The sequence below is a fragment of the Apodemus sylvaticus genome, chromosome 1, assembly GCF_947179515.1.
Source record: "Apodemus sylvaticus chromosome 1, mApoSyl1.1, whole genome shotgun sequence".
Lineage (NCBI taxonomy): Eukaryota > Metazoa > Chordata > Mammalia > Rodentia > Muridae > Apodemus > Apodemus sylvaticus.
This window is the reverse complement of record NC_067472.1, coordinates 209952688-210241045: the sequence shown is the minus strand read 5'-3', so window position 1 is coordinate 210241045 and position 288358 is coordinate 209952688. Positions and strand designations below refer to the sequence as shown.

At 40.3% G+C, this 288358-nt stretch overlaps 5 protein-coding genes and 3 pseudogenes across 5 annotated transcripts; 5 read left to right on the top strand and 3 right to left on the bottom strand.

Moving 5' to 3' along the window:
- Window positions 1-22608: 22608 nt before the first annotated feature.
- On the bottom strand, window positions 22609-23805 carry LOC127675064 (zinc finger and SCAN domain containing protein 4F-like). Its single transcript, XM_052171042.1, has one exon. It carries the CDS (start codon window positions 23803-23805, stop codon window positions 22609-22611), a length of 1197 nt encoding a protein of 398 aa, XP_052027002.1.
- Window positions 23806-39738: 15933 nt separating this feature from the next.
- Window positions 39739-40689, bottom strand: LOC127675003 (vomeronasal type-1 receptor 1-like; annotated as a pseudogene).
- Window positions 40690-49823: 9134 nt separating this feature from the next.
- On the top strand, window positions 49824-224422 carry LOC127676343 (zinc finger protein 551-like). The gene is made up of 5 exons (XM_052172280.1): window positions 49824-49964; window positions 50507-50545; window positions 53141-53264; window positions 55037-58849; window positions 223544-224422. The coding sequence occupies exons 1-4, from the start codon at window positions 49872-49874 to the stop codon at window positions 56869-56871; spliced, it is 2091 nt and encodes a 696-aa protein (XP_052028240.1). The 5' UTR covers window positions 49824-49871; the 3' UTR covers window positions 56872-58849; window positions 223544-224422.
- On the top strand, window positions 87672-88622 carry LOC127676342 (vomeronasal type-1 receptor 1-like). Its single transcript, XM_052172279.1, has one exon. It carries the CDS (start codon window positions 87672-87674, stop codon window positions 88620-88622), a length of 951 nt encoding a protein of 316 aa, XP_052028239.1.
- LOC127674938 (vomeronasal type-1 receptor 2-like) lies at window positions 128995-129922 on the top strand (annotated as a pseudogene).
- On the top strand, window positions 153927-154880 carry LOC127674872 (vomeronasal type-1 receptor 4-like; annotated as a pseudogene).
- LOC127676344 (zinc finger protein 551-like) lies at window positions 209980-223546 on the top strand. Its single transcript, XM_052172281.1, has 4 exons — window positions 209980-210186; window positions 210730-210768; window positions 213365-213488; window positions 219734-223546. The coding sequence occupies exons 1-4, from the start codon at window positions 210094-210096 to the stop codon at window positions 221566-221568; spliced, it is 2091 nt and encodes a 696-aa protein (XP_052028241.1). The 5' UTR covers window positions 209980-210093; the 3' UTR covers window positions 221569-223546.
- A 41143-nt stretch (window positions 224423-265565) lies between the features above and the next one.
- On the bottom strand, window positions 265566-266762 carry LOC127674813 (zinc finger and SCAN domain containing protein 4F-like). Its single transcript, XM_052170593.1, has one exon. It carries the CDS (start codon window positions 266760-266762, stop codon window positions 265566-265568), a length of 1197 nt encoding a protein of 398 aa, XP_052026553.1.
- Between the last annotated feature and the right edge of the window lie 21596 nt (window positions 266763-288358).

The following is a 288358-nucleotide window of genomic DNA, read 5'->3' as shown; positions in this document are numbered from 1 at the left end:
AACAAATAGGCACTTACATTTGTAAAAGAATAATTATTAAATCTTAAATTGCGCATTGAACTCCACATAGTAACAGTGGGAGACTTCAACATCCCACCTTTACCAGTGCATAGCTCATCCACACAGAAATTAACATAGAAATATTGGTCCTGCTATACAGTATGGCTCAAATGGATAGATACAAGAATTTAATTTCTTCTCAGGACCACCCAGAAAACTCTCCAAAAGTGACCTCATAAAGCAAGAGGCAAGGGATAGAAGAAAATTGAGTAGTCCCCTGTATGTTATTAGACCTAAAACAACAGAAAGCCTACAAACTTATGGAAAGTGAAAAAATCTACTGAATGAACATTGGGTGAAAGGAGAAGTAAAGAAATTCAGTACTACTCAGCTATTAAAACCAATTACTTCATGAATTTCACAGGAAAATGGATGGAACTTGAAAATATCATCTTGAGTGAGGTAACCCTGTCACAAAAGAACACAAATGGTATGTACTCATTGATAGGTAGATATTAGTCAAAAAGAAGTTCGGAACACCCACGATACAACTCACCAATGATATGAAAGCCAAGAAAGATGATCACACCAAAGTGTGGATACTACCATCCTACTCAGAGTGACGAAGAATATAAACTCCATGAAGGAGAGGGAGTGAGGGATCTGGGAGGAAAAGAGGAGGAGAGAAAGGGGCAGGGGCAGTTCAAATATGGGAGGAAATTGCGGAGAAGAACAGAGGCTCAGAATTTGAAAAGAGGCATGTAGCAGTTGGGAACTTGGAGTGGCCACTAGAATGTTCCTTATACCAGGTACTCCAAATGTTCCCAGGACCCAACAGGGAGGAAAATAGCAGAAATACCCAACAAACAGGAGATAGAACCTGTAGAGACCATATACAGTAGATAGGCACAGGCCTATCTACTGCAGGGTGGAGCTACCCACCCACCTCAAAAATATTAATACAGAATTCCTCATGTCAAAAGGAAATGCAGGGACAAAGAGTGGATCAGAGCCTAAAGGAATGGGCATCCAGAGACTGCCCCATCTAGGGATACATCACTTCTGAAGACAGGAAACTCAGACATTACTGCTGAGGCCAATAAGTGTTTACTGACAGGAACCTAGTATAGCTGTCCCCTAAGAGGCTCTGCAAGAGCCTGACCAGTACAGATGCAGATATACTCAGTCAACAGCAGATGAGCTGAGCAGAGAAGATGTTAGGGCAATGGAGAAATTAGGGCAAGGAGTCTAGGAGCTGAGTAGGTTTGCAACCCCATAGGAAGAAGAACAATACCAACCAACCAGAACCTCAAAGCTCCCAGGAATTAAACCATCAACCCAAGAATGTACATGGGGTGGGGACATGGTTCCAGCTGGATATGTAGCAGAGGATGGCCTTTTCAGGCATCACTGGGAGGGGAGCCCTTTGATCCTGTGGAGGCTTGATGACCCAGGGTAGGGAAATGCTAGGGCGCTGAGGCAGGAGTGGGTGATTGGGTAGGGGAGCATCCTCATAGAGAAAGGGGGAGGGGGAGAAATTAGGGAGTTTGTGGAGGGGAAACTGGGAAGAGGGGTAACATTTGAAATGTAAACAAATGACCAATAAAAAATGGAAAGAAAAATACCTTCTCTATTTCAAAGAAATTGATTGCAAAACAAACCCTGTCATATGTGACACAATGGAAGTGGTGCAAGGAGGAAGGGTCCTAGCAACTACGAACTTTTATAACGAAATTAGAAGGATCTCATATTAGGGACTTAATAGCCCACCTAGAAGCTCTACAGCTGAAATAATGAAACACACACACACAAGAGGTATAGAAGACTGGAAATAATCCTTCTAATATGAAGGTATGAAATCAATAAAATAGAAACAAATAGAATAATATAAAGAATCAATGAAACAAAGATTTGGTTCTTTGAGAAAATTAACAAGATTGACAAACCCTTGTCCAAACTAAGTAAATGACAAACAGAATATTCAGAGTAACAAAACTAGAAGTGGAAAGAGAGATATAATAACAGACACTAAGGAAATCCAAAGAATCATTAACTATTACTTCAAAAACATGTACTCCACAAAATTGGAAAATTTAAATGAGATGGACAATTTTCTAGCCAGATGCCACTTAGGAAAATTACACAAAGATCAAATAACAATTAAAATAGACCTACCACTTTGAAAGAAGTACTGCAGTCATTGAATCTTGCAGAAAAAAAAAAGCCCAAGGTCAACAGTTTTGGCAGAGAATTCTGTGAGTCTTTCAAAAATTAATACCAATTCTCATCAAATTATTTCAAAACTTAGAAACAAGGAATATTACTGAATTCATTTTATGACTCATGGTCACTCTGCTATTCAAACCACACAGTTTCAACAAAGAAATATGGTTATAGACTATATTTCCTCATGAACACTGATGCAAAAATACTCAATGAATTGCTCACAAATGAAACCCGAAAACAGGATAAAACAAAACAAAACAAACAAAACACCAAACACCATAATAGGGTTTGGTTCATTAGGGTTCACCTCAGAGATGCAGGAACAATTCAATGTAGGAAAATTTGCCCACATAGTCCAACATAGGAAAAAAACTGAAAAACAAACACTCACACTCACTCACACACACACACACACACACACACACACACACACACACACAAAATCATCTCATTAGATGCAAAAAACTAAAAGAAAAAGCAAAAAAGCCTTTGACATAATCTAACACCACTTCATGATAAAACTCTTGATGAGATAGCGATACAAGGAACATACTTAAGCATATTAAAGAAGATTAAAAGCAAGGTGAGAAGCAACATCCAATTAAATGGAGAGACATATATAAGGAATTTCACTGGAATGAGGAACAGACCAGGCTGTCCACTCCTTCCATACCTATTCAATACAGTTTTTGATATGTTAGCACACTTAGAAAATTAAAATAGATCAAGGAGATACAAATTGAAAAAGAAAGAAGGAAAACCATCACTATTGGTAGATGACACAATACTACACATAAATGACTCCCAAGTTCTACCATAGAACTCCTACAGCAACTAAATGTCTTCAGTGAAATGGCTGGACATAAAATTAATTCAACACAAAACAAAATAATACAGGTTTTGGACCTGAGGTTTGCTGTATTCTAAGATCCAGACTCAGGTTATTGAAATTCCAAGTCAAGTACTCTTATTCACTGAAATATTTTTTTATCTCATGTATGATTAAAATTCAAGAATGTAGCTCATGTGAGAGGACAGTGAGTTCCAACTTGGAAGAAACCAACACCAAAAGCTTACAGTCTTCCACAGAGGAGTCCCTGACACACTCCACCGTGTGGTTATTGGTTTTCTTCTTTCAACTTATTGGAATCCCCAGAGAGAATTCAGATCTTCATATTGGAAAGTAAGGCATGTTTATGCTCTGAGTCAATCTACTGGCCACTTTCGGATGTTTGAAATGTACTCCAAGTACTAGTAAGTAGGCATTAGTTGAAAAAGCCTGGTGATGCTGTGCAATGGAATGTTATTCATGGAGAGAGACCAAAAGGGCAATTGCCTTCCAAAAACTGATTCTACAATGACTGTAAAGATGAAATGAAGTTAAATTGTGTATCCAGGCACACAGGAATAGAACCGGTATTCTGTCCAGATGGAGGTAATAGACTTAGGCTTCTTGATGGATTCACTATCAGTTCACACTGACAGGTAAATGTCTACTAAACAGGCAGGGAAGGTTGTTTATGTAGAAATGCTTAATAAGAGAAGAGGGGTAAACCTGATGTCTGCCGGATGACTCCTTGAAACCTTCAAACCTTTCTTTTCTTTTTTTTTATTTATTCTGGGTTACCTCACTTAGGATGATATTTTCCAGTTCCAACCATTTGCCTAAGAACTTCATGAATTCATTGTTTTTAATTGCTGAGTAGTATTCCATTGTGTATATAAACCACATTCCTCCGTTGAGGGACATCTGGGTTCTTTCCAGCTTCTTGCAATTATAAATAGGGCTGCTATGAACATAGTGGAGCATGTGTCCTTATTGCATGCCGAGGAATCCTCTGGGTATGGTATGCACTCACTGATAAATGAATACTAGCCTAGAAGCTTGGAATACCCAAGACACAATGCACATATCAAAGGATGCCCAAGAAGAAGGAAGGAGTGGCCCCTGGTCCTGGAAAAGCTCAGTGCAGCAGTCTCAGGAATACCAGGACAGGGAGGTGGGGAAGGGTTGATTGGGGAACAGGGAGAGGGAAGAGAGCTTATGGGACTTTCGGGGAGGGGGAACAAGGAAAGGAGAAATCACTTGAAATGTAAATAAAGAATATATAGCTATGCAGTATGCTACCCTAGCTACCAGAAGAAGCTTGCTTCTGGACAAATGATTTTCAACCTGTGTGTCATGGTTCCATGAGGGCCATACATTAGATATTCTGCATATCAGTTATTTACACTTGATAACTAACAGGTGATGATTACAGTTATGAAGGAGCAATTAATATAATTTCATGGTTTGGTCAGCACAATATGAGGAACCATAGTAAATGGTCTAGCCTTAGGAATGTTGAAAAGCACTGATCCAGATTATCCTCAGGTGTTTTAGGTTTTCACAGTTTTATGCAAGTACCTTGTCAAACTAGATGGATAATTGTTTCTTTTGTAATTTTTTTTGTTGTGTTTTGTTTTTTTGTAGGGTATGAATGAATGTTTTGCCTGCACATATGTATATAATTTTTAATAGGTTGGTTATGTAGAATTACTACAACACAAGTCAACTGAATAAAACAAAGAATTGAATTTCCACGTCTTCTCCATTACTGGATAGGATATGGTTTAGCACTGAACCTTTGTCTCCTCAATGCTTCTTTTTGAAGTACATAGAATAATCCAGGAATTATGGAAAAAGTTCCTCAGAAATATTCTTAATAGTTTTCTTTTTAAATTTATTTTCTATATTCTATGTTTACATTCAAAATGATTTCCCTTTTCCCAGTTCCGCCTCCCCATAAGTCCCTTAAGCCCTCTTCCCTCTGCCCATTCCCCAATCAACCCCCTCCCATTTCTCTGTCCTAGTACTCCCCTACAATGCTGCATCAAGCCTTTCCAGGACCAGGGCCCTCTCCTTCCTTCTTCTTGGGAATCATTTGTTATGTTAATTGTGTCTTGAGTATTCAGAGCTTCTAAGCTAATTAATATCCACTTATCAGTGACTGCATTCCATGTATATTCTTTTGTGATTGGGTTACCTCACTTAGGATGATATTTTTTTCAGTTCCATCCATTTGCCTAAAAATTTCATGAATTCATTGTTTTTAATTGCTGAGTAGTATTCCGTTGTGTAAATATACCACATTTTTTGTATCCATTCCTCCCTTGAGGGACATCTGGATTTTTTCCAGCTTCTGGCTATTATAAATAAGGCTGCTATGAACATAGTGGAGCTTGTGTCCTTATTACATGTTGGGGAATCCTCTAAGTATATGCCCAGGAGTGGTATAGCAGGGTCCTCTGGAAGTGTCATGCCCAGTTTTCTGAGGAACCACTAAACTGATTTCCAGAGTGGTTGTACCATCTTACAATCCGACCAGCAGTGGAGGAGTGTTCCTCTTTCCCCACATCCTTGCCAACACCTGCTGTCTCCTGAGTTTTTGATCTTAGCCATTCTGACTGGTGTGAGGTGAAATCTCAGGGTTATTTTGATTTGCATTTCTCTAATGACTAATGATGTTGAACATTTCTTAAGGTGCTTCTCAGCCATTAGAAATTCTTTAGGTAAAAATTCTTTGTTTAGCTCTGTACCTCATTTTTAAATAGGGTTATTTGGTTCTCTGGAGTCTACCTTCTTGAGTTCTTTGTATATCTTGGATATAAGCCCTCTGTCGGATGTAGGGTTGATGAAGATCTGTTCCCAATTTGTTGGTTGCTATTTTGTCCTTTTGACAGTGTCCTTTGCCTTACAGAAACTTTATAATTTTATGAGATCCCATTTGTCAATTCTTGATCTTAGAGCGTAAGCTATTGGTGTTCTGTTCAGGAACTTTCCCCCGTGCCCATGTCATCAAGGCTTTTCCCCAGTTTCTTTTCTATTTGTTTCAGTGTGTCTGGTTTTACATGCAGGTCCTTGATCCACTTGGGCTTGAGTTTAGTACAAGGAAATAAGAATGGATCAATTTGCATTCTTCTGCATGCTGGCCTCCAGTTGAACCAGCACTATGTGTTGAAAGGCTATCTTTTTTTCCACTGGATGTTTTCAGCTCCTTTGTCAAAGGTCAAGTGACCGTAGGTGTGTGGGTTCATTTCTGGGTCTTCAATTCTGTTCCATTGATCCACCTGCCTGTCACTGTGCCAATACCATGCAGTTTTTAACACTACTGCTCTGTAGTACTGGTTGAAGTCCAGGATACTTATTCCCCCAGAAATTCCTTTACTATTGAGAATAGTTTTAGCTCTCCTGGATTTTTTGTTATTCCAGATGAATTTGAGAAATGCTCTTCCTAAATCTATGAAGAACTGAGTTGGGATTTTGATGGGGATTGCATTGAATCTGTATATTGCTTTTGGTAAGGTGGCCATTTTTACTATATTAATCCTGCCAATCTATAAGCATGGAAGATTTTTCCATTTTCTGAGGTCTTTTTCAATTTCCTTCTTCAGAGACCTAAAGTTATTGTCATACAGAACTTTTACTTGTTTGGTTAGAGTCACACCAAGATAATTTATATTGTTTCTGACTATTGTGAAAGGTGTCATTTCTCTAATTTCTTTCTCAGCCTGCTTATCCTTTGAGTATAGGAAGGCTACTCACTTGTGTGAGTTGATTTTAAAACCAGCCTCTTTTGTTGAAGTTGTTTATCAACTGTAAAAATAGAAACAGAAGGAATACTACCCAACTTGTTCTATGAAGCCACAATTACACTGATACCAAAACCACACAAAGATCCAACAAAGAAAGAGAACTTCAGACCAATTTCCCCAATGAATATAGATACAAAAATACTCAATAAAATTTTTGCCAATCAAATCCAAGAACACATCAAAATGATCATTCACCATGATCAAGTATGCTTCATCCCAGGGATGCAGGGATGGTTCAATATAAGTAAATCCATCAATGCAATCTATTACATAAACAAACTCAAAATAACCACATGGTGATTTCATTAGATGCTGAAAAAGCTTTTGACAAAATTCAGCATCCTTTTATGATAAAAGTCTTGGAAAGAACAGGAATTCAAGGCCCATACCTAAACATAGGAAAAAGTAAGATACAGTAAACCAACATTAAACTAGATGGAGAGAAGCTTGAAGCAATCCCACTAAAATCAGGACTAGACAAGGCTGCCCCCACTCTCCATAGCTTTTCAGCATAGTATTTGAGTTCTAGCTAGAGCAATTATACAATATAAGGAGGTCAAAGGGATACAAATTGGAAAGGAAGAAGTCAAACTATCACTATTTGTAGGTGATATGATAGTAGACTTAAGTGACCCAAAAAACTCCAAGTTGATCCATTCTTATCTCCTTGTTCTAAGTTCAAGTCCAAGTGGATCAAGGACCTCCACAGAAAACCTGACACACTGAAACTAATAGAAAAGAAACTGGGAAAGAGCTTTGAGCACATGGGCACAGGGGAAATTTTCCTGAACAGAACGCCAATAGTCTAAGCTCTAAGATCAAGAACTGACAAATGGGACCTCATAAAATGAAGTTTCTGTAAGTCAAAGGACACTTTCAACAGGATAAAATGGCAACCACCAAATTGGGAAAAGATCTTTACCAACTCTATATCCAATAGAGGGCTAATATCCAATATATACAAAGAACTGAAGAAGTTAGACCCCAGAGAACCAAATAACCATATTAAAAATGGGGTACAGAGCTAAACAAAGAATTTTAACCTGAGGAATATTGAATGGCTGAGAAGCACCTAAAGAAATGTTCAACATCCTTAATCATCAGGGAAATGTAAATCAAAACAACCTTGAGACTGGTGTAAAAACCTAACACCAGTCAGAATGGTTAAGATCAAAAACTCAGGAGATAACAGATGCTGGCAAGGATGTGGAGAAAGAGGAACACTCCTCCACTGTTGGTGGGAATGCAAGCTGGTACAATCACTCTGGAAATCAGTCTGGTAGTTCCTCAGAAAACTAGGCATAATCCTACCTACCGAAGGACCCTGTTATACCACTCCTGAGCATATACCCAGAGGATTCTCAGGCATGTAATAAGGACACATGCTCCACTATTTTCACAGAAGCCTTTTTTATAGCAGCCAAAAGCTGGAAATAACCCAGATGTTCCTCAATGGAGGAATGGATACAGAAAATGTGGTATATTTACATAATGGAATACTACTCAACTACTAAAAATAACTCATGAAATTCTTAGGCAAATGGATTGAACTGGAAAATATCATCCTGAGTGAGGTAACCCAATCACAAAAGGACACACATGGTATGTGCTCACTGATAAGTGGATATTAGCCCAAAAGCTTGGAATACTCAAGACACATTTCATATATTAAATGATGCCCATGAAGGAGAAAAAAACAAAGTGTGGATACTCTGGTCATTCTTAGAAGGAGGAACTAAATACCCACAGAAGGAGATACAGAGACAAAGGGTAGAGCAGAGTCTGAGGGAAGGACCATCCAGAGACTGCCCCACCTAGGAATCCATCCCATATACAGTTACAAACCCCAGACACTATTATTGATGCCTACAAGTACTTGCTGACCCGTGCCAAATATAACTGTCATCTGGGAGACTCTGCTAATGCATGACAAATACAGAGGGGGACACTCTCAGCCAGCCATGGAACTGAGCACAGGGTCCCCAATGGCGGAGCTAAAGAGAGGAACCAAGACCCGAAGGGGTTTGCAGAGCCATCACAGGAACAATATGAGCCACCCAGTACCCCCAGAGCTCCCAGGAACAAATCCATCAAGCAAAGAGTACACATGGAGTTAACCATGGCTCCAGATGCATAGACAGCAGAAGATGGCCTTGTTAGACACCAAAGGGAGGAGTGGCCCTTGGTCCTGAAAAGGCTCCATGCTGCAGTGAGGAGGAATACCAGGACAGGGAAGCAAATGAGGGTGTATTGGGGAACAGGGGGAGGGGAGATGCTTATGCAATTTTAGGGGGTGTGGGTACCAGAAAAGGGGACATTTGAAATGTAAATAAAGAATATATCTAATAATAAAAAAAATAACTTCTTGCCAAACATGACTGATTTTGTTGTGAATTTTGCTTTGTTTTACTTTTCTTATAGAAACCCTTTTCACTGTTATGTTTTTCTTTGAAGCATATGAGAATGACTTGTTTGAAGGTTTGTATGTTGTTAATGGGTTTTTCTTTAGATTTAGCCAAGAAAACACATTTAGCAACAAAGTCTTGAATGTCCAGGTCATCTCCAACACTGACTAGGATACTGCTTAGCATTGAGCCTTTGTGTCATGTATGCTTCTTCAAGAAAAACACTGTGCACTCCGACAACACACAGAAAAAGGGTTCTTCCAACTCTTCCCAATTGCTTTCTTGAATATATCTGTGTAATTTCTTCTTGTTTATACTTCAAGATAATATTATGCAAAAGTGATTGGAAAATGATTTTCAACGTTGCAGGTAGGTTATGGATACATAGTTGTTATGAAAATAATAATTAGTCTGTTTGGAAAGAGGCTAGGATATAATAAATGTTAAGTTGGAAGCACATATCTGATCATAATCACAAGACAAAGTAAACCATTCCCCATATAATTTCGGGTGTACAACATTAGAGTATCTTTTCTTTCATATCAAGAGAGTGGAAACAACATACTTTAGAAAAAGATAAAGTAGGGCACTTAGATCTGTTTCTAGTTTTTTTAAAGTGAGATTTCAAAATTGGTCATGTGTAATGGGTTCACACCCTGCTATGTGAAGGCTTCTTCCTGCTAGGATAGACTGCTTTCTTCCTTGTAGAGTCTGCTTCTTTCTACAGAAAATATCCTCATGTAATATGGAGTCTGCTTTCTACTATATGACAGCAATACAATGAATGTGGGAGCTGCTTCCTTCTAGATAAAGTGTCCCCCTTTTTTAGGAAAGGTGCAAGTATAATTCATTAGGAAGCCAGAGCTTCCTTTTGATAGTTTCCATTTTCAGGCTGTAATATCTTTTTCTGTTGCTTTTCTTTTGCCACTTACCTTCATTATACACCTAGGTTACAAATCCTATGTCCAGAACTAGACATTAAAGGACTTCTTAAGATAATTTAACTAATTAAATAACACAAGTCTGTCTAAAGAAAATTTAACAGTGTATATAATTTTTTTCCTAATAAAAGGAAATAAACATGTACGCTTATTGTTTTTATAATTGTGCAGAAGAATCCATGTGGAGTGTTCTTCAAGGAAGATTTTTTTTCAATGGTAAGCACAACAGAGTATTAGCCGCACTCATGTTAAGTTCCATGAATGGATATCACTGGAAGAAAACATTTCTTTAATTTCAGCACCTCAAAATTGTCAGGATCCTGAATATAATTGCTGATGAAACTCAAAAGGAGGAAGTTGTCTAGTGGTGAGTTAGCCATCTTTTATTAAATATTTACTTTTATGTGAATACATTTTTTTGTCCATATATATGTATATGTACCACATGTGAGACTAATGTCCATGGATGTGAGGAAAAGGTTTAGGAACCAAATGGGTTGTTTGCTGTGCTGCAAGTACCTCCTGGGAACTTGTCTGCAAAAGCAACAATTGCTCATGTCTCCTGATCTAACTCAACAATTGCAGAATAGTTATTTAGGGAAAAGTATTTTTTATTCATTGACAAAAATCCTACATGATAGCTCACACTAGAAGGATTTTTCCAGTCACTAACAATATAAGTTCTTCAATGCACATGCAGTGGAGTTCTCAATAGCATGAAGCCAACAAAGAATGGCACACACAGCATAGATGAATCATTTCAAAACCTTGCTCTGGAGCACGGAAGACATACAGAGTGACTATGTTTCTACTCTCCCATACTCCGTACACTTGGAAATTTTTGAGTGAAATGTGGGCATGCCATAACAAATTATGGTTAAGGAGAACGCTTTATTTTAGATATAAAAAGAAAACATCCGGGGGGGGGTGCGGGGAATAGTAAAAGAAGACCTGAAGACAGTGGGAAGAAGACCAAGGGAATCAAGACAACATTGTCTCATGAGAAGAACCGAGAGGAGGAACCTGAGAAGAAATAAGAGGGCAACAGCCGATGAATAAAGTTTATGACAAATTATTTTAAAATGTCAAATTACTTTATAAAAGTTTATAAATATTTTATAACATGAAATGAAAAATTTTATAGGAAAGAGAAGTTGGAGGGAAAGTAAAACTCAGTATATGCAGAGGTTTAAAACTAGATGGCAGGCATAGTGCAGAGAGGAGGAGGTGGTATGTGTAATGCTGTAACACTCTACTCTCAACAGTGGTCAAATCATGGAAACAGAAACTAAACAGAGATACAGTGAAACTAACAAAAGTTATGAACCAAATGGATCTAACAGATATTTATAGGATATTCCATCCTCAAGCAAAAGAATATACCTTCTCAGCACCTCATGGTACCTTCTCCAAAATTAACCATGTAACTGGTCACAAAACAGGCCTCAACAGATAGAGAAATATTGAAAATATTCCATGCACCTTATCAGATCACCACGGCCTAAGGCTGGTCTTAAGCTCAAACAAAAACAATTGAAAACACACCCCGTAAGCCCCCTTCTCTTCCCCTGTCCTCCCACCAAGCCCTTCCCACTTCCCCATTCTGGTTTTGCCGAATACTGTTTCACTGAGTCTTTCCAGAACCAGGGGCCACTCCTCCTTTCTTCTTGTACCTCATTTGATGTGTGGATTATGTTTTGGGTATTCCAGTTTTCTAGGTTAATATCCACTTATTAGTGAGTGCATACCATGATTCACCTTTTGAGTCTGGGTTACCTCACTTAGTATGATGTTCTCTAGCTCCATCCATTTGCCTAAGAATTTCATGAATTCACTGTTTCTAATGGCTGAATAGTACTCCATTGTGTAGATATACCACATTTTTTCCATCCACTCTTCTGTTGAGGGATACCTGGGTTCTTTCCAGCATCTGGCAATTATAAACAGGGCTGCTATGAACATAGTAGAGCATGTATCCTTATTACATGGTGGGGAGTCTTCTGGGTATATGCCCAGGAGTGGTATAGCAGGATCTTCTGGAAGTGAGGTGCCCAGGTTTCGGAGGAATCGCCAGACTGCTTTCCAGAGTGGTTGTACCAATTTGCAACCCCACCAGCAGTGGAGGAGTGTTCCTCTTTCTCCACACCCTCTCCAACACCTGCTGTCTCCTGAATTTTTAATCTTAGCCATTCTGACTGGTGTAAGATGAAATCTTAGGGTTGTTTTGATTTGCATTTCCCTAATGACTAATGAAGTTGAGCATTTTTTAAGATGCTTCTCTGCCATCCAAAGTTCTTCAGGTGAGAATTCTTTGTTTAACTCTGTACCCCATTTTTTAATAGGGTTGTTCGGTTTTCTGGAGTCTAACTTCTTGAGTTCTTTATATATATTGGATATTAGCCCTCTATCTGATGTAGGATTGGTGAAACAATTCGACAACATAAGGAGGTCAAAGGGATACAAATTGGAAAGGAAGAAGTCAAACTATCATTATTTGCAGACGACATGATCGTCTACCTAAGTGACCCAAAAAACTCCACTAGAGAGCTCCTACAGCTGATAAACAACTTCAGCAAAGTGGCAGGTTATAAAATCAACTCAAGCAAATCAGTGGCCTTCCTATACTCAAAGGATAAGCAGGCTGAGAAAGAAATTAGGGAAATGACCCCCTACACAATAGCCACAAACAGTATAAAGTATCTTGGGGTGACTCTTACCAAACATGTGAAGGATCTGTATGACAAGAACTTCAAGACTCTGAAGAAGGAAATGGAAGAAGACCTAAAAAAATGGGAAAACCTCCCATCTCATGGATCGGTAGAATCAATATAGTTAAAATGGCCATTTTGCCAAAAGCAATCTACAGATTCAATGCAATCCCCATCAAAATCCCAACTCAGTTCTTAGAGTTAGAAAGAGCAATTCTCAAATTCATCTGGAATAACAAAAAAACCACAGGATATCTAAAACTATTCTCAGCAACAAAAGAAAATCTGGGGGAATCAGTATCCCTGACCTCAAGCAATACTACAGAGCAATAGTGTTAAAAACTGCATAGTATTGGTACAGTGACAGGCAGGAGGATCAATGGAACAGGATTGAAGATCCAGAAATGAACCCACACACCTATGGCCACTTGATCCTCGACAAAGAGGCTGAAAACATCCAATGGAAAAAAGATAGCCTTTTCAACAAATGGTGCTGGTTCAACTGGAGGTCAGCATGCAGAAGAATGCGAATTGATCCATCCTTGTCTCCTTGTACTAAGCTCAAATCCGAATGGATCAAGGACCTCCACATAAAGCCAGACACTCTGAAGCTAATAGAAAAGAAACTGGGGAAGACCCTTGAGGACATCGGTACAGGGAGAAAGTTTCTGAACAGAACACCAATAGCGTATGCTCTAAGAGCAAGAATTGACAAATGGGACCTCATAAAATTACAAAGTTTCTGTACGGCAAAGGACACCATCAAGAGGACAAATCGGCAACCAACAAAAAAGAGTTAATACTGATACTCTTCTAACTTTTCCACAAAATAGAAACTCAAGGAACACTACCCAACTCATTCTATGAAGCCACAATAACGCTTATACAGAAACCAAACAAAAACCAAGCAAGGAAGGAGAACTTTAGACAAATCTCCCTCATGAACATAAATGCAAAAATACTGAACAAAATTCTGGCTAACCGAATCCAAGAATGCATCAAAACTATAATTCACCACGATCAGGTAGGCTTCATCCCAGGAATTCAGATGGTTCAATATATGGAAATCCATCAATGCAATTCACTACATAAACAACTAAAGGGAAAAAAAACACATGGTTATTTCATTAGATGCTGAAAAGGCTTTTAACATATTCCAGCATCCCTTCATGATAAAAGTCTTGGAGAGATCAGGAATCCAAGGCCCATACCTAAACATAGTGAAAGCAATATACTGCAAACTAGTAGAAAACATCAAACTAAATGGAGAGAAACTTGAAGCAATCCCACTAAAATTGGGGACCAGACAAGGCTGTTCACTCTCTCCCTATCTATTCAATATAGTACTTGAAGTTCTAGCTAGAGGAATCAGGCAGCAAAAGGAAGTAAAAGGTATACAAATTGGAAAAGAAGAAGTCAAAATATTACTATTTGCAGATGATATGATAGTATACTTAAGTGACCCCAAGACTTCCACCAGAGGGTCCCTGGTTCTGGAAAGACTCAGTGAAACAGTATTTGGCAAAACCAGAACGGGGAACTGGGAAGGGGTGGGAGGGAGGACAGGGGAAGAGAAGGGGGCTTACGGGACTTTCGGGAGTGGGGGGGGCTAGAAAAGGGGAAATCATTTGAAATGTAAATAAATTATATCGAATAAAAAAAAGAATGAAACAAAAAAAAATGAAAAAAAAAAAAAAAAAAGACTTCCACCAGAGAACTCCTAAAGCTGATAAACAACTTCAGCAAACTGGCTGGATATAAACTTAACTCAAACAAATCAGTGGCCTTCCTCTATTCAAAGTATAAACAAGATGAGAAAGAAATTATTTCTGTTGCCCATACACTCATAGGTTTGTGAGGCTACCTCTGGGATTTTGGTTGATGTACTAGAGGGCACATTCTTATGGAAAACTGATTCTCCTTGCCTGAAAGTTAGGAACTGTCCATAGCTACTCTGTTAGTATTGGGGTGTCATGAGCCCCTTTCTCAGGCAAGGAAATTGCTTGTCCTATCTAGTATTGTGCCTGTCTTATGCAGTCAAACACAGCAGCTGAGAATTCATGACTGCGGTGGTCCTGTCATAGCCAGTAGGCACTGTTTGCCTCTAATTATCCACAACATCTGACTCATACGTTCTTTCCATGCTATTGTCCATGATGTTATCTGAACCTTCAGTGATGGGTATGATATAGAGATCTAATTTTTGACTGGGCATGACCGAGTCACTCATTCTCTGCACTTTAGTCATTGTGATAACCATGTTCACAGCACACAGAAGCTTCAATGATGATATCTGAGTGTTGCACTAATTTATGGCTATGGATATAAGAATTTAGAGGGAAGTTTAACAATGTGTCCATTTAGGGAAAGAATGGAGTTTGTTGAGTCTATGGGGCCTGGGAGTTTCCCTAGCATGGTTTCTGGTCTAATTTGGAGCATCAGGCTTCCTAAAGAAAAGTGGTTTTCATCCTGTGTGTCACAACTCTCAGAAAACTCTTATTTTTGGCTATCTTAGCATTTCTCGACCATAAACTAACTTTCATTGCTACCTCAAAACAGTAATTTTGCTACTGTGTGGTGTCATAATTCTTAATACCATTAGAAAGAAGTGTTGATAGTATAAATGATAATTATCTGTTTCTATCCAATAGCATCCAGGAAATCTTTAAATCCAAAATCTGGCAGTGTCTGTCGAATGCCTTTTGGGATGATAGACAAGAAGTTGCCAAAAGCCAAGTGCTCTATAACTAGGTCTTTGGGCATTAAGGCTTTCCACTGTATCTCAAAATGTCATAATAAAATATTGTTGAGGAATTGTCAAGCATTCTGTTATCTGGAAGATGAGGAAAATTACCATTGCAAAGCATACAGAAGTCATTTTCCTTTCAATTAAAAGGTAAATAAATTTATTGTGGTCAAGAAACACTGGAAATACATTGAGTCCATTACTTCATATAGTTAGCTTAAATAAAATGATCATCACTTTTTCTTTATGTGAGTAGAGATTCTCTATTATTTCAAAAATAGTAGATATGTTGACTAAAATGTAATGTTTTCCATGGATGTGGTGTTGTACCCCTTTCATTCTGCAACTCAAGAGACAGAGGAAGACAGAGCTATGAATTTGAGGTTAATCTTGTCTGCAGACATTTCCAGAACAGTCATTGCAACATACAGAGAATAATGTTCCCAAAAAGCATAAAAGGAAACAAAGAAGATTAATGTAGTCGTTACTTTTGACTAAACACATTAATTTGGGGTAAATTTTTTAAGTAAAGTATTTTAAGAATATGGCATTATCTCTGAAGTTTAAATGAAACAATTAATATTCATCCTAAAAACATAAAATATTTGATAATAGTATCCACAAAGAGTGATTAAATATTCAGAATATTTAAAACATATTTCAATTTAAGCTTTATCTTGTTTTTAATGATGTGTGTTTGGCTGTTGTATGTGAGTATGAGTGCCAGCAGAGCCCAGAGGCTTATGATCTCCTACACCCAGATCTGGACATGGTTGTGAGCTGCTCATTGGAGCTAGGAACCCAGCACAGAGGCAAAGAATAGCAGTATGCACTCTTAACCACTGACTCCCCTCTCTACCATAAAGAAAGTATTTAAAACTTAATCTGAAGAAAACAAAAACATAAAATAAGTGAGAAATGGGTTCATGACCGGTATAAGTTTTTAAACTATTCAGGAATGTCCAAAATGTGTGAAAAATGAGACCCAATGTCACCAATAGATATGGAAATGCAGTGATGAGATGCTAATCAGAATAGCAAAGACAGATAATTACACACCTTATAAACAGGTGTTTAAAAATACCTATTACACAAATAAAAGCAAGAGGTTAAGGGGCTGAACATATAGAGAAATAAGAATCCTAACACAGACTTCATTGAAAGTAAAATGTTGTAGAATCTCTACAATTTACTATTGGTTTTGCTTTAACAAAATTGAAAAATAATTACCAAGTTCCAATGTAGTATTACTGCATCTCCCACACATTGAGACATCAGATCTTGTTATTTATAATAGCAAATGCTGGGCAAAGATCTGGGGATATGAGAGGATACTATGACACACATGGAATTATCAGTATTGAGGATAAACAAGTTGTCTGGTTTTCCCTGCTTTTCTGAGTTTCAGTAGTTCTCATGAAGAATTTGCAAAGATTACCATGTAATAAGGATACATGTTCTACTATGTTCATAGCAGCCCTATTTATAATTGCCAGATGCTGGAAAGAACCCAGGCATCCCTCAACAGAAGAGTGGATGCAAAAAATGTGGTATATCTACACAATGGAGTACTATTCAGCCATTAGAAACAATGAATTCATGAAATTTTTAGGCAAATGGATGGAGCTAGAAAACATCATACTAAGTGAGGTAACCCAGACTCAAAAGGTGAATCATGGTATGCACTCACTAATAAGTGGATATTAACCTAGAAAACTGGAATACCCAAAACATAATCCACACATCAAATGAGGTACAAGAAGAAAGGAGGAGTGGCCCCTGGTTCTGGAAAGACTCAGTGAAACAGTATTCAGCAAAACCAGAACGGGGAAGTGGGAAGGGGTGGGTGAGAGGACAGGGGAAGAGAAGGGGGCTTACGGGACTTTCGGGGAGTGGGGGGGCTAGAAAAGGGGAAATCATTTGAAATGTAAATAAATGATATCTAATAAAAAAAAGACCTGCCCCTTTTTGTGAAATAGAAAATGAAAGTAAAACTAAAAATGAGATATCTGAATGAAACAACCTTAAAAGTGTGGGTACAGTTCATGTATACACTTGAGCCTAGTGCTCCTGGCTTAGTAGCCAGTTTACAGTTTCAGTAGCTAAGCTTAGTCTCAGTTTAGAAAACAGCCTGTGGAGTTAGCATGGAGGCAGGGGTGGATGTGGAGAGGCCTGCTCGGAAAGGCTGGCCAGGGATGGGTGGGAGGCAGATCTCTGAGTTAAAGGCCAGCCTGGTCTACAGAGTGAGTTCTAGGACCAAATCCAAAAAACAAAGCAAAAACAAAAGGAGGTGTTAAGGAGTATTCCAGGCTACTTGCTGTGTACACCAAGAAAATTCGCAGTTGAATTTTGAGATTAGCGTGGTTATTAGCACTTTCAGCTGGGAGCCAGCAGATGGGGTGGGTGTCAGCAAGCAGGTGGGAGCAAGGCAGTGAATCAGTGGGAGGGAGTCCACCGGTGGATGGGTGGGTGTCAGCAAGCAGTGAGCAGGTGGGAGGAGGCGGCATGCTTGCCAGCTGGAGGCAGCAAGCTGGCAGGTGGGCGGGCGGAGGCAGCGAGAGGGCGGGCTGAGGCGGTGAGCGGGCGGGCGAGAGGCGGAGAGCGGGCGGGCAGGGGGAGGAGAGGGGGAGGGTGGGAGGTGGCAAGAAGGCGGGCGGGGGCGGAGAGCGGGCGGGCAGGGGTGGTGAGCAGGCGGGCGGAGATGGCGAGCAGGTGGGCGAGAGGCAGAGAGCGGGCGGGCGGGGGCGGAGAGCGGGCGGGCGGGGGGTGGAGAGCGGGCGGGCGGGGGCAGCGAGAAGGCTGGCAGAGGCGGAGAGTGGGCGGGCAGGGGGTGGAGAGCGGGCGGGTGGGAGGTGGCGAGAAGGCGGGCGGGGGGTGGGGGGGCGGAGAGCCCTCCCTTCCGCGGTGAGGAAGCTGTGGATCAGCTTTCCATTGGACACTGTGAAGTGAGCAGAACCATTCCCAGGCAGGCAGCCTCACTTGAAGTGCTGAAGAGGTTAAGATTCTTCTGGGGAGCAGAACAGGCAGAAAAGCTGACTTAGCAGCTAGAGAAGAGTCACCTCTCACTTCATCTGCATACTCGTGCAGTTAGAAGGTGCTCAGATCCACAGTGCACGGACTTGAGTTGGGGTGTCACGCAGTTAGAGCACACAGTAGTGTTCTGACTGGGAATTGGATTAAGCTAGCAAAGGTCCACTTGAGTGAATCTTGGTGTGGCGGGGGCGGGGCACCCATATGCTTCCTGCCCCAAATTTATAGATGCAAAGTTCTGTTGGGTGCGGGGGAAGGTAGATGCATGCTTTAAAAGCATTGTAACTCCAGGATCTCCAGGTCGTTTATTAGATTAGGGCTGTTATAACCAAGGCACTGGTGGCTTATGGTCAGCTCTAAGTTAGCTTAACTGAACATCCTCAGAGACGGATGCATTTAACACAAAACCAAGAAATCGAACCCACTGCTGTCTCCTCCCTCCCTTCCACTTCTCCAGTATATGGGTTCTGAAGTTGAAATGGGGGAGATTTGAATATAGAATTCCTATTCTCAAACTGTTCCTTAATCTAACGCTGCATTGTACTTTGGGGAGAGCTATAAGTAATTCACCTTTAAAACAATAGACTCTGATTTGCTGAAGATGGTTGGTATTTTTTTCAGGTATGTCTCCCCGTTTGCACCCAGGGTTAAAGTGTCAGACTAAATTTTTAGAAGAAAATAGAGAAATTCAGGTACATTCATTACAAAATATTCAGCAAAGTGGACCCTGGCAGTTTCCTAATTTTCCAAGTGCTGGAGACAGCATTGCCATGCAAAGAAATTCAGGTTCAAACCCCCACACTGTCCCTGTCTTTTCTCCCACTCCTTCCTGTTCCTTTAGCCCCTCCCCTCCCCTTCCTTCCTGGATCTCTCTAATTATCTTGCTGTCATAACACCTGCTCTCAGCCCACTCTGTGAGTCCTGTGATCAGGGGTTCAGGAAAGGAGGCTTGGGTTAACGTGGCCATGAATGTATTCTGCCAAGGAAAATGTTCTTACTTTGACACAAGAAAATACTGAGTGACAGGCTCTGAGGAAGGGCTTGGCTCCTAAGGATTAGAATGTACACCAAGCACTTCCTGAGCAGCCTGCTGAGCCCGGTGGTCTGACTGTGAGCGTGCACCACGCGGGAGGCTGGCTTTTCTCCTGTCTCTAGTCTGGGTGGTGAGTGGGGGCTGGCACTGTACTGTCACAGGTTCCTAGGACCTAAGGGGAATCCTCAGCAACTCCTGGGGAAGGCTGGGAGTAACTTACCAGGAAGCTGATTTATCTGTCTAAAGGGTGGTGTGGGCATCACCACCCTCTTGTTTGATCTGCCTAGGATTTCCTCTTGGAGCTGTGGTACAGATAGAGGTGACATTGGAAAGATACCAAACAGATTTCTCATGTGTTCTATGGGTTTCAATTCTGAAAAAATAAAAAAAGATTTCAATATAAAACAAAACAGTATGTCAGTGCCTCTTAAGAACAGCATTAAAGTCGGAACAGGAGCACTCCTTCCTGTGGTTTTCTCTCATTGTGGAGGTGATGCAGCTCTGTTCAACGGGAAGTACTTGTGTTATGAGGATGCGCGCACTCCAGGGGACCAGATGATCACATGCAAAACCGAGTTTTTTCCTCACATAAACAAAAATTTTTCTAGAAAAAGTTATTATAAATTAAGTATGTTAGTAATGTAACTCCTCCGGAGAAGGGAAGAGGCCAGAGATGTATTTTCTTGAAGAGATATATACAAGAAGCATAATTTCACACAATTAAAATATTTTGATGCACCTTCTAGAAAGTGGATGTTACTGGACTCATGAAGATCGACATCAGAGTAAAATAACCAAGTGGGCCTTAGGGCTGTGGTGGCAGGTTTTAGTTACTTTTTAACTTAGAGTATATTAACTGTACATACTGAGGGGTTACAACATGGTGTTTTCACATGTGTGAAGTATGTGCCTGTGTCACATTCAGCTCCGCCGTGTTTCATCCATGTTCCCGTCTGCCGCTCTCTGGAGCTTCTCCTCATCTCAGAAATTCCTATTTGACTCTGATTCACATCATAGAAAAGGTAACATTGGCCATTCCGGGGCTAATTTTCTTAAGGTAACCTCCATTTCCGTAACTTTGAGACAGTTTTCAAACCAATGGTGATATGTGGAGGATTGTAGTGTCTACATGTGAGAAAAACAGCTTGGAGCTGGCTCAGAGGTTAAAGGAATGTAGCCATCACCTAGAAGATCCAAGGTTTATTTTCAGCATTCAATAGCTGCTCAAAACTATGAGTAATTTCACTCGTAAGGGGTCCAACGCCATCTTCTGATATTTTCAGGTATTTTATGCATAGGGTATAGACATTCATGCAGGAAAAATCCCCATACATATAAAATAAAATTGAAGGTGTGTAAATACACACACACACACAGAGAGAGACATATTCCTGAGTCATCATGTCTTCTTTCTGCCTTTTAATTTTTCATCTTCATTTACATATTGTTTAATTTCATGTAAAATGTTTGTATAAATTTGAATAAATCTATTATTTCTATAGATAAATTTATTTGAAAATTTTCACATTATTGAATAGTAAAGTCTGTAAGGAAGATGCTACGATCAAATGACTAGTGAGCACTCCACACCGAAGAAGTCAGTTACTGGAAGCTTAGTGCTTCCATACGATTTACTGTCTTAGCATCCTATGACAGATAAAAAGATTCTGCATAGTTAGAAGTAAAAGGGAGAACAGGGCTCATGCTCCATTTGAAGGTAGCGTTATCGTTTACTACAACAGGGTAAAACAGGCTGAAACTTAACTTCCTATTGCTAATGACACCAAAGGGACAAAATGTGAGAAAGCATATTTCTAGAAATATAAATACGCCTAACTCAGTGAGGAAGCATCTAAAATTTTGTTCTTTATGGAATTAGATTTTCTCTATTATTTAAATGGAAAGTAATAGATGTTTCCTAAAGATGAATATGTTCACTAGATGCGATGTCATAAGCCTTAATCCTAGCACCCAAGAGGCATAGGCAGAGACAGATAGACCAATGAATTTGAGGCGAACCTGGATTACCAAGTCATTTATAGAAAAGCTAGGCTACATGCAAAGAAACCCTGTCTTATGTCTCTATGATACAGAAATACTTACAACTAAATTTGAAAAACAACCTAAAATATAAAACAAATGAGGAATGGATTCACACTTGGATAAATTTCCTATAAACAACTCAGAAATGTCCAAACTTTATGCAAAATTAAACACATCCTCCAAAATTAAGGAAATACAATGGGGGATGCAGGTCAAACTGGCGAGGCGAGGTAACATTCTGTGTAGATCAGGTAATAGTCAAAACAAACTAAGACAAAAGCAGGAGATCTGATGTATCCATAGACACATAAAACAGGAAGTGCAAATATATACACTTTAGCACAAACACATAAAATAAAATTTTTTGATAGGCAGATCTAGAGGCAGACACATTTGTCAGATTTCAGCTTCCTAACAACTGTGGAGACCAAAGACAAAAGGATTTGTATGCTCTTTGGGGTCACCTTACCTGGAGAACAAATTGTTAAAAAAGACTGTCTCAAATAAGGTAGAAAGTAAGACACAATAGCCCCACACACTGGCACCCATCCACACACAGGACACACAAAAGCACAAGAAACAACGCACAGTAGAAACAGAACCATCAACATTTATTTACTACTGGAAAATCAGATAACAGCCAGTATTTAGGCACTTGAAAAAATTTGGTGAACAAACTGACAAATGTTTACCCTCACATGCCAGTGGCATGGGACAGCACATGGAAGGAATAATCTGAATGTTAAATGAAACAGCTTAACTGGCTAACTCCATAACAGGCTTCTAATGTGCAGATGAGACCCTGAGGCTGAATCCCTGCTCACCCGGAGGTGTGAGCGCTTCATTCTGATTTGTGGAACTTCCTGAAGTGACAGTGGTATGTGGATGACTGGCAGAAGCTGCTATCACACAGGGAGCAGGAGTATGGCTTCTCTCCTGTGTGGATCCTCTCATGAGCCTGCAGGTTGGTCTTGTAGCGGAAGGCCCTTCCACAGGCATCGCATGTGAAAAGCTTCCCTGCCTTGTGTATGACCTCATGAAATTGAAGTTCCGAGACTTGGTGAAAGCCTGTCTGGCACACCTTACAGAAAAATGGCCTCTCCTTCTTGTGTGTTTTCTGGTGGATGGAGAGGTTGCAGGGATATTTGAAGGTTCTGGGACATTCCTCGCATTTGTATGGTTTGGGGTCTCTCTGGAGTCTCTCTTGGTTACCCTTAAAGGTGGAATTTGCCTCATGATTCTGGAAAAGAGGGACAGACTTAGGGGTAGACGGCTCTGGCCTGCAGAGGAAGCCTGGGACCTCCATAGGGACAACTCCAGGAGAAGCTGTCCACAGAGACCTGTCGAGGGACCTGCGGGTACTGCACACTGCTATTCTTGAATCCTGAGGCTCTCTGTAAGAAACGCCTTCCACATCAGGTACAGAGTACTGCTCTCCCTGGATAATGAAAATGGAATCTCCCTCACTTGTGAGACGAATAACCCCGCCACTCACATCAGTAGCGTTGTGGCCATCTCCAGTCTCCTCAGACTGCTTGGTGAGGGAGAGAAACACTGGCTGAACCTCCATAAGGACCTCTTCAGAAGAAGGTGCCCTCAGGGACACTTCCTGGGACCTGGAAGTATCTTGAGTTACTCTTCTGGAAACCTGTGGGACTCCATAAGAAACATCCCTGTCTTCAAGCTCCGGATATTGCACTCTCTGGAAGGTGCAAAGGGAATCCCTCACAGTTCCAGCACTATTAACACCGTCACTTCCAACACTAGTGTTCCAAGGGGGTTGGCAGCCATCGTCTGTATTTTCATGTCCTGTGACAAATAAGACAATTGATAAAACTGTATACAAGTAGAGAATCACACTGCAGCCCTTTTCTGTCCAGCCTGACTCACCTGCTGCCAAGAACACATCTTTGGGGATCTCCAAGAGTGCCCTTGCGTTCTCTTGTGTGGGAGTTGTTGCTACCTTCTGTTGCTCCAAATGTGCGATGACTTCTTTTAAGGGCATGTTCTCAGAAAAGAGGGCTTCCTGCCCGTGCATGGTTACATGGACCTGTAAACAAAGCCAGTGACCACCCGTGAGCCTCTGCTGTAGTCTCTAGTCTCTGGGCAGTGAAGGAGCAGTGCTACTCCATCTTAAGGTTAGGAACCTTATTAGAATCATTGCAGTTTTTTTTTTTTTTTTTTTTTTTTTTTTGTAAAATTTGAATTTGATATCTTGGCCCATTTTCTGAAATTTGACAAGTTCTGAAGCCTATACTCTTACTATGAGCTGTATGAGCTGACCTCCACCGTGACAAGTTTTGAAATGTTCAGACAAATTCCTATATAAACAATGACCCCTCCCCTTACACCATCAGTTTTTAGAGTGATATAAACCCCACTGTCTGTTGGTTCACTGAGATTTTCTCAAAGCCAACCTGTGAGAAACAGCCTTGTCTGACATAAAACAGGGCTTGCTTAATTCATGCAAAAGTTTGTGTGATTTTCTTTACCCTCATACTGTCATGAACTTAACTACAGGTAATTGTAACTTTCAGTCTGGAATCCTCGGGATCTCTATGCACACTCTGTAGTAGATACCACGTTGGTGTCTTGGCCTCAGACAGATAAGTGGCTCCTTCTCAAAGACCACTTAAGAGAGATGGCCCTGTGTGAGAGAGAATGTCAGTGTGGGGACAGTCTCCACTGGCATTCCTTCAGTGGGTCAAAGGCGGGTAACTGTTATTTTCATTTAGCGTCCCAAGGGTCTCCATGTTAACTGCGCAGTGGATGCCCCTGTAAAGTCCTAGCCTCAGACAGGCAACGGTTAGTCCTGTCCTGGAACTCTGTGATGCTCCATAGTCATTCTGAAGAAGCCGAGGCTTTCCCACCTCCAGCCATTGGTCCTTAAGTGGCCGCTCCCTCTCAGTCACTTCACTTTTCTGTGTGAGTGGGCTTTCTTTTAACACTTATATGTTTTTTGTCCCTCCCATGACACTGTTGCCCTAAACAATAATCCTTGACCAAAGATGTCCTTATCAAGAAAGCTTTAATTTGGGAAAGGGGGAGGTTTTATTTATTTATTTATTTATTTATTTATTTATTTATTTATTTATTTATTATTGAACCCTTAAACAAAAATCACACCTGTCTGAATCAAGTCCTACACCTACATTGTCTGACTAGGACACGCTCTGCCTCCGCTCTGAGGAACAAGACTGTATATTATGACAGCAGTTTGCTTGGAGTTTAGATTCCACCATGAAATTTTTAATATAAAACAAAGCCCAAGTGTGGACAAGGAATAAAACCAACTGCAAGGAGAACTCAAACAGTGGGGAGGGGAAGGTCCCCATACCTATGAAAGGGATCATGTTTTAGACCCAAGTTCTTGGCCAGCCTGGGCTACACTACGAAACCATACTTCAAATGGGAAAACAAAAACAAAAACCTAGAAACAAAATGAAACCAAAACTAAAATACATAAAACCTAAAGAAGTGATTTGCATAGCAATGACATCATACAATGTGTGAGGTTTCATTTCTAATGTGTGTGTGTGTGTGTGTGTTTGTGTGTGTGTATATATATACACACACATTAGATACACATATATATGTGTATATATACATATATATTCACACACACACACACACACATATATATATATATACATATATATATATATATGTATATATATATATATATATATTTGTCGCTCCCATTGACTACTAGCCCTAGACAAGTATCCTTGATCACAGATGTTCTTAACAAGAAAACTTTAATTTGGAACCCCCTGGATCTCAAAATTAAAATTGAAAATTTTCTCCACCTTGGCAATTTTTATCACTGACTGAGAAATACACAAATCCAGCCACTAGAAGAAGATTCAGTGTATTTACATTCACATTACGTCTTTCAAGGTTTGAAAATTTGAACTGAAGCACCAGTATTCATTAAGGCATTTCTTATGAAACTGACACTGTTGTGAATGGATGTGACAGTGCTAGGTCAACATCAGAGTCCTTGCTCAGCTGCTGTGCACCTCAGTTTTCTGGATAGGACATCTAACTGGCGAGCATTAGCCAATCTGGAAAGCAAGGTAGTCACTTGACTACCCAGAGCCTGCCTTGTATGTACAGGGACTGAGAGACCAAATCTTCTGGGTTCAGACTCTAGCTTAGAGAGGCTAACCTAAGGTTGTACTCAAGTTAACAAACAGGCTGGTAACTAGCAGCAGTTTCCAGGCTACCCCAAAATAATACCTGCATCTAGCACCAGTTTCCAGGTTATTCCCCAACAATTTTGCCACCCCAGGCTACAAGTCCGGCCCTGACACTTCACTTCCTAATGTCTATCAATCAGGAGAAAAACAGAAGTGATGTTTATGGTTTAGGTCTCAGTACCAGCCAACGATGTTAAAGGCCATAATGGCCCCCCAGTCAGATGTATACCAGACTAGAGACCCCTTTCTTGCCTCTATAAATGCTTGCCTAAAATTAGGCTCAGAGCTCCAACTTCCTGCTGTGTCTCGAAGTCAAGGTTGAATAAAAAGACTAATGCAGTTGCATTACATATAGCTCTCAGTGTGCTTTTGAGGTTCACAAACTTTTCATGGTACAACAGGATCAGAGAGTAGTGCTGAGAGTCAAGAGATAAGATGTGAGCTAAGATTCCAACACAGTTCTCACAATTAGAATATGACTGAGCCATCCTCCAGGCAGAAGGCATTTCCTCTAAAACCCTTAAATTCTTGTCCAAATGTCAATGCCACAGTCTCTGTGAAACAATGTAACTATACTACATTTAATTAGAACCATCAATCATTTGGTGGTAACCTTTCTGATTTATTCATGCTAATTTAGAGTACTGCAAATTCCAACATGTAATGATTTGTAAGGTGGAACAATCTCCCTAGTAACAAAATCTGCAACTTCCTAGAACTTTTTCCTATTATAAGTGACTGCATTTCCTCCCCACACAACCATTTCTTACCCCAGGAACTCACCATGACAGGAGGCTTCAAGTACTCATCAGTCAGCCCCTCCATGAATCTCCTCATGTTTCTGCCACTGGACTTCCACTTCTCTGTCAAAGCAAACTTGTCCTTGCAGTGCCCAGTGAGGAGAAACTGCTCCAGGACCTGTTGAGAGATCATCTGCTCCTTGCTCTGCTTCTCTGGCTGCAACCAGGAGGTGAACATCGCCCAGAGTGTTTGCAGCCCCTGCTTTGCCAGGGAGCCATGGTTGTTTGGAGAAACACTGACCTGAGAACTTGCTGAGTGAGAGATGTCTTCTCCCCACTGCATAGCAGAAGCCTGGGTTGAAATAAAGTCTGCATAGTCTAATTCAAAGTCATTTGATGATGATGTGGACCTAAAGGTTTCTCTGAACTGTGAAGTCATTGTGATGAGAATCCTCAGAAAAATTCAACTATGGCAATTTGGCGTTTGTCTTCTTACTTGAGGCCTGGTTCAACAATTGGTGAATCTGTAAAAGCTATAAAGAAAAAAGGAGAGACAAGTGAAGTAAAAGATCAGCTGAGCTTTCTTGATTTCTGTCACAGTGGGTTTACTAGTTACCTGACATACATGCCTTACTACATCAGAAAAAAAAAATCAAACAAAATATTGGAGAGATACCTGCCCTACTGATTGATCACAGTTGGAATCCTATGTCAGACTCAGCTCTGTGTCTCTAGTGCAATGCTTGATGCTTCCCGTGGGCAGAACACATCTTATCACACATAGTATGTCACTGTGCTCAAAGGGGACAGTGCACTCTGGAAGGGAGTGTCAAGACTGGCGTTTATCTCAGACTTCTGAGCCTGGGCTCTCACGTGTGGCTTGTCCTAAAATTGTCATCATTTCTTGAGAATTTTGGACCCCAGATGCTTCAGGGAACAAGGCCAAACCCTTGCAAGTGGACTGACACAGTACCAGAGACCTTCTTGAATATGTCTCTGAATCACAAAGAAAAGGCAGAGGCTGAACAGGGCTCATCTTTGTAAGCAGAGATAGGCTTGTATTTTATTTGTCAGAAATATATGATGGTTGTCAGACATGATGTGACATGTGACTACTATGGTCTGAGAGGAATAAAAATGTTGTGGCCCAAAAAAATGACAATTTGTTCTTTTCTGTTTGTTCCAGTGTGTGTGTGTGTGTGTGTGTGTGTGTGTGTGTGTGTGTGTGTGTTTACTTGTTTTTGCAAAAGGGTTTCTGCTCACAAACTCACTAAGCAGTTGAAAGTGACCTTGTACTCCAATCTTGTGGTTTTCACCTCCCCGGTGCTGAGGGTTCCCTGACAAGAAGAGAGCCAAATATCCCACTTAAAAAATGGGGTACAGAGCTAAACAAAGAATTTTCACTTGAAGAATATCGAATGGCTGAGAAGCACCTAAAGAAATGTTTAACATCCTTAGTCATCAGGGAAATGCAAATAAAAACAACCCTGGGATTTCCCCTCACACCAGACAGAATGGCTAAGTTTAAAAACTCAGGAGACAGCAGGTGTTGGTGAAGATGTGGAGAAAGAGGAACACTCCTCCACTGTTGGTGGGGTTGTAAGATGGTAAAAGCACTCTGGAAATCAGTCTGGTGATTCCTCAGAAAACTGGACATGACACTTCCGGAAGACCCTGCTATACCTCTCCTGGGCATATACCCAAAGGATTCCCTGACATGAAATAAGGACACATTCTCCACTATGTTCAGAGCAGCCTTATTTATAATAGCCAGAAGGTGGAAAAAACCCAGATGTTCCTCAATGGAGGAATGGATACAGAAGATGTGGTATATTATCACGATGAAATACTACTCAGCAATTAAAAACAATGATTTCATGAAATTTTAAGCAAATGGTTGGAACTGGAAAATATCATCCTAAGTGAGGTAACCCAATCACAAAAGAACACACATGGAATGCAATCACTGATAAGTGGATATTAATTAGCCCAGAGCTCTGATACTCAAGACACAATTAGCATATCAAATGATTTCCAAGAAGGAGTAGGGATAGAGCCCTGGTCCTAGAAAGGCTTGATGCAGCAATGTAGGGGAGTATCAGGACAGAGAAATGGGAGGGGGCATGATTGGGGAATGGGTGGAGAGAAGAGGGCTTATGGAACATATGGGGAGGGGGGAGCTGGGAAAGAGAAAAGCATTTGGAATGTAAACAAAGAATTTAGAAAAAAAATGAATGAATGCTGCCCGGAGTTACAATGAACAGATTACCTGGAAAGGGAGCTGAGCATGGATGGAAAGGCATTGAGAAAAGAAAGAAATCAACACAATGGTTGCTGATGAAGGCCCCAAATTTAGTGGCTGACACAGAATATAAAGTTGGGGTCAAAACCCTCCCCCTAGTTTCCAGTGTCTGTTCAGGAGAACTGGTTTGGTTTGGCTGCTCAGTGGTGTTGGGTGTTGGCTCCCAAGGCTCAGAAGGTTGCCTGCTTAGTTCAGGAAGTTGTAGATCTGGAAGAACAATGGACTTCTCCTTGGTCCAAGCACCGCCCTAGGTGGGGGAGGTTGTGGCTAGCACTGAGGTTTAGAATTCCTGCTCAAAGGCTGTGGTGGGGGAGGGCACAAGAAAAGATGGTTCATTTACACAATGGAGTACTACTCAGCTATTAAATGGAGGACATCATGAATTTTGGAGGCCAATGGATGGAACTAGAAAATATCATTCTTCATGAGGTAGCCCATACCCCAAAGGACATACATAGTATGTACTCACTGACAAGTGGATATTAGCCAAGGAGTTCCAAATACCCATAAAACAACTCAGCAACAGGGAGGGCCAAGTTTTGGACACTTCCATCCCACTTAGAATCTCAAGAGGCAGCAGGAGTTTGAGGCTTATGTGGAAGAAAGGAGGTTGAGGAAAAAGGAGGACAGGATCAGGTAGTGAAGAGATAGGAGAGAAGCCCAGAGGCTCAGGAGAATGAATATGCAGCAGTGTGGGGTGGGAAGTGGAGGAACCTCTAGAAAGTCCCAGAAACCAGGGATATGAGAGGCTCCCAGGATCCAATGAAGATAGTCTTAGCTGAAATGCCCAACAGTGGCAAGATAGACAATGAAGCCACACTTCCAATAGATAGGCATGGCTCTCATTTGAGGCATAGGTTCACCCACCCATCTTCAACATTCTAGATCAAGAATTGTTCATGTCCAAAGGATATGCAGGGACAAAAATGGAGCAGAGACTGAAAAGAAAGGGCATCCAGAGACCTGTTCAACTTAGGTTCCAACCCATGCACAGACACCAAACCCCGCACCATTACTGATACCATGTTGTACTCACAGACAGGAGCCTAGCATGGATGTCCTCTAGGAGGCTCTGCCAGCAACTGAGTGAGACAGATCCAGATACTCACAGCCAAACTATTGTATTGAGCTTAGGACCCCTATGTAAGAGTAAAGGAAAGGGCTGAGGAGAAGAAGGGGGTTGCAGCCCCAATAGGAAGAAAAACACTATCCACTAGCTTGGAGCCCTGAGATCCAAGAGGCTAAGCAACAAGCCAAAGAGCACACTGATCCATGGCCCTGTTATCTATGTAGCATAGGACGCCTTGTCTGACCTCAGCATAAGAGGTTGAGCTTAACCTGTAGAAAATCAATGCCTTAGGGGAGTGGGATGCTGGTGGTGGGTGAGGTGGAAGTGGGTATGCCAGTGGGGGAGCACCCTCTCAGGGAAGGGGAGAGAGGGGATGGGTGAAGACTGTGTGTAGAGGGGCCTGGAAGGGGGCCAAGTTTGAAATATAAGTAAATAAAATAATTTAATAATAAATCCAGAGAAACAAAAAGCAAACAAGTAGAAAATGTATAAATCTCTAAAGGAAAACAAAACACAATAAAAAACAGGAAAACACAAAAAAAAAATAACTGGGGGATGGATAAATCATTTAAAAAACACCAAGGGTGTAGGGGGAATCAGTTTAAAAGAACAAACAAAACTGTTCAAGATCTGAAAATAGAAGCAATAAAGAAATCACAGACTGAGGGAACTGTGGAAATACACAGGCAAGCATCAATAACCGAATACAAGAGATGAAAGACAAAGGCTTAGTCATTGATAAAGTAGGAGAAATGAATACATTGGATACATTGGTCAAAGATAATGTTAAATCTAAAAAAAATTTCTGACACAAAACATCCACCAAATCTGGGACACTTTGAAAAGAAGAAACTGAAGAATAATAGGAATAGAAGAATAGGAAGAATCCCAGTTCAGATGCCCAGAAATTATCTTCAACAACATCGTAGAAGAAAATTTTCTAACCTAAATAAGATGCCTATGAAGGTACAAGAAGCATACAGAATTCCAAATAGATTGGACCAGAAAAGAAAGTCCTCTTGCTATGTAATAATCAAGCACTAAATATACAGAACAAAAATAGAATATTAAAAGCTTCAAAGGAAATGTAAAAAATAAGCCAGACCTATTAAAATTACACCTGACTTTTCAGTGGTGACTCTAATAGTCACAAGGGACTGAACAGATATACTACAGACTCAAAGACACCACATATGCCAGCCCAGACAAGTGTACCCAGCAAAACTTTCAATCACCATAGATACAGAAAATATCATATTAGATGATAAAGTCAAGTTAAATAATATTTGTCTACAAATACGGCCCTATAGAAGTTACTTAAAAAAAAAAAAAAAAAAAACACCTAAGGAAGTTAACTATACAATGAAAACACAGGAGATAAATAGCAGTAACAAAACCCAAAAAAGGAAGGGCACCCTCTCCCCCCGCTCACCCCCACTATCACCATGATCAACAACAGTAACAACAAAAATGGTAGAAATCAACAAGCATTTATTATTAATATTTCCCAATCTTATTGGTCTCAATTCCACAAAAAGAAGACACACAGTGACAGAATAAAATGAAAGAACAGGATCAATCCTTCTGCTGTATGCAGGAAATGCACATCAACATCAAGGAAAGACATTACCTGAGGGAAAAAGATTATAAAAATATTTTCTAAGCAAATGGACCTAAAAAACAAGCTGGTATCTTAATATCTATCAACATCGCCTTTAAACCAAAACAAATCGAAAGAGATGGGAAAGGACACATCTGACTCATCAACGAAAAAGTTCAAGATGACATTTCACTTCTTAGTATCTATGGCCCAAATAGAAGGACATCCACTTTTCTAAAAGAAATATTGTCACAGTTCAAATCACATATTGATCATCATATACTGATAGTCAGAGACTCCCCAGTTAAGAGGTCATTCAAATAAAAATTAAACAACCAAATAAAAATACTGGAGTTTACAAATGTTATAAATCAAATGGAATGAACAGATTTTTACAGCTGGGCGGTGGTGGCACACGCCTTTAATCCCAGCACTTGGGAGGCAGAGGCAGGCAAATTTCTGAGTTTGAGGCCAGCTTGGTCTACAGAGTGAGTTTCAGTGCTATACAGAGAAAGCCTGTCTCGGAACAACAACAACAACAACAACAAAAACAAAGAACAGATTTTTACAAAACAATTCATCCAAACACAAAACAGCATTCCCTCTTTTTATAACATTAAGGAATTTTCTCCAAAATTGACCACATAGTTATACTCAAAACAAGTTTCAGTAGACACAGGAAAATTGCATCCTATCAGACTGATAAAAGCTGGGTGTAAATTAAAAGTAGAAACAATAGAAAGCTTAAATATTGAACAACTATCTACTCAATGACAACTGGGCCAAAACAGAAAATAAGAACAAATTTAAAGACTTTCTAATAGATACAGAAAATGTCATACATTTACAGAATGGCGTACTACCTAGCTATTAAAAACAATGCCTCATAGGAAGAACAACAATATCAACCAACCAGACTCCCCGCCCCCAGAGCTCCCAGAGACTAAGCCATCAACAAAGGACTACACATGGCTCCAGCTGCATTTGTAGCAGAGGATTGCCTTGTCAGGCATCAATGGGAGGAGAGGTCCTTGGTCCTATGAAGGCTCCGTAGATGCCCCAGCATAAGGGAATCTAGGGCAGGGAGGTGGGAATGGGGTGGCTGGAGGAACATCCTCATAGAAGTAGGGGGAGAGAGGACAGGATAGGGGTTTTCTGGAATTGGAGGAAACTGGGAATGGGGATAACATTTGAAATGTAAACAAATATATCCAATAAAATAGAACAATGCCTTCATGAACTTCACAGGCAAATGAAAAGTAGAAAGGTTCGTCATGAGTGAAGTAACTTAGTAACAAAAGAGCACACATGGTATGTATTCACTGATAAGTCAATATTAGCCAAAAAGTTTGGATAGCCCAGGATACAACTCACAGACCATGTGAAGCTCAAGAAGGAAGATCAACATGTGGATGCTTCAGTCCTACTTATAAGGGGGAACAAAATAATCATGGGGCCCGGCAGTGGTGGCACACGCCTTTAATCCCAGCACTTGGAAGGCAGAGGCAGGTGGATTTCTGAGTTCGAGGCCAGCCAGGTCTACAGAGTGAGTTCCAGGACAGCCAGGGCTACACAGAGAAACCCTGTCTCAAAAAACCAAAAATAATAATAATAATAATAATAATCATGGGAGGTAGAGGAAGGAGGGAGGAGGTGACTTAGGAGGGAGAGAGGATGGGGAAGGAAAAGGGGGTTAGTCCAAAAACCCAACAAAGGGGAGATAGAATCTGTAGGGATCATACCCAATGGTTATACACAGCCACCAGTTGAGAGATGGGGCCATCCACCCATCTCAAAAATATTAACCCAGAGTTGCTCCTATCTAAAAGAAATGCAGGGAAAAAGAGTGCAGCAGAGACTGAAGGAAAGGCCATCCAGGGACTACCCCACCTAAGGATCCATTCTATCTGTAGACACCAAACCCAGACACAATTGCTGATGCCAAGAAGCACTTGCTGACAGAAACCTGGTATAATTGTCGCCCTGGTATAATGAGGTTCTCCCACAGCCTGACCAACACATATGTGGGTGCTCACAACCAAACATCAGACCGAGCACAGGCACAGGAGTTAGGGGAAGGATTGAAGGAGCTGAAGTGATTGCAACTCCATAAGAAGAACAACAATATCAAACACCCAGACCACCACCACCAGCACCACCCCGCGAGGTCCCAGGGACTAAACCACCAACCAAAGAGTACACATGGAGGGACCATGGCTCCAGCTGCATGTGTAACAGAGAACTGCTTTATCTGGAATTAATTGTAGGGGAGGCCCTTGGTCCTGTGCAAGCTGGATGCCCCAGGATGGGGAATGGGTGGGTGGAGCCCCATCATAGAAGCAGCTGGGAAAGGGCATGGGATAGGGAGTTTAAGGAGGGGAAATCTGAAAGGGGGATAACCTTTGAAATGTAAATAAATAAAATAACCAATAATAAAAAGAAAAATAGCCTTTTTTATTTCAAAGAAAATGATTATACAGTGTACCAAAACTTATGGGACACAATGAAAATAGCGATAAGAAGAAAGTTCATAATACTAAGTACCTTTATAAAGAAGTGAAGCTGGGTATATTGCCGTACACCTTTAATCCCAACACTATGGTGACTGAGGCAGTTGAGTCTCTGTCAGATAAGGTCGGATCTACAAAGAGAGATCCAAGATAGCTCAGACCTTTACTCAGAAACCACATCTTGGAAAAGAAAACAAAACACACAAGTAAAAAAAAGGAGGATGGCGGATCTCATACTAGCAACTTAACATCACTTCTGAATACTCTAGATTTGAAAAGAAACTGGAGGCATAAATCCACACATCTATGCACACCTTATTTTAGATGGAAAAGGAAGAAATACACAGGGGAAAAGGATAGATTCAGCAAATGGTACTTGTAACACCAGATATCTGCTTGGAGACAAAAACAAATAGATCCATGTTGATTACCCAGCACAAACTTCAGTTCTAAGTGGATCAAAGTCCTCAGCAAGAAACCAGGTATGTTGACCCTGATAAAACAGAAAGCATAGGACTTTTTATCATAAGGTAAGTTTTTCTGAAGAGAATGCTGATAGTGTAGGTACTAAGACCAACAATTAATAAACCTCATAAAACCGTAAAGCTTCTGTAAGGCAAAGGACACCAATAGCCAGACAAAGCACTCTACAAAAATTTGAAAAGATTTTTTAACAACACCACATGTGAAAGGAGATCTCTCTCTCTCTCTCTCTCTCTCTCTCTCTCTCTCTCTCTCTCTCTCTCTCTCTCTCGCTCTCTCTCACACACACACACACTCTCTCTCTCTCTTTTTCTCTCTGTCTCTATGTATGTGTTATGTACACACACACATATATGTACATATATATATATATATATATATATATATCTGCTCTAGAAATTAGAAATAAAAAACAAAATAATTAAAATTTAAAAATAGGAAACAAATCCAATCAGACATTTCAATAGAGGAGTCTCAAATGGCTGAGAAACCCTTAAAGAAATGTTCAACATCCTTAGATATCATATAAATCAAATTAAAACAATCTTCAAATTTCATCTTAGACCTGTCAGAATAACTAAGGTCAAAAACAGTTGGGACAGCTCATGGTGGCATGGATGTGATACAAGTGGTACACTTCTGCATTGCTGGTGGGAGTACAAACTTGTATAGCCACTATGGAAAAACTGTGAAGCACCTTAAGAAATGTTCAGCATCATTAGTCATTAGGGAAATGCAAATCAAAACAACCCTAAATTTTTACCTCACTCCAGTCAGAATGGCTAAGTTTAGAAACTCAGGAGACAGTTGGTGTTGGCAAGGATGTGGAGAAAGCAGAACACTCCTTCACTGCTGGTGGGAATGCAATTTGGTACAAGCACTATGGAAAACAGTCTGGTGGTTCCTCAGAAGACTGGGCATGACACTTCTGGAAGACCTGTACCACTCCTGGGCATATACCCAGGGGATTCCCCGAATGCAATAAGGACACATGCTCCACTATGTTCAAAGCAGCCTTAGTTATAATAGCCAGAAGCTGCAAAGAACCCAGATGTCCCTCAATGGAGGAATGGATACAGAAAATGTTGTATATTTACACAGTGTCATACTACTCAGCAATTAAAAACAACCAATTCATGAAATTCCTTGGCAAATGGTTGGAACTGGAAAATATCATCCTAAGTGAGGTAACTTATCATAAAAGAACACACATGGAATGCAGTCACTGATAAGATTCCCAGCTCAAAGGGCCAGCAAATATGTTCGACAAAATTATAGAAGAAAACCTCCCTAACTTAAAGAAAGAGATGCCCATGAATATACAAGAAGCCTCTAGAACACCAAACTGATGAACCAGAAAATAAATTTCTCCTGTTACATAATAATTAAAAATCCAAATGTACAGAACAAAGAAAGAGTATTGAAAGCAGTAAGGGAAAAATGTCAATTAACATATAAAGGGAGACCCATTAGAATTACACCAGACTTCTCAACAGAGACTATAAAACCAGAAGACCTTGGGTAGATGTCATACAAAACCTAAGATAACAAAAATACCAGCCCTGGCTACTATATCCAGCAAAACTCTCAATTACCATAAATGGAGAAACCAAGATATTCCATGACAAAACCAAAATGAAACAACATCTTTCCACCAATCCAGCCCTACATGGGATAATAGAAGGAAAAGAAAGGCAAGAAATTAATCTTCTCACAATAAAACCAAAGGAAGAGAACTACACAAGCATAATTACACCTCTAACAACAAAAATAACAGGAAGCAACAATCATTGGTCCTTAGTTTAGTATCTCTCAACACCAATGGATTCAATTCCCCAATAAAAAGATATAGACTAACAGGCTGGATAAGTGAATAGGACCCAGAATTTTGCTGCATACAGCAAACCCACCTCAGTGACAACGACAGGCACTAAAGGTAAAAGGCTGGAAAAAAATTCCAGGGAAATGGTTCCAACAAACAAACTGGAGCAGCAATTCTTCTTTCTAATAAAATAGACTTTCAATCAAAAGTTATCAAAAAGTTGGGGAAAGACACTTCATCAAAGGAAAAAATCCACCAAGATGAACTCTCAATTCTGAACATCTTTGTCCTAAATGCAAGGGCACCCACATTAGTAAAAAAAAAAAAATTACTGAAGCAAAATACACAATAAACCTCACACAATTATAGTAGGAGACTTCAACAGTCCACTCTCACCAATGGACAGATCATGAAAAAGGAAACTAGACAGGGATGCAGTGAAACTAACAGAGGTTATGAACCAAATGGACTTAACTGATATCTACAGGACATTTCACCATAAAACAAAAGAATATACATTTTTCTCAACAACTCATGGTACCTTCTCCAAAATTGACCTTATAATCAGACACAAAACAAGCGTCAACCAATACAAGAAGATTGAAGTAATCCCATGCATCTTATCAGATCACCACAGATTAAAGCTGGTCTTCAACAACAACACAAACTAATAGGTAGCCCAATTACATGTGGAAGCTGAATAACACTCTATTCAATGATAACTTGGTCAGGGAAGAAATAAACAAAGACAAGACTATAGAATTTAATGAAATGAAGGCACGACACTCCCAAAGTTATGGAACACAATGAAAGTAAACTCATAGCTCTCTGAGTGACTCCATAAAGAAACTGGAGAGAGAATACACTAGCAGTTTAACAGCACACCTGAAGTCTCTAGAACAAAAAGAAGCAAATATACCTAAGAGTAGTAGATGGCAGGAAATAATCAAACTCAGGGATGAAATCAACCAAGTAGAAACAAAAAGAACTATACAAAGAATCAACCAAAGCAGGACCTGATTCTTTGAGAAAATCAGCAAGATAGATAAACCCTTATCCAGACTAACTAGAGGGGCAGAGACAGTATACAAATAAACAAAATCTGGAATTGTCCCTGCTCCCACAGCATTGAGCTGGACTTCTCAGCCCATCCCATCAGCTGTGACATTCTTGGCTGGCAGCCCCCAGCCTTCTGCTGGTGTCATCTCTGGCCTTTGTTCCGCTGAGAGCAATACAGCTGTTTTCACCTTGACAACCAAGGCTGCCTCAGGGCAGTCTCACCTGGAGACCAGCAGAGACCTGTGAGGTGTGAAGTCCTTTATCCCAGCAGGCGACCCGCTGAGAAGAGGAGCCAAGGAGTTCTCAGCCTTCTCCTTTATGGGGGAGGGGGGCACGGTTGTTTTCTAAAGGCTATATATATTTACTATTCCTCATATTTACTAAATATTAGTAAAAATGAGTCTTGTTCGGCAAACGTCGTCCTGACTCATTTCTCTTTTGTCACCTTCCCGTTTATCCCCAGAATTCTCTTCCAGGTCTCCAGTTCATGTGGCTGCGGGCGGCTACAAAAAGGGAGACAGCAACAGAAACCGAGGAAATTGAAAATATAATCAGATCCTACTACAACTGTCTATACTCAACAATACTGGAAAATCTTCCTGAAATGTACAATTTTCTAGACAGATACCAGGTATCAAAGTTAAATCAGGATCAAATAAACTATCTAAATAGTCCTGTAATTCCCCAAGGAAATAGAAGCAGTCATTAGAAAAAACAAAACAAACAAACAAAAAAAACCCTCAAGACCAGATGGTTTTAGTGCAGAATTCTATCAGCCTTTCAAATATCTAATATGAATACTTCTCAAACTATTCCATAAAATAGAAGGAACAGAACCCAATTATCTTTATATGAAGCCACAGTTATACTGATACCTGAACCACACAAAGACCCAACAAAGAAAGAGAACTTCAGACCCATTTCTCTTATGATTATTGATGCAAAAATATTCAATAAAATTCTTGCAAATGGAATCCGAGAATACGTCAAAACAGCCATTTATCCTAATCAAGTAGGATGTCCTTGATCTTACCTGTTAATGTGTCTGTTTTATGACAGTCCCATGCTGTTTTTATGGCTATAACTTTGAAATTGGGAATCTTGAGATCTCTGGTGTCTCTTATTGTTCAAGCTTTGGATGCTTCCGTATGAGGCCATAATTGTCATGTCAAGATCTCTGAAGAATTGTGTTGGAATTTTGATGGAGATCAAACTGAGTCTGTGAATTTTTTTTTTTTTTAGTAGGATGGCCAAATGTTAAAGCTACTGATCTATGACCTTCTTTGATGAGACTTGGGGTGTGGATCTGGAAGGATGGAAGGAGAGAAGAAGACTTGCAGCCAGCTTATCTGCTTCTGAGGCAAGAGTGGCCTATGGGTTAGCAGGATGTGTCTCCAGGAGTTGGGGGCTGGTATAAAGCAAACAGTAGGGGTAGGGAGGGAAAGGTCCTCGGGATCCACAGGAAGCACGGGTATGGTCATATAGGAAGGCTGCAGCAAGTGTACTGTTGCAAAGCAGGGGATGGAACTTGGTGATCAATAAAGAGAAGATGAGGGGATGGTGAAGGTAAGTTGGCTTTCCTATTTTCCTGGCCTGGGAAGCTGTTGTGTTCCCAGGAAATGCCTGCTCTTATTGGAGGCAGGGATAATAGGATGGGATGGAGGAAGGAAGGGTGGAGAAGAAAATCTTTCTGATCTCTTGAAGATTGGGTCAGAGAGGAAAGAGAGACTGCAGCAGGTGTTCTGCTAAATTGTGATGATGAGACTGAGGAATTGGATCTGGAGGAGCAGAAGGAGAGGTGCAGATCTTCATCAAAATATCTGCTTCCCTCGGGGCAGGAACAAATCAACAAGTGGAAGGAAGGGGATTCTGAGGGGAATAATTGTGGGATCTGCAAGAGATTGGCACATACTTCTATAAGTGTTCTACTGCTGATCTGGGATAGGACTAGGAGACTGGGTCTGGATAAATTAAAGGACAGGTAAAGATATGCAGTTAGTCTACATGCTTTTTTGATAGGAGACCCATCTTCATTTTTGGGGGGAATCTAATAAACATTGTAAAGAAATAACTGCCATGTTTATTGAATGCTAAATCCCAAACTTTTACAAATTAAGAACCATGACAATAAGCATGGAAGATCTTGGGGGGAAATTATATAAGAGGACGTGTTCTGGAGGAAACTTAAAAGTCAGAGACCATAGTTGGACTGTTCATTTTCTTTGACCAAAAGACAGCACAGAATAGAGGGGCACAAGTATGGGTGAAATTCAACACAGTGGGACTAAGTGTTGGAAAGGCCAAGGACATCAGCACAGACATGGTCAGCAGCCAGTGGCTCGGGTACACACTCTGGGTTATCCAAAGTGATAAAATGGAAGAGAGTTAAAGAAGAGAAAATGTGGTCACCCAGATCAGGATGGTTCATGTAGCTCTGTCCTCATGGGCAGGCTTTGGGGACAGGCTGTGGCTACAGATATATTGGACTCGCTGCTTGTGCTTATATAAGACAAGGGCCATGGAGCCACTGGCCCAGGCCATGATGACCAGACACATAATATCACTTAGGGATAAAATCACTCCTGCTAGTAAGAAACCCATTCTCTCAGGCATGGTGGAGGAACAGTATCTGTGGATTCCTTTGGCAGTCAGATTTTTACTGTTCTGTGGGGCATGTGCAATCTTGGTTACATGGACATTGAGCATGAGGTGCAGGATCCAGCAAAGGAAACAGCAGGTGCCAATCCACTTTGAGGATCTAATTCTGAGGCTCAGCCACCCAGAAGTATTGGGGTGAAGCTTAATGGCCTGAAAGCCACTGAGAAGGGAGGTGGTGCTGAGGGAGACCCCTCTGGCCACTCTGTACAAACAGAGGATAAGATTGCACTCAGCATCCACCAGAAAAGATGTCAACCCAAAAGTGGCCACTGTCTGAGGGATCCCTTTGGAGAGAAGAACCAGGTTGTTTGCTATGATGAGCTGATTGAGAATCAAGTTTGTGGGTCTCATCACTTGTGCAGTGAAAACCAGGAAGTCATGCAGATGAAAGAGGAAGGAATTGCCAAAGATTCCAACAGTGGTCTGAATGAGGAACATCATTCCCCAGTTTAAATTAATGGAAACTAATGCATCCATTTTTATGAGAGGGCTGTGAGCTTCCTTTATGTGAACCAGAGAAATACAGGGATGGGTTGTTACTTACAGTGGTTTGAATGAAAAAAACTCCAGACACTTATGGTATTTGAATAGTTTCTTCACAGTCGATGGCACTGTTTATGACATTATGATCCTTTAGGAGATGATACCTTGCTGGAGGAAAACCATCACTGGGAAGGAGAGAGGAAACCTTGAGTGTGGAGAGCCCGACCCCATATTCTGCTGTTTTTCTTGTGTCTTTAATCATCCAGCCTCCTACTCAATTCCTGCATGTGGTAGGCAGAGGCAGGCACATCTCCATGAGTTCAAGGCTAGCCTGGTCAACATAAGGAGCCCAGGCCAGCCAGGACTACAAGTGAGACCCTGTTTCACAAAGCAAAGCAAAAGAAAACATAAACAAGAAAACAAATAATTATATAATAAAGAAGTCTTACCTTATTGCAGAAATCATTCATCTAGCAGTGAGGTATTGTTTACATTGAGTTTAAGCAGATTTGTTTAGCACAATTCCACAGAATTCAACAATGAAATAAAATACACACAAAATGTTAGGTGATTGTAAATGATTTCACAAGTGTGTATTATACGTCCTATATGTATAATCTACGTTCATAGTTTTTACAAACCTTTGCTTGTAAATGTTAGGTGATTGTATTGTAAATGATTTCACAAGTATGTGTTATATGTCCTATACGCATAATCTACATATAGTTTTTACAAGCCTTTGCTTTTGGTTTTTGGATTCTGAGATCAGGTCCTACTCCATTGCCTTGGCTGGCCCAAGTTACTGAGCAGTCTTCAGCTCTACCTCCTGAATGCTGAGAATACAAGTGTGGGCCACCTCACCCAGCTTAAATACCAATCTTACCAAAAGCACTCTGAGGGTTCTAACAAATTAAAAAAGCCATCTGTACATCTAAGGAATGTATTCAGACTCTGTGCACAGAAACAAAAAGAGGCACAAAGTACATGTGTGGATGGAAACTTAGCACAGAGGAATCCCAATGGCAAAGACTTGAAGTCTATTAAAAGAAATTAATATATGTATATATGTATTATACATGTGTGTGTATGTATGTGTAATACACACACACACACGTACACACTCACACACTCATTTGCTACTATTAAAGCAAACCCAGGGCTGGGATATTCTTCAGTAATGGAGCACTTGGTTCAATACTCCTTATCAGAAAGAACACCATCAAACACTGCATAACAAAAGCAAAGTCAAGAAACTGGCATTTCCTCCCATTGATGTCAGACAAGGCCATACTCTGCTACCTGTGTATCTGGAGCTGAGGGTGGGTGGGTGGGTGGGTGGAAGAGCTCCCTCATGGAGGCAGAGGAGAGGGAGGAGAGGGAGGTTGTGGGATATGGGGCCTTGAGGAGGGGTAACTGGGAAGTGGGATAACATTTGAAATGTAAACAAATGGAATGATTAACGACAACAACAACAACAACAATAATAATAATAATAAGATGATGATGTTGGTGATGGTGATGGTGATGATGAAGAATCTGGCCTTTATGAACCAAATAGTGGGGAAAATCAAGATTTCTCTTGGTAGCAGAACTCTATCTTTGCTAAGTGTTTATGGTCTCCTATGTATAGTAAGTTCATCTTTTGTATGAGTCAAAGTTACAGAAGTTAGGTGGCATTATTTAAAGTAGAATAAAGTCAGTTCATGAAATTTAATATGCAATAGGTGTATGGTACAATATGACGTTACATATGTATATTATATTATCAAAGTGACCAGGTGGGAGGAATCCACCTCTACTTCTAGCATCCCTCGGGCAGAGGCAGAAGATATACACCAGCTCAAGGTGGGCCTGATCCACACAGGGTGTTTCAGGCCATGCAGAGCCACATTTTGAGAACCTGTCTCATCATAAACAATTCCAACTCAAATCAGTAATAGAAGAACATCAATCTAAGATATAATGATTTTCCTGAAAATTAAAATTAGGATCCATCAAAACAAGAATTGTATCTCTTTTTGTAACAAAAATTTGTTTAAAAATTAATGGTATTGCATTATAATAAGTTAAATAACTCATATTAAATTTTGGAAAACACAAAAATCTAGATAAAATTACAGGTGCAGTAAGTGAAGAAAATGCTAAAAGTTGAAATGCTTCAAACAGATACACAAATGTTTCTATCAAGGCTCTATCAATTTGGTCACATGATAGAGCCACAGGTAATGTATGTACAGATTGTAATTAATCATGCCCCAGAATCCTGCACATTTCTTCGTGAAGTTTCAATGACATTCTTATTACATTTTTGAAAAGGTGTCTTTACCTGGACCATGTAGGTCTTTGGAAGTTTCTATTCTAATGGGATCAGTTGTGTCATTAGATTCATCTTACTTAGCAGAGCAGGAAGAAAGAAACAGGGCACGTGTGGATGGGTGGCTTTTAAAGAAAATGTTCAGCACAAATCCAGCTAAGAATAGTATGCTCCCACAGGCTTAAAAATCTCATGTCAATCCTGGCACACTTTCAGGTTGAACAAAGTAGACCATTTAAACCCAATAATAGTTCCTGGCTAATTCTGGACAATGGTTAGAGCCTATTTTTAAACAAGTTTGTATATTCATGCTATGCCTTAAAGATTTTTAGAGAAAAAAATCTATCAGAAAAGGAGGGGGCAGCTTACCAAGCCATATTCACTGGGGCAGTAGCCACCTCAGTCACACTCAGAGCGGGAGCACTGGGGGGCATTTCACCCCTGAGAAAAAGACTTGACACACCCTGTGGTCGTCCTGCTGTGAAGTGATTATCATTTTATTATGCACCTTCAGTGCAGTGACAGTGTTCTACATGGAGACTAGAAATCATCTCAGAGAAACACCTGCACTGTGTTCAAATTCCTGAAAGCATTAGAACATTAGTGACAGTTCAGGCCCAGGCAGGGGATACAGAGAAAACCACCATCTGAGATGGCTCAGAACACCAGGTGGAACTGGTGAGGTATATGAAGGCACTGAAGGCTAGGAAGTGGGAACAAGCTTGGCTGTGAATCTTGTCACCTTGTGGTCTTTATTACTCATGTGTGATTATTTGTCAGTCCTGAGAAGTTTATATCATTCAGACCTAAAAGAGGGAAGATGGAGTGGGGTGGGCAGCCGTGAGCTGCTGGGTCTGACTGTGTTTGTAGACAAGGGTTGGGCTGATCTGACTCTCAGAAGTGAATTTGGGAAAACTACCATTCACAGACGTTAGTGTGCATTGCATGATATTCATAGTGTATGGGATGCACCATGAAATGGGGAGGGGGCACAGAAATGGCTTACTGGGTGAAAGCATTGCTGCCAGGCCCTATCGCTTGAGTTTTATCCCCCATGACTGACAGTTTGGAAAGGATAACATGACTCCTCATATTGTTCCTTGGCCTCACACATATTGTAGGTGTATACATGTGTATGTACACACACATACACACACGCATACACATGTGCACACACACACAAGTGCACACAGGCACACATACAAACTGATTAAATGAATAAGGCAATCAATAAATGTAATTTTAGAATTAAAAGTAGATTGGCAAAGAGTTGCTCCTATCTTGTTAATATTATAGCCAAGCATATAAAAAAACTAATATGATGCAGGATAGGAAGTGATTTACAGAAGAGACTTGTGCCAGACTGAGGGAGTGGGCGAGGAAAAAATAAAGGAAGACTTCCACTAAAACTGCATGGTAAGGAGGCATCTCTTTGGCCAGCAGATATTTCAAACAAAACTTAAAAAGCTTAAAATTGTATATGAAAAAGCTTACCCATATGCATGAAAAGAGTTACAAAAACCGAATCATATTTGTGGCTACTCTCAGTAATATGAATATTACTCGCACGTAATATTCATGTGAGTCATACATATCTCAACACATAAGATTACACAATGATTTGTCTCCCTCTATTTATTGGTTACAATGAATATAGCTGCTATTAACAGATGTATACAACTTTTATGAAATACCCATTTGATATTATCTAAATGTTTCTGTCCTCTCAAAATGCAGATGTTGAAATTGAAGCCCAGATGTCCCTCAGTGAAGGAATGGATACAGAAAATGTGGTATATTTACACAATGGAATACTACTCAGCAATTAAAAACAATGAATTCATGAATTTTTTAGGCAAACGGTTGGAACTGTAAAATATCATCCTAAGTGAGGTAACCAACTCACAAAAGAATACACATGGAATGCAATCACTGATAAGTGGATATTAATTAGCCCAGAAGCTTTGAATACTCAAGACACAATTAGCATATCAAATGATTTCCAAGAAGAAGGAATGAGAGGGCCCTGGTCCTGGAAAGGCTTAATCCAGCAATGTAGGGGAGTACCAGGACAGAGAAGTGGGAGGGAGGTGATTGGGGGATGTGTGGAGAGAAGAGGACTTATGGGACTTATGGGGAGGGGGGAACCGGGAAAGGGGAAAGCATTTGGAATGTAAACAAAGAATATAGAAAATAAATTTAAAAAAAAGAAATTGAAAACCCAATTTAATGATGGGGACATGTTTTAAGATACGCACCATTTGATGATTTCATGACTATGTGAATATGGTAGCATGCTAAAAATGCATGGGATTCTCACCCAACATGGCCTTTGGGTCATGATTCACCCAGTGAATCATGCAGCTTCTGCTGGTGAAATGCAGCAGGTTGATTTGCAATAAACTTCTTAGATAAATGGAAGTATTTACTCAAATAACAAGGTAAGTACAGTCAACGCATCAGCAAGCAAAATAGTCATTTGGTTATCATAATCAAATATTATCTGTCACATACCAGATGCATAGCTGTATGCTTTTATGAACCTGTTAGTGCACTAGGTTTTTGTACCAACATCTCCCAAAGCCACAAACCATCTTTTCAATATGCGGTGCTTAGCACACCACTAGGTGAGAGCAATCTTTCAATATCTTTATAATCTCATGAGAATGTTGCTGTGCCTTCAGCGTGTCAGTCCCAAGATCATGTGGAATAGAATTAATGGCCTCATAGAAGAGAATATGAGTTAGAATATGACTTTACCTCATGGGGACACATCCAGAAAGTGCTATCTATAAGCAATAGACTCTCACCAAGCATGGAACCTACCAACAATTTGACTTGACTTTATACATATATGAAATAATAATAATTAGACAAGTCATGAGTTAGAGAGAGGGGGAGGGAAGGAGGGAGGGAAAGAAAGAATGAGAGAGAGAGAGATGTAAATGTAGTGCTCATATATGAAATTCTCCCAAAAAAATAAAAATAAAAATTCTTAAATGAGGAGAAATGTTCATCTCCTTAGCAGAGACTAAGAGGCTAAGTGTGTATGATATTAAATCATCTACTTTGTCTGCTAACAGTTCTTGTGGGGATTCTCTCTCAGAGAGCACATGGTACAATGAACTTCAGACACGCCCACTAACAATGCATCTTATCCTAATCTTATCACAGGGCTATGAATCTGTCCTTTTTGGCTAAGCTGTACACACACACACACACACACACACACACACACACACATATATATACATATACATACATACATATACATACATAGTATAGATACATGTATGCATGTATATAAGTGTAGGGGTATATATGTGTATATTATGTATATATGTGTGTGTTTGTGTGTGTGTGTGTGCATGTGCGTGCACGTGTGTATGTTTGAAAGGTTGTATGTAAGGAAGTGCCTCACAAACATGCCTGGTGGCTGTTGGTGCTGTGAACTAAACATTGGTCCTCACTAAGAGAAGCAAGTGCTCTTAACCACTGAACCATTTTCCTGGTCCCTGCACTTGTCTTCTGGAATACAGTTACTTATATCATAATCTCGTAATTTCCAAAGGACAACTACGTGCCTGGTTTTTCGCAAAGACTTATAATGTATTTAATGAGTGGAATAATTTAGTTCTAAAAGTCAAAACCAGGCAATAATTTAATATCCTGATGGGCCTGTCATAGTTTCTTCTGTGGAGAGGTTCAGAAAAAGTTGTACTATGTAATGCAGAAACATTTCCAAGGCTGGAGACATCAGGAATATATTTTATTTTCCTAAGAGTGTCTTAAGATGTTATGCCTCATAAGAATATTCTGAGTTGGGAGGTGATGGTGCACGCCTTTATTCCCAGCACTCAAGAAGCAGAGATGGGTGCATCTCTGTGAGTTTGAGGCCAGGGTGGTCTACAAAGCTAGTTCCAAGACAGCCAAGGCTACACAGAGAGACTCTGTCTTGCAAATGTGAAAAAAGAAAAAAAAATATTCTGGTGGCAGGTCAAGAGGGACGTGAGGGAGAGGGGGTCAAAAATTCTGTACAAATAATGTCATTTTGGAGCATTTTCTATCTGCATTTTCTATCTGCTCTTCACTGTGGATGTGGTGTGTGTGTGTGTGTGTGTGTGTGTGTGTGTGTGTGTGTGTGTTTCAGGTTGAATCATATTATGGAATTGGTGACAAGATCTCAGATCTCGTTGAGGGGACTGGGAATCTGACTGAAACTCAACGTAAGACCTTTGCCAGTGGTGGAGTAGCTTGAATGCCTGTTTTGCTATATCTGAATCCAGCCTTCAGATGACTGTTGCAACATAGTTTTCTAAATGAACACACTTGTCTGTGTAAGCAAACAGGCTTTAGAACTTATAGATGCTTCTGCTATACTCAAAATGTCCTGGAAGTTTGGGTTCTAAAAAGTTGAACCAAACTCTCAGAGCACTAAAGTCCCTGGGTTTTTTTTTTCTTTTTTTTCTCTTTTTAATTTTTTCTAACCTTTTGTGAAAGAGTGTTTGCTTACGTGTGTGTGTGTGTGTGTGTGTGTGTGTGTGTGTGTGTGTGTGTGTGTGTGTGTGTTCCATGTGTGTGCAGGTGCCTGAGGAGACCAGGAGGTGTTGGATTTCCTGGAACTTCAGTTACAGGTGGTTGTGAACTGCCATTTGGGTGTTGAAAACTGAATCCAGTCCTGTACAAGAACAACAAATGCCCTTAACTACTGGGCTAGCTCTTCAGGCCCAAAGATAAATATTTTAAATAATTATTACATTTATTTTTTTAAACCAGGAATTAAATTGTGTAAGTATAGCCTAAAGAGTTTTTCATCGGGAATTTATAACTAGGCCACACCTGGTGATGAATTCCATTTTTTAAGAAAAAATGTAATGGGTATGGGTATATGTGTATCTGTGAATTGTTTGTAGGGCTGGTCCCTGCAGAGGTCAGAAGAGAGTCAGATCCTCTGGAACTGAGGTTACAGAAAGCTGTGAGCTACCGTATAGGTTTGTGGAACTGAACCTGGCTATTCTGCAAGAACAACCAGTGCTCTTCACTGATGACCCAGCTATCTAGCTCAGATCCAGATATTAGGTCTCAAACCTGAAAGAAATAGCTAACTGAGGTGCCTATTTAACATTAGCTAAGTGGAGGGGCCACCGGGTTCTTCCTAAGCCCCCACCTGTTGCAGGGGATGACTTTCCAGCTCAGGAGCTGGGCTGCCCTGCCTCCAGATGCCCTTTACTCTATAATCCAGCCATTTTGTTACATGACCTGTTTTTCTACCCTGTCTCTCCCTATCTCTCCCCATCTCTCCCTATCTCTCCCTATCTCTCCCCATCTCTCCCTATCTCTCCCTATCTCTCCCCATCTCTCCCTATCTCTCCCTATCTCTCCCCATCTCTCCCTATCTCTCCCTATCTCTCCCCATCTCTCCCCATCTCTCCCCCGTCTCTCCCTATCTCTCCCCATCTCTCCCCAACTCTCCCTATCTCTTCCCATCTCTCCTCTCTCTTAGCATGGCCTTGCTCACTCTGGACTCTGTCTGGCTTTGCTCTCCTCATCTCTACGACAAACCTCCTCCACCATATCTAGGAGCAAGGCATATCTATTTTTTAATTTTGTAAAATTTTCTTTCAGCAGTATTTTGACATTTTTGTGTTTGGGGCAAACGGAAGACATAGTGAGTATATAAATTTTTAAGGCAACTGCTTCTTTGGATGTTGAACAAGAAATATTATGTGGAAAGTATAAAATTGGATCTATGCGTTGGGCACACTCACTAGAAGATAGGCAGGAGAGCGGCGATCTGTGGGAGCAAAAGGCAAGGATGTCCCTGTAGCTGCCTCTCTAGGACAGGCTAAACATTCTCATCTTCCATATAATGTACCCAAGCAACACTGTTTTTGTCTTGTCGTTAACTGAACATACAGAGAGTTACAAATTTTGTTACCAGTGCTTTTGGCTGAAAGCATTTGAGCAGCAATAAAAATGTATATTATAGCCTAGACAACAGTTGTCACAGGCATGTATGTATGTGTACGAGTACAGGTACAGGGTACAGGCACGGGTATGGGTATGCGTGCGTGATGTACACACACACACACACACACACACACACAATGGGTAAGGGGTTGTTAAAGGCACATAGGTGAACCAAAAATACCTGAAACACCATAAAGTCTCATGAGAACTGCATCATGGAGTCCCTGAATGCATATAATGCATATATAAATATACAGATACAGATATACAGGCACACATATGGCTCCTAAACTGCTATATGGAATACGTTTATTTGAATTGTTTTCTTTGTAGCCTCTTGATGTACAACGAACTTCATGGTGTCTGAAATAAGATACCATCACAGAGGTTATCACAGAGGTTAACAGATCCCAGAAACACTGGAATAGCTTTATTTGAGTATCTTTCTCTCGCCAGAAAGCTGTAGTCACAAACTCACATCAGCATGCCTGTTTTCTTTTAAACTAAGTTTTAAACAGGGGTCAGGTTTGGAGGCAGGGTACTTGCCTGGGGAGCGATGGAAACTACATTTCCCAGGATGCAATACGCGAGACGATGGGGGAGTTGAGCCAATGGAAATTCGGCATTTATTTTTATTTCTAATTTTTGGTTGTGTGTGTGTGTGTGTGTGTGTGTGTGTGTGTGTGTGTGTGTGTGTGTGCACGGTCGCATGCGTGCGGTTCGTGTGTCTGGAGCTGGACTTCCAGCGTGGTCTTCTTGGAGGTCGTTTAGCGGTATCTGGGGTTTGTTGACCTAACTGGAAGCTCCGGCGAGGTGGGTCGTTCGGGTGGCAGAGCTCTTAGAGCTGCTCCGCAGTACAGAGGCCCTGCTGAGGCCCAGCGACTCCGCCCACATGCTCCGAGCCAGGCCTAGGGAAGAGACCTTGGTGACCTTGCATCCTCTGCAGAATCCAATGGCTGTGACCACTCACAGGAACCTGGCCCAGGTAAGTGCTGCATCCTGCGGCTCTCACCCGAGCGCTAGAGCCCCGGGAGAGGCCCCACCATGGTCCCGAAGCTCCTAGTTGGTGCACTTGGCAGGAGGCACCTGTGTGCTGGGGTTTGTGAGTGTTGCAGAGATGACGCCTGGAAAGGCGGCTAGGCAGGGAAGATATGGAGTCCTGGAGTCCAAGTGTTTGTAGAAGCAGTTGTGAGGTCGATTTGCATCTGAGGAATTTGAGTTTAATTCTTCGGACACCGAGAGCCCCTGAGAATTGTGAACAGAGATCCTGTTCGGAAATAGTATTCTAAATTTTCCTGAAGTTACTCAGAGGAAGGACAAACAGGAGGAGGAGACATGAGGGGCAGGAGAGAGTAGTACCACAGGTCTGGCAGCTCTCCGGTGAGGTTCAGAATTGTGGACCGCTGCATAGACAGAGTTGTAGTCATCCCAGACCTTCAAACCCCAAGGTGATCAGGGTCACTGTGTGACTGGAGCCTGTGAAGACGCCTGTGGCTGCTAGATTCTAACAGCCTCCTCCTTTTCCAGGGTTCCCTGACTTCAGAACCAGTTACAGAGCTGGGCCTGGTAAGTGGATCCTGCCTTCACCCTCATGCCACCCATACAATTTTGGGGTTAGTGGTTCTTGGTCTGTATCTCAGTGCGCCCTAGGAGCCCTGGGCATCGCAGGCTTGAACAGGTTAGGTACATAACCCAAAGATGTATAGGCTGTGCGTTGTATGAAATTGTTGGCAAGCGTGAACAGAAGTGTAGAAGGTTGCTTCTCTCAAAGAAGTGTGTGCCAGTATGTGCCTATGCCTGAAGGGGAGACTGAGTTATTTAGGCATGTGCAGAATGATTTTCCTTCTCCTTGGAATAAAGACCAGTGAGTTGAAGGCGTCAGACCCCAAATTATAGGCATTACCTGGCTTCCACTGGTGATTGTTGGTGGGTGTCTTAGTTAGGGTTTTATTGCAGTGAAGAGACCCCATGACTCTGGCAACTCTGAGAAAGGAAACATTTAATTGGATTTGGCTTATAGTTCCAGAGGTTTAGTCTGTTGTAGAAATATTTAGTCTCAATCAGGGGCTTTGCACCGCCTTTGATAATTTGGTTCCTGGATAAAAGACAGACAACTTTTATTGTTATAATAAGGCCTAATCAGCACTAGAGCTGGGCAGATATCTATCCTCTGTGCTATTAGAATCTGTTTCTCCATCAGTAACCCCAAGGTATAATTTGCCACGTTCCACCTGGGCAGCTCTTAACTTCGGTTTGCCAGCCCTCGTGGCTGTGTTTTCGGGATTCACCTACCCCATGGTGGCTTCCTCTTCTCTTCACCATCGTCTCTCTCTGTGTGTTTTTGCTCAGACCTCAAGCCTGAGAACCTCAAACCTGGCCTTTGTCTCTTCTGCCTAGCCATTGGCTGTCAGTATCTTTATTTAGTCAAGGAGCAAGGTCATGTTGTATGTCTGCGTGGGTTCCCTGTGGGCAGCCAGGCCGTGGGCGTCAGTGTTTAGCATCACGATACATAGTAAATGACCAAACCTCAACATTAGTTCATCAGTGTCCTGGTGGGAAGCATGGCAGTGTGCATGCAGGCATCGTGCTGGAAGAGCTGACAGGTTTACATCGCCATCTGCAGGGAGCAAAAGGAGACTGTATGTTGGACATAGCTTGAGCATTGGAGACCTCAAAGCCCGCCTCCATGGTGACACACTTCCTCTAACAAGGCCACACCTCCTAACAGTGCTACTCCCTCAGGGTCAAGTATTCAAACACATGAGTCTATGGGGGGCAAACCTATTCAAAACACCACAGTGGGTGAGGTTGACCCAAAGAATAGCATCAGCTAGGATAGCATCATCACAGGGTTGGGCCTGCTTTGCAGTAGGGTCTGTGAGAGGTTGGGGAATTCCCTAAGAACTCTCTGGATCCTATGTGTTGAGTAACCAATGGGTAGGCCAGGGGGCTGCTTTCACTGTGTAGCTATGGTTATATGAGAACAAATATAGAGAAGTGTGTGCAACAAAAAGGTCTAAGTTTTTGAGGTGGAAGTGCAAATTGATGATCTCAAGGTCTTGACATAGTAATGAAAGTTGAACATCCTTGTTTGGTTATATATGGGATGAAGGGTGGGCAGGGCTACTGGGCAGTTCTGCAGCAGCTCTCCGTGTCAGGGCCAGAATTAGATGTAGCCTATCATCCTTCTATGTATTGGTGCTGCACACGAGTAGTGAGTGAAAGTGAGAGCCCAGGGTAAGTGGTACTCAGGCCTGTATTTCCTCATGGGCAGATAGGATTAGATGGGAGATGGGCATGACATTGGAGTCTTTGGAAGGAAATGGATCATAAACTTTTTTCCCTGTCATTCAAGGCCATGTAATCCTGAGGGTGTGGCTGTGGGAATGTAATCATACAAGAAAAGTACGATTCAGAGTGCTGTGTGTGGGACTAGGGAGATGGTGCAGTGGGCAGAAGTGCTTGCTTTTCTTGGATGAGGGCCTGAGTTCAGATTTCCAGCACCTGGGCCCTGTGGACCCTGTCTGTAACCTCAGCACTGGGGTTGAGGGTCGGGAGCAGAGACAGGAAGATCCCTGGAGGTCACTGGCTAGCCAGTCTGACTAATCTGGTGAGGTCCAGTTTTATTGAGAAGGCATATCTTACCAAATAAGGTAGCAAACAATTGAATATGACACCCAACATTGACCTCTTGGATGCACAAATGTGCAGAGGTAGGGTGAACTATTTGCCCCAGGAGCAGTAAGTTAGGAATCATAGGATAAAGAGGTGAGCCCATATTCCTTTGGTCTGGAAGATTTTTAGCATCTTCTGGGTTATTGTCTGACAAGACAAAATTTAAGTTAGCCTATCTTCTCTCTAGCCATTTTTCTTCCTAACCAGTATCTGTGACAGTCACAGCATTGATAAGAAGGGGGTAGTAGCCTTCATCCTAGGCCTTGAGGTTATATTTTATCTTTTTGTCTATCTTCCTGTGTTTCCATGGAAGGGTACAATATCGATGGGCAGAGAATGGGCCTCAGTGGGTGAGTGTCTCCTATGATATGGGACGGAGAATATAGAGAGCAAGAGATGCGTACTGGGGCAACAGAATTGGAGTGCTTCGAATTAGAGTGCTGAAAGAGAAGCTGATTATACGCTGAATTGTTTCCATTGTGATAGGATGTTTCCTTTGCGGATGTGGCCATTCACTTCTCCCAGGAAGAGTGGGTGCTCCTTGATAAGGCCCAGAGGCTCCTGTACTGCAGTGTGATGCTGGAAAACTTGGCACTTGTGGCATCTCTGGGTAAGGTCCTCGCATGGCTCCCAGTGTCCAGAGTGGCGTCTACCTTTATTTTTACCCAAGAGTGATTGCTATCTTAGGAGTCATAACAAATCTCAAACTTTCTCTTCAGCATCCTATGCCTTGGTTTCTGCCTATTTTCTGTAGTTGTCATTTCTTTCTTCTTTTTTTCTCATTGGAGACAGTGTCTCTCTATATATCCCCTGATGTATTGGAACTCACAATGTAGACCAGGCTGGTCTTGAACTTACCAAGATCTGCCTTCCTCTGCCTCCCCAATGCTAGAATTAAAGGCATGCACCAGGCTTAGTTGTCATTTCTTTATGGCTGCCTTTGTGAAGAATTGCCAGTGTTGTCATATGCATTCTCTCTCTCTCTCTCTCTCTCTCTCTCTCTCTCTCTCTCTCTCTCTCTCTCTCTCTCTCTCTGAATATTTGCATTTCTCCATGTGTTTGGAGATGCAGGAAAGGTCTTGATTGTTTCGTAGAGTTGATAAGTCATGTTGTCTTAAAGGAGACCAGGCCTTGCAGTGGGCACCTAGGGAAGGGCATGTTCACATGGTATCAGAAGACAGCAGAGTGCCCTCAGTGTTTTTAGTAAGGATACAACCCATATCTCACTTCTACCCTTACTCCACATTTAAAACTTTGGCATTTTGTAATTGCACCTGCAACTTTTGGTTCTTGGCTACCTTGATGCTCTGTTGTGTTCTTAGTTTTTGTAACTGCCCATAGTTACATCAAACGGGTCACCAAACGGGAAGGAAAGCTGGAGATGAAATAGAATGGGTTTGTGAAACAAATAAGGAGCCAAGACAAGTTTTCTGATCAAGGCTCAATGTTTTAATGGGGGGGGGGGCTCCAAATATAAAGGCGGGGGAAACCCTTCCCCCAAAGACTGGAACTGCAGAACCGGTTTGGTTGCTCAACAGGTCTGCCATTGAAGTGAGCACAGGGTCCCCAATGGAGGAGATAGAGAAAGGACCCAAGGAGCTGAAGGGGTTTGCAGTGTTGTACGAGGAACAACAATATGAGCCACCCATTACTCCCAGAGATTCCAGGGACAAAAACCATCAACCAAAGAGTATACATGGAGAGACCCATGGATCCAGATACATAGGCAGCAGAGGATGGCCTTGTTGGACATCAAAGGGAGGAGAGGCCCTTGGTCCTGGGGAGGCTTGATGCCACAGTGTAGGGGAATATCAGGACAGGGAAGCAGGAGGGGGGTTGATTGGGGAACAGTGGGAGGGGAGATGGGTTATGGGATTTTCAGGGGGGGACCAGGAAAGGAGACAACATCTGAAATGTAATAAAGAATATATCTGATAAAAAATCCTTGATCACTAGCTTCATCTGGGGACTTCAGCTCAGTGTAGACACATCCCCAATAGACGCATCCTGGTGAAGGCTGTTGGCTGAGGAATTGCTTGGAGAGCCTGCTGGTGTTTTCCTGCACCTTATTCCCATGTGTTTTGTCTGGTGTAATAAACCCATTCTGTATTTGAAAACAGCTCCCTTAGTATGTCTGCAACTCATTTGTTCTTAGAACATTCCAGTGCTTTCATCGCCTCTTCTCCATTATTTTTTCTGTGATAATCCCTTGTCTATGTAACACAGGCTAATCTCAGACTTATCGGCCCCTTTGCGTCAGATCCCCAAGTATTTAGAATAAGGTTTGTTGTTGTTTTTTGTGTCTAGCTTACCTTTGTGATATGCGTTTCCCTCTCTAGGATTATTTCATTAGCATCTCAACATGTATTTTTCTGATTTCAGGTTCCTGTACTGGAATGGGGGGTGAAGACATAACTTGTGTGCATAATGTGCCTGCAGAAGGGGTGGTGTGTGAGACAAGGCCATCTCCTGAGGAGAGTCATCTTGAGATACGTGCTTCAGCTTTAGAAGACGTTTTACCTCAGACTGAGTTCCTGAGCACATACCCCGTGCAGACATTGTGCTTGAGCAAAACAGGTTCCAGTTTTAATGAAGAGAATAACTGTCGCTGGAGGAGTTACAGTGGAGTAAAGTCCTATGAAGGGGATCCTCACAGGACTTCTGCTGTGCCAAGCTGCACATCCCATGTGTTGACCAGGCCATTCATCTGTGGGAAGGATGGGGAGGAGGCCGTGTCCTCCACAGGCTGTGGTCATCAGCAGGCTGCTTGCAGTAGTGAACAGCCCTCCACAGCCTGTCTTCAGCAGCAGGCCACTTGTAGAAGCGAACAGCTTTACAGCAGTGGTGAGTATGGGGAAGTGCTTTTGAATGGAGAGAGGCATTGTAAGGATGGGGAATGCCGAAAAGGTTCAAGCTGCAAACATGCCCCTGCTCAGTGTCCCAGTACCTCCTCTGAGAAAAGGCCGGCTGAGAATAGCAAGTATGAGAAAGCCTTCTCCTGCAATTACAAACGTGCTCAGCACCAGGACAGTCACTCCGGACAGAGGACCCATGAGCACTGTCAACATGAGAAGTCCTTCAGCAAAAAGTGCCGTCTCAATACACGAGACAGAATTCATCCTCAAGAAAGGCCCTATAAATGTACGGAATGTGGAAAAGCCTTTATCTATAAATCTGAACTCATTTACCATCAGAGACATCACACTGGTAGAGTACATTATGAGTGTGTGGAATGTAGAAAATCCTTCACGTACAAATCCAATCTCACCGAACACCAGAGAATCCACACTGGAGAAAGGCCTTATCAATGCGAACAATGTGGAAAATCCTTTAGACAAAACTCTAGCCTCTTTAGACACCACAGAATTCATACTGGAGAAAGGCCGTATGAGTGCTATGAATGTGGGAAATCCTTTAGACAGATCTTTAATCTCATCAGACACAGGCGAGTGCACACTGGAGAAATGCCTCACCAATGTGGTGATTGTGGGAAAGCCTTTAGCTGCAAAACTGAACTCACTCAACACGAGCGAATTCACAGTGGAGAAAAGCCGTATGAGTGTAGTGATTGTGGAAAATACTTCAGGCAGTTCCCCAACCTCATTCGACACCAGAGAGTGCACACTGGTGACAGGCCTTATAAGTGCAGTGAATGTGAGAAATCCTTCAGTCGCAAATTCATCCTCATCCAGCACCAAAGAGTTCACACTGGAGAAAGGCCTCACAAATGTGGGGAATGTGACGCATCCTTCACCCGAAAATCTGACCTCTTCCAGCACCAGAGAATCCACAGTGGCACGCGACCTTATGAGTGTGAAGAATGTGGGAAGTCATTCAGACAATGTTCTAGCCTCATCCAGCACCGGAGAGTTCATACCGGAGAGAAACCTTATGAGTGTGTTGAATGTGGGAAAGCCTTTAGTCAGAGTGCTAGCCTCATTCAACACCAGAGACTGCACACTGGAGAAAAACCTTACGAGTGTAGTGAATGTGGGAAGTCCTTTAGCCAGAGTGCTAGCCTGATTCAACACCAGAGAAGCCACAGTGGAGAAAAGCCTTATGAATGTAGTGAATGTGGCAAACCTTTCACCCATAAGTCTGACCTGATTCAGCACCAAAGGGTTCATACCGGAGAAAGACCTTATGAGTGCCATGACTGTGAGAAATCCTTTAGCCGTAGATCGAATCTTGTCAGACACCAGCGAGTTCACACCTAAGAAGACTCTTTATCATGTACGAATTGTGCTGCTAAGGGTGTTCTTTATTGTGTCTAGGGGAGGCGTACACAGGTGGAAAGTGCATAAAGATTTATGCCTGCCCCCGATTGGACAGAGGTTGGACGTGTGCAGCCTTGTGAGTTTTGCCTTTACAAGCAGCTGACTAATAATTTGTGGCCATTCTCTGGGAATCCCAGGTATGGATCTGGCCAGTGTACATCATCCTGACCAGTATTTAATACTTCTTTCAGATTCGGCTCAAAAGTAGAAAAGTGCTGTTTAACAGGTGTAGTAACACTGGAGAAGACTCACAGCCCTCTCTGAGTTCAGAGATTATTTATCTGGGCTTCGGAAGTGGAAGTTATTTCAAATATGTGGGAAACTTTGAGAAGACTCATTACAGTTTTTAGATGCCCAGGGCCATGTCCTGATTTATGTCATTCGCAGTATCTGTGATAGAAACCCTGTCTCTCTTACCACTTGGAAGATTATGAGTCTGATTATCCCTGCTAAGTGCTTAGAGGTACAGACCTCTCTGCTCTGCTCTGGCTTTAGCCTTGAAGACCCTTTTCCTTTTTAGAGCAGCAATCTTATTTAGAAAGTGTGGTCTGAGTTGTACTTTCAACTTTTCTAGGAAAGATCACCTTGATCAGGACAGGTTTTGTTCTCACACTGTGCTCTGATTATTTCCAGGCTGGAACTCACCAACTTGTGAAATACTTGCTGCACATTACTCTGGCCTAACTTTTGAAAAGGGAGTTTGTTTATGCTCCTTTGATGTGGAAGGTTCTGTGCATTCTGTGGCATGACTTGTCAGGTGACCTGTGATGTCAGCATGGAGGGTGGACCAATTCCATAGATATCTCAACTTTGTTTTAGAAGGTATGGTAGAGCTGCAGGAAGCAGCTGCGTGGAGTATTAGTCTAATTTTCATGGCTGCTCCTGCCCTCACAGGAAAGACTGTTGGGTTTTGGGTTCCTGACTTACTGAAGGTACTATGATTTTGGGGAGGCAAGAAGTCTTCATGAAGAGGAGTGTTATGACAACCCCAGGTATTCCCGCGCCGCCTGAACAATTGGATTCACTTTCCACCGGGATGTCACATAATTCCTAGCGTTGTTGAAGGTAATCTCTTCAGCAAGGTTTGCAATGGAGCCATTTGCTATGTGTGAAGCAGTGCACAGGGTAGTGATTGGGACAGGGACTGAGTTAATGGATATGGAAATAATCCTGCATTTCTTTATTGTGCGTATGTGTGGCTTGGCGTACACGGACTGTGGTTCACGTGTGGCGGTCAGAAGGCAGCTTTTGGAGCTGATTCTAGTCTACCATGTGGGCTCCGTGATTGGATCGAGGTCATCAGGCTCTTGGCAAATGTTTTAACCTGCTGAGCTGTCTCTCTGACCCTGGAACACGCTTCTGTTAAAATTTCACCCATAGATGTTCCAGTGATTTTGTGTGAGTTGACAAATACACAAGATCTTTATAGCTATTTCCTGTGGCTGTGAGCTTTTGTCAGAGAAAACACTGAGATGATTTTTGTGGATTCCTCTGTCCCTCTGGCTCTGGCATTGGCAGAGCCATACAGTCAGAAAAACAAGGGGAGGAAGGTGATTCTGTGAGGTGGGGTATAATTCTGACTTGTCATTTGAAGGGCAGTAACTTTTATTACTTACCAAGATTGTCTGTCAGTAGAGCTGTGACTCTCAGATTCTCAGAAGACAGATGACAGAATCCACACCAGGTTGTGAAAAGTTTTGAGAACAGCAGGATATCTAGGTATACTGTTTTGTGCTACTTTTTACAGCATTATTTATATATCTTCTGGATGATTGATACTTCAAGGGCATAGCATGGCACTGTGGCATATGCCTAGAGTTCCAATTTCTAGAAAAGGCTGAGGAATGAGGAGTCCATGAGCCCAGGAGTTTGTAGCTCAGTGGGGGCAACATAGCATGACTCTATCTAAAAGCAACAGGTCAATTTGGTAAAGTCTTGAAATCATTACATATGAAAATGAATTTGCCTCTCATCTGTATATTTACAACATGCCCCTTTATATTTTTTACCTCTCCTGGAAACCAGTGATTTTTTGTTTTTAATTTAAACTTTATTTTTAGATGTATGGGTATTTTCTCTGCATGAATATATATGTACCTAGTGCTTGGGGAGGCCAGAAGAGGGAGAAGGATCTCCTGGCACTGGAGTTACAGATAGCTGTGGGCAACCATGTGGGTACTGGGAACTGAGTCCATGTTCCTAGTGGTCCTAACTGCTAAGCCATCTCTTTAGACCCTGCTTTGTCTTAAACAACAGGTTAGTTTACATCATTTAGAATTTTAAATTATTGCCATCGAAACATATATGCATATATATATATATATATGTTGTATAATTATTTGAAGATTCAACAGTGATGCTCATATAAAAAGTTGTTACTGTTGCTGAATAGTGTTTTGTATGTATCAACTACTGCTTGTTTATCTATTAATTTATTTAGAATTTTTTTGTAGACTTTTCATATGACAACTAAAGCTGCTGTGAATATGTCAGAGTCTTTATATAGCTATGCATTTTAAGCACCTTGTGTTAATGACCCAAATTGTAATACAGGAGTTACAGGTGAACATTTTAAGGACAGTTTAGGCAATGCCAGCTGTGATGCTTGCCCCGTCTTGCATTCTCACCAGCAGAACATAAAAGTGGCTGTTCCTCTCCACTCTGGCGCATTCATCATGTAAGATATCGCCCCACTTGGTGAGTCTACTGTGGCATTTCACTGTGTGTTTAATTGTATTTCCTTAAGAATTCAAAATAAAACACTTTTTTTCATGTGCTTAATTGCTGCTTATATATCTTTAAAAATGACTATTCATGTATTTTCTTATTTTCCTTCAGTGAAATTATTATTATTATTATTATTATTATTATTATTATTATTATTATTCTTCATTATGTTAAGACCATGTCTCTCTATGTAGTCCTGGCTATTCTGGAGTGTGCTATGTATACTGGGTTGGACTACAACTCTCAGAGATTCTCCTGCCTCTGCCTCCGTTTCCCAAGTGCTGAAATTAAAGCCTCGTGACACCAAGCCAAGCCCAGATCCAGATAGGACAGTGTAACACAACAAAGATACACAGGATTTTGCTCATGGTTTAGCATTACGAATGGTATTTTGTCATGTAGAACAATTGCTTTTGAATACTGGAAAAATTTTTCTTTAAAGTTTTTGTTATATGTACAGTGAAATGCCTATGTTGACCATAGATAAGTTTAACATACATTTTAAACAGGCCACCCATCGGTTTCTTAAGTTAAAACTATATAAAGCTCAGGTTTGTGGCCTCTCCCAGTTTCCTTCTGTCAGTTCTGCTGAGATGTCCATGCAGTCTGGGCGAGTGTGTAGTAACAACTTTTTATGACTTCTGTTTCCAGCATATTGACTGAATTGCTGCAGATGGCCCCAAGATACAGGTATTAATTAAACATAGTGATTAGGAGTGGTAGATATTAAAACAATTGTGATATAATTTATTAGACCTGTGTACCTTTAAAACATTTTTTGTTGTCTTTACATGTCTATATCCCCAAAGCAAGTGTCCTTCCTGCTTTTTTAATATAGGTTTTTCAGTGCATCCAATTACTGATAAAATGACTATTTCTTTAAAAATAATTAAAAATTGGTTAACTCCTTACTTGTATATAGTGCAGTATGGACTCATCCTCCCAGCTGTCGTCGCGCCTTCTCATTCTCCTCCTCTTGATGATCTCCTTCCTCCCAGCTAGTCATCCTCCTGATGGTATATGTGGCATGCGTGTGTGTGTGTGTGTGTGTGTGTGTGTGTGTGTGTGTGTGTGATCTCCTTCCTCCTAGCTAGTCATCCTCCTGATGGTATATGTGGCATGCGTGTGTGTGTGTGTGTGTGTGTGTGTGTGTGTGTGTGATCTCCTTCCTCCCAGCTAGTCATCCTCCAGATTGTATATGTGGCATGCGTGTGTGTGTGTGTGTGTGTGTGTGTGTGTGAGAGAGAGAGAGAGAGAGAGAGAGAGAGAGAGAGAGAGAGAGAGATCTCCTTCTTCCCATCTAGTCATCCTCCTGATTTGGAGACCATATGTGGCATGCACATGTGTGTGTGCGTGTGTGTCTGTGTGTGTGTGTGTGTGTGTGTGAGATCTCCTTCCCATCTAGTCATCCTCCTGATTTGGAGTGTATATGTGGCATGCACGTGTGTGCGCGCGCGCGCGTGTGTGCCTGTGTTCATGTATTCAGAGGCCACAGCAGGAAGTTGAGTGTCCTCTGGCATTCTCCTTAGTCTTTGAGACAAGATCTCTTATTGTATATAATGTCTTGATTGTATTTGCTTACCACTCCCCTTAATTCTTACCAAATTTTCCCTCTACCTTTCTACCCTTTCCCAATTTCCATTTTCCCACTTTTCTCTCACTATCTTTGCCTGTCTGTCTCCCATAAGCCCCTGTCCAATTAGTCTCCCATATGTGCATGGGTGTGGGGCCACCCACAGGAGTATGAGCAACTTATCATGGTCCATATTAAAGAAAATGAGCTCTTCCTTATCCATTAACTATCGATAGCTCCTCAGCTAGAAGCTCATGAACCCTTCTGTTCTTCCTTTTGGAAGGTCTACTGGCTTGGTTCCCCTGTATGCAGGCCTTGGGAAGACAACATTAGCTTTTGTGTTCAAGAGTGGAACAGCCCTGTCATGTATAGAAGACACTGAAAACTTCTGAGCTCACAGGGATGGCAAGAGGGCTTAGCAGTTAGAAGTGCTTGCTGCTGTTGTAGAACACTGGGGCTTGGCTCCTGACACCACTGTCAGACAGCTGAAGGGGGAAAGGAAAATTAGCAAGGGTCACCTTCCCCCATGCCATCTGCGTCAGCGCAGACTTCTAACTTCACACATTTTGTTCTTGTTCCTCTTGTTGTTGGACTTTTCTGCCTCCTGCATAAATCCCTATAATATTTGGCCTAGTCCAGGGATCAGAAAGTTTTCTTCCCACCTCCTCGTAATTGCTTCCTTGGATTTGGTCATGTAATTTGTACATGTTTCTACTGACATCTAATTAGGGCAACAATGTTTAAAAGTTTTTTTTTAGCCTCTTGCTGTCATAGACCTAGAGTAGCCATGAAAATCTCTGGTCCAGCGAGGAGGAATCCAGAGAATAATAAAGCTATAAATTAGGAAGTAGAGTCTCACCACCACCACAGGACAGATTAAACTCACAGCTCTGTTCATCTCCACGGCATCACAGGACATATAGGTGGGTGACCCTTGCTAATTTTCCTTTTTTCCCCTTCATCTATTGTTTTTCCTTTTTTGTGCTTTTCTTCTCTCTCTTAAAGAGATTACCTTATTTTTAATCATGTGTTTGTTGGTGGACCTGTGCTGTATGAGTGCACGACCCTGTGGGGTCCAGAACAAGATATTGACTACCTGGAGGTAGAGTCACAGATGGCCGTGACTCACCTAATGTGGGTACTGGAACTGAACTCAGTTCCTCTGCAAGAGCAGTACGCACTCTTAACTGCTGGGGAACCAAAATGGGACGTCAGCCCCTCTTTTCTCTTTTTACTTAAACATCACTGGACTGAAAGTTATGTGAATTGAGATGAATATTTATATGCCAACTTCTCAGCATAACTTCACTCACTAAAATTGACAAAATATTGTCGAGATTTCCAGCCTCTGTATGAGGAACTGACTGGATCTGAGGAGACCCACCCATGCAGAGGTAGATGGAGCATACATGATGAATCTGCTTCTTCTTTACTGTGAACTGTACATGAAAACTGACCGGAATGGCTTGTGCCTGGTGTCCTGGCCCTGTACACCCCAGCTGGTTTACTTCAGCTAGGATGGCCAGACGGTGAGCTTCAGGCATCCAGCATCCCTGTGTCCCATTAACCCTGGCCTTGCAGACTTGTCCCACAATGCCCAGCTTTTATGTAGGCGCTGGGGGTCTTAATTCAAGTTCTCGTGGTCTGTGCCAGGCACCTTACTGGCAGAGCTATCTCTCCTGCTGTTTTACTTATCACATTAACACGTTATGCAGTTTTCCCCCCTCATCTGTTGTACCTATAATTTAAAAACTTTGTCTTCTCATTTTGTCCCAGAGTCCCATCTCTCTCAAATTTGCTATTTTTCTTATGAAGTCTAACTGCCCTGCTTTGTCTTAAAGACTTGATATTTTGTTCTCCACTTGATCCATTCTATTTATAAGGCTTTCCTCTGAGTTTTCAAATCAGGAGATAGAATTTTTCAACTCCACATCCATTTCAGATTGAGCTCTCTACTGTGGTTTTATTCCTTTATTGAATTTGGCTTCTAAATACTAGGTTGTAGTTATCATTTTATTTCACTTAATGTTTGTGTTTTTTCATGTTTATTCTCTTTATGTTTTTTGAACTGTTTCTTTGTGTCTTCTTTAAATCTCTGAATTGTTTAATAAAGTTTATGATTATCCTTTTAAAAATCTGTAGAATAAAGTAGGTCAGTGGTTCTCTGCCTTTCTAATCCTGCACCTCATTGTTACAGTTCCTCACGTCATAGTGACCTGCAACCATGAAATTATTCTCATTGTTACTTCATAATTGTAACTTTGCTTCTTTTTTCAGTCACAATGTATCTGTGTTTTCTGATGGTCTTAGGCAACCCTGTGAAAGAGTCATGTGAGCCCCAGGGATTCATGAACTGAACTAGGTGCTTCTCATTGGAGAACATTTTGATAGGACTTGTAGATATTGAAGGAGACATCCTGTTTTGTTCTTCAAAATGTTTGTGTTTTTTTTTCAGTGAGACCTGATCATGTGAAGTTTTTGTTGTTGGCTGTGTGTCTAATGTGGACACATTAAACTAGGCTGCCTAGAGTCTGTGCCTCTTGTCCTACGACTGGAATCTGGGAAGGAACTCACCAGAATGGTCTAGCGGATTGGGTGTGGGACTCAGGCTTGTCTGAGAGTTGGGATGAGTGCTAGATGCTTAGGGATGAGACTGACTCAAGAGGCTGGGCAGAAGCACAGGTGTGGTTTCCAGGTTGGACCTGGAAAATGGCTAGAGCTTGGGAGAAGGGGATACAGTCTTGCAGGGGAGGAGGGAATTAAACAGAAGATAAGTTAGTGATACGATGACTGATGTAGTACAGATTGGCCTAGAGCTCACTATGTAGGTGAGAGTCACCGTGAACATCAGAAGTACCTGATTCTACTTCCCAATGCCTGGGATTACAGGTATGTTCCAATACACTCAGCCTGTGTTGATCTTCACTCAAGTTCCATGCTTATGTGTGTGCTATGCAAGCATTTGACCAACATATCATCACTACTTAAAAAAATTCTTCCATTAATTCCAATTTTGATTTACTCAGATGAATCATGCAGCAATTTTGCCTAACTAGCTTTGTTCTTACTATCAAAGCTATTTTAAATTTCTATATCATTGGATACATGATGGTATCTTTACTCACCCCTATACCTCATGTTTATCTTTTCAAACATCATGTGAAAACACCGTCTCCTTACATGATCCAGCTCAGGGCACTGACCTTTTTATGGAAGCCTTGGATCATTTTGGTGAATGATCTGGAGCTAGAATTGGATTGAAGCTAGACCTGCAACATGGGTATGACATTTGGTTTGATCTTTGATCTCAGTGTTTGACCCACAGGAAAATCCACGAATTAAGTACAACCAGAAATATGCTTCTTGTGCCTGGAGTAAGGGGCGTTCAAGATTTCTTGGTGTCATTTCTATGGAACTTTCAGGACTGGATTGCACAGTGTGAGTCTTGTGCCAATAAGAACTGGTAACTTCTTATAGAGGTGCCTGGAAGCAGACATAATAATGGTTTTGCACAGTTGTGGTTTTGGTAACTATTGTCGTCTTGTTTCTGATGAATGGAGATTGAGTTTGTTCATATTCCCTGGAAAACAATTACGTCATTATGTTAGAAGAAATGAGATGACAATGATAATTCTTTGATTTTAGAGAAGACTATGAAATAAACACAGCAATCCCCAATGACTGAAATGAACTTGAGAAAGCAAATTTGAATAATGGTGAGAAATGTTAAAACCCATATTATTTAGATGTCTCTATTATTAAATATCATGACATGTACATTACCCTATTGTCAAAATCACCATAACTGTTCATATGAATAAATGCAAGTTTTTTTTTAATAAAACATTAATCTTTGAGAAATCTTTATATACAGGACAACTTGAAGACTTTTTAAGTGGCTATTGTGTTGGTGGGAATGAAACCCAGAACTTTGGTAGGCAAGTTGTCTGCCGAGTTAAGTCATCTGTTTTTATTTATGTACTCTAATAAAAGTAGTACATACTTGTAAGTTTCTCTCCCAAGTTAGCCTAACATAAACAACGGTTTTGACTGTGAGAAAATGAGATCAGAGCATTTGGCAGTGGGTATGATCTTCACCTTGCAGAGTGCAGTAGAAACCCTGGGCAGTTCTTCAGTTCTGCTTCATTGTTTAACCCCTGAAATGACTAAAAACATTTTGATGCTTGTAAAGCGCTTGACTAGTGCCGACTGCTTGTGTTTTCTTTCTAGAGGAATTCCTAAGGTAATGACAGACTTTGGAATGAAATATTTCCCAGATGGCATTGGGTATAAACTTGTACTTTATCTTTCTTGAATGCTCCAGGGGATTTCACTGTATGCCACACCAAGCAACCACAATCAGTCCTAGTAAGATGAGTTGGATAAAACATAAACACAGAGCCATCAAGGACATGGGTCCTTCTATTTTACCATGGAAAGTTTTTTATTTTTTCTTCAATTCTATTGAATAGTTTTGTTGGTATAATAGTCTAGTTCAGAAAATCCTTACCTTAGCCTGTACCCTGAAGGGCTCCTCCCTACTCTTCCTTCTAGCAGCTGCACATTCTAGCCTAATGCTGAGATGTTGATCTGTTTGGAATTGCTCTGTATGTTGATTCAGATACAAGGATTTCTTTCCTTCTTCCACATGCAGACATCCAGATTTCCAAAAGCCATGTATTAAAGATGGCAGCTTTTCTCCAATATATATTCTTGTGATCTTTGAAAAAATCAGGTGCTTGTTTTGAAAAAAGCAGCTTTATATCTGGGTTCTCAGTGTATGTCACTGAATAATGTGTCTACTTTTGTGTCAGTGCCAGGCTGCGTTTTCCACTATGGCTCTGTGGTATTACTTGGAATCTGATATGGTGATTCTTCAGGCAGTATTTTTCTTATTCAGAATTTCCATTGGATATTTGAGAGGTCTTTGTTAACATATAAGATTTAAATAGTTTTTTTTCAATGTTTGTAAAGAATTATGTTGAATTTTTGATGCAGATTGCATTTAATCTGAATATTGTTTTTGATGGGATGGTCATTTTATAATATTAATCCTGCCAGTCCATGAGCATGGGGTGGGTCATTCTAATTTTGTTATTTCTCCAATTTCTTGAAGTTTTCCTTCTTCATGTCTTTCTCTTCTTTAGTGAGATTTATTCTAAGATATTTTGGGAGCCTATTAGGTATGGTACTGTTTCCCTGATTTCTTTCCTGGTATGTTTGTTGTTTCTTATAAATGGACCCATCCCATGGGACCAATCCCTGACACTATTAATGATATTTTCTTATGCTTCCAGACAGGAAACCAGCATAACTGTCTTCTGAGAGGTTCCACTTAGCAGCTGGCCAAAACAGCTGCACATACCCACAGCAAAACATTGGCACTGTTATGGAAGTGTTAGGGGAAGAAGTGGCAGCCCTGAAGAGATAGAAATTCTATAGGAAGAACTAACCTGGACCCTTGCGAGCTCTCAGAGACTGAGCCACCAACCAAAGAGCGCACAAGGATGGACCAGGGCTTCCAGCACATGTGTAGCAGATGTGCAGTGTGGGAAAATAAAGTGGGGGTGGGGGTGGAGTCCGCATAGGAGAATATAGGGTTATAGGGGAACACTCACACTGGGGTAGGGAGAGTAGGGTAGTATGGAGCACAAGACTGCCTGGCTAGTGGGGAGGGAGGTCCCTGCTCAGAAGGTGGGGCCATTCTAGCATGGACCTCCCGGGTACCAGTTGAGGAAGCTTGGCTGAGAGGTGGCTGGATCCTTTCTTGGTGGCTGGAAATGCTGAGGCCTGCTCCATGCTTCTACACTGCAGGTTTTGATAAGAAGAGACAGTGCATAGTTTCAATGCTTTATTATAGAAAGATAAGAAGAGAAAAGGAGATAGAAAAGTAAAGAGAGAAAGAGTAGAGGGATGGCTCTGACCAAGTGGAAAGAGGGGAAAGAATGGAGAGAGACGGGGAACAGAGAGAGAGGGGCAAGAGAGGCGAGAGAGATAAGAGGCCAGAGAGATCAAGGAGGGGCAAGGAGCCTTCTTTACTAATGGGCTGGGTTACCTGGCAGTGGTGGGGTGGGGGAAAGCCTGGCTGTAGCCAGGTGACTGTAGGGATGGAGTCTAGCTAGAACGCTATGGGCCTGGGGCGTGGCCATACATGACTGTTGGCCACAGGACTATGGAGTTGACGAGTCAGCAGTCTGGGAGCATAGCTCACAGGTTCTGTCCCTTGTTCTACTGGGTCTTCCAAGTGAGCCTTGCTCAACCAGGCTACAGATGGCCCTACAAGGTCCCACAGTCTCTATATGAATTTCTTAACAACTGGATCAGAGGCTATTCCTAAAGCTATAGCCTGGCTGTGGAATCCATTCCCTAACAGGAGTGCCTTGTCTGACCACAGTGGGTTCACCTAATCCTGAAAAGACTATGCATTAGGTTAGGAGAGTGGGGGAGGGGCACAAACCCTCTCAGAGGAGAAAGTGAGGGGACATGGAGGGAGACATTTTGTGAGGGGAAGACCAACTAGGAGGGGTGGCAATGTTCAGGATGTAAATAAATAAATAAATAAACAAACCACTGGTTTTTGGTGTTAAATTTGTATCTTGCTTTTTGATGAATGAATTTATCAGCTGTAGGAGTTTTCTAGTAGGTCTTATGTATAGCCTCATATCATCTACAAATAAGATACATTGACTTAATTTTTTGCTGTTTATATTTCTTTAACCTCCTTCACTTGTCTTCTGCTAGCTAAGACTTCACACACTGTGTTAAACAGAAGTGGGGAGAATGGATGCCCTCGTCTTGTTTCTGATTTGCTTGGACATGCTTCAGGTTGTATTCATTTAGCATGACTGGAGTGGTGTGTTGTGCCTTTATCATATTGCTGAGCCTTCTATATTCCAGGATTCTCTAGGGCTTTTATTTTTGAAGAGACAGATTTTTCAAAGGCCTTTTGTGATTTTAATGATCATGTGGTTCTCTTTTTGAGTCTGTCTATGTAGTGCATTACATTTATTGGTTTTGTAACGTTGGACCACCCCTGCATCTCTGGGATAAAGCTGATTGAATAACGGTAGATGATCTTAATGTATTTGAAAACTTAATAAGCCAAATAAAATCCTTAGTAGAAAGCTTCATTAATAGAATGGATCAGGCAAAAAACAGAGAGTGAGGTATGAAAGACTAATTTGAATTTAGTTTACAACTATTTTACTGAGCCTTTTTGCATCTATATTCATCAAGAAGATTCGCCTATAATTCTGTTTTTTATGCTGAATCTTTGTCTTGTTTTGGCATCAAGGGAAACACTGGCTCTGTAAAAAGAATTTGGAAGCATTCTTTCCTTACCTACTTATTGGAACAATTTGAGGAATGTTAGTATTAGTTATTCTTTAAGGATCTGGTAGGTCCATATGCTGGGTCTTATATTTCACATTTTGAAGAGTTTAAACATGTTTAGTTTAATATAATTGCTCATTCTTTATTATTTGTTTTTAATATTTTAACTTTATATGGCACAGAGGGTTTCTTTTCTAGTACTATATATTTGGAATTCTGCAGAATTCTTGTACAAGCATTTCTTTTCTGGGTTTAGAAAAAAATGTGAAAATACTCCCCATGCCTTCACCACAGTTTTCTCATTTTGCCATGCCTATAATCTGAAGGTCAGATATTTTAGTGGTGTTTTAGAGTTCCTCCAGTCTTTGTTCATATTTTTCTCTTCGATTTATTATTGATACTTACTACATTATCCAGTTCTTCAATCTTGACTTCCATCCCTCACTCTTTGTTTTCTTCCTGTTCCCTTTTCTATGTAAGCATTTACAATTTGAAAAATTGAGATCTGTTTCCACCTGGTTTCGAACTGGCGACCTTTCGCATGTTAGGTGAATGTGATAACCACTACACTACAGAAACACCCATCCTGTTCCCTTTTCTTAATAAGGCTCTCTACTCAGGATTTTATTTGACTTACTATTTTTTTCCTTGCAGCATCATTTCAGGTCAGGTTTTCCTTAGCATTTCTACTGTTATTCTCATATCTTACTGTTTCCTTTCCCATTTCATTCATGTTTTTGCTCTTTTAGAGTTTATCCATGCCTTTGAATTATTTGAACACACTTAAAATAATTTTTTGACTTCTTAGTCTGTATGTCTCCTGAGTTGCTTCCAAGTAATTCCCAGCAATTCTAGGAGGATAAAGCTTAAACAATGAGTCACCAAGTACATTGTTCCCTCTTGTTCTTCCAGCTGGCTGGTGCACCTGCTTCTAAACAGCAGGCTTAAGGAGGGAATCTGTGAATCTCACTACGAAAGGGAATTAGAATAGACATTGTGAGTGTATGTGTGTGTGTGTGTGTGTGTGTGTGTGTGTGTGTGTGTAGGCTATTGAATGTGTTATGTATGGGAATGGAAACAGGGATCAGGCTGGGGGGAAGAAGGAGGCAGAGATCCCTGGGAGAGACAACAGGAATCCTGGCACTGGCTGGGTGGGTGGATTGCAGGAACTCTGGGATAAGCTAGAAACACAGAGAAAGGGAAATTCCAAGAAATCTATGAGGGGGATTGAAATGGATCAAGATAGCCTATAAACATTATTGAATAACTAATAAAATGACAAAAGTAAAACTTGAGGGGAAAAAAAACACCAAAATTGATGTTGCAAGTCAGTAGAAGAACAAATGCTAGGAAGAAAGCATCAGGAATGAGTGGATATGTGATAGTAATGGGGTATGAATATGATGAAAGAATACAGTATACATATATGAAAATGTTATAACAAATTCCATTATTCTGCATTGTTAATGCATGCTTTAAAAGGAAGAATTAACACTTCATCATTTTCTGACACATATGCACATATGTGTCCACATATGTTGCACATATAAAGCCACATATGACAGCATGCCTAAGACCTGCTCAAGACAAAGCCAGACAAAACACAGTGTGGGACAGGGAAGTGGGTGCAAATTCCCACCTCTAGATGAAGAGCTCTTGACCATTGATGACCGCTGGTGGAGGGAGATTTAGTTTTCTTCAGGGATTCATAACATAGGCGGGTACCCATGTTCCAGTAGATGATCCTAAGTCCATGCACATATAGAAAACTCTAAGTGTATTCAGTGTGTTTAAGTGGTAGGAGTATAGGATAGGAATTGTAGGGAGGGAATGTGATTTCATCAAACCACATTATATCCATATATGACAGTCTAAAACAGTAGAAAGAGAACAGAAAAAAGTGTTATCACAATTCTGTGATGGAAGTTAGCTTTCTATTGTTTACTAATTTATCTTTGGATTTCCAGCTCTTATATGCAGTGTTCTGCATACGCTGGTTCTATAATACCAGCACTCAGAATGCTGCTATTGCTTGTAATTTTAGTTATTCCCAGCATTCATTTCACTAGGAGATATTTATTTTTTATTCCCTTATTGAATAATTACTAATATCTAATTTATAATACTTCTTTTTAATCTTTTAAAAGATTAAAGATAGAGATACAGTTTAGAATCCTACAATTACTGAGAATTCAATAGTCTCATGGATCTAAGGACTTCCCAGAAGTCCCTATTTCCTAGAAGTACCCACTTCCTGGGGCCACACAGAGCAAGTTGGGGGGATATTCAAAATATAACTACATCATTATTTTCTAAGAAAAATACATGTATGAGCATTGTTCCTGCATGTATGCCTGTGCACAATGTGTGTGCAGTTCCCATGAAGGTCAGAACTGCCTCATGACCTTCGAGGACTAGAGTTACAGATAGTTGTGAGCACAGTGTAAGTACTAAGAGACAAACCTGGATCCTCTAAAAGAGCAGCAAGTACTTATAATCACTGAACTTTCACTCCATCCACCCCCTCTTTTCTCCTTTCATTTTAGACAGTGTCTCAGGCTTAGAACTGAGTACCTAGATCAGGCTGTGTATGAACTCAACAGAGGTCTATCTGTTTTTTCCTCCTTAGTGTTGGCAAAAAAAATATACACTTTTCTATTTTTTTTAAATCACATGGTGATTTAACATTCTTCTTGATTCCTGTTTTTGTTTTTTAAACATGTTTTCTATATAGTCCTGACTGTCTTGGAATTTGATATGTAGACCAGGCTAGCCTTAAACACTCAGAGATCCACCCACCTACCATTGCCTTCAGAGTGCTGGGTTTTAAGGCAGGTTCCAACAAGCCTCGATAAATGTTATGCTTAATATTTTATTGATTCATAGAAACTGAACAACTACTCAATAATCACTTGGTCAGGGAAGAGATAAAGAAAGAAATTAAAATCTTTCTAAGATTCAATGAAAATGAAGGCAAATTTCATAGCACGGAGTGCCTTCCTAAATAAATTGGAGCGATCTCATACTAGCAACTTAACAGCACACCTGAAAGCTCTAGAACAAAAAGAAGTAAACACACGCATAAGACTAGATGGCAGGAAATAGTCAAACTCAGGGCTGAAATCAATCCATTAGAATCAAAGAGAACAATACAAATAATCAACAAAACCAAGAGCTGGTTTTTGAGAAAAAATGATGCCCTGTAGAGAGATGACATAAGATGACTGCTCCCAGCCTGCTAGCTGCAAGGTGACTTAAGGATATGTGAGAATCCCAGCATACTGGGACTAAGGGTAAACATGCTCTCTCTTCAGAGAATCCTGATGTCCTGTCAAGTAAGCTGCATGGCTGAGGAAGTGGCCTTCATGGCCTTTTTCTCAAGGGAAAAATCTTTTTCTTTCTTTCTTTCTTTCTTTCTTTCTTTCTTTCTTTCTTTCTTTCTTTCTTTCTTTCTTTCTTTCTTTCTCTCTCTTTTTTTTTAATAAACTAAGCAACAGTTAAAACTGTTGACTGCAGACAGATTTCTTGGTCTGCAAGGAGAAATAGGTGACCTTAAAATCAGATAACCCACTGTTTGAGTATTAGAAGCTGATAAGATGAGAATTAGAAACTGTTAGCAATCTTTATTCTGATTACCTATAGAAGAAGCTGGAGAATTAAAAGAATACAGTTGTTTCCTTTACTCTTCATCCTTGTTGTCCTGATTATTGCCTGACACTTACCTAGGGATCCCAAAGCTCTAGACATTGACAGTGCTGGTCTAACTGGATGTCTGCATGTAGAAGGATGCAAATAAGTCAGTATTTATCCTGCATAAAACTCAAGTCCAAGTAGATCAAGGACTTCAACATAGAACCAGATACACTAAATCTATATAAGAAAAGAGAAAGTGGAAATAGCCTTAAACACATTGGTACAGGAGACAATTTCCTGAATAGAACACCAGTGGCTCAGGCTCTAAGATCAACAATTGATAAATGTGACTTCTTGAAACTGAAAAGCTTCTGTAAGGCAAAGGACACTGTCAACAGGATAAAACAGCTGCCTACAGATTGGGAAAAGACATTAACTAACTTTATATCTAACAGAGGGATAATATCTTAAATATATAAAGAGCTCAAGAAGATAGAGTCCAACAAACCAAATGACTCAATATTGCTGTCTTCTGAGAGGTTCTGCTAGACCCTAACCAATACAGATATGGATTCTTGCAGCCAACCATTGGACTGAACACAGGGACCCAAATGGAGGAGTTAGGGTAAGGACTGAAAGAACTAAAGAGGTTTGCTAACCCCACAAGAAGAACAACAATATCAACTAACCAGACCCCAAAGAAATCCCAGGGACTAAACCACCAACTAAAGAATACACATGGAGGCTCCAGCTGCATATGTAGCAGAGGATGGCCTTATCTGGTAGCAATGGGAGGGGAGGCCCTTGGTCCTGTGAAGCCTTGATGCCTCAGCATAGGGGAATGCTAGGGCACTGAAGCAGAAGTGGGTGGGTAGGTAGGAGAGCACCCTTGTAGAGGCAGGGGAGGGGAATGGGATAGAGGGATTGCAGAGGGGAAACTGAGAAGGATGATAACATTTGAAATGTAAATAAATAAAATAACACAATAAAATAAATAAAAGGTAAAAACACACAACAAAAAGAAATATTCAACCTTCTTAATCATCAGCGAAATGCAAATCAAAAAAATCCCTGAGGATCCACCTCATACTGTCAGAATGGCTAAGATCAAAAACTCAGGTGACAGCAGATGCTGGCAAGGATGTGGAGAAAGGGGAACACTCCTGCCTTGCTGGTATGATTGCAGACTTGTTCAACCACTCTGAAAATTAATTGTGCATTTTCTCAGAAAATTGGAAATACTTCCACCTGAAGACCCAGCACTCCTGGGCATATATACCCTAAAGATGCTCCACCATGCTACAAGGACTCCACTATGTTCGTAGCGACCTTATTCGATCGAAATAGCCAGAAACTGGAAACAACACAAATGTCACACAAATGAATGGATACAGATGAGGTTCATTTACGCAATGGGATACTATTCATCTGTTAAAACAAAGACATCATGAATGTTACAGGCAAATGGATGGAAATAAAAAAAATCATTGTCAGTAAGGTAACCAAGACTCAAAAGTACATCGTGATATATACTTGCTGGTAAGTAGATATTAGCCATAAATTTCAGAATACCCAGAATACAGCCCACAGATCCAAAGAAGTTAACCAAGAAGGAAGGTCCAAGTGAAGATGCTTGAATCTCACTTATAGGGGGAGCAGGATAGTAATGGGAAACAGGTAGGGGGACTTGGCTGGGAGTGGTAGAGTGGAATGGGAGGGGCAGGCAGGACCAGGTATGTGAAGAGACAGGATAGAGGCCAGGAGGGCCTGTAGAATGAATAGAAATATCACGCTGCCAGGAGTAGGGTAAAGGAAATCTTTAGGATGTCCCAGAGGCCTGGGATGGGTGATGCCCCGAGGAGTAAATGCTGGTGACCTCATCTGAGATATCTAACCATGGGGACATGGGACCTCAAGAGGCCACCTCCTATAACAAGGCCAGACCTTCAGTGAAGGGATAAGGACATCAAAACACAATACTTTTCATGCCAAATTTGTCATGTTTAAAAGAAATGCAGGGACAAAGATGTAACAGAGATGGAAAGAATGGCTGACTAACAACTGGCCCAACTTGAGACTCATCCCATGGGCAAGCAAAAATCTATGACACTATTCATGAACTCTGCTATTCTTCCAGAAAGGAGCCTAGTATAACTATCCTATGAGAGGCTCTACTCGGCAGCTGACTGAAACAGAAGGAGATTCCCATAGCCAAACTAGACAGAGGCCATGGGATCCTCATGGAAAAGTTGGGGAGAAAATTGAAGGCCTTGAAGGGGATAGGATCCCCACAGGAAGACAATGTCAACTCACATGGACTCCTGGGAGTCCTTAGAGACTGAACCACCAACCAAAGATCATAAACAGGTTGGACTGAGGCCCTCAGAACGTGTGTAGCAGAGGGCTGCCTTGTCTTTCCTCAGCGGGAGAGGATACACCTAATCCTGCAGAGACTTATTGCACCAGGGTGGGGGATGTCCCACCCTCTCAGAGACAAAGAGAAGTGAAGATGGGGGAGGGAGATTCAGTGATGGGAGGGGAAACAGCATTTTGGATATACATTAAAAAATATATTGATTCACGTCTTTCAAAATAACTGTGTCACCATGAAACCATAATTAGTACCTTCTGGGCTATTTAGGAAGTGTGTGTATGTGTGTGTGTGTGTGTGTGTGTGTTTACATTCAGATATCTCATTATTTGTTTTATTTACATTTTATTTTTTTTATAATTTTTATTTTTATTATATTCAGTACAATATATATTTTTATACCAATCATAAAAATGATGGACATGCTATTAAATGAACATAAAAAGATAAAGTCTTTTTGTTTGTTTGTTTGTTTTGTTTTTGGTAGAGCTTAAAATCTTGACTATGACTGTGGTAGAAAACTCAAATAAGAACAATTTTTAGACATTGGAGTTCATTGTAATAAGGCTGTACTTCAATGTCCCTCACATTACCAAAAGATTTTACCTCCATAGAAGCTAAGCTAACAGTTCTGCTGCACCAAGGAATGAATTGTAGGCACAATTAATTTGGGTACAGATTTCCTGCTATGGCAAAATCTATTTGACTTGAGTGATTGTCATCATTTTCAGCCCACAGGGAACAGGTTACAATCATTTAAGAAATGGTGTGTGTATTAAGATGGTCTATCCATGAAGTCATTCATCAACTGTTTCGATGAACAATGGTTCTGCTTGGAGGGTGGCCCAGACAGGGAAAGACTCTGGTTTATTGGTTGTAATGATTTTGAAAAGCATTCATCTCAGAAAAAGAATAACTTAAAAGGTTATCCTCAGAATTGATAAAATAATTATAAATATCAAGCGAAACATTCATTCTCACCCTTACAAGCCACATTCTAAATTAATTGTCTATGTTTCCTTTGACTGTATAAATAATTTTAAAATATGTAAGCTCTTCTGAAAACCATAGTATAGTGTAAAATCATCAAATAAACAATCCTACTTTAGAGAAGCTGCGATAGGAGAAACATGACTTCAAGACCATTATGTGGTACACAGCAAGACACTGTCATGCACAAATAAGCAGAACGTGTATATGGATTGTACAATATTGGGCATATTTCTCCAATTACCAAATTAGAGAAACTACTGGGTGACAGCCAACAAATTTCTAATTCCTCATATTTTTGAATTTCAATCGATTAGGATATGTTGGTAACATGAATTTTCTTAGTAAGAAATATTAAGGAAAAGTGATTCTTCCTGTTATTTTTGTTGTTAGAAGTGGGTTTGTTGCCGGGCGGTGGTGGCGCATGCCTGTAATCCCAGCACTCTGGGAGGCAGAGGCAGGTGGATTTCTGAGTTCAAGGCCAGCCTGGTCTACAGAGTGAGTTCCAGGACAGCCAGGGCTACACAGAGAGACCCTGTCTCGACAAAGCCAAATCCAGAAGTGGGTTTGTTGAAATATTGTTTCCTTGCTTTTTCTAGGATGTAGTTTACCTCCTAGTGTTGGTGTTTTCCATGTATTATCCTTTGTAGGGCTGGATTTGTGGAAAGATGAAGGCTGAGAAGGATGAGATGGTGGCTCCAACTTCTTCCTCACTCTGAGCACACCACCTGCCACAGCCCTGGACCTGCAGGAGGTGGAGAGCAAGAAAGACTGCTTCAAATCCTTCCCCAAGATGGATGACAGCGCGCTGCAGCTCAACCACACTGCCAACGAGTTCGAGCGCAAGCAGGTGACTGGCTTCAAGAAGGAGCATCAGAAGTTGGGTCAGTCCCTCCTGGGCCAAAGCTAAGCCTTTGAGCTGGATTAGCAGGCCTTCTCCACAGGTCTGAACCAGGTCATTGCTTTCCCTGGAGACGCCTATGACGCCATCAGAGAACTCTTCGCTGAGCAGCCCAGGCAGGCCATGGACCTGGTCATGGACTGTTAGCACTGTATCAGGGGCACCTGGCCAACTTCCCAGACATCATCCATGTTCAGAAAGGAGCTCTTACCAAAGGAAAGGAGAGTCGGCTACATGGGGAAGAAGGGAAGATGGAGGTCAAAAAGCTGATGTCATTCAAGACCGCTGTAACACTGTCTCCTTCACCACATTGGCCGAGATTCATCACTTCCATCAAATTAGAGTAAGAGACTTTAAATCACAGATGCAGCATTTTTTTACAACAACAAATAATATTTTTCCAAAAAGTGACCAAGAAGTGGGAAATCCATTTTGTGGAGGAATAAATAGATAATGATTCCTGATATGGTTAGTCTATTATGAGATTCAAATTAGATATAAAAATACCTTTTCTGTGGAGCCTGGATGTGAGAATCTTTCAATAGAATTTAAATTTCATTTTGCCTTCTTCCTATTAAACATCAAATTGGTGACTAAAGTTGGTAGACAAACTACTGAGGTCTGAGGCTCATTTAGTAGTCAGACTGATGGACTATTGTGATGTCAATTATCTAAGGCTCATGTCATTTGACACACTGACACATACATTGCCTTTCCTTATTCTCAGTGGCTTCAAAAATATTTTTTTGTAATTGTTTGAAAAATTGTAAGGAATAACGTATTTTCACAAACAGATAGATAGATAAATAGATAGATAGATAAACAGGTAGATAACCACAATAAAATATGTGCAACAATATGAGAACTATTTGTGTAAAATATTAGGATATATATACATCTCCAAAGGTACTCAGTTTCTAGTTTTTTAAACCTATTCAAAGTGAATGTGAAAAGGACAGCATGTAGACTTCATCAGCACTGTGAACCTTAGAGTCTAATAAATGCAAAAATCACAGGAATCTTTGAAGCCTATAGAAGAAGACACACACTTATTAGGATTCAATAAAGTTTATGTAGCTAATTTATGTTGAGGTCAAGGGAATAACCAGGTTCTCCTAAAAATTAAATCTAATTAGTTCTCAGGGAGTCCATATATTCTAAAATCCCAAGATTTGCCCAGCTCAAGATAGATTACATATGGATTCCTGGTGGTTAGAATCAAACAAACAAAAAGATCAAAACCAAAATTAGTATTTATAAACATTAATAAAAATAAATCTTGTTCAAAGATTAGAGTCATTTCCCTTGCCTACAGGAAAAGAAAATGGAACTCCGTTGACTAGTGACTCCTATCAGGATTGTTAATAGCCACACTAACCCTTACTTTTACCTGAACAGGAAGTAAAAGTAATTGTTATTCATTTTCCTTAGATTTCCATTCCTTCCCAAACATCTCCATCAGCTTATGCACTAAGATAACTCCCAAAATGTTATAGAAGCACCCTTTGCTTTATGAAGGCAGTGTTTCTCTCACTCCCCCAGGTATGTCCAATATTCTACCTTGATATTGTCTCTTCTCTCTTTTTTTTCTTTTTTTCTGATGTATTTTTATTTTATTCAATATATTTTTTATTTACATTTCAAATGATTTCCCCTTTTCTGGCCCCCCACTCCCCGAATGTCCCGTAAGCCCCCTTCTCTCCCCCTGTCCTCCCACCCACCCCTTCCCACTCACTAATAAGTGGATATTAACCTAGAAAACTGGAATACCCAAAACATAATCCACACATCAAATGAGGTACAAGAAGAAAGGAGGAGTGGCCCCTGATTCTGGAAAGACTCAGTGAAACAGTATTCAGCAAAACCAGAACGGGGAAGTGGGAAGGGGTGAATGGGAGGACAGGGGAAGAGAAGGGGGCTTACGGGACTTTCGGGGAGTGGGGGGGGCTAGAAAAGGGGAAATCATTTGAAATGTAAATAAATTATATCGAATAAAAAAAATTAAAAAAAAAAAAGAAAGAGTGATATTTTGACTTCTTTCCAACTTGTATCCCTTTGTCCTCCTTTTGTTATCTAACTGCTCTGGCTAGGCATTCAAGTACTACACTGAATAAGTAGGGGAGAGTGGGCAGCCTTGTCTAGTCCCTGATTTTAGTGGGATTGCTTCAGGGTTCTCCCTATTTAGTTTGATATTGGCTACTGGTTTGCTGTATATTGCTTTTATTATGATTAGATATCGATCTTGAATTCCTGATGTTTCCAAGACATTTATTGTGAAAGGGTGTTGAATTTAGTCAAATGCTTTCTCAGCATCTAATGAAATGATCATATGGTTTTTTCTTTGAGTTTCTTTATGTAGTATATTACATTGATGGATTTCTGTGTATTAAATGATCCCTGTATCCCTGGAATGAAGCCTACTTGTTCATCATCGATGATCATTTTGATGTATTTTTTGATTCAGTTTGCAAGATTTTATTGAGCATTTTTGCATCGATATTCATAAGGGAAATTGGTCTGAAATTCTTCTTCTTTGTTGGGCCTTTGTGTGGTTTAGGTATCAGAGTTATTGTGGCTTCATAGAACTAATTGGGTAGTGTTCTTTCTTTTTCTATTATGTGGAATAGTTTGAAGAGTATTGGTATTAGGTCTTCTTTGAAGGTCTGATACTCTGCACTAAACCCATCTGGTCCTGGGCTTTGTTGTTGTTGTTGTTGTTTGGGATATTATTAATGACTGCTTCTATTTCTTTAGGTGTTATTGAACTATTTCGATCATTCATATGATCCTGATTTAACTTTGATGTTTGGTATCTGTCTAGAAAATTGTCCATTTCATCCAGATTTTCCAGTTTTGTTGAGTATACTCGTTTGTAGTAGGATCTGATAATTTTTTTTATTTCCTAGGTTCCTGGTGTTATGTCTCCCTTTTCATTTCTGATTTTGCTAATTTGGATATGTTTCTGTGCTCTCTGTTTAGTTTGGCTAAGGATTTATATATCTTGTTTACTTTCTCAAAGAACCAGCTTCTGGTTTTGTTGATTCTTTGTATTGTTCTTTTTGTTTCTACTTGGTAGATTTCAGCCCTGAGTTTGATTATTTCCTGCTGTCTTCTCCTTTTGGGTGCATTTGCTTCTTTTTGTCCTAGAGCTTCTGATGTTCTGTCAAGCTGCTAGTATATGCTCTCTCCAGTTTCTTTTTGGAGGCACTCAGAGACATGATTTTTACTCTTAGCTCTGATTTCATTGTGTCCCAAAAATTTGCTTATGTTGTGCCTCCATTTTCATTGAATTCTAAGAAGTATTTAATTTCTTTCTTTATTTCTTCCTTGACCAATTTATCACTGAATAGAGTGTTGTTCAGCTTCCACATGTATGTGGGCTTTCTATTGGTTTTGTTGTCTTTAAAGACCAGACTTACTCTGTGATAATCTGGTAGAATGCATGGGTTTATTTCAGTATTTTTGTATCTGTTGACTTCTGTTTTATTACCAGTTACATAATCAACTTTGGAGAAGGTACAATGAGTTGCTGAGAAGAAGGTTTATTCTTTGATTTTGCATGAAATGTTCTATAGGCAAATGGATGGAGCAAGAAAATATCATCCTGAGTGAGGTAACCCAAAACAAAAGAACATATATGGTATAGACTCACTGATAAGTAGATATTAGCCCAGAAGCTTGGAATAACCAAGATTCAACTCAAAGACCAAATGAAAGTCAAGAAGAAGGAAGACGAAAGTGGGGATGCTTTGGTCCTTCTTAGAAGGGGGGGGACACAATTCCCATTGAAGGATATACAGAGTCTAATAGTGGAGCAGAGACTAAAGGAAAGACAATCCAGAGAATGCCCCACCTGGGGATTCATCCTATATACAGTAACCAAACCCAGAAGCTTTTGTGGATTCTAACAAGTGCTTGCTGACAGGAGTCTGATATATTTGTCCCCTGAAAGGCTCTTCCAGTACCTGACAAATACAGCGGTGGGTACTCTCAGTCAACCACTGGACTGTGCACAAGTTCCCCAATGGAGGAGCTAGAGTAAGGACCCAAGGAGCTGAAGGGATTTGCAGCCCCATAGGAGGAACAATAATAGGAACCAACCAGTACCCCAAGAGCTCCCAGGGACTTACTACCAACCAAACTGTATTAATGGAGTGACTGACTCATGGTTCCAGCTGCATATGTAGCAGAGGATGGCTTAGTTGGACATCAAAGGGAGGGAAGGCCTTTGATCCTGTGAAGGCTTGATGCCCCAGTATAGGGGGATGCCAAGACAGGGAATAGTAAGTGGGTGTGTTGGCGAGCAGGGGGAGAGGGGATGGCATGGGATGTTTTTGGAAGGGAATTCAGGAAAGGGGCTAACATTTGAAATGTAAATGAGGAATATATATATAATTAATAAAACATGGGATAAAACAAGATGAAACAAAAAGAATAAAACCCAAGAGGGGGAGGGGGATCCCATAGTTCAGTTGAATACAAGAATTGAAACAACATTGTGCTCTGTAAGTATCAAAATTAACATTTTCAATTCTGTGACAAAGAAAAATTTAACATACTAGATTAAAAAAAGTTATCTGTCTTTTTGTTGCATCCAATAAATACAATTCTCTATCATGAATAAACAAGATAGGAGGCAGAAATTTGCCTCCATGTAACATTTTATTTAATTGAATATTTATGTATTTATTTAGTTATTTTCCCCCATTTCTCTGCCTGTCTCTGTTTCTCTGTCTGTCTTTCTGTCTCTCTCCTTTGCTGGACCCTGGGTTTCTAAGATGCCTCCACCTAGGCCTGCTGTGGTCACTTCCTTCTTTCTGATGGCTGGTCCCCTGGAGGGATGTATCTTCTGCTTCTCAGGGTCCCAGATGCCATCTCTGTGTCTTGGTATGCTGTCCCCAGCAGAGTCAAACTCAGGTTATCATTGTTGGAGGTAAGTACCTTTACATGTTGGGCCATATTCCTGGTGCCAGTCTTTTTCTTATGAACTCAAAGCACCAATAAGACACATATTAGGTCTTAATCCTGCATGTAGAAACTGTTAATAAAGGGTATTCCAAATTCACACTTGAGAGTTGGATCATCACTTCTTGTCCTTTTCTTCTGGGAACAAAGTCAGATCAAGCAAGTCACTCCTACCCACACCATCTCATTCTCCCACTTCTAGGTATGCATGGTGTGAGTTTCTTTGTACTGATAATCACACTGAAAAGTGAAGCCTTCAAGGTGGCAAGATACTACCGAGCTTATTCCCACTTCAGTGCCCTGGTGCACTCCACCAATTCCACCTGGTGTTTTTCAGTCATTTGAGATTGTGTTTTTCTCTATATCCTCTGCCCTGGCCTGAATAACTCTAATTGCTTTCAGGAATTTGAACATGGTACAGGTGTTTCTCTGAAATGACTTCTAATCTCTGTGCAGACGCTGTCACTACACTAAAAGGAGAAATGATAATCACCTCCCAGCAGGATGACCTCATGGAATGCCAAATATTTATCTCATGGATGAAATGCTCTTCTGTGCAGATGATCGGAGTGTGACAAAAGTGGTTACTGCCTCACTGAATATGGCTTGGTAAGTTGCCTCCTTCTTTTTCATAGATTTCTTTCTCTGGAAATGTCTTGAAGGGAATGGGGTAGATATGCAAAATTTTGAGACAGGTTCTTGCAATGTTGTCCAGAGTTGACCAACAACACATGGGTTCACAGATCCACTTATTTCAGCCTGCATGTATGCAAGGCTAGCTAGGACAACTAACACATTTGTGGTCCATGCTGTGCTCAGTTGGGTCTGTGAACAAGCCTCTGAATGTTTTCAATCAGATCCATACAACCACACACCCTTGCCATATTCCTGGTGCCAGTCTTTTTCTTATGAACTCAAAGCACCAATAAGACACACATTAGGTGTCTACTGGCCCTTGGCAGCAAGATGAATTTCATTATTCTATTAATTTTATTGTCACAGAAAGTTCTAAGATCATGTGATGAAGGTAAATACATCTTTTCACAAAAGTAAGAAAAATGTCACCCCAAATTGTCTAAGATGTTTTTAGGATTCTGAATAGGAGGAATTGCAGTGCATCAATACATTATCTGTGGCTTTGTCATGTGACCATAGTGACAGTGCCTGGATATGCCTACATGTCCTGTACCAGTCTCAAAACTATCAGGGTGTCCCCCATCCTGTCTTGAGGCAGTGAAAATACAGCATGTTTCTCACCACACATTTGAGCTGCATTTTTCTTTCTTTATTCTAGAAGTTGTATACACCTTATTTTTTACTCATTTCTCTGCAGGTAATCCTTTAATAAAGAAAAAGAGGAGGGTGCTTGTCTTTGCCTGAATGACTTCAGTTATTAAATTGCACAGGGATCTGGGATCTTAGCAGGTCAAATGGTGAGATAATGTCTTAGTTCTGTGTGCCTTTAGTGTCCACAGTTCATTGCTGAGGATACAGTGAGTCTATTTGCTCAGCGCTATATGAATAGCCTGCATTGCCTGCAACACTGCAATTTAATCTGCCCGCTTTAGTTATGGAAAGTTTTATTTTCACAGTGCTAAGAATTGGACCTGGAGGCTTATGCAGTTTGAGCAAGCATTCTACTCCTGAGTTACATACCATGCCCGTAGTGAGAATTAAGAATTCTATTTGAAATATTCCATCTTTTAGCATTTCCTTTTCTTAAAGTGCCTGCACTTTATCTAGATTTTAATATTTTCTAAAATTGAATGCTAGCTATATAACTTAGTATAATGTAATGGCATTAATTTTGAACAAATGAAATTTTGTTACAAAAAGGAGAATTATTGTTTTGATGGATCTTCATTTTAATTTGAAAAACGTTATGTTTCCTGTGATTTTTTCTGTTACTTATTTGGGCTGGCATTATTAGGTTTGAGATAGGTTCTCACAATGTATCCTTGACTAGACTGAAACTTCCTGTGTAGATCAGACCAGCCTTTAGCTGGCAGACATCTGCAGCTTCTGTCTCAAGAATTCTAGAGTTAAAGGTGGATTCTAACCACCTGGCTAATTTTTCTATTTTAATGTCATCATATATTTAACATTATATTATAATATGCACACATTGCATATTAAATTTTATTGATTAATCTGTGTTTGCTTGAAGTAATGCCACTGAAGAAACCTAAATAAGTCCTGCAATGTTGTCTCCTATGTTAACAGAAAGATGAACTTACATAAACACCTGGTGGATATGGAGTTCTGCCAGTAGGAGAGATATCTTGATTTTCCATTATGTGGCCTGTATCATTCTTTAAAGGCCAGTTTTTGACTTTGCTTTTATTATGCAATGTTTGTTGTTTTATTGTGTGCATGATAATGAGTATTGAACTCTGGGCCTTGTGCATTCTAAGCAAGTACCTGATTATTGTACTGGCTAGTTTTGTGAGTCAACTTGACAGAGGCTGGAGTTATCACAGAGAAAGGAGCTTCAGTCGGGCAAGTGCCTCCATGAGATCCAGCTGTGGGGCATTTTCTCAATTAGTGATCAAGTGGGGAGGGCCCCTTATGGGTGGTACCACCTTTGGGCTGGTGCTCTTGGGTTCTATAAGAGAGCAGGTTGAGCAAGCCAGGGGAAGCAAGCCAGTAAGAAACATCCCTCCATGGCCTCTGCATCAGCTCCTGTTTCCTGACCTGCTTGAGTTCCAGTCCTGACTTCCCTTAGTGATGAACTGCAATGTGGAAGTGTAAGCTGAATAAACCCTTTGCTCCCCAACTTGCTTCTTGGTCATGATGTTTGTGCAGGAATAGAAACCCTGACTAAGACAAATTGGTACCAGCGTAGTGGGGTATTCCTGTGACAACCTGACCATGTTTTGGGGAGGACTGTGGAAGGACTTTGGAACTTTGAGCTAGAAAAGCCATTAGAATATTAAGAGCTCAGTGGAAAGTTCTGTAGGAGCTTAGAAGACAATGTTAAGAACGGTGCAAAAGATGGAGGTCTGGCTTGTGAAATTTCAGAGGGAAGATTAAAGACTCTCACAGTGGCCATGTTTTGATTGTGAAGATTCTGTCATTTTGGTTAGCTGGGGCTGAAGAATCAGATGTGAGTAACAAGATACCAGAACCACTAAAGCAAACCTTTGTGTTACTGGGACTATTGATGCTGGTTTGCTGGAGCTAAGAAATTAGCAGTGATTAAGAAGAAACCAGCATAACTGAGATGAAATCTTCTTGGATGTGTTTTCTGAGAGCACAGAGAGTGTGTTCCAGAGATAGCCACAGCTGTATTTTGTGCTGTGGCTGGACTTGGTACTGTGTAAGAGTCACCCAGATGGTACTGGTTTTAAAGGCATGAAGGGGTCATGAAGAGCAGCTGAGGCTCTTGGCACAGTGAGAGGCCACGGAAGGCCATTGGTGAAGGTACAGCCTCAGTTACAATTGATGGCCCAGGACTTGAAGGAGTCATGCATAGGAGCAGAGGCTTGTCACCATGAAGAGAGTCTATGAGAGGCTATTGGTGAAGCCTAATTACAGTGGAAGATAGCAGCGTTTTGGAGATGCCAGTACCATGCAATGACCACCAAGAACAGCTGCAGCAGTGAAGTACAGGCAGCTGGAGCGTAGAAGACAAGCTGTGTGCTACAAAGGGCAGAGCTGGAGAAGTGACCCATGCTCTTGGAGGAGCCTGGAAAATTGTGAGTTGGATCCCAGACACTGAACCATTGGAGTTTGAGTTTTGCTTTTGGTTGTGACTGTGCCCTGATATGTTTCCCTCTTGAAGGAAGAAAGTATTTTAGTGGATCCCACAGTTAAAAGACTTTGAATTTTTAAAAGACTTTGAATTTTAAAGATATTGGACTTTTTAAGGTGATTGAACTTTTAATATGTAAAGACTGTGTGACTTTTAAAGTAATTTGGATCTTGGGGATGAATAAGAAAGTAAGGGATGAGGCTTAATAGTGATGTGTTTGTGTGTCAAGTTGACAAGGGGTCAATTGTATTAGCTAGTTTTGTATGTCATCTTGACACAGGGTGGTGTTATCACAGAGAAAGAAGCTTCAGTTGGGGAAGTGCCTCAATGAGATCCAACTGTGAGGCATTTTCTCAAATAGTGATCAAGGGGGAGGGCCTCTTGTGGGTGGTACCACCTTTGGGCTGATGCTCTTGGGTTCTATAAGAGAGCAGGCTGAGCAAGCCAGGGGAAGCAAGCCAGTAAGAAACATCCCTCCATGGCCTCTGCATCAGCTCCTGTTTCCTGTCCTGCTTGAGTTCCAGTCCTGATTTGCTTTAGTGATGAAGAGCAGCATGGAAGTGTAAGCTGAATAAACCCTTTCCTCCCCAACTTGCTTCTTGGTCATGATGTTTGTGCAGGAATAGAAACCGTGACTAAGACAATTATGTATGAATTATTCTAGACACAAGTTTTGGTATATGTATGTTTAAGAAAAATACAGTTTTATTCTTTACATCTTTTAAGGACATATTTCTTCTATTCTCATTTGTGTATGTTTTGTTTGGACATGTGTGCATGCACACATTTATTTGTACACTTGACTGCAATGCCCACAGAGTCCAAAAGAGACAGACAAACTCCTGAAGCTGAAATTACAAGAAGTTGTGAACTCGACAAGGTGTGTGCTGGGAACTAAACTTGGATTTTCTGAAAAAGTCTGAAGTGACCTTAAACACCAAGCCTTATCCCCACTCTCCACCTCCCTTCATAATGTACATGTTTGTGGGTGCATATGTCCTGTTGTTCATTTGGAGGACATCGGACAATTTGTAGCATTTTAGTAGGTTCTTCTACCATGAACATCCCAATGATCCAACCTAGATGATCAAGCCTGGTGACAGCTTTATCTGCTGAGCCATGATCTTCTAGGCACATACAATAAGGAAGATCACTTTGTGGTAGCTTGGCTCCATACTGACTTCTCTGCATTGCTTACTGACTCTCATAAGGCTATTTCTGAAATTGGTGATTTACTTTCACCTTTAAAGATAAAAGATGACTTTCTTTGTCACTGACGTGGGATTCCTGTATGCAGCAAAATGCTGGGTCCTGTTTTTGTATCCACTCTGTTAGTCTATGTCTTTTTATTGAGGAGTTGAGTCCATTGATATTAAGAGATATTAAGGAACAGTGATTGTTGCTTCCTGTTATTTTTGCTGTTAGAGGTGGAATTCTGTTTATGTGGCTATCTTCTTTTTGGTTTGTTAAAAGAAGATTATTTTCTTGCTTTTTCTAGGGTGAAGTTTCCCACCTTGTGTTGGAGTTTTCTATTTATTATCCCTTGAAGGGCTGGATTTGTGAAAAGATATTGTGTAAATGTGTTTTTGTCAAGGAATATCTTGGTTTCTCCATCTATGGTAATTGAGAATTTTGCTGGGTATAGTAGCCTGGGCTGGCATTTGTGTTCTCTAAAAAGTGATCTGAGTCATATACTGTTTTTTTCTTTGTAAACACTGGTGTTTCCTCAAAGGGACATAGTCATCAGACTTCCTTATCAGGGACAGAGCTGCACAACACTTTGTCAGAGCAATGCAAAGCCACTGAAACTTTTAGTGACTGAGTGGAGAGCTTTGAGTGTGTGACTACAAACAATGCAAATAAAAGTCCTTGTATATTAAAAAAATGGTCTGCTTTTACTGGTAATCTTCATGACGAATACTGGTTTTGATAGAAAAGACATTTCTAGATAAGAGAGGAGTAAACTGTACTGGCTTTATCTGATGCTGTGATAAAAATTATAACCACACAAGGTAGAGAAGAGAGGAATTTGTTTTTTTTCTTATAGCTCCAGAAGGATAGTCTATTATTCAAGGTAAGATACCAAAACAGTCAGAAAAGGTGTGGAGGGAGGAGGAGGAGGAAGAGGAAGAGGACAAGGAGGAGGAGGAGGAGGAAGAGGAGGAGGAGGAAGAGGAGGAGGAGGAGGAGGAGGAGGAGGTGGAGGCTGGATGATTAAAGACACAAGAAAAACAACAGAATATGGATTCGGGCTCTCCACACTCAAGGTTTCCTCTCTCCCTCCCAGTGATGGTTTCCCAGAGATGATTCCAGCAAGGAATCATCTCCTAAAGAATCATAATGTCATAAACAGTGCTATCAACTGTGAAGAAACTATTCAAATACCATAAGTGTCTGGAGTTTTTTTTTTTTTTCATTCAAACCACTGTAAGTAACAACCCATCTCTGTATTTCTCTGGTTCAAATAAAGGAAGCTCACAGCCTTCTCATAAAAATGGATGCATTAGTTTCCATTAATTTAAACTGGGGAATGATGTTCCTCATTCAGACCACTGTTGGAATCTTTGGCAATTCCTTCCTCTTTCATCTGCATGACTTCCCGGTTTTCACTGCACAAGTGATGAGACCCACACACTTGATTCTCAATCAGCTCATCATAGCAAACAACCTGGTTCTTCTCTCCAAAGGGATCCCTCAGACAGTGGCCACTTTTGGGTTGACATCATTCCTGGGGGATGCTGGGTGCAAACTTATCCTCTGTTTGTACAGAGTGGCCAGAGGGGTCTCCCTCAGCACCACCTCCCTTCTCAGTGGCTTTCAGGCTATTAAGCTTCACCCCAATACTTCTGGGTGGCTGAGCCTCAGAATTAGATCCTCAAAGTGGATTGGCACCTGCTGTTTCCTTTGCTGGATCCTGCACCTCATGCTCAATGTCCATGTAACCAAGATTGCACATGCCCCACAGAACAGTAAAAATCTGACTGCCAAAGGAATCCACAGATACTGTTCCTCCACCATGCCTGAGAGAATGGGTTTCTTACTAACAGGAGTGATTTTATCCCTAAGTGATATTATGTGTCTGGTCATCATGGCCTGGGCCAGTGGCTCCATGGCCCTTGTCCTACGTAAGCACAAGCAGCGAGTCCAGTATATCCGGAGCCACAGCCTGTCCCCAAAGCCTGCCCATGAGGACAGAGCCACACGGACCATCCTGATCCTAGCGACCATGTTTCTCTCCTTTTACACTCTCTCTTCCATCTTTTCACTTTGGATAACCCAGAGTGTGAACCCAAGCCACTGGATGCTGAATACCTCTGTGCTAATTTCCCTGGGCTTCCCCACACTCAGCCCCTTTGTATATAATTGTAGTGATTCTTCCGCTTTTCAATGTTCCTTCTTTTCTTGTACAAAGAAAGCAGAATGTCCAACTATAGTCTCAGCATAATTTTAAGCTTTGTTGAGGATATGACCCCTTTTATGTAGTCACATTTTCTTATTATTTATAGGCTTATACTTATATTTTCATGCTTGCTTAATCATAAAAACATTGTGATATCATATTAAATAAAATTTAATTGTTTTATTTTTTGCTTCTTGTTGCTTCTCAGCAAACGTGGCTTAAAATGTAAACAAATGGGTGTTTATTTCCTAAAAATTGTGTACCACTCCCATCTATGCCTATGATATCCCCACTCTCCATCCTAAAGCATTGGGACTTAGAGTACAAGCATATCCTCAGCTATTTATCCACTTAGATATCAGTTTAAGCTACAGGAGACCATGACGACTTTCTTCTTCCTTTTCCTCTTCCTCTTTTTCTCCTCCTTCTCCTTATCTCTTTTTTCTTTTTTATTAGATATTTTCTTTATTTACATTTCAAATGTTATCCCCTTTCCTGATTTCCCCTCCAAAAGACCCCTATCCCTCCCCCCCCCCCCCCGTTTACCAATGCACCCATTCCTGCTTTCCTGTCCTAGCATTCCCCTACACTGGGGCAACACACTTTCAAAGGGCCAAGGGCCTCTCCTCTCACTGATATCCAACAAGGCCAGCCTCTGCTGCATATGCAGCTGGAGCCATAGGTCCATCCATGTGACCCTGTCTTCAAAACACAGTCACATTTGCTGCGCTCCCTGTGTGGAATCTTCTAGCCTCTCCCCAGCTCTTCAGTGGAACATCTGTGGCAGCCATCCCGATCCCTCCCTTCCTATGTCCTGTCAATTCCACAAATCTCTCCAGTTCAACCTTTCTCTCCCCAGATGGTGCTTTGTTTAAGCCCTGAACTGCAATGCACACACTTCAAGCCAACATAAGGGTTTCTTATGAAGGGCAACAAGTAAGTTAGAAGTAAATTTACACCTACGGGAGTCTGAATGAAAATATGCAGTAGCACTCTTAGGAGATATGGTCTTCTTGGAGTAAGTCTGTCCTTGGAGGAAGTGTGTTAGTGGGCAGGCCTTGTAGTCTCCACATGCTCAAGCCGAGATTGGTGTGACTCTGCCCTCCTACGCCCTTCAGCTCCATGTGCAGACCTCTCAGTTGTGTTTCCAGCAGCAAGCCTGCCTCCATGCAGCCAGGCTTCCCAACAAGATCTTAATGGACTAAACCTGTGACGTGTCAGCCAGATCTCATGAAATGTTTCCCTTTAGAGGAACATTGCCATGGTTACGGTAAGTCCGCACAGCAATAGACAACCTAAGAGAACACCTATCCATCTGCTGTTGCATGCGCAGTTGCCACAGTCTCATCCCAAGTTCTGTAGCAGAAACTTTGCTATAGTATCCCCTTCCACTCTTACCCCATCCCCTAAGGAATATTTTATTCAGAGCATCAGAAGATTTCTACTCTGAGGTTTAAGGACGGTCACATGAGTGAGGCATTCAATGACAATGACAAGCTGCAGGAGGCAAAATTATGTAACAAAATCTGAAGTAAGCTCACACCTATCTCATACACCTAGGAAGAGTGTGGAACCACATCCCAAGAAAAATTCCACGTTTTCAAAGAAATTGAGGTCAAAGACACTTGTGTGGCTTTCTTGGAGTTATTTCAGAAGCACTCAAAATTTCACTTGCACACCTTCAATCTTTGACTATGTTCTGCGGTACCCCCACTTTTTATTTTTCAATAGCAGGATATCCATAGTAGTTTTTAATATATTGATATACATTTATTTGTGATTTGATGACTGAGTATCCTATAAGGAACCAAATTATAATATTAGATCTATGAAAGCATTGTGTGTAATACTGTCAACAAAAGGAGATCCAAACTATGTCTGGTACTGTTAGGTACATGAGTATATTAATGAGAAAATCTAAATAATAACAAGAGAATAGATTCATATCATTAGTAGTTCTTGTGTCTGGGAAAAATAGGAAAAAAATGTTTTCTTTGTAATAGGAATATAAATAGGATGAGGTTTCTATCCCAAGGAAAAATGAAATGAAGCCCATTCTTCACATAGATGATAAAATCTGTTATGTTCCCAACGTCCATTCATAATCAGAGAGTCATTTGTTAAGTAACTCTTCTTTCAATTTATACAGCCTAATTTGTTCCCAGGTGGGCAGATATGGCTTTGGATGATACGGCCTATATCTCCCTTTGCCACTTAGCTGGAAGTTTCCTCTATTTCTAGTTACAGTCACTGTTTTCCTGGCTGCCAGAGATGTCCTCAATGACTAAAGATCTAAGAGGAAGCTGTAGTGTTTTAGCAGGCTCTTTTGTAATGATAAATGCACACCCCTCCACAATTTTCTTCTGGAGAACTACAAATAGTGCAGGTTAATGCATCTGCTCTTGGAAATAGCCCTAAAACATAAGGAAAATTGAAACTGTGTTTAAGGGTGTATGAATTAAGCATTATAGATGAATCAAAACAGATTGCTACATCTGCTGGACTAAAGGAAAATAATGAATAGGTTAATGACTATCAGGATCATGGATAACCCCTATACCATTAGGGTAATCTTTAATAAAATGAGTAACAGATGGACAATTATTATCATCAGAAATTCAGTGTATATGAGAAAATCTGTTAGATCACCAACTGGGTGCTGATTTTTTATCTTTCAATTTAATCTGAAAATGGAATTCTACTATCCACACAGTTATATGAGACTTAAAAATGGATCTTTTTTTTCATAAATGAAATTGGTTTAATGTGGGCTTGTTTTTATTTTTATTTTTATTTTATTTTATTTTATTTTATTTTCTAAATACTTGGTTTACATTCTAAATTATTTCCCCTTTTCCAGTTCCCCCCTCCCCATAAGTCCCATAGGTCCTCTTCCCTCTGACCTTTCCCCAGTTAAACCCCCCCCCCCCACTTCTCTGTCCTGGTAATCCCCTACATTGCTGCATCAAGCCTTTCCAGGACCAGGGCCATCTCCTTACTTCTTCATGGGAATCATTTGATATGTTAATTGTGTCTTGAGTATTCAGAGCTTCTGTGCTAATTAATATCCACTTATCAGTGACTGCATTCCATGTATATTCATTTATGATTGAGTTATCTCACTTAGGATGATATTTTCTAGTTCCAACCATTTGCCTAAAAATTTCATGAATTCATTGTTTTTAATTGCTGAGTAGTATTCCATTGTGTAAATATACCATATTTTCTGTACCCACTCTCCATTGAGGGACAACTGGGTTCTTTCCAGTGTCTGGCTATTAGAAATAAGGCTGCAATGAACAGAGTGGAACATGTGTCCTTATTGCACGCCTGAAAAATCCTCTGGGTTTATACCCAGGAGTGGTATAACAGGGTCCTCTGGAAGTGCCATGCCCAGTTTTCTGAAGAACTGCCAGACTAATTTCCAGAGTGGTTGTACCAACTTGCAATCCCACAAGCAGTGGAGGAGTGTTCCTCTTTCTCCACATTCATGCCAACACCTGGTGTCTCAAGAGTTTTTAATCTTAGCTATTCTGACTTGTGTGAAGTGAAATCTCAGGGTTGTTTTGATTTGCATTTCCCTAATAATAATGATGTTGAACATTTCTTAAGGTGCTTCTCAGCCATTCAAATTCTTCAGGTGAAAATTCTTTGTTTAGCTCTGTACCCCATTTTTTAATAGTTTTTTTTTTCTTTCTTTTTTTTTTTTTTTTTTTTGTCTCTTTGGAGTCTACCTTCTTGAATTCTTTGTATATATTGAATATTAGCCCTCTGTCAGATGTTGTGTTGGTGAAGATCTTTTCCCAATTTGTTGGTTGCCATTTTGTCCTTTTGACAGTCTCCTTTGCCTTACAGAAACTTTGTAATTTTATGAGGTCCCATTTGTCAATTCTTGATCTTAGGGCATAAGCTATTGGTGTTCTGTTCAGGAATATTTCCCCTGTGCCCATGTCCTCAAGGGCCTTCCCCAGTTTCTTTTCTATTAGTTTCAGTGTGTCTGGTTTTATGTGGAAGTCCTTGATCCACTTGGAGTTGAGCTTAGTACAAGGAGATAAGAATGGATCAATTCGCATTCTTCTGCATGCTGACCTCCAGTTGAACCAGCACCATTTGTTGAAAAGGCTACCTTTTTTCCACTGGATGCTTTCAGCTCCTTTATTGATGATCAAGTGACCATAGGTGTGTGGATTCATTTCTGGGTCTTCAATCCTATTCTATTGATCCGCCTGCCTGTCACTGTACCAATACCATGCACTTTTTAACACTATTGCTCTGTACTAATGTTTGAGGTCTGGGATACTGATTCCACCAGAATTTCTTTTACTGTTGAGAATAGTTTAGCTATCCTGGGTTTTTTCTTATTCCAGATGAATTTGAGAGTTGCTCTTTCTAACTCTATGAAGAACTGAGTTGGGATTTTGATGGGGAGTGCATTGAAGCTGTAGATTGCTTTTGGAAAATGGCCATTTTAACTATATTAATCCTTCCAATCCACGAGCATGGCAGATTTTTCCATTTTCTGAGGTCTTCTTCGATTTCCTTCTTCAGAGACCTGAAGTTCTTGCCATATAGATCTTTCACTTGTTTTGGTTAGAGTCACACCAAGATACTTTATATTGTTTGTGGCTATTGTGAAGGCTGTCATTCCCCTAATTTCTTTCTCAGCCTGCTTATCTTTTGCATATAGGCAGGCTACTGATTTGCTTGAGTTGATTTTGTAACCAGCCACTTTGCTGAAGTTGATTATCATCTGTAGGAGTTCTCTGGTGGAGTTTTTTTGGGTCACTTAAGTATACTAACATATCATCTGCAAATAATGATAGTTTGACTTCTTCCTTTCCAATTTGTATCCCTCATGTTGTCTAATTGCTCTAGCTAGAACTTCAAGTATTATATTGAAAAGATATGGAGCGAGGGGGCAACCATGTCTAGTCCCTGATTTTAGTGGAATTGCTTCAAGTTTCTTTCCATTTAGTTTGATGTTGGCTACCGGTTTGCTGTATATTGCTTTAATTATGTTTAGGTATGGGCCTTGAATTCCTGTTCTTTCCAAGACTTTTAGCATGAAAGGATGCTGAATTTTGCCGTGTGCTTTTTCAGCATCTAATGAAATGACCATGTGGTTTTTTTTCTTTGAGTTTGTTTATGTAGTGGATAGCATTTGATGGATTTCTGTATAATGAACCATCCCTCCATCCCTGGAATGAAGCCTACTTGATCATGCTGCATGATCATTTTGATGTGTACTTGGATTCGGTGGGCAAAAATTTTATTGAGTATTTTTGCATCGATATTCATGAGGGAAACTGGCCTGAATTTCTCCTTCTTTGTTGGATCCTTGTGTGGTTTTGGTATCAGCATAATTGTGGCTTTGTAGAACGAGTTGGGTAGTGTTCCTTCTGTTTCTATTTTGTGGAATAGTTTGAAGAGTTTTGGTGTTAAGTCTTCTTTGAAGGTCTTATAGAATTCTGCACTAAAATCATCTGGTCCTGTGCTGTTTTTGGTTGCAAGGCTTTCTATGACCCCTTCTATTTCTTTAGGGGTTATGGGACTGTTTAGATGATCTATTTGATCCTGATTTAATTTTGGTATTTGATATATGTCTAAGAAATTGTCCATTTCCTCCGGATTCTCCAGTTGTATTGAGTATAGGCTTTTGTAGTAGGATGTAATGATTTTTTTGAATTTCCTCAGTTTCTGTTGTTATATCTCTTTTGTCTTTTCCGATTTTGTTAATTTGGCTACTGTCTCTGTGCCCTTTTGTTAGTCTGGCTAAGGGTTTATCTATCTTGTTGATTTTTTCAAAGAACCAGCTCCTGGTTTTGTTGATTCTTTGTATGGTTCTTTATGTGTTTACTTGATTGATTTCAGCCCTGCGTTTGATGATTTCCTGCCTTCTACTCCTGGCTGAATTAGCTTCTTTTTGTTCCAGGGCTTTCAGTTGTGACATTAAACTGCTAGTGTATGCTCTCTCCCGTTTCTTTTGGAGGCACTCAGGTCTACAAGTTTTCTTCTTACCACTGCTTTCATTGTGTCCCATAGATTTGGGTATGTTGTGCCTTCATTTTCGTTAAATTCTAAAAAGTCTTTCATTTCTTTCTTTATTTCTTCCTTGACCAAGGTATCCAATCAATGCAATCCACTACATAAACAAACTCAAAGAAAAAAAAAACATATGATCATTTCATTAGATGCTGACAAAGCACATGGAAAAATTCAGCATCCTTTCATGTTAAAAGTCTTGGAAAGAACAGGAATTCAAGGCCCATACCTAAACATAATTAAAGCAATATACAGCAAACCGGTAGCCAACATCAAACTAAATGGAGAGAAACTTGAAGCAATCCCACTAAAATCAGGGACTAGACAAGGGTGCCCTCTCTCTCCATATCTTTTCAATATAATACTTGAAGTTCTAGCTAGAGCAATTACACAACATAAGGAGGTCAAAGGGATACAAATTGGAAAGGAAGAAGTAAAATTATCAGTATTTGCAGATGACATGATAGTATACTTATGTGACCCAAAAAACTCCACCAGAGAACTCCTATAGCTGATAAACAACTTCAGCAAAGTGGCAGGTTATAAAATCAACTCAAGCAAATCACTTGCCTTCCTATACTCAAAAGATAAGCAGGCTGAGAAAGAAGTTAGGGAAATGACACCCTTCATAATAGTCACAAACAATATAAAGTATCTTGGTGTGACTCTAACCAAACAAGTGAAAGATCTATATGACAAGAACTTCAGGTCTCTGAAGAAGGAATCGAAGAAGACCTCAGAAAATGGAAAAATCTGCCATGCTCGTGGATTGGCAGGATTGATATAGTTACAATGGCCATCTTGCCAAAACAATATACAGATTTAATGCAATCCCCATCAAAAGCGCAACTCAGTTCTTCACTGAGTTGGAAAAAGCAATTCTCAAAATTATCTGGAATAACAAAAAACCCAGGATAGCTAAAACTATTCTCAACAACAAAAGAAATTCTGGGGGAATCAGTATCCCAGACCTCAAGCAATACTACAGAGCAATAGTGTTAAAAACTACATGGTATTGGCACAGGGACAGGCAAGTGGACCAATGGAATAGAATTGAAGACCCAGAAATAAATCCACACACCTATGGTCACTTGATCTTTGACAAAGGAGCTGAAAACATCCAGTGGAACAAAGATAGCCTTTTCAACAAATGGTGCTGGCTCAACTGGAGGTCAGCATGCAGTAGAATGCGAATTGATCCATTCTTATCTCCTTGTACTAAGCTCAACTCCAAGTGGATCAAGGACCTCCACATAAAACCAGACACACTGAAACTGATAGAAAATAAACTGGGGAAAACCTTTGAGGACATAGACACAGGGGAAAAGTTCCTGAACGGAACACCAATAGCTTATTCTCTAAGATCAAGAACTGACAAATGGGACCTCATAAAATTACAAAGTTTCTGTAAGGCAAAGGACACCGTCAAAAGGACAAAATGGCAACCAACAGATTGGGAAAAGATTTTCACCAACCCTACATCCGATAGAGGGCTAATATCCAATATATACAAAGAACTCAAGAAGTTAGACCCCAGGGTACCAAATAACTCCATTAAATGGGGTACAGACCTAAACAAAGAATTTTCACCTGAAGAAATTCAGATGGCCAAGAAGCACCTAAAGAAATGCTCAACATCTTCCCCAGTTTCTTTTTCCTTGATCCATTTGGAGTTGAGCTTAGTACAAGGAGATAAGAATGGTTCAATTCACATTCTTCTGCTGACCTCCAATTGAACCAGCACCATTAGTTGAAAAGACTATCTTTTTTCCACTGGATGCTTTCAGCTCCTTTGTCGAAGATCAAGTGACCCTAGGTGTGTGGGTTCATTTCTGGGTCTTCAACCCTATTCCATTGATTTGCTTGTCTGACATTGTGCCAATACCATGCATTTTTTATCACTATTGCTCTGTAGTAAAGTTTAAAGTCTGGGATACTGAATCCCCCTGAAGTTATTTTACTGTTGAGAATAGTTTTAGCTATCCTGGGTTTTTTTGTTATTCCAGATGAATTTGAGAATTGCTCTTTCTAGCTCTATGAAGAACTGGGTTGGGATTTTTATGGGGATAGTATTGAATCTGTAGATTGCCTTTGGCAGGATGGCCATTTTAACTATATTAATCTTGCCAATCCATGAGCATGGAAGATTTTTCCATATTCTGAGATCTTCTTTGATTTCCTTCTTCAGAAATCTGAAGTTCTTGTCATATAGGTCTTTCACTTGTTTGGTTAGAGTTACCCCAAGATACTTTATGCTGTTTGTAGCTATTGTGAAGGGAGTCATTTCCCTAATTTCTTTCTCAGTCTGCTTATCCTTTGAATATATAAAGGCTACTGATTTGCTTGCATTGATTTTGTAGCCATCACTTTGCTGAAGTTGTTATCAGCTGTAGGAGTTCTCCAGTAGAGTTTTTAGGGTCACTTAAGTATACTATCATATCATCCGCAAAGAGTGATAGTTTCCAACTTGTATCCCTTTGACCTCCTTATGTTGTCTAATTGCTCTAGATAGAACTTCAAGAACAGTATTGAAAAGATATGGAGAGAGGGGGCAGCCTCATGAGCACAGGGGAAAAGTTCCTGAATAGAACACCAATAGCTTACACTCTAAGATCAAGAATTGACAATCGGGACCTCATAAAACTACAAAGTTTCTGTAAGGCAAAGGACACCGTCAAAAGGACAAAACATCAACCAACAGACTGGGAAAGGATCTTCACCAACCCTAAATCTGACAGAGGGCTAATATCTAATATATACAAAGAACTCAAGAAGGTAGAACCCAGAGAACCAAATAACCCCATTAAAAAATGGGGTATGGAGCTAAACAAAGAATTTTCACATGAAGAACTTCAGAGAGCTGAGAAACACCTTAAGAAATGTTCAACATCATTAGTCATTAGGGAAATGCAAATCAAAACAACCCTGAGATTTTACCTCATACCAGTCAGAATGGCTAAGGTCAAAAACTCAGGAGACAGCAGGTGTTGGCAAGGATGTGGAGAAAGAGGAACACTCCTCCACTGCTGGTGGGATTGTAAGATGGTGCAACCACTTTGAAAATCAGTCTGGCGGTTCCTCAGAAAACTGGGCATGACACTTCCTGAGGGCCCTGTTATACCACTCCTGGGCATATACCCAGAGGATTCTTCAGCATGCAATAAGGACACATGCTCCACTATGTTCGTAGTAGCCCTATTTGTATTAGCCAGAAGCTGGAAAGAACCCAGGTGTCCTTCAACGGAGGAATGGATACAAAAAATGTGGTATATTTACACAATGGAGTACTATTCAGCCATTAGAAACAATGAATTCATGAAATTCTTGGACAAATTGATGGAGCTGGAGAACATCATACTAAGTGAGGTAACACAGTCTCAAAAGATCAATCATGGTATGCACTCACTGATAAGTGAATATTAGCCTAGAAACTTTGAGTACCCAAGACATAATCCACATATTAAATGATGTCCAAAAAGAATGGAGGAGTGGCCCCTGGTTCTGGAAAGACTCAGTGCAAGAGTATAGGGGAATTCCAGAACAGGGAAATGGGAAGGGGTAGATGGAGGAACAGGGGGAGGGAAGAGGGCTTATGGGACTTGTGCGGAGTGGGGACCTAGAAAAGGGGAAATCATTTGAAATGTAAATAAAAAATATATCAATAAAAAAAAGAAATGCTCAACATCATTAGCCATTAGGGAAATGGAAATCAAAACAACCCTGAGATTTTACCTCACACCAGTCAGAATGGCTAAGGTTAAAATCTCAGGATACAGCAGGTGTTGGAGAGGATGTGTAGAAAGAGGAACACTCCTTCACTGCTGGTGGGATTGTAAGATGGTACAACCACTCTGGAAATCAGTCTGGCGGTTCCTAAGAAAACTGGGCATGACAGTTCTGGAGGACCCTGCTCTACCTCTCCTGGGCATATACCCAGAGGATTCCCCAGCATGCAATAAGGACACATGCTCCACTATGTTCATAGCAGCATAATTTATAATAGCTAGAAGCTGGAAAGAACCCAGATATCCCTCAGTGGAGGAATGGATACAGAAAATGTGGTATATATACACAATGGAATACTACTCAGCCATGAAAACAATTGCATTTATGAATTTTTTAGGCAAATGGATGGAACTGGAAAATATCATCCTAAGCGAGGAAACACAATCACAAAAGAATACACATGGAATGCAATCATTGATAAGTGTATATTAATTAGCTCTGACGCTATGAACACTGAAGATACAATTAGCATATCAAATGATTCCCATGAAGAAGGAAGAAGAGGGCCCTAATCCTGGAAAGGTTGATCCAGCATTGTAGGGGAGTAACAGGACAGAGAAAAGGGAGGGGGAAAGATAGGAGAATGGATGGAGAGAAGAGGACTTATGGGACATATGGGGGGGGGAACTGGGAAAGGGGAAGGCTTTTAGTATGTAAACAAAGAATATAGAAAATAAATAAAAATTTAAATAAAAAGATACTAAATAATCTCTAAACAAAAAATGCTGTCTTTTTTTTCTACTGACTGGTTTTTATCTCCTTTGTCAAATATAAAGTGACTGTAGGTGTGTGGGTTCATATCTGGATCTTCAGTTCTATTCCACTGATCTTCCTGCCTGTCTCCTTGCCAGTACCATACAGTTTTTTTCACTAGTGTTCTGTAGTAGAGCTTGAGGTCAGGGATTGTGATTCCCCCAGGAGATCTTCTGTATTGAAGTATAGTTTTTGATATCCTGGGTGTTTTGTCATTTCAAATGAATTTGCAGATTGCTCTTTCTATCTCTATGAAGAATTGAATTGGAATTTTGATGGGGATTGCATTGAATCTGTAGATTGCTTTCCACACAATGGCCATTTTTACTACATTAATCCTTCCAATCCATGAGCACAGGAGATCTTTCTGTCTTCAGAGGTCTTCTACGATTTTTTTCTTCAGAGGCTTGAAGTTCTTGTCATACAGATCTTTAACTTGCTTGTTTAGAGTCACACTAAGGTAGGTAATATTATTTGTGACTATTGTGAAGGGTGCCATTTCTCTAATTTCTTTCTCAGCTTGTTTATCTTTTGAGTAGAGGAAGGCTACTGATTTGTTTGAGTTAATTTTATATGTAGCCACTTTTCTGAAGTTATTTATCAGCTTTAGGAGTTCTCTGGTAGAAGTTTTGGGGTTGTGTAAGTATATCATCTGCAAATAGTGATACTTTGACTTCTTCGTTTCCAATTTGTATACCTTTGACATCCTTTTGTTGTCTAACTGCTCTGGCTAGGATTTTGAGTACTATATTGAATAGATAGGGGGAGAGTGGGCAGACTTGTCTGGTCCCCGATTTTAGTTGGATTGCTTCAAGTTTCTCTCCATTTAGGTTGATGTTGGCTACAGGTTTGCAGTGTATTGGTTTCCCTATGTTTAATTATGGGCCTTGAATTCCCGATCTCTACAAGAATTTTATTATGAAGGGATGCTGGATTTTGTCAAATGCTTTTTCAGCATCTAATGACATGACCATGTGGTTTATTTCTTTGAGTTTCTTTATGTATTGGATTACATTGATGGATTTCCGTATATTGAACCACCCTTGCATCACTGGAATGAAGCCTACCTGATTGTGGTGAATTATAGTTTGGATGAATTCTGGATTAGGTTGGCCAGAATTTTATTCAGTAATTTTGCATCAATGTTCATAAGGGAAATTGGTCTGAAGTTCTCTTTCCTTCTTTGGTTTAGGTATAAATGTTATTGTGACCTCATAGAATGAGTTGGGTAGTGTTCTTTGAGTTTCTATTTCATGGAATAGTTTGAAGAGTATCGGTATTAGCTCTTCTTTGCAGTTCTGATAGAATTCCCCACTAAACCCATCTGGTCCTGGGGCTTTTTTTTTCCAGTTGGGAGACTATTAACAACTGCTCCAATTTCCTCAGGACTCATGGAACTATTTAGATGGTTTATCTGATGCTGTTTTAACATTGGCATCTAGTATGTATCTAGAAAATTTTCCATTTCATCCTGATTTTTAAATTTTGTTGAGTATTGGCTCTTGAAGTAGGATCTAATGAGTTTTTTGAATTCCCACAGTTTCTGTTGTGATGTCTTCCATTTCATTTCTGATTTTATTAATTTGGGTAGTGTCTCTGAGCCCTCCGTTAGTCTGGCTAAGGTTTTATCTATCTTGTTGATTTTCTCAAAGAACCAGCTCTTGGTTTTGTAAATTCTTTGTATATTTCTTTTTGTTTCTATTTGATTGATTTCAGCCTTAAGTATGATTATTTTTTGCCGTCTACTCCTCTTGGGTGTATTTGCTTCTTTTTTGTTCTAGAGTTTTCAGGTGTGTTGTCAAGCTGTTAGTGTAAGCTCTCTCCATTTTCTATTTGGAGGCACTCAGAGCTATGGGTTTTCCTCTTTGCACTGCTTTAATTGAGTCCCATAAATTTTGGAATGATGTGTCCTCTTTTCATTAAATTCTAAAAAGTGTTTTAATTTCTTTCTTTATTTCTTCCTTAACCAAGCTATCATTTATTAGAGCATTGTTTAATGTCCATGTGTATGTGTGTTTTCCATTTTTGTTTGTTTGTTTGTTTGAACTTAAAACCAGCCTTAGGCCATGGTGATCTGATAGGGTGCATGAAATTATTTCAGTATTTCTGTATCTGTTGAGGCCTGTTTTGTGACCAGTTATATGGTCAATTTTGGAGAAGGTACCATGAGGTGCTGGAAAGAAGATATATTCTTTTGATCGAGGGTGGAATATTCTATAAATATCCGTTAGATACATTTTGTTCATAACTTCATTTAGTTTCACTTAGTTTCTGTTTCCATGATTTGTCCATTGCTGAGAGTGGGGTATTGAAGTCTCCCACTAATATTTTGTAAATTTGGTTTTGTCATGGAATGTCTTGTTTTTTCTGTCTATGGTAATTAAGAGTTTTGCTGGGTATAGTAGCCTGGGCTGACATTTATGTTCTCTTAGGGTCTGTATGGCATCTACCCAGGATCTTTTAGGCTTCACAGTTTCCAGTGAGTCTGCTGTAATTCTGATAGTTCCGCTTTTATATCTTATTTGACCTTTTCCCCTTACTGCTTTTAATATTCTTTCTTTGTTTAGTGCATTTGGTGTTTTGATTATTATGTGTCGGCTGGAGTTTCTGTTCTGGTCTAGTCTATTCAGAGTTCTGTAGCCTTCATGGGCATCTCTTTCTTTAGATTAGGGAACTTTTCTTCAATAATTTTGTTGAAGATTTGCTGGCCCTTTAAGTTGTAAATCTTCTCTCTCATTTATTCATATAAGCCTTATGTTTGGTCTTCTCATTGTGTCCTGGATTTTCTGGATGTTTTGGGTTACAGGCTTTTTGCATTTTGCATTTTCTTTGTCTGTTGAGTCAATGTTTTCTATGTTATCTTGAGCTCCTTTCAGATTCTTTCTTCTTCTCCTGTATTCTGTTGGTGATGCTTGCCTATATGACTCCTGAATTCTTTCCAAGTTTTTCTATCTCCAGAGATGTCTCACTTTTTGATTTATTGTTTCTACTTCAATTTTTAGATCTTGGGTAGTTTTATTCAGTTCCTTCACTTGTTTGTTTGTGTTTTCCTGTAAATATTTAAGGGAATTTTTTTTTGTTTCCTCTTTATGGGCTTTTACCTGTTGACGTATGTTTTCCTGTGTTTCTTTTTTTTAAATTTTATTATATATTTTCTTTTCTTTTCTTTTTTTAATTTACATTGCAAATGATTTCCCCTTTTCTGGGTTCCCACTCCCCACAAGTCCCATAAGCCCTCTTCCGTCCCCCTATTCTTCCATCCACCCCTTCCTACTTTCCTGTTCTGGAATTCCCCTATACTCTTGCACTGAGTCTTTCCAGAACCAGGGGCCACTCCTCCATTCTTTTTGGACATCATTTAATTTGTGGATTATGTCCTGGGTATTCAAAGTTTCTAGGCTAATATCCACTTATCAGTGAGTGCATACCATGATTGATCTTTTGAGACTGTGTTACCTCACTTAGTATGATGTTCTCCAGCTCCATCCATTTGTCTAAGAATTTCATGAATTCATTGTTTCTAATGGCTGAATAGTACTCCATTGTGTAAATATACCACATTTTTTTGTATCCATTCTTCCGTTGAAGGACACCTGGGTTCTTTCCAGCTTCTGGCTACTACAAATAGGGCTGCTATGAACATAGTTGAGCATGTGTCCTTATTGCATTCTGAAGAATCCTCTGGATATATGTCCAGTAGTGGTATAACAGGGTCCTCAGGAAGTGACATGCTCAGTTTTCCGAGGAACCGCCAGACTGATTTCCAAAGTGGTTGCACCATCTTGCAATCCCACCAGCAGTGGAGGAGTGTTCCTCTTTCTCCACATCCTTGCCAACACCTGCTGTCTCCTGAGTTTTTGACCTTAGCCATTCTGACTTGTGTGAGGTGAAATCTCAGGGTTGTTTTGATTTGCATTTCCCTAATGATTAATGATGTTGAACATTTCTTAAGATGTTTCTCAGCTCTACGAAGTTCTTCATGTGAAAATTCTTTGTTTAGCTTCGTACCCCACTTTTTAATGGGGTTATTTGGTTCTCTGGGTTCTACTTTCTTGAGTTCTTTGTATATATTAGATATTAGCCCTCTGTCGGATTTAGGGTGGGTGAAGATCCTTTCCCAGTCTGTTGGTTGATGTTTTGTCCTTTTGACGGTGTCCTTTGCCTTACAGAAACTTTGTAGTTTTATGAGGTCCCATTTGTTAATTCTTGATCTTAGAGCATAAGCTATTGGTGTTCTATTCAGAAACTTTTCCCCTGTGCCCATGTCCTCAAGGGTCTTCCCCAGTTTATTTTCTAATACTTTCAGTGTGTCAGGTTTTATGTGGAGGTCCTTGATCCATTTGGAGTTGAGCTTAGTACAAGGAGATAAGAATGGATCGATTCACATTCTTCTGCATGCTGACCTCCAATTGAACCAGCACCATTTGTTGAAAAGACTATCTTTTTTCCACTGGATGTTTTCACCTCCTTTGTCAAAGATCAAGTGACCATAGGTGTGTTGGTTCATTTCTGGGTCTTCAATCCTATTCCATTGATCGACTTGCCTGATATTGGACCAATACCATGCAGTTTTTATCATTATTGCTCTGTAGTAGAGTTTAAAGTCTGGGATATTGAATCCCCCTGAAGTTCTTTTACTGTTGAGAATAGTTTTAGCTATCCTGGTTTTTTTGTTATTCCAGATGAATTTGAGAATTGCTCTTTCTAGTTCTATGAAGAACTGGGTTGTGATTTTTATGGGAATAGCATTGAATCTGTAGATTGCCTTTGGCAAGATGGCCATTTTAACTATATTAATCCTGCCCATCCAGGAGCATGGAAGATTCAGATCCATTTTCTGAGATCTTCTTCGATTTCCTTCTTCAGAGATCTGAAGTTCTTGTCCTATAGGTCTTTCATCTGTTTGGTTAGAGTCATCCCAAGATACTTTATGCTGTTTGTAGCTATTGTGAAGGGGGTCATTTCCCTAATTTCTTTCTCAGTCTGTTTATCCTTTGAATATATAAAGGCTACTGATTTGCTTGCTTTGATTTTGTAGCCAGTCACTTTGCTGAAGTTGTTTATCAGCTGTAGGAGTTCTCTAGTAGAGTTTTTAGGGTCACTTAAGTATACAATCATATCATCTGCAAATAGTGATAGTTTGACTTCTTCCTTTCCAATTTGTATCCCTTTGACCTCCTTATGTTGTCTAATTGCTCTAGCTAGGACTTCAAGAACTATATTGAAAAGATATGGAGAGAGGGGGCAGCCTTGTCTAGTCCCTGATTTTAGTGGGATTGCTTCAAGTTTCTCTCCATTTAGTTTGATGTTGGCTATCAGTTTGCTGTATATTGCTTTTACTATGTTTAGATATGGGCCTTGAATTCCTGTCCTTTCCAAGACTTTTAGCATGAAAGGATGCTGAATTTTGTCAAATGCCTTTTCAGCATCTAATGAAATGATCATGTGGGTTTTTTTTTTGAGTTTGTTTATGTAGTGGATAGCGTTTATGGATTTCCTTATATTGAACCATCCCTGCATCCCTGGGATGAAGCCTACTTGATCATGGTGGATGATCATTTTGATGTGTTCTTGGATTCGGTGGGCAAGAATTTTATTTAGTATTTTTGCATCGATATTCATAAGGGAAATTGGCCTGTAGTTCTCTTTCTTAGTTGGATCTTTGTGTGGTTTTGGTATCAGGGTAATAGTGGCTTCGAAGAAAAAGTTGGGTAGTGTTCCTTCTTTTTTATTTGGTGGAAAAGTTTGAAGAGTATTGGTGTTAAGTCTTCTTTGAAGGTCTGATAGAATTCTGCACTGAAACCATCTGGTCCTGTGCTTTTTTTGGTTGGAAGCCTATCTATGACCCCTTCTATTTCTTTAGGGGTTATGGGTCTGTTTAGATGGTCTATTTGATCCTGGTTTAATTTTGATAATTGGTATCTGTCTAAGAAAATGTCCATTTCCTCCAGATTCTCCAGTTCTGTTGAGTACAGGTTTTTGTAGTAGGATCTGATGATTTTTTGAATTTCCTCGGTTTCTGTTGTAATATCTCCATTTTCATTTCTAATTTTGTTAATTTGGATACTTTCTCTGTGCCCTTTGGTTAGTCTGGCTAAGGGTTTATGAATCTTTTTGATTTTTTCAAAGAACCAGCTTTTGGTCTTGTCGATTCTTTGTATGGTTCTCTAGGTTTCTACTTGATTGATTTCAGCCCCGAGTTTGATGATTTCCTGTCTTCTTCTCCTCCTGGGTGAATTAGCTTCTTCTTGTTCCAGGGTTTTCTGTTGTTCCATTAATCTTCTAGTGTAAGCTCTCTCGAATTTCATTTTGGAGGCACTCAAAGCTATGAGTTTTCCTCTTAGCACTGCTTTCATTGTGTCCCATAGATTTGTGTATGTTGTGCCTTCATTTTCATTAAATTCTAAGAAATCTTTGACTTCTTTTCTTTATTTCTTCCTTGACCAAGGTATCATTGAGTAGAGTATTGTTCAGTTTCCATGTGTATGTGGACTTTCTGTTGTTTTTACTGTTATTAAAGACCACTTTTACTCCATAGTGATCTGATAGGAGGCATGGGATTATTTCAATCTTCTTATATTTGTTGAGGTCTGTCTTGTGACCAACTATATGATCTATTTTGGAGAAGGTACCATGAGGTGCTGAGAAAAAGGTATATTTTTTTGCTTTTGGGATGAAAAGTTCTATATATATATCTGTTAACTCCAATTGGTTCAAAGCTTCAATTAGTTTCACTGTCTCACTGTTTAGTTTCTGTGTTCCTGATCGGTCCATTGGTGAAAGTGGAGTGTTAAAGTCACCCACAATTATTGTGTTAGGTACAATGTGTAGTTTGAGCTTTAGTAAAGTTTCTTTTATGAATGAAGGCGCCCTTGTATTTGGGCATAGATGTTCAGGATTGAGAGTTCTTCTTGTTGGATTTTTCCTTTGACCGGCAAGTAGTGACCTTCCATGTCTCTTTTGATGACATTAGGTTGAAAGTCAATTATATCTGAAATTAGAGTGGCAACTCTGGCTTGTTTCCTGGGACCATTTGCTTGTAGAATTGTCTTTCTAGCCTTTTACTCTAAGGTAGTTTTTGTCTTTGACATTGAGGTGTGTTTCCTGTATGCAGCAAAATGTAGGGTTCTGTTTACGTAACCAGTCTGTTAGTCTATGTCTTTTAACTGGGGAATTGAGTCCATTGATGTTAAGAGATATCAAGGAGTAGTGGTTATTGCTTCCTAACATTTTTGATTTTAATTTTATACGTGTGTGGTTATCCTCTTTGGGTTTGATGAAAGAAGCTTAATATCCTGCTCTTTCCAGGGTATAGTTTCCCTCATTGTAATGGTGTTTTCCTCCTATTATCCTTTGTAGGGCTGGGTTTGTAGAAAGATATTGTGTAAATTTGGTTTTGTCATGGAATATCTTGGTTTCTCCATCTATAGTAATTTAGAGTTTCTCTGGGTATAGTAGTCTCGGCTGGCATTTGTGTTCTCTTAGAGTCTGCATGAGCTCTGCCCAGGATCTTCTAGCTTTCATGGTCTGTGGTGAGAAATCTGGTGTAATTCTGACAGGTCTTCCTTTATATGTTACTTGCCCCTTTTCTCTTACTGCCCTAAGTATTCTTTCTTTGTTTAGTACATTTGGTGTTTTGATTATTATGTGACGGGAGGTATTTCTGTTCTGGTCCAGTCTGTTTGGAGTTCTGTAGGCTTCTTGTATATTCATGGGCATCTCTCTCTTTAGGTTAGGGAAGTTTTCTTCCATAATTTTGTTGAAGATATTTGCTGGCCCTTTAAGTTGTAAATCTTCACTCTTATCAATACCTATAATCCTTAGATTTGGCTTTCTCATTGTGTCCTGGATTTCCTGGATATTTTGGGTTACAAGCTTTTTGCATTTTGCATTTTCTTTAACTGTTGAGTCCATGGTTTCTATGGTATCTTTGGCACCTGAGATTCTTTCTTCTATCTCTTGTATTCTGTTGTTGATATTTGCGTAAATGGTCCCTGATTTCTTCCCAAGGTTTTCTATCTCCAAAGTTGTCTCCCTTTGTGCTTTCTTAGTTGTTTCTACTTCTCTTTTTAGATCCTGGAAGTTTTTGCTCAGTTCTGTCATTTGCTTCTTTGTGTTTTCCTCTAATTCTTTAAGCGATTTTTGGTTTCCTGTTTCATGACTTCTGCCTGTTGATCACGGTTCTCTTGTATTTCTTTAAGTGAATTTTTGCATTTCCTCCTTATTGGCTTTTGTATTCTCCTGAATGTCTTTCAATGATTTTTGTGTTTCCCTTGTAAGGGCTTCTAGTTTTTGATCCATTTTCTCCTGAATTTCTTTAAGTATGTCCTTCACGTGTTCCTGTACTAGCATCATGACCAGTGATTTTAAATCCAAATATTGTTTTTCTGTTGTGTTGGTGTATCCAGGACTTGCTAATGTTGGAGAATTGGGTTCAGATGCTGCCATAATGCCTTGGTTTCTGTTAATAACATTCCTATGTTTGCCTTTAGCCATCTGGTTCTCCCAGGAGTTAGATGGTCTGATTGTCACTGGCTGGTGCTTCAACCTACTGTGGATCTTTAAGATTATCTCTGCACCACTGGATGACTGGGTTTCTTCTGGCACAGATTACTGATATGCTGGCTTCGTCTTTTGTGCCTTTGGAGCCCTTCTCAGTCTTGCCTCAAGCAATGCTATACTTAGGTTGTCAAATTCAACCAGATGTTCTCTGTCTGCTCTATTATAGAGGGAAGAAGTTGTGGTGGGGGTCACTCCCTCTGTTGATTCTCACATAGTTTTCCTGTGTTTCTTTAAGAGATTTTTGTGTTTCCTCTTTAAGGGTTTTTACCTGTGTACCCATGCTATCCTGTGTTTCTTTAAGGGATTTTTGTGTTTCCTCTTTAAGGGCTTCTGCCTTTTGATCCATGTTCTATTGTATTTCTTTAATGGAGTTATTAATGTCCTTCTTGAATTCCTCTATCAGCATCATGAGGTGTGATTTTAAATCCAGCTCTTGCTTTTCTGGTGTGTTGGGGTGTCCAGGATTTTTTTTTCTGTGAGAAATGGGTTTTTTGATTGTGCCATGTTGCCTTGGTTTCATTGGTAATGATCTTGCATTTCACTTTTTCCATCTAGTTTTCATTGGTCTTGCTCTCTCTGATTTTGATTTATCTGTCCTACAAGTCTGTGTATATGTACTCCTGGGATTCCCGTTGTCTCTGTGCACACAGGTATGTAGGTTCTACTTGGAGACCAGCTCTCCTGTGCTCTCAGGCCTCTCTGTACTTCATATGACCTGAGTGCTGCTAGTTCTCTAGGAAGTATCAGGTGATGGTGTTTTCATGCTGGCAGACCTGGCAAGATTCTGCTACAGCAGTAAGTGCAAATGCTCTGAGAGGCTGGTTCTCAAATGCCTGAGTGGCTGGTTCTCAAATGCCCTGAGTGGCTTGTTCTCTAAGAAGTATCAGGAGATGTAGTCTTCACTATGGCAGACCTGTCAAGGTTCTGCCACAGCAGAAAGGGCAGGCGTTGGTGGAAGGGGTAGAATGATCAGAAGGGAATTGCTATTTGGAAGGGTGAGGCTTTTGGTGGGTGCTGGGTAGTGAGTCCTGCCAGATCACTGGTGGCAGCTCTGGGCCTCCAGAGGTGGTGGTGGGGTTCCTTTCCTACTGCCCTGAGTGACTGTTTCTCTAGGAAGTATCAGGAAATGGATTCTTCAGTGTGGCAGACCTGGCAAAGTGAGAGAAGGATTGGAAGAGGAGTGCTATTTAGAAGCTCACAATAAATTTTTGTTACTACTTGATGAATAGGGAAAAAATAAAAGAAGCCATGGTAATGCAAAGTGCTCATGGATCAAAATATTTATTTTTCTTTTTTTCTTTTAATCAGATATTTGCTTTATTTACATTTCAAATCTTATCCCCTTTCTGAGTTACTCCTCCAAAAACCCCCTATCCCATCTGCCCTCCTCCTGCTCACACCTCCCCCAATTTCCTTGACTTGCATTCTCTCCTCTTCTGGGGAATCAAGCCTTCACAGGACCAATGGCCTCTCCTCTCATTGATGTCTGAAATGGATTCATGCACAGATGGCTGTGGCACTGCCCAGCCCATGGGTGCAGGTGGAGCCTGGATGGACCCTGTGCCAGCTGCTTTGCCACTCCCCTGTTCCCTATGCTTCTGGCTGTACCTACCTGCTCTGTCTCCGGAGAGAAGATGGTGGTCAGTTAGTAACTTTTATATGGAGTAATAATGAGCATGCTCAGAATCAAGCCAGGAGAAAACTCCCAATCATGATAACCTAAGAGTCAAATACCTGTCAGTTCCACCTTAGCTCTTTCCTGCTGAGCCTCTCAGCCTTGCCTTCCTGCCATCTTCATTTCTTTCTGTCAGCCACCCATCTGCAGAAACACTTTCAGAAAAACTCAGCACCACACTGGGCTGGGATTCAGGAAGGAGATTCTCACTATTCTCTCCAATCTCCATCACACTGTCTCCCGATCCTGTAGCAGGCTGCTTGCAGGATCCCCTCTTCCCACCACACGCCCACTCCCTCCCTTCTTGGTGCAGACTTGATACCCCTACCTCTTTTCCACAGCCCTTCTTAGCATTTCCTCCTAACTGATCTCACTCCCTTTCTCCCACACACTGACTTACAGAAGGGTTCTTTACCAAGGACTCCACAGTCTCTATAGCTGCCTAGGATCTAGAGACGGCAACAGAAATCAAAGAGAAAACCCACCCAACAAAGACAAGACCAGATATCAACATCAAGAAAGACCTCAAACATCATAAATCCACATGTTCAAAATACAAACATGAATTAACAAAACAATATGTTCCCACCATGACCCAGTATAGTAGGCCTGAGATTTGCAATATAGTGGAAGCAGTAGACAAGGACTTCAAAATAACTATTATGGATATGTTCAAGGAATTTGAAGAGAATATAAATAAATCCCTTGATGAAGTCTGTGAAAACACAAAGAAATAGTTGAATAAAATAATGAAAACAATTCAAGATATAAAGGTAGAAATGGAATCACTAAAGAAAATCCAAATTGAAGTAAAAGTTCAAATGAAAAATTAAGGATTTAAAGCAAAAATCTTAAAGGTTAACCTCACCAACAGAGTACAAGGCAGAGAAGAAAGAATCTCGGGAGTTGAAAACAGAAGAAATGGATAGCTCAGTCGAAAAATATATTAAGTCCTTTAAAAATACTGGCATTAACCCTGCAGAGACTTGATGTACTAGAACAGGGAGATATGCAGTGGAGTCCCCACACTCACAGCAGAGAAGGGGAGTGGAAGGGAAAAGGACTGTGTGAGGAGGGGTCAGGAGGAGGACATAATCAGGGTGTAAAATGAATAAATAAATTAGTTAATGCAACACATTCAGGCATAAAATATCCAGGAATCCAGGACATTATAAAAAGACCAAATCTGTGAATGACAGTGATAGGGAAGGAGAAGAAACCCAACTCAACATTACAGAAAATATTTTTTAAAAAACCATAAAAAATTTCAAGTCTAAAGAAGGAAGTTCCTATCAAGATACAAGAATCACAAAACTCCAAATATACAGGACCAGAAAAGAAATTCCCCACACAAGACATACTGAAAACACTAAGTGTGCAAAACAAATAAAGAATTTTAAAAGTTGTAAGGGGGAAAGACCAAGTACCATATGAATACCGCCTATTAGAATAACACCTGAGTATTCAATGGACACTCTAAAAACCAGAAGGGCTTAAATGGATGTTCTACAAGCTGTAAGAGACCACAGATGTTGGCTTAGATTACTTTACTCAGGAAAAACTCTCAGGTACAATAGAAAAACAATTCATTATAAAAAATTTAAACAGTTTCTACATACAAATTAAGCTTTAACCTGACAACTTTAGTCACACCCAAGAAGACACAAGAAATTAATAACACTTGTTCAGGACATCAAAGTGGAGGTACACCATAACAACCAAAAGAGGATCAATAAACACTGCTCATTGATAACTGGCAATGTTAATGACCTCAATTCCTCAATTAAAATAGACTCAGATTAACAAACTAGATTATGAAACTGAATTCATCCTTCAGGTACTTTTAAGACCTAAACCTCACAGTCAAAGATAGACATTACCTCAGAGTAAAAAGATAGAAAAGGATATACCAAGCAAATGGACCCTAAAAGCAAGCAGGTATAGCCATTACAATATCTGACAAAATGGACTTCAAACAAAATTAATCAGAAGAGATAGGGAAGAATACTACATGCTTGTCATAGAAAAGTCCACCAAGAGGACAATTCTAAACATTAATGCACCAAACACAAAGGCATCCAAGGCCATAAAAGAAAAAATAAACTGACTGCTTAAATTGCATATTGACTGTCACACAGTGACAGTGGATGACTTCAATACCCCACTCTCACCAATACACACAGGTCACCCAAAAAAATTAGTTAAATAATGTGTTAAATCAAATGAACCTAGCAGAAACCTACAGAACATTTTACACAAACACAAAAGAATACACTTTCTTCTCAGCAGCTCATGGAACATTCTCCAAAATTTACTGCGTACACAAATCAACTGGACACAAAGCAAGTCTAAACAACAGATATAAGAAAATTAAAATAATACCCCGCATCCTATCTGACTACCATATCATTTGAACAATAATAAACAAAAGAAAGTATACAAAATAGTGGAAACTAGGGCCAAGCTATGGTGGTGCACACCTTTAATTCTAGACCTTTGAAGGCAAAAGCAGGATGATCTCATTGAGTTCAAGTTCAGCCTGGTCTACAGAATGAGTTCCAGGGCAGACAGTATGAGAGAAAAAATCTTGTCTCAAAGTATAATAATAATAATAATAATAATAATAACAATAATAACAATAATAATAGTGGTGATGATGAGGGAAAGTGAACAACTAGATGAAAACTGACTCAATACAGGAATCAAGACATTTGAAAGGTTTCAAAATTGAATAAAAATGAATACTCAGCAAACACAAACTTATGGGATACAATGGAGGCAGTTCTAAGAAGCAAGATCATAGCACTAAGTACCTAAATAAAAAACCTGGAGTCTTCTCATACAAGTAACTTAGTAGCACTCCTCAAAGTTCTAGGACAAAAAGAAGAAATAACACCAGAAAAGAGAATACTGTAAGAAAAAAATCAAACCCAGTGCTGAAATGATGAACTAGAAACAAGAGCAAGAATACAAAGAATCACTGAAATGAAGAGGCAGTTCTTTAAGAACAATCAACATTGACAATTATTTTGTTTTGGTTTTGGTTTTTGGTTTGTTTGTGTTGTTGTTTGAAGATAGGTTTCTCGGGCCTAGCCTTTGCTTTCTTTTTTTTTTTTTTAATTTTTTTTATTCGATATAATTTATTTACATTTCAAATGATTTCCCCTTTTCTAGCCCCCCCCACTCCCCGAAAGTCCCGTAAGCCCCCTTCTCTTCCCCTGTCCTCCCACCCACCCCTTCCCACTTCCCCGTTCTGGTTTTGCTGAATACTGTTTCACTGAGTCTTTCCAGAACCAGGGGCCACTCCTCCTTTCTTCTTGTACCTCATTTGATGTGTGGATTATGTTTTGGGTATTCCAGTTTTCTAGGTTAATATCCACTTATTAGTGAGTGCATACCATGATTCACCTTTTGAGTCTGGGTTACCTCACTGAGTATGATATTCTCTAGCTCCATCCATTTGCCTAAGAATTTCATGAATTCGTTGTTTCTAATGGCTGAATAGTACTCCATTGTGTAGATATACCACATTTTTTGCATCCACTCTTCTATTGAGGGATACCTGGGTTCTTTCCAACATCTGGCAATTATAAATAGGGCTGCTATGAACATAGTAGAACATGTATCCTTATTACATGGTGGGGAGTCTTCTGGGTATATGCCCAGGAGTGGTATAGCAGGATCTTCTGGAAGTGAGGTGCCCAGTTTTCGGAGGAACTGCCAGACTGATTTCCAGAGTGGTTGTACCAATTTGCAACCCCACCAGCAGTGGAGGAGTGTTCCTCTTTCTCCACACCCTCTCCAACACCTGCTGTCTCCTGAATTTTTAATCTTAGCCATTCTGACTGGTGTAAGATGAAATCTTAGTGTTGTTTTGATTTGCATTTCCCTAATGACTAATGAAGTTGAGCATTTTTTAAGATGCTTCTCCGCCATCCGAAGTTCTTCAGGTGAGAATTCTTTGTTTAACTCTGTACCCCATTTTTTAATAGGGTTGTTTGGTTTTCTGGAGTCTGACTTCTTGAGTTCTTTATATATATTGGATATTAGCCCTCTATCTGATGTAGGATTGGTGAAGATCTTTTCCCAATTTGTTTGTTGCCGATCTGTCCTCTTGATGGTGTCCTTTGCCTTACAGAAACTCTGTAACCTTATGAGGTCCCATTTGTCAATTCTTGCTCTTAGAGCATACGCTATTGGTGTTCTGTTCAGAAACTTTCTCCCTGTACCGATGTCCTCAAGGGTCTTCCCCAGTTTCTTTTCTATTAGCTTCAGAGTGTCTGGCTTTATGTGGAGGACCTTGATCCATTTGGAGTTGAGCTTAGTACAAGGAGACAAGGATGGATCAATTCGCATTCTTCTGCATGCTGACCTCCAGTTGAACCAGCACCATTTGTTGAAAAGGCTATCTTTTTTCCATTGGATGTTTTCAGCCTCTTTGTCGAGGATCAAGTGGCCATAGGTGTGTGGGTTCATTTCTGGATCTTCAATCCTGTTCCATTGATCCTCCTGTCTGTCACTGTACCAATACCATGCAGTTTTTAACACTATTGCTCTGTAGTATTGCTTGAGGTCAGGGATACTGATTCCCCCAGATTTTCTTTTGTTGCTGAGAATAGTTTTAGCTATCCTGGGTTTTTTGTTGTTCCAGATGAATTTGATAATTGCTCTTTCTAACTCTGTGAAGAATTGAGTTGGGATTTTGATGGGTATTGCATTGAATCTGTATAGTGCTTTAGGCAAAATGGCCATTTTAACTATATTGATTCTACCGATCCATGAGCATGGGAGGTTTTCCCATTTTTTGAGGTCTTCTTCCATTTCCTTCTTCAGAGTCTTGAAGTTCTTGTCATACAGATCTTTCACATGTTTGGTAAGAGTCACCCCAAGATACTTTATACTGTTTGAGGCTATTGTGAAGGGGGTCATTTCCCTAATTTCTTTCTCAGCCTGCTTATCCTTTGAGTATAGGAAGGCCACTGATTTGCTTGAGTTGATTTTATAACCTGCCACTTTGCTGAAGTTGTTTATCAGCTGTAGGAGCTCTCTAGTGGAGTTCTTTGGGTCACTTAGGTAGACGATCATGTCGTCTGCAAATAATGATAGTTTGACTTCTTCCTTTCCAATTTGTATCCCTTTGACCTCCTTATGTTGTCGAATTGCCCGAGCTAGTACCTCAAGTACAATATTGAAAAGATAAGGAGAAAGGGGGCAGCCTTGTCTGGTCCCTGATTTCAGTGGGATTGCTTCAAGTTTCTCTCCATTTAGTTTGATGCTGGCTACCGGTTTGCTGTATATTGCTTTTACTATGTTTAGGTATGGGCCTTGAATTCCTGTTCTCTCCAAGACTTTAAGCATGAAGGGATGCTGAATTTTGTCAAATGCTTTTTCAGCATCCATTGAAATGACCATGTGGTTTTGTTCTTTGAGTTTGTTTATGTAGTGGATTGTATTGATGGATTTCCTTTGCTTTCTTAAAAGTAGCTCTGCAGACCAGGCTCGTCTCAAACTCAGATCCACCTGCCTCTGCCTCCTAGTGTTGGGGATAAAGGTGTGTTTCACCATTGCCCAGCTAACATGGGCAACTTTTACAAAAAGCAATGAAAACGTGTAAAGAGAAGATCCAAATTAATAAAATTAGATATAAGGGTGCTGGAGACATGGCACAATGATTCACAACACTGGCTGCTCTTCCAGAGGGCCCTGGTTTGATTGATCCCCAGAACCTACATGGTGGCTCCCAATCATCTGAAACCAGTTCCAGGGAATCCAAAGCCCTCTTCTGAACTCCATGCACACTGCATGCATGTGGTGCACAGATAACATGCTGGCAGCATTTAAACAGACACATACAATATTAATAGTAATGATGCTAGTATTACTACTTCTAATAATATAAAGGAAGACTAAAGAACCAGTGTAATCACTTGTACCCTTTCAGATAATCGTATAATAAAAGTAGAAATAAGTAGCAAGAGAAATTGCACAAAGATCTGAAGATCGAATAACTGAATTTCGAATGAACGGTGTGGATCATTGCAGAAATCAAGAGGGAAATGGAGAAATTTCTGGTATTAGATGATAATGGCTGTGATAATTTTCACATCTGCTTGAAAACTTTTAATGACTTTCTAGATAGTAAAGTTTCCTTTCGATGTAGTTCAACTTGGGAAAACGCACATCTTCAGGCAGAGAATGAGCTCTTTTGTACTTGGCTTAATCAATTACCGTGAGAATCACATTGTATCTGGGAGAGTAATGTTTTCCTTGGAGTGCATTAAAATGATGCACAGGAAACAAGGTCATTGACACCATGGGAGGGAGAGTCCTCCTATCCTGTCCCTTATTTAGTCATGGCTCCTGTTGGGCAGCCTTTCCAAGACACTTCGTGCCTGTGATGCTTCATGTCTGGGATTCACACTGCCCTGTACAAGGGTTTGTAGCACTCCACACTCAGAGCGAGAAGAGGTATGGCAACCTTCCCACTGTGTCTCTCTTCTCCTCTAGTCTACCATTCCATTTCCTACACCTTTCAGTACCTTACACTTTCGGGGTTTGGTTTTGATTTTCAGATATGCTTTTCTCCTATTTTTCTGTCAAGTTAGGATATCCCCTTTTTATTTTTTTTTTGTACATTACTTCTCTTGGACTCCATAAATGTATTTTCTTCTTTAATGTTTTATTCATATGTTTTAGGTGTATGTTGGTTTGCCTACATGTATGTCTGTGAAGCACATGAGTGCAGTGCTCCAGGACCAGCAGAAGGTGTCTGATCCTCTAGAATTGGTCGTACAGACAGGTAAGAGCCTCCCTATGGTGATGGGAATGGAGCCCAGGCTCTCTGGGAGACCGACCAGTGCTCTTAACCACTGATCCTTCTCAACCCCCATGTTTTCTTTTGTTAATAATTTTGCATCTGATCCAATGATTCAGTCTCATGAGAACAATGCCCATCTGGAGTTTTACAATTCTAAAATCTTTTAAGGATTTTTTTTTTTATAGAATTTTTACATTTCTCTTAAAGCCCCACATTGCCACAGGTGGTCATAGTGTAATCTTTTAACAGGCATTTGGAGTTTCCCAGCTGCTGTATACAACATTAGATCCTGGAGCTGTGTCTTTCCTTAGGGACAACAGTGCAGTCTCACGGAGGAATGTTAGCTTATTCTCTACGCAATTGTGGTTTTGTTTTTACTGTATATGTCTGTTGCTTTCTATTGTTCTACTTTTATTCATTTAACTCCTTCACCTTAGATTTCATTTTAAATTTCCTCTTAAATATGCTGTCATTTTCTCACATCTCTTATCTATTTTACACACACATAGGAGACACACTGAAGTTTATTTTAGTAATGGATTATTTTCATTATGTGATTGCCAAGATTTGCATTCATTTTTACCTTGCTGGGAATCAGGAGGGTTTTCACTTTCTTTTGTGTGAGGCATGTGCATGTATGTGTGTGCTCACTTGTTCATGCATGTGTAAGGATAGACATTGGCATCATGTGTCTTCTTCTGTCTTCTCCAAATTATTTGAGACAGGACCTCTCACTCAACCTAGAGTACATCAGTTGGCTAGACTAGCTGGTCAGTGGGCTTCAGGACTGCACCTGTCACCACCCTGCCCATCCCAACACATTCAACCTTACATTGCGGCTTGATAGCTGAACTCACTTTCTGCAACTTGCATGACAAACACTCAGAGTTGTCTTTACAGCCCTATGATGTTTCTTTATAACACAATATTATGGTCATAGAATTTTGTCTACAACAAACTAAACCATTGATGATCCTTTCTTTAATGTTGGTTTCATGGCCACATTTATTCCTTAATGCATACATGCCTGATGGCAAATGATTTCTGCTTTACTGTGACCGGGGCTTTCTCTAGCTCAAGTTTTTACACCCTATTGTCTCTTTTATCTTTTGGCTTGGTGAAATACTAGATAACTTTGTTAAGATTTTCTATCAAGGTGACCATTTCAGCACATACCTTCACTTATAACACCAGGGATGCATAGGTGGCCAGATGTCTGTGAGTTCAAGGACAGCCTGGTTTATATAGTGAGTTCCAGGACAGCCAAAGCTACATGTATGTAGTGAAACCCTGTCTCAAAAATGCTGTCATATTGGTTATGATTGTTATACCTCCTATAATATTTAAGCTTGATTATCTATAGATGATATTACATGCATTTCTATGCTCAAATTTAAGTTTTATCTTGCTGCAGAAAAAGGGTTGTTAACATGCAGGAAATGTGTTTCTGTAACCTTTGTTTTGTGAAATATAATTCATTTATGGTGAAAATTTCCTGTTACTTAAGTTAAAATTCTTCCTCCATTTTTTTTATTTTGAATCTTTCTACATTTTCCTGAGTTGAATCTCATAACAGACAGTGTATGCGATGTTGTAGACTAATTTTTCTGATATTCATTGGGACACTCCAGCTGCTGATCATATACAAAAGGGACCTTTCCCCTCTTGATTTATCTTGATGTATTTGCAGTGGTCTCAAGCAGTGAATCTTTCAGCACTTAGCTAATATGTGGATCTTTTTCCTTCTTTGTCCAACATGCCAACATGCAGGAAGTTTCATTTACAGAAAAAAAGAACATTTCCAATTTTGCTCTCAGTAAAATTTAAATAGCCTGTTGTAAATCATATGTGTCATCTGTATTTTGTGGACTGCGAATGTGAGTGAATTGAAATTCTCACCCTTATTTTCCACACCTACATGTGTTTTTGTACAACTGGATAGCTCATCACTCACTTTTTGGACCACATCTGTATATTTGTTATGGTTTAATTTTTTGTGATTTTTCTTTATGCTTGAGGATTTCACACATTCATACAATTAAATATGACAGTATGATAATATTTATTTGAATTCATCACTCTTTTAGCATGTGGAAAGTTAGTTCCTTCTTTTTCTTTTCTTTTTTATTTTACTATTTCTGTTTATCAGTATTTAAATTCCATTTTCTTGAATGTCAAAAATAGTGCATGCTAATTTTATGTTATTTTATTGTTCAGTGATGGTACCTACCTGTGCTGGCCATAGAGTGAGTCTGTTCCATTCTGTTCAGATGATAGTCTGGCATTCTATCCAATACTTCTTATTCTTAACAGACATGTTAAGAATACTAAAGACATGGCTAGTGGAGGGAATTTTCAGGACTGTGCTAGTAGACAAATGAATGCAAAATTGGAACATCTGAAGGTAGATACAGAAAGAACAAGAAGAAAGGATGAGTAAAAACAAATTTCTGCTGAACACTGAGGAGGGAAACATCAATCTGGGACAAAACTTGGGAAGCTGTGAGTGAATCCAAAGAAATCAATGTGCGTCTAAGAACCCCATAAGGCATGGAGAGCTGAGATGAGTTTTCCAAGCTTAGAGGACGGTAGGCACTGTTTGACTGTATAAGGTATATTAGCAGTACCCAAGTAATCACTCAACTCAGGCCCTCTGGTGGCATATTCCTCACAACCTGCCCCAAAGTTCTAGGTTCTCAAATGAAAGACAGTTAGCCTTTTTATTTTAATATGCCTCAAAAGCTCAACGCCTGTGCTACTTCCTAACCTCCACATGGCTACTCCGCCTCCCTCTGATATTCCCAAGTTATTACATACTAAATTCTCTATTCCATCTTTGCTGCCCTGCACCCAGTTGAGCCCCTCTTGGGGGCTGCTCTCCTCCTGGTCGATATGGCAGCTATGCTGTTTGTCCTGCATATTCTCAGGCATGACTCCTTTAAATTCCTTCTCCACGCATGGTGGGTCTCCTTCCCCCTTCCCCTCTCTCCCTAGTCTGGGAATTCTAGCAGTCTTGCCTCTGCCTGCCCTGCCCAGCCATTGGTTGCCAGCAAGTTAACTTATCAATCAGAACTAACTGGGGGCAGGGTCCCTCAGTGTCTTAGGTAGGGACCTGCAGATTCTGTGCAAACAAAGTTGGGTACCAAAATAAATACAATATAAAGAGCATTAGGCCAAACCTACTATATTTCCCACGTCTTGCCCATTTTCCACTCTTTTATTAGATAGTTTCTTTATTTACATTTCAAATGTCATCACTTTTCCTGGCTTTCCCTCTGAAAACACCCTATCCCATTCCCCATACCCCTGTCCACCAACCCACCCACTCCTGCTTCTGGGGAATCGAGCCTTATCAGGACCATGGGCCTCTCCTCCCTTTGATGTCTGCTACATATGCACCTGGGTCCTTCCATGAGTACTCTTTTGTTGGTAGTTTAGATCCTGGCAGCTCTGGGGTACTGGTTGGTTCATTTTTCTGTTCCTCCTATGGGGCTGCAAGTTTCTTCAGCTCCTTGGGTCCTTTAGTCTAATGATTGGCTGAAAGCATAGACCTCTGTATTCGTCATGCACTGGCAGAGCCTCTCAGTAGACAGCTATATCAGGCTCCTGTCAGCAAGCACTTGTTAGCATCAACAAAAATGTCTGAGTTTGGTGACTGTATATGGGATGGATCCCCAGTTTGGGAAGTCTCTGGATGGTCTTTCCTTCAGTCTCCGCTCCACACTTTGTCTATGTATCTCCTCCCATGGGTATTTTGTTCCCTGTTCTAAGAAGGAACAAAAAAAATCACATATAATTGGCCCAGGGAGTGACCCTATTAGGAGGTGTGTCACTGTGTGTGGTCTTTATTTATTTATTTATTCGATATATTTTTATTTACATTTCAAATGATTTCCCCCTTTTCTGGCTCCCCACTCCTGAAAGTCTCATAAGCCCTCTTCCCTACCCTTATTCCCCCATCCACCTCTTCCCACTTCCCTGTTCTGGAATTCCCCTATACTGCTGCACTGAGTCTTTCCAGAATCAGGGGCCACTCCTCCGTTCTTCTTGGACATCATTTAATATGTGGATTTTGCTTGGGTATTCAAAGTTTCTAGGCTAATATCCACTTATTAGTGAGTGCATACCATGATTGATCTTTTGAGACTGGGTTGCCTCACTTAGTATGATGTTCTCCAGCACCATCCATTTGAATTTCATGAATTTGTCGTTTCTATTGGTTGAATAGTATTCCATTGTGTAAATATACCACATATTTTGTATCCATTCCTCTGTTGAAGGACACCTGCTTCTGGCTATTATAAATAAGGTTGCTATGAACATAGTGGAGCATGTGTTCTTATTGCATGCTGGGGAATTCTCTGGGTATATGCCCAGGAGCGGTATAGCAGGGTCCTCTGGAAGTATCATGCCCAGATTTCTAAGGATCTGCCAGACTGATTTCCAAAGTGCTTGTACCATCTTGCAATCCCACCAGCAGTGGAGGAGTGTTCCTCTTTCTCCACATCCTCACCAACACCTGATGTCTCCTGAGTTTTTGACCTTAGCCATTATGACTGGTGTGAGGTGAAATCTCAGGGTTGTTTTGATTTGCATTTCCCTAATGATTAATGATATTGAACATATCTTAAGGTGCTTCTCAGCCATCCAAAGTTCTTCATGTGAAAAATCTTTGTTTAGCTCTGTACCCCCACTTTTTAATAGGGTTATTTGGTTCTCTGGGGTCTACCTTCTTGAGTTCTTTGTATATATTAGATATTAGCCCTCTGTCGGATTTACGGTTGGTGAAGATTCTTACCCAATCTGTTGGTTGACGTTCTATCCTCTTGACAGTGTCCTTTGCCTTACAGAAGCTTTGTAATTTTATGTGGGCTTAAGACCCTCACTCTAGTTGCCTGGAAGTCAGTCTTCCACTAACAGCCTTCAGATGAAGATGTAGAACTCTCAGATCCTTTTGCACCCTATATTTTCCTGGATGCTACCATGTTTCTGCCTTGATGACACTGGGCTTAACCTCTGATCCTGTAAGCGAACTCTAATTAAATGTTGTCTTTTATTAACTTGCAATGGTCATGGTGTCTTTTCACAGCAGTAAAACCATAACTAAGACAGAAGTTGGGACCAGGGATTGGGGTATTGCTTTGGTAGACATGACCATGCTTTTGTTTAGTAGAATATGGATTTGGGGACTTTGGATTTGGAAAGCCATGAAATGCTTTAAGTGGGGTTTAATGGGCCAGCCTAGTAGGAATATGGAAGAAGTGGTGCTGAGGGTCACTTGAACTGTGTAGACCTGATGGCCCAAGAGGTTTAGTGGAGAATATCTTTAATATGTGGCCTAGAGACTGTTTTTGTGATGTTTTGATGAAGAACATGGCTGCTTTTTGCCATTGTTTGAAGAGACGGCCTAGGGCTAATGTAAAGAGATTTATATTAATTGCATCTGCAAAGGAAGTCTCAAAAAAGCCCAACAAAGACTTTGTTCTCTGGTTAAGTCAGATGAAGAGAATTTTGAACAAACATATCAAGCAGAGAAAGGAAAAGTACAACATATATAGTTTGAGTATTAAAGGAGCTCAAGGAAGTGAAATGGAGCTGAATTCAAAGATATTAAATTGAATTAAGGGAGTGGTGACCTTGGGGCAAGATTCCACTCAGCTAAATTTAGGTCCGGGCTTGGTAGTACAAGCCTTTAATCCCAGGAGGCACAGATAAACAGATCTCTGAGTTAAAGGCCAGCCTAGAACAGAGCAAATTCTAGGTGAAGAAAAACTTAAATCTAGGCTTGGTGGATCACACCTTTAATCCCAGTGCTTAGGACAGAAGTATGCAGATCTCTGAGTTTAAAGTCAGTCAATGGAGGAAGATACAGGTCAGCCAACTTAGGTAATGAAGGAGCTGGGAAAAAGGAAGCTAGCGATAATGTAATAGAAGGGGGCCAATGTTTCAGTTCCTGCAAGCAGCCGCACACAGCACCTTTGACCATGTGTCTCTGGCTTTATATTTAAGAGGAGACTATTGGCAATTGATTCTGGTTAGCTGGAGCTAAGAAATTAGTGGTGATTAAGAAAAGACCAGCACCACTTAGGTGAAATCTTCTGTGAAGTGTTTTCTGAGAGCACAAAGAAGCTATAGTCCAGAGATAGCAAAGGTTGTACCTCATGCTGCATCTGTATTTGGTAATGTGTAAGAGTCATCCAGGTGGTCCTGGTTTTGAAGACATGAAAGCATCAATAAATGGTGCTGGTTCAATTAGAGGTCAGCATGCAGAAGAATGTGAGTTGATCCATTCTTATATCCTTGTACTAAGTTCAACTCTAAGTGGATCAAGGACCTCCACATAAAACCTGACACACTAAAGCTAATAAAAAAGAAACTGGGGAAGACCCTTGAGGACATGGGCACAGGGGAAAAATTCCTGAACAGAACACCAATAGCTTATGCTTTAAGATCAAGAATTGACAAATGGGACCTCATAAAATTACAAAGTTTCTCTAAGGCAAAGGACACCATCAAAAGGACAAAATGGCAATCAACAAATTGGGAAAAGATCTTCACCAACCCTACATCAGATAGAGGGCTAATATCTAATATATACAAAGAACTCAGGAAGTTAGACCCCAGAAAACCAAATAACCCTATTAAAACTGGGGTACAGAGTTAAACAAAGAATTTTCACCTGAAGAACTTCAGATGGCAGAGAAGCATCTGAAAAAATGCTCAACTTCATTAGTCATTAGGGAAATGCAAATCAAAGCAATCCTGAGATTTCATCTTACACCAGTCAGAATGGCTAAGATTAAAAATTCAGGAGACAGCAGGTGTTGGCGAGGATGTGGAGAAAGAGGAACACTCCTCCACTGCTGGTGGGGTTGCAAATTGGTACAACCACTCTGGAAATTATTCTGGCGGTTCCTCAGAAAACTGGGCATGTCACTTCACGAAAGATCCTGCTATACCACTCCTGGGCATATACCCAGAGGATTCCCCAGCATGTAATAAGGATATATGCTCCACTATGTTCATAGCAACCCTACTTATAATATCCAGAAGCTGGAAAGAACCCAGGTATCCCTCAACAGAAGAATGGATGCAAAAAATGTGGTATATATACACAATGGAATACTATTCAGCCATTAGAAACAATGAATTCATGAAATTCTTAGACAAATGGATGGAGCTGGAGAACATCATACTAAGTGAAGTAACCCAGTCTCAAAAGTTCAATCATGGAATGCACTCACTAATAAGTGGATATTAACCTAGAAAACTGGAATACCCTAAACATAATCCACACATCAAATGAGGTACAAGAAGAAAGAGGAGTGGCCCCTTGTTCTGGAAAGACTCAGTGTAGCAGTATAGGGCAAAACCAGAACAGAGAAGTGGGAAGGGGTGGGTGGGAGGACAGGGGGAGGAAAGGGGGCTTATGGGACTTTCCCAGACTTTTTTTCATGAAGGAGTTTTGGATTTTGTTAAATGCTTTCTCAGCATCTAATGAAATGACCATGTGGCTTTTTCCTTGAGTATATTTATATAGTGGATTTTGTTGATGATTTCTATATATTGAACCATCCCTGCATCCCTGGGATGAAGCTTACTTGATTGTGACGAATGATCATTTTCATGTTCTTGGATTTGATTGGCAAGAATTTTATTGAGTATTTTTGCATTCATAAGGGAAATTGGTTTGAAATTCTCTTTTTTGTTGGGTCTTTGTGTGGTTTTGGTATTAGCGTAATTGTGGCTTCATAGAATTAGTTGGGTAGTGTTCCTTATGTTTCTATCTTGTGGAATAGTTTGAAGACTATTGGTATTACGTCTTCTTTGAAGGTCTAACAGAATTCTGCACTAAAACCATCTGGTCCTGCCCTCATTTGTTTGGGAGACTTTCATTGACTGCTTCTATTTCTTTAGGGGTTATGTGTGGTGCAATATTGGCTTTGCCCTATTATGAATGTGGTTGCCCTTTCATATGGAGCATAGAAGTTCAGAATTGAGAGTTCTTCTTGGTAGATATTTCCTTTGATGAGTATTAAGTGTCCTTCCTTTACTTTTTTGATGACTTTTGGTTGAAAGTCCATTATGTATGATATTGAATGGCTACTCTAGTTTGTTTCCTTGGACCATTTGCTTGGAAAATTGTTTTCCAGACTTTTACTCTAAGGTAGTGTTTGTCTTTGACACTGAGGTGTTTTTCCTGCAGCAAAATGCTGGGTCCTGTTTATGTATCCAATCTGTTAGTCTATGTCTTTTTATTGGAGAATTGACTCCTTTGATGTTAAGAGATATTAAGGAATAGTGATTGTTGTTTCTTGTTATTTTTGATGTTGTTTTTATATTTGTGTGGTTATCTTATCCTGGGTTTGTTGAAAGAATATTACTTTCTTGCTTTTTCTAGGGTGTAGTTTCCCTTTTTGTGTTGGCATTTTCCATCTATTATCCTTTGTAGTGCTGGATTTGTGGAAAGCTATTGTGTAAACTTGTTTTTTTTTATCATGGAATATCTTAGTTTCTCCATGTATGGTAATTGAGAGTTTTGTTGAGTATAGTAGTCTGGGTTGACATTTCTGTTCTCTTAGGGCCTGTATGAGATCTGCCCAGGATGTTCTACCTTTCATGATCCCTGGTGAGAAGTCTGTGTGCTTCTTAAAAGTTTGCCATTCTATGATACTTCATCTTTTCCCTTTACTGCTTTTAATATTCTTTTTTTGTTTAGTGCATTTGATGTTTTTATTATTTTTTCTGTTCTTGTCTAGGTGGAATTTCTGTGTTGGTCCAGTCTATTTGGAATTCTGTAGTCTTTGTGTATGTCCATGGGCATCTCTTTCTTTAGGTTAAGGAAGTTTTCTTTTATAATTTAGTTGAAGATATTTACTGGCCCTTTAAGTTGGAAATCTTTGCTCTCTTCCATACCTATAATCCTTAGGTTTGGTCTTCTTATTGTGTCCTTGATTTCCTGGATGTTTTGGGTTAGGACCTTTTTGCATTTTGCATTTTCTTTGACTGTTGTGTCAATGTTTGCTAGGGTATTTTCTGTACCCGAGATTTGCTCTTCTATCTCTTGTCTTCTGTTGTTATATATATATATCTGTTTCTGACTCCTGATTTCTTTCCAAGTTTTTCTATTTCCAGAGTTGTCTCCCTTTGTGATTTCTTTTTAGTTTCTACTTCCATTTTTAGATTCTCGATGGTTTTGTTCAGTTCCTTCACTTGTTTGTGTTTTCATGTAATTCTTTAATGGATATTTATTTTCCTTTTTAAGGGTTTCTACCTGTTTACTCATGTTCTCCTGTATTTATTTAATGGAGTTATTTACGTCCTTCTTGAAGTCCTCTTTCATCCTGATGAGATGTGAATTCAAATCCATCTTGCTTTTCCAGTGTGTTGGGGCAACTAGGGTTTGCTGCTTTGGGAGAACTGGGTTTGGATGATGCCATGCCACATTGGTTTCTGTTGGTACTGTTCTTATGCTTGCCTTTTGCCATCTGGTTATCTCTGGTGTTAGATGTTCTTGCTGTCACTGACTGTGGCTTATGCATCCTGCATGCCTGCATATCAGTACTACTAGTACACGACTTCTCTCTGTGCTTGCAGGCATGTAGGCACACCTAGGAGACCAGCTCTCTTGCGGCAGTATTTGTGTATGTAGCTCTGTGGCCCAGGATCAGCTTTGGGTGCAGATGGAAATTGGAAGACTCCTGTCCCAGGTTTCCCCTGGGTTCTTGAGTCCTCGGGGTTCTGGGCAGATTTCTCAGAGCAGCAGGGGTGGTTATATCTATGCTTTCAGGCCTCTCTGAACTCCTGGGAGGCTTTCTCTCTCCCTGAGCCACCTGTGTATGGAGACCCATGGCAGAGGATGGTCTCCAGCTGCAGACAGAAGCTGGAAGGCTTCCACCTGAGGGTTCTGGCCAGGTTCCTCTGAGGGGTGATCCTACCTGTGCTTTCAGACCTGCCTGCACTCTTGGGAGGCTAGTTATCTCCCTGTGCCACCTGGGTATGGAGCCCTCCATCTTGCCCATTTAAAAAGAATCCTTTCTCTCAGATATAAATTGAACATAACTATGACAATTATGTAAATTATATGGCATGATATACACTTAACACCTAGTCTATCAATTTTGTCCATTTAAATATAGTATTCTATCATCTATCCTAATCTAATGAGATTATAATTTTGTGTCTGAATTATGTTGATTTTTAACTTGTATTATCATCTGAAAACCATCATTTCAAATCTAGATCATCTACATTAATCCTAAACAAGTTACGTTTGATTATGAGACTATAACCTAGTCTACAAACCTTCCAGAAATCTGAGAGTAAATATTACCTGACTATGTATGAAGCACAAAGACATAGCTTCCAATTTAAGTAGCTGACTGCCTTGACAGTCTCCTATATTCCTCATAATATTGCATCATCTGTGTTTAGCCTTCTGGCCCAGAAACATATGACAGACCTTATGCAAAGTAGGAATTATGAATAACTATTTTATCCTGTCTTTGCAGAGCTAAGCTCTTGACTATCCTGCATCATATGTCCTTTCCTGGATAGTATTTTTTGTCTGTAGATGAATTATAGAAATTTTTGCCCAGTGGCTGGCTTGTCACAATCGTAGTAACTCTATATGGAAATAATGATGTTCAATATCTCCTCTGAAGTAGGATGGGTGTACTCAGAAGAGCAGACCTGTGTCCTAGTCAAAAGATTTATTAATAAATGATTTTAAGTCTTACATTGTGTGGATCACTGACATTTTTGAAAGCCATCTATCTACATATATAGCATAGCTGAATTATCAAATATTGATTACTCCTATGTATTTACTCCTTGAATAATATTGAAAACACTTCACTGTAATTAAATCAGAGTCTTATATCACTATAACTTTATTATCTGACTTGTATTACGTAATCATATTAAACAGTTTGTAATAGTAAATTTTAGAAGGACTGTGTTTAAACCTTGTGTTCTTGAATGAGTTGTGGGAATGTATTACTAAATTTACACTTAAAGAAACCATTTTATAACCATAATCTTACATTAATGAAAATCTCTACATTTTGACATAAAATTGAAGTCATATTTTCTTAAATTGGTGCAAAATTTATATGTTGATACAAGTTTAAAATATCATTGGTATAAATCTTTATATATTGATACAAAATTTGAAATTAATTTTGTTACTTAGATAAGCATTGTGCCTATACATCACATTCTTTGAGTAATTCCAATGTTGTTCCCTTACACTGTACTAGGTACTCATAGTGATTCATGGTATGTAACGAGGATTCAGACCAGCACATTGGAAAAAGTCTAATAGATGTTGTCAGGACAAAATAGACTGTTGAGGAATCCAAAGATATCCAGCAACGACTAAAGGTTTGCATTTCAGGTAACAAAAATAATCAGATCAGTGAATGAATGTCTAAAGTTAATATACAGCAACTGTACATACATACACCCAAATCCACAGAGCACAGGTGGCATAACAATATTGTGAAGTTCAAGGTCAAAGTTCATGAATCTTGTGTCATTGTCATTCTCTGTGTAACTGTGGCTTTGAGAACTCTGCCTCTATAACACAAATACAAAAGAACCTTCAAGTGTAAATAGCATCCTGACTTTGTAATAATAAGATATTCAAATCTTTGTTAGAGTGGGTTTATCAGTCAAAACCAGCTTGATTGATTTGGTCACCAAATATCACAGAAAACACATTTTTTGTGAAGATGTGCTCAATACAATGGGATATGTAGTCTCACCCTAGCCTTTGTGTTCTGCCTTAGAGTTCCCAGCTCTAAGTTGTGAGCAAAATACATCGATAAAATGAATTGATATGCCTCAGAACATTGCTAGTCAGCATGTAGTATAGAGTGAGAAGCAAAGAGTCCCACAAGGAAAATCTAAGAATTTAGATTTCAGTCATCACTAAGTTGATAGAAATGTATGTGCATCCCAAATACCAAAGATTAAGTATAAACATTACTATATATGTGTTAGAAGCAAATGTTGTTGTAAACATACAGACACTGATACTTAGGCTAAAGAAAAATATTGACTCATGAATAGAAATTTATTGGAGCTGGAGGGATGACTCAACAGTTAAAGACCAGTAGCTGCTCTTCCAGAGATTCAAGGTCTGATTCAGAGGCATGATTATAATGCACAGACATGCAGGTGAAACACTCATCATATAGAATATATAATTTTTAAATCCCTCATAACATGCAAATTTGACTTTCACATAGGTCAACTCATCCTTCTGCCTGCATAACAGAATTAAGGATGTTTGTATAGATTTGACTCTTTACTACTCTCAACACCTAATTCTAACTTCTAAGATGATGAAGAATTCTAGGAATGTAGTTACTAAAGTGTCATATCTAGACCTAACATTTGAAAGGAATTGTATGTTTCTTCAGTCAGTTGTGGTGCACAACTTAGATCCCAGCACTTGGGAGGTAGAGGTAGTTGGATCTTTGTGAGTTCAAGGCCAGCCTGGTCTACAGAGCAAGTTCCATACAGAGCAACACAGAGAATCCCTGACTTGAAAAAGTAGAAGCAAAGAGAAAGAGGAGGAAGAGGAAGAGGAAGAGGAGGAGGAAGAAAGGAAAGAAAAGAGTTGGACATCATCACTTCTCTTTGCTCCTGAGCTGTCATTCAGTATATTTTTCTACAAACGCCATTTTAAAATTGTTTTAAAATAGAGTCCATTCATTTGGTACTCTAGATCTAACAAACCTGAGCCATTTTAACATCTTGGTTCTAAGTAACACACTGTCTTCCAGATCTTTCTCATATTCCAGTTTTGTCTTGGTGTCATAGGGAACTCATTACTGTTAATGTTATATATATACAGTTTCTTCCTCAGGCCTCATTTCAAAAAGTTGATAGATTCAGTTTTAACACACCTTACAATCGTTAATATGTTGATGATCATATCCACATTGATAAAAGATATCATGTTATCCTTTGGAGTACCCAATTTTCTGGATGATGTTGGTTGTAAGGCAGTTTTGTTTTCATTCAGAGTCAGCCGGGGTCTGTCCATCTGCACCACCTCTGTTCTAAGCACATTCCAAGTCATCACCATCACTCCCAGCAGTTCTAAGTGGGCCTCCTGGCTGAAGCCTAGACTCTCCACATGGATTCTTTCTTCCTTACTTTGCTCCTGGCTTATTAACCTACTTATCTACGGGTATATGGTTGAAATGGTAATAGCCCAAACCAATAAAACTCATGTTGGCTATGGATATTCAGATGGTTACTGTCAAAACAAGCACTTTGGGAACCACAACTCAGGGTCATTTAATACCATTATTATCATTCACGATCTCTTCTTTGTGGCCATCATGATGTGGGCCAGCCTCTACATGGTGATTTTCCTCTACAGACACCGCAAGAGAGCCCAGCATCTCCACAGCCCAAGCCTTTCCTCCCAGCCATCTCCTGAGCACAAGGCCATTCACAGCATCCTGTCTCTGGTGAGCTGCTTTGTGTTAATTTATTGGTTGAACAACTCCATCACCCTTTATGGGTTTTATACAAAAGAAAAGATTCCAAGATTGGAGTCGATTAATACAATTTTTACAGCATGCTACCCAACCATCTGCCCCTTTTTACTCATGAAGAATAATAAAGTTATTTTGCAATTAATTTCTTCATTTTCTGTACTGCTGTTTTCAAAGTTCACTCCATGCCTGAACTGAAAACCACACTTTGTCATTATTAAAACAGTGTCTTAATGATTTTTCGTGGAATAAAGAATTTGAATGTGGACCTTGTATACATGAAATGATATTAGCTATAATTCAGACATTCTGTACACTATTAAAAATTCAGGCAATTAACATTTTTCTTGAATAGAACTCCATGTGCATAATTTTAATAATTTTAATATTTATTACTCACTCAAACTATGACACTTTGTCCAAAATGAACATATTTTAAATATTTTCAACAATATTTTGTTTTCTGTTTTTTTCTATTTAAATACTTCTAATCAAAATTTTGAAATATCATTTGGAGCTTGGGTTATGTGTTTTATGGTGTTTTCTGTTCTATGGAACACCTTTTAAACATTGAACAAATTTCTGTTTCTTAGGTACCAACTACCAGAAATACTGCTGTGGGTGGGACTCTTATGTGTAACGAATAGTAGTTATCCAATGGCTGTCCTTTTATCATAGCTGACTTTGAGTCATCAATAATTATTTTTACTATTTTATTATTTTTTGTTATTTCTTTTATTTTTGAAATTATGACATAATTAGATCATTTTCCTCTTCCTTTTTCTTCTTGCAGACTCTGCTGTGTGCTTGTTCTTGCATTCTTTCAATTTCATGGCCTCTTTTTTCCTTAATTGTTATGTATGTGTTTGTGTGTGTGTGTGTGTATGTGTGTGTGTATGCATGCAAGTATGGAGGTATTCCTAAATACATAAATGCTTTCTACTCTTTATATTGTGGCAATAATTAATGAAAAAAGAGGCCATGAATTTTAAAGAATAACTTCCAGTTGTTTCTACACACGCAGGAGAGCCTGAGTGTGAGCCCCAGCACCCAGGTAAAGACCAAGCCACTGGAGCTTGTGTTTTAGCTGCAGCTATAGGAACATGAAGACAGCAGGATTTCTGGTTTTACCAGGACAGTCAGCATAGACTAACTGATGACACTCAGGACCCACGGGCGATCTTGTCTCGGGAGGGAACAAGGAAGAGGGCTCATAAATGATGTAAGGCTGGAAAACAAGGGAGAGCTCTGTGAGCGTGAACTACTGGACAGGACATCATTGTTGCAAGCAGAAACTCACGGTACCTATAGTGACCTTCACAAGACCAAGACACTTAAAAATCCCAGCATTGCATCCTATGGCTGATGGAAACAGATGCAGAGACCCACAGCCAAACATTAGGCTGCGTTTGAGTCTTGTGGAAGAGTGCGGGACAGGATTGAAGGAGTGGAAGGGGTCAAGACCACCACAAGACTGACAGAGTCAACTAACTGGAGCCCATGGGGCTCACAGAGACTGAACCACCAAGGGAGCAGCATTCAAGTGCTGGATCTAGACCTGTGTCACACTCGTAGCAGATGTGCAGCTTGGTCTTCATGAGCTCCCTAACAATTGGGGCAGGGCTCTCTCTGACTCTGTTGCCTGACTTTCCATCCCCTTCCCTTAGCTGGACTGGCTTGTCAGACCTCAGAAGGAAAAGTTGTGCAAGATGATGTGCCAGAGTGGTTTGGAATCCATGGGAGTTTCTTCTTCTCTGTGGAGAAGGGGAGGGATAATTGGTAGAGTGGTTTCTGAGGGTATGACTGACAAAGATGCTGAGATCAGAACATAAACTAACTAACTAACTAACTAACTAACTAACTAACTAACTAACTAACAAACTAAGAAAAATTTCAGCATGAGGATTTCTCATGTGTCACCATCCCCTAATAATAAGGTATTGACATCTCTTCTGACCTCTACTAGCCCAGCTACACATATTCAAATTCAGGCAAAATATTCAAATACAGGAAATAAAAGCATATATAAGAAAGAGTTCTCCCAATCAGCACTTGGAGGAACTTCCCGCCACCATCTTCACTCCCAGATGGAGAGGAAAGGCAGCTCTAGGTACACAGAGATATCCCAAGTTTAACAACACTTGGAACACAGACTGCCAGACTTCTGCCTGCACCCAAAGCCTGGGCAGCTCTGCAGTTCAGCTCTGTGCCAGCCCTGACATGGGTTGATTACTCTGCAGGGTTGATTGCCCTGCAGAGTAACCGCCACTTGGAGGGGCTCCCTGCTGCCATCTTTGCTCCCAGATGGACAAGACAGGCAGCTCCAGGTACACAGAGACAACCCCGAGTATAACATTGCTTGGGGCAAAGCACACCAGGGCTCCAATGGCACCCAAGAGTAGGGCAGCCCATCAGCAATCTGTGCCAGGGGAAACCCAGTCATCCAGAGGAACAGAAATAGCCTTACAGGCTCACAGGAAGTTCATGCACCAGACAGTGACAACAGCACCTAACACCAGCGATAACCAGATGGCAAAAGGCAAATGTAGGAATGTTACTAACAGAAATCAAGGCAATATGGCAGCATCCAAACCCAATACTGTGACAACAGCAAGTCCTGGGCAACACACCAGAAAAACAAGATTTGGATTTAAAATCATTGGTCATGATACTGTTAGAGGAACACAAGAAGGACTTAAATAAAGCTGTTAAAGAAATACAAGAGAAAATGGGTCAAAAGATAGAAGAAGCCCTTACAAGGGAAACACAAAAATCATTTAAAGAAATTCAGGAGAATATGGGTCAACAGACAGAAGCCAATAAAGACAAAATGCAAACAATTACTTAAAGAAATACAGGAGAACTTGGGGCAACAGGCAGAAGTCATGAAAGAGGAAACACAAAAATCTCTTAAAGAATTACAGGAAAACACAAAGAAAGAAGTGAAGGAACAGAGCAACGTCATCCAGGATCTAAAAACAGAAGTAAAAACAACTAAGAAATCACAAAGGGAGAAAATTTTGGAGATAGAAAACCTTGGAAAGAAATCAAGGGTCATAGATGCAAATATCAACAACAGAATACAAGAGATAGAAGAAAGAATCTCAGATGCTGAAGATACCACAGATGGATTCAACAGTCAAGGAAAATGCAAAATGCAACAAGCTTGTAACCCAAAGCATCCAGGAAATCTAGGACACAATGAGAAGTCCAAACCTAAGGATTATAGGCATAGATGAGAGTGACGATTTACAATTTAAAGGGCCAGCAAATATCTTCAACAAAATTCTGAAAAACAGCTTCCCTAACCTAAAGAATGAGATGGCCATGAACATATAAGAAGCCTACAGAACTCCAAACAGACTGGACCAGAACAGAAATATCTCCTGTCACATAATAATCAAAACCCCAAATGTACTAAACAAAGAAAGAATACTTAGGGCAGTAAGAGAAAAAGGGCAAGTAACATATAAAGGAAGACCTATCAGAATTACACCAGATTTCTCACCAGAGATCATGAAAGCTAGAAGATCCTGGGCAGATCTCACACAGACTCTAAGATAACACAAATGCCAGTCAAGACTATTATACCTAGCAAAACTCTCAATCACCATAGATGGAGAAACCAAGATATTCCATAATAAAACCAAATTTACACAAAATATTTCCACAAAGCAAGCCCTACAAAGGATACTAGGTGGAAAACACCAAAACAAGGAAGGAAACTACACCCTGGAAAAAGCAAGCCTTGTTTCATAAAACCCAAAAGAAGATAACCAATCAAACACAAAAATAACATCAAAAATAACCGGAAGTAATAATCACTATTATTTAATATTTATTAACATCAATGAACTCAATTACCCAATAAAAAGACATAGACTAATAGATTGGATACATAAACAGGACCCTACATTTTACTGCATACAGGAAACATACCTCAGTGTCAAAGGCAAACACTACTTCAGAGTAAAAGGCTGGAAAACAATTTTACAAGCAAATGATCTCAGAAAACAATCCGGAGTAGCCCTTCTAATATCAGACAAAATTGACTTTCAATCTAAAGTCATCAAAAGGGACGTCTTGCTGGTCAAATGAAAAATCCACCAAGAAGAACTCTCAATTCTGAATATCTGTGCTCCAAACACAAGGGCACCCTCATTCATAAAAGTAACTTTACTAAAGTTCAAAGCACACATTGTACCTAACACAATATTTGTGGGTAATGTCAACACTCCACTCTCTTCAGTGGGCCAATCAGGAAAACAGAAACTGAACAGGGACACAATGAAACTAATTGAAGCTTTGGAAGAATTAGATTTAACATATCTATCTATATATATATTAACATATATATATAGAACATTCTATTCTAAAGCAAAAGAATATACTTTTTTTCTCATCACCTCATGGTACCTTCTCCAAAATCGACCATATAATCGGTCACAAGACAGACCTCAACAGATATAAGAAGATTGAACTAACTTCATACCTCCTATCAGATCACTATGGAGTAAGAGTGGTCGTCAACAGCAACAAAAACAACAGAAAGCCAGCATATACAAGGAAGCTGAAAAATACTCTACTCAATGATAGCTTGGTCAAGGAAGAAATAACAAAAGAAATCAAAGAGTTTTAGAATTTAATTAAAATGAAGGGACAACATACTCAAATCTTTGGGACACAATGAAAGCAGTGCTAAGAGGAAAACTCATAGCCCTCAGTGCCTCCTAAAAGAAACTGGAGAGAGCATACACTAGCAGCTTAATGGCACACCTGAAAGCCTTGGAACAAAAAGAAGCTAATTCACCCAAGAGGTGTAGGAGACAGGAAATCATCAAACTCAGGGCTGAAATCAATCAAGTAGAAACCCAAAGAACCATAAAAGAGTCAACAAAACCAGAAGCTGGTTCTTTGAGAAAATCAACAAGATAGATAAACCCTAGGCCAGACTAACCAAAGGGCACAGAGACAGTATCCAAATTAACTGAATTAGAAATGAAAATGGAGATATAACAATAAAACCTGAGGAAATTCAAAAAATCATCAGATCCTACTACAAAAGCCTATACTCAACACAACTGGAAAATCTGGAGGAAATGCACAATTCCTAGACACTTACCAAATACTAAAATTAAATCAGGATCAGCTAGTTCATCTAAGCAGTCACATAACCTCTAAAGAAATAGAAGGGGTCATAGAAAGTCTTCCAACCAAAAAAAGCATAGGACCAGATGGTTTTTCGTGCAGAATTCTATCAGACCTTCAAAGAAGACCTAACACCAATACTCTTCAAATTATTCCACAAAATAGAAACAGAAGAAACACTACACTACACAACACATTCTACAAAGCCACAATTACACTGATACCAAATCCACACAAAGATCCAACAAAGAAGAACTACAGGCCAATTTATCTTATAAATATCAATGTAAATCGAATCCAAGAACACATCAAAATAATCATCCTCCATGATCAAGTGTCTTCATCCCAGGGATGCAGGGATGGTTCAATATAAGGAAATCCATCAATGCAATCCACTACATAAACAAACTCAAAGAAAAAGAAACACATGGTCATTTCATTAGATGCTGAAAAAACATTTGACAAAATTCAGCATCCTTTCATGCTAAAAGTCTTGGAAAGAACAGGAATTCAATGCCCATACCTAAACATAGTAAAAGCAATATACAGCAAACCGGTAGCCAGCATCAAACTAAATGGAGAGAATCCTGAAGTTATCCCACTAAAATCAGGGACTAGACAAGGCTGTCCCCTCTCTCCATATCTTTTTAATATAGTACTTGATGTTCTAGCTAGAGCAATTAGACAACATAAGGAGGTCAAAGGGATACAAATTGGAAAGGAAGAATTCAAACTATCACTATTTGCAGATGATATGATAGTATACTTAAGTGACCCAAAAAAATTCCACCAGAGAACTCCTAAAGCTGATAAACAAGTTCAGCAAAGTGGCTGCTTATAAAATCAGCTCAACAAATCAGTCGCCTTCCTATACTCAAAGGATAAAGAGGCTGAAAAAGAAATTAGGGAAATGACACCCTTCACAATAGTCACAAACAATATAAAGTATCTTTGTGTTTCTCTAACCAAAGAAATGAAAGATCTCTATCACAAGAATTTCAGGTCTCTGAAAAATGATATCGAAGACCTCAGAAGATGGAAAGATATCCTGTGATCATGGATTGGCAGGATTAATATAGCAAAAATGGCTAAGATTAAAAAGTCAGGAGATAGCAGGTGTTGGGGAGGATGTGGAGAAAGAGGAACACTCCTCCACTGCTAGTGGGATTGCAAGCTTGTACAACCACTCTGTAAATCAGTCTGGCGGTTCCTCAGAAAACTGGGAATGATATTTCTGGAGGACCCTGAATATACCACTCCAGGGCATATACCCAGAGGATTCCCCAGCATGCAATAAGGACACATGCTTCACTATGTTCATAGCAGTTTTATTTATAATAGCCAGAAGCTGGAAAGAACCCAGATGTCCCTCAGTGGAGGAATGGATACAGAAAATGTGGTACATATACACAATGGAATACTACTCAGCAATTAAAAGCAATGAATTCATGAAATTTTTAGGCAAATGGTTGGAACTGGAAAATATCTTCCTAGGTGAGGTAATCCAATCACAAAAGAAAGCACATGGAATCCAGTCACTGATAAGTGGATATTAATTAACCCAGAAGCTCTGAATACTCAAGACACAATTAACATATCAAATGATTCCCAAGAAAAAGGAAGTAGAGGGCCCTGATCCTGGAAAGGCTTGATGCAGCATTGTAGGAGCCTACCAGGACAGAGAAATGGGAGGGGATTGATTGGGGAATGGGTGGAAGGAAGAGGGCTTTGGGATTCATGGGGATGGGGGGGGGGAACCGGGATAGGGGAAATCATTTGGAATGTAAACAAAGACTATAGAAATAAAATAGAAAGAAGCATCCAAGTGGGACTCTATTTGTCAGAAAAAAACAAAAAAACAGCAGTAAGGGGAAAAGGGCAAGTAACTTATAAAGGCAGACCTATCAGAATCACAGCAGACTTCTCACCAGAGATGATGAAAGCTAAAAGATCCTGGGCAGACCTCATACAGATCCTAAGAGAACACAAATGCCAGTCCAGGCTACCATACCCAGAAAAACTCTCAATCATTATAGATGGAGAAACCAAGATATTCCATGATAAAACCAAATTTACATAGTATCTGTCCACAAATTCAGACCTACAAAGGATAATTGATGGAAAATGCCAACACAAGGAGGAAAATAACACCCTAGAAAAAGCAAGAAAATAATCTTCCAACAAACCCAAAAGAAGATACCCACACAAACATAAAAATAACATCAAAAATAACAGGAAGCAACAATTACTATTCCCTAATATCTCTTAACAACAATGGACTCAACTCCCCAATAAAAAGACATAGACCAATGAAATATTTCTCATGTAAATCTCCAATTTTATCACAAAATGTTTATAATTCCTGTCTTAGTCAGGGTTTCTATTCCTGCACAAACATCATGACCAAGAAACAAGTTGGGGAGGAAAGGGTTTTTTGAGCTTACACGTCTGCATTGCTGTTCATCACTAAAGGAAGTCAGAACTGGAACTCTAGCAGGTCATGAAGCAGGAGCTGATGCAGAGGCCATGGAGGGATGTTTCTTACTGGCTTGCTTCCACTGGCTTGCTCAGCCTGCTCTCTTATAGAACCCAAGAGCACCAGCCCAAAGGTGGTACCACCCACAAGGGGCCCTCCCCATTTGATCACTAATTGAGAAAATGCCCCACAGCTGGATCTCATGGAGGCACTTCCCCAACTGAAGCTCCTTTCTCTGTGATAACTCCAGCCTGTGTCAAGTTGACACACAAAACCAGTCAGTACAATTGACCCCTCGTCGACTTGACACACAAACACATCACTATTAAGCCTCAACCCTCACTTTCTTATTCATCCCCAAGATCTAAGTCACTTTAAATGTCCCACAGTCTTTACATATTAAAGGTTCAATCACCTTAAAATCTCCAATATCTTTAAAATTCAAAGTCTTTTAAAAATTCAAAGTCTTTGAACTGTGGGATCCACTAAAATACTTTCTTCCTTCAAGAGGGAAACATATTAGGGCACAGTCACAACCAAAAGCAAAACTCAGACTCCAATGGTTCAATGTCTGGGATCCAACTCACAATCTTCCAGGCTCCTCCAAGGGCATGTGTCACTTCTCCAGCTCTGCCCTTTGTAGCACACAGCTTGTCTTCTAGGCTCCAGCTGCCTGTACTCCACTGCTGCTGTTGTTCTTGGTGGTCATCACATGGCACTGGCATCTCCAAAACACTGCTGACTTCTACTGTAATTAGGCTTCACCAATAGCCTCTCATAGGCTCTCTTCATAGTGACAAGCCTCTACTCCTTCAAGTCCTGGGCTGTCAACTGCACCTGAGGCTGCACCTTCACTAATGGTCTTCTGTGGCCTCTTACTGTGCCAAGAGCCTCAGCTGCTCTTCATGACCCCTTCATGCCTTCAAAACCAGTACCATCTGGGTGACTCTTATACAGTACCAAGTCCAGCCACAGCACAAAATACAACTGTGGCTATCTCTGGAACACACTCTCTGTGCCCTCAGAAAACACATCCAAGAAGATTTCATCTCAGTGATGCTGGTTTCTTCTTAATCACCACTAATTTCTTAGCTCCAGCTAACCAGCATCAATAGTTCAAGTAACACAAAGGTTTGCTTTAGTGGTTCTGGTATCTTGTTACTCACAGCTGATTCTTCAGCCCTAGCTAACCAAAACCACAGAATCTTCACAATCAAAACATGGCCACTGTAAGAGTCTTTAATCTTCCCTCTGAAATTTCACAAGCTGGGCCTCCATCTTTTGCACTGTTCTCTAACATTGTCTTCCAAGCTCCTACAGAACTTTCCACCGAGCTCTTAATATTCTAATGGCTTTTCTAGCTCAAAGTTCCAAAGTCCTTCCACAGTCCTCCTCAAAACATGGTCAGGTTGTCACAGGAATACCCCACTCCTGGTACCAATTTGTCTTAGTTAGGGTTTCTATTCCTGCACAAACATCATGACCAAGAAGCAAGTTTGGGAGGAAAGGGTTTATTGAGCTTACACTTCCACATTGCGGTTCATCACTAAGGGAAGTCAGGACTGGAACTCAAGCAGGTCAGGAAACAGGAGCTGATGCAGAGGCCATGGAGGGATGTTTCTTACTGGCTTGCCCACCAGGATAGAGGGTTCTCCCAGTAGTGCTTTCACTTCTGAGCACAGAGGTGAGATCTCCACCTTCTCTCTGGAGGGGAAGAGCTAGGAGCATTCCACGGCATAAGATCAGTGGAGTTGCTGAGACAAGAGTCTTCTATTCACCACTTGTAGTAGGGAGCCAGGCGCCTCCACAGCCTTCTGTGCACAGACCCTGCCAGAAGAGAGTTGGTCTCCCAGGATTACAGACACAGGCTTACAGGCCCACAGGAGGGACAAACTCCATCCAGAGACAGGAAGATCAACTAACACCAGAAATAACCAGATGGTGAAAGATAAGCTCAAGAACCCTACCAACAGACACCAAGGCTACTTGGCAACATCAGAACCCAGTTCTCCCACCACAGCAAGTGCTGGATACCCCAAAACACCAGAAAAGCAAGAGTTAGATTTAAAATCATATCTCATGATACTGATAGAGGACTTCAAGAAGTACATTAATAACTCCCTTAAAGAAATACAGGAGAACATGGGTCAACAGGTAGAAGCCCTTAAAGTGGAAACACAAAAATCCCTTTAAGAATGACAGGAAAACACAGACAAATAAGTGAAGGAACTAAACAAAACCATCCAGTATCTAAAAATGAAAGTAGGAAAAAAATGAAGAAATCACAAAGGGAGACAACTCTGGATATAGAAAGCCTTGGAAAGAAATCAGGAATCATAGATGCAAGCATCAATAACAGAATACAAGAGATAGAAGAGAGAATATAAGGTGCTGAAGATACCATAGAAAGCATTGACTCTATAGTCAAAGAAAATGCAAAATGCAAAAATCTTGTAACCCAAAATATCCAGAAAATTCACCACACAATGAGAGGAACAAACCTAAGGATTATAGGTATAGAAGAGTGTGAGGATAACATGTGTTTCTATATATTTCTTCAATTTTATCAGAAATATTTTCCATGCAAATCTTCAATTTTATCAGAAAATATTTATAATACCACTTTCAATCGACTTAGAAATATTTTGTGCCTACAGTTTTATCTGTATAAAGTAGCTAATTTTAACGTGTTTTTCTACATATTTCTTGAATTTAATCAGAGATATTTTCCATGTAGATCTTCAGTTTTATCAGAAAATGTTTTTAATTCCTTGTTCAATCAACTTAGAAATATTTTTATGCCTTCCTTTTTATCTGTGTAGTTTTCCATAATAATCTTCAATTTTAACATGTTCTATATTTTTCTACAATTTTATCAGAAATATTTTCCATGTAAATCTTCAATTCTATAATAAAATGTTTCTACCTCCTTTTACAATCAATTTAGTGGTGTTCTTTATGTCTATCATTTTACTCTTTAATTTTCCATAAAAATTGTCAATTTTAACTTGTTTTTCTTTGTATTTTTTCAATTTTGTCAGAAATGTTTTCCATGTAAATATTTAATTTTATCATAAAATGTTACTTCCTTTTTCAATAATCACAAGAGAAAATATCTCTATAAGATCCAGTTTTAAGGCATTTTCTTATTTAGTGAGTGATGGGGAAGGGCCCATCACACTGTGAGTAGAAGCATCCCTGGACTGGTGGTCCTGAGTTTTGGGAGAAAGCACTCTGAGCAAGCCACGAGTAGCAAACATTCCACGGCCTCTGTATCAGCTTCTGCCTCCAGGTTCCAGCCCCGCTTGAGTTCCTGTCCTGACTTCCTTCGATGATCAACAGTGATGTGGAAGTGTTAGCCAAATAAACGCTTTCCTCCACAAAAAAAGAAAAGAAAAGAGTTCCAAGGGGCTCAATAGATGGCTCATCCTTTAAGAGCACCTTGTCTCTTCAGAGGATGCAGGTTCAGTTCCCAGAACCCACGTGCGGGCTCACAGCAGCCACGTTTGTTTCTGGTTCTTTGTTTTTGTTTTGGAGAGAGAGAGAGAGAGAGAGAGAGAGAGAGAGAGAGAGAGAGAGAGACAGAGACAGACAGAGACAGAGACAGAGACAGAGACAGAGACAGAAAGAGAGTGAGAGCAACAGCAAGTATGCATCACAATGAGTGGGTAGGAATGTAGGAAGAATCTTGGAGGAGTTGATAGAAAGGAAAAAAATAATCAAAACGTATGAAAAAAGGCTATGTAGAGAAACCCTGTCTCAATAAACCAAAATAATGATGATTATACTGTTATTATTATTATTATTAATATTAATATTATGATAATGATGATGATGATGATGATGATGATGATGATGATGATGATGATGTTTCAAACCAAGCAGGGATGAGAGAGAGGCTCCTGAAGACCCAGTTGTACATTGGCAGTTGATGGCTACTATGAGAGGAGAGTCATTTTCTTTAGACCTCTGGCCCCCAGCAGACTGCTCAAGCCCCAGAGAATGGCTTCAGACCCATGAGCACATGACCACACTGAAGAGGTGAAATGAGTTATAAGAAAGCACATGAAGTTAAAAAAGAGATGTGTTGGGGGATGCTGACAGAAGTTGGACAGAGTTGGAATGGGAAGTGGACATTTTCAATACATTGTATACTGTTTTCCAAAAATAAATAAAATGGTTTTTGATAGTTTTGAGTTTGTTTTTTGGGTTTTTTTTGTTGTGGTGGTGGTGGTTGTGGTTGTTGTTGTGGTGGTTTGGTTTGGTTGTTTTTTGTTTTCATTTTTGGTTGGCTTCTTTTGGGGTGGGAAGGTTTGAGGTAGGGTTTCATTATGTACCTGTGACTGTCTTAGAAATTATTGTGTAGACCAGGCTGGCCCGGAACTCACAGAATCCACCTGCCTCTGCCATCCAAGTGTAAAGGTGGATTAAGGTTCTTGAATTAAAGGTATGGGCTCCCACCACACCCACCATAAAATGTTATTTTAAAAATAAATAACTATGAAGAATTGAGTTGGAATTTTCATATTTATCACAGGCAAGTGGATGGAACTAGAAAATATCATCCTGAGTGAGGTAACCCAGTCAAAAAAGAACACACATAGTATGCACTTACTGATAAGTAGATACTAGCCCCAAAACTCACAATGCCCATGATACAACACACAGACCATATGGAGATTAGGAGAAAGGAAGACCAGGGTGTGTATATTTCAGTCCTGCATCGAGGGGGGAACCAGGTTGATCTCAGGAGGTCAAGGGAGGGGGTGATGAGGAACTGGGGATAGCCACTAGGGGGTTCCAGACATCACAGAAAGGAGAGGCTCCCAGGACTCAACAGGGATGATTTTAGCAAAGAAGGGTAGATAGAACATTTAGAGACCACCTCCAGTAGACAGGCATGACCCCCTGTGGTGGGATAGGGCCACACACCCATCTCAAAGGTTTTAACCCAGAAATGTTGGCATCCAAAGGAAGAACAGGGACAAATGGAGCAGAGACTGAGGTATGGGCCATCTGAGGACTGCCCCACCTGGACATCCGTCCTCTCTGCAGACACCAAACTTTATACTGTTGCCATTGCCAGGAGGCACTTGCTGACAGGAATCTGGCACGGCTGTTCCTTGAGAGGTTTAGCCAGAAACTAACCAATACAGATTAGGATGCTTGGAGCCAACCATCAGACTGAGCTCAGGGACCCTGGTGGGGGGGGAGCTAGTAGAAGGACCAGAGGAACTGAGGGGAGATTGCAATCCCATAGAAAGAACAATATCAGCTGGCCGGACCACCCTGTGCTCCCAGGGATTAGACCACCAACCAAGGAGTGTACAGGGAGGGATCCATGGTTCCAGAGACATAGGTAGCAGAGAAAGTTCTTGTCTGACATCAATGTGAGGAGCAGCCTTAGTTCTGTGGAGGTTTGATGCTCCAGTTTAGGGGATGCTGGCAGTGTATGGCCGGAGAGGGAGAGTGGGTAGGGGAGCAGCCTCATAGAAGCAAAAAGGAAGAAGGAGAGGGAGGTTGTGGGATGGGAAGTTTGTGAGGGGTAACCTGAAAGTGGGATATCATTTGAGATGACAAATGGAATAAATAAAAAATATCTATAAATATTATTATTTTTACTCTCCCTTTTAAATTTATTTATTTTTAGTTTTCGATTATTTTTATATTTTTATTAGATATATTCTTTATTTACATGTCAAAATTTGTCCCATTTCCTGGTTCCCCCCAGAAAATCCTCTAAGCAATCCCCCCTCCCCCTCTTCACCAATTAACCTACTCCCGCTTCCCTGTCCTGGTATTACCCTACACTGCTGCATCCAGCCTTCTCAGGACCAAGGGCCTCTCCTCCCTTTGATGCCCAACAAGGTCATCCTCTGATGCCTATGAAGCCACAGGTCCCTCCATGTGTACCCTTTGGTTGATGGTTTAGTTCCTGGGAGCTCTGGGAGTACTGGGTAGCACACATTATTATTCCTCCTATGGTGCTGCAAACCCATTCAGCTCCTTGGGTCCTTTCTCTAGCTCTTCCATTGGGGACACTGTGCTCAGGTCAATGGCTGGCTGAGAGTGTCCTCCTCTGTATTTGTCATGCACTAGCAGAGCCTCCCAGGTGACAGCTATATCAGGCTCTGGTCAGCAAGTACTTGTTGGCATCCACAATAGTGTCTGGGTTTTGTAACTGTATATGGGGTGGATCTCTAGGTGGGGCAGTCTCTGGATGGTCTTTCCCTCAGACTCTGCTTCACACTGTATCTCCTCCTGTAGGTATTTTGTTCCCCCTTCTAAGAAGGACCAGAGTATCCATACTTTGTTCTTCCATATTTTTGAGATTCATTTTGTCTGTGAGTTGTGTCTTGGATATTCCAAGATTCTGGGTTAATATCCACTTATCAGTGAGTGCATACCATGTGTGTTCTTTTGTGATTGGGTTACCTCACTCAGGATGATATTTTCCAGTTGCACACATTTGCCTAAGAATTTCATGAATTAATTGTTTTTAATAGTGGAGTAGTATTACATTGTGTAAATATACCACATTTTCTGTATCCACTCCTCTGTTGAGGGACATCTGGGCTGTTTCTAGCTTCTGGCTATTATAAATAAGGTTGCTATGAACATAGTGGAGCATGTGTCCTTATTACAGGCTGGAGAATCCTCTGGGTACATACCCAGGAGTGGTATAGCAGGGTCCTCCAGTAGTATGATGACCTACTTTTTAAGAAACCACCAAACTGATTTCCAGAGTGGTTGTACCAGCTTGCAATCCCACCAGGAGTGGAGGAGTGTTTCTTTTTCTCCACATCCTCGCCAGCACCTGCTGTTTCCTGAGTTTTTGATCTTATGGATTCTGACTGGTGTGAGGTGTAATCTCAGGGTCGTTTTATTTGCATTTCCATGATGACTAAGGATGTTGAACTTTTCTTTAGGTGATTCTCAACCATTTGATAATCCTCAGTTGAAAATTCTTTGTTTAGCTCTGTACCCCATTTCTAATATGGTTATTTGGTTCTCTGGAGTCTAATTTCTTGAGTTCCTTGTATATATTGAATATTAGCCCTCTGTCAGATGTAGGGTTGGTAAATGTCTTTTCCAGTGTGTTGTTTGCTGTTTTGTCATATTTACAATGTCCTTTGCCTTATAGAAATTTTGAAAAAAAGAAATTAAAAAAAAGAAATTTTGTAATTTTATGAGGTCCCATTTGTTAATCTTGATATTAGAGCATAAGCTATTGGTGTTCTGTTTAGGAAAATTTCCCCTGTGCCTATGTGTTCAAGGCTCTTCCCAGTTTCTTTTTTATTAGTTTCAGTGTGTCTGGTCTTATGTGGAGATCCTTGATCCACTTGTACTTGAGCTTTATACAAGGAGATAAGACTGGATTGATTTGCATTCTTTTACGTGCTGACCACTGGTTGAACCAGCACCATTTGTTGAAAAGGCTACCTTTTTTACTGGAAATTTTTAGTTCCTTTGTCAAAGATCAAATGTCCATAGGTGTGTGGGTTCATTTCTGGGTCTTCAGTTCTATTCCATTGACCTACCTTCCAGTCACTGTACCAATACCATGCAGTTTTTAACACTATTGCTCTTAGAACTGCTTGAGGTCTGGGATACTGATTCCCCTAGAAGTTCTTTTATTGTTGAGAATAGTTTTTGCTCTCCTGTGCTTTTTGTTAATCCTGAGGAATATGAGAATTGCTTTTTCTAACTCTATGCATAATTGAGTTGGAATTTTGCTGGAGATTGCATTGAATCTGTAGATTGCTTTTGGCAAGATGGCCATTTTTACTATATTAATCCTGCCAATCCATGAGCATGGGAGTTCTTTCCATCTTCTGAGGTCTCCATTGATTCCTTTCTTCAGAGACTTTAAGTTCTTATCATATAGATCTTTCACTTGTTTGGTTAGAGTAACAGGAAGATATTTTATATTGTTTGTGATTATTGTGAAGGTTGTCATTTCCCTCATTTCTTTCTCAGCTTGTTTATCCTTTGAATATAAGAAGGCTACTGAATTGTTTAAGTTAATTTTATATCTGGACACTTTGCTGAAGTTGTTTATCAGCTGTAGGATTTCTCTGGTGGAATTTTTGGGTTGCTTAAGTATACTATCATATAATCTGCAAGTAGTGATATTTTGACTCCTTCCTTTCCAATTTGTATCATTTGACGGCCTTTTGTTATCTAATTGCTCTGGCTCGAATTTCAAGTACTATATTGAAAAGATATTAAGAGAGAGGACAGCCTTGTCTAGTACCTAATTTCAGTGGGATTGCTTCAAGTTTCTCTTCATTTAGTTTGATGTTGGCTACTGGCTTACTGTATATTGCTTTTACTATGTTTAGATATGGGCCTTGAATTCCTGATCTTTCCAAGAGTTTTAACATGAAACGATGCTGAATTTTGTCAAATGCTTTTCAGCCATCTAATGAAATGACCATGTGTTTTTGTTGTTGTTGTTGAGTTTGTTTATGTAGTGAATTACATTGATGGATTTCCTCGTATTGAACCATCTCTGCATCCCTGGGATAAAGCCTACTTGATTGTGGTGAATGATCATTTTGATGTGTTCTTGATTTTTACATCAATATTCATAAGGGAAATTGGTCTGAAGTTCTCTTTCTGTGTTGGATCTTTGTGTGGTTTTGGTATAAGTGGAATTGTGATAGATGGGTAGAGATGAGATGCGTAGTGATCCTTCTGTTTCTATTTTGTGGAATAGTTTGAAGAATATTGGTGTTAGGTCTTCTTTGAAGGTCTGATAGAATTCTGCACTAAAACCATCTGGTCCTGTGCTCTTTTTGGTTGAGAGACTTTCAATGACTGTTCCTATTTCTTTAGGGTTAATGAGACTATTTAGACGGTGTATCTGATCTTGATTTAACTTTGGTATTTGGTATCTGACTAGAAAATTGTCCATTTCATCCAGATTTTCCAGTTGGATTGAGTATTGGCTTTTGTGGTAGGATCTGATGATTTTTTTTTAAATTCCTCAGTTTAAGTTGTTTTGTCTCTCTTTTCATTTCTAATTTTGTAAATTTGGATACTGTCTCTGTGCTCTCTAGTTAGTCTGGCTAAGGGTTCATCTATCTTGTTGATTCTCTCAAAGAACCAGCTGCTGGATTTGTTGATTCCTTGTCTAGTTCTTTTTGTTTCTACTTGGTTGATTTCAGCCCTGCGTTTGATGATTTCCTGTCTCCTACTCTTCTTGGGTGTATTAGTTTCTTTCTGTGATAGAGATTTCATGTGTGCTGTTGGGATGCTTGTGTATACTCTCTCTAGTTTCTTTTTGGAGGCTCTCGGAGCTATGAGTTTTCCTCTTAGCTTTCATTGTGTCCCATAAGTTTGGGTATGTTGTGCCTTAGTTTTCATTAAATTCTATAAAGTCTTTGATTTCTTTCCTTATTTCTTCCTTGAGTAAAGCATTGTTCAGCTTCCATGTGTTTGTGGACTCTCTGGTTTTTTTTTTTTTTTGCTATTGAAGACCACCCTTAATCTGTAGTGATCTGATAGGAGGCATGGGATTATTTCAATCTTCTTTTATCTGTTTATGCCTGTTTTGTTACCAATTATATGGTCAATTTTGGAGGTACCATGAGATCCTGAGAAGAAGTTATATTCTTTTGATTTAGAATGAAATGTTCTATACATATCTGTTAAATCCATTTGGTCCATAACTACTTTTACTACTTTACTTTTTAGTAGTTTCACTGTGTCTCTCTTTAGTTTATGTTTCCCTAATCTGTCCATTGATGAGAGCTGTGTGTTGAAATCACCCACAATTATTGGGAGAGGTGCAATGTGTGCTTTGAGCTTTAGTAACGTTTCTTTTATAAATGTGGGTGCCCTTGCATTTGGAGCATAGATGTTCAGAATTGAGACTTGTTCTTGATAGATTTTTTTCTTTAATGTATATGAAGTGTCCTTCCTTTTTTTGGTGACTTTTAGTTGAAAGTCCATTCTATACAATACTAGAATGGCTACTACAGCTTGTTTTCTGGGACCATTTGCTTGGAAAATTGTTTTCTAGCCTTGTACTTTGAGGTAGTTAGTGTCTTTGTTACTGACGTGACATGCACCATTCCTGTATGCAGCAGAATGTTGGGTCTTCTTCATGTATCCTGTCTGTTAGTTTATATCTTTTTATTGTGGAATTGAGTCTATTGATGTTAAAAGATATTAAGGAATAATGATAGTTGTTTCTTGTTATTTTTGATATTATTTTTATCTTTGTATGATTTTCTTCTTTTGGGTTAGTTGAAAGAAGATTACTTTCTTGCTTTTTTTAGGGTGTAGTTTCCCCTCCTTGTATTGGAGTTTTCCATTTATTAGTGTTTGTAGGGCTGGATTTCTGGAAAGATATTGTGTAAATTTGGTTTTATCTTGGAATATCTTGGTTTCTCCATCTATGGTGATTGAGAGTTTTGCTGGGTATAGTAGTCTGGGTTGGCATTTGTGTGCTCTTAGGGTCTGTATGAGATCTGCCAAGGATCTTCTAGCTTTCATTGTCTCTGGTGGGAAGTCTATGGTTGCTAGGATTTGAACTCAGGACCTTCAGAAGAGCAGTGCATGCTCTTAACCACTGAGACACCTCTCCAGCCCTCTCCTGTATTTCTTTAAGGAAGTTATTTATGTCTTTCTTGAAGTCCTCTATCAGCATCATGAGGTGTGATTTTAAATCCAGATCTTGCTTTTCTGGTGTTTTAGGGTATCCAGAACTTGCTGTTTTTGGAGAACTTGGTTCACATGGTACCATGTTGCCTTGGTTTCTGTTGGTAATATACTTGCATTTGTGTTTTGCCATCTGGTTATCTCTGGTGTTAGCTGGTGTTGCTGTCTCTTACTGTGGCTTATCTGTCCTGAAAACTTCTTTTTCTGTGCTCCTGGGAGACCTGTTCTCTGTGTGCACAGGTATGTAGGTACTCCTGGAGGAACAGCTCTCTTGTGGTGGTATTTTTGTATGTAGCTCTGTGGCCCTTGATCAGCTCTGATTGTGGAGGGAAATCAGAAGACTCCTGTTCCAGGCTGCTCCTAGGCTCTTGTGACCTCAGGGTTTCCAGCTGTTTACTCTGAGCAGCAGGGGATGTTCTGCCTGTGCTATCTGGTCTCTCCACACTCCTGGGTGATCAGGTACCTCCCTTCACCACTTGGATATGGGTGCACTGTGGCAGAGGATGGTCCCGAGCCAGAGACAGAAACCGGAAGGCCAAATGTTAGGTTTTTAAAAATCGGGATTTTGAGGAAAGATTCCAAGAATTGATTTCTGGCTCCCCCATGCCCATGCATGAATGTGCACATGAACACACAGACCCAAAAACAACTCCACTTGTGCTGGTCATGGACGTTCTAATATTTATTGTGAAACCAGGAAGATTGGTTTTACAGCAATCCAGCATATCCATTTTTAGACATAACTTGTTTTAGCGGTTTACCTTTACCACATGTGTGCTGTACCTACAGAAGCCAGAAGAGGGAGCAAGGTCCTCCTGTAACTTGAATTACAGATGATTGTGAACAAGATATTGTGAGTGCTAAGTAGTGAATCATATCCAATGCACAAGCAACAAGTGCTCTTAACTGCTGAGCCACTTGTCCCACCATGAGGATTATCTCTTAAAATACTGATGAGAAGTCTCTCTCATGCCTCTCCTCCAGCTGTCTACTGGACATAAGCCACACCCAGCAGGCTGTTGCTGGGTTCTTTTAACAAATGAATAACTTTGTCACTAGTTACTGGTTTTATACAACTGAGAAAGATTCAAGATTGGGGGGGGGGAAATTAATGCAATTTTAACAATACACTCTATTCACAAAAGCTAGGAAATAGAATCTAATTAGTTCTTCACACACTGATGAGTGAATTTTTTTAAAGATGCAGGTAAGTAGATGAACATGAACATTCTCTTTGGAAGGAATTGCAAAGAGTGCTAATGTGACCGGGAACAAGGTGGAGTTGCTGGTGGTGAAGGCTCTCCCAGTGGCCTGGGGAGAGGCAGGATAGATGAGGTAGAGACGTGGGTTCATATGACCTTCACGTGCAGCTTTAAGGGCTGCATTTGCAACAGATCGAGTGTTGCTAGTTAAGGTTGAAGCTAACCTGTCCAGATAGCTCCCCTGAGCTCAGCACAAAGCGGAGGACTCCCTTTCCCTGCAGGGCTTCCTCCTCTCTACCTTACAGGAAATCCCAACCCCCACACTCTTCCTAAGGAATGTCATATAATCCTTGGCAAAATTACAAGTTCAACTTCCTGGAAAGCCTCTCCATGAAAATGAGGAATTCACAGAACCCTCAACCTCAGCGAATGAAACTCCACCCTAAAAAGGACCCCTTCCCACTTTCCAAGGATTATAAAGTCCTTGTTCACCCCTAATAAAGAGCACAAGCTGTTTGGTGACTATGGTCTAAGAGAGCTGTTTCTGAAAGCTGTAACATGGACATCCCCAACCCCACACACATTGCCTCCACCTTCCATCCCCCAACCTGACCCCAGCATTTATTCCAGACTTTCACCCTTTCTTTCCTGATGTGTAAAAAAGACTCGGACCCCAGAACTCAGCTCCTCTCCATCTTTCCCCACTTGGTGTGCAGCAGCGAGCACCCGGAAATCCAAGGGGAAGAGGCAAAAATGGAACCACAGTCAAAGGAGTGGAGGATTGTATGGAGCTGTGGTGCACCAGGTTCAAGACATCCTCACCTAGTCCCCAGTGTCCTATACCCACTCCCTAACCCAGAAAAGCATTTCTGTGATCCCTAAACGTCAGCAGAGATCTATATAAACCAGGATAGAGTTTGGGATCCTGCTGAGAATCAAAGCTGTCCTTGCCATAAAAGCAAAAGACCGTCCCTGATAAGGTGTGGTCACTTGGAGAAGGCACCTGTGCGAGGTGCTCAAAGCTCACCAAGGTGATTACTCAAGGAAAAATGGGTGTGAGAACAGAGTGGTCTCTACCATATCTGCCGGAGTGGACCTTTTCTGACATTGTTTGAGAATGTGTCTTTTCTTTGTTCAAAACCTATTTTGAGAAATAATAAATTAATAATTTAATGATGCAGTCAGGTGTGATGGTGTACAACTTGAACTCCAGCACTTAGGAGGAAGAGGCAGAGAGGCAGGAAGTGAGTTGGAGTCCAAGTCCATCCTGGTATACAGAGTGAGCTCAAGGCTTGACATCCAGGACTCCACAGAGAAACTCTGACTCAAAAAAAAAAAAAAAAAAAAAAAAAGGCTTGGTGATGAACCTGAAGCGTGTAAGCTTTTATGAGGTGGGGTCACTCTTTGCTTGTTTTGTCTTTTCAAGACAGGGTTTCTCTGTGTAGCCCTGGCAGTCCTGGAACATAATGTAGACCAGGCTAGCTTCAGACATTCATCTGCCTCTGCCCTTGGAATACTGGGATTAAAGGTGTGAGTCACCACCACCCAGCTGTAATTTTGTTTTTTTTCCTGACTTTCTGTCATATATATCATCATTGTGTTTGTATACTTCCTACTGCCTTCTCTAATTCCCTTCTCATCCCCATTGACCCCATTTTTATTCCCCCCTTTTTCCCCCTGAATCAGAGTCTCACTGCAGCATTGGCTGGCCTTCAACTTGCTGTTATAGAACAGTATGACTTTGAACTTAGAGAGTTCTCTGTTTCTGCCCCTGTCCCACCCCTGCCCCTGCCTGCCCCTGTCCCTATCCCTGTCCCTGCCCCTGCCCCTGTCCATGCCCCTGCCTCTGCCTCTGCCTCTCAAATACTGGGAATAAAGCGACCCACTACACCCAGCCACCCCTTCTCTTTTGCTGTCTTTTTTTTTTTTTTTGTATTCAGGTCTTGAGTAGTTGAACACCACTATAGTTCATGGTTGTCACAGCCATGTCATAACCAGGAGACAGCATTTTATGACATTGTTCCTTTGGACCATACAATCTTTGCACCCTCCTCCCAGTGTTTCTGGGTCTTGAAGAAGATATAATAGATGTTATGCTTAGGATCCAGACTTAATGGTCAGTTATTCTAAGCACTTTGAACACTTGTGAATCTCTGTATTAAACATCGACCTCTGATAAATTTCTGTGATCTGGGCTGGACTGAGACTTGCCTATGGGTATAAGCATAAATACTTGGAAGGCAGAGTGACTAGTGCGTGTTTCACAAAACTGAACAATCTTAGAGTCAAACTCTATTTTTTGAGCACAGATGTAATACAACCATGACTAATCCATATACTATATGACCAAAATAAAACTCCAAGCACAGTGTCGTATCCTCTATGGAACCTTAAAACCTTTAGAGAGGAAGGCACAGTGGTCTCCAGTGGAACAGTTAGAGCATTCCTTGTGGCCTTGCTTGGAGGTCAGCTTTTGTTTTTAACAGCTGTGATAAGTCTCACCACTGTCTTAAAACTTTTAATGACTTCCTCACTCCTCCAGTTTACTTTTTGATATGGTTCATCTTGGGAAAACGCACAGCTTCAGAAATAGATTTTACACTCTTACGTGTTAAAGTTATCTGGGAGAGAGATGTTTTCCTCTGGGTACATCTAAGTAATGTGCAGTAAACAAGTTCATTGACCCCCATGGGTGACAAGATGGTCCAGGTCCACTGGGAGGAAGAGTCCTGTCATCCTGTCCTTGATTTAGCTGTGTCTCCTTCTAGCCAGGCTTTCTGAGACACATCCTATCAGTGGGATTCACACTGCCCTGAAGGGCTCCCAGTGCCCAGAACTCAGAGCCAGAGAAAGTTTCACACTGATCCTCTTCCCCAGTCTGTCCTGTCTTAGATTTTGGAATTTTTTCTTCACATTACTTTTTTTTTTCTATTTTTCTTTCTAAGTAATTAAATTGTACCTTTCTTGTGTTTCTTACCAATCGTTGTCTTTAGTTCATAATATTTTCACTGTTTTGCTACATTTATTTATTTATTTATTTATATTTGCAGCTGTTGAAGACATCTCCCCATGCCCTTTGTCCTTGTGTTTCCACCTAAACTACCTCCACTTTCATTAGAGTTAAATCTCGTTTGGCATATGCAGTGCAGTAAAGTACATCTGTAATGTTCCTTTGAACACTGGAGCTACATGCTCATTAGTGTTTACACTTTACCCATCAATTACCTCTGATATGTTTGTGTTTTTGTTAAATTATGGATATACTATTAGGTAACTGAAATGTAATGCTTTGGTCATGATTTATGACATATTTGAAATAATAATAGAAAACCATATGCATTTAGTGTATTTAGTCCAATTTCGGGTTTGCTGTTGTTGTTATTGTTGTTGTTGTTGTTGTTGATGATTCATTGAATCTTTATGAGGTCTTATTCACAGATACACGTCCTATCTGTATATTGTATTATGAATGTGATTACATGTACAAGCATGACTTTTACGACATTTGCCCATAATTCCCTGCTGTATCACTCTACCACTTCCATTTCTCACACATGGCTAAGTCTCCCTATTGGGTTTGTGAATTTCTCCTCCAGATTCCACATATGTGTAATGTTTATCTGTGTGAGACTGCTTTATTCCACAGAACACAATGATCTGCAATTCTGTTAATTCCCCTACAAATAATAAAAGAGTGATAGAAAAAAATTTCTCCAAGAATGTGCTCAACACTGGGCCTTTCATAGTAGCAACTTGTCTCTGTGTTATTAATAATAGAAGCTCTACACAGGGATTGGGACCCCAGAATAACCCAAAGGTTGGGCTCAGAAACAAATCCCAAGTGAAAACATCTTTCATTGAGAATTGTTTTTAACATTGAAATATGTTTGTGCAGTGTGTGCACGTTGGTGCCACAGAGGCAGGAGGAAGGCTCCAGATCCCCTGGAAATGTGCTCACAGTTGTTAGCTTTCACGTGAGTGCTGGACTCTGCTCTGGGTTCTCTGGAAGAGCAGCTGGTGCTCTTAACCCCAGAACCATCTCTCGTCCCTGTTGTGAAATCAAAAATAAATACCTTGGAAGTGTTTAAGAGTATGACTCTCCAAAAGTGTTCAGATATGTATGTTACTGTCTACTTGGGAAAGATTAGAACTTTCAAATGGGACTTTAAAAATATATAGTGTGGGCTAGAGAGATGGCTCAGCAATTAAGAGCACTAGATGTTCTTTCAGAGGTCCTGAGTTCAATCCCCAGCAACCACTTGGTGGCTCACAACCATCTGTAATGGGAACTGATGCCCTCTTCTGGTGTGTCTGAAGATAGCTACAGTGCACTCGTATACATAAAAGACAAAAATAATTCTTTAAAAAATTATATGCTGTGACTAGTGAATAAAAGCTCTTTATAACATGCAAGTTTGCCTTCCAGGTCATTAGCATGCTGCTTCTTAATATAATAGCACTCAGAAGATTTTTGCTTTGAGCCCACCTGCTTCAATACTTTCTATCTTTTGAGGCTCTCGAGACTCCCTGAAATGCAGTTCCCAGAAGTATAGCATCTGGACCTGAAATACTAGGGAGTTGGACATTTTTCTAAACTTCTCTCCTCCTGATGTGTCTGTTAGTATACTTTCCCACAAACCTCAGTATGTAACTAGCTTTATACATCAATCTGATTCATTTTCTCTGAAGGCCTGACTGGGATGTTGTTTCCAAGCAACATCCTCTTAGGGGTTTCCTTCTTATCTGAGTTCTGTGTGGGTATCATAGGGAACTCATTGCTTTTCATGCTGTATGTGTACAAATTCTTGGTCAAAGCTTGCTTTAACAGACCCATTGATCCCATTTTCATGCACCTGATGATAGTCAATATATTGACAATCATATTCTCTATTATACCATATATCACGTCATCCTTTGGAGTGCCCAATTTTCTGGATGATGCTGGCTGTAAGGCAGTTGAGTATGTCTACAGAGTCACCAGGTCTATGTCCATCTCTACCACTTTTATCCTAAGCACATTATAAGCCATGACCATCACTCCCAGTAATTCTAAGTGGGCATGGATTAATCCTAGACTCTGTAAGTGGACCTTTTGCTCCTTCCTGTTTTCCTGGCTTGTGAACATAGTCATATACATGCACCTCATTAAGACCATGATAGCAAAAACTAATTACACTGATATTGATTATGGTTATTCTCATGTTTACTGTGTAAGTCTTCCACCCAAGTACCCAAACCCAAGATTATTCCTGAGTATTTTCATAACAAGTGACCTGCTCTTTCTGGCCATCACGGTATGGACCAACCTCTACATGGTGACCCTCCTCTACAAGTACCGCAAGAGAGCCCAGCATCTTGGCAACCCAAGCCTCTCCTCCAAGTCATCTCCTGAACGCAAAGCTCCTCACACAATCCTGTTGCTTGTAAACAGCTTTGTGTTCTTTGATTTGTTGAACAACTTTGCCACTCTTTATGATAAGTTTTATACACATGAAAGAATGCTAAGTTTGGGGGCAATGATCGCAATCGTGGCATTATTTTACCCTACACTCTGTCCATTTCTACTGATGAACACTAATAAAATTCTTTCACAGAGTACTTCTTTCCTACCAATACTGAAAATTACCTATTTTCAAAAAACAGTTGGTGCCTGATATGATGCCCAGATGTTTTTTTAAACAAATATATCTTTCTAGTGATTTTTGTGTTATCTTGGAAGCTGTGTGGCTCTTGAGTCCTTGGTATGGTCCCAGTTATAATTGTCACAAGTTGTACATTTTCAAATTTTAGATTTTAATATTTTTATCAATAAAAGTGCATCCACACCATTCAACAACTTTCATATTTACTGTCCTTTGAAATTATAATACTTTAGAGCTTATAAAATAAAAACTCATCTTGTTAAGCTCCACATAAATACCATCATAAATATACACATAAATTTTGTACACACGAGCAGACACTCAAACCTGTACACACAAAGATAAATAGATAAAAATAGATAGATAGATAGATAGATAGATAGATAGATAGATAGATAGATAGATAGATAGAGGATAGATTTTTCAAAGATTTTTTTTTTATGTTGACACTTAGAGAAGTATTTATTTTACTTGTTGTCTTAGTCAGGGTTTCTATTCCTGTACAAACATCATGACCAAGAAGCAAGTTGGGGAGGAAAGGGTTTATTCAGCTTACACTTCCATGCTGCTCTTTATCACTAAAGCAAGTCAGGACTGAAACTCAAGCAGGTCAGGAAGCAGGAGCTGATGCAAAGGCCATGGATGGATGTTTCTTACTGGCTTGCTTCCCATGGCTTGGTCAGCCTGCTCTCTTATAGAACCCAAGAGCACCAGCCCAGAGGTGGTGCCACCCACAAGGGACCCTCCCCACTGAATCACTAATTGAGAAAATGCCCCACAAATGGATCTCATGGAGACACTTCCCCAACTAAAGCTCCATTCTCTATTATAACTCCAGCCTGTGTCAAGTTGACACATAAAACCATCCAGTACAATTGACCCCTTGTCAACTTGACACATAAACACATTACCATTAAGCCTCAACATGTACTTTCTTATTCATCCCCAATATCTAAATAACTTCAAAAGTCCCATAGTCTTTACATATTAAAAGTTCAATCCCTTAAAAATGCCCAATATCTTTTAAAATTCAAAGTCTTTTAAAAATTCAAAGTCTCTTAACTGTGGGCTCTACTAAAATACTTTCTTCCTTCAAGAGGGAAAATATCAGGGCACATCACAAAGCAAAACTCAAACTCCAGTGGTTCAATATCTGGGATCCAATTCATGATCTTCTGGGCTCCTCCAAGGGCTTGGGTCACTTCTCCAGCTCTGCCCTTTGTAGCACACACCTTGTCTTCTAGGCTCCAGCTGCCTGTATTCCACTGCTGCTGCTGTTCTTGGTGGTCATCTCATGGCACTGACAACTCAAAAACGCTGCTATCTTCCTCTGTAACTAGGCTTCACTAATAGCCTCTCATAGGCTCTCTTCATGTTGACAAGCCTCAACTCCTATGCATGACCCTTCAGTCCTGGACCATCAATTGCAACTGAGGTTGCACCTTCACCAATGGCCTTCCACTACCTCACACAGTACCGAGACTCAACTGCTCTTCATGACCCCTTCATGCCTTCAAATCCAGTACCATCTGGGTGACTCTTACACAGCACTGAGTCCAGTCACAGCACAAAGTACAACCATGGCTATCTTTGGAACACAGCCTTTGTGCTCTCAGAAAACACTTCTCAGAAGATTTCACTTCAGTGATGCTGGTCTCTTCTTTTTTTTATTTTTTTTATTGAATTTATTCTTTATTTGCATTTTAAAGGTTATATCCCTTCTCATTTCCCCCCTCCCTGAAAACTCCCAATCCATCATCCCACACCCTGCCTCTAAGAATATGCTCCTCCACCCAACCCACTCAGGGGCCTCTATTGAGCCTTCACAGGACCAAGGACCTCTCCTCCCACTGATGCCTGACAAAGCATTCCTCTGGCACTCTTTTGGCTGGAACCATGTCTACCCCTTGGTTGGTGGCTTAGTCCCTGGGGGCCATGGTGCATCTGGTTGGCAGACGTCGTAGTTCTTCCAACGGGGGTGCAACCCCCCCAAATCTTCCAGTATGCCCTCCAACTCTTCCATTGTGTGTTCAATGGTTGGTTGCTAGTATCTGCCTCTATATCTGTAAGGCTCTGGCAGGGCCTCCAAAAGACAACCATAACAGGTTCCTTCGATACTCACTTCTTGTTATCTATAGTAGCTTTCTGGTTTGGTGACTTTATAGGATGAATCCATAGGTAGGACAGTCTCTGGGTGGCCTTTCCTTCACTTTCTGCTCCACACTTTTTCTTCATAGTTGTTCCAGTGAATATTTTGCTCCTTTACTCTGAGGAACCAAAGCACCCCCACTTTGATCTTCCTTCTTCTTGAGCTTCCTGTGGTCTGTGAATTGTAATTTGTTTATTTGAAGCTTTTGGGCTAATATCCACTTACCAGTGAGTGCATATCATATGTATTCTTTTGTGATTGGGTTACTCACTTAGGATGACACTTTCTAGTTCCATTCATTTGCCTAAGAATTTCATGAATTCATTTTTAAATAGCTAAATAGTACTCCATTGTGTATATATACCACAATTTCTGTATGCATTATTCTGTTGAGGCACATCTGGGTTCTTTCCAGCTTCTGGCTATTATAAATAGGGCTGCTATGAACATAGTGGAGCATGTGTCCTTATTACATGTTGGAGCATCTTCTGGGTATAAGCCCAGGAGTGGTATAGCTGGGTCCTCAGGTAGTACTATGTCCAATTTTCTGAGGAAATGCCAAACTGATTTCCAGATCGGTTTTACCAGCTTGCAAGCTCACCAGCAATGGAGAACTGTTTCTCTCTCACCACATCCTCTTCAGCATCTGCTGTTTCCTGGGTTTTTCATCTTAGCCATTCTGACTGGTGTCAGGTGGAATCTCAGGATTGTATTGATTTGCATTTCCTTGATAACTAATTATGCTGAAAATTTCTTTAGGTGCTTCAGAGCCATTCGAGTTTCCTCAGTTGAAAATTCCCTGTTTAGCTCTGTACTCCACATTTTAACAGGGTTATTTGACCCTCTGGAGACTAACTTCTTGAGTTTTTTGTATATATTGTATATTAGTCCTCTATCAGATGTAGAATTGGTAAAGATCTTTTCCCAATCAATTCCTTGCTATTTTGTCCTACTGACCTTTGCCTTATAGAAGCTTTTCAGTTTTATGAGGTTCCACTTCTTGATTCATATTCTTAGAGCATAAGCCATTGGTGTTTTATTTAGGAAAATTTCCCCTGTGCCTATGTGTTCAAGGTTCTTCCCCACTTTCTCCTCTATAAGCTTTAGTGTATCTGGTTTTATGTGGAGGTCCTTGATCTACTTGGACTTGAGCTTTGTACAAAGGGATAAGGATGGGTCGATTTGCATTTTTCTTTTTTTTTATTGAAAAGGGAAATAAAAACACTTTGTGATAAAATTAAAGACTTACATGGAAAATATTTCAGATAAACACATTAAAATTGACAATTTTCATGGAAAATGAAAGAGTAAAGTGTTAGACATGTAAAACATTTCTAAATTAATTGATGGAATAGAAACATTTTATGATAGAATTGAAAATTTGCATGGAAAATATTTCTGATGAAATTGTAGAAAAATGTAGAAAAGCATGTTAGAATTGAAGATTATCACGGAAAGCTTTATATCGATAAAATAATGGTAGGTATAAAAGTATTCCTAAGTTGATTGAAAGTGGAATTATAAGTATTTTCTGATAAACTTGGAGATTTACATGGAAAATATTTCTGATAAAATTGAAGAAATAAATGGAAAAACATGTTAAAATTAAAGATATTCATAGAAATTATACAGATAAAATGATAGGCATAAAGATAATTCTAAGTTGATTGAAGGTGGAATTATAAACCTTTTCAAATAAAATTGAAGATTTAGATGGAAAATATTTCTCACAAAATTCAAGAAATATATAGACAAAGATGTTAAAATTGACTATTTCATGGAAAATTTTACAGATAAAATGGTAGATATAAAAACTTTCTAAATTAATTGAAGGTGGAATTAGAAACATTTGTGATAAAATCAAAGATTCTCATTGAAACATTTCTGATAAAATAGAGGAAATATATAGAAAGACATTAAAATTGAAGATTATCATGAAAAATAACACAGACAAATGGTAGACATAAAGGAAGCATAACTAAATTAATTAAAAGGGGAATTACAAACATTTTCTGATAAAATTGAAGATTTACATGAGAAATATTTCATTAGTCTATGTCTTTTTATTAGGGAGTTGAGTCCATTGTTGTTAATAGATATTAGGGAATAATGATTGTTGCTTCCTGTTATTTTTTATGCTATTTTTATGTTTGTGTGGGTATCTTCTTTTGGGTTTGTTGGAAGATTACTTTCTTGCTTTTTCTAGGGTATAGTTTCCCTCCTTGTGTTGGAATTTTCCGTCAATTATCCTTTGTAGGGCTGGATTTGTGGACAGATAATGTGTAAATTTTGTTTTATCATGGAATATCTTGGTTTCTCCATCTATGATGATTGAGAGTTTTTCTGGGTTTGGTAGCCTGGGCTGGCATTTGTGTTCTCTTAGGATCTGTATGAGGTCTGCCTAGGATCTTCTAGCTTTCATCATCTCATAGGTCTGCCTTTATAAGTTACTTGCCCCTTTTCCCTTACTGCTTTTAATATTCTTTCTTTGTTTAGTGAACTTGGTGTTTTGATTATTATGTGCCAGGAGGACTTTCTGTTCTGGCCCAGTCTGTTTGGATTTCTGAAGGCTTCTTGTATGTTCATGGGCATCTCTTTCTCTTATTTCCAAGGTTTTCTATCTGTAGAGATGTCTCACTTTGTGATTTCTTTATTGTTTCTACTTCCACTTTTAGATCCTCGATGGTTTTGTTCAGTTCCTTCTCTTGTTTGTTTGTGTTTTCCTGTAATTCTTTAAGTGATTTTTGTGTTTCCTCTTTAAGGACTTTTTTACCCATTGACCACTGTTCTGTATTTCTTTAAGGGAGTCTTTAAGTTTTTCTTCAAGCCCTCTATGAGCATCATGAGGTACGATTTTAAATCCAACTTTGCTTTTCCGGTGTGTTGGGGTATCCGGGACTTGCTGTAGTAGGAGAACTGGGCTCTGATGTTGCCATGTGTCCTTGGTTTCTGTTGGTAGGGTTCTTGTGCTTGCCTTTTGCCAATCTGGTTATCTCTGGTGCTAGTTGGTATTGTTTTCTCTGGCTGGAGTTTGTTCCTCCTGTGGACCTGTAGGCCTGTAGGCCTGTGTCCTTATTCCTTTGAGGTCAAAAGTGAAAGCACTGCTGGGAGATCACTCTCTCCTTGTAGGCTATGCACAGAAGGCTGTGGAGTTTGCTGGCTCCCTGGTACAAATGGTGGAGGGAAGATTTCTGACCCAGCTGTTCCACAGATCTTGTGCTCTGTGTGCTCCTAGCTGGTCCCCTCCAGAGAGGTGATTTGGATTTTTCTGCATGCTGACCTCAAGTTTATCCTGCACTATTTGTTAAAAATGCTGCTTTTTTTTTAAACCACTGGAAGTTCTTAGCTCCTATGTCAAATATCAAGTCACCATGGGTGTGTGGGTTCATATTCTATTGCATTGATCTTCCTGTCTGTCTCTGTACCAATACCATACAGTTTTTGTCACTATTGCTCTAAGGTCAGGGATGGTGATTCCCCCAGGAGATCTTTTGTTTTGGAGAATAGTTTTCCTATTCTGGGTTTTTTGTTGTTCCAAATGAAATTGCAGAATGCTCTTTCTAGCTCTATGTAGAATTGATTCAGAATTTTGATGGGGATTGCATTGAATCTGTACATTGCTTTTGGCAAGATGGTCATTTTTACTATATTAATCCTCCCAATCCATGAGCATGGGAGATCTTTCCATCTTCTGAGAGCTTCTATAATTTCTTTCTTCAGAGTCTTGAAGTTGTTGTCATACACATCTTTCACTTGCTTGGTTGGAGTAACAGCAAGGTACGTAATATTATTTGTGACTATTGTGAAGGGTTTCATTTTCCTAATTTCTTTCTCAGCTTGTTTATCATTTGAGTATAGGAAAACTACTGATTTGGTTGAGTTAATTTTTTTCTTCTTTTTATTATTTTCTTTTATTTTTTATTGGATATTTTCTTTATTTACATTTCAAATGATTTCCCCTTTTCTGGCTCCCCACTCACCAAAAGTCCCATAAGCCCTCTTCCCTCCCCCTGCTCCCCCATCTACCCCTTCCCACTTCCCTGTTGTGGTATTCCCCTATACTGCTGCACTGAGTTTTTCCAGAACCAGGGACTACTCCTCCGTTCTCCTTGGACATCATTTAATATGTGTATTATGTCTTGGATATTCAAAGTTTCTAGGCTAATATCCACTTATCAGTGAGTGCATACCATGATTGATCTTTAAGACTGGGTTATCTCACTTAGTATGATGTTCTCCAGCTCCATCCATTTCCCAAAGAATTTCATGAATTCGTTATTTCTGGAATAGTACCGGACTAGTACTCCATTGTGTAAATATACCACATTTTTTGTATCTATTCCTCTGTTGAGGGACACCAGGGTTTTTTATGGGTTTTTATTATGTCTTGGATATTCAAAGTTTCTAGGCTAATATCCAATTATCAGTGAGTGCATACCATGATTGATCTTTTAAGACTGGGTTATCTCACTTAGTATGATGTTCTCCAGCTCCATCCATTTCCCAAAGAATTTCATGAATTCGTTGTTTCTAATGCTGGAATAGTACTCCATTGTGTAAATATACCACATTTTTTGTATCTTTTCCTCTGTTGAGTAACACCTGGGTTTTTTCCAGCTTCTGGCTACTACAAATAGGGCTACTATGAACATAGTGGAGCATGTGTCCTTATTGCATGCCGGGGAATACTTTGGGTATATGCCCAGGAGTGGTATAGCAGTGTCCTCCAGAAGTGTCATGTTCAGTTTTCTGAGGAACCACCAGACTGATTTCCAAAGTGGTTGTACCATCTTGCAATCCCACCAGCAGTGGAGGAGTGTTCCTCTTTCTCCACATCCTTGCCAACACCTGCTGTCTCCTGAGTTTATGACCTTAGCCATTCTGACTGGTGTGAGGTGAAATCTTAGGGTTGTTTTGATTTGCCTTTCCCTAATGATTAATGATGTTGAGCATTTCTTAAGGTGCTTCTCAGCCATCCAAAGTTCTTCATGTGAAAATTCTTTGTTTAGCTCTGTACCCCACTTTTTAATAGGGTTATTTGGTTCTCTGGGTTCTACCTTCTTGAGTTCTTTGCATATATTAGATATTAGCCCTCTGTCTGATTTAGAGTTGGTGAAGATCTTGTCCTTTTGACAGTGTCCTTTGTCTTACAGAAACTTTGTAGTTTTATGAGGTCCCATTTGTCAATTCTTGATCTTAGAGCATAAGCTATTGGTGTTCTGTTCAGGAACTTTCCCCCTGTGCCCATGTCCTCAAGGGTCTTCCCCAGTTTCTTTTTTATTAGTTTCAGTGTGTCAGGTTTTATGTTGAGGTCCTTGATCCACTTGGAGTTGAGCTTAGTACAAGGATATAAGAATGGATCGATTTGCATTCTTCTGCATGCTGACCTCCAGTTGAACCAGCACCATTTGTTGAAAAGGCTGTCTTTTTTCCACTGGATGCTTTCAGCTCCTTTCTTGAAGATCAAGTGACCATAGGTGTGTGGGTTCATTTCTGGGTCTTCAATCCTATTCCACTGATCCACTTGCCTGACATTGTACCAATACCATGCAGTTTTTAATCACTACTGCTCTGTAGTAATGTTTTAATCACTACTGCTCTGTAGTAATGTTTGAGGTCTGGGATACTGATTCCCCCAGAAGTTCTTTTACTGTTGAGAATAGTTTTAGCTATTCTGGGTTTTTTGTTATTCCAGATGAATTTGAAAATTGCTCTTTCTAGCTCTATGAAGAACTGAGTTGATTTTGAGAACTGATTTTGATGGGGATTGCATTGGATCTGTAGATTTCTTTTGGCAAGATGGCCATTTTAACTATATTAATCCTGCCAACCCACGAGCATGGAAGATTTTTCCATTTTCTGAGGTCTTCTTCGATTTCCTTCTTCAGAGATCTGAAGTTCTTGTCATATAGGTCTTTCACTTGTTTGGTTAGAGTCACCCCAAGATACTTTATGCTGTTTGTGGCTATTGTGAAGGGTGTCATTTCCCTAATTTCTTTATCAGTCTGCTTATCCTTTGAATATATGAAGGCTACTGATTAGCTTGAGTTGATTTTGTAACCAGCCACTTTCTGAAGTTGTTTATCAGCTGTAGGAGTTCTCTGGTAGAGTGTTTTGGGTCACTTAAGTATAGTATCATATCATCTGCAAATAGTGATAGTTTGACTTCTTCCTTTCTAATTTGTATCCCTTTGACCTCCTTCTGTTGTCTAATTGCTCTAGCTAGGACTTCAAGAACTATATTGAAAAGATATGGAGAGAGGGGGCAGCCTTGTCTAGTCCCTGATTTTAGTGGGATTGCTTCAAGTTTCTCTCAATTTAGTTTGATGTTGGCTACTGGTTTTGCTGTATATTACTTGACAGGAATTCAAGGGTTGAGTTAATTTTATATCTAGCCACGTTGCTGAAGTTGATTTCAGCGTTATGAGTTCTCTGGTAGAAGTCTTGGGGTCGCTTAAGTATACTATCATATTATCTGCAAATAGTGATATTTTAACTTCTTCCTTTCCAATTCATTTACCCTTTGATGTCTTTTTGCTGTCTAGTTGCTCTGCCTAGGACCGTAAGTACTATATTGAATAGATAGGGAGAGAGTGGGCAGCCCTTTCTGGTCCGCGATTTTAGTGGGATTGTTCAAGTTTCTCTCCATTTAGCTTGATGTTAGCTACCGGTTTACAATATATTGCTTTCACTACATTTAGGTATGGGCCTTGAATTCCTGATCTCTCCAACACTTTTCTCATCAAGGAATGCTAAATTTTGTCAAAAGCTTTTTCAGCATCTAATGAAATGACCATGTGGTCTTTTTCTTTGAGTTTTTTTTTTTTTTTATGTAGTGTATTACATTGATGGATTTCTGTATATTGAACCATCCCTGCATCCCTGGGATGAGACCTACTTGATTGTTGTGAATTAATGTTTTGATGCATTCTTGGATTTGCTTGGCCAGAATTTTGTTGAGAATTTTTACATCAATGTTCTTAAGAGAAATTTGTCTGAAATTCTCTTTGCTTGTTTGTCTTTGTTTGGTTTAGGTATAAGCATTATTGTGGCTTCATAGAATTAATCGGGTAGTGTTCCTTGAGTTTCTATTTTGGTTGTGACAGCATACCCACTCAAGCCAAACCAAATGCCAGTAAGGACAGAGTCGTGAGCACAAAGTCTCGATTATGCTGAGGAACTATTGGCTGCTGTAAGCTGCTGGCAGAAGGTTGGTTTACTTTAAGGGTGTAACACCTGGTAGGTCTACCATTGTCTTCTGGTTGTTCACTCATCCAAGGGAACATGGACAGCACAAATTTGATAGGATTTTTTTTAAGGACAGAAAGTTATTCAAGTAAGAAAAGTGAGGAGGATTTGGAAAGAACTGAATAATAATCGAATAATATTGTTTTCAAAGACCTTTTCAAGGATTTTTTTAAAAGTTGCTCAGTTTTTATACTGATTCCAATATCCTCCCTTTAATGTATCAAAGTAGAGATTAACCTTTATACATATATAGAAAGGAACAAACCCTGACCTTCAACCCCAGATTTCTGGTATAAAATTTCATGGAAAGAGAGTAGCTCCCCTACACATTCATCATACATGTGTTCAACCCTCCTTATGAGAACACACTCTCTATTCCACGGGAGACTATCCTGTTTCCCGCCCATACAGTGTGCTTTAAACTTCTCCATGCTCAATAGATTACATGGTGCCAGACAGTGAATTTTACTTTTGCCCACCATAGAGGGATTGGACATGGCTGTAAGACATGTTATTTCCCCTAGATTCTTACTTTGAAATTCCTTTTTATGATAACAAGCTATTTCTCTAAGTATTGTGTTAAATATTCCTTATAAATACATGGTGTAAGAGACATTACACACACACACACACACACACACACACACACACACACACACACACACACATGAACATGTACTTAAAACGTAAAGTAGAGGTGGCTCAATGGTTAAGAGCACTGAATGCTGTTCCAGAGGTCCTGAGTTCAAATCCTAGCAACCACATGGTGGCTTACAACCATCTGTAATGTGATCAGATGCCCTCTTCTGGCATGTCTGAAAACAGATACAGTGCACTTACATATAATAAATAAATAAATCTTCACTCTGCCCAATTCTTTCTGCTGGAGCAGACTCTTTCCTGGTCTGCTCCAGTGAAGAAATCATCTCTTGATCCATCCTAGAGAACCTGCTGCACTCAGAGCAGTTGAGGACCCACTGCACTCAGAGTAGTTGAGGATCAACTGCACTCAGAGCAGTGGGACAACATCTGGACTGCTTCACAGAAGACCCACGAGTCTGAAGGCCTCCCAGGAGATCTACTGCAGCCAAGGCAACAGATCAGCAGCTTCTCTGCACCTGTGAAGAGCCCCCCAGTTGGAAGGCCTCAAAGGTGGTCTCCTATAGCCAGGGCTTTAGGCTTACTGGGAGACTTGAATCAACCCAGGGACAAAAGATGCAGAAGGCAGACTCCAGACCAACAAACACCAGGGATATACAGATGGCAAAAGGCAAGCACAAGACCATAAGCAGCAGAAGCCAATATGTGTGGGCATCATCAGAACTCAGTTCTCCCACCACAGTAAGTCCTGAATACAAGAACACAGCTGAAAATCAGGAAGCTGACCTAAGATTCTATCTCATACAAATAATAGAGTTCTTTAAGGAGGATATCAATAACTCACTGAAATACAGGAAAACAGGTAAACAGGTGAAGGAATTGAAAGCAATCCAAGACCTTAAAGTGGAAGAAGAAACAACAAAGAAAAACACAAATGGAGGCAAACCTGGAAATGGAAAACCTAGGAAAGAAGTCAGGAATTGCAGATGCAAGTATCACCAACAAAATACAAGAGTTATAAGAGAGAATCTTAGGTGTAGAAGATACTACAGAAGAGATTGACACAATTTGTCAAATAAAATTCAAATGTAACCCAAAGCATCCAAGAAATTCAGGACACAATGAAAGACCATATCTAAGAATAATCAGAACAAAGGAGAATGAAGATTTTCAGCTCAAAAGTCTTGAAAATGTCTTCAATAAAATCCTAAAAGAAAACTTCCCCAACCTAAAGAAAGAGATTACCGTAAAAGTACAGGAAGCCTATAGAACAGAAAAGAAAGGGGACCAGAAAAGAAAATCCTCTTGTCACATAATAATTAAAACACGAAATGAACAGAACAAATAAAGAATATTAAAAGCTGCCAAGGGAAAAGAGCCAAGTAACATACCAAGGTAGACCTGCCAGAATTACACCAGACTTCTCAACAGAGACTGTGAAAGCCAGAAGAAGCCTGCCCTGAGGTCATTCAGACTCTAAGATAACACAAATGCTAGGCCAGGCTACTATACCAACAAAATTCTCAATCATCATAGATGGAGAAACCAAAATATTCCAGTACAAAACCAAATTCAAACAGTATCTATTTACCAGTCCAGCCCTACATAGGATCCTAGAAGGAAAACTCCATCACAAGGAAGGAAACTGCACCAAACAAGGACAATATATTAACCATCACACAACAAAGTCAAAAGAAGAGAACCACAAGCACATAAAGCCACCTACAAAACAAACGTATCAGGAGCCAGCAGTCATCTCTCTTTAATATCTTTGAATATTAATTGACTCAACTCACCTATAAAATGATATAAGCTAACAGACTGGATTCACAAACAAGGTTCAGCATTTTGCTGCATACGCAAACACACCTCAATAACAAAGACAGACACTATCTCGGAGTAAAAGGATGGAAACAGGTTTCTAAGCAAATGGTCCCAGGAAACAAGCAGGAGTTGCCATTCTAATATCCAATAAAATAGACTTTCCTCCAAAAGTTATCAAGCATGATGAAGAAGGACACTTCATATTCATCAAGGGAAAATTCACCAAGAAAAAGTTTCAATTCTGAATATCCCAAATGCATGAGCACCCACATTCATAAAGGAAACTTTACTAAAGCTCAAAACACATATTGAGCCTACACTGTAATAGTGGGAGACTTCAATACCCCACTCTAGCCAATTGACAGATCATGGAAACATAAACTAAACAGACACAATGAAACTAAGAGAGGTTATGAACCAAATGGATTTAAGAGACATCTCCAGAACATTTCACTCTAAAACAAAAGAATACATCTTCTCAGCACTTCATGGTACCTTCTGTAAAAGCAACTATATATTTGTTCACAAAACAATCCTCACCCAATACAAGAAGATAAATCCTATCAGATCACCATGGGCTAAGGCTGGTTTTCAATAACAGCAAAAACTACAGAAAGCCCAGATACACATGGAAACTGAACGACTCATTACTCAATGATAACTTGGTCAGAAAGAGAAGAAATAAAGAAAGAAATTAAAGACTTCCTGGAATTTAATAAAAATATTATCACATCATGGCCAAACTTATGGGGTACAATGAAAGCAGTGCTAAGAGGAAACTTTATAGCACTTAGTGCCCAGCTAAAGAAACTGGAGAGATCTTACACTAACAACTTGACAGCACACCTGAGAGATCTAGAACAAAGAGAAGCAAACTCACCCAAGAGGAGTAGAAGGCAGGAAATAGTCAAACTCAGAGCTGAAATCAACCAAATAGAAACAAAGAAAACAATACAAAGAGTCAACAAAACCAGAAGCTGGTTCTTTGAAAGCATCAACAAGATAGATAAACCCCTAGCCAAACTAACCAAAGGGTGAAGAAGCAGTATCTAAATTAACAAAATCGGAAATGAAAAGGGAGACACAGCAACAGAAAACAGAGAAATGGAGGAAATTCAAAAAATCATCAGATCCTACCATAAAAGCCTATATTCAACAAAACTGGAAAATCTAGGTGAAATGATGGTCTTCTAGACAGATATCACATCTGACAAAGTGGGGAGGAGGTATGGGATATGGAACAGTTGGCGAGTGGACAGTGGTGGTGGTGAACGAAATATGGAGTGTAAATTAATTAATTGATAAAAGAAAGCTTAAGCTTTACGCCTGATTTAGTCTTTGAAGTTGTTTGTAAATGACATCCTTTGAGCTATATTTCAGAAACCACAAAATCATATGTATATCATTTTAAAGATACTTAGGATCCCCCATTCTCTCTGTGAACATCCCAGTTTAAACTTAAAGCTTATAAAATAATTTGTCTCCATCTTTGCTTAATAAATTATATTATGCTTCAAAAATGTCAAAGTAACACTTTCCTCCTGGGGCAACCATTGAGAACATTTCTTATTGACTTTACTTTAGGTTTAATGCTTTTGAAGCATCCAATTCATAATGCAGGTATTTTTATTTTAAGTGGAAAGAATTATATTGTACAAAGTCTTTAAATTTTGACATTGTTTTTATTATATGTCCATGGCTCCTGTTCTGCATGCATACATGTCTATGCAACATGCGCATGCAATGCCTGCAGGGAACAGAGGAAGTGTTAGATTCCCCTAACTACAGTTAAAGATACCTATGAGTAATGTAACCATGTATGTGCTGGAATCTAACCTCAAAGAGCCAGTGCTTGTAATTACTGAGTCACCTCTCCAAGTCTGTATATTACAAATTCTTAAGGGATGTAAGATTTATATTGGAAAATACAATTTTGAAGTTGTAGAAACACATTTAAAAGTAATGTTATATTTATTTTTGGGAATTCAATATAATTTCTTCTGATCATCTTCATCTTCCTTCTCTGCTTTCTCCTATATTCTATTCTACCTCCCCTAAAACTCAACATTGTAAATTCCACCCCCTCCCTCTGTGTCTGTCTGTCTGTCGGTCTGTCTGTCTGTCTTCATCTATCTATATATCTCACTCTCTCTCACAATCTAATTAAAATTTGAGTAAAAGCCAGGTATGGTGACTCACATCTTTAATCTCAGTACTCAGGAGATAGAGGCAGATAGATCTCTGTGAGTCTGTGGTCAATTTCATCATATCAAGTTCAAGAATAGCCAGTGGTAATAGAGAGAACTTGTCTCAAAAAACAAAAAGCAAAGCAAAACAACAACAGTTGATCAAGTCCAGTATCTGTTAGCTTTGGCATGGGTCCTAACCTTGAGTAAGGTGGATATGCCAGTATCCCACCAAATAAACTGATTTTCTTCTCCCAATAGCAAACAAATTACAATAACTCTTTAGCTAGGAATGGAATGTCCTGACCTCTTCCCACTCCTCTATGCTAGGATTTTATCTGGCTTAAGATTGTGCAGGCATTTTGTAGACTGTCATGACCTCTGTGAGTTAATATATGCATCTGTCCTGCTGTGCTGGGAAATACTGGCTCCTTAAGTCATTCCCCATCTCTGAATCTTAACCACCTGTCTTAGTTAAGATTTTATTGCTGTGAAGAGACACCATGACCAGTGCAACTCTTTTTTTTTATTCGATATAATTTATTTACATTTCAAATGATTTCCCCTTTTCTAACCCCCCCACTCCCCGATAGTCCCGTAAGCCCCCTTCTCTTCCCCTGTCCTCCCTCCCACCCCTTCCTACTTCCCCGTTCTGGTTTTGCCGAATACTGTTTCACTGAGTCTTTCCAGAACCAGGGGCCACTCCTCCTTTCTTCTTGTATCTCATTTGATGTGTGGATTATGTTTTGGGTATTCCAGTTTTCTAGGTTAATAATCACTTATTAGTGAGTGCATACCATGATTCACCTTTTGAGTCTGGGTTACCTCACTTAGTATGATGTTCTCTAGCTCCATCCATTTGCCTAAGAATTTCATGAATTCATTGTTTCTAATGGCTGAATAGTACTCCATTGTGTAGATATACCACATTTTTTGCATCCACTCTTCTGTTGAGGGATACCAGGGTTCTTTCCAGCATCTGGCAATTATAAATAGGGCTGCTATGAACATAGTAGAGCATGTATCCTTATTACATGATGGGGAATCCTCTGGATATATGCCCAGGAGTGGTATAGCAGGATCTTCTGGAAGTGAGGTGCCCAGTTTCGGAGGAACCGCCAGACTGATTTCCAGAGTGGTTGTACCAATTTGCAACCCCACCAGCAATGGAGGAGTGTTCCTCTTTCTTCACACCCTCTCCAACACCTGCTGTCTCCTGAATTTTTAATCTTAGCCATTCTGACTGGTGTAAGATGAAATCTTAGGGTTGTTTTGATTTGCATTTCCCTAATGACTAATGAAGTTGAGCATTTTTAAGATGCTTCTCTGCCATCCGAAGTTCTTCAGGTGAGAATTCTTTGTTTAACTCTGTACCCCATTTTTTAATAGGGTTGTTCGGTTTTCTGGAGTCTAACTTCTTGAGTTCTTTATATATATTGGATATTAGCCCTCTATCTGATGTAGGATTGGTGAAGATCTTTTCCCAATTTCTTGGTTGCCGATCTGTCCTCTTGATGGTGTCCTTTGCCTTACAGAAACTCTGTAACCTTATGAGGTCCCATTTGTCAATTCTTGCTCTTAGAGCATACGCTATTGGTGTTCTGTTCAGAAACTTTCTCCCTGTACCGATGTCCTCAAGGGTCTTCCCCAGTTTCTTTTCTATTAGCTTCAGAGTGTCTGGCTTTATGTGGAGGTCCTTGATCCATTTGGATTTGAGCTTAGTACAAGGAGACAAGGATGGATCAATTCGCATTCTTCTGCATGCTGACCTCCAGTTGAACCAGCACCATTTGTTGAAAAGGCTATCTTTTTTCCATTGGATGTTTTCAGCCTCTTTGTCGAGGATCAAGTGGCCATAGGTGTGTGGGTTCATTTCTGGATCTTCAATCCTGTTCCATTGATCCTCCTGCCTGTCCCAGTGCAACTCTTATAAAGGAAAACATATAATTGGGGCTGGCTTATAGCTTTGGAGGTTTAGTCCATTCTTGACATGGTAGGAAATGTAGTGGTGTGCAGGTAGATGTGGTGCTGGTGAAGGATGAAAGTTCTACATGTTGATCTGCAGGCAGCAGGAGAGACTGAATGTTACACTGTTTGCTACACTAACTGTAGCTTGAGCATAGGAGACATCAAAGTCAGCCTCCACAGTGACAGCCTTCCTCCAACAAGGCCACACCCAAGAGTGCCACTCCCCATGGAACAAGAATTCAAACCCACAAATCTATGGAGACCATTCATATTCAAACCACCACAACATCTTTCCAACAAATCTTCCTTATATATCCCTTAAAAGAAGAATGTGATAAAGACAACTAATTTAAGGCTAAGTCTAACAAGTACCCAGACCTTAGTACAACTGACTCCATTGTGGAAGTACTATTCAGGCCATAAAATTTAGCATATAGACAACAACATCAGGCAAAATGAAAACAAAGGCCTAATCCTTCCAAGTTTATACTTCTGGGAAAATCTCTAAATGCAACAACTTGCTTTTGACTTTTGTAGTTCCACTTCTGGCTAATTGTTCTTGTTCACTGAAGTATATCATCCCAGGATATGGTGTTTTTGTGCATAAGAGTTCAGCCTGGCAAAGGCTGGGGGCTACACTGAAATCCTGAACACTGGTATAGTTACTAGCCAGCTAATAAAGACTTTCTACTGGCTTTAACCTGTGTCTGAGTAGTCTCTGGTAAATTCCCCACAACACTCAAAGTCTCTTGGGTCTGCTCATTGACCAGCTGTGGGTCTCCATGTTAACTGCCATCTACTTTGAGGAGAATCTTCTCTGATGAGGGTTTGTGGATGTAGCAATAACTAATTGAGGATCATTTTATTGTTGTGTCCTGTTGATAGTAGGAACACAGATCACATGATGCAAGGCAGTGTGAGATGACCATGGTGTTGACAGTCATGGACTCTTAGCACTTTAAACGTTAACTTCCCAATACTCTCATGAGTTGCCTTGTTCATGGCGTCTTATCACAAGCAATGGCAAATTAACCAAGATAACAGTACATACCTGAGTCATAGAACATGAATAAGTGAAGTGGGTACTGACCTGGTATTTTCATTCCTTCTGGCTAGACTTCATGGTGCTGGAAGGTAATATAAATGCTACTAGAGGTGAAGAGTGACTGTCAAGCTTATCCACTTGGGAAACCAGTGAAATACAATAACAACCTACCTGGTGTAAGATGCGCCCTGATGCAGTACTGACATGGTAGCTATGGATTTATGCAACCATTTTACAGCCCAGATTTAAGGCCCAGTTCATGAGGTGCAAGTCATACCTGACACTATTAACCAGACTGACAACCTGTGACTAGGTAGGGTATAATAACTAAGAGAAAGCCTATTATTACAAACTTACTAAATGAGCATAGCATTGAATGATTTCTAATGGCTTATTGCTTTGCCTGTATATCAGTGTATCTTTCAATCCTCATCAAGGAAGCTTTTTCTTTCAGTAGATAGCAACACACACAGAGACCCACAAATAACATGTGGGAGATAAGAGCATTCATTGTAGGGATAAATTTTTCTCAACTTATTTTAATAAGTGCTCAACCTCCCCTCTAGCCCATTAACAACCACAGGTAGTGGGAAAAAAAGGTATTAGGACACTGGGGAAGCAGCCCTGTTTAGAAAGAGTTCTTTGGGGGCAAGTTCAATCTTTGTTTTCATAATATCAGCAGTTCAGTCCAGTAGCAAACAGTAAATATGAATCATGAGCTGCAGTCCAATCACCACACACAAACCAGAAACTGCAGTTCAGTTCAGAAGATGCAAGGTTCACCAACCAGCCTGAGGTGTTCTCTCTATGGCATCACTACAAGGGGATCTCAGCATCACAATGTAAGGCGAACCAATACATGTGTATCATTAGTAAAGAATAGTGAGGCAGAGCAAAGTGAACCAGTGATCGAGCTCCCGTTGTCTGTGGGGTCATATTTATATTCCTTATGAATATCATGTGTCCTTTTACAAGATTACTATAGCAAAAATCCTTTCATCTGTGTCTGCTTCAGAAAACCCTTCTTTCACATGTGTGCTTTAGCAAAACATCCTTGCACCTGTGTTATCCAGCAAAAAGTCAAGTGACATAACTGGCTTTCCAAAGAAACCAGAAGTTTCCTCTTCACTTCATGTAGTGATGTGTATACTAACGGCTGACTTTAATAAATGTCTGGCTGTAAATGAAATGTGCAGCAAACCCTTTATGTCTGACTTGACTGAAGTATTTCAGCAAAGCCTTTGCCATGTTTGGGTTAATCAGTAGAGCCTGAGAAATTGTTATGAGACTGAACCTTGAAGAAATGTTGTCTTTCTAGAAAGTTGTATCTGGTCCTACATGAGAATTTGTAGCTGCACTAATCTTAGTCCTGAGACACTCCTGGCAGACCTGGAGTTCCTACTTTTGATTATGGATGGCCATGGTCAAAAGGGACTGAGATTTGTAGTGTTGTCTGCTCTTATGAGCAACAAAGGGCAAGATAACTTTGGTAGCTGGAACCTTTTGCTGCCCCAATTAACCTTGTATGATGTTTGGATAAAGTAACTGGAGTGAGTTAGCTGGGTATCAGTCTTCCCTGGGAGGTGGTACCCCTCTGCTTCTTCAGATAAATGATGGCTTAGCATCTTGGTGAGCTTCTCTCTCTACTATGGCACCTAAAACCAACATCCATCAATAGTTTCAAATTGCTCATTCCTAAATAGAAAATCCATATCACACCCCTTCCCTCAAGACTCGAGGATTACTTAGGAAGTGGGACTAGAAAGACTCTTAAGAGCCAAAGGTGATGGATATTTCCAAAGAAGCTAAGTTTGGGGCACAACAGAACCCATGCACATGTTAATTTACAGCATTACAAGATGAGGGCAGGTTCAAGTCAGACAAAAATCCCAGTGTAGAAAAAGAGAGTAAGCACATAGACCCACCAATAACTAGAAATGTATTGGAATTTGATAGCCGATTGGGAAAATGGAATAGTGTTTGTTAATCTGTGACCTCTGTTATACTGACCACACTATAGGACTGGTGTGCTGTCAAGCTGCTAGTGTATGCTCTCACCAGTTTCTTTTTGGAGGCACTTACATCTGTGAGTTTTGCTCTTAGCACTGCTTTCATTGTGTCCTAAAAGCCCAGAATACCCAAGACCACATGAAGCTCAAGAAGAAGAAAAACCAATGAGTGGATGCTTTGGTCCTTATTAGAAGGGGGAACAAAATACTCACAGGAAGAAATACAGAGACAAAGTGTGGAGCTTGAGGAACTTGAGGTTCCTATCATACAGATTTTTCACTTGTTTGGTTAGAGTCACACCAAGATACTTTATTTTGTTTGTGGCTATTGTGAAGGGGGTCATTTCCCTAATTTCTTTCTCAGCCTGCTTATCCTTTGAGTATAGGAAGGCTACTGATTTGCTTGAGTTGATTTTATAACCAGCCACTTTGCTGAAGTTGTTTATCAGAGGTAGGAGTTCTCTGGTAGAATATGTGGGGTCACTTAATTATACAATTATATCATCTGCAAATAATTATACTTTGACTTCTTCCTTTCCAACTTGAATCCATTTTACCCTCTTTTCTTGTCTAATACCTCAGGCTAGTACTTTGAGTACTGTATTGAACAGGTAGGGAGAGAGTGGACAGCCTTGTCTTGTCCCTGATTTTAGTGGGATTCCTTCAACTTATTCTCCATTTAGTTTGATGTTGGCTACTGGCTTGCTGTATATTGCTTTTATTATGTTTATGTATCGGCCTTAAATTCCTGTTCTTTCCAAGACCTTTAACAAGAAAGGATGCTGAATTTTGTCAAATATTTTTTCCAGCATCTAATGAAATGACCATGTGATTTTTTTCATTGAGTCTGTTTATGTAGTAGATTACATTGATGGATTTCCGTATATTGAACCATCCCTGAATTCCTGGGATGAAGCCTACTTGATCATGGAGTATGATTTTTTTTGATGTGGTCTTAGATTAAGTTGGCAAGAATTTTATTGAGTATATTTGCATTGATATTCATAAGGGAAATTGTTCTAAAGTTTTCTTTCTTTGTTGGATCTTTGTGTGGTTTTGGTATCAGCGAAATTGTGGCTTCATAGAACGAGTTGGGTAGTGTTCCTTCTGTTTCTATTTTGTGGAATAGTTTGAAGAGTATTTGTGTTAGGTCTTCTTTGAAGGTCTGATAGAATTCTGCACTAAAACCATCCGGTCCTTGTGTTTTTTGGTTGGGAGACTATCAATGACCATTTCTCTTTCTTTAGGGGTTATGGGCCCTTGTAGATGGTCTATCTGATCCTGATTAAACTTTGGTATTTGGTATCTGTCTAGAAAATTGTCCATTTCATCCAGATTGTCCACTTCTGTTGAGTATAGGCTTTTGTAGGAACTGATAATTTTTTGAAATTCCTCGGTTTCTGTTGTTATTTCTCCATTTTCATTTCTGATTTTGTTAATTTGGATTTTGTCTCTGTTCCCTCTGGTTAGTCTGGCTAAAGGTTTATCTATCTTGTTGATTTTCTCAATGAACCAGCTCCTGGTTTTGTTGATTCTTTGTATAGTTCTTTTTGTTTCATCTTGGTTGATTTCAGCCATGCATTTGATGATTTCCTGCCTTCTACTCCTCTTGGGTGTATTAGCTTCTTTTGTTTTAAAGCTTTTATGTGTGCTGTCAATCTGATAGTGTATGCTCTCTCCAGCTTCTTTTTGGAGGCATTCAGTGCTGTGAGTTTTCCACTTAGCCCTGCTTTCATTGTGTCCCATAAATCTGGGTATGTTGTGTCTTTATTTTCTAAAAGGTTTCAATTTGTTTTCTTACTTATTCCCTGACCAAGGTATCATTGAGTAGAACATTGTTCAGTTTCCATGTGTATGTGGGCTTTCTATTGTTTTTGCTGCTGTTGAAGACCACCCTTACTCCATAGTTATCTGATAGGAGGAATGGAATTAGATTGTTCTTCTTATATCTGTTGGGGTCTCTGTTGTGACTAATTATATAGTCAATTTATAAGAAGGTACCATCAGGTGCTAAGAAGAAGGCATATTCTTTTGCTTTGGGATGAAATGTTCTATAGTTATTTCTTAAATCCATTTGGTCCAAAACTTTAATTAGTTTCACTTTGTCTCTGTTTACTTTGTGTTTTCCTGATCTGTCCATTGAGGGGAGTGGGTTGTTGAAGTCACACACAATTATTGTGTGGGTTATGATGTGTGCTTTAAGCTTTAGTAAAGTTTCCTTTATGAGTGAGGGTGCCCTTGTACTTGGAGCATAGATGTTCAGAATTGAGAGTTCTTTCTGGTAGATTTTTCCTTTGATGAGTATAAAGTGTCCTTCTGTGTCTTTTTTTGATGACTTTTGGTTGAAAGTCTATTTTATTGGATATTAGAATGGCTACTCCTGCTTGTTTCCTGGGACCATTTGCTCAGAAAACTGCTTTCCAAACTTTTACTCTGAAGTAGTGTTTGTCTTTGACACTGAGATGTGTTTTCTGTAGGCAGAAAAATGTTGCATCTTTTTTTACATATCTAGTCTATGTCTTTTTATTGGGGAATTGAGAACATTGATGTTAAGAGATATGATGGAATAGTGATTGTTGTTTCCTGTTATTTTTGTCATAATTTTTGTTTGTGTGTTTATCTTCTTTTGGGTTTGTTGAAAGAAGATTAATTTCTTGCTTTTTCTAGTGTGTAGTTTTCCTCCTTTTGTTGGTTTTATTCCATTCATTATCATTTGAAGGACTGGATTTGTGGAAAGATACTGTGTAAATTTGTTTTTGTTATGAAATACCTAGGTTTCTCCATCTACGGCAACTGAGAGATTTGCTGGATATAGAACAGTTTGGTTTGGCATTTGTGTTCCCTTAGGGTCTGTATGACATCTGCCCAGGCTCTTCTGGTTTTCATAGTGAGAAGTCCAGTGTAATTGTGATAGGTCTGCACTTATTTGTTACTTGACCTTTTTCCCTTACTGCTTTTAATATTCTTTGTTTGTTTAGAACATTTGGTGTTTTAATTATTATGTGATGGGAGGAATTTCTTTTCTGGTCAAATCTATTTGGAGTTCTGTAAGCTTCTTGTATGTTCAAGGGCATCTCTTTCTTTATGTTAGGGAAGTTTTCTTCTATAATTTTATTGAAGACATTTACTGGCCCTTTAAGTTGGAAATCTTCAGTCTCTTCTATACCTATAAACCTTAGGTTTGTTCTTCTCATTGTGTTCTGGATTTCCTGGATGTTTTGGGTCAGGAGCTTTTTGTATTTTTCATTTTCTTTGACTGTTGTATCAATGTTTTCTATGGTATCGTCTGCATTCAAGATTCTTTCTTATATCTCTTGTATTCTGTTGTTGATGCTTGGATCCATGACTACTGACTTATTTCCTAGGTTTTCTATGTCCCAAGTTGTTTCCCTTTGTGATTTCATTATTGTTTCTACCTCCATCTTTATATTCTGGATGTCTTTGTTCAATTACTTCACCTGTTTTGCTGTGTTTTCCCTTAGTTCTTCAAGGACTTCTTCCTATTTACTTGTGTTCTCCTGTATTTCTTTGAGGGAGTTATATATGTCCTTCTTGAAGCCCTGCTGCCATTCTGTGTGCAGTTTAGCTGTGGATGTATTTAAGAAGCCTTCCCAGCATATCTGTCTGTGGGATGGAGTCACCTCCAGTGAGGATGCCAAGACACCATAACCTGAGACAGAGAGGGAGGTACAAAGAACCTGTCAATGTTCCCATTTGCCAGCCTACTTGTGCAGACCATGGTCTTCTCAGATATTTTGTCTCATGTCTCCTAATACATTTCCTTTCTTATTTTCTCTACACTTCACACACATTTACTATTTTCTATTCTTTATCTTAGCATGTGTTCTAGCAAGTGTTCTACATGTATTGGTGTAGGACCCCATCTTCTCATCTTTTCACAAGTATTTTCATTGACAACCTGTCCTCTACATTTGATTGCAGATATTTTTTGCCCTGGCCAAGGCAGTGCACAGTCTCACTTGTATTCTTTACAAGGTACTGATGACATTAAAGCTCCTTTCTCCAGTCATCCCTATCAAAGTATGTTCTCTTTCCAGTGTGGTCAGAAATGTTACAACTAAGTTCTGAGCTTCCACCTTAGCTTTGCAGACTGCCTAGGTCTATGCTTGTCTTGACAGGCACTGATATCACCATCAAATGGAAGAGTCTTGTGCTGGACACAGCAGCTCCGTTTAAAAGGTCAGTTACTTTCACAGCTACGAATCTGTCATTTCGAGCTCTCCTGGCTTTTGAGGTTGCTGACTTGTCATCTGATGTCATTCTCACAGAGCTATCTTGGAGGGAGGGTTGGCAATCTATAGTTATAACATGTAAGACTCGTTCTGGGGGTTCACGTGTTTTTGTGATTAGATATTTTCTTTATTTACACTTCAAATGTTATCCCCTTTCCTTGTTTCCCCTCTGAAAACCCCCATCCCATCCCCTCTTCCCCTGGTCACCAACCCACCCACTCCTGCTTCCCTGTACTGGCAGTCTCCTACACTGGGGCATTGAGCCCTCAGAAAACAAAGGGCCTCTCTTACCATTGACCATCTGCTAATATGTGACTGAAGCCATGGGTCTCTTCATGTGTACTCTTTGGTTGGTGATTTAGTCCCTGGGAGTTTTGGGGTTACTGGTTGGATCATATTGCTGTTCCTCCTATGGGGATACAAACCCCTTCAGCTCCTTGGGTCCTTTCTCTAGCTCCTCCATTGGAGAATATCTTGATTATGACGTGTTTTTGCGTGGTTCCTCCCTGGTCATGTCTATTCACAGTGTATTTATGAATAGCATTGACTCTAGATCTGTTGGTTGACTTGTCAGTGCCTGTAGACTTTCTCACATTGCTCTTGGTTTGGTTGGGTGTCCCAAATATCTGGACAAACTCATACCTTTCTTTACATATTCCTCAAAGTATGGTAGTCTTTATGTCATCTCCCAGTCTAGAAATTCCTTCTCAGCTTCATCTCATCTGCTTCAGTTTTCAGCCATGCTTCTGACTTGATTGAGTGGATCTGTCACCTGCATAATTTCTGTTTGCTCCCAGAGCTCCAGCTTCCTTGCCAACTCTCTCACAAAGGAGAAAGTTGGCAAGGAAAGTTATCCACTCGATTGCTGGGCCTTTCATCCACTCTGCCAATTTTCTCATCTGGGGCCTGAAATGGTCTGCTTACTTCTTTCATTAATTTGGGTCCTGCACAAGGCTGTGTATCCTCTGAACACTAAGACTCTAAAATGTTTTTCATAAATTTCACACACACACACACACACACACCCTTTCCTTGATTCTATTTCTATTTGTTCTAGTGTTCTATTTGGAGGTGTGATGACAGTGAATATTTTCTCATACATGTGCGCAGGCGTGTGTGTGTGTGTGTGTGTGTGTGTGTGTGTGTGCATGCATTTTTGAATGTGCATGTGTTTGTGTGTTTACACATTGTTAGGTGGATGTTTCTGTCTGGTTTTTAACTCATTTTCTTCATTAATTTCACCTCTTTTATTGTTTCTGTCCTGTTGTTGTCCTCAGCTGAATTTGTTTTCTATGCATTGTGTGAGGTGGGGAGGGAGAGCAAGAACGGCAGATGCAGTGATTGACAGCCCGCCCAACTTAACCTGAAGTAGAACAATTGTGCTTCACCTGTGGCCCCAGTCAGGTCCAGGTCCAGTGGAAGTAGAGAGCTTTTGTCTAGGCAAGCTTTTGTCCACACTGCACCCAGTTTAAAGGCAAAGGTCTCATGTTCCTTTGACTCTGCATTCCTAGCCAGTGAATGGTAGGGAAGGTTACTTTGTTCAGGGCATTTACAGAGACTCAGCCTCATGCTCTGGTGTCCTGTTTCTGCTTTGTCTCCACAGTCAGGGCTGCTTTGACACATCTAGACCCAAGGCACATCCCTGCAGCTGGGCCAGTTTACCTGACTATGGATTGTATGTATTGGCTTGTGTTCACATCTGTGCACAGAGGAGGCCAAGGGCATTTTCAGCTTTCTAAATTTTTAATGAAAGTGTTCTGGGTGAATTAGATTCCTCCCCATTCATAGAGGAATGACAGTGGGCCTGGGTCTCATGGACGTGACAAGATTTGTACTAGGAACCTATCCTGTCTGTCTTGTGGCTAGGAGGTTCAATGTATTTGGGTCCATCCTGGTTCCTGTTTGGATCCACCGCCATATCTAGGGTCTTGATCTGACAAGATAGCCTTAGAATAAGGATCTTCTTAAGGGTATAGATTTCACCCTGCCTATGGTGAGCATGTAACTGAGCCTGGGTGGTTAAGGTTGCACTGGAATGCTGGCTGGCTTGATTGACTCTAGCACACATCTCAGCTGGACTGGAACAGAGGCACTGAGCTGCTCTGTGGGCCCCAGCCAAAACCTAGGTCCACAGTGCTGCTTCTGATGTGCAAAGATGTATCATTCTGTGACTACATCTCTTTGCTTTTATCTCTCAGGATACTTCAGGATCTATTCAAATTTTCATGTCTGTATCTCCCCAACATGCATCAGTTTTATTTATAAATAAGGCAGCTATGAACATGGTGGAGCATGTGTCCTTGTAACATGTAGGAGCACCTTCTGGGTATATGTCCAGGAGTGGTATAGATCAGTCCTCAGGTAGTACTATGTCTAATTTTCTGAGGAATCACCAAACTGATTTCTAGAGTGGTTTTTCCAGCTTGCAATCCCACCAACAATGAAGAAGTGTTCCTCTTTCTCCACATCCTCTCCAGCATCTGCTGTCTCCTGAGTTTTTTCATCTTAGCCATTCTGACCAGTGTAAGGTGGAATCTCACTGTTGTTTTGATTTGCATTTCCCTGATAACTAAGGATGCTGAACATTTCTTTAGGCGCTTTAGAGCCATTTGAGTTTCCTCGGTTGAGAATTCCATGTTTAGCTCTGTACCCCATTTTTAATAGGGTTATTTGACTCTCTGGACACTAACTTCTTGAGTTCTTTGTATACATTGCATATTAGCCCTCTATCAGATGTAGGATTGGTAAAGGTCTTTTTCCAATTTGTTGGTTGTCGTTTTGTCCTATTGACTATGTCCTTTGCCTTACAGAAGCTTTATAGTTTTATGAGGTTCCATTTGCCGATTCTTGTTCTTCAAACATAAGCCATTGGTGTTCTGTTCAGGAACTTTTTCCCTGTGCTCATGTGTTCAAGATCCGCCCCCACTTTCTCCTCTATAATCTTCAGTTTGTCTGGTGTTATGTGTAGATCATTGATCCACTTGAGCTTGAACTTTGTGCAAGGAGATAGGAATGAGTCAATTTGCATTTTTCTGCATGCAGACCTCCAGTTGATCCAGTACCATTTGTTAAAAATGCTGTCTTTTTTCCACTGGATGTTTTTAGCTCCTTTGTCAAATATCAAGTGACACTACATGTGTAGGTTCTTTTCTGAGTCTTCTATTCTATTCCATAGATTTTCCTGCCTATCTGCATGCCAATACTAAACAGTTTTTATCACTATTGTTCTGTAGTAGAGCTTGAGGTGAGGGATGGTGATTCCTGAAGTTCTTTTGTCGTAGAGAATAGTTTTTGCTATCCTGGATTTTTTGTTATTCCAGATGAATATGAGAATTGCTCTTTCTAAATCTATGAAGAATTGATTTGGGATTTTGATGTGGATTGCATTGAATCTGTGGATTGCTTTCGGCAAGATGGCCAGTTTTACTATATTGATCCTGCCAATCCATGAACATGGGAGATCTTTCCATCTTCTGAGATTTTCTTCGATTTCTTTCTTCAGAGGCTCAAAGTTCTTCTCATATAGACACTTCACTTACTTCGTCAGGTTCACACCTAGGTGTGAAATATTATTGGGGACTATTGTGAAGGGTGTCATTTCCCTAATTTCTTTCTCATCTTGTTTATCCTTTGAGTAGAGGAAGGCTACTGATTTGCTTGAGTTAATTTTATATCCAGCCACTTTGCTGAAGTTGTTTATCAGCTTTAGGAGTTCTCTGGTGGAAGTCTTGGGGTCACTTAACTATTCTATCATATCATCTGCAAATAGTGATATTTTGACTCTTTCCTTTCCAATTTGTATACCCTTGACCTCCTTTTGCTGCCTGATTGCTCTGGCTAGGACTTCAAGTACTATATTGAATAGATAGGGAGAGAATGGGCAGCCTTGCCTGGTCCCTGATTTAGTGGGGACTACTTCAAGTTTCTCTCTGTATAATGTGATCTTAGCTACTGGTTTGCAGTATATTGCTTTCACTATGTTTATGCCTTGTATTCCCAATCTCTCCAAGACTTTTATCATGAACGGATGCTGGATTTTGTCAAAAGACTTTTCAGCATCTAATGCAATGACCATATGTTTTTTTTTTCCTTTAGTTTGTTTATATAGTGGATTATATTGATGGATTTCTGTATATTGGACCATCCCTGCATCTCTAGCATGAAGCCTACTTGGTCATGGTGAATTATAGTTTTGATGCATTCTTGGATTCGGTTGGCCAAGATTTTGTTCAGTATTTTTGCATCAATGTTCATGTAGTGTTCCTTGAGTTTCTATGTTGTGGAAACAATTGAAGGGTATTGGTATTAACTCTTCTTTGAAAATCTGATAGAATTCCCTGATAAACCCATCTGGTCCTGCCCCCCCCCTTTTTTTTGATGGGAGACTATAAATGACTGCTTCTATTTCCTCAGGACTTATGGGACTATTTAGATGGTTTATCTGATCCTCTTTTAATGTTGGCACCTGATATGTATCTAGAAAGTTGTTCATTTCATCCAGGTTTTCAAACCTTGTTGAGTATAAACTCATGTAGTAGAATCTGATGATTTTTTGAATTTCCACAGTTTCTGTTGTTATGTCTCCCTTTTCATTTCTGATTTTATTAATTTGGATACCATCTCTGTGACATCTGGTTAGTCTGACTAAAGGTTTATCTATCTTGTTGATTTTTTTCAAAGAACTAGCTCCTTGTTTTTTTGATTTTTTCCATAGCTCTTTTTGTTTCTGTTTGGTTGATTTTGGCCCTAAGTTTGATTATGTCCTGCTGTCTATTCCTCTCGGGGGTATTTGCTTCCTTTTGTTCTAGAGCTTTCAAGTGCACTGCCAAGCTGTTAGTGTAAGCTCTCTCCATTCTCTTTTTGAAGGCACACAGAGCTATGAGTTTTCCTCTTAGTACTGCTTTCATTGTGTCCCATAAATTTTGGTATGATGTGTCTTCATTTTCATTAAATTCTAAAAAATTTTTAATTTATTTCTTTATTTCTTTTTGACCAAGCTATTATTGAGAAAAGCAAAGTTCATGTTTATGTGTGTTTTCCATTGCTTTTGTTTGAGTTTAAGACCAGCCTTAGGCTGTGGTGATCTGATAAGGTACATGGAATAATCTCAATATTTCTGTATCTGTTGAGGCTCATTTTGTAACCAATTATATGGTTAATTTTGGAGAAGGTACAATGAGGTATTGAGAAGAAGGTATATTCTTTTGCTTTAGGGTGGGATGTTCTATAAATATCTGTTAGATCCATTTGTTTCATAACTTCAGTTAGTTTCACTGTGTCTCTGTTTAGTTTCTGATTCCATGATTTGTGCATTTTTGAAAGTGGGGTGTTGAAGTCTCCCACTATTATTGTGTGGGGTGCAATGTGTGCTTTGAACTTTATTAAAGTTTCTTTTATGAATGTGGGTGCCCTTGCATTTGGATTGAGTGTTCCTCTTGGTAGACTTTTCCTTTGACCAATATGAAATGTCCCTCCTTATCTTTTTTGACAACTTTTGGTTGAAAGTCAATTTTATCTGATATAAGAATGGCCACTCCAGCTTTTTTCTTAGGACCATTTGCTTGGAAAATTGTTTTCCAATCTTTGACTCTTAAAAAGTGACTGTCTTTGTCACTGAGATGGGTTTCTTGAATGCAGGAAAACATTGGGTCCTGTTTACATATTCAGTCTATTAGTCTATGTCTTTTTATAGGGGCATTGAGACCATTGATATTAAGAGATATTAAGGAAAAGTGATTGTTGCTTACTGTTATCTTCTTAGTTAAAGGCAAAATTCTGGTTGTGTATCTGTTTTTTATTGATTTTTCTACATTGTGGTTTCCTGCCTTGTGTTGGTATTTTCCACCCATTATCCTTTGCAGAGCTAGACTTGTGGAAAGATATTGTATAAATTTGTGTAGAGTAGGGCCACTGATTCATTTGAGTTAATTTTATATCCAGCCCCTTTGCTAAAGTTGTTTATCATCTTTAGGAGTTCTCTGGTGGAATTTTTGGGATCAGTTAAGCATAATATCATCTCATCGGCAAATAGTGATATTTTGACTTTTTCCTTTCCAATTTGTATCTCTTCAACCTCTTTTCATTGTCTAATTGCTCTAGCTAGGCCTTCACATACTATATTTAACAGGTAGGGAGAGAGTGGATAGCCTTGTCTAGTCCCTTATTTTAGTGTGGTTGCTTTCAAGTTTCTCTCCATTTAGTTTGATGTTGGCTACTGGTTTGTTGTATATTGCCTTTACTACATTTAGGTATGGGCCTTGAATTTCTGATCTTTCCAAAACTTTTGTCATGAAGGCGTGTTGGATTTTGTCAAATTTTCTCTCAGTGTCTACCGAAATGGTCATGTGGTCATGAGTTTGATTATAGAGTGGATTGCCTTGATGGATTTCCTTATATTGAACCATCGCTGCATCCCTGGGTATGGGACCTTGTAATGTAGTCTGTAGCCTGGTTGAGCAAGACTTACTCTGGAGACTCAGCAGAACATTCTACAAGGGAAAGAACCCATGAGCCATGCTCCTAGACTGCTGATTCAACTCCATAATCCTGTGGCTATCAGTCATGTATGGGCACGCCCCAGGCCCCTAGCATTCTAGCTGGACTCCACCCCTACAGTCACCTGGCTACATCCAGGCTTTCCCCACCCCATGGTTACCTGGTAACCTAGCCTCCTATAAAAGAAGGCTTCTTGCCCCTCCTCACTCTCTCAGCTCTGTTGCCTCTCTCTGCCCTTCCTTGTGTCTCTCTTGTCTTTCCCCTTGTCTCCCTGTTTCCCCTCTTTCCACAAGGTCATGACCAGCTCTCATCCCTCTATCATCTCTTTTTCTCTTTACTTCTCTATCTCTTTCTACTTTTCTATAATAAAGCATTGAAACTATGAGCTGTCTCTTCTTATCAAAACCCGCTGTGTAAGAACATGGAGCAGGCCTCAGCATTTCCAGCACCAGGGAAGGACCCAGCCTTTTCTCAGCCAAGCCTTCTCAACAAGTACCTGGGAGGTCCATGCCAGAATGGCACCGCCTTCTGAGCAAGAACCCCCGCCCCTCCCACTAGCCAGGCAGTCTCTCCCTCCACAGGTATTCAGGCACCCACCATCCTTACCTTGGTGCAGTGCATGGGCGTAGCCAGTGTTCCCCTGTGCAGGCCTTGCCCACCAGTGTTTCTCCTATGTGGGCTTTGCCCACCAGTGTTTCTCCTATGTGGGCCCCGCCACTGCCCCTGCTTTTTTTCTCTCCCACACCTGGCATAAAACCTATTTTATCATGATGAGCAATCTTTTTTGAAGAGCTGTTGGATTCAGTTTGTGAAAATTTTATTGAGTATTTTTGCATAGATATTCATAAGGGAAATTGGTCTAAAGTTCTCTTTGTTGTGTCTTTGTGTGGTTTAGGTATCAGAGTAATTGTGGCTTCATAAAACAAATTGAGTAGTGCACCTTCTGTTTCTATTTTGTGGAATAGTTTGAAGATTATTGGTCTTCGGTCTTCTTTGAAGGTCTGAGAGAACTGCACTAAACCCATCTGGTCCTGGGCTTTTTTTGGTTGGGAGATTATTAATGGCTGCTTCTATTTCTTTAGGGGTTATGGGATTTGTGGAAAGATTTTGTTTTTGTCATAAAACATCTTGGTTTCTCCATCTATGGCAACTGGTTTTTTGCTGGGTATAGTAAGTAGCCTTCTTGTATGTTTATGGGGATCTCTTTCTTTAGGTTAGGAACATTTTCTTCTATAATTTTGTTGAAGATATTTACTGGCCCTTCAAATCTGGAATCTTCACTCTTCTATACCTATAATCCTTAAGTTTGATCTTCTCATTATGTACTGGATTTCTTGGATGTTTTGGGTAAGGAGTTTTTTTGCATTTTACATCTTCTTTGACTATTGTGTCTTCTATGATATCTTCTAAGACTGAGACTCTCTTCTATCTCTTGCTTTCTATTGGTGGTGCTTACATTTGTGACTATCTCTTTCCAAGGTTTTCCATCCTCAGGGTTGTCTTCCTTTGTGTTTTCTTTAATGCGTCTATTTCCATTTTTAGATCCTGGATGCTTTTTCCAACTTCTTCACCTGTTTGGTTGTGTTTTACTGTAATTCTTTAAGAGATTTATTTGCTTCCTTTTTAAGGGCTTCTACTTGTTTACCTGTGTTCTCCTGTACGTCTTTAAATGAGTTATTTATGTCCTTCTTAAATTCCTCTATCATATTCATGAGATCTTGCTTTTCAGGTATCCAAGGCTTGGTGTGGTAGGAGAACTGGGTTCTGTTGTATTCAAGTTGGTTTCTGTTGCTTATGTTCTTATGCTTGCCTCTTGCCATTTGGTTATCTCTAGTGCCTACTACCTTTGCGGTCTCTGACTGGAGCATATCCCTGCTGTGATTCTGGTTGTGTCAGAATTCCTTGGAGTCCTGCTGTCTCCATGATCCTGGCACTCTGTGATCTTGAGATCCTGAGATTCTGAGATCTTGAGTGTGTCAGAATTCCTGGGAGTCAAGCTGCCTCTGGGATACTGAAATCCTGGTTTGACTGAGTTCCTGAGATCCTGATTTGTAGGAGCTCTTGGAAGGTAAGCTTTCTCTGGGTGTTGCAGGAGTGGGTGGGGAGCCAGAGTCCTGGGTCTGCTCCAGGCAAAGATGCAAGCCGAAAGCAACCCATGCCCCTGGCTGGGTGGCAGTTCGCACTTCCCTGGTTTCTTTGGGGGGTCCCAGTTACTCCAGGTGATGGGGCAGATGTAGACTCAACTGTAGTCTTGGGTGTGTCAGAGCTTCTGAGAGTTGAGCTTCCTCTGTGATCCTGTAATTTTGGGTGTGTCAGAGCTCCTGGGAGTTGAGCCTCCTCTGTGATCCTGTAATTTTGGGTGTGTCAGAGCACCTGGGAGTTGAGCTTCCTCTGGGATCCTGTAATTTTGGGTGTGTCAGAGCACCTGGGTGTTGAGTTTCATCTGGTAATTGTAGGAGTAGGTATAGAGCCAGCACCCCAGGTCTGTTCCAGGCACAGGTTCAAACCAGCCCCTTGATTCATTTTCATTCAGGAGAAAGTTGCTTAGTTTTCAAGAGTTCCTTAACTTTCTGTTATTTCTATTACTGAAATCTAAATACAATTGATGATGGACTGATAAGATGCAGGAAATTTCAATATTCTTGTATCTGTTAAGACTTGTTTTTTGTCTGAATATGTGTCACTTTGAAGAAATGAGGTAAAGAAAAGAAGGCATATTCTTTGTGGTTGTTTGTTGTTCTTTTTGTTTTTTTTGCCAAATGTTCTGCAAATACCTGTTGTGTCCTTTTGGTTTATAATGACTGTTAACTTCACTATTTTTCTGTTAATTTGTCTGTGAATGATTTGTCCATTAGTGCAGATTTCTCCCACTATGATTGGGTAAGGGTCAATAGGTTTTTATTTCTCCCACTGTGATTGGGTAGGGGTCAATAGGTCATTTAAGGCATCAGAGTGCTTCTTTTACAAATTTGGGGGGATTTATGTCTGTGCATAGATGTTAAGAATTGTAATGCCCTCCTGATCAATTCTGTCTTTAATGAGTATGTAGTGTCCTCTCCTGTCAGAAATCAGTCCAAGAAATGGATTGTGACCAGTTTCTTCAAAAACATGGAATGGTTCTTGGAATATGGCTTCATGCTACTCCCTAGCATAGGGGACAGGAATCACTTCAGTTAATGCTATTTATATGCACCAATGAAAAATATTTTTCCCAAATATGGTTTGATCTTGTGACTCATAACCACACTCATGTGAATTTTCTTATAACTCAGAGTATAAATTTTCTATTGCACTTAATAAAATTGGCTATTTCATGAAATTTTAGTGTGCTTCATTTATCAGTCCCATTCTCTGAAGTCCCTAAGGCTCTAGAGTAGCAAAAGCAAGCAGGGATATCAAAAATCAGGGTCCTGAAGTTTCTTATAAAATAAGAGTAGGGACCTTCACAGAAGTATGTGAGTGAGAATAATGGAGCAGAAAACAGGGAAGGCTTTGATCGTTGTTTTTAAAGAAAGGAGGGGCACTAATATTTAACACACACCTATTAGATTGCTTGCAAGTTGTTTCTTGTTAAATCCTTGGTTTCCAGAAGTAGAAAAGTTAGATGAAGCTTGTGATAGAGTCAATAAAAATATTGAAAAGACAACAATAACAAGCAGAAATATCACTGCTTTGGGTCCCTTGGGTATTAATTTGGACAACTATATCAAGAGTGATGACAACCCCAGAACATATAATGGAATTTTCTTTAGATAAATATCCTCTATAGCCTGAAACTGATCTTGAAATATTGCTTTTCAAGTACTGAGGAACTTTGAAAATCAAACTAACCTTATATTTTCTCCATTTCCTGATGTGGATTTAAGAAACATACACAAAAGCAAACTTTACAATCTAAGCAAGCTAGGGTAAAGCAGGGAGAGGGAATTAGTTTACCAAGTACTCCCAGACTCATGAGGATTATTTTGTATTTCCAGTGCAGCATCAACAAAATCCACATGTTTATATGCACTAACCTACTTATGTAAAATATTAGGAAGAGAGGCAGATTGTTCCATCCTTGTACATGATCTCGAGAAGCTCATTATCCCAAAGGAAGAAGTATAGCAATTTGAATTGAGAATAAAACAGGCATTTGTGTATCATGTAGGTACTTCACTGTCTTTAAAATTACTTATTTTCCTCAATAAATTGTATTATATTCCCTCATGTATTATAGAACAAGAGTATAACATTTGGAATGGATTCATTTACATCATATGGAAAATATAGTATTAACTTCCTACCTTACTCTTACTGCTCAATCAGTTAACAGAGGAAGGACCTGATGGTATTTACATGGATTTGATCCTTGCTATAACATTCAAATTAAAACAAATGATCAGATCTGCACCCAGTATCTAAGGCTGTTCCAAGCCCTCTATACACAGGTCCTGCCAGGAGAGAGCTGGTCTCCCAGTAGTGCCCTCACTCCCAGGCTAAGAAGAGAGATTGCCATTTTCTCTCCAATAACTCTCCAAATCAGGACCGCCCAGGAATGCCCAGGGCACAGGAACAGTGGAGGAGCTGGGACATGATCCTTTCAGTCTCCATCTGCACATGGGTGCTGGGCTATTCCACAATCCTCTGTACACAGGTCCAGACAGAAGAGAGCTAGTCTCCCAGGAGTGCTGACACAGGATTACAGGTCCACAGGAGGAACAAGCGCCAGCCAGAGATAGCAAGATGGACTAGCAACAGAGATAACCAGATGGTGAAAGGCAAGCACAAGAACCCTACCAACAGAGATATCCCAAGTTTGACATCACTCAGGACACAGCCTGCCAGGCTTATACCTTTCCCCAGGGCCTGGACAGCTCTGCAGGCCATCTGTGTGCCAGCCCTGTCCTGGGAAGTTTGCCCTGCATAGTGATCAGTGCTTGGAGGAGGTCCCCATGGCATCCTCTGTCTTGTCTCCCAGGCTGACCAGACAGGCAACACCAGATACACAGAGATAACCCAAGTATAACATTGCTTGGGGCAAGGCACATCAGGAATCCAATGGCACCCAAGAATAGGGCGGCACATCAGAAATCTGTGCCAGGGGAAACCCAATCATAAAGTGATGCAGAAATAGCCTTACAGGCTCACAGGAGGTTCAAGCACCAGCCAGTGACAACAGGACCAACTAAAGCCAGAGATAACTAGATGGCAAAAGGCAAATATAGGAATGTTACTAACAGAAATCAAGGCAATATGCAAGCATCTGAACCCATTTCTCCAACAGCAGCAAGTCCTGGATACCCCAACACACCAGAAAAACATGATTTAGATTTAAAATCACTTATCATGATGCTATTAGGGGATTACAAGAAGGACATAAATAAATCTCTTGAAGAAATAGAGGAGAACATGAATAAGGTAGAAGCCCTTACTGTGACTTCCCCCAGCACACTGTTCTAAAAGAATAGCAGCCAGCAACCTGATCCGCCTGCCTCATTGAAGAACAAGAAGAACCAGTTTCCAGCCTTCAGGGGAGGGGCTTGGCCTTCCTTTGTATCTTGGAGAGATGAATTTAAGATGGAGAGTTGAACCAGAAGCCATGTTTTGGTCTCTCTCCATGTGTTGTCTCTTGCCACCCATTCCTATACCCAACATTCCTTCCAGGGAACCCTCTGTTAGAATGTAGGAGTTGGACTCTACACCATACAAAAGAAACACAAAAATTACTTAAAGAAATTGAGGAGAATATGGGTCAACAGATAGAAGCCAATAAAGAGGAAATGCAAAAATAACTTAAAGAAATGCAGGAGAACTTTGGTCAACAGGCAGAAATCATGAAAGAGTAAACATAAAAATCTCTTAAAGAAATACAGGAAAACACAAACAACCAAGTGAAGGAATTGAGCAAAACCAACCAGGATCTAAAAACAGAAGTAAAAATGACTAAGAAATCACAAATTGGAGACAATGTTGGAGATAAACTTGGGAAGAAATCAGGGATCATAGATGCAAATATCAACAACAGAATACAAGAGATAGAAGAAAGAATCCCAAATGCCAAAGATACCATAGAAACCATTGACTCAAGAGTCAAAGAAAATGCAAAATGTAAAAAGCTTGTAACCCAAGACATCCAGGAAATCCAGGACACAATGAGAAGACCAAACCTAAGGATTATAGGTATAGATGAGAGTGAAGATTTACAACTTAAAGGGCCAGCAAATATCTTCAACAAAATTATGGAAGTAAACTTCCCTAACCTAAAGAGAGAGATGCTCATGAATATACAAGAAGCCTACAGAACTCCAAACAGACTGGACCAGAACAGAAATACCTCCCGTCACATAATAATCAAAACCCCAAATTACTAAACAAAGAAAGAATATTAAAATTAGCAAGAAAAAAGGCCAAAGTAACATATAAAGGAAGACCTATCAGAACCACACCAGACTTCTCACTAGAGACTACGAAAGCTAGGAGATCCTGGGCAGATCTCATGCAGACTCTAAGAGAACACAAATGCCAGCCAATACTACTATACCCAGCAAAACTCTCAATCACCATAGATGGAGAAACCAAGATATTTCATGATACAGAACTTCTTTCCACAAACCCAGCCTTACAAAGGATAATAGGTGGAAAACACCAACACAAGGAGGGATACTACACCCTGGAAAAAGCAAGATAGTAACCTCCTTTCATCAAACCCAAAAGAAGATAAGCACTCAAATATAAAAATAACATCAAAAATGATAGGAAGTAATAATCACTATTCCTTAATATTTCTTAACATCAATGGACCCAATTCCCCAATAAAAAGATATAGATTGGATACATAAACAGGACCCTACATTTTGCTGCATACAGGAAACACACCTCACTGTCAAAGGCAAACACTACCTCAGAGTAAAAGACTGGAAAACAATTTTAAAAGAAAATGGTCTCAGGAAACAAGCGGGAGTAGCCATTCTAATATCAAATAAAACTGACTTTCAAACTAAGTCATCAAAAGAGACATGGATGGACACTTCTTACTGGTCAAAGGAAAAATCTACCAAGAAGAACTCTCAATCCTGAACATCTCTGCTCCAAATGGAAGGGCACCCTCATTTGTAAAAGAAACTTTCCTAAAGCTCAAAGCAACATTGCACCTAACACAATAATTGTGGGTGACTTCAACACTCCACTCTCCTCAATGGACTGATCAGGAAAACAAAAAGTAAACAGGGACACAGTAAAACTAATTGAAGCTTTGGACCAATAGTTGTGTGTGTGTGTGTGTGTGTGTGTGTGTGTGTGTGTGTGTATATATATATATATATATATATATATATATATATATATATAGAGAGAGAGAGAGAGAGAGAGAGAGAGAGAGAGCGAGAGAGACAGACAGACAGACAGAGACAGAGACAGAGAGAGAGAGAGAACATTTCATCCTAAAGCAAAAGATTATACCTTTTTCTCAGCACCTCCTGGTACCTTCTCCAAGATCGATCATATAATTGGTCACAAATCAGACCTCAACAAATATAAGATCGAACTAATCCCATGCCTCCTATCAGATCACTATGGAGTAACAGAGGTCTTCAATAGCAACGAAAACAACAGAAAACCCACATACACATGGAAACTGAACAATACTCTACTCAATGACACGTTCTTGGTCAAGGAAGAAATAAGGAAAGTAATCAAAGACTTTTTAGAATTTAATGAAAATGAAGGCACAACATACCAAATTTATGGGACACAACGAAAGCAGAACTAAGAGGAAAACTCATAGCCCTGAGTGCCTCCAAAAAGAAACTGGAGAGAGCATACACTAGCAGCTTAACAGCACACCTGAAAGCCCTGGAACCAAAAGAAGCTAATTCACCCAAGAGGAGTAGGAGACAGGAAATCATCAAACTCAGGGCTGAAACCAATCAAGTAGAAACAAAGAGAACCATACAACGAATCAACAAAACCAGGAGCTGGTTCTTTGAGAAAATCAAAAAGATAGATAAACCCTTAGCCAGACTAACCAAAGGGCACAGAGACAGTATCCAAATTTACAAAATCAGAAATGAAAAAGGAGGGCAGTGGTGGGACATGCCTTCAATCCCAGCACTTGGGAGGTAGAGGCAGCAAATTTCTGAGTTCCAGACCAGCCTGGTCTGCCGAGTGCGTTCCAGGACAGCCAGCGCTTCCCTGTCTCAACCCCCCCCCCCCAACAAAAACCAAAAACCCAAACAAGCAAACAAAAACAAACAAACAAACAAAAAACAAAAAGAAAATCCCCAAACCCAAAAAACAAAACCCAAAACCCCAAAACCAAAAAAACCCCAACAAAACAAACAAACAAACAAACAAACAAACAACAAAACCCCAAGAAATGAAAAGAGAGATATAACAACAGAAACTGCGGAAAGAAAAAAATAAAAAAATCATCAGATCCTATTACAAAAGCCTATACTCAACACAACTGGAGAATCTGGTGGAAATGGACAATTTCCTAGACAGATACCAGATACCAAAATTAAAACAGGATCAAATAGATCATCTAAACAGTCCCAAAACCTCTAAAGAAATAGAAGGGGTCATAGAAAGTCTTCCAACCAAAAAAAGCACAGGACCAGATGGTTTTCGTGTAGAATTCTATCAGACCTTCAAAGAAGACATATCACCAATACTCTTAAAACTATTCCACAAAAGAGAAACAGAAGGAACACTACCAAACTCATTCTATAAAGCCTCAATTATGCTGATACCAAACTCACACAAACATCCAACACAGAAAGAGAACTTCAGGCCAATTTCCCTTATGAATATCGATGTAAAAATACTCAATAAAATTCTTGCCCACTGAATCCAAGAACACATCAAAATGATTATTCACCATGATCAAGTAGACTTCATCCCAGGGATGCAGGGATTGTTCAATATAAGGAAATCCATCAATGCAATCCACTACATAAACAAACTCAAAGAAAAAACCACATGGTAATTTCATTAGATGTTGAAAAAGTATTTGACAAGATTCAGCATCCTTTCCTGCTTAAAGTCTGGGAAAGAACAGCAATTCAAGGCAAATCAGTAGCCAACATCAAACTAAATGGGGAGAAACTTGAAGCAATCCCACTAAAATCAGGGACAAGACAAGGCTGCTCCCTCTCTCCCTATTCATTCAATGTAGTTCTATTTGAAGTTCTAGCTAGAGCAATTAGACAACATAAGGATATCAAAGGGATAAATATTGGAAAGGAAAAGTCAAACTATCATTATTTGCAGATGATATGATAGTATACTTAAGTGACCTAAAAAAATTCCACCAGAGAACTTCTACAGCTGACAAACAACTTAAGCTAAGTGACTGGATATAAAATCAATTCAAGCAAATCAGTATCCTTCCTATACTCAAAGGATAAGCAGGCTGAGAAAGAAATTAGGGAAATGACACCCTTCACAATATCCACAAACAATATAAAGTATCTTGGTGTGACTCTAACCAAACAAGTGAAAAATCTGTATGACAAGAACTTCAGGTCTCTGTAGAAGGAAATCGAAGAAGACCTCAGAAAATGGAAAAATCTTCAATGCTCATGGATTGGCAGGATTGATATAGCAAAAATGTCCATTTTGCTAAAAGCAATCTACAGATTCAATGCAATCCCCATCAAAATCCCCACTAAGTTCTTCATAGAGTTAGAAAGAGCAATGCTCAGATTCATCTGGAATAACAAAAAACCCAGCATAGCTAAAACTATTCTCAACAGTAAAAGAACTTCTGGGGGAATCAGTATCCCAGACCTCAAGCAGTACTACAGAGCAATAGTGTTAAAAACTGCATGGTATTGGCACAGTGACAGGCAGGAAGATCAATGGAATAGGATTGAAGACCCAGAAATGAGCCCACAGAACTATGGTCACTTGATCTTTGACAAAGGAGCAGAAAACATCCAGTGGAAAAAAACATAACCTTTTCCAACAAATGGTGCTGGTTCAACTGGAGGTCAGCATGCAGAAGAATGCGCATCGATCCATTCTTATCTTCTTGTACTAAGCTCAACTACACGTGGATTAAGGACCTCCACATAAAACCAGACATACTGAAACTAATAGAAAAGAAACTGGGGAAGACCCTTGAGGACATGAGCACATGGGAAAAATTTCTTGAACAGAACACCAATAGCTTATGCTCTAAGATCAAGAATTGACAAATGGGACCTCATAAAATTACAACATTTCTGTAAGGCAAAGGACACTATCAAACAGACAAAATGGCAACCAGCAAATTGGGAAAAGATCTTCACCAACCCTACATTTGATAGAGGGTTAATATCCAATATATACAAAGAACTCAAGAAGTTAGACTCCAGAGAACCAAATGACCCTATTAAAAATGGGGTACAGAGCTAAACAAAGAATTTTCACCTGACGAACTTCGAATGGCTGTGAAGCACCTTAAGAAATGTTCAGCATCATTAGTCATTAGGGAAATGCAAATCAAAACAACCCTGAATTTTCACCTCACTCCAGTCAGAATGGTTAAGTTTAAAAACTCAGGAGACAGTTGGTGTTGGCGAGGATGTGGAGAAAGCAGAACACTCCTTTACTGCTGGTGGGAATGCAATTTGGTACAACCACTATGGAAATCAGTCTGGTGGTTCCTCAGAAAACTGGGCATGACACTTCTGGAAGACCCTGCTGTACCACTCCTGGGCATATACCCAGGGGATTCCCCGAATGCAATAAGGACACATGCTCCACTATGTTCAAAGCAGCCTTAGTTATAATAGCCAGAAGCTGCAAAGAACCCAGATGTCCCTCAATGGAGGAATGGATACAGAAAATGTTGTATATTTACACAGTGTCATACTACTCAGCAATTAAACACAACCAATTCATGAAATTCTTAGGCAAATGGTTGGAACTGGAAAATATCATCCTAAGTGAGGTAACTTATCATAAAAGAACACACATGGTATGCAGTCACTGTTAAGTGGGTATTAGCCCAGAAGCTCTGAATACCATAGACACAACTCACATATCAAATCATTCCCAAGAAGAAGGAAGGAGAGGGCCTTGGTCCTGGAAAGGCTTGATGCAGCATTGTTGGGGAGTACCAAAACAGAGAATTGGGAGTGGTTTGATTGGGGAATGGGCATAGAGAAGAGGGCTTATGGGACTTATGGGGAGGGGGGAACCAGGAAAGGGAAAATCATTTGGAATGTAAACAAAGTATGTAGAAAAAAAAAAAGAACCCTACCAACAGAAACAAAGGCTACTTGTCATCATCAGAACTGAGTTCTCCTACCACAACAAGCCCTGGATATACCAACACACCGGAAAAGCAAGATTTGGATTTAAAAAAATCTCATCTCATGATGCTGATAGAGAACTTTAAGAATAACATAAATTACTCCCTTAAAGAAATACAGGAGGCCACAGTTAAACAGCTCCATGCCCTTAAAAGGGAAACACAAAAATCCCTTAAAGAATTGTAGGAAAACACAATCGAACAGCTGAAAGAATTGAACAAAACCATCCAGGATCTAAAAATGGAAATAGAAACAATAAAGAAATCACAAAAGGAGACAACCCTGGAGGTCTGAAAACCTAGGAAAGAGATCAGGAGTTTTTGTGGTTAGACCTGGGCTTGTATTTTGATGCTAATTCTACTCCTCACAGGGAGGGCAGAACCTTCTCCCCACCTTAACTTTTCAAATAAAGGCTTGAGCCAAATGATTGGACAGGAGGTTGGAGGAGGAGCTAAGAGTTTAGGGAAGGAGCCATGAGGAGGAGGAGCTATGAGGAATCAACAGAGAAGCTGCAGAAAGAGTAGCTCTTAGCCTGGAGAAACTAACTGCAAGTTATATGGGATAACATAGATGGAAATAAAGCAGTGTAGTGGGAGATCTGCCCAATCTAGGCTTATATCTTGGTTTGTTAACTGATTGAGTTGAGATTTCTTTTACCAGGAAAGTGGGTTGGATACAAAGTAGTAACAAGTAGTCATAGATCATCAACAACAGAACACAAGAAATAGAAGAGAGAATCTCAGGGGCAGAAAATACCACAGAAGACATTGACACAACAGTGAAGAAAATGCAAAAAGCAAAAAGCTCCTAACTCAAAACATTCAAGAAACCCAGGAACAATGAAAAGACTGGAACATAAGAATAATAGGTATAGAAGAGAGTAAAGATTCCCAGCTCAAAGGGCCAGCAAATATATTCGACAAAATTATAGAAGAAGCCTCTAGAACACCAAACTGATGAACCAGAAAATAAATTTCTCCTGTCACATAATAATTAAAAATCCAAATGCACAGAACAAAGAAAGAGTATTGAAAGCAGTAAGGGAAAAATGTCAAGTAACCTATAAAGGGAGACCCATTAGAATTACACCAGACTTCTCAACAGAGACTATAAAACCAGAAGACCTTGGGTAGATGTCATACAAACCCTAAGATAACAAAAATACCAGCCCTGGCTACTATATCCAGCAAAACTCTCAATTACCATAAATGGAGAAACCAAGATATTCCATGACAAAACCAAAATTAAACAACATCTTTCTACTAATCCAGCCCTACATGGGATAATAGAAGGAAAAGAAAAGCAAGAAATTAATCTTCTCACAATAAAACCAAAGGAAGAGAACCACACAAGCATAATTATACCTCTAACAACAAAAATAACAGGAAGCAACAATCATTGGTCCTTAGTATCTCTCAACACCAATGGATTCAATTCCCCAATAAAAAGATATAGACTAACAGGCTGGATAAGTAAATAGGACCCCGAATTTTGCTGCATACAGCAAACCCACCTCAGTGACAAAGACAGGCACTAAAGGTAAAAGACTGGAAAAAAATGCCAGGGAAATGGTTCCAACAAACAAGCTGGAGCAGCAATTCTTCTTTCTAATAAAATAGACTTTCAATCAAAAGTTATCAAAAAGTTGGGGAAAGACACTACATCAGAGGAAAAAATCCACCAAGATGAACTCTCAATTCTGAACATCTTTGTCCTAAATGCAAGGGCACCCACATTAGTAAAAAAAAAACATTACTGAAGCAAAATACACAATAAACCTCACACAATTATAGTAGGAGACTTCAACAGCCCACTCTCACCAATGGACAGATCATGAAAAAGGAAACTAGACAGGGATGCAGTGAAACTAACAGCGGTTATGAACCAAATGGACTTAACTGATATCTACAGGACATTTCACCATAAAACAAAAGAATATACCTTTTTCTCAACAACTCATGGTACCTTCTCCAAAATTGACCTTATAATCAGACACAAAACAAGAGTCAACCAATACAAGAAGATTGAAGTAATCCCATGCATCTTATCAGATCACCACAGATTAAAGCTGGTCTTCAACAACAACACAAACTAATAGGTAGCCCAATTACATGTGGAAGCTGAATAACACTCTATTCAATGATAACTTGGTCAGGGAAGAAATAAACAAAGACAAGACTATAGAATTTAATGACATGAAGGCACGGCACTCCCAAAGTTATGGAACACAATGAAAGTAAACTCATAGTTCTCTGAGTGACTCCATAAAGAAACTGGAGAGAGAATACACTAGCAGTTTAACAGCACATCTGAAGGTTCTAGAACAAAAAGAAGCAAATATACCTAAGAGTAGTAGATGGCAGGAAATAATCAAACTCAGGGATGAAATCAACCAAGTAGAAACAAAAAGAACTATACAAAGAATCAACCAAAGCAGGACCTGACTCTTTGAGAAAATCAGCAAGATAGATAAACCCTTATCTAGACTAACTAGAGGGGCAGAGACAGTATACAAATAAACAAAATCTGGAATTGTCCCTGCTCCCACAGCATTGAGCTGGACTTCTCAGCCCATCCCATCAGCTGTGACATTCTTGGCTGGCAGCCCCCAGCCTTCTGCTGGTGTTACCTCTGGCCTTTGTTCTGCTGAGAGCAATACAGCTGTTTTCACCTTGACAACCAAGGCTGCCTCAGGGCAGTCTCACCTGGAGACCAGCAGAGACCTGTGAAGTCCTTTATCCCAGCAGGCGACCTGCTGAGAAGAGGAGCCAAGGAGTTCTTGACCTTCTCCTTGATGTGTGTGTGTGTGGGGGAACAGGGTTGTTTTCTAAAGGCTATATATATTGACTAAATATTAGTAAAAATGAGTCTCATTCGGCAAATGTCGTCCTGACTCATTTCTCTTTTGTCGCCTTCCTGTTTATCCCCAGAATTCTCTTCCAGGTCTCCAGTTCACATGTGGCCGCGGGTGGCTACAAAAAGGGAGACAGCAACAGAAACCGAGGAAATTGAAAATATAATCAGATCCTACTACAACTGTCTATACTCAACAATACTGGAAAATCTTCCTGAAATGTACAATTTTCTAGATAGATACCAGGTATCAAAGTTAAATCAGGATCAAATAAACCATCTAAATAGTCCTGTAATCCCCAAGGAAATAGAAGCAGTCATTAGAAAAAACAAAGCAAACAAACAAACAAAAAAAAAAAACCCTCAAGACCAGATGGTTTTAGTGCAGAATTCTATCAGCCCTTCAAATATCTAATATGAATATTTCTCAAACTATTCCATAAAATAGAAGGAACAGAACCCAATTATCTTTATATGAAGCCACAGTTATACTGATACCTGAACCACACAAAGACCCAACAAAGAAAGAGAACTTCAGACCCATTTCTCTAATGAATATTGATGCAAAAATATTCAATAAAATTCTTGCAAATGGAATCCGAGAACACGTCAAAACAACCATTTATCCTAATCAAGTAGGATGTCCTTGATCTTACCTGTTAATGTGTCTGTTTTATGACAGTCCCATGCTGTTTTTATGGCTATAACTTTGAAATTGGGAATCTTGAGATCTCTGGTGTCTCTTATTGTTCAGGCTTTGGATGCTTCTGTATGAGGCAGGCATAATAGGATGGGATGGAGGAAGGAAGGGTGGAGAAGAAAATCTTTCCGATCTCTTGGAGATTGGGTCAGAGAGGAAAGAGAGACTGCAGCAGGTGTTCTGCTAAATTGTGATGATGAGACTGAGGAATTGGATCTGGAGGAGCAGAAGGAGAGGTGCAGATCTTCATCAAAATATCTGCTTCCCTGGAGGCAGGAACAAATCAACAAGTGGAAGGAAGGGGATTCTGAGGGGAATAATTGTGGGATCTGCAAGAGATTGGCACATACTTCTATAAGTGCTCTACTGCTGATCTGGGATAGGACTAGGAGACTGGGTCTGGATAAATTAAAGGACAGGTAAAGATATGCAGTTAGTCTACATGTTTTTTTGATAGGAGACACATCTTCATTTTTTTGGGAATCTAATAAACATTGTAAAGAAATAACTGCCATGTTTATTGAATGCTAAATCCCAAACTTTTACAAATTAAGAACCATGACAATAAGCATGTAAGATCTTGGGGGGAAATTATATAAGAGGACGTGTCCTGGAGGAAACTTAAAAGTCAGAGACCATAGTTGGACTGTTCATTTTCTTTGACCAAAAGACAGCACAGAATAGAGGGGCACCAGTATGGGTGAAATTCAACACAGTGGGACTAAGTGTTGGAAAGGCCAAGGACATCAGCACAGACATGGTCAGCAGCCGGTGGCTCGGGTTCACACTCTGGGTTATCCAAAGTGATAAAAGGGAAGCTAGAGAGTTAAAGAAGAGAAACGTGGTCGCTAGGATCAGGATGGTTCATGTAGCTCTGTCCTCATGGGCAGGCTTTGGGGACAGGCTGTGGCTACAGATATACTGAACTTGCTGTTTGTGCTTATATAAGACAAGGGCCATGGAGCCACTGGCCTAGGCCATGATGACCAGACACATAATATCACTTAGGCATAAAATCACTCCTGCTAGTAAGAAACCCATTGTCTCAGGCATGGTGGAGGAACAGTATCTGTGGATTTCTTTGGCAGTCAGATTTTTACTGTTCTGTGGGGCATGTGCAATCTTGGTTACATGGACATTGAGCATGAGGTGCAGGATCCAGCAAAGGAAACAGCAGGTGCCAATCCACTTTGAGGATCTAATTCTGAGGCTCAGCCACCCAGAAGTATTGGGGTGAAGCTTAATAGCCTGAAAGCCACTGAGAAGGGAGGTGGTGCTGAGGGAGACCCCTCTGGCCACTCTGTACAAACAGAGGATAAGATTGCACTCAGCATCCACCAGAAAAGATGTCAACCCAAAAGTGACCACTGTCCTAGGGATCCTTTTGGAGAGAAGAACTAGGTTGTTTGCTATGATGAGCTGATTGAGAATCAAGTTTGTGGGTCTCATCACTTGTGCAGTGAAAACCGGGAAGTCATGCAGATGAAAGAGGAAGGAATTGCCAAAGATTCCAACAGTGGTCTGAATGACGAACATCATTCCCCAGTTTAAATTAATGGAAACTAATGCATCCATTTTTATGAGAAGGCTGTGAGCTTCCTTTATTTGAACCAGAGAAATACAGAGATGGGTTGTTACTTACAGTGGTTTGAATGAAAAAAACTCCAGACACTTATGGTATTTGAATAGTTTCTTCACAGTCGATGGCACTGTTTATGACATTATGATCCTTTAGGAGATGATTCCTTGCTGGAGGAAAACCATCACTGGGAAGGAGAGAGGAAGCCTTGAGTATGGAGAGCCCGACCCCATATTCTGCTGTTTTTCTTCTGTCTTTAATCATCCAGCCTCCTACTCAATTCCCACATGTGGTAGGCAGAGGCAGGCACATCTCCATGAGTTCAAGGCTAGCCTGATCAACATAAGGAGCCCAGGCCAGCCAGGACTACATAGTGAGACCCTGTTTCACAAAGCAAAGCAAAAGAAACAAAAACAAGGAAACAAATATTTATATAATAAAGAAGTCTTACCTTATAGCAGTGAGGTATTGTTTACATTGAGTTTAAGCAGATTTGTTTAGCACAATTCCACAGAATTCAACAATGAAATAAAATACACACAAAATGTTAAGTGATTGTAAATGATATCACAAGTGTGTATTATACATCCTATATGCATAATCTACATATAGTTTTTACAAGCCTTTCTTTTTGGTTTTTGGATTCTGAGATCAGGTCCTACTCCATTTCCTTGGCTGGCCCAAGCTACTGAACAGTCTTCAGCTCTACCTCCTGAATGCTGAGAATACAAGTGTGGGCCACCTCACCCAGCTTAAATACCTATCTTACCAAAAGCACTCTGAGGGTCCTGACAAATTAAAAAAGCCATCTGTACATCTTAGGAATGTATTCAGACTCTGTGCACAGAAACAAAAAGAGGCACAAAGTACATGTGTGGATGGAAACTTAGCACAGAGGAATCCCAATGGCAAAGACTTGAAGTCTATTAAAAGAAATTAATATATGTATATATGTATTATACATGTGTGTGTATGTATGTGTAATGCACACACACACACACATACACACTCACACACTCATTTGCTACTATTAAAGGAAACCCAGGGCTGGGATATTCTTCAGTAATGGAGCACTTGGTTCAATACTCCTTATCAGAAAGAACACCATCAAACACTGCATAACAAAAGCAAAGTCAAGAAACTGGCATTTCCTCCCATTGATGTCAGACAAGGCCATACTCTGCTACCTGTGTATCTGGAGCTGAGGGTGGGTGGGTGGGTGGGTGGAAGAGCTCCCTCATGGAGGCAGAGGAGAGGGAGGAGAGGGAGGTTGTGGGATATGGGGCCTTGTGGAGGGGTAACTGGGAAGTGGGATAACATTTGAAATGTAAACAAATGGAATGATTAACGATGACAACAACAACAACAACAACAATAATAATAATATGATGATGATGGTGATGATGAAGAATCTGGCCTTTATGAACCAAATAGTGGGGAAAATCAAGATTTCTCTTGGTAGCAGAACTCTATCTTTGCTAAGTGTTTATGGTCTCCTATGTATAGTAAGTTCATCTATTGTATGAGTCAAAGTTACAGAAGTTAGGTGGCATTATTTAAAGTAGAATAAAATCAGTTCATGAAATTTAATATGCAATAGGTGTATGGTACAATATGATGTTACATATGTATATTATATTATCAAAGTGACCAGGTGGGAGGAATCCACCTCTACTTCTAGCATCCCTCGGGCAGAGGCAGAAGATATACACCAGCTCAGGGTGGGCCTGATCCACACAGGGTGTTTCAGGCCATGCAGAGCCACATTTTGAGAACCTGTCTCATCATAAACAATTCCAACTCAAATCAGTAATAGAAGAACACCAATCTAAGATATAATGATTTTCCTGAAAATTAAAATTAGGATCCATCAAAACAAGAATTGTATCTCTTTTTGTAACAAAAATTTGTTTAAAAATTAATGGTATTGCATTATAATAAGTTAAATAACTCATATTAAATTTTGGAAAACACAAAAATCTAGATAAAATTACAGGTGCAGTAAGTGAAGAAAATGCTAAAAGATGAAATGCTTCAAACAGATACACAAATGTTTCTATCGAGGCTCTATCAATTTGGTCATATGATAGAGCCACAGGTAATGTATGTACAGATTGTAATTAATCACACCCCAGAATCCTGCACATTTCTTCGTGAAGTTTCAATGACATTCTTATTACATTTTTGAAAAGGTGTCTTTACTTGGACCATGTAGGTCTTTGGAAGTTTCTATTCTAATGGGATCAGTTCTGTCATTAGATTCATCTTACTTAGCAGAGCAGGAAGAAAGAAACAGGGCATGTGTGGATGGGTGGCTTTTACAGAAAATGTTCAGCACAAATCCAGCTAAGAATAGTATGCTCCCACAGGCTTAAAAATCTCATGTCAATCCTGGCACACTTTCAGGTTGAACAAAGTAGACCATTTAAACCCAATAATAGTTCCTGGCTAATTCTGGACAATGGTTAGAGCCTATTTTTAAACAAGTTTGTATATTCATGCTATGCCTTAAAGATTTTTAGAGAAAAAAATCTATCAGAAAAGGAGGGGGCAGCTTACCAAGCCATATTCACTGGGGCAGTAGCCACCTCAGTCACACTCAGAGCAGGAGCACCGGGGGGCATTTCTCCCCTGAGAAAAAGACTTGACACACCCTGTGGTCCTCCTGCCGTGAAGTGATTATCATTTTACCCTTCAGTGCAGTGACAGTGTTCTACATGGAGACTAGAAATCATCTCAGAGAAACACCTGCACTGTGTTCAAATTCCTGAAAGCATTAGAGCATTAGTGACAGTTCAGGCCCAGGCAGGGGATACAGAGAAAACCACCATCTGAGATGGCTCAGAACACCAGGTGGAACTGGTGAGGTATATGAAGGCACTGAAGGCTAGGAAGTGGGAACAAGCTTGGCTGTGAATCTTGTCACCTTGTGCTCTTTACTACTCATGTGTGATTATTTGTCAGTCCTGAGAAGTTTATATCATTCAGACCTAAAAGAGGGAAGGTGGAGTGGGGTGGGCAGCCGTGAGCTGCTAGGTCTGACTGTGTTCGTAGACAAGGGTTGGGCTGATCTGACTCTTAGAAGTGAATTTGGGAAAACTACCATTCACAGACGTTAGTGTGCACTGCATGATATTCATAGTGTATGGGATGCACCATGAAATGGGGGAGGGGGGCACAGAAATGGCTTACTGGGTGAAAGCATTGCTGCCAGGCCCTATCGCTTGAGTTTTATCCTCCATGACTGACAGTTTGGAAAGGATAACATGACTCCTCATATTGTTCCTTGGCCTCACACATATTGTAGGTGTATACATGTGTATGTACATACACACACACACACACACACGCATACACATGTGCACACACACACAAGTGCACACAGGCACACACACAAACTGATTAAATGAATAAGGCAATCAATAAATGTAATTTTAGAATTAAAAGTAGATTGGCAAAGAGTTGCTCCTATCTTGTTAATATTATAGTCAAGCATATAAAAAAAACTAATATGATGCAGGATAGGAAGTGATTTACAGAAGAGACTTGTGCCAGACTGTGGGAGTGGGTGAGGAAAAAATAAAGGAAGACTTCCACTAAAACTGCATGGTAAGGAGGCATCTCTTTGACCAGCAGATATTTCAAACAAAACTTAAAAAGCTTAAAATTGTATATGAAAAAGCTTACCCATATGCATGAAAAGAGTTACAAAAATGGATTCATATTTGTGGCTACTCCCAGTAATATGAATATTACTCGCATGTAATATTCATGCGAGTCATACATATCTTAACACATAAGATTACACAATGATTTGTCTCCCTCTATTTATTGGTTACAATGAATATAGCTGCTATTAACAGATGTATACAACTTTTATGAAATACCCATTTGATATTATCTAAATGTTTCTGTCCTCTCAAAATGCAGATGTTGAAATTGAAGCCCAGATGTCCCTCAATGGAGGAATGGATACAGAAAATGTGGTATATTCACACAATGGAATACTACTCAGCAATTAAATACAATGAATTCATGAAATTTTTAGGCAAACGGTTGGAACTGTAAAATATCATCCTAAGTGGGGTAACCAACTCACAAAAGAATACACATGGAATGCAATCACTGATAAGTGGATATTAATTAGCCCAGAAGCTCTGAATACTCAAGACACAATTAGCATATCAAATGATTTCCAAGAAGAAGGAATGAGAGGACCCTGGTCCTGGAAAGGCTTAATCCAGCAATGTAGGGTGTACCAGGACAGAGAAGTGGGAGGGAGGTGATTGGGGGATGTGTGGAGAGAAGAGGACTTATGGGACTTATGGGGAGGGGGGAACCCGGAAAGGTGAAAGCATTTGGAATGTAAACAAAGAATATAGAAAATAAATTTAAAAAAAAAAGAAATTGAAAACCCAATTTAATGATGGGGACATGTTTTAAGATATGCACCATTTGATGATTTCATGACTATGTGAATATGGTAGCATGCTAAAAATGCATGGGATTCTCACCCAACATGGCCTTTGGGTGTGAAGACCCAGTGAATCATGCAGCTTCTGCTGGTGAAATGCAGCAGGTTGATTTTCAATAAACTTCTTAGATAAATGGAAGTATTTACTCAAATAACAAGGTAAGTACAGTCAATGCATCAGCAAGCAAAATAGTAATTTGGTTATCATAATCAAATATTATATCTGTCACATACCAGATGCATAACTGTATGCTTTTATGAACCTGTTAGTGCACTAGGTTTTTGTACCAACATCTCCCAAAGCCACAAACCATCTTTTCAATATACGGTGCTTAGCACACCACTAGGTGAGAGCAATCTTTCAATATCTTTATAATCTCATGAGAATGTTGCTGTGCCTTCAGCGTGTCAGTCCCAAGGTGTCATCATGTGGAATAGAATTAATGACCTTATAGAAGAGAATATGAGTTAGAATATGACTTTACCTCATGGGGACACATCCAGAAAGTGCTATCTATAAGCAATAGACTCTCACCAAGCATGGAACCTACCAACAATTTGACTTGACTTTATACATATATGAAATAATAATAATTAGAGAAGCCATGAGTTAGAGAGAGGGGGAGGGAAGGAGGGAGGGAAAGAAAGAATGAGAGAGAGAGAGAGAGAGAGAGAGAGAGAGAGAGAGAGAGAGATGAAGGAAGAACAGGCAGGACTACAAATGATGTAAATGTATTACTCATATATGAAATTCTCCCAAAAAAAATAAAAATAAAAATTCTTAAATGAGGAGAAATGTTCATCTCCTTAGCAGAGACTAAGAGGCTAAGTGTGTATGATATTAAATCATCTACTTTGTCTGCTAACAGTTGTTGTGGGAATTCTCTCTCAGAGAGCACATGGTACAATGAATCTGCAAGCATGCCCACTAACAATGCATCTTATCCTAATCTTATCACAGGGCTATGAATCTGTCCTTTTTGGCTAAGCTGTATACACACACACACACACACACACACACACACACACACATACATATACATACATACATAGTATAGATATATGTATGCATGTACATAAGTATAGGGGTATATATGTGTATATTATGTATATGTGTGTGTGTGTGTATGTGTGTGTGCATGTGCGTGCACATGTGTATGTTTGAAAGGTTGTATGTAAGAAGTGCCTCACAAACATGCCTGGTGGCTGTTGGTGCTGTGAACTGAACATTGGCCCTCACTTAGAGAAGCAAGTGCTCTTAACCACTGAGCCATTTTCCTGGTCCCTGCACTTGTCTTCTGGAATACAGTTACTTATCTCATAATTTCCAAAGGACAACTAGGTGCCTGGTTTTGTGCAAAGACTTATAATGTGGTATTTAATGAGAGGAATAATTTAGTTCTAAAAGTCAAAACCAGGCAATAATTTAATATCCTGATGTGCCTGTCATAGTTTCTTCTGTGGAGCGGTTCAGAAAAAGTTGTACTATGTAATGCAGAAACATTTCCAAGGCTGGAGACATCAGGAATATATTTTATTTTCCTAAGAGTGTCTTAAGATGTTACGCCTCATAAGAATATTCTGAGTTGGGAGGTGATGGTGCACGCCTTTATTCCCAGCACTCAAGAAGCAGAGATGGGTGCATGTCTGTGAGTTTGAGGCCAGGGTGGTTTACAAAGCTAGTTCCAAGACAGCCAAGGCTACACAGAGAGATTCTGTCTTGCAAATGTGAAAAAAGAAAAAAATATTCTGGAGGCAGGTCAAGAGGGATGTGAGGGAGAGGGGGTAAAAAATTCTGTACAAATAATGTAATTTTGGAGCATTATGCATTTTCTATCTGCTCTTCACTGTGGATGTGGTGTGTGTGTGTGTGTGTGTGTGTGTGTGTGTGTTTCAGGTTGAATCATATTATGGAATTGGTGACAAGATCTCAGATCTCGTTGAGGGGACTGGGAATCTGACTGAAACTCAGTGTAAGACCTTTGCCAGTGGTGGAGTAGCTTGAATGCCTGTTTTGCTATATCTGAATCCAGCCTTCAGATGACTGTTGCAACATAGTTTTCTAAATGAACACACTTGTCTGTGTAAGCAAACAGGCTTTAGACCTTATAGATGCTTCTGCTATACTCAAAATGTCCTGGAAGTTTGGGTTCTGAAAAGTTGAACCAAACTCTCAGAGCACTAAAGTCCCTGGGTTTTTTTCTTTCTTTCTTTTTTTTTTTTTTAAATTTTTTTCTAACCCTTTGTGAAAGAGTGTTTGCCTACGTGTGTGTGTGTGTGTGTGTGTGTGTGTGTGTTCCATGTGTGTGCAGGTGCCTGAGGAGACCAGGAGGTGTTGGATTTCCTGGAACTTCAGTTACAGGTGGTTGTGAACTGCCATTTGGGTGTTGAAAACTGAATCCAGTCCTGTACAAGAACAACAAATGCCCTTAACTACTGGGCTAGCTCTTCAGGCAGGCCCAAAGATAAATATTTTAAATAATTATTACATTTATTTTTTTAAACCAGGAATTAAATTGTGTAAGTATAGTCTAAAGAGTATTTCATCGGGAATTTATAACTAGGCCACACCTGGTGATGAATTCCATTTTTTAAGAAAAAATGTAACGGGTATGGGTATATGTGTATCTGTGAATTGTTTGTAGGGCTGGTCCCTGCAGAGGTCAGAAGAGAGTCAGATCCTCTGGAACTGAGGTTACAGAAAGCTGTGCACTACCGTATAGGTTTGTGGAACTGAACCTGGCTATTCTGCAAGAACAACCAGTGCTCTTCACTGATGACCCAGCTATCTAGCTCAGATCCCAGATATTAGGTCTCAAACCTGAAAGAAATAGCTAACTGAGGTGCCTATTTAACATTAGCTAAGTGGAGGGGCCACCGGGTGCTTCCTTAGCCCCCACCTGTTGCAGGGGATGACTTTCCAGCTCAGGAGCTGGGCTGCCCTGCCTCCAGATGCCCTTTACTCTATAATCCAGCCATTTTGTTACATGACCTGTTTTTCTACCCTGTCTCTCCCCATCTCTCCCCGTCTCTCCCCATCTCTCCCCGTCTCTCCCTATCTCTCCCTATCTCTCCCTATCTCTCCCTATCTCTCCCCATCTCTCCCTATCTCTCCCTATCTCTCCCTATCTCTCCCCATCTCTCCCCATCTCTCCCCGTCTCTCCCCATCTCTCCCCATCTCTCCCTATCTCTCCCTATCTCTCCCCATCTCTCCTCTCTCTTAGCATGGCCTTGCTCACTCTGGACTCTGTCTGGCTTTGCTCTCCTCATCTCTACGACAAACCTCCTCCACCATATCTAGGAGCAAGGCATATCTATTTTTTAATTTTGTAAAATTTTCTTTCAGCAGTATCTTGACATTTTTGTGTTTGGGGCAAACGGAAGACATAGTGAGTATATAAATTTTTAAGGCAACTGCTTCTTTGGATGTTGAACAAGAAATATTACGTGGAAAGTATAAAATTGGATCTATGCGTTGGGCACACTCACTAGAAGATAGGCAGGAGAGCGGTGGTCTGTGGGAGCAAAAGGCAAGGATGTCCCTGTAGCTGCCTCTCTAGGACAGGCTAAACATTCTCATCTTCCATATAATGTACCCAAGCAACACTGTTTTTGTCTTGTCGTTAACTGAACATACAGAGAGTTACAAATTTTGTTACCAATGCTTTTGACTGAAAGCATTTGAGCAGCAATAAAAATGTTTATTATAGCCTAGACAACAGTTGTCACACGCATGTATGTATGTGTACGAGTACAGGTACAGGGTACAGGCACTGGTATGGGTATGCGTGCGTGATGTACACACACACACACACACACACACACACACACACACAATGGGTAAGGGGTTGTTAAAGGCACATAGGTGAACCAAAAATACCTGAAACACCATAAAGTCTCATGAGAACTGCATCATGGAGTCCCTGAATGCATATAATGCATATATAAATATACAGATACAGATATACAGGCACACATATGGCTCCTAAACTGCTATATGGAATACGTTTATTTGAATTGTTTTCTTTGTAGCCTCTTGATGTACAACGAACTTCATGGTATCTGAAATAAGATACCATCACAGAGGTTATCACAGAGGTTAACAGATCCCAGAAACACTGGAATAGCTTTATTTGAGTATCTTTCTCTCGCCAGAAAGCTGTAGTCAGAAACTCACATCAGCATGCCTGTTTTCTTTTAAACTAAGTTCACAGGGGTCAGGTTTGGAGGCAGGGTACTTGCCTGGGGAGCGATGGAAACTACATTTCCCAGGATGCAATACGCGAGACGATGGGGGAGTTGAGCCAATGGAAATTCGGCATTTATTTTTATTTCTATTTTTTGGTTTGTGTGTGTGTGTGTGTGTGCACGGTCGCGCGCGTGCGGTTCGTGTGTCTGGAGCTGAACTTCCAGCGTGGTCTTCTTGGAGGTCGTTTAGCCGTTTCTGGGGTTTGTTGACCTAACTGGAAGCTCCGGCGAGGTGGGTCGTTAGGGTGGCAGAGCGCTTAGAGCTGCTCCACAGTACAGAGGCCCTGCGGAGGCCCAGCGACTCCGCCCACATGCTCCAAGCCAGGCCTAGGGAAGAGACCTTGGTGACCTTGCATCCTCTGCAGAATCCAATGGCTGTGACCACTCACAGGAACCTGGCCCAGGTAAGTGCTGCATCCTGCGGCTCTCACCCGAGCGCTAGAGCCCCGGGAGAGGCCCCACCATGATCCCGAAGCTCCTAGTTGGTGCCCCTGGCAGGAGGCACCTGTGTGCTGGGGTTTGTGAGTGTTGCAGAGATGACGCCTGGAAGGGCGGCTAGGCAGGGAAGATATGGAGTCCTGGTATCCAAGTGTTTGTAGAAGCAGTTGTGAGGTCGCTTTGCATCTGAGGAATTTGAGTTTAATTCTTCGGACACCGAGAGCCACTTGAGAATTGTGAACAGAGATCCTGTTCGGAAATAGTATTCTAAATTTTCCTGAAGTTACTCAGAGGAAGGACAAACAGGAGGAGGAGACATGAGGGGCAGGAGAGAGTAGTGCCACAGGTCTGGCAGCTCTCCGGTGAGGTTCAGAATTGTGGACCGCTGCATAGACAGAGTTGTAGTCATCCCAGACCTTCAAACCCCAAGGTGATCAGGGTCACTGTGTGACTGGAGCCTGTGAAGACGCCTGCGGCTGCTAGATTCTAACAGCCTCCTCCTTTTCCAGGGTTCCCTGACTTCAGAACCAGTTACAGAGCTTGGCCTGGTAAGTAGATCCTGCCTTCACCCTCGTGCCACCCATACAATTTTGGGGTTAGTGGTTCTTGGTCTGTATCTCAGTGCACCCTAGGAGCCCTGGGCATCGCAGGCTTGAACAGGTTAGGTACCTAACCCAGAGATGTATAGGCTGTGTGTTGTATGAAATTGTTGGCAAGCGTGAACAGAAGTGTAGAAGGTTGCGTCTCTCAAAGAAGTGTGTGCCAGTATGTGCCTATGCCTGAAGGGGAGACTGAGTTACTTAGGCATGTGCAGAATGATCTTCCTTCTCCTTGGAATAAAGACCAGTGAGTTGAAGGCGTCAGACCCCAAATTATAGGCATTACCTGGCTTCCACTGGTGATTGTTGGTGGGTGTCTTAGTTAGGGTTTTATTGCAGTGAAGAGACCCCATGACTCTGGCAACTCTGAGAAAGGAAACATTTAATTGGAGTTGGCTTATAGTTTCAGAGGTTTAGTCTGTTGTAGAAATATTTAATCTCAATCAGGGGCTTTGCACCGCCTTTGATAATTTGGTTCCTGGATAAAAGACAGACAACTTTTATTGTTATAATAAGGTCTAATCAGCACTAGAGCTGGGCAGATATCTATCCTCTGTGCTATTAGAATCTGTTTCTCCATCAATAACCCCAAGGTATAATTTGCCACCTTCCACCTGGGCAGCTCTTAACTTCGGTTTGCCAGCCCTCGTGGCTGTGTTTTCGGGATTCACCTACCCCATGGTGGCTTCCTCTTCTCTTCACCATCTTCTCTCTCTGTGTGTTTTTGCTCAGACCTCAAGCCTGAGAACCCCAAACCTGGCCTTTGTCTCTTCTGCCCAGCCATTGGCTGTCAGTATCTTTATTTAGTCAAGGAGCAAGGTCATGTTGTATGTCTGTGTGGGTTCCCTGTGGGCAGCCAGGCCGTGGGCGTCAGTGTTTAGCATCACGATACATAGTAAATGACCAAACCTCAACATTAGTTCATCAGTGTCCTGGTGGGAAGCATGGCAGTGTGCATGCAGGCATCATGCTGGAAGAGCTGACAGGTTTACATCGCCATCTGCAGGGAGCAAAAGGAGACTGTATGTTGGACATAGCTTGAGCATTGGAGACCTCAAAGCCCGCCCCCATGGTGACACACTTCCTCTAACAAGGCCACACCTCCTAACAGTGCTACTCCCTCAGGGTCAAGTATTCAAACACATGAGTCTATGGGGGGCAAACCTATTCAAAACACCACAGTGGGTGAGGTTGACCCAAAGAATTGCATCAGCTAGGATAGCATCATCACAGGGTTGGGGCTGCTTTGCAGTGGGGTCTGTGAGAGGTTGGGGAATTCCCTAAGAACTCTCTGGATCCTATGTGTTGAGTAACCAATGGGTAGGCCAGGGGGATGCTTTCAGTGTGTAGCTATGGTTATATGAGAACAAATATAGAGAAGTGTGTGGAACAAAAAGGTCTAAGTTTTCGAGGTGGAAGTGCAAATTGATGATCTCAAGGTCTTGACATAGTAATGAAAGTTGCACATCCTTGTTTGGTTATATATGGGATGAAGGGTGGGCAGGACTACTGGGCAGTTCTGCAGCAGCTCTTTGTGTCAGGGCCAGAATTAGATGCTGCCTATCATCCTTCTATGTATTGGTGCTGCACACGAGTAGTGAGCGAAAGTGAGAGCCCAGGGTAAGTGGTACTCAGGCCTGTATTTCCTCATGGGCAGATAGGATTAGATGGGAGATGGGCATGACATTGGAGTCTTTGGAAGGAAATGGATCATAAACTTTTTTCCCTGTCATTCAAGGCCATGTAATCCTGAGGGTGTGGCTGTGGGAATGTAATCATACAAGAAAAGTACAATTCAGAGTGCTGTGTGTGGGACTAGGGAGATGGTGCAGTGGGCAGAAGTGCTTGCTTTTCTTGGATGAGGGCCTGAGTTCAGATTTCCAGCACCTGGGCCCTGTGGACCCTGTCTGTAACCTCAGCACTGGGGTTGAGGGTCGGGAGCAGAGACAGGAAGATCCCTGGAGGTCACTGGCTAGCCAGTCTGGCTAATCTGGTGAGGTCCAGTTTTATTGAGAAGGCATATCTTACCAAATAAGGTAGCAAATAATTGAATATGACACCCAACATTGACCTCTTGGATGCACAAATGTGCAGAGGTAGGGTGAACTAATTGCCCCAGGAGCAGTAAGTTAGGAATCATAGGATAAAGAGGTGAGCCCATATTCCTTGGGTCTGGAAGATTTTTAGCGTCTTCAGGGTTATTGTCTGACAAGACAAAATTTAAGTTAGCCTATCTTCTCTCTAGCCATTTTTCTTCCTAACCAGTATCTGTGATAAGTCACAGCATTGATAAGAAGGGGGTAGTAGCCTTCATCCTAGGCCTTGAGGTTATATTTTATCTTTCTGTTTATCTTCCTGTGTTTCCATGGAAGGGTACAATATCGATGGGCAGAGAATGGGCCTCAGTGGGTGAGTGTCTCCTATGATATGGGACGGAGAATATAGAGAGCAAGAGATGTGTACTGGGGCAACAGAATTGGAGTGCTTCGAATTAGAGGGCTGAAAGAGAAGCTGATTATACGCTGAATTGTTTCCATTGTGATAGGATGTTTCCTTTGAGGATGTGGCCATTCACTTCTCCCAGGAAGAGTGGGTGCTCCTTGATAAGGCCCAGAGGCTCCTGTACTGCAGTGTGATGCTGGAAAACTTGGCACTTGTGGCATCTCTGGGTAAGGTCCTCGCATGGCTCCCAGTGTCCAGAGTGGCGTCTACCTTTATTTTTACCCAAGAGTGATTGCTATCTTAGGAGTCATAACAAATCTCAAACTTTCACTTCAGCATCCTATGCCTTGGTTTCTGCCTATTTTCTGTAGTTGTCATTTCTTTCTTCTTTTTTTCTTATTGGAGACAGTGTCTCTCTCTATATCCCCTGATGTTTTGGAACTCACAATGTAGACCAGGCTGGTCTTGAATTTACCAAGATCTGCCTTCCTCTGCCTCCCCAATGCTAGAATTAAAGGCATGCACCAGGCTTAGTTGTCATTTCTTTATGGCTGCTTTTGTGAAGAATTGCCAGTGTTGTCATATGCATTCTCTCTCTCTCTCTCTTTCTCTCTCTCTCTCTCTCTCTCTCTCTCTCTCTCTCTCTCTCTCTCTCTGAATATTTGCATTTCTCCATGTGTTTGGAGATGCAGGAAAGGTCTTGATTGTTTCGTAGAGTTGATAAGTCACGTTGTCTTAAAGGAGACCAGGCCTTGCAGTGGGCACCTAGGGAAGGGCATGTTCACCTGGTATCAGAAGACAGCAGAGTGCCCTCAGTGTTTTAGTAAGGGTACAACCCATATCTCACTTCTACCTTTACTCCACATTTAAAACTTTGGCATCTTGTAATTGCACCTGCAAGTTTTGGTTCTTGGCTACCTTGATGCTCTGTTGTGTTCTTAGTTTTTGTAACTGCCCACAGTTACATCAAACGGGTCACCTGGAAGGAAAGCTGGAGATGAAATACAATGGGTTTGTGAAACAAATAAGGAGCCAAGACAAGTTTTCTGATCAAGGCTCAATGTTTTAATGGGGGGGGGGGCTCCAAATATAAAGGCGGGGAAACCCTTCCCCCAAAGACTGGAACTGCAGAACCGGTTTGGTTGCTCAACAGGTGGCTAGTGTCTCAGGAAACTGCAGGTTCTTGAAGAACAATGGGCTAGACCTCCACCCTAGGTGGGAAGTAGTGGCGAGCACCGAGGTCTGAAATTCCCACTGGAAGGCTGGGGGGAGGGCACAATTCCTCCCTAATTATTAGTTTTAAGATGAGAAGGTAACAACCTGGTGGATAGTGGTAACAAGGGAGAGGAAGCATTGACCTGGCCCTCCTAAATCCTTTATGGTGTCTTTTGTGGAGGACAGTGGTTGTTATTCTAAGAAATGCCTTTAGACACCAACCTCTATGCAACCAGGTTTGCTTCACAGGGGTCTCAGAAGCAGAAAACATGGTCCTCCCCTTGCAGTGCTTTGCCGGGCACCTCCCACTGGTGCCCTTGCCCGCTTGTAAGCAGACATACATAGATCTGAGTTCTATGTAGCTCCAGTAGGATGTCCACTTACAGTGGGCTCATCAAGACCACGGTCTGCTAAGTCGAGTAGGATGATAATATACTTGTATAGGTTTTGATGCCAGGGAGTCGATTTGTTGCCAAACACCCTGCAAGTGTCTTTGAGCTTTTCCCTGATTATAGTGACTATTCATTGTAAATTTTAGAAGTAACACATCTATTGATACTTATCCTGGCATTTGAGATGACTTACTTCTAAACTCATGACCAGCTCTCCAATAATTTGAATGGTATAAAGAGCATCAACTTGTTATTATCAATGTTATTGACAGATCTATCCAGGTGTGGTTCAAAATACAGTTCAAACTTAAGATCTATGAAAGGTTAATAAGGCTATGTAGAACTTATGAAGGCATTAAAATCTGGCCTGCCTACTCCATACAAAATTATTATGGATTCAGAAGGTTGTGTTTTGCTTTGCATCCTGATAATTGTAAAACATTTATTGGCTAAGACATTGCTCTAAGCTTACCACAGGAGGACTTAAGCCTCTGTTCTCAAGTGGATTCAGATTAACTGGCAAAAGACAAATAACTTTACAGATAGTAGATCTTGGACAGTTTTATTTTGCTTCTACCATTGTAGCCAATAAACGTGTGAAAAAGTGGCAGCAGGCCTACACTGGCACAGCTCTTTTTAACTTTTATCACTCTTGAAATTATCTTAATTAAAAAATATGGGTAAAATGTTCTATAAATGTCTATTAAATCCATTTGGTCCATGACTTCTGTTAGTTCCACTGTGTCTCTGTTTAGTTGTGTTTCTCTGATCTGTCCATTGATGAGAGTGGGGTGTTGAAGTCACCCACAATTATTGTGTGAGGTGCAATGTATGCTTTGAGCTTTAGTAAAGTTTCTTTTACAAATGTGGGTGCCCTTGCAATTAGATCATAGATGTTCAGAATTGAGAGTTCTTCTTGGGAGATTTTTTCTTTGATGAGTATGAAGTGTCCTTCAGTATCTTTTTTGATGACTTTTGGCTGAAAGTCAAGTTTATCCAATATTAGAATGCCTATGCCAGCTTGTTTCCTGGGACCATTTGCTTGAAAAATTGTTTTCCAGTCTTTTACAATGAGGTAGTATTTGTCTTTGACACTGAGGTGCATTTCCTGTATGCAGAAAAATGCTGGGTCCTGTTTATGTATCTAGTCTATTAGTCCATGTCTTTTTATTGGGGAAATTGAGTCCATTGATGTTAAGAGATATTAAGGAATAGTGATTGTTGCTTCCTGTATGTTATTTTTATGTTTGTGTGGTTTTCTTCTTTTGGGTTTGTAGAAAGAAGATTACTTTCTTGCTTTTTCTAGGGTGTAGTTTCCCTTCTTATGTTGGCATTTCCATCTATTATCCTTTGTGGGGCTGGATTTGTAGAAAGATATTGTGCAAATCTGATTTTATCATGGAATATCTTGGTTTCTCTATAGTGATTGAGAGTTTTGCTGGGTATCATAGTCTGGGTTCACATTTGTGTTCTCTTTGGGTCTGTATGAGATCTGTACAGTATCTTCTAGCTTTCATGGTCTCTGGTGAGAAGTCTGGTGTAATTCTGATATGTCTGCCTTTATAAGTTACTTGCCCTTTTTCCCTTACTGCTTTTAATATTCTTTCTTTGTTTAGTGCATTTGGTGTTTTGATTATTATGTGATTGAAGGACTTTCTGTTCTGGTCCAGTCTTTTTGGAGTTCTGTAGGCTTCTTGTATATCCATGGGCATCTCTCTCTTTAGATTAGGGAAGTTTTCTTCTACAATGTTGTTGAAGATATTTACTAGCCCTTTAAGTTGTAAATCTTCACTCTCATCTATGCCTTTAATCCTTAGGTTTGACTTTCTCATTGTGTCCTGTATTTCCTAGATGCTTTGGGTTACAAGCTTTTTGCATTTTCTTTGAATGTCGAGTCAATGTTTTCTATGGAATCTTCAGCATCCGAGACTCTTTCTTCTATCTCTTGTATTCTGTTGTTGATGCTTGTGTCTCTGACTCCTGATTTCTTTCCAAGGTTTTCTATCCCTTTGTGATTTCTTTATTGTTGCTACTTCCATTTTTAGCCCCTGGATCCTTTTGTTCAGTTCCTTCACTTGTTTGTGTTTTCCTGAAATTCTTTAAGGGATTTTTGTGTTTCCTCTTTAAGGGCTTCTACTTGTTGACCCATGTTCTCCTGTATTTCTTTAAGGGAGTTGTTTATGTCCTTCTTGAAGTCATCTATCAGCATCATGAGATGAGATTTTAAATTCAACTCTTGCTTTTCTTGTGTGTTGGGGTATCCGGGACTTGCTGTGTTGAGAGAACTGGGTTCTGATGTTGCCTTGTGGCCTGGGTTTCTGTTGGTAGGGTTCTTGTGCTTGCTTTTCACCCTCTGGTTATTTCTCCTGTTAGTTGGTCTCACCTGACAGGCTGGTGCTTGTCCCTCCTGTGGGCCTGTAAGGCTGTGTCCCTACTCCTGGGAGACCAACTATCTCTGGCAGGGTCTGCGCACAGAAGGCTGTGGGGTGCCTGACATGCAAATGGTGACCAAAGACTCCTGTCCAGCTGCCCCACTAATCGTATGTCCTGTGTTCTCTTAGCTGTTCCCCTCCAGAGAGATATTGGAGAGAAAGTGGAGCACTTAACCTCCATGCTCAGAAATGGAGGCACTGCTGGGAGATCACTCTCTCCCTGTGGGCTGTGCACAGAAGGCTGTGGAGTGCCTGGCTCTCTGGGGCAAATGGCAACAAAAGGCCAAATCGATCCATTCTTATCTCCTTGTACAACGCTCAACTGCAAGTGGATCAAGGACCTGCAGATTATACCAGACTCACTGAAACTAAAAGAAAAGAAACTGGGGAAGACCCTTGAGGACATGGGCACAGGGGAACATTTCCTGAACAGAACACCAATAGCTTATGCTCTAAGATCAAGAATTGACAAATGGGACTTCATAAAATTACAAAGTTTCTGTAAGGCAAAGGACACTGTTAAAAGGACAAAACAGTAACCATCAAATTGGGAAAAGATTTTTACCAACCCCATATCCAACAGAGGGCTAATATCCAATATATACAAAGAACTAAAGAGGTTAAACTCCAGAGAAACAAATAACACTATTAAAAAATGGTATACAGAGCTAAACAGAGAATTTTCAACTGAGGAATATGGAATGGCTGAGAAGCACCTAAAGAAATGTTCAGCATCCTTAGTCATCAGGGAAATGCAAATCAAAACAACCATGAGATTTCACCTCACCTCAGTCAGAATGGCTAAGATCAAAAACTCAGGAGAAAGCAGGTGTTGACAAGGATGTGGAGAAAGAGGAACACTCCTCCACTGCTGGTGGGATTGCAAGATGGTACAACCACTCTGGAAATCAGTTTGGCGGTTCCTCAGGAAATTGGGCATAATACTACCAGAGGACCCTGCTATACCATATCTGGGCAAATACCCAGAAAATCCTTCAGCATGTAATAAGGACACATACTCTGCTATGATCATAGCAGACCTATTTACAATAGCCAGAAGCTGGAAAGAACCCAGATATCCCTCGACGGAGGAATGGATACAGAAAATGTGGTACATTTATACAATGGAGATCTACTCAGCTATTAATAACAGTGAATTTATGAAATTCTTAGGCAAATGGATGGAACTGAAAATATCCTGCGTGAGGTAACCCAATCACAAAAGAACACACATGGTATGCACTCACTGATAAGTGTATATTATCCCAGAAGCTTGGAATTCCCAAGACACAATTCACTGATCAAATGAAGCTCAAGAATAAGGAAGATCAAAGTATGGATACTCTGGTTCTTCTTAGAAGGGGGAACAAAATATCCACAGAAGGAGATACAGAGACAAAGGGTGGAGCAGAGTCTGAGGGAAAGACCATGCAGAGACTGCCCTACCTAGTGATCCATCCCATATACAGTTACCAAACCCAGACACTGTTATTGATGCCCACAAGTACTTGCTAACTGGAGCCGGATATAGCTGTTACCTGGGAGGCTCTGCTAGTGCATGACAAATACAGAGGGGGACACTCTCAGTCTGCCATTGAAGTGAGCACAGGGTCCCCAATGGAGGAGCTAGAGAAAGGACCCAAGTAGCTGAAGGGGTTTGCAGTGTTGTACGAGGAACAACAGTATGAGCCACCCAGTACTCCCAGAGATTCCAGGGACAAAAACCATCAACCAAAGAGTTCGCATGGAGAGACCCATGGATCCAGATACATAGGCAGCAGAGGATGGCCTTGTTGGACATCAAAGGGAGGAGAGGCCCTTGGTCCTGGGGAGACTTGATGCCACAGTGTAGGGGACTATCAGGACAGGGAAGCAGGAGGGTGGTTGATTGGGGAACAGTGGGAGGGGAGATGGGTTATGGGATTTTCGGGGGGGGGGGGGACCAGGAAAGGAGACAACATCTGAAATGTAATAAAGAATATATCTGATAAAAAATCCTTGATCACTATCTTCATCTGGGGACTTCAGCTCAGTGCAGACACATCCCCAATAGACGCATCCTGGTGAAGGCTGTTGGCTGAGGAATTGCTTGGAGAGCCTGCTGGTGTTTTCCTGCACCTTATTCCCATGTGTTTTGTCTGGTGTAATAAACCCATTCTGTATTTGAAAACAGCTCCCTTAGTATGTCTGCAACTCATTTGTTCTTAGAACATTCCAGTGCTTTCATTGCCTCTTCTCCATTATTTTTTCTGTGATAATCCCTTGTCTATGTAGCACAGGCTAATTTCAGACTTATCGGCCCCATTGTGGCAGATCCCCAAGTATTTAGAATGGTATGTTGTTGCTTTTTGTGTCTAGCTTACCTTTGTGATGTGCGTTTCCCTCTCTAGGATTATTTCATTAGCATGTCAACATGTATTTTTCTGATTTCAGGTTCCTGTACTGGAAAGGGGGGTGAAGACGTAAATTGTGTGCATAAAGTGCCTGCAGAAGGGGTGGTGTGTGAGACAAGGCCATCTCCTGAGGAGAGTCATCTTGAGATACGTGCTTCAGCTTTAGAAGACGTTTTACCTCAGACTGAGTTCCTGAGCACATACCCCGTGCAGACATTGTGCTTGAGCAGAACAGGTTCCAGTTTTAATGAAGAGAATAACTGTCGCTGGAGGAGTGACAGTGGAGTAAAGTCCTATGAAGGGGATCCTCACAGGACTTCCTCTGTGCCAAGCTGCAGATCCCATGTGTTGACCAGGCCATTCATCTGTGGGAAGGATGGGGAGGAGGCCGTGTCCTCCACAGGCTGTGGTCAACAGCAGGCTGCTTGCAGTAGTGAACAGCCCTCCACAGCCTGTCTTCAGCAGCAGGCCACTTGTAGAAGCGAACAGCTTTACAGCAGTGGTGAGTATGGGGAAGTGCTTTTGAATGGAGAGAGGCATTGTAAGGATGGGGAATGCCAAAAAGGTTCAAGCTGCAAACATGCCCCTGCTCAGTGTCCCAGTACCTCCTCTGAGAAAAGGCCGGCTGAGAATAGCAAGTATGAGAAAGCCTTCTCCTGCAATTACAGACGTGCTCAGCACCAGGACAGTCACTCCGGACAGAGGACCCATGAGCACTGTCAACATGAGAAGTCCTTCAGCAAAAAGTGCCGTCTCAATACACGAGACAGAATTCATCCTCAAGAAAGGCCCTATAAATGTACGGAATGTGGAAAAGCCTTTATCTATAAATCTGAACTCATTTACCATCAGAGACATCACACTGGTAGAGTACATTATGAGTGTGTGGAATGTAGAAAATCCTTCACGTACAAATCCAATCTCACCGAACACCAGAGAATCCACACTGGAGAAAGGCCTTATCAATGCGAACAATGTGGAAAATCCTTCAGACAAAACTCTAGCCTCTTTAGACATCACAGAATTCATACTGGAGAAAGGCCGTACGAGTGCTATGAATGTGGGAAATCCTTTAGACAGATCTTTAATCTCATCAGACACAGGCGAGTCCACACTGAAGAAATGCCTCACCAATGTGGTGATTGTGGGAAAGCCTTTAGCTGCAAAACTGAACTCACTCAACACGAGCGAATTCACAGTGGAGAAAAGCCGTATGAATGTAGTGATTGTGGAAAATACTTCAGGCAGTTCCCCAACCTCATTCGACACCGGAGAGTGCACACGGGTGACAGGCCTTATAAGTGCAGTGAATGTGAGAAATCCTTCAGTCGCAAATTCATCCTCATCCAGCACCAAAGAGTTCACACTGGAGAAAGGCCTCACAAATGTGGGGAATGTGACGCATCCTTCACCCGAAAATCTGACCTCTTCCAGCACCAGAGAATCCACAGTGGCATGCGACCTTATGAGTGTGAAGAATGTGGGAAGTCATTCAGACAATGTTCTAGCCTCATTCAGCACCGGAGAGTTCATACCGGAGAGAAGCCTTATGAGTGTGTTGAATGTGGGAAAGCCTTTAGTCAGAGTGCTAGCCTCATTCAACACCAGAGACTGCACACTGGAGAAAAACCTTACGAGTGTAGTGAATGTGGGAAGTCCTTTAGCCAGAGTGCTAGCCTGATTCAACACCAGAGAAGCCACAGTGGAGAAAAGCCTTATGAATGTAGTGAATGTGGCAAACCTTTCACCCATAAGTCTGACCTGATTCAGCACCAAAGGGTTCATACCGGAGAAAGACCTTATGAGTGCCATGACTGTGAGAAATCCTTTAGCCGTAGATCGAATCTTGTCAGACACCAGCGAGTTCACACCTAAGAAGACTCTTTATCATGTACGAATTGTGCTGCTAAGGGTGTTCTTTATTGTGTCTAGGGGAGGCGTACACAGGTGGAAAGTGCATAAAGATTTATGCCTGCCCCCGATTGGACAGAGGTTGGAAGTGTGCAGCCTTGTGAGTTTTGCCTTTACAAGCAGCTGACTAATACTTTGTGGCCATTCTCTGGGAATCCCAGGTATGGATCTGGCCGGTGTACATCATCCTGACCAGTATTTAATACTTCTTTCAGATTCGGCTCAAAAGTAGAAAAGTGCTGTTTAACAGGTGTAGTAACACTGGAGAAGACTCACAGCCCTCTCTGAGTTCAGAGATTATTTATCTGGGCTTCAGAAGTGGAAGTTATTTCAAATATGTGGGAAACTTTGAGAAGACTCATTACAGTTTTTAGATGCCCAGGGCCATGTCCTGATTTATGTCATTCGCAGTATCTGTGATAGAAACCCTGTCTCTCTTACCACTTGGAAGATTATGAGTCTGATTATCCCTGCTAAGTGCTTAGAGGTACAGACCTCTCTGCTCTGCTCTGGCTTTAGCCTTGAAGACCCTTTTCCTTTTTAGGGCAGTAATATTATTTAGAAAGTGTGGTCTGAGTTGTACTTTCAACTTTTCTAGGAAAGATAACCTTGTTCAGGACAGGTTTTGTTCTCACACTGCTCTGATTATTTCCAGGCTGGAACTCACCAACTTGTGAAATACTTGCTGCACATTACTCTGGCCTAACTTTTATAAGGGAGTTTGTTTATGCTCCTTTGATCTGGAAGGTTCTGTGCATTCTGTGGCATGACTTGTCAGGTGACCTGTGATGTCAGCATGGAGGGTGGACCAATTCCATAGATATCTCCACTTTGTTTTAGAAGGTATGGTAGAGCTGCAGGAAGCAGCTGCGTGGAGTATTAGTCTAATTTTCATGGCTGCTCCTGCCCTCACAGGAAAGACTGTTGGGTTTTGGGTTCCTGACTTACTGAAGGTACTATGATTTTGGGGAGGCAAGAAGTCTTCATGAAGAGGAGTGTTATGCCAACCCCAGGTATTCCCGCGCCGCCTGAACAATTGGATTCACTTTCCACCGGGATGTCACATAATTCCTAGCGTTGTTGAAGGTAATCTCTTCAGCAAGGTTTGCAATGGAGCCATTTGCTATGTGTGAAGCAGTGCACAGGGTAGTGATTGGGACAGGGACTGAGTTAATGGATATGAAAATAATCCTGCATTTCTTTATTGTGCGTATGTGTGGCTTGGCGTACACGGACTGTGGTTCACGTGTGGCGGTCAGAAGGCAGCTTTTGGAGCTGATTCTAGTCTACCATGTGGGCTCTGTGATTGGATCGAGGTCATCAGGCTCTTGGCAAATGTTTTAACCTGCTGAGCTGTCTCTCTGACCCTGGAACGTGCTTCTGCTAAAACTTCACCCATAGATGTTCCAGTGATTTTGTGTGAGTTGACAAATACACAAGATCTTTATAGCTATTTCCTGTGGCTGTGAGCTTTTGTCAGAGAAAACACTGAGATGATTTTTGTGGATTCCTCTGTCCCTCTGGCTCTGGCATTGGCAGAGCCGTACAGTCAGAAAAACAAGGGGAGGAAGGTGATTTTGTGAGGTGGGGTATAATTCTGACTTGTCATTTGAAGGGCAGTAACTTTTGTTACTTACCAAGATTGTCTGTCAGTAGAGCTGTGACTCTCAGATTCTCAGAAGACAGATGACAGAATCCACACCAGGTTGTGAAAAGTTTTGAGAACAGCAGGATATCTAGGTATACTGTTTTGTGCTACTTTTTACAGCATTATTTATGTATCGTCTGGATGATTGATACTTCAAGGGCATAGCATGGCACTGTGGCATATGCCTACAGTTCCAATTTCTAGAAAAGGCTGAGGAATGAGGAGTCCATGAGCCCAGGAGTTTGTGGCTCAGTGGGGGCAACATAGCATGACTCTATCTAAAAACAACAGGTCAATTTGGTAAAGTCTTGAAATCATTACAGTTATGAAAATGAATTTGCCTCTCATCTGTATATTTACAACATGCCCCTTTATATTTTCTACCTCTCCTGGAAACCAGTGATTTTTGTTTTTAATTTAAACTTTATTTTTAGATGTATGGGTATTTTCTCTGCATGAATATGTATGTACCTAGTGCTTGGGGAGGCCAGAAGAGGGAGAAGAATCTCCTGGCACTGGAGTTACAGATAGCTGTGGGCAACCATGTGGGTACTGGGAACTGAGTCCATGTTTCTAGTGGTCTTAACTGCTAAGCCATCTCTTTAGACCCTGCTTTGTCTTAAACAACAGATTAGTTTACATCATTTAGAATTTTAAATTATTGCCATCAAAACATATATGCATATATATATATGTTCTATAATTATTTGAAGATTCAACAGTGATGCTCATATAAAAGTTGTTACTGTTGCTGAATAGTGTTTTGTATGTATCAACTACTGCTTGTTTATCTATTAATTTATTTAGAATTTTTTGTAGACTTTTCATATGACAACTAAAGCTGCTGTGAATATGTCAGAGTCTTTATATAGCTATGCATTTTAAGCACCTTGTGTTAATGACCCAAATTGTAATACAGGAGTTACAGGTGAACATTTTAAGGACAGTTTAGGCAATGCCAGCTGTGATGCTTGCCCCGTCTTGCATTCTCACCAGCAGAACATAACAGTGGCTGTTCCTCTCCACTCTGGCATATTCATCATGTAAGATATTGCCCCACTTGGTGAGTCTACTGTGGCATTTCACTGTGTGTTTAATTGTATTTCCTTAAGAATTCAAAATAAAACACTTTTTTTCATGTGCTTAATTGCTGCTTATATATCTTTAAAAAATGACTATTCATGTATTTTCTTATTTTCCTTCAGTGAAAATATTATTATTATTATTATTCATTATGTTAAGACCATGTCTCTCTATGTAGTCCTGGCTATTCTGGAGTGTGATATGTGTACTGGGTTGGACTAGAACTCTCAGAGATTCTCCTGCCTCTGCCTCCGTTTCCCAAGTGCTGAAATTAAAGCCTCGTGACACCAAGCCAAGCCCAGATCCAGATAGGACAGTGTAACACAACAAAGATACACAGGATTTTGCTCATGGTTTAGCATTACGAATGGTATTTTGTCATGTAGAACAATTGCTTTTGAATACTGGAAAAAATTTTCTTTAAAGTTTTTGTTATATGTACAGTGAAATGCCTATGTTGACCATAGATAAGTTTAACATACATTTTAAACAGGCCACCCATCGGTTTCTTAAGTTAAAACTATATAAAGCTCAGGTTTGTGGCCTCTCCCAGTTTCCTTCTGTCAGTTCTGCTGAGATGTCCATGCAGTCTGGGAGAGTGTGTAGTAACAACTTTTTATGACTTCTGTTTCCAGCATATTGACTGAATTGCTGCAGATGGCCCCAAGATACAGGTATTAATTAAACATAGTGATTAGGAGTGGTAGATATTAAAACAATTGTGATATAATTTATTAGACCTGTGTACCTTTAAAACATTTTTTGTTGTCTTTACATGTCTATATCCCCAAAGCAAGTGTCCTTCCTGCTCTTTTAATATAGGTTTTTCAGTGCATCCAATTACTGATAAAATGACTATTTCTTTAAAAATAATTAAAAATTGGTTAACTCCTTACTTGTATATAGTGCAGTACGGACTCATCCTCCCAGCTGTCGTCGTACCTTCTCATTCTTCCTCCTCTTGATGATCTCCTTCCTCCCAGCTAGTCATCCTCCTGATGGTATATGTGGCATGCACGTGTGTGTGTGTGTGTGTGTGTGTGTGTGTGTGAGTGATCTCCTTCCTCCCAGCTATTCATCCTCCTGATTGTTTATGTGGTATACATGTGTGTGTGTGTGTGTGTGTGTGTGTGTGATATCCTTCCTCCCAGCTAGTCATCCTCCTGATTGTATATGTGGCATGCATATGTGTGTGTGTGTGTGTGTGTGTGTGTGTGATCTCCTTCCTCCCAGCTAGTCATCCTTCTGATTGTATATGTGGCATGCACGTGTGTGTGTGTGTGTGTGTGTGTGTGTGTGATCTCCTTCTTCCCAGCTAGTCATCCTCCTGATTGTATATATGGCATGCACGTGTGTGTGTGTGTGTGTGTGTGTGTGTGTGTGTGATCTCCTTCTTCCCAGCTAGTCATCCTCCTGATTGTATATATGGCATACATGTGTGTGTGTGTGTGTGTGTGTGTGTGTGTGTGTGTGTGAGATCTCCTTCTTCCCAGCTAGTCATCCTCCTGATTGTATATATGGCATGCACGTGTGTGTGTGTGTGTGTGTGTGTGTGTGTGTGTGTGATCTCCTTCTTCCCAGCTAGTCATCCTCCTGATTGTATATATGGCATACATGTGTGTGTGTGTGTGTGTGTGTGTGTGTGAGATCTCCTTCTTCCCAGCTAGTCATCCTCCTGATTGTATATATGGCATGCACGTGTGTGTGTGTGTGTGTGTGTGTGTGTGTGAGATCTCCTTCTTCCCAGCTAGTCATCCTCCTGATTGTATATATGGCATGCACGTGTGTGTGTGTGTGTGTGTGTGTGTGTGTGTGTGTGTGTGTGATCTCCTTCTTCCCAGCTAGTCATCCTCCTGATTGTATATATGGCATGCACGTGTGTGTGTGTCTGTGTGTGTGTGTGTGTGTGTGTGATCTCCTTCTTCCCAGCTAGTCATCCTCCTGATTGTATATATGGCATACATGTGTGTGTGTGTGTGTGTGTGTGTGTGTGTGTGTGTGTGATCTCCTTCTTCCCAGCTAGTCATCCTCCTGATTGTATATATGGCATACATGTGTGTGTGTGTGTGTGTGTGTGTGTGTGTGTGTGAGATCTCCTTCTTCCCAGCTAGTCATCCTCCTGATTGTATATATGGCATGCACGTGTGTGTGTGTGTGTGTGTGTGTGTGTGTGTTCTCCTTCTTCCCAGCTAGTCATCCTCCTGATTGTATATATGGCATGCACGTGTGTATGTGTGTGTGTTTGTGTGTGTGTGTGTGTGTGTGTGTGCACGCGCGTGCGCGCGTGTGTGCCTGTGTTCATGTATTCAGAGGCCACAGCAGGAAGTTGAGTGTCCTCTGGCATTCTCCTTAGTCTTTGAGACAAGATCTCTTATTGCATATAATGTCTTGATTGTATTTGCTTGCCACTCCCCTTAATTCTTCCCAAATTTTCCCTCTACCTTTCTACCCTTTCCCAATTTCCATTTTCCCACTTTTCTCTCACTGTCTTTGCCTGTCTGTCTCCCATAAGCACCTGTCCAATTAGTTTCCCATATGTGCATGGGTGTGGGGCCACCCACAGGAGTATGAGCAACTTATCATGGTCCATATTAAAGAAAATGAACTCTTCCTTATCCATTAACTATCCATAGCTCCTCAGCTAGAAGCTCATGAACCCTTCTGTTCTTCCTTTTGGAAGGTCTACTGGCTTGGTTCCCCTGTATGCAGGCCTTGGGAAGACAACATTAGCTTTTGTGTTCAAGAGTGGAACAGCCCTGTCATGTATAGAAGACACTGAAAACTTCTGAGCTCACAGGGATGGCAAGAGGGCTTAGCAGTTAGAAGTGCTTGCTGCTGTTGTAGAACACTGGGGATTGGCTCCTGACACCAATGTCAGACAGCTGAAGGGGGAAAATAGGAAAATTAGCAAGGGTCATCTTCCCCCATGCCATCTGCATCGGCGCAGACTTCTAACTTCACACATTTTGTTCTTGTTCCTCTTGTTGTTGGACTTTTGTGCCTCCTGCATAAATCCCTATAATATTTGACCTAGTCCAGGGATCAGAAAGTTTTCTTCCCACCTCCTCGTAATTGCTTCCTTGGATTTGGTCATGTAATTTGTACATGTTTCTACTGACATCTAATTAGGGCAACAATGTTTACAAGTTTTTTTTAGCCCCTTGCTGTCATAGACCTAGAGTAGACATGAAAATCTCTGGTCCAGTGAGGAGGAATCCAGAGAATAATAAAGCTATAAATTAGGAAGTAGAGTCTCACCACCACCACAGGACAGATTAAACTCACAGCTCTGTTCATCTCCACGGCATCACAGGACATATAGGTGGGTGACCCTTGCTAATTTTCCTTTTTTCCCCTTCATCTATTGTTTTTCCTTTTTTGTGCTTTTCTTCTCTCTCTTAAAAAGATTACCTTATTTTTAATCATGTGTTTGTTGGTGGACCTGTGCTGTATGAGTGCACGAGCCTGCGGGGTCCAGAACAAGATATTGAATACCTGGAGGTAGAGTCACAGATGGCCGTGACTCACCTAATGTGGGTACTGGAACTGAACTCAGTTCCTCTGCAAGAGCAGTACGCACTCTTAACTGCTGAGGAACCAAAATGGGACGTCAGCCCCTCTTTTCTCTTTTTACTTAAACACCATTGGGCTGAAAGTTATGAGAATTGAGATGAATATTTATATGCCAACTTCTCAGCATAACTTAGCTCACTAAAACTGACAAAATAGTGTCGAGATTTCCAGCCTTTGTATGAGGAACTGACTGGATCTGAGGAGACCCACCCATGCAGAGGTGGATGGAGCATACATGATGAATCTGCTTCTTCTTTACTGTGAACTGTACGTGAAAACTGACCGGAATGGCTTGTGCCTGGTGTCCTGGCCCTGTACACCCCAGCTAATTTACTTCAGCTAGGATGGCCAGACGGTGAGCTTCAGGCATCCAGCATCCCTGTGTCCCATTAACCCTGGCCTTGCAGACTTGTACCACAACGCCCAGCTTTTATGTAGGCGCTGGGGGTCTTAATTCAAGTTCTCGTGGTCTGTGCCAGGCACCTGACTGGCAGAGCTATCTCTCCTGCTGTTTTACTTATCACATTAACACGTTATGCAGTTTTTCCCCTCATCTGTTGTACCTATAATTTAAAAACTTTGTCTTCTCATTTTGTCCCAGAGTCCCATCTCTCTCAAATTTGCTATTTTTCTTATGAAGTCTAACTGCCCTACTTTGTCTTAAAGACTTGATATTTTGTTTTCCACTTGATCCATTCTATTTATAAGGCTTTCCTCTGAGTTTTCAAATCAGGAGATAGAATTTTTCAACTCCACATCCATTTCAGATTGAGCTCTCTACTGTGGCTTTATTCCTTTATTGAATTTGGCTTCTAAATACTGGGTTGTATTTATCATTTTATTTCACTTAATGTTTGTGTTTTTTCATATTTATTCTCTTTATGTTTTTTGAACTGTTTCTTTGTGTCTTCTTTAAATCTCTGAATTGTTTAATAAAGTTTATTATTGTCCTTTTAAAAATCTGTAGAATAAAATAGGTCAGTGGTTCTCTGCCTTTCTAATCCTGCACCTCATTGATACAGTTCCTCACGTCATAGTGACCTGCAACCATGAAATTATTCTCATTGTTACTTCATAATTGTAGCTTTGCTTCTTTTTTCAGTCACAATGTATCTGTGTTTTCTGATGGTCTTAGGCAACCCTGTGAAAGGGTCATATGAGCCCCAGGGATTCATGAAATGAACTAGGTGATTCTCATTGGAGAACATTTTGATAGGACTTGTAGATATTGAAGGAGACATCCTGTTTTGTTCTTCAAAATGTTTGTGTTTTTTTTTCAGTGAGACCTGATCATGTGAAGTTTTTGTTGTTGGCTGTGTGTCTAATGTGGACACATTACACTAGGCTGCCTAGAGTCTGTGCCTCTTGTCCTACGACTGGAATCTGGGAAGGAACTCACCAGAATGGTCTATCTGATTGGGTGTGGGACTCAGGCTTGTCTGAGAGTTGGGATGAGTGCTAGATGCTTAGGGATGAGACTGACTCAAGAGGCTGGGCAGAAGCACAGGTGTGGTTTCCAGGTTGAACCTGGAAAGTGGCTAGAGCTTGGGAGAAGGGGATACAGTCTTGCAGGGGAGGAGGGAATTAAACAGAAGATAAGTTAGTGATACGATGACTGATGTAGTACAGATTGGCCTAGAGCTCACTATGTAGGTGAGAGTCACCGTGAACATCAGAAGTACCTGATTCTACTTCCCAATGCCTGGGATTACAGGTATGTTCCAATACACTCAGCCTGTGTTGATCTTCATTCAAGTTCCATGCTTATGTGTGTGCTATGCAAGCATTTGACCAACATATCATCACTACTTAAAAAATTCTTCCATTAATTCCAATTTTGATTTACTCAGATGAACCATGCAGCAATTTTGCCTAACTAGCTTTGTTCTTACTATCAAAGCTATTTTAAATTTCCTATATCATTGGATACATGATGGTATCTTTATTCACCCCTACACCTCATGTTTATCTTTTCAAACATCATGTGAAAACACCGTCTCCTTACATGATCCAACTCAGGGCACAGACTCTGCACTGACGTTTTTATGGAAGCCTTGGGTCATTTTGGTGAATGATCTGGAGCTAGAATTGGATTGAAGCTAGACCTGCAACATGGGTATGACATTTGGTTTGATCTTTGACCTCAGTGTTTGACCCTCAGGAAAATTTACAAATTAAGTACAACCAGAAATATGCTTCTTGTGCCTGGAGTAAGGGACATTCAAGATTTCTTGGTGTCATTTCTATGGAACTTTCATGACTGGATTGCACAGTGTGAGTCTTGTGCCAATAAGAACTGGTAACTTCTTATAGAGGTGCCTGGAAGCAGACATAATAATGGTTTTGCACAGTTGTGGTTTTGGTAACTATTGTGGTCTTGTTTCTGATGAATGGAGATTGAGTTTGTTCATATTCCCTGGGAAACAATTACATCATTATGTTAGAAGAAATGAGATGACAATGATAATTCTTTGATTTTAGAAAAGACTATGAGATAAACACAGCAATCCCCAATGACTGAAATAAACTTGAGAAAGCAAAGTTGAATAATGGTGAGAAATATTAAAACCCATATTATTTAGATGTCCCTATTATTAAATATCATGACATGTACATTACCCTATTGTCAAAATCATAACTGTTTATATGAATAAATGCAAGTTGTTTTTAATAAAACATTAATCTTTGAGAAATCTTTATATACAGGACAACTTGAAGACTTTTTAAGTGGCTATTGTGTTGGTGAGAATGAAACCCAGAACTTTGGTAGACAAGTTGTCTGCTGAGTTAAGTCATCTGTTTTTATTTATGTACTCTAATAAAAGTAGTTCATACTTGTAAGTTTCTCTCCCATGTTAGCCTAACGTAAACAACGGTTTTGACTGTGAGAAAATGAGATCAGAGCATTTGGCAGTGGGCACGATCTTCACCTTGCAGAGTGCAGTAGGAAGCCTGGGCAGTTCTTCAGTTCTGCTTCATTGTTTAACCCCTGAAATGACTAAAAATAGTTTGATGCTTGTAAAGCGCTTGACTAGTGCCGACTGCTTGTGTTTTCTTTCTAGAGGAATTCCTAAGGTAATGACAGACTTTGGAATGAAATATTTCCCAGATGGCATTGGGTATAAACTTGTACTTTATCTTTCTTGAATGCTCCAGGGGATTTCACTGTATGCCACACCAAGCAACCACAATCAGTCCTAGTAAGATGAGTTGGGTAAAACATAAACACAGAGCCATTAAGGACATGGGTCCTTCTATTTTACCATGGAAAGTTTTTTATTTTTTCTTCAATTCTATTGAATAGTTTTGTTGGTATAATAGTCTAGTTCAGAAAATCCTTACCTTAGCCTGTACCCTGAAGGGCTCCTCCCTACTCTTCCTTCTAGCAGCTGCACATTCTAGCCTAATGCTGAGATGTTGATCTGTTCGGAATTGCTCTGTATGTTGATTCGGATACAAGGATTTCTTTCCTTCTTCCACATGCAGACATCCAGATTTCCCAAAGCCATGTATTAAAGATGGCAGCTTTTCTCCAATATATATTCTTGTGATCTTTGAAAAAATCAGGTGCTTGTTTTGAAAAAAGCAGCCTTATATCTGGGTTCTCAGTGTATGTCACTGAATAATGTGTCTACTTTTGTGTCAGTGCCAGGCTGCGTTTTCCACTATGGCTCTGTGGTATTACTTGGAATCTGATATGGTGATTCTTCAGGCAGTATTTTTCTTATTCAGAATTTTCATTGGATATTTGAGAGGTCTTTGTTAACATATAAAATTTAAATAGTTTTTTTCAATGTTTGTAAAGAATTATGTTGAATTTTTGATGCAGATTGCATTTAATCTGAATATTGTTTTTGATGGGATGGTCATTCTATAATATTAATCCTGCCAGTCCATGAGCATGGGGTGGGTCATTCTAATTTTGTTATTTCTCCAATTTCTTGAAGTTTTCCTTCTTCATGTCTTTCTCTTCTTTAGTGAGATTTATTCTAAGATATTTTGGGAGCCTATTAGGTATGGTACTGTTTCCCTGATTTCTTTCCTGGTATGTTTGTTGTTTCTTATAAATGGACCCATCCCATGGGCAAACACCAATCCCTGACACTATTAATGATATTCTCTTATGCTTCCAGACAGGAAACCAGCATAACTGTCTTCTGAGAGGTTCCACTTAGCAGCTGGCCAAAACAGCTGCACACACCCACAGCAAAACATTGGATGGAGGTCAGGCACTTTTATGGAAGTGTTAGGGGAAGAAGTGGCAGCCCTGAAGAGATAGAAATTCTATAGGAAGAACTAACCTGGACCCTTGCGAGCTCTCAGAGACTGAGCCACCAACCAAAGAGCGCACAAGGATGGACCAGGGCCTCTGGCATATGTGTAGCAGATGTGCAGTGTGGGAAAATAAAGTGGGGGTGGGGGTGGAGCCCGCATAGGAGAATATAGGTTATAGGGGAACACTCGCACTGGGGTAGGGAGAGTAGGGTAGTACAGAGCACAAGACTGCCTGGCTAGTGGGGGGGGGAGGTCCCTGCTCAGAAGGTGGGGCCATTCTTGCATGGACCTCCCGGGTACCTGTTGAGGAAGCTTGGCTGAGAGGAGGCTGGATCCTTTCTTGGTGGCTGGAAATGCTGAGGCCTGCTCCATGCTTCTACACTGCAGGTTTGGATAAGAAGAGACAGTGCATAGTTTCAATGCTTTATTATAGAAAGATAAGAAGAGAAAAGGAGATAGAAAAGTAAAGAGAGAAAGAGTAGAGGGATGGCTCTGACCACGAGGAAAGAGGGGAAAGAATGGAGAGAGACGGGGAACAGAGAGAGAGGGGCAAGAGAGGTGTGTGTGTGTGTGAGAGAGAGAGAGAGAGAGAGAGAAGAGGCCAGAGAGATCGAGGAGGGGCAAGGAGCCTTCTTTAATAATGGGCTGGGTTACCTGGCAGTGGTGGGGTGGGGGAAAGCCTGGTTGTAGCCAGGTGACTGTAGGGATGGATGGAGTCTAGGTAGAACGCTATGGGCCTGGGGCGTGGACATACATGACTGTTGGCCACAGGACTATGGAGTTGACAAGTCAGCAGTCTGGGAGCATAGCTCACAGGTTCTGTCCCTTGTTCTACTGGGTCTTCCAAGTGAGCCTTGCTCAACCAGGCTACAGATGGCCCTACAAGGTCCCACAGTCTCTATATGAATTTCTTAACAACTGGATCAGAGGCTATTCCTAAAGCTATAGCCTGGCTGTGGAATCCATTCCCTAACAGGAGTGCCTTGTCTGACCACAGTGGGTTCACCTAATCCTGAAAAGACTATGCATTAGGTTAGGAGAGTGGGGGAGGGGCACAAACCCTCTCAGAGGAGAAAGTGAGGGGACATGGAGGGAGACATTTTGTGAGGGGAAGACCAACCAGGAGGGGTGGCAATGTTCAGGATGTAAATAAACAAACAAACAAACAAACCACTGGTTTTTGGTGTAAATTTGTATCTTGCTCTTTGATGAATGAATTTATCAGCCGAAGGAGTTTTCTAGTAGGTCTTAAGTATAGCCTCATATCATCTACAAATAAGATACATTGACTTAATTTTTTCCTGTTTATATTTCTTTAACCTCCTTCACTTGTCTTCCGCTAGCTAAGACTTCACACACTATGTTAAACAGAAGTGGGGAGAATGGACGCCCTCATCTTGTTTCTGGTTTGCTTGGACATGCTTCAGGTTGTATTCATTTAGCATGACTGGCGTGGCGTGTTGGGCCTTTATCTTATTGCTGAGCCTTCTATATTCCAGGATTCTCTAGGGCTTTTATTTTTGAAGAGACAGATTTTTCAAAGGCCTTTTGTGATTTTAATGATCATGTGGTTCTCTTTTTGAGTCTGTCTATGTAGTGCATTACATTTATTGGTTTTGTAACGTTGGACCACCCCTGCATCTCTGGGATAAAGCTGATTGAATAACGGTAGATGATCTTAATGTATTTGAAAAACTTAATAAGCCAAATAAAATCCTTAGTAGAAAGCTTCATTAATAGAATGGATCAGGTAAAAAACAGAGAGTGAGGTATGAAAGACTAATTTGAATTTAGTTTACAACTATTTTACTGAGCCTTTTTGCATCTATATTCATCAAGAAGATTCGCCTATAATTCTGTTTTTTACGCTGAATCTTTGTCTTGTTTTTGCATCAAGGGAAACACTGGCTTTGTAAAAAGAATTCTTTCCTTACCTACTTATTGGAACAATTTGAGGAATGTTAGTATTAGTTATTCTTTAAGGATCTGGTAAGGTCCATATGCTGGGTCTTATATTTTCACATTTTGAAGAGTTTAAACATGTTTAGTTTAATATAATTGCTCATTCTTTATTATTTGTTTTTAATATTTTAACTTTATATGGCACAGAGGGTTTCTTTTCTGGTTCTATATATTTGGAATTCTGCAGAATTCTTGTACAAGCATTTCTTTTCTGGGTTTAGAAAAAAAATGTGAAAATACTCTCCAGGCCTTCACCAGTTTTCTCATTTTGCCATGCCTATAATCTGAAGGTCAGATATTTTAGTGGTGTTTTAGAGTTCCTCCAGTCTTTGTTCATATTTTTCTCTTCGATTTATTATTGATACTTACTACATTATCCAGTTCTTCAATCTTGACTTCCATCCCTCACTCTTTGTTTTCTTCCTGTTCCCTGTTCTTCTATGTAAGCATTTACAATGTGAAAAATTGAGATCTGTTTCCACCTGGTTTTGAACTGGCAACCTTTTGCGTGTTAGGTGAATGGGATAACCACTACACTATGGAAACACCCATCCTGTTCCCTTTTCTTGATAAGGCTCTCTACTCAGGATTTTATTTGACTTACTATTTTTTTCCTTGCAGCATCATTTCAGGTCATGTTTTCCTTAGCATTTCTACTGTTATTCTCATATCTTACCGTTTCCTTTCCCATTTCATTCATGTTTTTGCTCTTTTAGAGTTTATCCATGCCTCTGAATTATTTGAACACACTTAAAATAAATTTTTGACTTCTTAGTCTGTATGTCTCCTGAGTTGGTTCCAAGTAATCCCCAGCAATTCTAGGAGGATAAAGCTTAAACAGAGAGTCACCAAGTACATTGTTCCCTCTTGTTCTTCCAGCTGGCTGATGCACCTGCTTCTAAACAGCAGGCTTAAGGAGGGAATCTGTGAATCTCACTACGAAAGGGAATTAGAATGGACATTGTGAGTGTGTGTGTGTGTGTGTGTGTGTGTGTGTGTGTATGTGTGTGTGTGTGTGTGTGTAGGCTATTGAATGGGTTCATGTATGGGAATGGGAATGGGGATCAGGCTGGGGGGAAGAAGGAGGCAGAGATTCCTGGGAGAGACAACAGGAATCTTGGCACTGGCTGGGGTGGGTGGATTGCAGGATCTCTGGGATAAGCTAGAAACACAGAGAAAAGGAAATTCCCAGAAATCTATGAGGGGGATTGAAAAGGATCAACATAGTCTATAAAACTTATTTAATAACTAATAAAGTGACAGAAGTAAAACTTGAGGAAAAAAAAAACACCAAAATTGATGTTTCAAGTCAGTAGAAGAACAAATGCTAGGAAGAAAGCATCAGAGGAATGAGTGGATATGAGATAGTAATGGGGTATGAATATGATGAAGGAATACAGTATACATATATGAAAATGTTATAACAAATTCCATTATTCTGCATAGTTAATACATGCTTTAAAAGGAAGCATTAACACTTCATCATTTTCTGATACATATGGACATATGTGTCCACATATGTTGCACATATAAAGTCACAGAAAAATTCTACTGAATGAACACTGGGTGAAAGGAGAAATAAAGAAATTAAGTACTACTCAGCTATTAAAACCAATTACTTCATGAATTTCACAGGAAAATGGATGGAACTTGAAAATATCATCCTGAGTGAGGTAAGCCACTCACAAAAGAACAACAAATGGTATGTACTCATTGATAGGTAGATATTAGTCAAAAAGAAGTTCGGAACACCCACGATACAACTCACCAATGATATGAAAGCCAAGAAAGATGATCACACCAAAGTGTGGATACTACCATCCTACTCAGAGTGAGGAAGAAAATAAACTCCATGAAGGAGAGGGAGTGAGGGATCTGGGAGGAAAAGAGGAGGAGGAGAGAAAGGGGCAGGGGCAGTTCAAATATGGGAGGAAATTGGGGAGAAGAACAGAGGCTCAGAATTTGAAAAGAGGTATGTAGCAGTTGGGAACTTGGAGTGGCCACTAGAAAGTTCCTCATACCAGGTACTCCAAATGTTCCCAGGACCCAACAGGGAGGAAAATAGCAGAAATACCCAACAAACAGGAGATAGAACCTGTAGAGACCATATACAGTAGATAGGCGCAGGCCTATCTACTGCAGGGTGGGGCTACCCACCCACCTCAAAAATATTAATACAGAATTCCTCATGTCAAAAGGAAATGCAGGGACAAAGAGTGGATCAGAGCCTAAAGGAATGGCCATCCAGAGACTGCCCCATCTAGGGATCCATCCCTTCTGCAGACAGGAAACTCAGACATTACTGCTGATGCCAATAAGTGTTTACTGACAGGAACCTAGTATAGCTGTCCCCTAAGAGGCTCTGCCAGAGCCTGACCAGTACAGATGCAGATATACTCAGCCAACAGCAGATGAGCTGAGCAGAGAAGATGTTAGGGCAATGGAGAAGTTAGGGCAAGGAGTCTAGGAGCTGAGTAGGTTTGCAACCCCATAGGAAGAAGAACAATACCAACCAACCAGAACCTCAAAGCTCCCAGGGATTAAACCATCAACCCAAGGATGTACATGGGGCGGGGACATGGTTCCAGCTGGATATGTAGCAGAAGATGGCCTTTTCAGGCATCACTGGGAGGGGAACCCTTTGATCCTGTGGAGGCTTGATGACCCAGGGTAGGGAAATGCTAGGGCGCTGAGGCAGGAGTGGGTGAGTGGGTGGGGGAGCACCTTCATAGAGAAAGGGGGAGGGGGAGAAAATAGGGAGTTTGTGGAGGGGAAACTGGGAAGAAGGATAACATTTGAAATGTAAACAAATGACCAATAAAAAATGGAAAGAAAAATAACTTCTCTATTTCAAAGAAATTGATTGCAAAACAAACCCTGTCTTATGTGACACAATGGAAGTGGTGCAAGGAGGAAGGGTCCTAGCAACTACGAACTTTTATAATGAAATTAGAAGGATCTCATATTAGGGAATTAACAGCACACCTAGAAGGTCTACACCTGAAATAATGAAACACACACACACAAGAGGAATAGAAGGCTGGAAATAATCCTTCCCATATGAAGGTATGAAATCAATAAAATAGAAGCAAATAGAATAATATAAAGAATCAATGAAACAAAGATTTGGTTCTTTGAGAAAATTAACAAGATTGACAAACCCTTGTCCCAACTAAGTAAATGACAAACAGAATATTCAGAGTAACAAAACTAGAAGTAGAAAGAGAGACATGATAACAGACACTAAGGAAATCCAAAGAATCATTAAGTATTACTTCAAAAACATGTACTCCACAAAATTGGAAATTTGAATGAGATGGTCAATTTTCTAGCCAGATGCCACTTAAGAAAATTACACAAAGATCAGATAACAATTAAAATAGACCTACCACTTTGAAAGAAGTACTGCAGTCATTGAATCTTGCAGAAAACAAAAAAGCCCAAGGTCAACAGTTTTGGCAGAGAATTCTGTGAGTCTTTCAAAAATTAATACCAATTCTCCTCAAATTATTTCAAAACTTAGAAACAAGGAATATTACTGAATTCATTTTATGACTCATGGTCACTCTGCTATTCAAACCACACAGTTTCAACAAAGAAATATGGTTATAGACTATATTTCCTCATGAACACTGATGCAAAAATACTCAATGAATTGCTCACAAATGAAACCCCAAAACAAGATAAAACAAAACAAAACAAACAAAACACCAAACACCATAATAGGGTTTGGTTCATTAGGGTTCACCTCAGAGATGCAGGAACAATTCAATGTAAGAAAATTTGCCCACATAGTCCACCATAGGAAAAAACTGAAAAACAAATAAACACACACACACACACACACACACACACACACACACACACACACACACACACACAAAATCATCTCTTTAGATGCAAAAAACTAAAAGAAAAAGCAAAAAAGCCTTTGACATAATCTAACACCACTTCATGATAAAACTCTTGATGAGATAGCGATACAAGGAACATACTTAAGCATATTAAAGACTATTAAACCAAGGTGAGAAGCAACATCAAATTAAATGGAGAGACATATATAAGGAATTTCACTGGAATGAGGAACAGACCAGGCTGTCCACTCCTTCCATACCTATTCACTACAGTTCTTGATATGTTAGCACACTTAGAAAACTAAAATAGATCAAGGAGATACAAATTGAAAAAGAAAGAAGGAAAACCATCACTATTGAGAGATGACACAATACAACACATAAATGACTCCCAAGTTCTACTGTAGAACTCCTACAGCAACTAAATGTCTTCAGTGAAGTGGCTGGACATAAAATTAATTCAACACAAAACAAAATGATACAGCTTTTGGACCTGAGGTTCGCTGTATTCTAAGATCCAGACTCAGGTTATTGAAATTCCAAGTCAAGTACTCTTATTCACTGAAATATCTTTTTATCTCATGTATGATTAAAATTCAAGAATGTAGCTCATGTGAGAGGACAGTGAGTTACAACTTGGAAGAAACCAACACCAGAAGTTTACAGTCTTCCACAGAGGAGTCCCTGACACACTCCACCGTGTGGTTATTGGTTTTCTTCTTTCAACTTATTGGAATCCCCAGAGAGAATTCAGATCTTCATAGTGGGAAGTAAGGCATGTTATGCTCTGAGTCAATCTACTGGCCACTTTCGGATATTTGAAATGTACTCCAAGTACTAATAAGTAGGCATTAGTTGAAAAAGCCTGGTGATGCTGTGCAATGGAATGTTATTCATGGAGAGAGACCAAAAGGGCAATTGACTTCCAAAAACTGATTCCACAATGACTGTAAAGAGGAAATGAAGTTAAATTGTGTATCCAGGCACACAAGAATAGAACCGGTATTCTGTCCAGATGGAGGTAATAGACTTAGGCTTCTTGATGGATTCACTATCAGTTCACACTGACAGGTAAATGTCTACTAAACAGGCAGGGAAGGTTGTCCATGTAGAAAGGCTTAATAAGAGAAGAGGGGTAAACCTGATGTCTGCCGGATGACTCCTTGAAACCTTCAAACCTTTCTTTTTTTTTTTTATTTATTCTGGGTTACCTCACTTAGGATGATATTTTCCAGTTCCAACCATTTGCCTAAGAACTTCATGAATTCATTGTTTTTAATTGCTGAGTAGTATTCCATTGTGTATATAAACCACATTTTCTGTATCCATTCCTCCTTTGAGGGACATCTGGGTTCTTTCCAGCTTCTGGCTATTATAAATAGGGCTGCTATGAACATAGTGGAGCATGTGTCCTTATTGCATGCCGAAGAATCCTCTGGGTATGGTATGCACTCACTGATAAATGAATACTAGCCTAGAAGCTTGGAATACCCAAGACACAATGCACATATCAAATGATGCCCAAGAAGAAGGAAGGAGTGGCCCTTGGTCCTGGAAAAGCTCAGCGCAGCAATCTCGGGAATACCAGGACAGGGAGGTGGGAAGGGGTTGATTGGGGAACAGGGAGAGAGAAGAGAGCTTATGGGACTTTCGGGGAGGGGGATCCAGGAAAGGGGAAATCACTTGAAATGTAAATAAAGAATATATAGCTATGCAGTATGCTACCCTAGCTACCAGAAGAAGCTTGCTTCTGGACAAGTGCTTTTCAACCTGTGTGCCATGGTTCCATGAGGGCCATACAGTAGATATTCTGCATATCAGTTATTTACACTTGATAACTAACAGGTGATGATTACAGTTATGAAGGAGCAATTAATATAATTTCATGGTTTGGTCAGCACAATATGAGGAACCATAGTAAATGGTCTAGCCTTAGGAATGTTGAAAAGCACTGATCCAGATTATCCTCATGTGTTTTAGGTTTCCACAGTTTTATGCAAGTACCTTGTCAAACTAGATGGATAATTGTTTCTTTGTAAATTTTTTGTTGTGTTTTGTTTTTTTGTAGGGTATGAATGAATATTTTGCTTGCACATATGTATATAATTTTTAGTAGGTTGGTTATATAGAATTGCTACAACACAATTCAACTGAATAAAACAAAGAATTGAATTTCCACGTCTTCTCCAATACTGGATAGAATATGGTTTAGCACTGAACCTTTGTCTCCTCAATGCTTCTTTCTGAAGTACATAGAATAATCCAGGAATTATGGAAAAAGTTCCTCACAAATATTCTTAATAGTTTTCTTTTAAATTTATTTTCTATATTCTTTGTTTACATTCAAAATGATTTCCCCTTTCCCGGTTCCCCCTCCCCATAAGTCCCTTAAGCCCTCTTCCCTATGCCCATTCTGCAATCAACCCCCTCCCATTTCTCTGTCCTGGTACTCCCCTATGATGCTGCATCAAGCCTTTCCAGGACCAGGGCCCTCTCCTTCCTTCTTCTTGGGAATCATTTGATATGTTAATTGTGTCTTGAGTATTCAGAGCTTCTAAGCTAATTAATATCCACTTATCAGTGACTGCATTCCATGTATATTCTTTTGTGATTGGGCTACCTCACTTAGGATGATATTTTTTTCACTTCCATCCATATGCCTAAAATTTTCATGAATTCATTGTTTTTAATTGCTGAGTAGTATTCCATTGTGTAAATATACCACATTTTTTGTATCCATTCCTCCCTTGAGGGACATCTGGATTTTTTCCAGCTTCTGGCTATTATAAATAAGGCTGCTATGAACATAGTGGAGCATGTGTCCTTATTACATGCTGGGGAATCCTCTAGGTATATGCCCAGGAGTGGTATAACAGGGTCCTCCGAAAGTGTCATGCCCAGTATTCTGAGGAACCACTAAACTGATTTCCAGAGTGGTTGTACCATCTTACAATCCGACCAGCAGTGGAGGAGTGTTCCTCTTTCCCCACATCCTTGCCAACACCTGCTGTCTCCTGAGTTTTTGATCTTAGCCATTCTGACTGGTGTGAGGTGAAATCTCAGGGTTATTTTGATTTGCATTTCCCTAATGACTAATGATGTTGAAATTCTTCAGGTAAAAATTCTTTGTTTAGCTCTGTACCCCATTTTTAAATAGGGTTATTTGGTTCTCTGGAGTTTACCTTCTTGAGTTCTTTGTATATCTTGGATATAAGCCCTCTGTTGGATATAGGGTTGATGAAGATCTGTTCCCAATTTGTTGGTTGCTGTTTTGTCTTTTTGACAGTGTCCTTTGCCTTACAGAAACTTTATAATTTTATGAGATCCCATTTGTTAATTCTTGATCTTAGAGCGTAAGCTGTTGGTGTTCTGTTTAGGAACTTTCCTTGGTGCCCATGTCCTCAAGGCTTTCCCCCAGTTTCTTTTCTATTTGTTTTAGTGTGTCTGGTTTTACATGGAGGTCCTTGATCCACTTGGGCTTGAGCTTAGTACAAGGAAATCAGAATGGATCAATTTGCATTCTTCTGCATGCTGACCTCCAGTTGAACCAGCACTATGTGTTGAAAAGGCTATCTTTTTTTCCACTGGATGTTTTCCGCTCCTTTGTCAAAGGTCAAGTGATCATAGGTGTGTGAGTTCATTTCTGGGTCTTCAATTCTATTCCATTGGTCAACTTGTCTGTTACTGTGCCAATACCATGCAGTTTTTAACACTGTTGTTCTGTAGTACTGGTTGAAGTCCAGGATACTGATTCCCCCAGAAATTCCTTTACTATTGAGAATAGTTTTAGCTCTCCTGGATTTTTTGTTATTCCAGATGAATTTGAGAAATGCTCTTCCTAAATCTATGAAGAACTGAGTTGGGATTTTGATGGGGATTGCATTGAATCTGTATATTGCTTTTGGTAATGTGGCCATTTTTACTATATTAATCCTGCCAATCTATGAGCATGGAAGATTTTTCCATTTTCTGAGGTCTTCTTCAATTTCCTTCTTCAGAGACCTAAAGTTCTTGTCATACAGATCTTTCACTTGTTTGGTTAGAGTCACACCAAGATACTTTATATTGTTTGTGGCTATTGTGAAAGGTGTCATTTCTCTAATTTCTTTCTCAGCCTGCTTATCCTTTGAGTATAGGAAGGCTACTCACTTGCGTGAGTTGATTTTAAAACCAGCCTCTTTGTTGAAGTTGTTTATCAGCTGTAAAAATAGAAACAGAAGGAATACTACCCAACTTGTTCTATGAAGCCACAATTACACTGATACCAAACCACACAATGATCCAGCAAAGAAAGAGAATTTCAGACCAATTTCCCCAATGAATATAGATACAAAAATACTCAATAAAATTCTTGCCAATCAAATCCAAGAACACATCAAAACAATCATTCGCCATGATCAAGTATGCTTCATCCCAGGGATGCAGGGATGGTTCAATATAAATAAATCCATCAATGCAATCCATTACATAAACAAACTAAAAAAAAAAACACATGGTGATTTCATTAGATGTTGAAAAAGCGTTTGACAAAATTCAGCATCCTTTTATGCTAAAAGTCTTGGAAAGAACAGGAATTCAAGGTCCATACCTAAACGTAGGAAAAAGTAAGATACAGTAAACCGGTAGCCAACATTAAACTAAATGGAGAGAAGCTTGAAGCAATCCCACTAAAATCAGGGACTAGACAAGGCTGCCCCCTCTCTCCATAGCTTTTCAGCATAGTACTTGAGCTAGAGCAATTATACAATATAAGGAGGTCAAAGGGATACAAATTGGAAAGGAAGAAGTCAAACTATCACTATTTGTAGGTGATATGGTAGTAGACTTAAGTGACCCAAAAAACTCCAAGTTGATCCATTCTTATCTCCTTGTTCTAAGTTCAAGTCCAAGTGGATCAAGGACCTCCACAGAAAACCTGACACACTGAAACTAATAGAAAAGAAACTGGGGAAGAGCCTTGAGCACATGGGCGCAGGGGAAATTTTCCTGAACAGAACACCAATAGTTTAAGCTCTAAGATCAAGAACTGACAAATGGGACCTCATAAAATTAAGTTTCTGTAAGGCAAAGGACACTGTCAACAGGACAAAATGGCAACCAACCAATTGGGAAAAGATCTTTACCAACTCTATATGCAATAGAGGGCTAATATCCAATATATACAAAGAACTGAAGAAGTTAGACCCCAGAGAACCAAATAACCCTATTAAAAATGGAGTACAGAGCTAAACAAAGAATTTTCACCTGAGGAATATTGAATGGCTGAGAAGCACCTAAAGAAATGTTCAATATCCTTAATCATCAGGGAAATGCAAATCAAAACAATCTTGAGATTTTACCTTACACCAGTCAGAATGGTTAAGATCAAAAACTCAGGAGATAACAGATGCTGGCAAGGATGTGGAGAAAGAGGAACACTCCTTCACTGTTGGTGGGAATGCAAGCTGGTACAATCACTCTGGAAATCAGTCTGGTAGTTCCTCAGAAAGCTAGGCATAATCCTACCTACCAATGGACCCTGTTATACCACTCCTGAGCATATACCCAGAGGATTCTCCAGCATGTAATAAGGACACATGCTCCACTATTTTCACAGAAGCCTTTTTTATAGCAGCCAAAAGCTGAAAATAACCCAGATGTTTCTCAGTGGAGGAATGGATACAGAAAATGTGGTATATTTACATAATGGAATACTACTCAACTACTAAAAATAACTCATGAAATTCTTAGGCAAATGGATTGAACTGGAAAATATCATCCTGAGTGAGGTATCCCAATCACAAAAGGACACAGCGCTTACTGATAAGTGGATATTAGCCCAAAAGCTTGGAATACTCAAGACACATTTCACATATTAAATGATGCCCATGAAGGAGAAAAAACAAAGCATGGATACTCTGGTCATTCTTAGAAGGAGGAACTAAATACCCACAGAAGGAGATACAGAGACAAAGGGTAGAGCAGAGTCTGAGGGAAGGACCATCCAGAGACTGCCCCACCTAGGAATCCATCCCATATACAGTTACAAACCCCAGACACTATTATTGATGCCTACAAGTACTTGCTGACCCGTGCCAAATATAGCTGTCATCTGGGAGACTCTGCTAGTGCATGACAAATACAGAGGGGGACACTCTCAGCCAGCCATGGAACTGAGCAGGGGGTCCCCAATGGGGGAGCTAAAGAGAGGAACCAAGACCTGAAGGGGTTTGCAGAGCCATCACAGGAACAATATGAGCCACCCAGTACCCCCAGAGCTCCCAGGAACAAAACCATCAAGCAAAGAGTACACATGGAGTTTACCATGGCTCCAGATGCATAGGCAGCAGAAGATGGCCTTGTTAGACACCAAAGGGAGGAGTGGCCCTTGGTCTTGGAAAGGCTCGATGCTGCAGTGAGGAGGAATACTAGGACAGGGAAGCAAATGAGGGTGGATTGAGGAACAGGGGAGATGGTTATGTGATTTTAGGGGGTGGGGGTACCAGAAAAGGGGACATTTGAAATGTAAATAAAGAACATATCTAATAATAAAAAATAACTTCTTGCCAAACATGACTGATTTTGTTGTGTTTTTTGCTTTGTTTTACTTTTCTTATAGAAACCCTTTTCACGGTTATGTTTTTCTTTGAAGCATATGAGAATGATTTGTTTGAAGGTTTGTATGTTGTTAATGGGTTTTTCTTTAGATTTAGCCAAGAAAACACATTTAGCAACAAAGTCTTGAATGTCCAGGTCATCTCCAACACTGGCTAGGATACTGCTTAGCATTGAGCCTTTGTGTCATGTATGCTTCTTCAAGAAAAACACTGTGCACTCCGACAACACACAGAAAAAGGGTTCTTCCAACTCTTCCCAATTGCTTTCTTGAATATATCTGTGTAATTTCTTCTTGTTTATACTTCAAGATAATATTATGCCAAAGTGTTTGGAAAATAATTTTCAATATTGCAGGTAGCTTATGGATACACAGTTGTTATAAAAATAATAATTAGTCTGTTTGGAAAGAGGCTAGGATATAATAAATTTTAAGTTGGAAACACATATCTGATCATAATCACAAGACAAAGTAAACCATTCCCTATATAATTTCGGGTGTACAACATTAGAGTATCTTTTCTTTCATATCAAGAGAGTGGAAACAACATACTTTAGAAAAAGATAAAGTAGGGCACTTAGATCTGTTTCTAGTTTTTTTAAGTGAGATTTCAAAATTGGTCATGTGTAATGGGTTCACACCCTGCTATGTGAAGGCTTCTTCCTACTAGGATAGACTGCTTTCTTCCTTGTAGAGTCTGCTTCTTTCTATAGAAAATATCCTCATGTAATATGGAGTCTGCTTTCTACTATATGACAGCAATGCAATGAATGTGGGAGCTGCTTCCTTCTAGATAAAGTGTCCCCCTTTTTTAGGAAAGGTGCAAGTATAATTCATTAGGAAGTAAGAGCTTCCTTTTGATAGTTTCCATTTTCAGTCTGTAATATCTTTTTCTGTTGCTTTTCTTTTGCCACTTACCTTCATTATACAACTAGGTTACAAATCCTATGTTCAGAACTAGACATTTAAGGACTTCTTAAGATAATTTAAATAATTAAATAACACAAGTCTGTCTAAAGAAAATTTAACAGTACATATAATTTTTTTCCCTAATAAATGGAAATGAACATGTACGCTTATTGTTTTTATAATTGTGCAGAAGAATCCATGTGGAGTGTTCTTCAAGGAAGATTTTTTTCAATGGTAAGCACAACAGAGTATTAGCCATACTCATCATAAGCTCCATGAATGGATATCACTGGAAGAAAACATTTCTTTTTTTTTTTTTTTTTTTTTTTTTTTTTTTTTTGGCTGCATATTTTTTTTTTATTATTCGATATAATTTATTTACATTTCAAATGATTTGTGAGAAGCCATTAGAGACCTCCACTTTAGCTGACAGGGCTAAGGCCCTGAGAAAAGCAAACAAGAGCCTCTCCAATGGGTATTTGTTTAGCCATTGTCTCGAGATTACTGCAGAATGATCCTGCCTGCGTCAACATCGCCGACTCCGGGTATCTTCATCAGATGACCTTCTCATCTCCTGTCGTAAATGCCAGGAATACCTCTGCCCCTCTTTGTCCTTGCCTTGGGGTACTCCCCTTCTGGAAGCCTTAAAACCTGGGTACCCCAGAACATTAAACGAGGCTTTGACACAACTCAGAGTGACTCTGTCCTTCTTCGTGCTTGGCCTCCGTCCCTCTCTCCACCCCTTTTGACCCGCAGGTAGCACCCCTTCGGAACCCTGGAATAACTGACCCGCGGGACGGGTTACAGTGGCGCCCGAACCAGGGACCCGAAGTACGGTCAACTACCGGACGACGGAGGAGAAACCCCGGGAAAAGGAATCGAGGACCCCACAGACCGCATCGCTCGTGCGTTGCTGGAGGGGCAGGTGAGTGGCCAAACATTGTCGTCCGATTGTCATTGGGGAAAAAAAAGAGGCTAAAGGGGCTTGATTCATAGGAGAAATCAAGCAATCATTCAGGGAGAGAGGAGTAAGAGTTAAGAAAAAAGATTTAATTAAGTGTTTTTGTTTTGTCATGAGAAATGTCCTTGGTTAATTTTAAGTGGACCTGACATTCACCCGCTAACTTGAGATAAGGTTGGTAAAGAAATTAATAAAATTTTAAAAACAGGTACAGGTGAATCAATGTTTGATACATTCTTTAGTTACTGGAGGCTCATTCAGAGTGCGAACGAGGACCCTGCTGAATATTGCCTCCGCCCTTTGTCGCGGGCAGCTTCTGTGACCTTGCTTTCCCATAAAAAGAACTCTCCAAAACCTTCCTTGGTCGTTATAGACAGGTCTGAGTCCCCGCAATCCGCTCCTGTAACTTCTCCTTATCCTCCGCTCCTGAGGGACTCATCCCTTGCTGATATGCCATTAAGTTAAGAGACACCCTGGGGAGAAAGCCAACTTGGAGGAGAAAAGCTGCAGAGAGCAAGCAGTCCTCTTAAAGGAGCTACGAGGGACAAATGGTCACTCTAACTTCAAGATTTATTTCAAGTCAAATGCCTAGAAAAAGCCAGAGCCAAAACAAGGCCCTCCACATGGCCCACCACCCTATACCCGTCGATAGGCATACAGCGCGGCTCCTCTCAGCCAGGTTCCTCGGACCTTTACTGGGCCCAGGCAACAACCAGAGATCGTCCTATACTCAGCCTTAAAATAAATGGTAAAAGCTTTGAGGGCATCTTAGACTCAGGTGCCGATTCTACTGTGGTCTTGCAATGTGCTTGGCCCCCTGCTTGGCCTATTGCAAGCCTCTCTGACCCATCTGCAGGGGATTGGACAATAAAAAAATACTCTCCAGAGCTCACAGTTGCTGACTTGGGAGGACAGTGAGGGAAATACTGGCTCTACTCAGCCTTTCATGGTCTCTGGTCTGCCTGTTAACCTCTAGGGAAGAGACATTCTCTCTCAAATGAAAGTCCTTATGTGTGGTCCCAATGAGGTTATTGCTCAACAAATGCTCTCCCAGGGCTATCTCCCTGGACAGTGACTAGGCAAAAATGGACAAGGGAGACCCATGCAGGTAGAAGTCAGAGACTGCTGCTGAGGCGGCCAGAGAAAAACTGCTCATGGGCAGCATGTAAGACCTGGACTCTCCTCCCATCCCTCTCCACAGGTGTGTGTGTTCAACTAGGCATCCTCCTTCCCCCTTGTTAAATCTTAAACAAGAGAAAAAGCAGGTTGCAGAAAAGCAGTTTTTGCATGTGTAGGACACGGTATCAAAAAAAATATATAAATAATAATAATAATAATGGTTAGAAGCTATTTCAAAACTCTCCTGGAAAGGAGAAGAAAATGGGAGACGTCCTGTTTTCTCTCTGAAACCTACTGGAGATCTCCTTAGTTCAGGTTAAGAAATTTGGATCTTTTGGGACATCAAGTTCCCTCGTTGTCTATTGTATGTCTTTGGTGCACCAAAACTTGTCTATATGTGTGTCAATTCATGTTGTCCATTGTTTTGTTTGGCTGAATGATTGGTTGTTTTTTATGTTTTATGTAAAAAAAAAAAATGGTAAAAAGGCGTTATCTTGTTGGCAGTCCTGCCAATTGTGGTTTACACAGAGGAGGCTAATTTGAGGTGCCTCACATTCTAAGATAGGAGTCAAAGACAACTGGAAAAAAAGCTGCTTCTTAAAGGGCCAGGTGCCGGACAAGTGGAAATGGTTAATTCTCCTAGAAAAATTTCTACCATGATGATGATTGGGTTCAAAGTGCTTTATTCCTCTGAAGTTACAGCTAGAAAAAAATATATATTTGGTTTAAATTTATGAGATTTGTATGATCGCTTCATTTCTATTTCTAATTAGTCTTAAAGGTATAAATGTTTTACATATCTTGACGATAGAGTTATAAATTAATTGGTTATGATTTAAAAGGTATAATGTTATTAAAAAAAAAGAAAAGGTTAGTTTAAAACTGGTGATCCAGTGTTGGGGCCATCTTAACTAGCTACACATGGCATGATGCAACCCAGGAAATATAGGCCTCTAAGATGCTTTTAAATTGACATGGTATTTTGTGTAAATCTTGGCCTGGAGATTGGACTTATAAGAAATAAGATTTAAAATAATGTCTCGTCAATAAGTTACAAAGTCATACATTCAAACACAAAATGATGAACAAACTTTACAATATAAAAATGTGTTTGCCATTAATTTCAAGGAGAAAAGATTATTTAAAACTGGGTTTTGCTTTCAACAAATTGTAGTTATGCTTTGATATTACAGGTTCCTTTTGTTATTTGACCTTCATACAATGGTGTCTGGTTACTCTTTACAGGACTGGTGGGTGTAGGTCTGGCTTTAGAGATAACAAACTCAAATCAGGAGATTTACATTTGGGTTAATACAAAGCTCAGAGCTTCCTCAAAGCTGCTCAAAGCTGCAGAGGATTGAGAGATGCAGTTTTGTCTTGCAGGCCTCACTTAGAGAGTTTCTGGCCAAAAGAACATTTTAACAGATTCATACAGATATGGTTCAAAATAAAGTTCAAATTTAGATCTGTAAAATAATTTCATTAGAAAGTTATTCCTCAAGAAATGGCTTGCTCTTAACAATGGGCTTTTAAAGTTTTTAAGAAAATGATTTTCAAAAGGTGTTAAGATAAATATTTTGCCTAAGACACTGCTTTAAGTCTGTCATTTAAGTCTCTGATGTTCTCAAGATAGATGCAAAACAAATACTGAGAGACATAACTTGGAGAAAGCTACCATAAGTATTTGTCAACAGTTTATGATATATGCTCACTTCCATTCCTTAACAAAGAGAACATTAATGTAAAATCTCTCCAAATACGATTTTGACATCCTCCAATAAAGATTTGATATAATAATAAAATGTTGCAAAATAAAATCATAAAAATATTTTTAAAAAAGAATGTTTTAAGAGAATGATAAAATGTTTGCTTCTTATTTTAAACAATCAAATTAATTATTATTAATGGTTAATCTATTACATGACTAGCCTTTTTGACAAAATTAATAATTGTTATCTAAAAGATAAATTGTTAAAAATTTGCCTCTATACATGTTTTTATATTGTTATAGATTTATACATACATCCTAAAAATGCATCTACTATGGGAGTAAAGCTCATATAATTAGATCACATGTTTATTCTTTTGAGTGTCCCCTTGCTTCAGCACAGATAATTGAACTGGGTGCTGTAGCTGTTCTTTTAAAATGTTAAAAATCAAACTTTTGATTTTTATATTAATAATATACATATATAGCTCATGGCTTGCAATTGCTTAAAGTTGTTTCTTTTTAATGATACTAATTCTTAAATTTTACAATTATTTATACAAATACAATTCAAAAAATTAATCAAAAATATACATATGACTATTGACAGCTTTTCAAGCTTTCTAGTTATAACTATTTTAACATAAGAAACAAAATATAAATTTAGTTGTTACATATGTTATTTTTTAATACTAAATGTTCCAAATCAGATTAAGACAAATATTATAACTGATTATTATAATCAGTCATTTGAGATGTCTTATTAACAATTTGATATTAGTCATATTACTGAGATTCCTCATAATTCGCAAAGACAAGATATTATAGAACAAGCCCATAGAACTTTACAATATTTTTATAATAAAAGAGGGGAGAATCACATCTCTATATACCACAAAAATTTAAAAATTTTAATGCCAGGGAACTCTAAGTGTAGAGAAGAGGTATGTTTGTGTTCTTTCTACAGGATGCTGAAGGAACATGCTAGCTGCCAGAGTATGCTGATGCTGAGATTTCACCCTGGCTCTCCACCTTGCTCTCCAGCCTTTTGGGGCCCCTCCTGGGTCTTTTGTTTCTTTTGTCATTTGTCCCCTGGTCCTTTAACAGATTAACCAGTTTTGTTAAATCACAGATTGATTCTGCCTTGACAGACGTGGAGGTAGCAACCATCGGCCTTCAGTTTTCTACCCTTGCTGCAGGCACAGAGCTTTCTTGGTTCCATAAGCGGTAGAAACGTCAATGCCAGGGAGGGTGACCTCCGGCTCCTAATAGTGGCTGAGGGCCATAAGCTGTGGAGTAGCCAATGACGGGAAATATTGTGGTGCCACGAGCCAGATGCACACCGCCTCTTGGCTGCAGGGTGACTCCATGATGGGATTATTGTGAGTCCGCTACCTGGATGCCCGTCACACCCACCAAGGGCCTGATTAAGCCATTGGAGTGGGATGTGATGCCAGGAGTGGGTGCAACTTACATAGCCTAAGGCAGAGGCCCTGCCCTACTAGGATCTAAAAAGGCCTAGTTACTGCGGTGCTGGACGTGGGGGCAAAACCACATAGCCTAAAACAGGCTCTCCACCGACCCTCTTTCCATAGCCACCCCTCAACTTAAGAAAGAAAAAAGGAGGAGCCAGGTGGCTCCCTGAAAGATTGATAAAGCCTTATAACAAATTCCAGGGTGGCGCCTGAGAAAGACAATGTTTTCTCTTTCAGAACAATGATTAACTCCTGGACTGCAGGACCTCTTCTCCTATTAACGATGACCCTCGGAAGGGAGAGCCCAATTGAGCCCCTATCGAGTCTTTAATTACACATGGCTCATCATAAATCAGGCTGGGGACATTGCTAACTCCACCTCCAAGGTTACAGCCCAAATACCCTGGATTCCATTAGAGGTAGACCTTTGCAAATTGGCCCTTGGAGCCCACCCTGATTGGGGGGTGCCCAGCCACTATTTACCACAGGCTGCACCGCCAAATACAGACGATAGAACCCGGGGCCAAAATCCTACATGCCTCAATGCAGTTACCCGCTCATGGCTACAATATGCCTCTATTTATGTATGCCCTGGGGCTACTCATAGAGATCGTTCTCTGGGCGATAAATGTGGCTATGATGAGTCTTATTTTTGTGCAACCTGGGGCTGTGAGACCACAGGCGATACTTATTGGAAGCCCTCCTCCTCTTGGGACCTTATTACAGTAAAAAGGAAAAACCCTCCTCCGGGAGAGTTAGATTCTGGCCCTAAGCCTTTCAACAAGAAATGTCAAAACTGGTGCAATACCATTGTAATATCCTTCACAGCCCCTGGGAAAAATTACGATTGGCTACATTCCCGTGGGGCCGAATGGGGATTGCGCCTTTATAAGAGTGGGGAAGATACTGGATTGACTTTCACAATAAAACTAACAAAGAATATCCCCAATATACATCGAGCTTCCATAGGACCTAACCCTCAATTACATGATCTGGCCCCTCCGCCACCTAAGGAAGCCTCAAAGCCTAAGAGTTTCTCAGCCACACGAGCCCCAGGAAAGGCCCAGTCAATTACCTTGTTTCAGCCCACCATACCCCCGGGCCCTATGCCCTCTTCCAAGCTGATTCTTTCCCTCCTCAATGCTTCTGCCTCTGCTCTGCTTCTCAAGGAACAAGAGCTTAACTCGACCAGATATACAGAATGCTGGATGTGTTTTTCAGCCGCCCCCCCATTTTATGAGGGTATCGCCCTCTTTGGAAATTTTACCTATACCAATGACTCAAAGGAGCTCATTGGCACCCCTCTAGAGATTACTCTTACCGAAGTTTCGGGGGTTGGAAGCTGTATAATAGGAAAGAGCATGATTCCACCTCGACAATTGTTAGAAATCTGCAACTACACAGTCACCATTGACGAGCATTCTGATTACCTATTAGCCCCAAATTATACTCATCTGGCCTGTTCCACTGGCTTGACTACCTTTCTAGTTACCTCTCAGTTTATAAGTAAAAGAGACTATTGTGTGTTGATACAATTAGTACCCAAATTTAGCATTCATGAACCAGAAGATCTTTTGAATTTTTGGGAACGGGGGAGTGAGACACACCGTAGAGCCAAGAGAGAACCTATATCGGCTATCACCCTTGCCGTCATTCTAGGGCTGGGGGCGGCTGGGACAGGCACAGGCGTTGCCTCCCTTGTCACCTCTCAACAGAATAGACAACAATACTATTTACTTAGTGCTGCCATTGATAAGGACCTGGCCGAACTCAGAGATGGTTTAGCTAATTTAAAAGACTCTGTTGCCTCCTTATCAGAAGTAGTATTACAGAACAGGAGAGGCCTCGATCTGCTTCTCCTAAAGGAGGGAGGTCTCTGTGCAGCCCTAAGGGAAGAATGCTGTGTTTATGTAGACAAGACAGGCCTGGTAGATGATAGCCTGAGGAGAGTGAAAGAGAGTTTGGAGAAACACAATAAAGAACGAGAACAACAGGAGTCTTGGTATAAAAATTGGTTCTCCACATCCCCGTGGCTTTCCACCCTACTACCTTCTATCCTAGGACCCTTCATAGGGTTATTACTGCTAATCTCCTTTGGTCCCTGGGCTTTTCAACGATTAACCCGCTTTGTTAAATCACAAATAGACTCCACCCTACCCAAGAATTATATCTCGGTACAGTATCATCGTTTGGATGCAGCAGAAGCGGTAGGACCCGGTAGACAAGACGGCTCAGCAGAAACAACGGCAATAACTGCCTCGGAGAGGCTCGATTTCAGTAAGCTCCTTTATTGAGGCTCTGCCTGGCTCTCACCCATTCATCCCTGGGCTTAGCTGAAGGGGGAGCTGACCCAAGGTAGCCGTTTTAAAGACGGGCAACTTCCTCCATCCCCTGACCAACCTAAGACATGGAGCCTTGAGGATGACAAGGTAATCCAACGACGGGTAAGGCTGCGGGATTAGAGAGGTCGATCCTAAGACAGAAACGGCTACACATTTTCGGTCTGGCCCCCTTGCCCAGTATTTTCCCCGAACCTTTCCACTTCTAAAATAAGGAATAAAAGCGGGAGATGTGAGAAGCCATTAGAGACCTCCACTTTAGCTGACAGGGCTAAGGCCCTGAGAAAAGCAAACAAGAGCCTCTCCAATGGGTATTTGTTTAGCCATTGTCTCGAGATTACTGCAGAATGATCCTGCCTGCGTCAACATCGCCGACTCCGGGTATCTTCATCAGATGACCTTCTCATCTCCTGTCGTAAATGCCAGGAATACCTCTGCCCCTCTTTGTCCTTGCCTTGGGGTACTCCCCTTCTGGAAGCCTTAAAACCTGGGTACCCCAGAACATTAAACAAGGCTTTGACACAACTCAGAGTGACTCTGTCCTTCTTCGTGCTTGGCCTCCGTCCCTCTCTCCACCCCTTTTGACCCGCAGGTAGCACCCCTTCGGAACCCTGGAATAACTGACCCGCAGGACAGGTTACAATGATTTCCCCTCTTCTAGCCCCCCCACTCTCCGAAAGTCCCGCAAGCCCCCTTCTCTTCCCCTGTCCTCCCACCCACCCCTTCCCACTTCCCCGTTCTGTTTTTGCTGAATACTGTTTCACTGAGTCTTTCCAGAACCAGGGGCCACTCCTCCTTTCTTCTTGTACCTCATTTGATGTGTGGATTATGTTTTGGGTATTCCAGTTTTCTAGGTTAATATCCACTTATTAGTGAGTGCATACCATGAATCACCTTTTGAGTCTGGGTTACCTCACTTAGTATGATATTCTCTAGCTCCATCCATTTGCCTAAGAATTTCATGAATTCATTGTTTCTAATGGCTGAATAGTACTCCATTGTGTAGATATACCACATTTTTTTGCATCCACTCTTCTGTTGAGGGATACCTGGGTTCTTTCCAGCATCTGGCAATTACAAATAGGGCTGCTATGAACATAGTAGAACATGTATCCTTATTACATGGTGGGGAGTCTTCTGGGTATATGCCCAGGAGTGGTATAGCAGGATCTTCTGGAAGTAAGGTGCCCAGTTTTCGGAGGAACCGCCAGACTGATTTCCAGAGTGGTTGTACCAATTTGCAACCCCACCAGCAGTGGAGAAGTGTTCCTCTTTCTCCACACCCTCTCCAACACCTGCTGTCTCCTGAATTTTTAATCTTAGCCATTCTGACTGGTGTAAGATGAAATCTTAGGGTTGTTTTGATTTGCATTTCCCTAATGACTAATGAAGTTGAGCATTTTTTAAGATGCTTCTCTGCCATCCGAAGTTCTTCAGGTGAGAATTCTTTGTTTAACTCTGTACCCCATTTTTTAATAGGGTTGTTTGGTTTTCTGGAGTCTAACTTCTTGAGTTCTTTATATATATTGGATATTAGCCCTCTATCTGATGTAGGATTGGTGAAGATCTTTTCCCAATTTGTTGGTTGCCGATTTGTCCTCTTGATGGTGTCCTTTGCCTTACAGAAACTTTGTAATTTTATGAGGTCCCATTTGTCAATTCTTGCTCTTAGAGCATACGCTATTGGTGTTCTGTTCAGAAACTTTCTCCCTGTACCGATGTCCTCAAGGGTCTTCCCCAGTTTTTTTTCTATTAGCTTCAGAGTGTCTGGCTTTATGTGGAGGTCCTTGATCCATTTGGATTTGAGCTTAGTACAAGGAGACAAGGATGGATCAATTCGCATTCTTCTGCATGCTGACCTCCAGTTGAACCAGCACCATTTGTTGAAAAGGCTATCTTTTTTCCATTGGATGTAAGAAAACATTTCTTTAATTTCAGCACCTCAATATTGCCAGGATCCTAAATATAATTGCTGATGAAACTCAAAAGGAGGAAGTTGTCTAGTGGTGAGTTAGCCATCTTTTAATAAATATTTACTTTTATGTGAATACATTTTTTTTGTCCATATATATGTATATGTGCCACATGTGAGACTAATGTCCATGGATGTCAGGAAAAGGTTTAGGAACCAAATCGGTTGTTTGCTGTGCTGCAAGTGCCTCCTGGGAACTTCTCTGCAAAAGCAACAATTGATCATGTCTCCTGATCTAACTCAACAATCACAGAATAGTTATTTAGGGAAAAGTATTTTTTATTCATTGACAAAAATCCTACATGATAGCTCACACTAGAAGGATTTTTCCAGTCACTAACAATATAAGTTCTTCAATGCACATGCAGTGGAGTTCTCTATAGCATGAAGCCAACAAAGAATGGCACACACAGCATAGATGAATCATTTCAAAACCTTGCTCTGGAGCACGGAAGACATGCAGAGTGACTATGTTTCTACTCTCCCATACTCCGTACCACTTGGAAATTTTTGAGTGAAATGTGGGCATTCCATAACAAGATATGGTTAAGGAGAACGCTTTATTTTAGATATAAAAAGAAAACATGCGGGGGGGGGGGGGGGGCGGGGAATAGCAAAAGAAGACCTGAAGACAGTGGGAAGAAGACCAAGGGAATCAAGACGACACTGTCTCATGAGAAGAACCGAGAGGAGGAACCTGAGAAGAAATAAGAGGGCAACAGCCGATGAATAAAGTTTATGACAAATTATTTTAAAATGTCGAATTACTTTATAAAAGTTTATAAATATTTTATAACATGAAATGACAAATTTTATAGGAAAGAGAAGTTGGAGGGAAAGTAAAACTCAGTATATGCAGAGGTTTAAAACTAGATGGCAGGCATAGTGCAGAGAGGAGGAGGTGGTATGTGTAATGCTGTAACACTCTACTCTCAACAGTGGTCAAATCACGGAAACAGAAACTAAACAGAGATACAGTGAAACTAGTATGGACCAAATGGATCTAACAGATACTTATCGGATATTTCATCCTCAAGCAAAAGAATATACCTTCTGAGCACCTCATGGTACCTTCTCCAAAATTAACCATGTAACTGGTCACAAAACAGGCCTAACAGATACAGAAATATTGAAAATATTCCATGCACCTTATCAGATCACCATGGCCTAAGGCTGGTCTTAAGCTCAAACAAAAACAATTGAAAACACACATACATGTGGACTTGGAACAATGGTCTTCTCAACAATAGCTTGGTCAAGGAAGAAACAAAGAAAGAAATTAAACACTTTTTAGAATTTAATGAAAATGAAGACACATCATACCAAAACTTATGGGACACAATGAAAGCAGTGCTAAGAGAAAAACTCATACCTCAGATTGCCTCCAAAAAGGGAATGGAGAGACCTTACACTAACAGCTTGACAGCGCACTTGAAGGCTCTAGAACAAAAGGAAGCAAATACCCCCAAGAGGAGTAGAGGGCAGGAAATAATCAAACCTAGATCAGAAATCAACCAAGCAGAAGCAAAAAGAGCTATACAAAGAATCAACAAAACAAGGAGCTGGTTCTTTGAGAAAAATAAAGATAGATAAACCCTTAGCCAGACTAACCAGAGGGCACGGAGACAGTATCCAAATTAATAAAATCAGAAATGAAAAGGGAGACAAAACAACAGGAACTGGAAATTCAAAAAAAATCATCAGATCCTACTACAAGAGTTTATACTCAACAAAGTTTGAAAATCTGGATGAAATGGACAACTTTCTAGATACATACCATGTGCCAGTGTTAAAAAAGGATCAGATAAACCATCTAAACAGTCCCATATGCCCTGAGGAAATGGAGGCAGTCATGAATAGTCTCCCGTCAAAAAAAAAAAAAAAAAAAAAAAAAAAAAAAAAAAAAGCCCAGGACCAGATGGGTTTAGTGGGGAATTCTATCAGATCTTCAAAGAAGAGTAAATACTGATACTCTTCAAACTTTTCCACAAAATAGAAACTCAAGGAACACTACCCAACTCATTCTATGAAGCCACAATAACGCTTATACCGAAACCAAACAAAAACCAAACAAGGAAGGAGAACTTTAGACCAATCTCCCTCATGAACATAAATGCAAAAATACTGAACAAAATCCTGGCTAACCGAATCCAAGAATGCATCAAAACTATAATTCACCACGATCAGGTAGGCTTCATCCCAGGGATGCAGATGGTTCAATATATGAAAATCCGTCAATGTAATTCACTACATAAACAAACTAAAGAAAAAAAAAACACATGGTTAATTCATTAGATGCTGAAAAGGCTTTTGACAAAATCCAGCATCCCTTCATGATAAAAGTCTTGGAGAGATCAGGAATCCAAGGCCCATACCTAAACATAGTGAAAGCAATATACTGCAAACTAGTAGCAAACATCAAACTAAATGGAGAGAAACTTGAAGCAATCCCACTAAAATTGGGGACCAGACAAGGCTGTTGACTCTCTCCCTATCTATTCAATATAGTACTTGAAGTTCTAGCTAGAGGAATCAGGCAGCAAAAGGAAGTAAAAGGTATACAAATTCGAAAAGAAGAAGTCAAAATATTACTATTTGCAGATGATATCCTTAAGTGACCCCAAGACTTCCACCAGAGAACTCCTAAAGCTGATAAACAACTTCAGCAAAGTGGCTGGATATAAACTTAACTCAAACAAATCAGTGGCCTTCCTCTATTCAAAGTATAAACAAGATGAGAAAGAAATTATTTCTGTTGCCCATACACTCATAGGTTTGTGAGGCCACCTCTGGGATTTTGGTTGATGTACTAGAGGGCACATTCTTATGGAAAACTGATTCTCCTTGCCTGAAAGTTAGGAACTGTCCATAGCTACTCTGTTAGTATTGGGGTGTCATGAGCCCCTTTCTCAGGCAAGGAAATTGCTTGTCCTATCTAGTATTGTGCCTGTCTTATGCAGTCAAACACAGCAGCTGAGAATTCATGACTGCGGTGGTCCTGTCATAGCCAGTAGGTACTGTTTGCCTCTAATTATCCACAACATCTGACTCATATGTTCTTTCCATGCTATTGTCCATGATGTTATCTGAACCTTCAGTGATGGGTATGATATAGAGATCTAATTTTTGACTGGGCATGACCGAGTCACTCATTCTCTGTACTTTAGTCATTGTGATAACCATGTTCACAGCACACAGACGCTTCAATGATGATATCTGAGTGTTGCACTAATTTATGGCTATGGATATAAGAATTTAGAGGGTAGTTTAACAATGTGTCCATTTAGGGAAAGAATGGAGTTTGTTGAGTCCATGGGGCCTGGGAGTTTCCCTAGCATGGTTTCTGGTCTAATTTGGAGCATCAGGCTTCCTAAAGAAAAGTGGTTTTCATCCTGTGTGTCACAACTCTCAGAAAACTCTTATTTTTGGCTATCTTAGCATTTCTCGACCATAAACTAACTTTCATTGCTACCTCAAAACAGTAATTTTGCTACTGTGTGGTGTCATAATTCTTAATACCATTAGAAAGCAGTGTTGATAGTATAAATGATAATTATCTGTTTATATCCAATAGCATCCAGGAAATCTTTAAATCCAAAAGCTGGCACTGTCTGTCGAATGCCTTTTGGGATGATAGACAAGAAGTTGCCAAAAGCCAAGTGCTCTATAATTAGGTCTTTGGGCATTAAGGGCTTTCCAGTGTATATCAAAATGTCATAATAAAATATTGTTGAGGAATTGTCAAGCATTCTGTTATCTGGAAGATGAGGAAAATTACCATTGCAAAGCATGCAGAAGTCATTTTCCTTTCAATTAAAAGGTAAATAAATTTATTGTGGTCAAGAAACACTGGAAATACATTGAGTCCATTACTTCATATAGTTAGCTTAAATAAAATGATCATCACGTTTTCTTTATGTGAGTAGGGATTCTCTATTATTTCAAAAATAGTAGATATGTTTACTAAAATGTAATGTTTTCCATGGATGTGCTGTTGGACCCCTTTCATTCTGCAACTCAAGAGACAGAGGAAGACAGAGCTATGAATTTGAGGTTAATCTTGTCTGCAGACATTTCCAGAACAGTCATTGCTACATACAGAGAATAATGTTCTCAAAAAGCATAAAAGGAAACAAGGAAGATTAATGTATTTGTTACTTTTGACTAAACACATTAATTTGGGGTAAATTTTTTAAGTAAAGTATTTTAAGAATATGGCATTATCTCTGAAGTTTAAATGAAACAATTAATATTCATCATAAAAACATAAAATATTTGATAATAGTATCCACAAAGAGTGATTAAATATTCAGAATATTTAAAACATATTTCAATTTAAGCTTTATCTTGTTTTTAATGATGTGTGTTTGGCTGTTGTATGTGAGTATGAGTGCCAGCAGAGCCCAGAGGCTTATGATCTCCTACACCCAGATCTGGACATGGTTGTGAGCTGCTCATTGGAGCTAGGAACCCAGCACAGAGGTAAAGAATAGCAGTATGCACTCTTAACCACTGACTCCCCTCTCTACCATAAAGAAAATATTTAAAACTTAATCTGAAGAAAACAAAAACATAAAATAAGTGAGAAATGGGTTCATGACCGGTATAAGTTTTTAAACTATGCAGGAATGTCCAAAATGTGTGAAAAATGAGACCCAATGTCACCAATAGTTATGGAAATGCAGTGATGGGACTTCAGGCAAAATCCAACTTAAATTTTCCCTTTTCCTGCCAGTTTCCCAGTGTTTACTCTTAATTGCTAGTAATTTTTTTTTTACCTTAAAGATGAAGTTATTCACAACTTTTGAGCATATGAGAGTAGAAACATCGTCAGACAGCTTTAGTTGACATTGTCTCTACACCTCCAGTTATCAGGAATACATTTTTTACTGCCTTGCTTGCACTGCATTAAATATTCATCAGTTTCTTGAAGGGGGGCCATGTTTTTACAAGTATTTTCATGTAACTATTGCAGTTGTGGTCAAGAAAAGGAAAATTTTCTGCTTGAAACTGTGTTGATTTAAGTGATATGTGATCTGTCACCATCTTCAGGCACTGTGTGATTCCCTAGGAAACTTGCAGGCTTCTCTGTAACGGTAAATAGTGCATGCTTGGCCATGCGAACTATAAATCACAGCTAGCAGTGTGATTTCTGGTGGCATGAGGAATGAAAAGGTTTAAAAGCTATGACCAATGGACTGATCTAGCCATTAAATACTGTATGTCTGTCTGTAGTCTGAGCTACTGGCCTCAGTGATCAGTATTAGGGTATGCATTCAATAACCATCCCTGTTGGACTAAGACTGGCGTTTGTGTGGCTTGGGGGCAACTCTTGGTGTCCTAGTAAGCTTATAAACTAAGGATGTGAGCCTGACTTTGTGGTTTCACCTCCCCAGTGCTTCTTCAAGCACACTTATTCTTTTTGCATACTTGTCTGTTTTGTTATGTCCTTTAGACGCAGCTCTATAGCCCTGGCTTTCTTGAACTTCCTAAGTCAACGTCATAGTCACAGAGATTAATCTGCCCCTGTATCCTGAGTGCTGAAATTAAAGTTAACTTTGGTTAAGTTTAATTAAAAGTAACTTTGTTTTTTTTAAATTTCACGGGTTTAAAATGCTTCTGCTAAATTTATAGCAATACCTCAGTATTTTCTATAGATCAAAATGAGACATGTTACTATTTTTGGTAATTGTTGAATTTTTAAAAATGTGTGAGATTATTTCAAGATGGTTGAAACATTGCAAAAAGTGAATAAAAATTTTTCTCATTCAACTTTATTCAGACTAGATGAACCGCTGTTCTGGGTGTGGGGATATTCTGAAGGCAAAATGCCTGCTTTTCTAATGCAGTACACTCTATGCTACAAAAAAAGAGCTTACAACGTAATCTCCTCCCCAAACCAGCATTACACCATATACACCCAGTTGAATTGTCAAATCCAGATTATTCTATCCATGTAGCAACATTATCTCATCTCTTGACACCTTTCACACTTTCCCAATAATCACAATGCTACCTTTTGTGGCAAAAGAAAATAAAGTATTCTGGTGAAATTCTAAGCAGGGAATATATGTAGCATTTCACAACCTTCCTTGTTTACATTCAAATTTTATTTCCTGGCCAATAGATTCCATAACAAGATAAGATAAACTACTACCCAGAAGATATACAAAATCAGAAGAAAATCTTGCTTTGGAGCTGGTCACCAAATAATAATTTTTGTAACATGCAGAGAAAGCTCACAGATAATTCAGTAGACAAGAGGCTAAGAACTAAATCAGAGATTTAAAACAGTGTTCGGGTTTATACAAAGAAAAATAATAAAAACTGCCCCTTTTTGTGAAATGGAAAATGAAAGTAAAACTAAAAATGAGATATCTGAATGAAACAACCTTAAAAGTGTGGGTACAGTTCATGTATACACTTGAGCCTAGTGCTCCTGGCTTAGTAGTCAGTTTACAGTTTAAGTAGCTAAGCTTAGTCTCAGTTTAGAAAACAGCCTGTGGAGTTAGCTTGGAGGCAGGGGTGGATGTGGAGAGGCCTGCTCGGAAAGGCTGGCCAGGGGCGGGTGGGAGGTAAATCTCTGAGTTGAAGGCCAGGCTGGTCTACAGAGTGAGTTCTAGGACCAAACCCAAAAAACAAAGCAAAAACAAAAGGAGGTATTAAGGAGTATTCCAGGCTACTTGCTGTGTACACCAAGAAAATTCACAGTTGAATTTTGAGATTAGTGTTGTTATTAGCACTTTCAGCTGGGAGCCAGCAGATTGGGTGGGTGTCAGCTAGCAGGGAGGAGGTGAGGGGGCGGGAGGGAGGCGGCAAGAGGGCGGGAGGGAGGCGGCGACAGGGCGGGCCGGGGCGGTGAGAGGGTGGGCGGGAGGTGGGGAGCGGGCAGGCGGGAGGTGGCGACAGGGCGGGCCCCGGTGGCGAGCGGGCGGGAAGAGGTGAGCAGGCGGGCGGGAGGAGGGGAGCAGGCGGGCAGAAGGAGGGGAGCAGGCAGGCGGGGGCGAGCGGGCGGGCGGGATGGGGTGAGAGGTCGGGCAGGAGGCGGCGACCTGGCGAGCGGGCAGGCTGGAGGAGTAGAGCGGGCGGGAGGAGGCGAGCAGGTGGGCGGTATGAGGGGAGCGGGCGGGCAGGAGGAGGCGAGCAGGCGGGCAGGGGCAGTGAGCGGGTGGGCGGGAGGCGGTGACAGGGCGGGCGGGGGCGGTGACAGGGCGGGCGGGAGGCGGCGACAGGGCGGGCGGGGGCGGCGACAAGGCAGGCGGGAGGAGGCGAGCAGGCGGGCGGAGGAGGGGAGCAGGCAGGCCGGGGCGAGCGGGCGGGCTGGAGGCGGTGAGAGGTCCGGGCAGGAGGTTTTCTTTCAAACCCCCGTGCTCTCCCTGTCTTTTCTCCCACTGCTTCCTGTTCCTTTAGCCCCTCCCCTCCCCTTCCTTCCTGGATCTCTCTAATTATCTTGCTGTCATAAGACCTGCTGTCAGCCCACTCTGTGAGTCCCGTGATCAGGGGTTCAGGAAAGGAGGTTTGGGTTAACGTGGCCATGAATGTATTCTGCCAAGGAAAATGTTCTTACTTTGACACAAGAAAATACTGAGTGATGGGCTCTGAGGAAGGGCTTGGCTCCTAAGGATTGGAATGTACACCAAGCACTTCCTGAGCAGCCTGCTGAGCCCGGTGGTCTGACTGTGGGCGTGCACCGCGGGAGGCTGGCTTTTCTCCTGTCTCTAGACTGGGTACTGAGTGGGGGCTGGCACTGTACTGTCACAGGTTCCTAGGACCTAAGGGGATACTCAGCAACTCCTGGGGAAGGCTGGGAGTAACTTACCAGGAAGCTGATTTATCTGTCTAAAGGGTGGTGTGGGCATCACCACCCTCTTGTTTGATCTGCCTAGGATTTCCTCTTGGAGCTGTTGTGCAGATAGAGGTGACATTGTTAAGATACCAAACAGATTTCTCATGTGTTCTATGGGTTTCAATTTCAATATAAAACAAAACAGTATGTCAGTGCCTCTTAAGAACAGCATTAAAGTCGCAACGGGAACGCTCCTTCGTGTGGTTTCCTCTCACCGTGGAGGTGATGCAGCTCTGTTCAACGGGAAGTACTTGTGTTATGAGGATGCGCGCACTCCAGGGGACAAGATGATCACATGCAAAACCGAGTTTTTTCTTCGCATAAACAAAAATTTTTCTAGAAAAAGTTATTATAAATTAAGTATGTTAGTAATGTAACTCCTCCGGAGAAAGGAAGAAGCCAAAGATGTATTTTCTTGAAGAGATTATACAAGAAGCACAATTTCACACAATTAAAATATTTTGATGCACCTTCTAGAAAGTGGATGTTACCGGACTCATGAAGATCGACATCGGAGTAAAATTAACCAAGTGGGCCTCAGGGCTGTGGTGGCAGGTTTTAGTTACTTTTTAACTTAGAGTATATTAACTGTACATACTGAGGGGTTACAACATGGTGTTTTCACATGTGTGCAGTATGTTCCTGGGTCACATTCATCTCCGCATTGTTTCATCCATGTTTCCGTCTGCCGCTCTCTGGAGCTTCTCCTCGTCTCAGAAATTCCTATTTGACTCTGATTCACATCATAGAAAAAATAACATTGGCCATTCCGGGGCTAATTTTCTTAAGGTAACCTCCATTTCTGTAACTTTGAGACAGTTTTCAAACCAATGGTGATATGTGGAGGATTGTAGTGTCTACATGTGAGAAAAACAGCTTGGAGCTGGCTCAGAGGTTAAAGGAATGTAGCCGTCACCTAGAAGATTCAGGGTTTATTTTCAGCATTCAATAGCTGCTCAAAACTATGAGTAATTTCACTCGTAAGGGGTCCAATGCCATCTTCTGATATTTTCAGGTATTTTATGCATAGGGTATAGACATTCATGCAGGAAAAATCCCCATACATATAAAATAAAATTGAAGGGTTAGGGTTAGGGTTAGGGTTAGGGTTATGTGTATACACACACACACACACACAGAGACATATTCCTGAGCCATCATGTCTTCTTTCTGCCTTTTAATTTTTCATCTTCATTTACATATTGTTTAATTTCATGTAAAATGTTTGTATAAATTTGAATAAATCTATTATTTCTATAGATAAATTTATTTGAAAATTTTCACATTATTGAATAGTAAAGTCTGTAAGGAAGATGCTACGATCAAATGACTAGTGAGCACTCCACACTGAAGAAGTCAGTTACTGGAAGCTTAGTGCTTCCATACGATTTACTGTCTTAGCATCCTATGACAGATAAAAAGATTCCACATAGTTAGAAGTAAAAGGGAGAACAGGGCTCATGCTCCATTTGAAGGTAGCGTTATCGTTTACTACAACAGGGTAAAAGAGGCTGAAACTTAACTTCCTATTGCTAATGACACCAAAGGGACAAAATGTGAGAAAGCATATTTCTAGAAATATAAATACGCCTAACTCAGTGAAGAAGCATCTAAAATTTTGTTCTTTATGGAATTAGATTTTCTCTATTATTTAAATGGAAAGTAATAGATGTTTCCTAAAGATGAATATGTTCACTAGATGCGATGTCATAAGCCTTAATCCTAGCACCCAAGAGGCATAGGCAGAGACAGATAGACCAATGAATTTGAGGCGAACCTGGATTACCAAGTCATTTATAGAAAAGCTAGGCTACATGCAAAGAAACCCTGTCTTATGTCTCTATGATACAGAAATACTTACAACTAAATTTGAAAAACAACCTAAAATATAAAACAAATGAGGAATGGATTCACACTTGGATAAATTTCCTATAAACAACTCAGAAATGTCCAAACTTTATGCAAAATTAAACACATCCTCCAAAATTAAGGAAATGCAATGGGGGATGCAGGTCAAACTGGCGAGGCAAGGTAACATTCTGTGTAGATCAGGTAATAGTCAAAACAAACTAAGACAAAAGCAGGAGATCTGATGTATCCATAGACACATAAAACAGGAAGTGCAAATATATACACTTTAGCACAAATACATAAAATAAAAATTTTTGATAGGCAGATCAAGAGGCAGAGACATTTGTCAGATTTCAGCTTCCTAACAACTGTGGAGACCAAAGACAAAAGGATTTGTATGCTCTTTGGGGTCACCTTACCTGGAGAACAAATTGTTAAAAAAGACTGTCTCAAATAAGGTAGAAAGTAAGACACAATAGCCCCACACACTGGCACCCATCCACACACAGGACACACAAAAGCACAAGAAACAACGCACAGTAGAAACAGAACCATCAACATTTATTTACTACTGGAAAATCAGATAACAGCCAGTATTTAGGCACTTGAAAAAATTTGGTGAACAAACTGACAAATGTTTACCCTCACATGCCAGTGGCATGGGACAGCACATGGAAGGAATAATCTGCATGTTAAATGAAACAGCTTAACTGGCTAACTCCCTAACAGGCTTCTAATGTGCAGCTGAGACCCTGAGGCTGAATCCCTGCTCACCCGGAGGTGTGAGCGCTTCATTCTGATTTGTGGAACTTCCTGAAGTGACAGTGGTATGTGGATGACTGGCAGAAGCTGCTATCACACAGGGAGCAGGAGTATGGCTTCTCTCCTGTGTGGATCCTCTCATGAGCCTGCAGGTTGGTCTTGTATCGGAAGGCCCTTCCACAGGCATCGCATGTGAAAGGCTTCCCTGCCTTGTGTATGACCTCATGAAATCGAAGTTCCGAGACTTGGTGAAAGCCTGTCTGGCACACCTTACAGAAAAATGGCCTCTCCTTCTTGTGTGCTTTCTGGTGGATGGAGAGGTTGCTGGGATATTTGAAGGTTCTGGGACATTCCTCGCATTTGTATGGTTTGGGGTCTCTCTGGAGTCTCTCTTGGTTACCCTTAAAGGTGGAATTTGCCTCATGATTCTGGAAAAGAGGGACAGACTTAGGGGTAGACTGCTCTGGCCTGCAGAGGAAGCCTGGGACCTCCATAGGGACAACTCCAGGAGAAGCTGTCCACAGAGACCTGTCGAGGGACCTGCGGGTACTGCACAATGCTATTCTTGAACCCTGAGGCTCTCTGTAAGAAACGCCTTCCACATCAGGTACAGAGTACTGCTCTCCCTGGATAATGAAAATGGAATCTCCCTCACTTGTGAGACGAATAACCCCGCCACTCACATCAGTAGCGTTGTGGCCATCTCCAGTCACCTCAGACTGCTTGGTGAGGGAGAGAAACACTGGCTGAACCTCCATAAGGACCTCTTCAGAAGAAGGTGCCCTCAGGGACACTTCCTGGGACCTGGAAGTATCTTGAGTTACTCTTCTGGAAACCTGTGGGACTCCATAAGAAACATCCCTGTCTTCAAGCTCCGGATATTGCACTCTCTGGAAGGTGCAAAGGGAATCACTCACAGTTCCAGCACTATTAACACCGTCACTTCCAACACTAGTGTTCCAAGGGGGTTGGCAGCCATCGTCTGTATTTTCATGTCCTGTGACAAATAAGACAATTGATAAAACTGTACACAAGTAGAGAATCACACTGCAGCCCTCTTCTGTCCAGCCTGACTCACCTGCTGCCAAGAACACGACTTTGGGGATCTCCAAGAGTGCCCTTGCGTTCTCTTGTGTGGGAGTTGTTGCTACCTTCTGTTGCTCCAAATGTGCGATGACTTCTTTTAAGGGCATGTTCTCAGAAAAGAGGGCTTCCTGCCCGTGCATGGTTACATGGACCTGTAAACAAAGCCAGTGACCACCGTGAGCCTCTGCTGTACTCTCTAGTCTCTGGGCAGTGAAGGAGCAACGCTACTCTATCTTAAGGTTAGGAACCTTATTACAAGATCAAAATAGAATCATTGCAGTTTTTGTTTTTGTTTTTGTTTTTTGTTTTTTTTTTTTTTTGTAAAACTTGAATTTGATATCTTGGCCCATTTTCTGAAATTTGACAAGTTCTGAAGCCTATACTCTTACTATGAGCTGTATGAGCTGACCTCCACCGTGACAAGTTTTGAAATGTTCAGACAAATTCCTATATAAACAATGCCCCCTCCCCTTACACCATCAGTTTTTAGAGTGATATAAACCCCACTGTCTGTTGGTTCACTGAGATTTTCTCAAAGCCAACTTGTGAGAAACAGCCTTGTCTGACATAAAACAGGGCTTGCTTAATTCATGCAAAAGTTTGTGTGATTGTCTTTACCCTCATACTGTCTTGAACTTAACTACAGGTAATTGTAACTTTCAGTCTGGAATCCTCGGGATCTCTATGCACACTCTGTAGTAGATACCACGTTGGTGTCTTGGCCTCAGACAGATAAGTGGCTCCTTCTCAAAGACCACTTAAGAGAGATGGCCCTGTGTGAGAGAGAATGTCAGTGTGGGGGACAGTCTCCACTGGCATTCCTTCAGTGGGTCAAGGGCGGGTAACTGTTATATTCATTTAGCGTCCCAAGGGTCTCCATGTTAACTGCGCAGTAGATGCCCCTGTAACGTCCTAGCCTCAGACAGGCAACGGTTAGTCCTGTCCTGGAACTCTGTGATGCTCCATAGTCATTCTGAAGTAGCCGAGGCTTTCCCACCTCCAGCCATTGGTCCTTAAGTGGCCGCTCCCTATCAGTCACTTCACTTTTCTGTGTGAGTGGGCTTTCTTTTAACACTTATATGTTTTTTGTCCCGCCCATGACACTGTTGCCCTAAACAATAATCCTTGACCAAAGATGTCCTTATCAAGAAAGCTTTAATTTGGGAAAGGGGGAGGTTTTTTTTATTTATTTATTTATTTATTTATTTATTTATTTATTTATTTATTATTGAACCCTTAAACAAAAATCACACCTGTCTGAATCAAGTCCTACACCTACATTGTCTGACTAGGACACGCTCTGCCTCCGCTCTGAGGAACAAGACTGTATATTATGACAGCAGTTTGCTTGGAGTTTAGATTCAACCATGAAATTCTTAATATAAAACAAAGCCCAAGTGTGGACAAGGAATAAAACCAACTGCAAGGAGAACTCAAACAGTGGGGAGGGGAAGGTCTCCATACCTATGAAAGGGATCATGTTTTAGACCCAAGTTCTTGGCCAGCCTGGGCTACACTACGAAACCATACTTCAAATGGGAAAACAAAAACAAAAACCTAGAAACAAACTGAAACCAAAACTAAAATACATAAAACCAAAAGAAGTGATTGCATAGCAATGACATCATACAATGTGTGAGGTTTCATTTCTAATGCGTGTGTGTGTTTGTGTGTGTGTGTATATATATATACAAACATTAGATACACATATATATGTGTATATATATATATTCACACACATTGGGACAAATATATATATATATATATATATATATATATATATATATATATATATATATATTTGTCCCTCCCATTGACTACTAGCCCTAGACAAGTATCCTTGATCACAGATGTTCTTAACAAGAAAACTTTAATTTGGAACCCCCTGGATCTCAAAATTAAAATTGAAAATTTTCTCCACCTTGGCAATTTTTATCACTGACTGAGAAATACACAAATCCAGCCACTAGAAGAAGATTCAATGTATTTACATTCACATTCCGTCTTTCAAGGTTTGAAAATTTGAACTGAAGCACCAGTATTCATTAAGGCATTTCTTATGACACTGACACTGTTGTGAATGGATGTGACAGCGACACTGTTGTGAATGGATGTGACAGCGCTAGGTCAACATCAGAGTCCTTGCTCAGCTGCTGTGCACCTCAGTTTTCTGGATAGGACATCTAACTGGCGAGCATTAGCCAATCTGGAAAGCAAGGTAGTCACTTGACTACCCAGAGTCTGCCTTGTACGTACAGGGATTGAGAGACAAAATCTTCTGGGTTCAGACTCTAGCTTAGAGAGGCTAACCTAAGGTTGTACTCAAGTTAACAAACAGGCTGGTAACTAGCAGTGGTTTCCAGGCTACCCCAAAATAATACCTACATCTAGCACCAGTTTCCACGTCCTTGCAGTGCCCAGTGAGGAGAAACTGCTCCAAGACCAGCTGAGAGATCATCTGCTCCTTGCTCTGCTTCTCTGGCTGCAACCAGGAGGTGAACATCGCCCAGAGTGTTTGCAGCTCCTGCTTTGCCAGGGAGCCATGGTTGTTTGGAGAAACACTGACCTGAGAACTTGCTGAGTGAGAGATGTCTTCTCCCCACTGCATAGCAGAAGCCTGGGTTGAAATAAACTCTGCGTAGTCTAATTCAAAGTCATTTGATGATGATGTGGACCTAAAGGTTTCTCTGAACTGTGAAGCCATTGTGATGAGAATCCTCAGAAAAATTCAACTATGGCAATTTGGCGTTTGTCTTCTTACTTGAGGCCTCGTTCAACAATTGGTGAATCTGTAAAAGCTATAAAGAAAAAAGAAGAGACAAGTGAAGTAAAAGATCAGCTGAGCTTTCTCGATTTCTGTCACAGTGGGTTTACTAGCTACCTGACAATTGCCTTACTACATCAGAAAAAAAATCAAACAAAATATCGGAGAGATACCTGCCCTACTGATTGATCACAGTTGGAATCCTATGTCAGACTCAGCTCCGTGTCTCTAGTGCAATGCTTGATGCTTCCCGTGAGCAGAACACATCTTATCACACATAGTATGTCACTGTGCTCAAAGGGGACAGTGCACTCTGGAAGGGAGTGTCAAGACTGGCGTATATCTCAGACTTCTGAGCCTGGGCTCTCACATGTGGCTTGTCCTAAAATTGTTAAATTGTCATCATTTCTGGAGAATTTTGGACCCCAGATGCTTCAGGGAACAAGGCCAAACCCTTGCAAGTGGACTGAGACAGTACCAGAGACCTTCTTGAATATGTCTCTGAATCACAAAGAAAAGGCAGAGGCTGAACAGGGCTCATCTTTGTAAGCAGAGATAGGCTTTGTATAATTTGTTCCTGTACCAATGAGTTTAATGCTATTCCCAACTTTCTGCTCTTTTAGAGTTGGTGTATCTGGTTTTATATTGAGGTCCTTTATTCCTCTGGACTTGAGTTTTGTGCAGGTGATAAATATGAAACTATTTGCATTTTTTTACCTATAGAAATACAGTTAGGCCAGCATCATTTTCTGAAGATGTTTTCTTCTTTCCATTGTATTGTTTTGCCCTCTTTGCAAAAATCAAGTGTCTATAGGTGTGTGGCTTTGTTTCAGAGTCTTAAATTTGATTCCATTTATCAATCTGTCTGTTGCTATACCAATTCCTTGCCATGTCACTATTATTGCTCTGTAGTACATCCTGAGTTCAGGGAAGGTGATACCTCCAGATGCGTTTTTATTGTTTAACGTTCTTTATTTTTTTCAGCGTCTATATTTATTTATTTATTTTTCCTTTTCTAAATTTTCTATATTCTTTGTTTACATTCCAAATGATTTCCCCTCTCCCACTTCCCCCCTCCCCATATATCCCATTCCACCCATTCTCCAATCACCTCCCTCCTTTTTCTCTGTCCTGCTACTCCCCAACAATGCAAGATCAAGCCTTTCCAGGAACAGGGCCCTCTCCTTACTTCTTCATGAAAGTCATTTGTTATGCTAATTGTGCCTTGGGTATTCAGAGCTTCTGGGCTAATTAATATCCACTTACCAGAGATTGCATTTCATGTGTATTATTTTGTGATTGGGTTACCTCACTTAGGATGGTATTTTCCAGTTCCAACCATTTGCCTAAAAGTTTCTTGAATTTATTGTTTTTAATTGCTGAGTAGTATTCCATTGTGTAAATATCCCACATTTTCTGTATCCATTCCTCCATTGAGGTACATCTAGGTTCTTTCCAGCTTCTGGCTATTATAAATAAGGCTGCTATGAACATAATGGAGCATGTGTCTTTATTGCATGCTTGGGGATCCTCTGGGTATATGCCCAGGAGAGGTATAGCAGGATTCTCCAGAAGTGTCATGTCCAGTTTTCTGAGGAACAGCCAGACTGATTTCCATAGTGGTTGTACCATCTTACAAGCCCACCAGCAGTGGAGGAGTGTTCCTCTTTCTCCACATCCTCACCAACACCTGCTGTCTCCTTTGTTTTTAATATTAGCCATTCTGACTGGTGTGGGGTGAAATCTCAGGGTTGTTTTGATTTGCATTTCCCTAATGACTAATGATGCTGAGCATTTCTTAAGGTACTTCTTTGCCATCCAAATTTCTTCAGGTGAAAATTCTTTGTTTAGATCTCTACCCCATTTTTTAATAGGGTTATTTGGTTCCTTGGGGTCTAACTTCTTGAGTTCTTTGTATATACTGGATCTTAGCCCTCTATCCGATGTAGGGTTGGTGATCTGTTCCCAATTTGTTGGTTGCTGTTTTGTCCTTTAGACAGTATCCTTTTCCTTACAGAAACTTTGTAATTTTATGAGGCTCCATTTGTCAATTCTTGATCTTAGAGTTGATTTTATAACTGGCCACTTTGCTGAAGTTGTTTATCAGCTATAAAAGTTCTCTGGTAGAGTTTTTTGGGTCACTTAAGTATACTATTATATCATCTGCAAATAGTGATAATTTGACTTCTTCCTTTCCAGTTTATATCCCTTTGACCTCCTTATGTTGTCTAATTGCTCTAGCTAGAACTTCAAGTAGTATATTGAAAAGATATGAAGAGAGGGGGCAGCTTTGTCTAGTCCCTGATTTTAGTAGGATTGCTTCAAGTTTCTCTCCATTAGTTTGATGTTGGCTATCAGTTTGCTGTATATTGCTTTAACTATGTTTAACTATGGGCCTTGAATTCCTGTTCTTTCCAAAACGTTTAGCATGAAAGGATGCTGAATTTTGTCAAATGCTTTTTCAGCATCTAATGAAATGATCATATTGTTTTTTGATTTGAGTTTGTTTATGTAATGGATTGCATTGATGGATTTCCTTATACTGAACCATCCCTGCATCCCTGGGATGAAGCCTACTTGATCAAGGTGGATGATTGTTTTGATGTGTTCTTGGATTCAGTGGGCAAGAATTTTATTTAGTATTTTTGCATCGATATTCATAAGGGAAATTGGCCTGAAGTTCTCTTTCTATTTTGGATCTTTGTGTGATTTTGTTATCAGCATAATTGTGGCTTTGTAGAACAAGTTGGGTAGTGTTCCTTCTGTTTCTATTTTGTGGAATAGTTTGAAGAGTATTGGTGCTAAGTCTTTTTTTGAAGGTCTGATAGAATTCTGCATTGAAGCCATCTGGTCCCATGCTTTTTTTGGTTGGGAGACTTTCTATGACCCCTTTTATTTCTTTCAGGGTTATGGGACTGATTAGATGATCTATTTGATCCTGATTTAGTTTTGGTGTTTGATATCTGTCTAGGAAACTGTCCATTTCCTCCAGATTCTCCAGTTATGTTGAGTATAGGCTTTTGTAGTAGGATCTGATGATTTTTTGAATTTCCTGTTTCTGTTGTTATATCTCCCTTTTCATTTATAAGTTTGTTAATCTGGATACTGTTTCTGTGCCCTTTCGTTAGTCTGGCTAAGAGTTTATCTATCTTGTTGATTTTTTCAAAGAACCAGCTCCTGCTTTTGTTGACTCTTTGTATGGTTATCTTTGTTTCTACTTGATTGATTTCAGCCCTGAGTTTGATGATTTCCTGCTTTCTACTCCTCTTGTGTGAATTGGCTTCTTTTTGTTCCAGGGATTTCAGGTGCATTGTTAAGATGTTAGTATATGCTCTCTCCATTTTCTTTTTAGAGGCACTCAGGGCTATGAGTTTTCCTCTTAGCACTGCTTTCATTGTGTCTCATATATTTGGGTTTGTTGTGTCTTTGTTTTCATTAAATTCTAAAAAGTCTTTAATTTCTTTCTTTCTTTCTTTCTTCCTTGACCAAGGTGTCATTGAGTAGAGTATTGTTCAGTTTCCATGTGCATGTGGGCTTTCTGTTGTTTTTCTTGCTATTGAAGACCAGTTTTACTCCATAGTGATCTGATAGGAGGCATGGGATTATTTTCAATCTTCTTATATTTGTTGAGGTCTGTCTTGTGACCAATTATATGATCAGTTTTGGAGAAGGTACTATGAGGTGCTGAGAAAAAGGTATATTCTTTTGCTTTAGGGTGAAATGTTTTATATATATATATAGCTTCAATTAGTTTCACTGTGTCCCTGTTCAATTTCTATTTTCCGGATTGGTCCATTGAGGAAAGTGCAGTGTTGAAGTCACCCACAATTATTGTGTTAGGTGCAATGTGTGCTTTGAGCTTTAGTAAAATTTCTTTTATGAATGAGGGTGCCCTTGCATTTGGAGCATAGATGTTCAGGATTGAGAGTTCTTCTTGGTGGATTTTTACTTTGACCAGCAAGAAGTGTCCCTTGGTGTTTCTTTTGATGACATTAGGTTGAAAGTCAATTTTATCTGATATTAGAATGGCTACTCTGGCCTGTTTTCTGAGACCATTTGCTTGTAAAATTGTCTTCCAGCCTTTTACTCTAAGATAGTGTTAGTCTTTGACACTGAGGTGTGTTTCCTGTATGCCTCCTGTGAGGCTATATGGCTATTTCTGCAACACTGGATGGCTGGGTTTCGCCTGTTACAGATTGCTAATGTGCTGCCTTCCTCTTGGGTGTCCCTGCAGCCCTAGCATGCCTTGCCCCAGGTTGTCTGTGTGAACCAGGGGGTGCCTGTTTGCTCCTTCAGTGAGTGCTGATGGTCTATGCTGCTGCGGGACCTTTTCTGAGTGCTGGTCACTCTGCTGGGCAGCCTATCTCCCAACCAGGTTGGTGCATGTGGGCTTTCTGTTGCTTTTTTGTTGCTATTGAAGACCACTTTTACTCCATAGTGATCTGATAGGAGGCATGGGATTATTTTCAATCTTCTTATATTTGTTGAGGTCTGCCTTGTGACCAATTATATGGTCGATTTTGGAGAAGGTACCATGAGGTGCTGAGAAAAAGGTATATTCTTTGGCTTTAGGATAGAATGTTATATATATATATATATATATGTTAAATCTAATTGGTCCAAAGCTTCAATTACTTTCATTGTGTCCTTGTTTAGTTTCTGTTTTCCTGATCGGTCCATTGAGGAAAGTGTAGTGTTGAAGTCACCCACAATTATTGTGTTAGGTGCAATGTGTGCTTTGAGCTTTAATAAAGTTTCTTTTATGAATGAGGGTGCCCTTGCATTTGGAGCATATATGTTCAGGATTGAGAGTTCTTCTTGTTGTATTTTTCCTTTGACCAGCAAGAAGTGTCCCTCAGAGTCTCTTTTGATGACTTTGTGTTGAAAGTCAATTTTATCTGATATTAAAATGGCTACTCCAGCTTGTTTTCTGAGACCATTTGCTTGTAAAATTGTCTTCCAGCCTTTTACTCTAAGATAGTGTTTGTCTTTGACACTGAGTTGTGTCTCCTGCATGCAGCAAAATGTAGGATTCAGTTTACGTATCCAGTCTGTTAGTCTATGTCTTTTTATTGGAGAATTGAGTCCATTGATGTTAAGAAAGGAATAGTGATTGTGTTTCCTATTTCAGGACTTCTGCCTGTTGACCTATGTTTTCCTGTATTTCTTTAAGTGATTTTTTTTTTGTCTTTTTTTTTATTTGATATAATTTATTTACATTTCAAATGATTTCCCCTTTTCTAGCCCCCCCCCACTCCCCGAAAGTCCCGTAAGCCCCCTTCTCTTCCCCTGTCCTCCCTCCCACCCCTTCCCAGTTCCCCGTTCTGGTTTTGCCAACTACTGTTTCACTGAGTCTTTCCAGAACCAGGGACCACTCCTGCTTTCTTCTTGTATCTCATTTGATGTGTGGATTATGTTTTGGGTATTCCAGTTTTCTAGGTTAATAACCACTTATTAGTGAGTGCATACCATGATTCACCTTTTGAGTCTGGGTTACCTCACTTAGTATGATGTTCTCTAGCTCCATCCATTTGCCTAAGAATTTCATGAATTCATTGTTTCTAATGGCTGAATAGTACTCCATTGTGTAGATATACCACATTTTTTGCATCCACTCTTCTGTTGAGGGATACCTGGGTTCTTTCCAGCATCTGGCAATTATAAATAGGGCTGCTATGAACATAGTAGAGCATGTATCCTTATTACATGGTGGGGAATCCTCTGGGTATATGCCCAGGAGTGGTATAGCAGGATCTTCTGGAAGTGTGGTGCCCAGTTTTCGGAGGAACCGCCAGACTGCTTTCCAGAGTGGTTGTACCAATTTGCAACCCCACCAGCAGTGGAGGAGTGTTCCTCTTTCTCCGCACCCTCTCCAACACCTGCTGTCTCCTGAATTTTTAATCTTAGCCATTCTGACTGGTGTAAGATGAAATCTTAGGGTTGTTTTGATTTGCATTTCCCTAATGACTAATGAAGTGGAGCATTTTTTAAGATGCTTCTCCGCCATCCGAAGTTCTTCAGGTGAGAATTCTTTGTTTAACTCTGTACCCCATTTTTTAATAGGGTTGTTCGGTTTTCTGGAGTCTAGCTTCTTGAGTTCTTTATATATATTGGATATTAGCCCTCTATCTGATGTAGGATTGGTGAAGATCTTTTCCCAATTTGTTGGTTGCCGATCTGTCCTCTTGATGGTGTCCTTTGCCTTACAGAAACTCTGTAACCTTATGAGGTCCCATTTGTCAATTCTTGCTCTTAGAGCATACGCTATTGGTGTTCTGTTCAGAAACTTTCTCCCTGTACCGATGTCCTCAAGGGTCTTCCCCAGTTTCTTTTCTATTAGCTTCAGAGTGTCTGGCTTTATGTGGAGGTCCTTGATCCATTTGGATTTGAGCTTAGTACAAGGAGACAAGGATGGATCAATTCGCATTCTTCTGCATGCTGACCTCCAGTTGAACCAGCACCATTTGTTGAAAAGGCTATCTTTTTTCCATTGGATGTTTTCAGCCTCTTTGTCTAGGATCAAGTGGCCATAGGTGTGTGGGTTCATTTCTGGATCTTCAATCTTGTTCCATTGATCCTCCTGCCTGTCACTGTACCAATACCATGCAGTTTTTAACACTATTGCTCTGTAGTATTGCTTGAGGTCAGGGATACTGATTCCCCCAGATTTTCTTTTGTTGCTGAGAATAGTTTTAGCTATCCTGGGTTTTTTGTTGTTCCAGATGAATTTGATAATTGCTCTTTCTAACTCTGTGAAGAATTGAGTTGGGATTTTGATGGGTATTGCATTGAATCTGTATAGTGCTTTAGGCAAAATGGCCATTTTAACTATATTGATTCTACCGATCCATGAGCATGGGAGGTTTTCCCATTTTTTGAGGTCTTCTTCTATTTCCTTCTTCAGAGTCTTGAAGTTCTTGCCATACAGATCTTTCGCATGTTTGGTAAGAGTCACCCCAAGATACTTTATACTGTTTGTGGCTATTGTGAAGGGGGTCATTTCCCTAATTTCTTTCTCAGCCTGCTTATCCTTTGAGTATAGGAAGGCCACTGATTTGCTTGAGTTGATTTTGTAACCTGCCACTTTGCTGAAGTTGTTTATCAGCTGTAGGAGCTCTCTAGTGGAGTTCTTTGGGTCACTTAGGTAGACGATCATGTCGTCTGCAAATAATGATAGTTTGACTTCCTCCTTTCCAATTTGTATCCCTTTGACCTCCTTATGTTGTCGAATTGCCCGAGCTAGTACCTCAAGTACAATATTGAAAAGATAAGGAGAAAGGGGGCAGCCTTGTCTGGTCCCTGATTTCAGTGGGATTGCTTCAAGTTTCTCTCCGTTTAGTTTGATGCTGGCTACCGGTTTGCTGTATATTGCTTTTACTATGTTTAGGTATGGGCCTTGAATTCCTGTTCTCTCCAAGACTTTAAGCATGAAAGGATGCTGAATTTTGTCAAATGCTTTTTCAGCATCCAATGAAATGACCATGTGGTTTTGTTCTTTGAGTTTGTTTATGTAGTGGATTGTATTGATGGATTTCCGTATATTGAACCAACCCTGCATTCCCGGGATAAAGCCTACTTGATCATGGTGGATGATCGTTTTGATGTGTTCTTGGATTCGGTTGGCAAGAATTTTGTTGAGTATTTTTGCATCGATGTTCATAAGGGAAATTGGTCTGAAGTTCTCTTTCTTTGTTGGATCTTTGTGTGGCTTTGGTATCAGCGTAATTGTGGCTTCGTAGAAGGAATTGGGTAGTGTTCCTTCTGTTTCTATTTTGTGGAATAGTTTGAAGAGTATTGGTGTTAACTCTTCTTTGAAGGTCTGGTAGAATTCTGCACTGAAACCATCTGGTCCTGTGCTTTTTTTGGTTGGAAGACTTTCTATGACTCCTTCTATTTCTTTAGGCTTTATGGGACTGTTTAGATGGTCTAGTTGGTCCTGATTTAATTTTGGTATTTGGTATCTGTCAAGGAAATTGTCCATTTCCTCCAGATTCTCCAGTTGTGTTGAGTACAGGCTCTTGTAGTAGGATCTGATGATTTTTTGGATTTCCTCAGTTTCCGTTGTTATGTCTCCCTTTTCATTTCTAAGTTTGTTAATTTGGATACTTTCTCTGTGCCCTTTGGTCAGTCTGGCTAAGGGTTTATCTATCTTGTTGATTTTCTCAAAGAACCAGCTCCTAGTTTTGTTGATTTTTTGTATGGTTCTCTTTGTTTCTACTTGATTGATTTCGGCCCTGTGTTTGATGATTTCCTGCCTTCTACTCCTCCTGGGTGAAATAGCTTCTTTTTGTTCTAGGGCTTTCAGGTGTGTCATTAAGTTGGTAATGTATGCTCTCTCCATTTTCTTTTTGGAGGCACTCAGGGCTATGAGTTTTCCTCTTAGCACTGCTTTCATTGTGTCCCATAGATTTGGGTATGTTGTGTTTTCATTTTCATTGTGTTCTAAAAAGTCTTTAATTTCTTTCTTTATTTCTTCCTTGACCAAGGTGTCATTGAGTAGAGTATTGTTCAATTTCCACGTGTATGTGGGTTTTCTGTTGTTTCTGTTGCTATTGAAGACCACTTTTATTCCATAGTGATCAGATAGGAGGCATGGGATTAGTTCTATCTTTTTATATTTGTTGAGGTCTGTCTTGTGACCAATTATATGGTCGATTTTGGAGAAGGTACCATGAGGTGCTGAAAAAAAGGTATATTCTTTTGTTTTAGGATAGAATGTTCTATATATATCAGTTAAATCTAATTGGTCCAAAGCTTCAATTAGTTTCATTGTGTCCTTGTTTAGTTTCTGTTTTCCTGATCGGTCCATTGAGGAAAGTGCAGTGTTGAAGTCACCCACAATTATTGTGTTAGGTGCAATGTGTGCTTTGAGTTTTAATAAAGTTTCTTTTATGAAAGAGGGTGCCCTTGCATTTGGAGCATAGATGTTCAGGATTGAGAGTTCTTCTTGTTGTATTTTTCCTTTGACCAGCAAGAAGTGTCCCTCAGAGTCTCTTTTGATGACTTTGGGTTGAAAGTCAATTTTATCTGATATTAAAATGGCTACTCCAGCTTGTTTCCTGAGACCATTTGCTTGTAAAATTGTCTTCCAGCCTTTTACTCTAAGGTAGTGTTTGTCTTTGACCCTGAGGTGTGTTTCCTGTAAGCAGCAAAATGTAGGGTCCTGTTTACGTATCCAGTCAGTTAGTCTGTGTCTTTTTATTGGGGCATTGAGTCCATTGATGTTAAGAGATATTAAGGAATAGTGATTGTTACTTCCTATCATTTTTGACGTTATTTTTTAAATTTGATTGCTTAACTTCTTTTGGGTTTGATGAAAGGTTACTATCTTGCTTTTTTCAGGGTGGAGTTTCCCTCCTTGTATTGGTGTTGTCCTCCTATTATCCTTTTTAGGGCTGGGTTTGTGGATAGATATTGGGTGAACTTGGTTTTGTCGTGAAATATCTTAGTTTCTCCATCTATGGTGATTGAGAGTTTTGCTGGATATAGTAGTTTTGGTTGGCATTTGTGTTCTCTTAGAGTCTGCATGAGATCTGCCCAGGACCTTCTAGCCTTCATAGTCTCAGGTGAAAAGTCTGCTGTGATTCTGATTGGTCTTCCTTTATATGTTACTTGGCCTTTTTCTCTTACTGCCTTTAGTATTCTTTCTTTGTTTAGAACATTTGGTGTTTTGATTATTATGTGACGGGAAGTATTTCTGTTCTGGTCCAGTCTGTTTGGAGTTCTGTAGGCTTCTTGTATATTCATGGGCATCTCTCTCTTTAGGTTAGGGAAGTTTTCTTCCATAATTTTATTGAAGATATTTGCTGGCCCTTTAAGTTGTAAATCTTCACTCTCATCTATGCCTATAATCCTTAGGTTTGGTCTTCTCATTGTGTCCTGGATTTCCTGGATATTTTGGGTTACAAGCTTTTTGCACTTTGCATTTTCTTTAACTGTTGAGTCCATGGTTTCTATGGAATCTTCAGCATCTGAGATTCTTTCTTCTATCTCTTGTATTCTGTTGTTGATATTTGCATCTCTGTCCCCTGATTTCTTCCCAAGGCTTTCTATCTCCAAAGTTGTCTCCCTTTGAGTTTTCTTAGTTGTTTCTACTTCTGATTTTAGATCCTGGATGGTTTTGCTTAGCTCCTTCCCTTGCATGTTTGTGTTTTCCTGTAATTCTTTAAGAGATTTTTGTGTTTCCTCTTTCATGAGCTCAGCCTGTTGACCAAAGTTCTCCTGTATTTCTTTAAGAGATTTTTGTATTTCGTCTTTCATGACCTCAGCCTGTTGAGCAAAGTTCTCCTGTATTTCTTTAAGTGTTTTTTGCATTTCCTCCTTGTTGGCTTTTGTATTCTCCTGGATTTCTTTCAATGATTTTTGTGTTTCCCTTGCAAGGGCTTCTAACTTTTGATCCATTTTCTCCTGAATGTCCTTCATGTGTTCCTGTACCAGCATCATGACCAGTGATTTTAAATCCAAATCTTGTTTTACTGGTGTGATGGGGTATCCAGGACTTGCTGGTAGAGGAGAATTTGGTTCAGATGTTGCCATATTGCCTTGATTTCTGTTAGTGACGTTTCTGCGTTTGCCTTTTGCCATCTAGCTCTCACTGGTGTTACTTGGTCTTGTCAGTGCTGGACTCACCAGTGCAAGCTGCCCCTTCCCCGTTGGCCTCTGGTGCACAGCTTACACTCTGCACTGCCTGTAGACAGGGTGCTGTTGTCCAGGCTGTTCAGATCCCGAAGCAGGCACCTGAAGGCTCCCGCTGGGGCCCGCAGGATTTATTGGAGCACACCGACTTCTCCCAGCTGGCCGCCCGGAAGCCCCCACTAGCCTCTTGAGGGACCTGGAGATGTGGCGGCCACCCAGGCTGATCTGAAGCGGAGAGAGTTGAGCTGGGGGCTTCTGCCTGAGGCCTTGCCCCAGATTGTGTCTGTGGACCAGGTGGAACCCGTGTGCACCCCCAGGGGGCTCCGAAGGTGAATGTTGCTGTGACCTCCCCTGTGCTCCGCTCACTCCGCTGGGCAGCCGATTTCCCCAACCGGGCTGGCGCACACTAGGTTAGCCTTGTCGCCCGGGCCCTGAGTCCCGGCAAACGCCTGGGAGGCCAAGGTCCGAGCAAAGTTCCCCTAGGGCTATGTCTGTTATTTGGGTCCGCCAGGTGACCCGGATGGCCGGCGTGCGCGTCCGCGCTCCCCGAAAGCACCGGGAGAGTCTGTTGTGCTAATAACCTCCTGGGCGGGTTGACACACAGATGGCCCACCAAGCCGCCCAGTTCTTGGGGTCAGTCCTGTGCCTTTTGGGGCCTAGACCCCCGTTTTGTTAGCCTCAGGCTACGCTTGTTAGCAGTCTCTGCCCTCCCGAGCACTCTGGCTCCTGTAGGCAAAATGGCGGCGCGTGCACTGGCCGGGGCAAAAAAAAAAAAAACTCCTGGCTGGGTTGGCGCCCCGATGGCCACTCGAACAGCCCGGGGCCTGGGTGCAGGCCAACGCCCGTCTGGCTCAGACCCCTGCGGTGTTGGGCCTAGGATTATGTTTGTGTACCTCAGTCTGACCGATCTCTGGAGCCCGGGATCAAGATGGCGGTGAGTCTCTCCTGACTGGCGGGCAGCCGAGTTCTGAAGTGGCTTCCGTGCAGCGAAAGGCTCCGCAGAACCGCAGTTGCTTGCTGCCCGGCTGGTCAGCGAAGGTCAGTGGTCGTGGGCGCAGGGCCTAACTGGACCCTGTGTCGCCTTGGTTCCACCGCTGATGGCCCTTCAGCTGGAGCAGCCACTGCTACCGCCGCCGCCGCCGCCGCCGAGCTTCAAAAAAAAAAATCTTAAGTGATTTTTTGCATTTCCTCTTTATGGACTTCTATCTGTTGACCCCATATTCTCCTGTATGTCTTTAAGCATTTTTTTTTGTGTTTCCTTTTTAAGGGCTTATATCTTTTGATTCATTTTATCCTATATTTCTTTAAGGGAGTATTTATGCCCTTCTTGAAATCCTCTATCAGCATCATGAGATGCGATTTTGAATCCAGGTTTTGCTTTTCTGGTATGTTGGGGTATCCAGGACTTGCTGTTTTTGGAGAACTTCGTTCAGATGGTGCTATGTTGCCTTGTTTTCTGTTGGTGATATTCTTGCATTTGCCTTTTGCCATCTGGTTATCTCTGGTATTAGCTGGTGTTATTGTCTCTGACTGTGGCTTATCTGTGCTTCTGGGAGACCCATTCTCTCCATATATACTAGTATGTAGGTACTCCTGAATGACCAGCTCTTTTGTGGTTGTATTTGGGTATGTAGGTCTGTGGCCCCAATCAACTTCTGGATTCAGGCAGTAATTGGAAGACTCTTGTCCCAGCCTCTTGTGACATCAGGGTTTCCAGCTGCTTCCTCTGAGCAGCAAGAGTGATCCTACCTGTGCTGCCCATCCTCTCTGTACTACTGAGTGGCTAGCCACCTCTGTGATTCACTTGGATATTGTACATGGTGTCAGAGTGTGGCCCCAAGCTGGAAAAGGAAACCGGAGGGTTTCTACCAGAAGGTTCTGGTTGTGATCCTCTGGTGAGGGTGGTTCTACCTGTGCAGGCAGGCCCCTCTGCACTCCTTGGTGGATTGCTACCTTACTGCACCATGTGGAGATGGTGTGCTGTGGCAGAGGATTTTCCCATGCCAGAGACAGAAACTGGAAGGCCAACATAATATGTTCTTAAGCCTATTCAGGAAAACAGCTGTGTATCATAAACCAATTTCAAGTAATTTCAGAGCCAAATAACCCCAAATAAGAAGCAACACATTTAACCACCCATAAAAGTTAGTCCACAAACTTTCATAGATTACAACATAGTTTATAAAGAATGACAACTGCTCAATAAAAATTAATCTATCTGTTAGAACATGTGACTTGAAGAAAGAGAAAGACTTTTTAACTTATCTTTTCCTTTGTGACTCTCAATTTAGTTGTTCTTCCGAGTTAAAAGAAATCCTCAAGGATGTCTGGGCATTGGGAAAGACTGTCAGCTGTCCCACATTTAGCAAGGCCAGGAAACAAACTTCATGTTCTTATATTTGGCTGCTTGTTCCTTCTGCATCCCTCCTTGTGACACTGTAGACTCAAAGAGATGGTTCCTTCCTAATACCTCATCATTTCTTGATTGTATTTGTTTCTGTGATTTGGACATGTTTGCACTGACATGTAATTAGACGGAAAGCAATTTAAAGGTCAGTCATCCTGTAGATGGTGTTATGGATCTATATTTGTGTTTAAAAGCACTCCTATCAGCAAACAACATGAAAGAGTTTAGGTCAGGTTTCGAACCAGGCAGGGCCTAGGAGTGAGTGAGGAATATCACAAATATAGTATTACCACAGAGTGGTCTTGGGTTGGCATTTATCTACCATGAGTTCTGATCCTGTATTCTCACATATGGCTCGTCCCATAGTTGTGAAAATTTCCTGTTTTCCACAGAGTTTGGATTTCAAATGCTTCAGTGAACAAGGTGTAACAAATGACAGTGGAATGAGGCAAAGGAGGCCCCCAAGGGGAGTCTGAGGCACCACACAAACAAGACAGAGGGTGGACCAGGCTAATATTTCTCCACAGAGAGAGAGGGAGAGAGAGAGAGAGAGAGAGAGAGAGAGAGAGAGAGAGAGAGAGAGAGAGAGAGAGAGAGAGAGAGAGAGATGCTTCCTTTTGGGGAAAGACGGTGGTTGATAAACATTTTGTGAGGACTGTGGTCTGGTGGAAATTAAAATGTTTTGACCAGATTGAGCAGATTTTTGTTCTCTCTTCCTTTATATTCCTTTTCTATTTTTGTTTTGCTGTTTTAAATTGAGTGTTTCATGACTAACACAAATTCCAGTCAACTGCTTATGTAAAATGCAGTCAAGAGTCTAAGAGCAGACACAGTGTGCACTGGTGGAGATAGATGTAGATGTTAAATTCATTTCAGTCAGGTCTGAGTTCTGTAGAGGACTCATCAATAAATTTATAACCCATCCCAAATTAAAGCTAATATATTTAGGGGTATGTTCGTTCAAGAATGGTTGTCTATGGCCAGTGATCATTTAGATGGACAAAGAATTATAAATGTTAGGAACAAAGCCCAATCACACAGCAATGTAAAGTAACAGTTGGAGAGGAAGGGGCCACTGGCAAGCTAACGACTGGACTTAGGGATAGGTAAGCCTCAGGCACCTGAGAGGGAAAATGGAAGATTTATAAGGTTCCAAGACAGAAAGAAACAATTGAACATTTTTTTAAAGGGTAGCTACTACAGAATTAATGTTGATATACTCAAGACTCCAGACAGAAAATGACAATTATGAATTATTCAGCTGGATCCTAAAGTAGGAGCTTACTCTAGAGTAGCATCAACCACCAGAATCAAAATGTAGAGAATCCAATGATTCTAGGCTCAATGTAACAGCTGCACATCCTGGTGACAGCTAAAAAGTGAGATAGATACGTTGATAGATAGGGATAGATAGATGGATAGATAGATAAGAAATCATATTAACCATAACCTGTTCTTACATACAGAAAAACATATGCTTATGTGTACTACAATCCTTTAAAAAGGAATGTCAGAGCAAAATAACCCAAAATAAGAGGATATACATTTAACTATCCATATAAATTCATTTATAAGCATGGAATAAACAATATAATGTTTCATACAGAATAAATGACAACTGCATGGTAAATATAATCTATCTTTTGGAAAATTTGAGTTGAAGAAATTGAGGCAAAGGTCATCCATTGCCTCTCCTTCCTTCATGACTCTCATTTTGGCTGTTCTTCAAAATGTAAAGAAATCTCCAAGAATGTCTGAGCATTGGGAAAGCTCCTAGTTTGTTCCATATTTTTCAAGGCCATGCAATCAGCTTCATGTTCTTAGTACTATACATGTAAAGGAGACATTGTATGCCAGGAAGGGGAACATATACTTGGATCTGAAATGACAGCACTTGTGAGCTTCCACATAGATCCTATGAACTCAGTCTCGATCATCTGAATATGTAGCAAAGGCTCTTGACCAATGAACCATCTCTGTATACTTCTTGGATGCTAATTTTGCTGTGTTCTTTAGGTCCAATCTCAAGTCATCGAAATTCTAAGGCAAATACTTTTATCCACTAAAATATCTTTCCATCCCATATGTGCTTAAAATTAAAGAACGTACTTCATGTAAGTGGAGAATGAGATCCAACTATGAAGAAACAAAGACCCGAAGCTCATGGTGTTCCAAAGAGACTCCTGCTACTTCTCACCTGTATGGAAATTGGATTTCTCCTTTCACCTTTTTAGTTTGCAGATGGAATTCCAATCCTTATAGTAGGGCCTGGGCTGTTACACCCTGATCCTTTTCTCTGTTCCCATTCATGATTTCAAATGTACTGCAAGTATTACTAAGTAAATAGGAGGTAACAATGACTGGCAAAACAAAAGCTATACAAAGCAATAATATATACAGAGAGATACCAAAACTGCAAATGTTTTCTAATAATTGATTCCACAATGACAGTAAGAAGAAAAGGAAGCTACCTTGTGGAATTAGGTTAACCCAGTTAGAGAAAAGGAATTCTGAGCAGATGGAGTTAATGGGTTTAGGCTGGTGGATGAACTCATGTTTGTTTGCACCTATTAGTAACTATAGATATAGGAGGAGGTGCCATGTAGAAGGGCTTAAATCATGACAGGGAATATTCTTATACCTATCTGGTGACTCTTCCCCAAACCTTATATCCAGTTTTCATGGAGTCCTTGCTGACAGGACAAGCGTGCCTGGTTCAGACTACCACCATAAGTGTCACTCCTTTGCACATTATTATCTAAAGCTTCTTGGCAACCATGAGTGATTTTATTGTTGGTTTGGTTTTGTTTCATTTTGTTTATCTATTGGAAACCCTTTGCAGTATTTTTTTGTTGTGTTTTTCTTTGCAGGGTATGAATGCATTGCCTAAATACATGAATGTTGTTTATGAGTTTTTCTTTGGATTTCGCCATAAAACCACCTTTGACAACAAAGTTTTGAATGTCCATGTCATCTCCAGTACTGACTACTGCATTGCTTAGCATTGGATGTTTGTGTTATCCATGTTTCTTCAAGGAACACACTGAGCACTCCAAAGACTCATGGGAAAACATTCCTTTCAACTCTTTATAATTCCTTTTTTGACTTTATCTGTTCTATTTAAGCTCCATGAAAATATTATGGTAAAATGATTTGAAAGTAATTTTCAACACTTCAGGTAGATGGTGTTATCTGTAAAAGGACGACATTCTGCAAAGTAAAGGGTGCTTCCTGCTATGCAAAGCTACTTCCTTAACTGTGAAGGCTGCTTCTTGTAACTGAAAGATGAATCATGCCATATAGTATCTGCTTGTACCTATATAGAACCTATTCCCTGCATATGGAAGCTTCTTCTTTCTATGGAAATTTCCCCCATTCTCTATATCATGTGCAAATATGATTCGTTTTGTAGGCAGAACTTCCCTGTGATAGTTCCTACTTTTAAGGCTGTAATATCTTTTTCTGTTTTTTAATCTCCAGTTAAGTTTATTAAAAGACTGTATGCTTTAAATCCTAAGTAAAGAAACAGACATTGATACAATTCTTAAGATCTTTTTTAAAAAAAAACTAATTAAATAATCACAAGCCTATTTAAGGTAAATCTTACAGTATATATATTTATAAATATTTCAATAAGAAAGAAATAGATATATAGGTTTACTGTTTTTTAATTCTTTAGGAGAATGCATATGAGGTGTTCTTAAAGGAGGATTTCTTCAGTGATTAGCACAATAGAGTATTAGGCACACTTCTCTTACATCTCTATGAATGGATAGCACAGGAAGAAAAAAAATTTGTAATTTAAGCACATCAAATTTGCCAGGATCCTGAATAATTGCTGAGAGAACTCAAAAAGAGGAAGCTGCCCAGTGAAAACAAACTATCTTTGTTTTCTCAAATATTTACTTTTATGCAAATGAATATTTTGCCCATCTATATGTATGTTTACCACATGCTTGACTAAAGTCCATGGAGGTGTGAAGAAGGCTTATGTGCGTTGACTGTGATGTGCCAGTCGCCTTCTGGGGACAAAAAAGGATCCATTGGAAAAGCAACAATTCCTCTCATCTCCTGAGGTAACTCTACAACAATAGAGTAGTTAATTTTAGGAAAATATATTTTATTCATAGAAAAAATTCTCCATGATAGCTGACATTGGTAGGGTATATCCAACAATTGTCAATGTAAACTCTTTAATGTGCATACAGTGGAGTTCTCTATAGCAAGAAGCTGTAGAGTGAATGATACACACAACATAGATGAATCATTTAAAAACCTCTACCTGGAAGATGCAGTGCACACATACCTATTATGTTTTCATTCTCCCATATGCATTAATACTTGGAAATTTTTAATGAAATATGACATGCCACACTAAGGTATGGTTATTGAGATAGTTTTCTTGTAATTATGAAGAAGGAAATTGCCAGAGGCATTTGGAAGAGTCCAGAGCACAGAGAGAAACTGGATCAGTAGACATGGTCAGTACAATGAATGCACCCATGAGAAGAAAAATGGGGGAAAAGGAAAAGAAGCAATGAAGCCAGAGGAGAGGTGGCCAAGGGAATCAAGAGGACAGTGATCCATGAGAAGAAGCAAGGAAGGAGGACTCCGAGAAGAAACAAGAGGGGACCAACAAATGGATACAGTTTACGAGTTTATAGGAAAGAGAAGCTGGGAGAAGATAAGTGCACCGCAGGTTAGAAAGTTTTAAGTTAGATGGTGTGGACAGTGCTGAGAGGAACCAGGACTATGCAAGAGGTTCTTGCAATGTTGTGAGAATCTGGCAACCAGCATCTTGTCTGATATGGTAATAGGTACCTCAGTTAACAATCTGTCTTGCTTGTTATTGGGCATCTGGATTATATTTTAATAGCAACGAAGCCCTCTTATGTTTGTATCTGTCACTGCTATAAACTTTGTGCTTCAAAGACTGACAGAAAAGTTTCCTTCTGAATTCTAATTGCTTTTTTGAAGTTGCTCATGTAATCTGTACTCCTTTTTGTTGTTGATGCTGTGTTTTGCTTTTTCACAGGAGCTCAGGGTCAAGATGTTTAAAAGTTACTTCAACCCCTTGTGGAGATGATGTTATCATGGGTCTAGAACTGACATTAAAATGATCAATTTTTGGAAAAGAATACCAGGAGATTATAAACCTTTAAGTGAGGGAGAGTGTCTGACTACAGTTTTGCTTAGGGAATTTTGAAAATGTGAAGTTAGACCAAGAGGACTTAGGAGTATAAGCCAATAGGTGAACATAAATAAAGTGCATTGCGTGCAAATATGATACTTTCAATGATTAAGGAAACATACTCTATTTTAAAAATTTCCCAATGGTTACTCCCCACACTCCAGTTGTTTTTCCAGAGTTCAAGGCAATCCAAGAGACCCTAGTACTCCAAACAGCACCAATATTATCCTTTTCTAAAATCTTTATATGACAGACTTTGGGGGAAAGACTTCTGCTTTACTGGAGGCTATTCTATTCCTGGAACCCCACAGACTACACAGGTACTTGGAACCCCAGAGGCAACAGTAGTACAGAAAACACCAGAGATCATTCAGGCTGCAAAACCTCCAACAAGGTTCCTGAAACAAAGAATTTAAGCAACAAGGAGGATTTTAGAGAGGACACTTAAATCTCATTAAGAAGGGGAAACAAAATAGACATCAGGATTTGATGGAGGGAAAGAAATGGCTAGGAGAGGGTAAAGAAAGAAGCAGGAGGGATCAAGTATGGGGAAGACTGAGAAAGAAAGAACGGGAGAGACTAGAATCATGGTGGGGGTGTCTTTGGGATGACCTAGAAACCTAGGACAATGAAAATTTCTAGAGCTCTATGAGAGTGACTCTAGCTAAGACTCCTAGTAATGGAGGATGTGAAGCCTGAATGGACCATCTTCTATAAGCAGGCAAGAGTTCCTGTTGAG

Coding starts and splice junctions, on each gene's coding strand:
- LOC127675064 (XM_052171042.1), bottom strand. CDS start 23,805: ATGCACGGGCAGGAAGCCCTCTTTTCTGAGAACATGCCCTTAAAAGAA.
- LOC127676343 (XM_052172280.1), top strand. CDS start 49,872: ATGCTCCGAGCCAGGCCTAGGGAAGAGACCTTGGTGACCTTGCATCCT. Junction 49,965..50,506: donor CTCACAGGAACCTGGCCCAG/GTAAGTGCTGCA, acceptor CTCCTTTTCCAG/GGTTCCCTGACTTCAGAACC. Junction 50,546..53,140: donor CAGTTACAGAGCTGGGCCTG/GTAAGTGGATCC, acceptor CCATTGTGATAG/GATGTTTCCTTTGCGGATGT.
- LOC127676342 (XM_052172279.1), top strand. CDS start 87,672: ATGGATGCATTAGTTTCCATTAATTTAAACTGGGGAATGATGTTCCTC.
- LOC127676344 (XM_052172281.1), top strand. CDS start 210,094: ATGCTCCAAGCCAGGCCTAGGGAAGAGACCTTGGTGACCTTGCATCCT. Junction 210,187..210,729: donor CTCACAGGAACCTGGCCCAG/GTAAGTGCTGCA, acceptor CTCCTTTTCCAG/GGTTCCCTGACTTCAGAACC. Junction 213,489..219,733: donor GGCACTTGTGGCATCTCTGG/GTAAGGTCCTCG, acceptor TTCTGATTTCAG/GTTCCTGTACTGGAAAGGGG.
- LOC127674813 (XM_052170593.1), bottom strand. CDS start 266,762: ATGCACGGGCAGGAAGCCCTCTTTTCTGAGAACATGCCCTTAAAAGAA.